General features: G+C 47.2%; 2 protein-coding genes and 2 pseudogenes across 11 annotated transcripts in view; 2 read left to right on the top strand and 2 right to left on the bottom strand.

The window, feature by feature from the left end:
• The window catches only part of PAN3 (poly(A) specific ribonuclease subunit PAN3), a 123,680-nt gene extending 25,120 nt beyond the window's left edge, over positions 1 to 98,560 (top strand). For 5 of the 9 annotated variants that reach the window (XM_039862755.1, XM_039862710.1, XM_039862721.1 and 2 more), the window contains 18 exons: positions 13,064 to 13,225; positions 35,978 to 36,125; positions 65,391 to 65,638; positions 66,717 to 66,773; positions 67,822 to 67,926; positions 68,713 to 68,770; positions 74,307 to 74,468; positions 74,700 to 74,816; positions 74,904 to 75,005; positions 77,273 to 77,383; positions 78,519 to 78,684; positions 79,743 to 79,833; positions 84,251 to 84,390; positions 86,787 to 86,916; positions 87,281 to 87,345; positions 93,171 to 93,309; positions 95,626 to 95,755; positions 96,680 to 98,560. In XM_039862755.1, coding sequence (XP_039718689.1) covers positions 13,064 to 13,225; positions 35,978 to 36,125; positions 65,391 to 65,638; positions 66,717 to 66,773; positions 67,822 to 67,926; positions 68,713 to 68,770; positions 74,307 to 74,468; positions 74,700 to 74,816; positions 74,904 to 75,005; positions 77,273 to 77,383; positions 78,519 to 78,684; positions 79,743 to 79,833; positions 84,251 to 84,390; positions 86,787 to 86,916; positions 87,281 to 87,345; positions 93,171 to 93,309; positions 95,626 to 95,755; positions 96,680 to 96,843 — 2,295 coding nt within the window. In that variant the 3' untranslated portion in view covers positions 96,844 to 98,560. The remainder of the gene's footprint in view (positions 1 to 13,063; positions 13,226 to 35,977; positions 36,126 to 65,390; positions 65,639 to 66,716; positions 66,774 to 67,821; positions 67,927 to 68,712; positions 68,771 to 74,306; positions 74,469 to 74,699; positions 74,817 to 74,903; positions 75,006 to 77,272; positions 77,384 to 78,518; positions 78,685 to 79,742; positions 79,834 to 84,250; positions 84,391 to 86,786; positions 86,917 to 87,280; positions 87,346 to 93,170; positions 93,310 to 95,625; positions 95,756 to 96,679) is intronic. The other 4 variants (XM_039862719.1, XM_039862738.1, XM_039862729.1 and 1 more) reach the window with 4 other exon arrangements.
• On the top strand, positions 27,772 to 29,573 carry LOC120600971 (zinc finger protein 277-like; annotated as a pseudogene).
• Positions 61,456 to 61,571, bottom strand: LOC120603199 (uncharacterized; annotated as a pseudogene).
• A 4,480-nt stretch (positions 98,561 to 103,040) lies between the features above and the next one.
• On the bottom strand, positions 103,041 to 254,244 carry FLT1 (fms related receptor tyrosine kinase 1). 2 transcript variants are annotated; one of them, XM_039862688.1, is made up of 30 exons: positions 253,880 to 254,244; positions 233,167 to 233,263; positions 232,555 to 232,781; positions 212,182 to 212,306; positions 208,548 to 208,710; positions 208,320 to 208,456; positions 205,755 to 205,929; positions 205,287 to 205,404; positions 203,015 to 203,184; positions 202,500 to 202,659; positions 184,169 to 184,283; positions 176,179 to 176,287; positions 170,045 to 170,353; positions 165,509 to 165,655; positions 148,521 to 148,652; positions 139,728 to 139,834; positions 135,622 to 135,754; positions 130,945 to 131,049; positions 127,517 to 127,630; positions 125,639 to 125,727; positions 122,062 to 122,299; positions 121,544 to 121,641; positions 120,778 to 120,900; positions 119,072 to 119,183; positions 117,604 to 117,703; positions 112,530 to 112,635; positions 112,130 to 112,272; positions 109,934 to 110,018; positions 108,530 to 108,624; positions 103,041 to 105,760 (listed from the first exon to the last, which is right to left on the bottom strand). In XM_039862688.1, the coding sequence occupies exons 1-30, from the start codon at positions 253,941 to 253,943 to the stop codon at positions 105,583 to 105,585; spliced, it is 4,074 nt and encodes a 1,357-aa protein (XP_039718622.1). In that variant the 5' UTR covers positions 253,944 to 254,244; the 3' UTR covers positions 103,041 to 105,582. The 2 variants fall into 2 exon arrangements, with proteins under 2 accessions (XP_039718622.1, XP_039718630.1); XM_039862696.1 differs by having other exon boundaries at positions 122,062 to 122,218; positions 253,880 to 254,242.
• Positions 254,245 to 287,446: the final 33,202 nt, after the last annotated feature.

Raw genomic sequence — 287,446 nt, 5'->3', positions numbered from 1 at the left:
GAAATTCCAGAAGACTGGATGTTTTCAAGGCAGAAACATTTGTGGGGTCAGTACTTAGTGCTCTATCCATTTTGACACAGATGAGAACAAGGAGGTAATTATGAATTACGTTTAGGCAACAAGAATGGATAGACTAAAATATATGGGTTCGATTTTATAGACTTCCTTATAGGCTCTCACCAAGAACATGTGTCCTCTTGCTTTATAAATCTCCTAAGTCGGAATATGTAGCTTCCAGATCCATATAGTATAATTGGAATAGAACACAAGCAGATCCATTGGCAGGAGTGAGAAATGACGATAGCCATGGAAGGAAACAGTAAAATACTGAAAAGCAGGTACAGCCTAGAAGTCAAGTTATCTGGAGCTGTTTAGTGTGGGGGAAAATAGAAAGCCCTTAAGAGGCCTTAGGGATCCCTCTAATGGCTTTTTCACGTCCTTAAATTAATAATCGTTTAACTGCGATAAGTAGTCGTTCTGATGTATGAACAGAAGGTAAAACTGGAGTTGCAAATAAATACTTAAAAGTATTCCTATATGAGGGTTTGGTGGCCTACATCTTAAAGTCGAAATAAATGATTGAGAGCTACTGACATTAATTATGAGAAAACAGTAAAAATCCCTGTAGACTGGCAGAGGGAAGATATAGGTCCCATTCTTTTAAAATTAATTTTAGTAAAGGAAAATAAAAGGAAATTTTACTACAAAGGTGATCTCAATATTTGGAGAAATACTAGAGTACCTCCTGATGGAATCAGATTAATATAGTGAATTTTTGAGGTACTGGGTCTCTAGCTTTGTGACCTTAGGCTGACTTTCTAGGCTATAGTTGTCATATCTGTGAAATGATGAGCGTGGCCTGGGTGATTGCTGTTGTGTCTTCTCTAAAACTCGTCTGTCTACCGAAAGGACCTATGTGTCAGTCTCAACTAGAAATTTGGGGTTCACATCGTGTATCTTTGTAGGACCGTATTTTCTTGCCATTTACATTTCAAGTAATATGTAGGGATGTAGAGTTCTTTTTCCAATAGTGGGCTATATTGTCAGGAATCTGTCAGGGTACAGGTTGCATATGCTTTAAAATCGTTAATGGTTGAGTGGAAAAAGTTTAAAATCTCTTTATACTAGAAATACTGTTGGCATAAGAATATTGCATGCTACGCATTGTGAACTGAAGGCATATGGACACTGTCTATTTTTATTTTGTTGTAATTCATAATATCTGTTTAATGATGTAATTTTAGTGGAAGTTAACTCATATTTATTTAAACATTTAATTATAATTCCATGTTGATCTAAGCAGGCTGTCGCAATTACTGGGTGACATTTTATTTCATAATGATATCGGAGAATAAGGTAGTTAGGCCATACTTCTATTTCAGAGCTAGTTAGGGAAGTCATTTTCTGCAAATCTCAGTTGGACCAATCCCTAGGCCAGCTATGGTGCTTTTTGCTTGTGGATGTGTGAATTATTGGGATCAGATCAGCCATGTATTTTTACTGTAGGTAGTCTTACTTGTGCTATGTGAAGAATTTAAGAAGAATGGACTTTTTTCCCCTGTTTTTCTCAAATTCTGTTGAAGAGGCAATATATGATGAACCTACTAGAGAACGTTTACGCAGCAGCATATTAATTAGTACCAATTTAAATATCTGATGATTGCTGAATAGCAGAGAATTTTCTAGGTCCAGAAGAGTTTACGGACAGAAGGTGTTTTGAGTGGGGTTTTTGAAGGTGAATATGGAGAAGCAAAGATACTTAAGCTTGATTACAAGTGGAGAGTTAGGATCTTCAGTAAATTTTTACATTTTCTTCTTTTCATCATAGATAAGCTAAGAAACTATGGCTGGGGCTGTGTATCTATAGAGACTCGTTGAAGTAAAATGTAGGATATAAAAAACTGTACAAAGAGGTTAATTGCCATTTTTCTGGGCTAATTTATTGTTAAAACTGTGAAAAACTTCCTGAAGAATTGCATACGGAGAATACATACCTCGGGGCACCGCTACACAGCGTGCGTCAGGACCCATGCTAGTCTGTGAGTTGTTTGTCACCTGTCTGTAGGGAGCTAGAAGTTAAAACACTGAAAGTAAATGGTTAGGAACTTCCGTAGCAGTTTGATAATACTGCAGCATCCAAATACGGGATCATTTTTTTAGCAGTTTTTATTTTGCAAGAGTATAGAACCATGATATGTAGGGAAGTTTTAAAAGAAGTCATCTTTCACAATTGATGTTTGAGAAGCACTGATTTTTCACATTAGGGATACCTATTTTATAGATAGAAGTGTAACCATTACTTGAAAATTATGTAATTATATTGGCCAAGTGTGGTGTTGGAAGAAATTGAATTATGGCTATATACTCTGGGGGGAGTTACCCGCCCCCCCCACCCCCCACACACACTGGAGGTGGAGTTTTGTTGAAAATCAGCGCATGTCTTAGAGGTCAGTACATGAGGAAATCTTAATAGCAAGATAGATACGGTGGACTGTGATGACAGTAAAAGGCTTGAGAGTCACTGTGATTCACAGATGTGACCCAGTCTGCAGTGAAGATTTTGATGATAAATCCTTTGGGAGTAAAGTAACTTTTTAATGAAGTTCGATGTCAAAATACAGATATTCATAAATGAAGTGATTCAGTACTGTGACATCTTGCTCTGAGTATTCTTGCTAAGTTGTGAGTTTTTGTGCAGGGCAGCCCCAGATGATGGAGACAAATTCTGGGCAGAGTTTCAAAATTTATGTCTGGCATTCTCGGCTTCTGCTTTTATGTCTGTCTTGGCTCTTTTTGCTCTTTTTTAGTCATGTAGTCATTATCCTATTCAGTTTTCCCTCCTACTCCATTAAAGCAAAAGCAAGGCTTTGGCGCCTGTTTTTACATTTCTTATTCTAGTTGTACTTTAGGATGCTATTTCCATCAATATACAGCTTTACCTGGACATTGGCATTTTATTTCTAATTGTTGGATAACAGATTTTCACTTTTGTAGAATTTTTAGGTTTTAATAACAAGTTAAATTCTTTGGACTTAGGAGACACAGATTTCTGAACTATCATGTCTATTTCTTTCGTTTATTTCAAAGCTCTTTGTTAGGACAAGGAAGTGGGTCAGAAGGGGTTGGCTTATCTGCCGATGGCTTGTTTGTGAGATTTTTCAGTGGTGGAGGCCCCGTTCTGGATGGTTCTGCGTGAGGCAGAAGTTCACTAGCAGTACTTCCTCTCAGCTTGGAACCTGCTTCCCATCGCTCTCTGTCTTAAGAGCACTCATCCCTCTCTCTTCCATCCGTATTACAAATTAACCGATGGTATGTAGTGTGTGTTTTCTGATTCATTTGGCTTTTAAAATTTTTCTTGTAGCATTTCCATTCTAATGTCTTCAAAAGATGACTTACGTTATTTCTACCCTAAGGAACAAAATATGGACTACATAACAAACTGGAGACTATGGTAGAGTTCTTTTAGGGAAAAAGCTGAAGTGAATTTGGAGAAATCGAAAGGATGATGAGTAGACAGTTTGGAATGTAAATCCTTAATCCTTCTGGATTAGGTCCGTTTCAGAACTTTGAACCAAGTACTGATCTCAGGAAAAATAAAAGATGAGGGGAAAATGGAGAAGATACTGAAAAATAACTGACCTCTAAATGGAAATTGCAGTCTAAAACTTTACCTGTAAACAACCATCGTTTTTAAATTTTTTACATGTGTTCTCAAATATTGTTTTGCTTAGTATTTAGATTTCCAGGTCAGCCACGAGTTGCTTTTACAACCATGTGTCGCGCAGCAGTGTCTCTATGCAAATTTTTGTTCAGACTTCCATGCTAACGCCCTCAGACCTGCTCTTCTAGGTTCTCTGCTAAACCGCCGCTCGCCTCCACGTGCCACGCGGTGGGAACGCGCACCCTCCCGACTTGAGCTACGTGTTGGGGCGGTTTGAGTTTTGGAGACATAAACAGATCCCTTCTGGAAGTTGCTAGAGTTGTTGGAGTTCAGCTTCGTATAGGTGTGGAGCTTGCTCAGAGCCTCTTGGCGAGTGTTTATTTCTCTCAAAGAACAGTCAGTGGGGACAGTAACGACCCAGTAGCGTTGCCCCAGTAGCGTTGCGTAATGGTTAAGGGGCTCGGGGTCTGGAGCTGAATGCCAGGCAGGCCCCGTTTCTTCACCGGTCATCTCGTGTCTTCAAGCTTAGGCGCACCTTTCAGTTTCTTCGTTTGCAGAATGAGAGATGATACTTAGTACCTACGGTGCGGAGTTGTCGCGAGGACTAAATGAAAAGCATCGCCTGTCACAGAAGTACCTAGTACATGGTGTGGTGTTAGCTAAACCTCTCTAGCCTGGTTGGGCAGTTGTTAGCTGTTATTAAATAAATAAGTCTCCGTTGCTCCTCATTCTGGCTGAGGCTGTGTTAGAATTGTCCCCTGGAGAAGCAGTTCTCCTGTAGCTGCTCTGCGGGTGTCTTTTTCCTTTGAGGTGCTCAGGTCACTTCTCTGCCAACATTGGTTTTTTTTTGCTTCCTCCCTGCGTAGCTGTCAGTTTCTCAAACACATTCTTCAGATTCGATGCAGAATCCATCCTGGCTTTTCTCACGATGTAGCGGCAGACAGAAACTTGGTTTTCTGTTTATGTTGATGATGATTTTCTGTATCTGTTCCAGGTAAATATAGTAAACTTAATTCTTTTATAAATTAAATGTTTTATATTTTATTATATCATTTAATCACCCCCAAGAATTCTTTGACAGATATTATCATTTTTTCTCCATTTTATAGATTGGGAAATGGAAGTTTTGAGAGATCAAGTAATTTACCTAGAATAATATATTTATTTTTTAGAGAAAAAAAAATCTCTCTGGGGCAATATGAGAGGGTGAGGTGACTGAAGCTTCCATAAGGCCGTGGGGAGAGGCCGCTGGTAGGTAATACGTGGAGGAGGAGATAAAATACCTATTGCCCTCATGCCTGCTGCTTTTTCCAACTATGCGATTATCTCAGTGTAAATTTCTACGTACACAATTCAACTTTTGATAATTGACAGGTAATTTCAGAAATCCCGCACAAATTTATATTCCTATTCATAGGTGCTGGGTTTTTTTATAGCCTTGAAAACACATGTAAAAATTTTCATCTCTGTCATTTTATGGGTAAAAACCCACTTATTGTTTAGATTTGATTACTGGTGCTGTTGAACTTCTCTCTTCTGCTTATCGGCCGTTGGTGTTTGTTTCCTGTCCTTGGCTCATTTCTGTGGGGCCATCCTTTGTTAATTCATTGTCAGCTCTTCGTATGTTAGAGGTTTAAGCCTCTTCTCAGATGTTTTAATCTCTTTCCTTATTTTGTTTTTGGTCTTGAATTTCACAAGTGATTTATGCTGTCAGTTTTGGGTTGTCATCTAACTCTGATTGTCTTTCATTAACTACACGAGAAAAGAACAAAATATTAAGCTCATTTTTGTTAAAACGACATTGTAATTCCCTTTCTGATGAGTTAACGATTTTAAATGGAAAGGACTTTCACTATTTTCATGTAATTTGACTCCACTGTCATTTTATTGCTCATGATCTGTAGTAACAACTTCTCTTAGCAAATGGATATGTTCTTTCCTTTGCATTTTAATGGTCAGTTAAATATGACATTCTTACTATTTGTTTATCTCCACTCTCAGCCCATTCTTTTCTTAAACTGCTCTGCAAGTAACATTAGATTGAAACTTGTTTAAAAATGACAGTTCCTGTAGAAAAGGACTTAACTTTGAGAGAGTTAATTTTATTTTCCTGCTAAATTAAGAGTACTCTGGGTTGAAGTTGTAGGATTATGTTGAGATAAAGATGTGCTTTGGAAAGAATAGATTAAATTTTGTTGTAACAAATTAGGAGTTCAACCATCTGCTTTCTGTGCTTCGTTTTAGTTGGTACTTTGTGTGCAGTGACCCCTTGCTTTTGTCGAGGCAAGAAAAGGTCTTCCAGATTGATCGAAAGGGAATTTAGTTCTATTGATAAAGAACTAATGAGCGATTTTTGTTTCGTAGCCTTTTTCTTGAGGTCTGTATGGTGGTTTGGTGTTTGACATTTTACCATATTTAAACACATGAACTGAAACAGCGTGCCTTATATATGTAAAATATAATGTCGGCTATAGTCATCTTCTAGTTTTAGCTTTGGGGATTTCGAGTTAGTTCTTGCCTAATAATGATAGTTTAGTGAAACCGTGGTGCATTTACCACCTGGATTTGGGAACTGGTGGATCATTCTGAGATGGTCTGGTTGACTTTGCACTCTGCTTTGGTTATTGGATTTACAAAGTGTGACAGCTGATATTAAGAGCTTGGTGTAATGGATGGTTCATCCCAATTTTCCTAGGAACTGTAGAGGTCAGGAATGACTTTGTAAGAATGACATGAGAATTTTCATCCAAAAACATGCTAGCCTGAGTTTTAAGCTAAATTTAACCGGGACTGTGTAATTTTCCCAACTTTATTTAATTCCCAAGATTTGTTCTCCTTGCATTTTGGAAACGAGGAGGAGAGGCTGCTTCATCTTATTTCCTTGGATGACGTCTCTGTAGCTGTTGTTTCTTGTCTATCCCGTCCACGCCGATTAGATGCAGAGAGGGATCGATTCATCTAGTAATTTGTATTTGGTCATTTTAGGATTAGGTAGAATAATGTTAAGATTGTAATAGGTTAGGGAATATTAGAGAATGCGGAATACCGTACTTCAGAGTGCGAGTTCTGAGCCTGCCCTTCCGTTGCTATGAGACCATAGGTGAGTTGTTTTAGCCTCTGCTAAGCCTCACTTTCTCACCTGTAACACAGGTATGATAACAGTGCCCGTCTCACAGATTTATGAGACTCAAATACATTAAAGGGGTATACAATGCCTTGTTCTCGTCAGATGGTAGTTGTAATTTCCTGTTGCTAATGATTCCGCAATTTTAAAACATTTCTCTGTTTCTGAATGTGTACGAGATGAATTTTGATGAACCATTACCTTAGTTTAAGTTCAGTTATAGTAAAGAGCATTTCTGAAGATTTCTGCTCCAGATCAAGATTAGATTTAAGCAAGGGTCCACGCAGGTGCATGCGTCAGAACGGAACCTTTTCCTAATCAGCAGATAGGCATTTTAGCATGATGGGTGGTTTTGATAAGAGAATGAAATTCATATAAAAACTTTTAAGATCATTACAATTGACAGTTTATTGTGGAAATAACTTTGGTACGGTATTTTCTTTCTCCACATCTTGTGTTCTGGTTTCATTCTAAAGCAGGGGAATAAAAGAAGTTGCAGTTTGGTGTTTCCATTCTTTAGGAATTGAACGTGGGTGGCCTTGCTTAGCAAGGGTGGTCCAACTGATCTGTTTTTTGGTGGCTTAAAAACTCCATTGTAACATTGAAGTTTTAAGAACAGAAGTAACTACTACTTTGTAGGCTTTCTTAAGTTTACATAGATAATATTGGGGGACTCCTCCCCCAGGATCTGACTCATAGTAGAGCTTAAAAATATATGTTCATTTGTGTATGTATATTCTGTTTTGCTACATTTGCTATAACTTGTATCAGTTTTTACTTAGCACCTCTCTTCACCCTCTCCTGTATGTGATTTGTGTATTGACTTCACAGATTAAAAGGTCTTTTTCGCTTACAAATGTGTTTGCCTGTCCATGAGTCCTTAACAGCCAGTCTGTTTTTCTATAGACCTGCTTTCTATAGACCTCCTCACCTATCCTATCCTACTATCTCATCTTTATTTAAACAATGAAAATGTAAGGAATTTAATATATTTTCATGAAAAGTCCACAGTAATGAATGGCAGGACAAAATGCAGCATAACCTTTGAAGCTGACTTGTTTTGTTTTGATTTTTAAGTCTTTTACGTGTGAAAGAAATTCTTGGAGCCCAAGCGGGAGCGATTTGTAGGTCTGGATTTGCCATTCAAAATTTATTAGGTGTAGGAGCCTTTACAATCCAGGTGTATCAACACGCCTAATTAACTAATAAATTAGATAGAGATAATTCCCAGTGTTGATGATTATGTGAAAATTAACTAATTTATACGATTTAAAAAATTCAAATGGTTTTAATCAGTTTGGGGGTCTGTTTGTTCTCAGTGGGTTTACATTAACTACTGATAGTTAATGAAATTATAATCTTATATTTAATACTTATCGTTACAAATATGCTAACATCTCTGGATATTTAATTAATCGAGAGAAGACCATTGTCAGCCAGGAGAGGTTGTAAAAGAAATGCAGGTTTATTTTCAAAAAAATATATCGTAAATTCTAGGCTAGAGGTTTTCTACTCGTGGACCCTCAGCAGTGGCAAGAGGTAGGCCGCTGAGCTGTCCCTGCGAAACGTAATGAATGAATGAATACGTTCGTTAAGCATCGTCTGAGGGGGATAATATTTCATACACGTGTCCTGCTATTCTCCCAGTATGTGAAGATGTTTTGATTAATAAATGCAAATTATATTAAAGTGGTATTCATGGTAACTTTAAATCGTCATTCATTGTTTCAGAGTACAAAGAGCGAAAGCACAGTTGTATGTTTTTGATGTTTAAATGGGGTGATGTTTAAATGGGGTCTTAAAATTCAGGGCTTCGGAAACTTTCTGTCATAGGATAACAATTTGACCTCTCCAGTTTACTCCTGATAATGAGACTGCGACACACAGTAATGTGCGGTCAGTGATGTGAAGCGTTGTGGAAATGGTGCTATTTTGCAGTTTTACCAAAAAAATTGTGTGTTGAAAATTGGTCTGTTGCTTGGTAGCTTTAACGACATTTTCTATACAAGCAGTGGTATTTATAGATTTTTCTAGACTGTGAACTTTTTAGGGAAAGGGAATAGAGCTTATTGTTTTTCTAGGCAGGGCAAAGAGCCTTATGCTGACATGTCGAGTCAATGAATGAAAAATAAATGTGTGTATAGAGCTGAAACAGCCCCCAAATTAGCTTTCTCTGGTCTTAGGCGTAGAGACTTACCCAGCTGTCAGGAGAGAGGGTGGACCCCTTAGCCGTGCGCGGCGGAAGGAGCTGTCGTGGGCTAGGGCGAGGACTTTGGCAGAGCCCGAGCTTTGGGGGCTGCGAGGAATGGTCTTCGGCTCTGAGTGTCTTGGTCGAGCTTTAAGGAGTTGTGCTGTTGAACTGTAGAACCCCTATTCCTTTCTATCTTGGGGGTGACCCCAGTTTCTATTTGTGCCTGGATTCTTATCCAGGTCTTCTCTCTGGCCTTCTCTAGAACTTCACCACTGAGAGTGTGGTCCTCAGCCCAGCAACACCCGCAGTCTGGGGAGCTTTTAGGAAACGCAGAATCCCAGGCCTACTGGGTTAGAGTCTTTATTTTGGCAAGACCCCCAGATGGCTCATGTGTTTGTTACAGTTGGAGTGGCGCTGATCTGGAATACGTTATTAAACCATTTCTTAGCCTTGAAAACTTTTGTTCAAGCTCTAAGGTTTTTTTTAAATGCCCAATAAAAAGTGTAGAGCTATTTTCAACTACTCTCTTATTGTGTTGTTTATTTAGATTTTGGGAAGAACGATAAAAATCAGTCACTTGTGGTGACTCTTGAGTCTCAGTAAAAATCGTGTCTATTAGAGAAAGGGGGGGAGAGAGGCAAAGGGGGACACACGCCGTTACAGGCTCTGCTGGATGCTGCCTCGTAGGAACAGAAGGAGACTGGCAGTTTCGATGTGCAGTATTGAGCAGGAGAGCTGGCTGTTCGCCAGTAGGAAGTGGCATCTTAAAGTGCTCTCATTCCGTTCTGTAGTCGTGATAAGCGGCAGGCGGGCCTGGCACCGCCGAGGAGTGCGGGATCAGCAAGGGAACTTGCCTTTGACCTTCACATTCCCAGGACTGGCCTAGGAAGGGGTTTCTGGAAGCTGAGGGACAGGAGTGAGGGTGGTTGCTTTTGTTGGCTCTGGAGGAGGGGTTTGGACCCTACAGAACTCAGAAGACTTTGAGGAACAACTTTAGGAGTAAACGTTTCCTGTAAAAAAGTGTGTTTGCCCACTTTTTCCTCCTTTCCTCCTCTCCATTTCCGTGAGGCGCCACCTGCAGTCAGTCACCGGGAGTTGCTTTTAGCTCCGCAGACCTTCCCGGCGGGGCCGTGGCTCTGTTCCCGTTGCGATTTCCCCAAGTTCGTGTCCTTCGCCTGGACCTGGGATTCCCAAATGGGGCAGCGTTGGTCCCTCCTCCACAGGACGTGGGAGATACTTCTGGAGATACTGGCACCTCATGGGTCGGGTGGAGGGGCTGCTGGACGCCGGACAGCACCCTGGGCCGCTCCCATCCCAGAGGGAGTCCGGACGCCCTGTCGCTGAGCTTGAGAAGCTCTAACCTGACTTACCGCCCGAGTCTGCTCCTTTGTCCACCTGTCTCCAGCCTCATTCTCATCCTTAAGTTTGCAAGCGTCCCCCGGTGCCCGCGGCATGACGCCAGCCTCCTTGCCACAGGAGACAGAGGGGTCCATGTTCCTCACTGCTCATGGCTCGTCCCTCGCGCTCGGCCCCCTGCTGACATGTGCCTGCGCTTTCCCTGCCACCACGGTGCTGTTTGCCGCTGTGCACATATTTTCCCTAGTGTCTGTCTGTCTGTCTAGGCACACTGACTCCTCCTCCAGAACTGCTCTGCCGTTCACCTGCTCTGTGAAGCCTTCCTTGTCTCTGTCCCATTGTACCTTGATTATATATGCATTCATTACATCACAGTGACTTCGTATGGCACAGTGACTTCGTATGGCTTCGTTACCGCCTAGATTGTATCCTCTTTTTGGGGGAAAGGTGTGTGTGTTTTTCATCATGGTATTCCAGGTACCTAGAACAGTTTCTGATACAAAGTAGGCTCTCAGATGTTTAGTTGAAAACACATTTTTTTTTCTTCAAGGAATAAATAATAGTTCAAATAACTTGGAAATTAGTTTACAGATGAGATTTTACTATAAATTACTTTATATGCAGTGAGACTTCTTTTTGCCTCACTATTATGCTTTATGTTGCTGCTTTCTTCAGATGTCATTTTGTCTTCTGTTGCTTATGACGGTATTTTAAGTGGTGTTGATAACTTACGTCTGATTATTCAGTGTCGCATAGGTTTTACGTTTGGATTAGACTTTAATCTCGTGACTACATGTTTAGGAAATTTAAGTCTATAATGGCGCATGCCTGGGGATCTCTTCTTACCCTAAAGGAAAAGCCTTAGGCTAATTAATTACAGGTTTTGGGGTGGGGGTGGAGGATGGGGTGGAGGAGGAGGTATGATGAATTTCTCTTTGGAAAAACAAAAAACATAATGGGGAGAGAGAATGATACATTGGATTTATGTAAAAACCTTTTTTCTATGTTTCTTAATCCACTACTATAAGAAAATGCACTAATTGCAGTAACAGGGTCAAAAGCAAGTCTAAATTTGTGAAGGATCTGCATAACCAGAACATTTAAAGCATTCATTTTCTTGCTTTCAAATAAATGACTAGAATATTGCTGTGCTTGTATATGTCTTATCTGATAGGCTGTGAGTTTGTTTAAATATTTTTTGATTTGTTGAACTTTTTGATAGGATAATTTTTAGCTCAGATATTTTCTAAAATATAAATTTTTAAATTAGTGAAAATTTAGATAAGGTTATATTAGTTTTGCTGTATAGTCCTTATAGTTGTGAGCTAGGCCACTAGCAAATGTTCCAAAGGGTATATTTTTATTCTCGTCTACAAAAGTTGCTCGTGATGTAGACATAGAGGGTAATTGAATCGGTCCACGATTGCATAGAGGTGGAACTATTTTAGCCCTATGAAACTTTGTCCACTGCATAATTATTGGGTGTGTGGGCAGTCTAGTAGCTTTTCTTATACAATTTTAATCTTTTTTTTTTCCTTCCTTAAAGACAACGTAGCAGAGGCCCATTTTGGAGTGGAGAATCTAAATCTCATAGAATAATTTCCATAGGAATTATTTACAAGGTTGTTTTGGAATTTAGAAATCAAATGTTTTTTTCAAGTTGGTTGTCTTTATACTGGAAAAAATTATTTTTTATATCTTTTTTGTATTTGTCTCGCTATGACACCTTTTTTAAAGAAAGTTATTTGCTTCACTAGTCTAATGACAGAGCAACAGGTAGACGCAGATTTTCTTATTTCAAGTCTTAAATTAGATACCTTCTCAAGAATGTATCAGTAGTCCTTAAAGAGAAAACAACATATACAGATTCCCTTTAAGATGCAATTTAGGGTAAATTTGCTACCATTAAGAGAAGTAAGATGGTGGAAACTATCATTAATTTTCCTGTATGATAAAGCCCTGCCAACCACTAAGACTGTTTATTAACTTTATTACAATAATAGCCAGTGAGATCGTACTTTTATTGCATAATTTACTTAGTATCAATCTGTTCAAATTACTGTGATTTATAAGACCAGTGAAGTTTTTGTACATATATGTATTTTTAATCTGAGATTGTTTCTTTTCATTGAACACCTTAAGTTTAGTGCTCACTTCAGATAGAACGATGTGTACTCTGGTCTAATGTGCTTAGAATTAAAAAATATTTTTTAAATCCACTCTTTAGGACTTAGCTTATTAATTTCAATGGGGGTAGTTCTCAGTAGGAAATAAGGTAGTGAGATGGGGAACAGAAAAATATATAGCTTTTTTTTTTATATAGAAAAATATGTAGAATTTTTTACCTGTGTTTTGTGCCCTTGAAGCCATTTCTTCATATTGCAGTGAGAATAGGTAAGTGCCAGTGTAATGCAAAGCATTTACTTTGCTGATAAGTTAATTTCTGTTCATTAAAGTCTTATCAAATCGGATCATAATGTATTTCTCTAACACATCTGTTGCTTTATATAATATTGTTCAGTCTGTTAGGACGTGGGTCATTTTGGAGGTGTGTGTTGGGGGCGGGGGTGGGCAATGGTGGGTGGCGATAAGGACATTAGAGGAAGTTCTTAGACATTTTACTTGTTTCCTATTCCACCATTCCTGATACCTTCTCTGTGTTAGCTGTGTTAGTTTAGATTAGTGTGGGGGATGTTAGGAGTGGCCTGGTTTCTTTCCTTCTTTTTCCTAGCCAAGGAAGTACCGCCTGGGGATGCTGGAGGAGAGGCTAGTTCCGATGGGATCAAAGGCACGAAAAGCAAAGAACCCTATTGGCTGCCTTGCTGACAGGTGTAAATCAGGAGTACCCATCAATATGGTTTGGTGGAACAGAGTCACAGAAAACAATTTACAGGTAAAAATAATTTTCTTAGACATTTTTTGAAAGTGAATATCTTGGCTGCTTCCTGTGTCTGCGGGTGGTGGGTGTGCGATTGGATGGCTTAGGTGATCTACTTAGGGGATGTCTGTATTTTTTCAATCAAAGTGAGGTTAGTGGCCCATTAACCAACTAAATGATTTTGTTGGGTGAATTTGAGCTTTCTCTGGTTGTCCTTTCCCTATTCTTTTATTAAATTTGGTTTTTCCCTTTTGGATCATGTTAACAGTTCAGTTATTTTTAATACTCAGTTACTCAGGCTACTGCATTCAAAAATCATATTATAAAACTTATTAATTTTACTTATTTGGGTTCTGAACAACGGGAAGCTCCATATGTTGTCTTTTTGTACACTTTTACTAGGAAATAAAAATTGTATGTGAACAAACTTCTTGAGTATTTGCTCTAAAACCATCTTCGATAGTATATTGTCATAGAGTTCTTACAGATACATTTTAGTCTCTGACTCTGCCTTATCATTGCTGAGTAATGAAAATGAATTTTTATAACTCAAAGGCTAGCTTTTGTACAAGGTTCTGAAGTGCCTATAAAAAAAATCGAATTACATGCAATTTCAATTTGTGTTATAATCTCATTTTAAAAAATTGGCAATTGTATGATATTGATCTGTTAATCAAAATTTCAGTTTAGCTAGAAGCAGAATATCTTTTCCTCCCTTACGTTCTGAGTAAGTTGGTATTTTTAATACATTGCTAGCCAAAAGTCTGTAATCCCACATATACCACACACAGAAAAGCTAAAACAAGGTTAACAACTTGGTTTTATTTTTGTCACCAGCCTTTTTTTATAAAGAGGTTCCACAATCTTTTGTGCTGTTCAGTATTAATACCATAGCAATACCCGTATTGCCTTGGGCACAGAAATGAAGAAGTTATTCTGAATATTGCAAAATGTGGTATTTGCCCCAACTGAAATTTTGCTAGTAAATATGAAGATAAGGAAAAACGGGTGTTTGTGGGAGGGGGGGACATAATCATATACTTAAAATTTCAGTGTAGAGTTTTGGATATGGCGATGCTGAATAGCAATATGGTTTACTGAATTTTTGTCTGAGATCAGGAGACAGATTTGGTGTGGATTGTTAGAATCATCTTTCAGTTTTGAAAAGAAGGTCTGAAGATAACTAAGGAGACCCCAGCTACGTGAGAGTAGATACAGGTGGAACTAGAACTGTGAGCGGGTTATGCAGTGAGACGCCGACACCTGCGGATGCACAGCCACTTGGCCTCCCCGCAGCTGCCCCCCTTATTTACGCAGTTTTCCAAAAATGCCTTTTTAGCGCAGCTTGAAAAATTATTATAAGAATTATTATTAGCATAAGAATGTCTGCCAGAATGAATCTTTAATGAATTAAAATAGCTAGTAATAGATTTGCATTCCATGTGAGAAAGATCGGTGTTATCTGAATCTCATATTTCAAATATTATTATTTTATGCTTCAGATAGTTCTTTCCTTTAAGGGCGCAGGGAATGCCTTACTAGCCTGGTCTCATATTGGAGGGGTGATAATACCTCACACTGTCAGTCTCGTGTTGAAGTGTTGAAATTCTCGTCTGTTCTCCATCACCATCCCTGTGGATTTCTAAATAGGGTACTTGGTGTTTATGCAGAGCAAAGAGTATACAGTGCATTTTTTTTTTCCTATTGGGGTTTTGTATGATGCTCGCTTCTTAATACTGTATAATTTTTGCATAAAAAATTTAAAGGATTGTGTAGCTGGATACGTTAATCTTTCCTATTTCATTTGTTTCCTTTCCTTTAAAACTTAAGTTTTCTCAATCCTGAGGGCAAAGAAACATTTCTATTTTATTTTAGTAATTATAGCTGTGTTTCTTAAACGGTTACTTTGTGCCAGGCACTGTGCTGAGCTCCTTACATGTGTTGTCTCTTTCAGTCTCCTCATAGCTTATGGGACAAATGTCATTGTAAATGGAGAAGCATCTTCAGAGACGCCGAGTAACGTTAAAGTTAAGCAGCAGTTAGAAGAGCAGAAATTTGAAGCCATTTCTGTCAGACTTCTGCGTGATACAGCTCTAGTTGTACTAGATCTTTAATCGGTTTAATTGTCTAACTGGTTAACCAGACTTCTGTCGGGCGACTTTTCTGAGAATGAGGATGCAGGCATAGTTTTCAGACGTGGACGGCGACTTAGGCATAACTCTGCAGTCTTTGTAAGGTCAGGCTTTTCTCCTCGTGGTTCATCTCTTTCTCAGTGACGTTTAACCACCTTTCTTTTGGAACTTTGAACATTTCTTGACATTGATTTCTTAATCTTTACCTAATGTCTTTCAGAGTTTTTCCACTTCTGAAAACAAAAGAAAACCAACCAAACAACAAATGAAAACCTTAAAACAACAACAACAACAAGAAAATCTTTCTCTGAAGGTTTCTGCTTGATTCAGTAATAACTGCATTTATTTTCTTAAGTGCTGGATTTCTTTCAAGAACCTATGCTTCTCAACCTGTTAGTGCTTAATAATCTTCGAATGTATTTTCTATGCTTCTCAACCTGTTAGTGCTTAATAATCTTCGAATGTATTTTCATAGTCAGTTCTCTGTACCTGTGTATCTCTCCCATTGTTACCTGACCAGGAATCTCATGATATGAAAGGGCCTGTATTCCGTACATGTGACATTTGTAAAACAGTGGCTCATGCTTTCATTCTAAAAAATATATAGTGTGCCGATTAGAGAATCAAAGAAACTTAAATTTTTCCCTTAGTTTTTTGTAGCTTGGCGAAGACTAAATTTGGTCTTTACATGGCTGTTTGAAATATCGACAGTGCCCGTCTGGTCTCCATTCCCGTGCCTGTGGCTTGCCCACGTGGGGACCCTGGAACAGATTCTGACTTTTCACTGATTTCTTTATCACCCATTTATTCCGTCAGCGCTCGCAGTTTGGTGTCTTCACGATGTTGCTAAAACTGCTTTTAAAGTTTGTCGGAGATCTCCTTAATCGCCAAGTCCAGCGCTTCAATTCACTGCTGAATACCGCTGGCTGCCTTTTAGTTTTGAAACTTTTTCCTCTTACCATCCTTGACTTGGTTCCATCCGTGGCTCCTTGTGACCTCCTGTTCTTGGCTCACTTGTTCTTTGCTTTCCTCTGTGTGCCAGAGATTCCTAAAATTGTGTTTCTATTAGAATTGTCTTCTGAATTTAAGACCTCAATTTTTTGTGCCTTCTGATTCCTTTGCATGCAGATATATATCCCACTGTCACAGATTTGGCGAGTAAACTATTTTTCTGTTCTCCAGGTCTACTTTTTAAATATTCTCTTACATTTCTTCTTTAGTGAATGGCTTTATCTTCCCCGTCACTGAGGCTACAGATCTTGACTTCTTCGCTGTCATCTTCCACACTCTACTCTTTACTATAAGAAAGAGATTGCATGACAATACACTGGACAAGTTACATTTGCTATCCTGCCAAAGCTTTACTGCAATGACATTTTGTCCCCATTTGACAAATATAGAAATGGCAGTTGAGAAAAGCCTCATTGTTAGTAACTGATAGAACTGAAATTCTAGTCCAAATCTATTTAATTCTAAATCTAGAGATTTTTCTACTCTATCGTCTGCCTCTAATCCCTGTTCTTTAAAGTTCTACAGTATTTTTCTCTTCTTCCTTTTTTTTTTTAAACACTACTGACTAGTTTATACCCCAGCTTGTCCCTTCTGAATGATTTTTGTCAGACCCTTTCGGGATCCGTTCTTTCTAGGGCTGTCTCTCTTTAACCATCCACACATATTAAATTCTGATCAGATAGACTCTTTTATACCTCATGTAATATGAAAGACATAGTTAGTTCTCTGTACCTGTGTATCTCTCCCATTGTTACCTGACCCTGAAAAAAATCTTCCCTTTTTCTTCAAGAGTTAGTTCACATGCTACCTCCTCTGTGAATACCAGCTCCAACACCTCAAAGAAACAAACGTTTTTACTGTTTCCGCAGTACTTGGTGGTGTTTAACAGTCATTCATTCCGTTTTATAGTAAGTTGTCTTTTCCCACTGGATTCTAAACATTTGAAACGAGGCACGTGTTTATTATTTCTGTGCCCTTAAGGGATTTTGCTTGTCTCTCAATGTTGCCATTCAGTGCCCTCTGTGGTGTTTCATTCTAAGACTTTCATATATTTTTTGAAATTGGTTATGTGTTTTCTGAGAATCATAGCCACCGTACATTACCGTTGCTTAGTTTATTATCACTACTGCTTTAGCACGTAGGTGACTTCTTTTGAAATGTTAGAGGATCTTCTATATTTCAAAAAAACTCAAAGTTTCACACTGTCTAAAGTGTTATTAATATTTTTCAGTATTCTGAGCCCGGTAGTAAAGTAGTTCTAATGATTTCTCGACAGCGTTGTTAAGTGGCAGAGCTTCTCCATTTTGCGTTTTTCCTGTGATTTTAGCCTGCGCACCAAGCAGATGGTAGAGGACGGTCATTGGAGACTCCACATCGGCAGTATTTCATTTCGCCTAAGTGCACGTTCACTTTTACGTCTTCTCAGTCTCTGCCTAGGATGTTTACCCCCCTCTCTGTCTGAGCAATCTGTATGTGAAGTCCATCATCTTCATTTATTTAAGATGACACTTTTCAAAAGCTGCCGTTGTTTAGGATTGAAATATTTTATCACCTACCTTTCAGAATTCAAATTTCCAGGCACGTAGTGGATATTAAATCAATCTCCCTTCCTCCGATTTTACCTTATCACTTTTAAATTAGAGATATGTGTGGCTTCATGGCATACATGTCGAATGAGGCGGTGACATTGTCTTTCAGGGGCTGACGTTTTAATGCCGAAGCACTTGGATATTTGTAAAAATTAGTTTAAAACTTTGAAGGAGTAACAACGTGTTCCCACCCTCCACGTAGGAATTAGGTGTCAGCTTGAAAGAAAGGATAACAAATGCATGACTTTGTAAACATGTCAGGGTATTTCAGGTTAAGATTTATCTGAAAGTAATGGCATGTTAAATATAAACTTATTTGTCTCAGAACTTTGGAAATAATGGGGTTCTGGATAGTAAGTGATTAGCATTACTGCTGTTACAGCTCACCCCCAGCGTGGTGGGAATGAATGAGAACCCTTGGACTGTTGGGTGTGTTAGGAGATTCATACTTGTCAGCATCTCTTTTGATGGTATTTTTTTTCCTCATGTGGTCTGATTAAGTGGCATTTCTTGTAAGAAGTGTTTAATTCTAAGAATGCTCACATTAAAATTTCTCGTCCCACAAATTCTCCTGAACTCTGGTTGCTTGAAACTGGTGTTTTTAAGACCCCAGGGAGGTTTTGTAAACTTTCTGGATGTACTTAACTCTTTAGTTACTCGTTGAGTTTTGGTGTTATTTCAGGTGGTTTCTAGTCTCTAGGGCCCAGGAAATGGGATTGTTTGGGCTTTAGTTGGAAGGATTGGAATTTATAAGGGGGAAGCTTCAACCTGTCCACTCAGAGTTCCCCAGGACGTTGAAGAGATACGGAGCTGTGGTGCAGCCAACAGGCTCCCCTGGGGGTGCTGCTTTCCCACCCCCGCCCCACCCCGACCCTCGTGCAGCCAGCAGGCACCCCTGCGGGTGCCGCTTCCCGTCCCCTGGTCCCGTGGTCCCCGCTTCTCTGAGGCTGCTCTTGTAAACCTTTGCATTCTCCCAAGACCTGCTCACGCCTCCCTGTCACTTTTGAGTAAATGACTCGTATCCTTCAGAGGGGGGAAAAGGTCTTTGAGTGAATCCCCTCATGTGTCACTCAGCTTTTTACTTACGTACATGAGTTTGTTTTGTACCCACTACTTTTACTCGTCTTAGACAAACAAGTGTTCGTGCACAGCATGCTTCAGAGCCTGTCTCTATTCTTTCTAGCAATTTATTCCACTGTTTATCCGTTCTCAGTTTTAGGCGGTGATTTCTTCCTCCGGCTTATAAACACGCCATGGTTCACTCGCCCTCGCCTCAGAACTTCTGTGCTCTTAGCTCCTCCACCGTTCTCTGGCAGGCCCCACTGGGGTCCTCTTGCCCTCTTTGCCCTGCTCGCAGGACCCTCCTGGCCTCTGCCCTTGACTCCCTTCCCTTTAGGCCACCCGGTGACCTCACAGGTCTTCAGCCCGTCGGCTCCTGCTGTCTCGCTTATTGCATCGCACCGTGCTGTTCAGTTCGTGAGCTCTTCTCGACGCTTCCGTCGTCTTAATCAGCCATGTTCTTCAGCCAGTAAGGTCTGTCGATCGTGCTGCTTTGAAATGATCTGCATGCCACCTTCATTTCTTACCTGGACTGTTATGATTTTTGTAGTCTCTTACCCGATTTCCAGCTACTGGTCTTTCAAACCACTACCTGGGTGATCATCTGATCCAGATCTCTCAGAAAGGTGTCCGGGTCCCTCTTGCTGTCCCCCTGGTTACGCTGCAGACCTGCTGAGCAGCTGGCGGCGCTGTGAACAGCACCGAGCGCCTCCCTCCTCCGCCTCTGCGCATGCGCTCCTTGTGCCCTGCGCTCTGTCTCGTCTCAGCCCACGTATCTTCAGGAGTCAGTTCAAGCGTCTGGTCTTATGACCTAATTAGATAGCATTAAGAATAGACAGCTTTTCCTTAGCATTTACATTGCTTTAATAAATGTGTATATAAATATCTTGTCTTATAGGCTAACCCTCTATGACACATGATAGATACTTAATATTTTTTGATATCTTGATGTTCTGAGCTCTTGGGGGTGTGGAATTAGGTCCAGGGTACTTTCTGTGCTTGTGAAATGCCGGTTTGTGAACTTCTAGAACACAGCGCCTGTGTTTTTCATGTCTCTGTCCTCCACAGGGCCAGCACAGTGCCTGGCACCGTGTCTTATGTATTATTACCTTTCAGATACTTGAATGAGTGAAGGTCACGGGGCAAGATGAGTCTTTGGTCTGATATTAGTTCTGAAGTTTAATGCTTTTTACATTTTCTTAATTTGTACTTTATTACAGTTTCATGACATAAAATAGCATTACGGAAAAAGGTTTGAAAAAACCTTAACATGTTAAATTTTGTGATTAAATATGGCAGGATTCTTGGTTAGATAGAATGCCTCTACGTAAATATCTCTTACTATGCAATGCGACAAATAGGTTTCACCGTCGCGTAGCTGTGGATAGAAGTGTGCATAGGTATGGAAGATAGTTATGGCCATAAAAAATAATTCTTGCCTCTCTGGAGTGCTGTGACAGTCACTCTCCTGGGCTACTCATTAAGTGACCTAAGTGGATATATATATATTTTTTTCCTCTTTTTAGGGAGAGTAATGTTTTTTTCCCTGCTTTATTGAGATAATTGACATATCAATAGGGAGAGTAATATTGAGAATGAACTAGGAGGTCTGCCGCCAGGACCATTAATGATTACTGTTATTGGAGGACTTTGACATGTAAATAACTTTTAAGCAACAGAGGAGGAAGTTGTTCATTTGTCTTTGTTTTTGAATGTCTTCTATCCTCCAGATACAGATTTTGCTTTTTTATATGCATGGGTTCTACTGGTCTCAATTTAAATACTGCATATTTTATGTGAATTTTTATGGTTAAAGCTTAAGTGGCTTCATGCTTTACAAATCTTTAACAAACCTTCCTAAAACATTTTTGTAAAAATTACGTACACTTAATGAAAAGTTTTCAGATGCTACAGAGAAGTACAAAGAAGGAAGCAGAAATGTTCCCAGTTCCCTCACCACCCAGAAATAACATCTCTTGCCGTCGCAGCGAGCGTCGTTAGTGAGCCTCATTTTGCACTTGTGCACACACACAAGCATTCTCTCCTCCCCGCTTAGACATAAGTACACTATTTTACAGAAATAGCAATTTAGTATACTTGCTGTACTGTAGCCCGATTTTTATTTGATTTTATTTCTACTCAGTAGTGGTATGGGCCTCTTTCCATGGCACATGAAAATATACCAATCTACATGATTTTTAACGGCTGTTACACACCGTCGTATGTACCAAAATCCACATAACCGTATCCTGAATGATAGATGTTTTAGCTCTTCTCTTTTTTAAAAAAAATTATAAATAAAAAAATGTGCTAAACTTACTCTTTTCTACTTGAGTAATTTTCCTCTTTAATTCCTTAGATGTGGCCGTGATAGTCAAGGGACATGTTTATTTTTCATTTTGATATATATTATTAAACTATTCTCAAGAATAGTGTTTCTGGTATTACCCATTTCTGACAAACTTGGTAAAGGGTGAACTAATGAGTATCTTTGGAAGTGCTATAACTTCAAGCTGTTACATAGAATTACTTTATGCCGAGTTTTCTGTTTAATTCTGCCATAACATAGAGTTTATTATTAATTGGTTTTCTTTTGGCAGGTTCTGACACATACATGCTACTTACCCCTTAAAATAATCAAATTATAAATAGAGGAACTTGTATTTAAAAGAACACCGATGTGACTTTCAGAAGTACTCATAATCAACTCTCTTTCACTGTTTCCATCAGTTTGATTCTGACTTATGTAGAATATCATATTTCCTCTATTGGGGTGTTTATCAGAGGACCTGGCTTGCTTCAGAAAATTTGTACTTGTGATACTAGACTGATTTCAAAATGGTAGTAGTATTTAGATGTTAATTTTTAACTTATAAGATGAAACTTGACTGGACTTGAGTAGATCAGTTTCTGAATAACTCAGAAGTTGAGTATATTTTGATAACAGATTTTAAATTGACCATATTTGGGTATGCTTGAAATATGGGGAAATAACCCATTAAATTAAAAAAAAACAACAAAAAACTAGTAGAAATGTGAACTTGGAGGTTCTGATTAGCCATGCAACTTCTCCTTTCCATCTGCCCTTGTTCCTCTTTATTCCATGTTATTTATGAACACTGAAGACTAGTGAAAATAGCTCGGAATGGGGCTGCTCTTTGTGTCCGAGGGTCTCATCTTTTTATGACTTTTTAGATCATTTTATCAGGGCAACGTACTCATCCCATTCTCCACGTCACTGTCCCTCTTCTACCCTCCCAAATAGTTCATTGCTCTTTGTCTTTGCCAAGAAACACGCACACGCACACGCACACTCACACACTCACTCTCTTTCCCTCCCTCACCTACCTACCCACCCACGTATTGGGATATGAATTTTTTGAATTAGTCTAAACTAAGCTCCTTTGTCATTCCAAAGAGGTAAGAATAGTAACGAAGGTGGGAAATTGGAGTTGTAGGTTTTGAAACAAAGTACATATAAGGTTAAGATTAATCTTAACATTTTATCTCCTTTTTTTTAATTGACTTAATTTAGTCAAAGACAGTGGAGACTTGACCGGCTCAATCTAATTGAGTTTCAGCAGTAAAGTCATTAAAACGTTCCTTCTTTCCACTTTCCCTTCCCCTTTCTTCTCCTCGTCTTCCTCTCTTTTTCTACTTTTCTCCTTTACTCTCTTTTATCATGGCTGGAAACTGAAAGATGGATTGGAGTTGAGCAAGACCAAGACCAAGTTGGTGTCTTGAGACGATGTTGGAGTAGACCTGAACAGAGATGATGCTGGCCTAGACTAGCACTGATAGTGAAATGGGGAGAAGTAGCTGAATCTGAGAAATATTTAGGATGTAGAATAGACTCCATGACTTGCTACTTCAAGATACCTGCATTAGCAAAAGGATAGTTGTGACATAATTGATCTATTCTGGAAAGAGATGATGTAAAAAGCAAAACAAGACTCGAAAAGAAAAGTGAGTTTTACAGGAAAATAATTGATTTGCTCTCAGATGTTTTGAAATGGTAATTGCAAAGTACCTCTTTTTCATGGTGTCTGATCTAACCAAAACAAGGCTAATTTTTATATATCGATAACTTAAGATCAAATGAGGAATATCTGATATTTTGAAAGCATCACCACTAGCTTTGTCTTCTGGCCAACACAGAAGAGCAGAGAGCGGACTTAACCTTCTCTCCAGATATAGCCAAAACCCGAACAAAATATACGAAACAACAGCTTTCAAGACTTTAGATGTCAGCATTAGAAGATAGTGGTCCCTGATAGATGACAAACAAATGAGGCGAGTTGAGTTCTGCGATTAGCCCAGCTTACTGCCTGCGGGGGTGGGGGGGTGAGGGTGATTCTAGCCCAGCATGTGGAGAGAAAATGCAGGTGAAACCCATCTAACTGGGGATACCAACCTGGAAGGTCACGGAGGCCAAGGTGGTTACAGTTCACAAGAAAAAGTACTGGAGAGAGAGCTTGTTCACAGAGACAGCATTGGACGCTTGCAGAGGTTCCTGTGAGTCTTTGGCTGAATACTGATCAGAAGGTATGAGTGAGGAGGCTGCCTGGGCTAGAAGAAATTTCTGAGAAGGTCACAGGAAATAATCTTCAGAACTTATGCAAGGCCAAGAATAGTTCCTATTCTCACCAGCCAAGATTGAAAACATCGTAATTCATGAATCATTAAGTAGGCTAATGGGAGGTCTCTTGCCTCAGTATTGGGGCCCAGTTAGCCTCAGAATAAACGTTGCCTTAGTCTTTCCTAATAAAGCTTAAAAGTAAGACCTGGAAGGATTGGACTAATTTTTAAGCAGTTTACGATGGAGAACAAAGCTGAAGAATATTTATAGGTTTAAAAAAATCTCAGCATCCAACAAGTTAAAAGTTAACAATAGTTGGCATCCAATCAAAAATTACCAGATATGTAATAAAAATAGGAAAACATAAAAAGAAGAAAATATAATCAGTTAAAATTGACCTGGAAATGTCGCATCGATAGTGTATAAGAACACCAAAACAGTTGCTACAGCTGTGTTGCATAAGTTCAGGAAGCGAGAGGAAAGATTAAACTTGTTAGTACAGGCATAGAAGGTACTTAAAGTCCAAATCGAACTTCTAAAATTTAAACTTGCACTGTCTGAAATAAAAAAACATATTCTATGGAATTAATGGCAGATTAGACATTGCATAAGAAAAGATTAGTGACCTTGAACATAGCAATAGAAACTGTCTAAAAAACAGAAAAAGTGAGCTGTGGGATGACTTGAAGCCGCCTAACACACTTGTATTTGTAGAGAAGGTGTACACAGAAAAAATTATTTTAAGAAATAATGGGCAGATGTTTTCCACATTGAATAAAAACTGTAAACCCACAGATCCAAGAAGCCCAGTGATCACAAGCACAAAAGAATCATGGGATGAGGAGTTACAAAGCTGCATCAAGCATACCAAATAAGCAGCCAGAGGGAAAAAGGTCCAGTTTTGAGATACAAAGATATAAATACAGCATATTTCTTATTGGAAACAGTGCAAGCCAAAAGACAGTGGAGCAAAAACTTTAAAATACAGAAGGTGAAAACATGTCAACCTAGTGTTTCCTCTTGGAGAAAATATCCTATAAGATTGTAATCAAATGAGTGCATGTAAAGACAGGTGAAACGTGAATAAGGTGTGTAGCTTAGTTAAACCCATTGCACCAATGTTAATATGGTTTTGAAAATACACTCTGCTTATGTGAGATGTTAGCTTTGGGGACAGATGGTGAATGGTACCACTTCTCGTGAGTCTTAAATTACTTCGAAATAAAACATTTAAATATTTAAAAAAATAAACACTTTTTCAGACATAAGAGTGTTGAAGGAATTCTCCATCAGCAGAAGTGTACTTTTCAGTAGATACTAAAGGAAGTACTTCAGGCAGAAGGAAAATAATACCCTATGAAAATCTGGATCTATACAAAGAAATGAAGAGAACCGGAAATAGTAACTACATGAATAAATAGTTATGTTCCGCTTAACGCTGGGGCTATGGTCTCAGAAATGTGTTGTTAGGTGATTTTGTCATTGTGTGAACATCACAGAGTATAGTTACATACACCTAGGTGGCATAGCACTACACACATAGGCTGTAGGTATAGCCTGTTGCTCCTAGGCTATAAGCAGAAGAGAAAATTGTGCAATTAAGAGATGCAGTAAACACTAGATATATGAAGATGCTGCTGGTTTAACGCGGCGTACTGGTTTAGAGCAAACTTTTTTATAAGTAGAGTACACTCTAATGATAAAAGTTACAGTAAATACACAGACCAGTAACAGTCATTTATCATCATCAAGTATCAGGTACTGTACATAATTGTACATGCTACGCTGTACTATGACTGGCAGTGCAGTAAGTTTGTTTATATCATCACCACGAACACGTGTAACGTGTTGTGCTATGACATTACGATGTCACTAGGCAACAGAAATTTTTTAGCTCAGTTATAATCTGTGGGACACTGTCATATAACTGATCTGTTGTTGACCAAAATGGCGTATGACTGTATGAAAAATTTTCCTTGTTATTATTTAGGTGTCTTTGAAAGAAAAAATTGATTGTCAAAGCAAAAATAGTAACTGTTGTAGGGTTTATAACATGTAGAAATAAAATGTATGATGAAATAGCACAAAGTGTGGGGGAGAGAAATGGAAGTGTAATATTGTGTATCTGAAGTAGTTTTAAGACTCTAGGATGGTGGGTGTTTTGAATTGAATCGTGTCTCCTTCAAATTCATATGTTTAAGCCCAACCTTTAGTATGACTGTATTTGGAAATGGGGCCTTTAAAGAGGAAATGAAGATTCAGTGTGGTCATGAAGGTGGCGCCCTAATCCATTATGACTGGTGTCCTTGGAAGAGGACACACACCAGAGAAGAGGCCTCGGGAGAAACCAACCCTACTGAAGCCTCGATCTTGGAGAAGATAAGTTTCTGTTGTTCAAGCCACTCCGTGTGTGGTATTTTGTCTGGTCCCAGTGGACTAAGACTGTCGGTGGAAAGTTAAATTTATTACTGTAAAACCTAAGGCAACTTCTACAGTAATAGAACAGACCGTTAGAGCTAATAAGAGAGGGGATAAAATGAAATAAAAATGTCCGTTAATCCCAAAGAAGGCAGAAAGAGGATAAGGGGAACAAAAAACAGATGACACAGGAAACAAATAGCATAATGGCGGGTAGACTTAAACCCAACCGCGTCAATAGCCATAGTAACTGCTGGGTAGTCAGAACATCCCAATAAAAAGGCAGAACTTTTCAGATTGGATTAAAAGAAAAAAGAAGAAAAGCAGATCCAACTACATGAAGCTGTTAAGAAACTTACTTTAAACATAAAGACAAAAATAAGTTGTTATACCATGCACTAGTCCAAAGAAAGCTGAGGTAGCTATGCTCATATGAGACAAAGTGGATTTCAGAGCAGGGAGCATTAGCGGGGACCAAGAGTGTCACTGATTGAGATAAAGGGGACCGTTCAATAAGAGCATGGCTATACCGTTCTTAAATGTTTATGCAGCCAATAATGGTAAAAATACATACGACAAAGACTACTACAATTGCCAGGAAAAATAGACAGATGATGATAGGGATGTCAGTACTCCTTTCTCAATAGTAGAAGAGACAGAAAATCAGTCAGGAAATGGGAGGCTGGAACAACTCTACCAGTTCGATGTTTATAGAATGCTCTGCCCAGCAACAACTCAATACATACTGTTTTCAAGAGCACATGGCACATTGATTAAGACAGACCAGTTCTGGGTCATGGAACAAGTCTGGATAAATTTAAAGAGATTCAAGTCAAAAAAACATGTTCTCTGACCACGATGATATTAAATTAGAAATCAATAACAGATTTTTGGAGAATCTTCAAGTATTTGGAAACTGAATAACATACTTCTAAATTACTCATGGGTCAAAGAAGAAATAGGGAAATCAGAAAGCATTTCGAACTAAATGAAGATGAAAACGTCAAAAGTTGTGGGACACACTAACACAGTAATCGGAAGAGAATGGGTAACACTAGATGCCTATGTCATAAACGAAGACATGTTGCTTGATAGTGTTCTCAGCTCTACGTTAAGAAACTGCAGAAGGAAAAACTCAACCCAAAGAAGCATTAGAAAAGAAAGAATTCAGATTAGAGTGGAAATCAGTAGAAAACAAAAATAAAGAAAAATTAATGAGACCAAACCCTGGTTCTTTGAAAAGTTCCATAAAATTGGCAAATAGCTAGCCAGACTGAAGATAAAAGATACAAATCACTATTATCAGGAATGAAATAGGTGACATCATTAGATTCTACAGATACTACATAGACACTAAGAAAATGTTATGGGTTTATTGGCAATAAATTTGGCGAGGGACGAAGCAGACAAATCTTGAAAGACACAGATTACCCAAGTTTATTCAAGAAGTGATAAATGATGTGGTTATGCCAAATCTTTTAAACAAATTGAATCTGTAATGAAAAACCTTCCTACAAAAAAGGCCCAGATGATTTCACTGGTGAATTCTAGGGAGAAATAGTACGAATTCTACACAAATTTTTCCAGGAAATTAAAAAAGAGAGACCACTTCCCAGCCCATTCCACGCGGTCAGCACTACTGCGATGGCGAAACCAGAGGGAGACTGCACGGGGAGCAGAAGAGGGCAACGCAGGATGCTCTTTCTCCTCTGCGGAGTGCCAGCTGCTCCCGTGACCCAGGGGCGGCCGCCCGAGGGGAGGGGACAGGAGGGGATGGCGAAGGCTACGGCGACGGCGACGGCGACGGCAGCGGAGCTGGGCGGTGAGCAACGCCGCGAGGCTTGTGTCCTGGAGCCGCTCTCCCCGCCAGGAGCTCCAGCTGGCACCACCGCTTCAGAATGTTCTCCATCACTGCCTTGCCCTTTCCGTGAAGAACGTCTTTCCGTGGCCCGACGAGACACACCTCTGAAGCACATGGTTCTTGCATGCGAGATGATCATGGCTGACGTCGGGGGCTCGCCGACTCCAAAGGTACCTTTTATATTGGAGGAGAAGGTTCACTGCACAGCCCACGACGGGTTTTTTAGTGTGATGAGAATCAGTTCCCCAGTGGCATCTCTTCCATGTGAACAGGACAGTTATTTCTCTTTATGTGATGTTTTCCCAGAAGTGAAGTACTTAGGAGATGGTAAGAAATTCTGGAACAGCAGCAGCCAGGACGAAACGGTAACAGTGTTCATGGCATTTGTACGTTTTGCAGTGAGGAATTCCTTGGAAAGAGGGACCACGTGGCCAGAGGACATGCTTTCCACGCTGGACTGCCAGGCAGCATCGTAGACTGCAGTGAGGTTCTGGGTGCATTACACAGAAAGCTTGACAGCTTGCCGGGCTTGCACTGGAAGAAGACCTTTAGGGACAGAAACACGCTTAGAGATCGTACGAGGGAAAAACAGCATCGTAGGATCAGTCTTAAGAACAGCGAATGTTACCAATTTTATGTCATCAGTTATTTGGAACTTGGAAAATCATGGTTAGAAGTTCAGTCAGAGGATGATCAGGATGACGGGTCTGATGGGGGAGAACACCCGTCTCTGCCGTCTGCCTGTTTTGCCAAAAGCAGTAATAATCGAAATTTCATGGCCACGTGGACAGTGCACCCAAATTTGATCTCAAAATTAAGTCAGAACTTGTATTAAATTTCTATTAGCAAGAGAAACTGGTCGGTTTCATCCAGAGGCAAATTCTCCAATATAGATGTTAGGTCTGCCACATGAAGTTCAAATCCAAAGCAGACTTGAGGACTCACATGGCAGAAGCTAAACACACGTCACTGCTTCCCTAAATAAAGACTTGGGATCAATCGGAGTATTATTTTCCAACCTGTGAAAATGACGCGCTCCTGTGTGCGCTCTCTGACAGTGACAGTGATTTGACAGCTCAGGAACAAAATGGACATGTTACCATCACGGTGATGATACATCTAAAAGGCGTGTTTTGAAACAAAGCGGTGTTTTGAAACAAAGCGGAATTTTGAGCCCGTTGCTACTACATGCGTGCTTGAAAAACCAGGAGAAACTGCCACAGAAGCTGTTTTTCTTTCATGTTTTTCTCCTGTGAGACAGACGTGAAAGAATAGTTTAAGTTTGGACATCAGCAAAGGATTGGTCTTTGGTGAAATAAACTTTTTTAAAAAATGAATTTTCCAAAAAAGTAAAATAGAAAAACTGAGGACTTTTTGTAAAAAAACCAAAAATCAATATATTTCACATATATAGAGATACACATTCTTAACAAAAAACAATTTTAGCGAATTGACTCCTGGTGGTATATAAAAGAATAATACCATGAAGAATTTAAACTTGTTCCAGTCATGTAAAGTTGGTTTAATATTAAAAAAAAATCTATCGATGTAATTAATCATGTTACCCAACTAAAACCGTATGATTAACTCCATAGATAGGAGAAAACATTTGACAAAATCCAACATCCATTCCTGGTAAAAACTCTCAGCAAACTAGAAATACAAGGGAACATCTCGAACCTGAAAAAGAGCATCTCTACAAAAAAACAAAAAACAAACCCTACAGCTAATGTCATACCTAATGGTGAAAAACTAGATAGATGCTTCTCTGTCTAGGTCAGAAGCGAGGCAAGAGTGTATGCTTTCACCACTTTCATTTAGCATTTTTACTGGATGTTTTGTATGCAATAAGAGAAGAAGAAATCAAAGATTGGAAAGAAATGAGGAAAAATGTCTTCATTCACAGAGACACAGTCATCTGTAGTTAAAGTATAAATCATCTGTAGCTAGTAAGATGGAATCTACAAGAAAAACTATTAGGACAAATAAGTGAGTTCTGTAAAGCTACATGATGCAAAGTCAGGATAACTCAGTTTTATTTCTCTGTCATACTGTACTGAATGGTGGCCTCCAACAGATAGGTTCATGTTTTAACCCTTGGAACTTGGGGATTTTACCCCTTTTAGAAAAAGAGCCTTTGCGGATGTAATTAAATTAAGGATCTTAAAGTGAGATCATCCCGAATTATTCAGGTGGGTTCTGAATCCAGTGACAAGTGTCCTTACGAGACGGAGGTAGGGAGATTACGCACAGAGAAGGTGATGTGAGGATAGGCAAGAAGTTGAAGTGATATGGGACAAGCCAAGAAATGCCAGAGAATGCTGGCATCACCAGAAGCTGGGAGAGAAGCAGGGAATGGATTCTGCCCCAGCCTCTGGAGGGGGTGCCAGGACCTTGATTTTGGACTATGGACTATAAGAGAATGAATTTCTGTTGTTTTAAGCCATCAAATTTGTTGTAATTTGTTATAGCAGCCACAGGAAACTGATACACATAAACTAGCAACAAACGAATTGAAATTCTAAATATGATGTAATTTATGATATCAGCAATATAAAATAGGTAACAGCCTGACGAAATTTCTGAACACCTGTACATTGAAAGCTTTAAAACGTTCCTGAAGATGTAAGGAATTCAAGAAGGCCTGAGTAAATGGAGGTGCAGATCGTGTTTGTGGCTGTGGGGACTCAGTATTTTTAAGATGCGAGTCCCGAAGTGATGTGTGCATTCATGCAGTCTCCATTACAAACTGACAGGCTTATTCTAACATTTGTATGAAAGTGCCAAGGACCTACAGACCAAATCATATTTTGAAAAGACAAAAACATGCAAGAGTTCCACTACCTGACTTCAAGACTTACTGTAAAGCAGTCAAGGTCACGTGCTGTTGGCATGAAGGTGGATTGGCGTCAGAACAGAGAGAGTTCAGAAATCAACTCACTGGTATGGTGTTGATTTCTGACAAAGGAGTAAGAGCTATTTGGTGGAGACAGGATGATGTTTTTAACAAGCAGTACTGGAATAACTGAGTATCTATATGCAAAAAAAATTAGTTTACACCCATACCTCACACTACAAAAATTAACTCAGCGTGGGTCATAGACCTAAAATGTAAAGTATGAAGCCACAAAACTTACCAGAGAAAACATCTGTCACCTTTGGTTAGGCAAATATTTCTTTGATACAAACCAAATATGTGACCCATGAAAGAAACATTTTCTAAACTGGACTTCATCAAAATTCAAGAACCTTTGTTATTTGAATGATACTGTTAAGAGAACGAAAAGACAAATTATTGACCTGGAGAAAATATTTGTCTATCACATATCTGAGAAAGGACTTCTATCCAGGATCGTCAAAATGCCTTGACAGAAAACAAACAACCCCACTAAAAATGGTCAAAAAAACCTGAACAGACATTTTTACCGGAGAAGATACAGAATAAGCCATTTGGGAAATGCAAATTAGGACCACAGTGAGATACCACTGCACACCTATTAAAATTTCTAAAACGTCAAAGTCTGCCAGAGCTTGCGTTCCTGAGCACACAGAGCAGCTGATACCTCCACCCAGAGCTGGTGGACGTACTGAAATAGTGCAGCTGCTTTGGGAGACAGCTGACCAACTTTTAAAAAGTTTATATATACACATACCACATGTCCAAGCCGTTTACTGCTAGAGATTTACTCAAGAGTAATGAAACATGTTCATACAGACACTGGTACACGAACGTTCACTGCAGCTTTGTTTGCACGAGCTGAAAACCGGAAACAATCTTTGTCCATTGGATGACAGGATAAACAGATTGTGGTATTTTGATATTATTGAGTATTAGCAGTACAAAACAAATGAAATATTGATAGATAAATCTGGATGCTAAGTGAAAGAAGCTAGTCAAAAAAAAAAAAGATTTATATTCTAGCAAATACAAACTAATCTGTTGTGACAGGAAGCTGGTCACTGGTTGCCTAGAGACCAAAGTGGTGGAGCAGAGAGGAATAGGAGGGTTTAGAAGAGGCTCCTGGAAACTTTTTTGGGCATGATGGATATGTTCATTATTTTGGCTTGGGTAATGGTTTCATGATTGTCTTCCTATGTCAAGAGTTCTCGTAGTTTACATTTTAAATATATGCAGTTTATTACACATCAATTATATCTAAGTAGAGCTGTTAAGAAAAAGTTATCAGGCCATGTTTCATTCAAGAGTGGAGAGATCACTGATAGCAACTTAAGAAGCCATTAAGACAGATAAAGCAAGTTAAAAGCTCATTGTATGGAGCTGTGTCTCAGGAGATATTTTATGGTTTTATAAGTTTACTATGTGATTAAAAAAAAAAGCCTGAGCAATATTCACCAGTATTACTGGCTTCTCAGTCATTCATCACATCATCTTAATGAAATACATAATATTTGTGTTCTAGTTTCATTTAGTATAAACCTCTTTCTGTCTTTTCCACCTAATAGAAGAAGAATACTTAATGGCTGTACTTTTTATGTTGTTGCACTAACTCAATTAGTTTCTTAATTTATGCGACTAATTTGTTGTGGTCTTAAATAAGTATTCCGTTTGTAGTGGAGTCCAGCAGAGTATTAAATACTGTTACTTCAAAAGCAACGGTTTTCATGGAATCATAGTAGAAAAGCATAAAGTTGTATTAAACTTGAGTTAGAAACCTCCTCAGAAAATAGCTTCATTTGTAAAAAACCTTTATGGGTCGTTTGCAGGTAGGAAATACTGTATCGTTTGGTTGGGTGGGATATGTGGAATAAAACAATTCACTTAAAATATAAAGATAATTACAGCAGTGCTTTTACAGATAAACATCAGGACTCTTGATTTAGTCCCCTTCTGCCCAGAGAGTACAGGCACGTGTCATATTCAAATGCTGGGGGACGATGTCAGTTTGGAGAACTTACTGTATAAAAAGCGCTAGGTCGTTTTAGCCTGAAAGATGCAGTGTTAATTTAAGTTTATGAGAACCTAAAACTCTGTTGATCAATTTTCACAAAGCGAATGTCTGTTATTTAACGTAAACATTAATTTTTTTCAGCTGTGCATTTAGAGCTGTTTAAGATATGAATAAAAATTAGGATTTAAAATATGAATAGAGATTAGAATAGAAACAAGTTATGAATAAAAATAATTATCTGTAATAATTATATATAGTAATTATAATAAATCACAAATTTAATATAGGAACATAGCTGGGTAGTTATGAAGGAATTATCTAAATCATAGGGCAGGAATAATAAAACTTTGATTTTTTTTTTTCACCATTCCTTTTCTGGTTTATTGCATTCTCTTTAGTATTGCAGAAATTAGACAGATAATTTGTATAACCCGAGTCCATGAGTCTTCTTTTTGGATACAGCCTTTGCCTCCCGAAAACTAAAGAAATTTTTAAATTTTCTGATGAATAGATAATTCATTTTAATGTGATTGGTTTTAGTTACCGGCTTTGCCTTTCAAAAAATTTTTATTCTTAACATGCTAAACGTTTGTGCCTGTGTTCTTTTTGTTACTTTGTAAAACTCTCATTTTTATTTTAAACCAGTAATATTAAAGCAGTTTTAGAATGCGTCTTTCCATTGTAGTTACTTTAATTAATTTTATTATCAAAAAGTATTTATTATTATAGTAATTTATAATTATTACTTTAAATATTTCTGATAGTTCTCTAAATCGTCGATAGGAATCTATATTATCTGTTAATAGTAGTAGCTCTGCTCTCTTATCTCTAGATTTTGTGGGTTTTTTTGCACTGTATCTAAATCCTATAAAATTCTTTTTTCTGCTTTTTAAATCCTTTTACTCAAATACTCAAAGTTGAATGAAACAGACTTCCAAACCGCTCGCTCAAGAGAAATAAATGCCTTGCCATCCTAAATCAGATCTTAAAGGAGGGAAAGATTTTAGGCCCTTTTCACGTTTTAATTAAAATTCACTGTTGGGTAGGTTTTTTTGCATTGTGGTTGTTGAATCTCTAGAAGACACAGTTTAGTGTGTAAATTTTCATAGTTACATTAATTTTAATAACTTCTGTTATAAAATTTGAGGTCCTTTATAAACTGTTAGAATGATATTTTATGTATGATTTGGGAAAGTAGAAACAGACTGTCATCTCTTTTCTTGTTTATAGGATCCCATAAAAGTAGTCTTTCGAATTAATCTAAATACATTTAATTTAGAGAAACTCAGCTTTGAAATCAGATAATCTGTCATTCTCAGTAAACGTAGGATGTGAGTGAAATGGAAACTGGGTAATATTTCTCAGGAATATGCTTAAAAGTTTTCGTATGTGTGTATAATTTTCTCTGTCTAAATTTGCTTTTTTTAGTAATCTTATAATCCTGAAATTCCCATCTCTCCAAGGCATTTTGGACTCTTTTACCAAGATGGCTGATTGCTTTTATCTTGACTCCCATCTTCTAGAATAGGTTTAGGATTAGCTGATATACATTGACTTACCTCAGAAGTGATCCTGCTAGTAGCCATTTGTTCGCTATAAGGAGGGATTAACCGTCAGTAAAATGCAGTGGCTTATTTTCTACTCCAGAAATTAAGGAATCGACCATACTTTCAAAGCACATGCCACTGTTTTTGAAAACTTTAGAATTTGGAAGGTTTTAAAGTGTGTGTGGCATAAAAAGGCAGGCGGTGTGTGCTTAAAAAGCGGTGTGTGTGTGTGCGTGTGTGAGGAAAGAGAGAGAGAGAGAACGACATATATAGGGGGTGGGGAAGGGAGGGGAGAGGGGAGATTTTTTTTTCCTCTTGGAAACCATATTTTGGCTGAGGCCTGATTCTTTTTTTTTTTTCTCCCCAGAATTTTTTGTCTTAGCTGTGGCCGTAAAAGAGCTTCATTCATTCTGTACATCTAGAATATTTTAATTAAGCTCAGATTAACATTTCTTCTATATTTTATCACTTTGTGTTTAATTTTCCCTGGCACATATGTGTAAAATATCATTTTAGAGTTTAAAATTAGGTTAGCCAGTTGACTTATCTTCCAGATCTAATAGTTTGAACTCTAATTTGACAGTTTAAAGTGGCATTCATATCTAATAGGGATGTTTTCTTCGGTTGTACAGTTATTACTCATCTTCTGATTTTCTGCATTCTTACATTCTGATAGTTCTAAAATACTTTTAAGTGATTACATTCTTTGCGATATGATTTAATGCTTTAAACTCAGTTTCTATGTGCATATAAAGTGTGGGCTGAAGTATGAACATACTAAATTATTTTCTTGGTTGACCCTGTTGGAAGTTGAATTCAAATGATATTCATGTTAACGGTCATTGAATCTTTATCACACTTAAGCATGTAGAATTTAAAATGGTCACCATTCAGAAGAATATTCAAGATACTCATTTGTTCCACAGGGACAAAATCTAGGCCATTTATGAATCTAAAATACAGTCTTAAAATGTTCTAATAGTTCTTAAAGCAAAAGTACCATGCCACTTGAATATATAAAATATTGCGATGTAGTAATTTTTAAAAATGTAATTTAATAGTAAAATGTTTTTATTATAACAAGTTACATTAATATTTTGCAGGCATTGGGGCCACCGTTACGTTTTTCTTCTATTTTGATTCCTCCCACGTTTGCCTTGTTTTTAAGTGTTTCTGTTGTCTTTAACTCTGTTAAGTACATGGCATCTTATTATTGGGGAAATGTCTTAAGTGCTTACAAAAAGAAGTGATTCAGTTTTGGAATGCAGGCAGTTTTGACCTTTATCCTGGTAGAAGTGGTTTAAAGATGTGAAACTTGAAACTTGTTGCTCAGTTTTGAGGTAGTCTCAGCCTCCCGGTTCTCTGAAATCCGTTAGTTTGGTAATGATGCATATTCGACAATAAAAGCAAAATTTACATGCTTCTGAGGTATTAATCATATTTTGCAAATGAAATGATTAAAATTCTCAAATTTGATTAAAACATTTTCCTCAAGCAACTTAATTATACTATCCCAAAATAATGGGAACTCAAAAACACTGTAAATCCTTTCAGTATATATTTTACTCAGTAAATAAAGTACTGTGGAATAATGCCTAGTAGATTCGATGTCTTTTTTGGGCTTAAAGTGTGTTAACTTCCTATATTTGATTTTTGAATAGACACCAAATCCTACCGCAAGCGAGTTTATTCCTAAAGGAGGATCAACCTCCAGGCTGAGTAATGTGTCCCAGTCAAACATGTCTGCCTTCTCTCAAGTGTTCTCTCACCCATCCCTGGGAGGTCCTGCCGCTGCCGGGCTAGCACCAGGTAAGTTGAGTCACTGTTTCCAGCGAGTTCCAGATACGGAATCTGGAAGCACCATTTGCTACTAGTTTATCAGAACTGAGACTGTATTACTTGGATGATTCTCATTTGAACACACGAGTTTATGTTCCAGGCTTTGGTACCAGACCAAACGTGTAGTTGAGAAATTGAGAGCAGAATTTAAATATGAACAAAGTTTATATATAAGGATGTTTAAAAGCACAGAAATAAATTTATAGGAGAAATGGTTATTTAGGAAAAATACCTATCTGGACCTTAGTATTTCCCTATTTTTTTAGTCAGTGAGAATGCTGTTTCACTCAAAATCTTTAAGAGATAAGAGTTAGAATATTGATGTGTGTATATGCTTCAGTTGTTTTGCACTAAATTGCTAAAAAATTATTTTGTATCATTCAAAATACAAGTTTAGGTGTATTTATTAACTTGCAGATGTTTGGTTATGAATCTGTTGTAGGTTTTAATTTGTAATTTTAAATTCGGTAAAGTATTATAAAAAATAGTAGGAAAGAAATGTATTAGGAGTCATCGAGGTCAGGAAAATAGTACTTCTTGATCGTTTTCTTCTAAGTTTACTCATAATGGCAGAATTTGAACAAATGTACTTATACCCCAGGAGTCCTGAGACATCGTTCAAAGTGACCCTTTGTGAACCCTATTTTTTTTGGAAGTCCTCTCTTTCTTAAAAATTCATGCAAACTTTGCATTCTACTCCATAACAATCATATTTTATTATATAAAAATTTGAAAAATGTCTTAGATAATTAACATCACCCATCTCAACTGTCATGTACCTTAGTCAGAAATACAAGATATGAAAATTATATCGAATTAAGTGCTGAGCAGGTTATCTCGTGTCTTTAAATGTTTGAGCCCCTCACACAGATGGTGTTTCTAGAACCTGTACTGGACAGTCATCATTTGGTCTTGAATGTTTCGAAAAATAGAAACAACATGAAATATATATATACACCAAATGAAGACAAAAAGATCTGTCTAGATCAGCCCGGGACCAGTGCTGCCTCCTGAGCTTATTAACCAGTTAATAGGGGGAGTGTCGCTTTTGATACCGATATCAAAATCCAGGACCTTTTGGGAAAGAAGAATGGGAGAAGGTCATGATAGCGTCGTGGAACAGCATCTGGTGTAGCATGTAAAGGATACAGGAGACTCGGAGGCTGAGCAGCCGGCGTTGCCAAGGCTTTATTGGTGCCTCCTTCCCATGCCTGTCTCGCTCCCTGCCTCTCTGCTGACTCCCCCTGACTCCCTCAGTGACTCCCTCCTTCAGTCCCCGCCCCGCTCTTGTCCTTTTTCTTTTTTTCTACTTTGGCTCTTTTCAGGTCCAGTTAAATATGTGAACGTTTTCCCTTCTTTCCTAGAGAGAAGTGTCAGAATTGAATTTCCCCGGTAGCATAAACGTTTACTTGTAAGTAATGTGCCACGGCGACTTGGCTCCCATCGTGGTGCGGTCACACTGTGTCCGTGAGCGTAATCTGTGTGTTACTTACACACCTAAAATTCTTAGCGCTCGGGCAGTGTTTACACAGCACCCACAATAATGGCATCCATTCGGCAGCTGGAAAACTTGGGCTTTCGTCATTAAGTGCCAGTTTATTTTGGCCTAATAACTTGTCTTTCCTTGTTTCAAAAAGATTTCATTCACACATTCGATCAGACTAGTTCAATCTTGCCATTGCAGAAAATAGGCTCTTTAAATATTGTAGGGGTTAAAAACGTCAAGGGGAATTTTAGATCTTGAAAACATTTAGTTAAAAAAAATCCATTATCGCCCTGGTATTTGTTTAAGCTTTCCAGTAGGTATTAATGTGTGTATAGGTGTTTCATTGGTCCCAACTGGGTATCACAACCTAATTTGGGATGCAGTTCATTAATTTAAAAATTAAATTAGCTGAGAAACTACTTACTCTTGTACAGAGCGCTAACATTAAAATGGTCATTCTGCTTTCTATTAATGAGAGAGATTACTGTCTGGAACCATTGGAAATAAATAGGTCAATATATCATATTCAGTGTATTCCTGGAATTGTGATACCTGTTCTTTAAAAATTGTTTTTCATTCAGACGACAGTCAACTAAGCTAAAATATCGTCCAAAAGCACTGGAACGATGAATGGTTTTGCATTTATTAATATTTCTCCCTATTTTTTCCTTTTAGTTAATAGTTTTAAAACATTCTCTGGAGATGAGCAAAGAAAAAAAATTAAGTCCGACGTTCAGAAAACCATTTTACCCCTTTGATGCGTTCCATCACTTCTTACCCACAAATGTTGTTTTTTTTGAGGCCTAGGAAAGGTTCTTGACATTTCTACTTTAAGGTTGTAAAATAAAGATTATAAAGTCTATTTGCCTGCCTTAGTGGTGATTTAATTTATTGTTAAGTCTTCTTGTCTACTATAGGTGTAACCTGTTGATAGTTTTCAGTTATAAAGTTTTATTTTTTTTTCAATTTCTATTCCAGATTATTGCCCTTGAAAATAATGTCAAACTACTGTTTTTCTAAAAAAAAAAACCCCCAAAAATGTAAAACTTTAAATATTGACACTTAAATGTAAACTAGAGTAATGCCTTTTTCATTATATATGAAAAAATACATACTTGAAATGTACATATTTTGAAATGTAAAAATATTCGAGCAAAGTTAAGTAAATATTAAGATTTTGAATTTCCTCAAATCGTAAGGAACGAAAGCATAATTCTGGGGACAGATTAGATCCTGAGTGAATCAACTCTTTTTAAAAACTTATTTGATCACTCTTAAAACATGATTTGTGTGGGGTTTTTTTAAGTTTTAATGCAACAAAATTTAATACACGTTATTTGAATTTATTCCTAGCTAATTAGGTTTAAAAGGAGTTTAAAGATGTTGAAAATACGCAGCACGTGTTATGTTGCCGTTAGCTTCTACACAGCCATTTTATTCTGCAGTTGAAGAAGTCAGGGGTCATAGGCTTACTTGCTTTATGCACATTTAACCTTGGAACGATAGCTGCCCCTCTTCGTTGGTCCTGTGAAGGATCTGGGGTATGCACTTCGCTTGCGCTTCGTTGTTTTTGTAAGCGCCTACAATTCCGTGCATATTTTTAAATTCATAAGTATGCGTTTTTCTCTGGTCACAGCTTGTATTACCCTGAGGTTCACATCCTTCCAAAAGTTAAGGACCGCTGATTTAACACCCCCTTAGCAAAATTTATTTCCACAGCATGTTACAGTAAGAATACTTTTAAAGTATTGTGTGGTCTAAAGCTATATTTTTCTGGTAGCTTTTGCTTTAGGCAAACAATTTTCGAATAGATCTTTAGAAGTGAAATTATGACTAAGTGTATATGACAGGATAGTTTATGCTTTGATTTTTAGTGCCATGAAAAATAATTTTCTCATGAGAACCAGTCGCTGAATGTTTTCTCCATCAAAATTTTTCCTTAGCGTGTTTTGGTTCGGTAGTAGACTTGGTATCCTTGAATTACCTTGGCATTGGCCACAGTCTTCTGGAAAGTGATTTTACGAGAGCTCGCACCTGGAGCATCCATTTATGGGGCTGTTCCGATAGGTCACCTGGTGGGTTGATGGGCGGTTCTGACTCAGGATTAGAGTATCCTTGTTCTGCTTGATTGTGTGTGGACACTTAGGAGGGGCACAGGATAGTCCTTGGACTTGAAAATGCCGTCATTGATTTGCAAAAGAGAGAGTCGTACGTGACTTTCAGAATTTTTAAATAAACGTTACTTCAAGATGAAGATGATGCAGATTTTTTGGACCATTGTTATATTTTATTGTACATTATTATGGCAAATCTCACATGACTGATTTGGGGGAAAGAATTTAATTATACTAAACTTACTGTTATTAAATAATTATATTCATTTATTATAGATTATATTGTAATAATTTAGAAAAATCTAAGGAAAAGATGTTTTTAGATTCAGTTTTTTGAAATATTCATCATTTCTTATATATTTCCGAGGGTGCCAAATCGATGGGTAAAAGTAGCTAATATTCTTTAATATATTTTTTGGCTTGGTCAGGTAGGAAAAGGGGAAGGGAAAGGAAAAGGAGAAATTAATATTGATCCATTAGTCTTGTTCAAAAATATTAAAAGATATAAACTATATATATAATACACTACTTAAAATAGAATTAGTTCTCATAATGATGAAAGGTTTGGATAAAGACATCCTTTTTACTTTTAAAGTTCTATGCTAAAAAATAGTCCCATGATTAATTAGCTCTGTATCGTTTCATATCATGGATGGAGAAAGGGAGACTTAATTCATTTCAGTTGATAGTAGTTAGCGTGTGCAATAATCTGATGTTGGTCATTAATCTAGGTGGAACCTTTGGGGTTTACATAGTTCAGCCTTGTGCCAGTTTAGAGGTGGCATTCCCGACAGATTATCATCTAGTTTCTGCTTTGTGACTTACAGTAGCAATAAGGAGTTCATTAGCTAACCAGAGCAGCCCAGTGTACATTTTAACAGTTTAAATAAACAGGAAAATTATATCTTATGCTGAACCAAACTCTGTCTTGTCTGCCTTTTACCCACCAATCCTAGTTCTTGAGTGGAATGAATCAAAATTTTTTCTACCAGAGAGTCTTTTCAGTTATTTTCTTTTTCAGGCTAGTCGTATGTATGTGTGTGTCCATATAATTCATCTGAAAAACACGAGGGCAGACTGGGGAAAAATATCATTAAAATTATCAAACTATGTAGGTTAGAAATCACGAACTGTTATCAGTCATGATGACTGGAACGCTAGTGGGGATAAAATTAAGTCCACGGACATGTCTGTCCAGCCGTATTACTACTCCGATACCCAGCTGAGGAGAGTAATTATCACTGGGGGAACAGGGAACTGCTGGCGATTTTGTGGATGGCGAATATCTAAGTTCATATCTAAAATTTCACTCTATATCTTAGGCTCTATGTCAAAATCACCAATGGCATAAAAATTCCATAAGCTATCATTTTAGATTATTTTGTTTTACAAAGCGATACAATTGCTGAAAATAAAAATTATAAAAAATATTTATGTGATTCTTAAACATCATTATGACTTTGTCATTTCTTATTTATTTTGCACAAATTTAGGCATGTAGATGGTGCCTTGTAAATGCGTGCTCATTTAAGCTTCATTTCCATCTTGGGAAAATTTTTGTTGGTAGGTCGTCTCTTAAGTACAGTGAGTTTTAATGATTCAGTAATCATCTTTGAAGAATTTATAGAAACTTCAGGTATTCAAGAGGATGTAGGTGAATAGTCAGATGAGGAACAGAAATATGCCTGTTTGAAAGTTGAACCGCATCAGAACTAGAGTTACTGGGTGTTTTGAGGTGCTAAAACTTTCTTAAAACCGGTTAAAATATTTGTAAGTATACGTTTTAAGTTGCATGTTTCCATTTTTGTATCTACTTTGTTTTTCAGGTATATTCAGCAGAATCACTCAGACCTTTCCTGGTTTTCTAACTGGGGATTGCTTTCTACCTAACAATACAGTAAAGACGTGAAGTTAAGACGAGGGGTCCCCGAGGCTGTGCGCAGAGGGCCCTTGCGCCGCCCTGCCCTGGCGAGCTCATCCTGGAGGGGGGCTGCTCTGGGCGTACGTGTGTGGGGACAGATGCTGATGTCCCTGGGGAGGTTTTAGAGCAGCAGAGTGTGAAACCGGATCTGGGCTGGGTGTGGCTGCTGGCCATGTTCCCTCTGGGTCGGGAGACCGAGATGGGCCGGGAGACCGAGATGGGCCGGGAAGGGCACGGAGCGGGCTGTGGCTGCGTAGCTGCCGCTGGATGCCGTTGCGCTGCTCAGGGACCCTGGTCGTGTGTCCTTCTGGGGACTGGCCAACTTGTCCCTTAGTTGAGGAGGAGGGGCTGGGTGGAGTGGGTGGCGGCCCCTTGGACTGTAGGTTGGTCACCTGTGACTGCAGCGACATCTGCGGCGGCCCTTGGGCTGCTCTCTTGGGATCATGACTCCACCGCCTTTCGAAGACGGTACCAGTTTTTCTACTAACGTAGCCGCGTGGCTTGTGGCACGCCTTGGGATCCCTGTGTTTTAGCATTTTCGTTTCTGTGGGAAGAAAATATCAGATGCTTTCAAAAGTCTTTCTAATGTAAAATGTCGTTTTGTGACATGTCGCTCTCTAGGAGATAGGTACACTGAAAGGAGACGCATGAGGACAGTGGCGAGAGGTGGCAGAGAGGACAGAAGACTTCGATTTTTGTCCTAGGCTTGAAAAGGCCTGTGGCCTTCCTGGCCAGTGTCTGTGCGGATGGACAGGAAACCCCACCCAGGCCCCTGTGCGTCCAGGTGGGGACGAGGGCAGGTGCGTTCCGTGGTGGAAACACCGTGAGGGTCTGCGTGACACGGAGTGCTGCGTGCCGGGGCTCTGGGTGACCTGGGCCGGGAGAACACGCGTTGGTCCACGCCCAAGGCCAGTCCTGAATCTTAGCCGGATGGGGAGAGTTAGTAGTCGGGCTTTTTACTTCCTTTCAGTCAGGTGGGTTGAGAGCTCCAGGAGTCATTTCTTCTTTACCCGTTTAGGCTCAGGGGTGCCTGGCGGTCGGACCTAGTGCGGGGAGAGAGCGTGTGAACAAAGTGACTGTGCCGTGGGTACCGCGTCTGGTGACTCCGTAGGAAGGCATTGAATGGTGGCAGCCTCCTCTGTTCCTTGAATTTCTCCTGGCTCTTCTCAGCTTGACCAGTAATATTCGTATACGAAAGCCGTCTTTTTTCCTGATTCTTCTTGCCTTTCTGCATTTACCTTGGAGTAGGCTGTGTGGGAAGAGTCTCAGTAAAGAGAGAAGAATGAGAGATGGATCCCTCAAAACCCCCAGTGCACACGGGCCTGTGAAGCCTCAGATGTGGGCCACTCGTTTGGACGGTGATAATGTCCAGTTCTGGATTTTTTAGTCGTGACTCTCTTCTATATTGATATGTCTGAAATGAGATGTTTTCTTATGATTTCATAAACATCTTCCCATATTTTAGATGTAGTTATCCAGATTTTAGACTGGTATTCCTGTAAATAGTAACTAGTAACTAAAATCCCTTGGGGCGGTGTACCTTTTAGAAAACAGTAAGATCAGTAGGATATTAATATAACTGGTCTCTAAACTGCTATCCAAGCTATAACTACTATGGACCATAATCTTATTGCCCACGGTGTGTGATGTTGAAACAAATAGGTCCATAATGTAATGGAACAGTCCTGGGCAGATACTCAGCTTGTCTGTGGTGCACTCGTCTGTGTAATCAGTTAGGAACCCCAGTCAAGTGGCTTCCAGATGTCTCTCCTGTCACTGGGGAGGGGAAAGCAGGGAGGAGCATGAGTGGGCAGTCTGTGGGTAAGCCTGGAAACCGGGTTCTTCCAGTGACGACTGTCTATCAGAATCCGGGCTTCCGTTTTTTTAAGCAGCTTGGCTATGTTTCCCAGGCTTCTTTGGATGCAAAATTTTAACAGTCCGTCCCTGTAAGCTCACGTATGTACATTTTGGGACATTATCTTATTTGCATCTTTTTGTATGTACTTTAAGGAACTCACCAAAGCAGCTGCAGTAAGTGATTTATCCTTTCCAATGGGAAATGAAGCTTTCCGGCATACTTGACCTTTTTGGATATCAGAAGCTATATGGCTTCGTTGAAATGTTACATTTTCAGCCCTTTTTCAAAGAAAGATTTCTGAAATTTGCATTGCTGTTGCTTGAAACAAAATACAACTTTTTTTTTGGATGACTTACGCTCAACTTTATGTGTCTCTGCGATTGGCCTGAAGCAGAGTTCAGTGGACACCCTCTGGTATCAGAGTCCCAGCAGTTTGTCATTACTTAGGTCTTCGCCCTTGCCGTGGTCCCTTGCCCCAGCATGTTAGGTCGTAACTCCTTGAAGGTAAGGCCTTTCCTTCGCTCCCCGAATCTGTTAAGTGGTGCCAATAAGATTATTTTCTTAGGATGGCATTTTGAGGCCCCTGCTCTGCTTAGTGCTCCTGCTGTCCCCTTGCCTCTTTTTGCTTGTAACCCCTTTCTTTTTCTACCCTGCCAAGGGCTGAGAACGCCAGTATATTTTTTAGGATCTATCTTTTTTTTAAATAAAAAGATTTGAGTCAAGGACTTGAATTGTTGCCTGTGAATAAGGTACATTGCCTTTAAATTACGGCTGAGGCTGGTTTTGCCTTTTTTGGTTCACATCTATGTTCTGGATAAATGAAGCTACCAGATAAGGAACCATTGAATTAACTGTGACAGGAGTTACCGAAGCTCAGTCAAGATCACAAATACAGTTTGAATAAAACTGGGCAACAGGGATTTCTTCTACCTTAGCAATGTTAATGGGACAAAAACAATGTAAATTAATTATTATAAGACATATAATTTTTAGAATACCTGGAAAACGATTAACATAAGTACCTGGGCTATTTAAAATTTTAAATCCCATGGATCTAGAATTAGTAATCAAATATCTTATTTGCACGTTATATTTTAATTAGGTATGTTTTTAAATTTTTTTATGCAGAAGTCTAAAGTTAACCATCTTGCATTTTTTGTGAATATAATTTTTTATAATCAGGCACACTTGTCTTGGAGTAAGTTTCTTGTCCCTAAACAACACAATTTATCACTATGAATGAAAGATACCATTTACTCATAAACATTATCACTTGAGAAGGAAACAATGGTTCTTTTGATCCAAAAGAGTTATGTTCGGTAGCTAACACCCACCCTCCTCCCATTTCGTTTTGGCCCTTTGTTTAAATAACCTAAAGTGCTGTGATTTCAAAGATTGCCACCGCTGCAGATCCTGTCATTTCAAATCATTTGGCCAAGTTTGGGGGCTAAGCAGGTTACACTGTTTTGTTTCTTCAGATATTATAATGATCAAAGTAAGCTGCCTGCTATACACACTGGACGGTATAGTTCTTAAAATGGTAATTCAGACCCTAACTGGTTTTTAAAAATGTGAACAAGTTATTCACATTTTTAGGGATTTATGCAGTGTAATTTACACATAGTCAATATTCCAATATTTGTGGAATTAATTAATGAAAACTCATAAGGAAACGAAGCAATCGATAGAGGTGAGGCTACAGTTAGGCCAAAGGATGATTGCTGTGTATAGACATGGGAAGCAGAACAGTCGTGCAGGCACGGTCTCCATCAGATGTCACACAGGAGGGCGTGGCTGGCAAAACGCAGGTTAGATTCATCCTATGAACTCAACAGTATTTGCCTAAATTTGGTCAACGAGATTAAATGAATTTTGTGAGAAAGCATTAGGGCACCTAAGAGTTTTATTAATGCCCAGGTACCTTTTATCTTACTTAGGTATTCAGCCAAAATGGAGTATGATTATGTAAATCAGTTGCTGAAATTCTCTAGATACTGAGTTGCATTTATCAGCGTGGACAGATCAACATGGCTTCTCTTAAAGGATATTTACATGTGAAAAATGAAGAACATAAATGAAGAAAGCTTTTTGGAGTGTGTTGAAAATTGACATTTTTACTGTGTAATGTAATGAGAGAAAATAATCGTACCTTTAATCAAATTTAATTTTTATAATTGAAATGTTACTGTAATTCAGTAAACATTTAATACTTTTTCTTTATATTTGTGATACCTCCATGGTCCTTATTCATATAATTTTATACAAGTTATCTATGAAATGCATACTTCATTGAGAATTTTCATAGGCTTAAAAACAAATAATATCCACAAATTTAGATATATATATATTAAGAATCAGAGTAAGTATTTAGATAAGGTATTTAATTTGTATTAATTTGAGTTCTGGCATAAATAACCTTTATCCAGAAAATTTTTTTAAATGCTCCCTTTTATCATGTTGGGTATAAGCTATAATCTGTTAACAGAAAAATAACTGTGGCGAAATCATGCCTCTATTAAATAATAGTCTGAGAGTGTGTACAAATTTCCTGTCATTTTTGCAGAATGAAATTTTAGGTTTGGCCCAGTCCAGAGCTTACCTGAATTTACGGATTCGAATACTATTTTCTTACCTTGTTTTTCTTTGAGTAGATTTAACAGGTGGCTAGCATGCATATTGTTAAACTAGGAAGTGAGAATTTTAAGTCAGTAATTTCAATTAAAGGCAAATAGAATGTGTTGGTGTAATTGGAAGATTCATAGTAGCTTTTGATGGTTGCTTTTAGTAATTCTTAAAAACAATGGGAGAAATCCTATTAATAACCCCATATACCTTTTCTTAAATTATTAATAATGAAAAAAATTTTAAAATCGTTTGAATGAAAAACACTAAATAGGGTGCAGTTTTGTTTTCTTATTTGATACACAGTTGTATAGTTTCTTGCACGTTAAATGCTTATGTTCCATTTTATTATTATTAGTTAATATTAACTAATTATTATTAGATACTTATGTTCCATTTTATTATTATTATTATTATTTAAAAATTAGTTACATATTTTTATCTCTTCTATAGAGAAGCAGGGATTTTTGTCTCTTGCTCAATTGTATTGTTTCTTGATATTTTGGAAATTATGACAGGCATATTCTTGGAGTTGTGACTTCTTTCTTTTGGGGATTCACTGACCGAGATTAGGGTTACAGTCTGATTTGTCTGTTCTCCCTGATGACAGAGCCCTGGCTTTTCATCTTTATTTGTATAAAAATATGTTTGTAATTAAAAATTTTTATCTAATGAAAAGTAATTTATTTTCAGAGAAATTTTTAGTTTTGTCGCATAAAATAAAATGATTTGGTAAAATAAATATTAAAACATCTCCCATTTTTTTAATTTTGAGAAATTTAAGTTTGTCGAGGGGTTTTGTTTCTCATACTTAACTCCTGGAGGCAATTTTGTATGTACCTGAATTCACAGGAAATAACAGTAGACCCTGGGGAAATTGTTTGGAGAAACTTTTAAGCACAAGTTTAGACTTGGTTTTATCATAAAGTAATACTATATTTAAACTGAAATCAGTGGAGAACATGACCGCTCCCTACTCTCCCCGCCCCCCAAAAAAATGAAGGTATATTTCAAACATAATAGTGTAAAGTACTGCTTTTATTTTGCCACTTTAATAATTTTGACTTTTAATTCTAATATGCAATAAGACAAGTACTGTTTCTTATGTTCATGAAATATTTCTGACTATAATAGATTTATCTCACGACTTCAACCGTTAATACTAGAAAAAGCTACTGGTATGAAAACTAGCATGGTTCACTGTTAATGTTTTAAAAGATTAACGAAAGACGTGCATCAAATAAACACGTACGTGTCCTAAACCTGCTGTTCCCGTCCCCACGCAGGCCCATCCGTCCTTGCCCCACAGGTCCCGCACAGTCTGGGTACAGAAGGCCGTCTGGGTCACAGGCCAAGGCTGTAGGACGGCCTGGGCACTAGCCGGGCACAGTGAGGTGGAGCGGGACTTCTCCTCACCTGAGATACCTTCAGTTCCGCGTGTTTATAGTTAAAATGTTAACACGTGTGAAATTTTTCATTTTTGGGGATTTTGCTATGATTATTGTGGAGCTATTTGCATGTGCATGTGTAATTTCCATGTCTTTAGAAACTTATAGGCAGCAAGGACCCTAAACTGCTTGCATTCATTTTCCCAGGTTTAGTGTTCTCCTAAGCTAGCTGAGCCATGTGAAAATCTCTCTCCCAATTACCTTAGCAGAGTATATGTCCTGACTTCCCTTGGTACCTCGGTTCGTTTCAGGATTTATTAATTCTTCTGCTGCTGCGTTCCTTTTGCTGAGTTAAGGCCTTTTCTTGTCTTGGCTTTCAGCTTTATGAAGTTGGGTAAAAGCTATCATCACTTTCTGAAAGATGTTTGAGCAAGAAACTTAAGACTCATTTTGCTCTTTTTCCTTCACTTTCCACAGCTCATCTGTCATAATCGTCTCAGTTCAGCCTTCATGTTGTAGCTCTGGGCTATGCTGCCCCCATCCTAGACCAGCCATCACGGCCTCCTCCGTGTTCTGTCTCAACAGCCTAGTTGGTCTCCCCCTGCAGTTCATTTTCCATATAAGAGCAGAAGGAATCTTAACTGTAAATCAGGTCATGGCTTTCTAATTGTCACGGAAATAAAACGCAAGCCCCTCACCGTGGCCTGTGCGTCTCGTATGCCTTTCTAGCTCACCGGCTCATCGTTCCCATCACGTGTTCAGTTCCAGCCACACTGGTCTCAGATGTCAGGCTTCCTTCTGGCTCGTTCTGTGCACAGACCGTCCCACCTGTTCTTTCCGTGGCTGCTTCCTTCCCATCTCTTAGGTGTCAGCTCACATGTCACAAAGGAAGGCCTTCGACTGATGAAAAGGAAATTTTCCACCATTGGTTTCTATCGTGTTATCCTGTTCACTTCCTTTCAGAATTTATTACAAGACGAAGTTTTGTTTTCGTTTAAATTAGGACGAGTGGTCCTCTTCCCTCCCATTGGAATATAACCTCCCTTGTGGCAGGAACCATGTGCAGATGCTCAGTAAATATTTTTAGAATGATAATAATTGAAGATTACTATTAAAAGGCAGCCAGCTTCTTTACTGTTTCAATAAGCCTCGTCCCTTTTCTTTACCTCATGGAGGACCTACCTGCCCTGTTGTAAAATACACATCCTGCCTGAGACTGTGTCTCTGAACACGGTCAGCTGTTTCCCCCCGTCTCTGTGCCTTTGCTTGGGCCTCGCTCCGCGGAAGACTCTTGGTTTCCTGAGATCTTGCCTGTGTTTCATGGATGAGGTCAAACGCCTCTTTGTCCGCAAAGCCACTTCTGCTTCTCGAGTCATTGCTGTCTCCCATCTCTGTGCTTCTGTGGTGTTTTGAGTGACTCAAATATTTTTTAAAGTTTTATCTGTATGTTCTATATATATTTCTTTCTTCCGCTACAGTTAAATGCTTCTGGAGATTGTTTTTTTAAAAATCATTTTATCTATTATTGTGATCACACGTGGAGACCTAGAGTAAGTGCTAAAATTGAAAAAATTGAAGCACGTTCGTGGGCTTTCTGGTGGCGTATGAGCTTGGTGAGATCGGGACTGGCCCCTCTTCCTTGGATTTCTGGAACCTTGCCCGGCACCCGAGCTCACACAGCACTTCCGGTCACCTGCCCTCCGTAGTTGCCGATGAGAGTCACCTGGTGCCTTGAAACTCGCGCTTCCTCCGCGAAGGTCTCATCTGAGACCGTCGGAGTCAGAAATTTCACATTTTAAACGTCGGCTTTTGTAATTTTAAAAATGTCACAGGCGGTTCTGACATTCCCCTCTTTAATTCTAGAGGGGAAAGTAAGTTCAGAATGTGAGATTTGAAGGAATGTGAGCTTTTATCGGATTCAAATGAGGGTATCCAGGAAAGAAAGGTTTACAGAAAAGGAAATATTCGAGATGAATTTTAAAGGATGGATAGAATTTCTTTAAACATTTTAAACACAGGCAGTCGGGAATCTATGAAGTTTATTTTTGTTTTCCGTTTCGTTTTAACCAGGGTAATAGCATAGTACAGAAATGTCTCAGTCAGTGAACTTTCAAAAAGTAATTCCATCTCAGTTAGGTGAAGACAGGATGAACAGATGTGAAGAAAACCCTCAAGGCAGGGCACCGAGCCGCAGGCACCGAGCCGGTTCCTGCTGAACCGGGCCGTCCCCTCCGGTGCTGATGCCGGTCATGGGCAAGTCCACGAGTCCCTCGGAGGGTTGGGGCGGGCCAGGGGTTTTGTTTTCTTAAAGCAGCATGCAGCGATTGGACGGGACAGTTTAAGTCACTGTCATTCCTTAACTCACGTGGACAGGGCTCAGGTTCTTAGTCACTGCTTTTGCGTTATGTGGGATTTCTCTTTCATTAATCTTTTCAAAGAAATATTTTTGAAGTCTGCCATTTGTGTGATGTGAAGAGCCATCACCTCTGATCTATTAGAAGAGTAGAATTTTCTTTAAAAATGAAAAGTGCTGGGCAAGTGCAAAAGGTTAGATTGGGCAGAAACTTGGGAAAAATCAATGGAAAAATGGCATTGAGATAGGTAAAATTTTCATATTGCTCTCTCGGACCTGGAGACTGGGAGCTGAGGCCGGAAAGAAGGTGCTGGGCTCTTGGCACCTGAGTGCCAGGAACTTACCCCGCAGCCTGGGCAACAGCTTAGCACTTGTCGTTCCTGCCCCTAGGAGGACCTGTGAACTTGGAGTACCAGAACTGAGAGTTTACAGCGGCGGTTTGCAAACATGCTAGAAGCTGCAGAACTCCTGTGCAGTCTGTATATAATCCTCAAATCTAAAATTATATAAAGTGGATAAAACTGGCAAAAGCAGGGTTAGGTTTATTACATTTACTCATCAAGCTTTTCAGGGAGAATAACAAGTCTGCGGTATTTTGTTGAGCACAGTGGCTTGAAATTGGTGAGTGGAGAATAATAATTAGTCTTAAATTGCTGTCTCCTTTTCTATATTTTCTGTCGTATAGAACTTGAAAATCATGATTCACATGAATGAGTTGTACACTCATGTGTTCGACTTTATCTGAGTACATAGGCATTTAGATATCGCAGAGTCACTGCCTTCCTAAAAAATAAATCCATATATGTACGCAGGGGTGACAAGACAGAGGCTTTGTTCTGAGGTCCGCCTGGAAATACCATCACCTAATGTAAATTAAATATGTTGCTGATAATCTCTAGTATGTTAAAAAAATGAATGCATGCTAATTTGGACTTGCATTTGTGATATTATTAGTGAAAAAATAGATGAAAGAAATTCAGATCAAGACTTCACAGACCCCTGAAGCATTTCTGGAAGCCTGGGGTTCTGCTTGACAGTTTGAAAGCCACCGGCCTGGGGCCCCGTTCTCGGGGGAGGGGACAGATTAAGGAAGCGGGAGGGTTTGCAGCTTTCTCAGCTGCCACTCAGCTGAACTCCAGAAGACGATTCGAGTGACTTTTGTGCATTGTCCCGGGGATGATATACAGCAGGTCCGAGTTATTACACACAGTGGGTCGTTTTATTAGCTCATGAGAGCTTATTAACTCTCCTTTCTCCGAGAAAGGCTGGGAAAGTGAGAATCCATAAGGCTTTCAAAGCAGAGCAAACCAAACCAGAACCCCCGCAAATTACAGAACCCCCCGCAAATTACCGAAGTGTCAGCCGCCTATGTTCAAACCACGACAGTTTTCAAGACACTGTATAGTTACCACTGGTTTCGTCCTTCATAAATCTGAGCCCCCAGGCACTGAGGTTCTTTGTTGAGAATCAAGAAGTTTTCCTATTACAACTCGAAAATGACAAAATAATTTTGATTAGAATTTTTCTCCCATCCTTGAATAAATAATGGAATTAATACATTTTTGCAAATGAAAAGTTGTATCGCTCCCCGTCATGACTCTTTCTGGAGATAATCTTGGGTAACATGTTTGTTTTATGAAACCCTTTAACCTAAGTTACGTAAAAGGACAAAATGACATTTCAGTGTTCTGAAATTAGCTTGAGCTCTCAGGTTGCCTTTCTGAGTTTTTTCCCCTTCTATTTCTATAATAGCTCCTAATTGTAGACAGAACCCCTAACTCATGACACGGAAGCCCCCTGGTTTTGTTGTGCTATATCTTGAACCTCAAAGGCTGTGCATGTTGATTGGGTGGGGGGTGTTTAGAATGTCACTCTATCTTTTGATTCAGAATATTTTCTGAATGAATGAGGACCTTGCTTTTAAGCAATTATGTGTGTAACGCTTCACTAACTAGTTTTTTACGTCTGCCCTTAAGCAAAGCTACCCTAGACATGGAGACTGCTTCTGGGTGGAGACATTTCCCTCCCCCACCCCCAACCCCCGACACACACACAGACACTGTACACACACATGCACACTAGGAAAGAAGCTTTTCAAAGATTAAAACCAAAATAACAGCTTGGCCCTTGGAATACTTCCCATTTATATTCCCTGCGAATTTCTTGAGTGAGAAACCCTATGGTTTGTGTGATAACTTCTCGTAAGCTTTTTTAGCTGTTTAACATTTCTTGCTATAATCGAGCGAAAGCTTTAACCAGGAACTGCCGACGGCATATAGATGCCTTCAGTTCTTTGGCTACTTTCAACGGATTGAAGAGTTGAACCATGCACTTTGGACCCAATACTTGTCCTTTCCACTTGGGTGTTGAAAGAGCTTATGAGCAGTAGCTGTTCTGATTTTTGTTGGTTGTTTTCTCTAGGGAACAAGCTACCCTCTGAGTCAGCACTGGACTTGAAGATAAATCCTACAATTCATGAAACTGACTGATTCGACTAAAGGATGGATAGTTTGGGCAGCGTTGGACAGCTCTAAGAGGGGTCTGTTTGTTTAACTGGAGGGATTGTTGAGTTCAGCAACTTTTAACTCCCCTAATCATAAGGGGTTGCTGTTGTAAACACAGGGTTTATGAAGGAATCAGTTCTGGCGATTAACATCAATATTTTATTGATTCTGATTTCGTTCCTCACCACACTTCATGGAACAATTCTGTAACGTGTAGAAACTTTACTGTGGTTTGTGGCCGGCGAGTCGTCTGCCCCAGGAAGAGAGAAGCGCAGAGTCCCTATGAATCCAGCTTGCTCCTTTTCCACATGGGGTTACAAACATTTCTCTCAAGTGAACCATTTGGCATTTGGGTTGCTACATCTTTGCAAAGGAAGTCTGTGGTTTTAAACGCTTAGGATTCAATCGAACTTAGTTTGATTAGTGTATATTTTACTAGATCAGTGAATAATTTATATTTTGGCTTATGATTAATATTGTAATATGCTTTTGAGAATGAGCAGTTTTTACCTTCAAAAGTCACAGTGTTTTTTTTACTTAGAGGAAATGCGAATAATGTTGAATGAAATGGATTTATTATCAGAAACATGAGGGATTTGAGCTACAGGAAGAAAAACTGTCTTATCCTAATAGTGTTGGCAGTAATAAATTATGTGGATTGTCTTTTTGGAGTCTTTTTAAAAGTGACATGGAATGACATAGGGAATACTTTGACTAAAGGTACATCGTGTGGGAACACATATACCTTTGTGGTTTAAGAGTTAAAGATTTATCGATATTTTATTTTATTTTCATCATCTGAAAGATAGTATGATTTAAAATACATAGGAATAATGGGGATTTTAGCTAGCCAATATTTAACTTGATTATTAAGTATCTTTTACTGTGTAGACTAGAAGTACAAATGATCTCACACCAGAGTTTGGAAAATTGGGCTTTGGACTGGTGAGCTTTTGTGTGGTTCAGCTTCTGGTTCATCCGCTGGGTGATCACCGTGACCTTAAGCATGGTGCTTTTGGTGAAAAACGTTTTTAGCAAGTTTTGATAATTATCTGCAAAGCCGAATTTGACTGAATGATCAAATTATTATGGGCAAAGAAGTAAAGGCTGGTATTTATTATCTTAGCTTCTACTTCTGAGTTCATTGCTTTTTGGATGATGATTTGTCTTATTTTGGACAGTCCGAGGGTTAGAACCACATTTAAAATACACACATTCCTATGTGATGGTTGTCACAGTTATATCTTTATTGGTATCTGCTTTTTCAAGTTTTTTTATCTCAGTGTGTGGCTTTGAAGGGATGGTAAAATGTCCCTAAATTAAAATTTAGTAAAATACCTTTTTTTTTTTTTTTAATTTAATGGCAGCTATTTTTACCATGTATACACCAAACCCATCGCCTTGATGATCCTTTTCAGGATTGATCAAAAAGGTTGGCTGTTCTCTAAGAATATCGGTTTGTTTCATATACTTTTAATATTTAAATAAGTAAACTTTTTGAGTGGCTTCTATAATTTTAGTATGCTAGAGGCTAAAATATGATTTAACTAATGCTGTTACAAAGTATTTTCTATTTAATGTTAGTAGCTGAAATTTTTTTTTAAGCCATAACAGTTATATTTAGTTAGTGTACATATTTAGATAGTTCAAATACTAGAGATAGGAGCTGATGAAACACATAGGTTCAGTTCCTTTGTAATGAACTGTATTTATATTTAACTTTTCTTTGCTATATTTTCTAGCCGTGGAGTGTACGTCACTAATATATGTTGTTTTTCTGAATGTGTATGGACAAAACATAGTGGAGTCAACATAAATCCCCTGCCCTAACTTAAGGCTTACTTTTTTCCTCCTCCCCCTTCTCTGAGGCACATATTTAGATGTGAAAAAGAAAACATTTGACCTCGTATTTCTTGATAACAACATTTACTGTAGTATAGAAACAGAATTATGAAAAAGTGGTGACTTACTGGAGACAATTCAAGGTATTTGTGCAGAAATGAGTTAACACAGCAGGCTGAAGACTGCTGTCCTTACAGAAGCCTGCTCGCAGGACTCCCCCACTCCCCATCCCCCCCTCACGTCTGGGATCTTGGGGCTGGGGTGTGTTTCCCTTGCCCCCTGGCTGATGAGAGTGGTTTACTGTGCCTAGACTCTGCGCAGACACTGGTCTGCTGCACAGCTGCTCTCTGGAGAGTTTGGGGTGCTGGGACGTGCTAGGCAGAGGGCACCTGTGTGACCTTCCCCGATGAGAAACCTCTGCTGAGCTTCTCTGAGCAGATACGTCACACACACATTACTGGGGGAAGCGTGAGCTGTGTGACCCCTCATGAGGGGAAGAGGGTGTATGGAAGCCTACCCGTGGATCCCTCCAGACTCCCCCTGTGTCCTTGTCCCTTGAGGTCTGGATGCGAATGCTCACGACATTGCTGTGATGACTGTTAGTCACAAGCGCCCCTCTGTGCCCGGTCCTTACGATTCCAGTGAGTTTCTGAACATGGGGCTGGCTTTGGGGATGCCCAGTCAGGAATCCCTGTTAGTAAGGTTACTGAGAAACTCTATGGGTTATGCTTTAAGAGAAGTTTTATTTACGCAGTTGTCATCAGCATCATATGGAGAGTTTAGTGCATTTCCAACATATTCTGTAACAACGTTTTATTTCAGAAAGTTCTCTCTAGTAGAAATCTGGCTTGCATACAGTGTGAGTTACCTAGAGCATCTTGGAGATTTGTTTGGCAGGTCGCATCCATTTGCAAATAACTCCATGATCTCCAAACTTGGAATTGTTAAAATGATCGCAATTGAATGTTGTCATTAAATTCACCCCTGCTGAGAACAGCTAGTGATAGAAATGGACTAAAAACTAAAGCTCGTCTCTGAAGCACCAAGAGCACAAGGGAGGAGTGAACAGTGTCCCGAACTGACTTCGGAGCGGACCTTTTATAGTCCCCATTAAAATCGCCATTGGCTGAGTCGAGGGAGAGACTTGATTAATTCCTAATATGTCTAAGACCCTGTTAGGATTTAGGAGTGCAGTTTAAACTTTGTGTCTGGGTTTTTTGGCAGTAAATGTACATTGTTTCATTTTGGGGGGAGTGTGGGTGTGATTGGAGAATTTGGTTAAAAAATGACTAAAAGCAAGAATGTATTTTTAGTAGTCACTTTGTGTTCTGTACTGCTGGACATGAGCATATCAGTTGCTTAGTACAGTTTTCTCTTGCATGAGCCCCAGGGATTGGCCTTCTTGTCGAGAAGGTTCTGCTTCCTCTGTTCGTCTTCAGTTCAGTGTGAGATGGATTTTGGTAATTTCTAATCTAACTCATTCTCTTTAAGGCAGCCGCACATGACAATTTATTATTGAGAGTTGAGTTTGGTTGTTGGAATTTGGTTAAAATCATTAGTGTCACCTAGATTTACCCAGGCTACTTTGACCCAGAAGGATTCATGCCAGAGTAATCGGACTCTGTCAGAAGAGTGTTTTTCACCCCAAATTCTTTTCAATTCCCCTCTTTCGCAGTGATTTTTGGCTTGTTTCACATTTGTTTTAAATAGCGTGAGGACGGGTTTCAGACAGTCGAGTGTGTTCAGGGAGGGGAGGAACCAGCTCTGCAGGGCTGGCACGCACGGGGCAGCGTGGCATCCTCAGGGAAGCCGCGCGGGGTCGTTAGGCCAGTGGAAGAGAGTCATTGTCACAGTATCGTCCCCCTGGCCGTGAGCGTGGGTGCGCTCTGTCTCTTTTTTCCACGTCTTCTTAAATGTCTTTTCACAGAGTTTTATAGTATTTGTTGTTATTAAATTGGTGTCTTTTAAAAACAAAATTTTTCTTATTGGTTATTCCTGTCGTGTAGTTATGTGGTCGACTTTTGTATGTTAGTTACTTTGATAAGTTCTGTTCTCATATTTTGTAGGTTCTTATATTTGAACAATTACCTGCAAATAGTGATAGTTTCATCTCTTCCTTTGTAACTTGTCTTCTGTTTTGTTGGTTGGCTAAGGCCTTTAGTATGGTGTTGTATAGAAGTGGTCACAGTTGACGTTTTTGTCTTGTTCCTGATTTAAAAAGGAATGTTACTAATGTTTTTCTGTTTAGGAGTGTGTTCACTCTGGCATCTCATATGCATTTGTATCTGAGAAGACAACTTTTTAAAACTTTCTCCGAGAAAAGAAAATATAACTTTTGTTTTTTTTCCTGGAAGGGATTTAAAAGTAACCTAAGCATTTGTTCACAAGGCATCTGTTCAGTGACTCCTGTGGGTCACAAAGATGAGCAAGACAAAAATATCCATTTTTATGGCATTTACAGCTTTTATTTATTTTATGACTTTTTTTATTTGAATTGCTTGCCATTATCATGTCAATTAAAAAGTTTCAGTTGATAGATATTGCCAAATTTTCTTCCCAGATAACAGTTGATAGTAAAAGTATATGGCAGTATATGCCACCCACCCTTTTAATAATTGTCTGAATAAACTTTTTAATATGCCAGTTCAAGAAGAGGCCAGTATCATACTGGTTTTAATTTGCATCTCTTTAATTATCGGTGAATATGAGCACCTTTTTATATATTTGAGCCCTTTTTCTTTTCTATGAACTGGCTAGTTGTGTAATTTGTTCATTTTTTATTGCTTAATTTCTATTTTAATGATTTTAAGAACTACATTGTAAGCAGATTAGGCCTTTATTAAGTGTTGCAAGCATCTTTTTGTTATCTAGAAATATCTTTTAGAAGAAGTTAAATTGATTAACATCTTTTTTGATCTTCACATGTGTCTTTATAACATTATAGTTTAAAAAATATTTCAGATATTTTTATTTTAAACTCAATATTCAATATGAATATTATATATATCAGGAATTTGTGAGTATAATGAATGAAAGGGTGAGTTACTTTTGTTTATTTTATGTAACCATCTGTTTCCTTATATCTTTATTCCATAATTTATTGATGGCTGTTATTCTAGCTTTTATTGCTCTTTAATACCTAGTGGTCTTATACTTCTTTTACATTTTAATTCTTTTTCTTCTTCCTCTGTCTTCGCTTTCCTTTAATTTTCTGGCTATTCTTAATTATTTTGCACATGGATATAATTTGCTTGGCTAATTAAATTCTATTATTTTGAACTAGCATTATGTTTTTAGATTAGTTAAGGGTAGAATTGACATCTTTATCACAATACGGGTATTTATTTTCTTTTGTTCCAGTTAAGTTTTATTTCTGTTAGAGTTTTAACCTTTTTTTTTTATATAAGCCCTACACATTTCTAGTTAAATTTATCCTAGATATTTTATGTTTTTATTGTTAATAATGTCATCGATTTTTTTTTTTTTTTGCAATTTATTCATTGCCCATACCCCCTTCTGTTGGATTAATGGAGTTTGCTTGATCCTTCTTCCCCAATCTCCAGCAATGATTTAGATAGTAACTGTTTTTTGTTGAGATACGTAATTCACAAAGTATAATTCACTCCTTTAAAGTATACAAATAAGTGTTTTTTTTAGTATATTCACCAGGTCATGCAACCATCAACACTAACTCCCCAACATACTTATCACCCCCAAAAGAAACTCCATACCTATAAGTAGTTACTGCCCGTTGTCCCCGCTGCCCAGCACCTGGGAACCCCTGATCTGCTTTATGTCTTTGTGGATTTGCCCGTTCTGGACATTTTGCATAGATAGAATCATACAGTATTTGCTTTTTTGTGTCTGGCTTCTTTGACCTACCACGATGTTTTCAGGGTTCATCCACCTTGTAGCATGTGTCAGTATTTCCTTTTTCACAGGTGAATAATATTCCACTGTGTGTATAGGTCACATTTTGTTTACCCATTTATCAATCGATAGGCACTTGAGTTTTCACTTTTTAGACAGTTACTGCTGTGAACATTCATGTACACGTTTTTGTGTGAATATATGTTTTCATTTCTCTTGGGTAACATACTCAGGAGTAAAATTTCTGGGTCATATATTAACTCTGTGTTTAACAATTTGAGAAACTGTTACTGTTTTCCAGAGTAACTGCCCCATTTTCCATTCCCACCAGCAGTGTATGAGGGTTCCGGTTTCTTTATTTGCATGCTATCCCTTGTTACTGTCCTTGTTTTTGATTAAGCCATCCTGGTGGGTATGAAGTGGTAACATTGTGTTTTGATTTTCATGTCTCTAATGACTAGTGATGTTGAACCTCTTTTTGTGTGTTTGTTGGCCATTTGTATCTCTTCTTTGCAAAAATGTTATTCAGATTTTTGCACATTTTAAAATTTGATTATTTCTTTATATTGTTGAGTTATAAGAGTTCTTTATATAATATTCTGTGTACTAGACCTTTATCAAGTCTATGATTAGTAAGTAATTTTCTTTCATTCTGTGGGTTGCCTTTTCACTTTCTTAATAGTTTCCTTCGAAGTACAAAAAGTTTTAGATTTTGATGAAATTCAGTTTATTTTTTCTTTGGTTTTGTGCGCTTTGGTCATATCTTAAGGAACTGTCACTTAGCTAAAGGTTGTGAAGGTTTATACTCAGAGTTCTTTTTTTTTCTTCTAGATCACTTTTTAAAAATTTTTTATAATGACATTGGTTAGCAAAATTCAGTGTTTCAAGTGTACAATTTAATAGTAGACATGTGTGTGTGTTTGGTATTGTGTGTGTGTGCATGTGTGTTTACCGCCATAGTTAGATTTCTTTCTGTCACATATTTGACTCCCTTTACCCCATCTACCTCCTTCCTCTGGTAACCACTAGTCCATTGTCCATGAGTCTCTGTTTGTCTTGTTCATTTGTTGCTTTTAGGTTTATGTCCCACATATAAGTGTTATCATGTGATTTTCAACTTTCTCTGTCTGGCTTATTTCGCTTAGCATGATTATCTCAAGGTCCATCCATGTTGTCGCAAACGGCAGTCTTTCATCTCTTCCTATGGCTGAGTAAAATATTCCATTGTCTGTATGCACCACAGCTTCTTTAGCCAATCATCTGTATTGTAGGACACTTTGGTTGCTTTCATGTCCTGGCCAACATGCTTAATGCTGCTGTGAACATCGGTGTGCAAATATCTTTTCGGATATGGGGTTTTCAAACCTTTGGAGTAAATACCCAGTAGAGGGATTGCTGGATCATATGGCAGATCAATTCTTAGTTTTTTTGAGGAGCCTCCATACTATTTTCCACAATGGCGGAAGGATGCTCAGCATCCCTAGCTATTAGGGAAATGCAAATCAAAACCACAATGAGATAGCACCTCACACCTGTGAGAATGGCTGTCATCAACAGGACAAGGAGTGACAAGTGTCGGAGAGGAAGCGGGGAAAAGAGGTCCTCGTGCATTGCTGGTGGGGCTGCAGATCGGTAGAGGTCTTACACATAGCGTCTGTTCCTAGAGCGCTGCAGTTTAGCTCCTGCACTAGGTTTTAGATTCACTCGGAGGTAATTTTTATAGAGGGCGCGATAGGACGTGAGGTCGAGGTGGAATGTTACGTACCGTGTTTCTGTTTTATGTAGTCGTCACGCCTAGAATTTCACCATTCGTGTTTTACTAAGTAAAATTGTTGAAGAGGAAGAGAGAGAGGAACGGGATTTTCAGTGCCAGTTTCTTTCCGCCTTTTTCAGTGTTACGGTCGTCTAGGATGTCAGTTGCACTTTGGCTTTAACCTGCTTCAGGCTAATTGTCCTTCGCCATTGGTGCTCATTCAGGTGACCCACGCAGCCTGTGCTCTGTGCCTGTTGGGCAAGAAGTTTTCTCTCTGTAGAAGTTGATCGTTTCATTTTTCTTTCACCAAGGAGATGTGAGTGGCAAACTTAGTCCTAAAATGGCTTATTTCCCCTTCATTTGCAATAAACTTTAAGATGACAGTTATCTTCTCTTCTTACTTTGAATAGATTATTTCATTCTCTAGTGTTGCTGATGCAGTCTCCTGGTAAAATAGTTGTTCCTCTCCCTCCCTCAGATAATCTGTCTCTTTTCTGGTAGCTTTTATTTTTGACATGCTACTATTTCACCGGATTGATTGAAAGGAATTTGTTTTTACTTATTCTGTTCCGAACTCTCGTTCAGGATTGAATGAGAATCCTTCTAGAATGATTAGTCGCTGAAAATCACAATTTTTTTCTTTGAATCTTGCTTTTCCAGTATTCTTTCTTTTTTTCTCCTGGACATTTGTCTTCTCATTCTACTTTTTCTGTCTGTTATTTACTCCTTATTTTCCAGATTTTATTTCTAGGTAATTTCCTCAGATCCTTTTCTGGTTTACTTTTTCTCTTTGAGTATGTCTGCCTTTTTCTCTTTAATTTTAACGCTTATATTTTTCACTCTTAAAGAATCTAGTTTGTTCTGTTTAAGAGGAACAGGTGTTTTCTTTCTTCGTGACCTTTGTCACTTTTTTCATGTCCTTAATCATTTTAGTTGTTATTTCATCTCGTTGACAGGGTTTTGTTATCTGGGATTTATTCCTGAGGTGCACGTTCTCACCTCAGGTATTGTGTATTGTGCGTGCAGTTTCTCATTTGGGGAGTTCATTTAAGTGGGTTTATTTTCTGGGGGCAGATCTTGTGTATTCTGTGTTGTGGGAAGTATTCATCAGAATAGCTGGTGTTTGCCCCTCTGCATCCAGTGTCAGAGCGAGGCAGGTGTTATGTTAATTTCTCCCTGAGATTCCTGTAAGATGGGGTCTCCTGGGAGTTTTCTGTCCCGTGTCTGTGCACGTCTGTCTCTCTCGACACCACTCCACCCTTTCCCTCTCCTCTGTGTACCTTCCACAGACAAGCTTACCTTTCGCCTCTGTGGGCCGACAGAACTTGTCTTGCCCACCTTCACTGGAGGTGCAGCTTTTCCAGACTCCTGGCCTTACACTGAGGGTTCGTTTCGTTCCCCACGTTATGGGCTGAAGGCCATGTTTCATATGTCTGCATGGTACTGAGGTCTCAGCTCGTAGAGGCTGTATCTAGCTTAGCTTGCAATTTTCCGGACTTCCTATGATATAACCCCTTCATTCCAAACTCGGCCTTTGTTTCTTGCCCTTAGAGTGTTTTTTTGTTTTTTTTTAATTTTATTTTTATTTACACCTACAGCACCTGGTCTTCCCAGCTGGTCTCCCATCCAAGTACTGACCAGGCCCGACCCTGCTTAGCTTCTGAGATCAGACATCGGGCTTGTTCAGGGTGGCATGGCCGTAGACCATGGACCGTGGCTTCACTGGGGTGCGAACCCAGGACCTTCTGCGTGTAAAGCAGACATGCTCACTGCTACAGTATGGAACCACCTCCGCTCTTAACAGCTTTTGTTGTTACTGTTCTTTTCATCTCAGCTATATTTTAAAATTTTGTTATTGTATTTTATCTTGTTCTGTGGATCTGTAACATTGGTGGGGGTGAGGGAGGGTACCCCTCTTAGCTCAGTCTCTCATTTCCCAGAAACAGTATTACTCTGACTAGTTGCTTGTATTTAGGAGGGCTGTTCACTTGGTATATATTAATGTTGTAACCGTTTGTTATAATGAATCTGTCATTATTTACACGTCTTTTTTGTTGTTTTTCTTGGGTTTTTCAGATATAGAAAGAATCATGTCATCCGAAAACACTGATACTTTTGCCTCTGTAAATTAGTCTTGAAAATTTTTATGTCTCATTTCTTTATTTTGTTCATTGCTCTGGTTAATTCCTCCAGTGATCATTTCTGTACTCTTCCTCACTTTTAATTGAATTGGCTACTTTTAAGATTTTTTTTCCAAATGTCCTAAAGCAATTAATTTATCATACATAACTTAAATATTTCAGTGCGCATCTTCATTTAGTAAGAAATAGTGCAATTATATGTGAAGTTTCCAAAATGTCATTCTCAATTACAAAAAGTAATACAAAAAATAAACACAAAAATGAAATATTTCTAAATCAGCTTGTTTAAAATACAGATTTTCATTCCTGCACTCTCTCCTTTGATATCCTCGTCCTGTATTTGCGTAAGTGCTCTGGTGATCGATTGCCAGTGAATAGCAGGGTGTTGGAATACCCACAGGGAGCACCCCTCTTTACTCATATGCGGAAAGGTAGACCTTAGAGAGGACTATTTACGTGCGATAGAGATGAAATAGAATCTGTCCATTGTAATTCACCTTTATTTTTAGCTACTCATTTGTGTAGTATGGCTCTACTTCATGCTATTTATAATTCATTGTTGCATTTAGGCAGTTAATATTAAATGTGTTGTGGTTGTTTTTTTCATAGTACAGAATACCTCTCTCTAAGCAGATGTGCGCATACTTTACTCAAGTCTTCAACATTTTTATAAAATATTCTGGTGGCACAGAGCTGTGCCTTTTGTGACTAGATCTGATGTTTCTCTAATTTAGGGGCTAATTTTATTTTTAGCTTCCTATTCAATTTAAGTTTCCTCTTACCCTTATGGGTGGTGATACTATTTTATATGTTTTATATTGAACGTATTTAAATAACTCTAGCCAGCCTCGGCTCAGATACAGAACTCAGAATTCAGTGCTGCAATGTTGTCTTAGAATAGCTATAAAATTAAAAATTCTTAAGAGAAATTTCGTTCACTTAAAACTTGTAAATTCTACTGTATGTGAATTTCCTTCTTAACTGACCTCCGCTTGTCTTTGGTAATCTCTTTCCTTGTGTTCAGACTTAGAGACTCTGCCTTTGTCTCGCACACCCACTGTGATGTCAGAGCCTCTTTCTTCACCTCGTGCTGCCTCTCCCCTCCCCACACAGCCCATGTGGTCACACTAAGTGTGATGGGTCCCCTTTCCAGTAATGAGTGTAAGACAGGAATTGGGCATCTGTAGAGTGTACTGGCTAAGAGCACAGACTTTGGAGTCCAATAGACCTAAATTTGAATCTTGATTCATTTGTTTAGTAATCTATATTTGTCTTTAAAATAAGTTTTAAAAAATGTTTTCAGTGACTTTCTCCTCTGTGAGGTAAATGTGATGTACCAACCTCACAGGGTTGTTGTGAGGATTAAATAGACCGATGTATGTGAAGCACGTTCATTGGTGCCTGACACATACAAAGTGCTTAAGAATTGGTAGATATATTGGTTGCTGTTATTTAATTTAAAGGTAGTGAATTTACTCATCTTTGGTGACTTGGCCGGTTTTATCTTGGAAAGGCTTCGAGACTAGCTTTAGGAAAACTACCTTAAATGCATTTCATATTAGGTAAGTAGGGAGTAGTTATCCTTTGAAAATAGTTTAATAACCTTCCCAATTTCTGCTGTAAAGATTAACCTGCCATTAAATGTATGATATAAAATTAGAAAAACATGGAGAACCCTGGACGAGTTTTTTTTTTTTTTTTAATTAGGCTTATATCTTAATATAGTATCTTGGCTTCCTTATAAATATTGTTTGTTTTTTTTTCTTTTAAAAGGGGGTTTTAGATTTTTAAAGTGTCTCTTAGACACATTTAATACCTACTTGAGAATTCCTGGCCGATGTTAATGTTAATGCAGTAGACATTGTATTACATTGGGAGTTTGGAGACGTGGGTTTGAGACCTGGCTTTGCTGCTGACTTTGTACATATGTCCTTGGTCAAATAAATCCGCCTCCCCACCCCGATTTCTGATCTGTGCTTTGGCACTTGTCACCTACCTACCTACTCAGAAATTTGTTCACAAAAAGACAAAATAATTATGTCAAGGCTTTTTAGACAATGCAAAGGGCCATCCAGAGTAAAGATAAGTGTTGTCTCAGTTCTCACCTTATTTTGTTCACCTACATCTTTTCAGAAAACGTTAGCGTCTTATGTATTCTTGGAAATTGAAATTCGTAGCCCTGCTAATCCTATGTCTGTGACCAGAGGCATTTTGGTAACCTTTATTTATTTATTTATTTTTTGAACTGTGAGATGGCACAGTCAAAGGTGAAGAATTTTGGTCATTTCCTAAGTAGCCAGAAAACAGTTCCTGCATAAGCTAATTGTTTTCAGGAAGTGTAACTATAGTTCTAGAAACACTTTTCAACCTCTGCTCAGAACTGATGACTTCCATTAAGCCTTTACTGAACTCGACTTGGTTTTAATTAATGTGCATCCATTTGCATTTATGCATGTAGTTGGCAGTATATTAATTTATATTCGAGTGTTTTGTAAGTCATTTTATGTCTTTTACATGTGATGATCTGGTTTTGTTTTCTCAGCTAGATTGGAATCTTGCGAAGGGTAAAGACAGTTCTTTCCCCTTCTTCACGACAGATCCCCTCCTAATACAGGATGCTCTGCTATAAAGCGTTGTCACTGGTTGTGTTTAGGTAGAACTTTCCCTAGAACAGAGTGGTATCAGTTGGCCTTGTTTTAAAAGTATGCATCTGCAGAAATTCTCAGGCGTTTTAATGTATACCCACTTGGAGTGAAAGACAAAGGGCATCAAAACAGTATACTGCTTGATTAAAAACTGTGGTTAGCTCAACTAAGATGAGACTTAATTTTTTTGCTTTTTCAAACCATTTTGTTAATCGTATCTGGCCCCCAAAATCTAGTAAATCTCATTAAACAGTTTAATTTTTAATATTGTGATATTTTAGGGGAGTGTAGTATTTCCGTTGTTAATAGCCATAGTTTTAAATGATTCTTAACGAAAAGGAATTATGCCTTTTATAAAAGCAAGGCTGTTATAAGAGGCATAATTTTGTAAAGTGTCTCAGTGTGTTATTTCTCATTTTTTTCATCATATTAATTTATTAAATTATCGATGATTCTTAATTCTCATGTAAACCTTGATATGGAGGAGGCGATTCTTGTAATAAGTTTCCTCATTTATTTGGAAATGGCTATATTTGAAAACAAATTCTTTATGTTTGCTTTAATTAGCTAGCGCTTTCTCTAATCAAAACCAGATAAAATTCCGTCTTTTACCTTTGCACTTAAAGAATTTGCTATAGATGATGTTTCTTCCAAACGAACGTTTGCGTTTTATTTTCCAGATGTTTTTCTCTAGAACCAGTTTTTGCTCCCTAAGAAATGGTTTTCTGTCTTCTTCAGGAATGTCATTGTCTGCGGGGTCGTCTCCTCTTCACTCCCCCAAGATCACGCCACACACTTCTCCTGCTCCCAGAAGAAGAAGTCACACTCCAAACCCAGCGAGCTACATGGTGCCTTCCAGTGCCTCCACGCCCGTCAGTACTCCTGTGTCTCAGACGCCGTCCGCCGGCCAGGTCATCCAGAAGGAGACCGTCGGCGGGACGACGTATTTCTACACGGACGCCACGCCAGCCCCCGTGACTGGAATGGTACGTCTGCGTTACGGGAGGTGGCAGCGCTCTCGTGACAGTTCCTCTGGTTAGTGACGAGCAGGTTGACCCCCTCCCGCATCCCTTTATTGTGATATCAAAGCGGGTAGTTAATTTTCTAACTTAGCTGATAATCCCGATCTCTTCTCTGCAAAGTAATCTGCTTTTGCATTAATAAGAACTCTAGTTTCGTTCAGATCTGATTTTAACATGCAAGCTCTAGTTCAGTACTCGACGGCGTGTTTCGCTTATGTGGTTACCCATTACTTGCACCAGCTGGAGTTGACATTGGCTGACCTTGTGTGCCCCTAGTAAGAAGCTAGAGAAAGGAGACAGTTTCTGATCAGTAGTTACTGAGAGCAAACCGATGATGAGCTCTTGCCTTAGGTGGGCGTGGATCTAATAGCCAGATCTCTGGGTAGTGGAGGACACAGAGTGTAAGACGCCTCCAGTATGGATCATTCATTGGCAAGGAGGGAGGTGGCTTAGGGACTTGGATTACAGTTGAAGAAATAGCCAGCTGCCAAAGCACCTTCAGGAGAGCAGGGAGAGGGGACCGTGGGGAGAGTTGTCACGTTCCATAAATTCTACCTTTTCAGATTCATTATTCAAAAATTATTACTTTTAACTATAGAAAAATAAGTAGTAGATAAAGAGCTCATGACTGAAAAAGCCAAGTTCCACTTAAAGAGGAAAGTTGGTCTAAGCTGTAGACATTTGACATGTTCATGTAGTCGGCTTCGACGAACAGCGCTTGTACATCTCAGTAATAAGCACATTTCACCCCACGAGTTAAATCCGTGATGGATTTTGGTTAATACTTTACTAAAAGGCAGTCTGAGTGGAGAGTGAACGTTACTTTTCTGTTGTTTATTTTTAAGAGTCCCAGTTCTGCCATTGTTCTGTGACTCTTGAGTCTTAGTACCTTTGAGACGACTTCCCCGACTGTACCTGGGGTAATACCTCGCCGCGTTGGAGAAAAACTGACGTTTATAGAAGTGCTTGTACTGTAAATCATGTTAATGCTTTTTAAAAAATAGTAACACGGTGTTTTGTTTTTGTTTTTGTTTTTGGTCAGAGATCTTTCAAAAATTATCACAGAACAGCTTGCCGAACAGAAGGTCAAATAATTGAGGTAGAGTAGAGACTTTCCTTGGTTCTCTCAAGTAAGAATTCCATCAACGTTTTGCCTTTTGGGGGGTTTATTATATCTTATAATTATTTATGTTTTCATTATATTTCAGTTTAATCTATAAAAGAGGTTCTTTTGTCACCAAACTGTCTCAGCTGTTTCTGTAGAGATTATATATGGCATATTTTTATGTTTTTACCCTTGAAATCACTCTTAAAAATGTGCTCATGGTAAACCTGAGGTCGTTAAGGCTGACTATGCTGTCTGCAGAAACCAAGGCAGACGCAAAGCGAAGGGACCTTGTGAGTGTCGCACGGCCACTTTCTGCTGAGATCAGAGCAGAGTGATTATCTGACGGCATCAGGAGTCGGCTGAATTAATTTTTAAAAGAGAACAAAATGTTTGTTTCAGCTTTTAAAATGAAAAAAAATAGAGCAAGAGAAAAGATACTGTCGAATGCACTTCGATTTTGCCTCGTGGACCAGTGAGGGGAGCAGAGGTGGAGCGGGCAGGAGGAAGCGGGGTGGCGGGATGGCAATGGCTGTGGCGGCTTCGTGTTCACTTGCGCCGCCGGCCAGAGTACATCGGCCCTGCTCACTGTCGCCGTTTGAAGCGCTGCTTTAACGAGTATTTGGGTGACGCTTGAGGTTGGCCGTTGTGTGGGCGGCCAGGGTGCAGTCACCCATCCTCTGGCTGTGGCCAGCACCTTCGTATCTGCTTTCTTCTCTCTCCCAAACGCTTTTCAAAATACTTGCAAGTCGTTTGTGTGACATTCATCCAGACAACTACTTTTGCCTCTCATTGGAGCTTAAATTTTACTGTATCAGAAGGAATGTTTCTTTTCTTGTTAGATTTTTTCAACTCGATCATTAAATATAAGATTAAAAATGAATTCATTCAGAAAGTCTACTGGTTAACAGCTGTTCTCTGTCATTGAAAGATTTAAAATATCAATTTAGCACTGTCGGTAAAAGATTACATTTTATCAAAACGATGAAAAAACTTATTAAGTGAAGAAAACCGGGGTTACGTTTTCTCCCTACCTTTTTAGGTATTTCCAAACTATCACATTTATCCTCCAACTGCACCTCACGTTGCTTATATGCAACCGAAAGCAAACGCACCCTCGTTCTTCATGGCCGATGAACTCCGACAGGTAGGCAGGCCGGAGTCCCGGGGGGTGGCCCTGCCCATGACACCCTGACAGACAACTGGACAAAGAGCAGCTTCTCACATCATACGTTTCACAGTGTTTAATCCAATGTTCCCTACTAAAGCAGATAGGATTTAGAATTTATGAGTTCTCGTTGACGTATTTATTTAAGGAAAGCTGTTTTTCAGAAAAATTACCAACTTGTGAGCTCACTGAGTAATGATGTGTTAGGGTATAAAACACAGAAATTTAAATGGGCCATCTGTCTGCACTTTGTATCCCGTGCATCAAAAATTTTCTTTGAAATATATAAATAATTTAAATGGTTTCTAACTTTCAGGCAACGTTTGCTAATATCTGTAGGTTGAGATTAGGTAGTTTGGCCCAGAAATAAACCTTATTTTAAGAGAGCTTCATATTTTCTATAAAACAGGTTTTATAAAATTTTTTGTTAGGTATTACTTGATATGTAGAATTTCATTTTACACATGATTCTCAGAAAAAATTTCGTTTCCCAGAAGAAAGTTGTAGCAGTGTGATGTTCGTCAGCAGGTTATTGACCAACTTAGGAGTGGACCTGAGTTTCCAGCCAGAGTCGGTTATATGCAGAGCGGTCACTTAAACAGCCTTAATTAGGGGCAGGCCTATCCAGGACTAGAATTTAAACATTTACTGTTCTTAGAAATGTTATTTCATGAAATATTAATACTTATGTTATTTAGTTATAATAGAAAATCCAGGTCTCAGAAGCTGGGTTTAGATGTAAATATACTTGTTTTCTTTCCTTAGGAGCTGATTAACAGACATTTAATAACAATGGCTCAGATCGATCAAGCAGATATGCCAGGTAAACACGAATCGATTCACACTTCCTTTCCAAAGATACAATGACCCTCTTTTGTGGTCCTATGTGTTTTTACATCGTAAACTAGCAGTTCCCGTTTTATGAATATATTTATTTGCGATCTAGTTGACAAGAGTTCTAAGATGCCACTGATCATCTAGTTGATTTAAAGTAATGCTACATGTGACAGTATTTTAGTTCCTCAAAAAAAAAAAATCAGGTAGTTTTAGAATTCATGGTGACTTAGGTCACTGTGCACTGGAATATTATTGTCTTCTGAAACTTGATGACAGTTTCCCAAACAGAAAGGAAAGTGATTATTATTATTTCTGAGACTACAGTGTGCCGATTAAATGCTTTATGTCTTATTTTCTTCCTTACAAAAATCCCGTGACGTAGGTACTAATATTATGGTCTCCATTTTACGTATGAGGAAAACTAAGTTGACAGGCAGGTTAAGTAACTTGCGTTGAAGACTCGCGGCTGGTAATTGGCTGGCTGAGTCAGAATTTAAATCAGGGTTATCTGACAACACCACGGTGTTTCTAAGAGAACATTAAAATCTCTTTCTCCAGCTTATTCTGTTTATAGCAAGATTAAATACGATGTAATTTAGCAGAACTCTATAAATAATGCAGCAGGAGTACATTTGCTGTAGAGATAATCTCAGACACCTCATCATAATCCAGGATTCACCATCGTCCACTGTGCCTCTTCCTGACTGCTAAAGAATTAAAAGGCGTGTGTCTGGCTATTAAGTCTCAAGACTGACCTTTCCAGTTTAGACAGGCCCGGAACGTATCTGCCGTAACCTTTGAATTGCCCAGGTTGCGATTTTCCCTTAATTATTTAGCGCTGTCTTTGAGGCCCTAGTAAGGGCGAAAGGAAAAAAGAAAAAGAAATAGTTTTATTTTTGCCTTTCTGGTCTTTATGACTAATTGTGTAGAAATCATAGGACTGTACGTTAGATGTAATTTGAAATTATAATAAAGTTTAGGAAATCGCTGGATATAAGATTAATACATGTCAATTGCATTTCTATAGACCAGTAGCCAGTGATTTTAAAATAAAAGAGAAGATGCTATTTACAGTGGTTTCAGAATATCCGTACTGAGGAATAAATACAATAAAAGATGTTTAAGATCTTAATAGGGGAGATTTATTACAATGTAGTAAATAAGAGCAATAGAGTGAAACACTATATTCATGAATAGGAGACTTAATGATTAAGGTGTCAAGTTTTCTAATCCGGTCTACAGATTCAGTATAATTCTAGTTAAAGCATGTGAGCTGTTTTTACTCAGGATGCTTCTGACCCCTAATTCGTGCCCTGACAGTTCAGTCGTTAAGGGCTCAGTCCCTCAAGATTACTGCCACTACAGATGCTAGCTGAAGAGGGGTACCTGGGTTGCCCATGCTTTTGTCCCGCTAGCTACAGATTTGGGCGTCTCCATAACCCACCCACTCAGGTTCGGTAACTTAGAATGACTCACAGAACCCAGGAAAGCCCTTGACGTACTATTACTGGTTTATCATAAAGGATACAGCTCAGGAGCAGCCAAGTGGAAGTGACGCATAGGGCGAGGTATTGGGGGAGGACTTCCTTGCCCTCTCTGGGTGTGTCACCCTCCCAAGCACCTCGGCGTGTTCACCAACTCGTAAGGTCTCAGAGTCTCGCCACTGAAGAGTTTTTATGGAAGTGTCATTGCGTGAGGATGTTGATTAACTCAGCTTCCAGCCTCTCTCCGCTCCCTGCATGATGTAGGCTTAGGGCTGAAAGTTCCAAGCTTCTAATCAAGGTTTGGTCCTTATTTATTTATTTTTTTAAATTGCAGTACAACATAACAGAGCTTTTCATAGTATGTGATAAAATTTATCAAAGAGAAAAGGGCCAAGACTACCCCAAGGCACTTTGAACATTATGACCTGGAATCTGGGCATATTGGGGGAGGAGAGGCGTGTGTCGCATCTAGTAACCACAGGGACGTGGTGTTGACACTGGGTTGGACAGATCAGTTAATGGTGCAGACTAAGGAGAGCCCAGACGTATCCTGTGATGGGCACGGGGAAGGGAAGCACTGGAAAATGGTTTTCATTATGGTGAAAGATAAAATTGGATCATGATCTCAAACCGCTTCCAAAAACCAACTCCAAATGGGTTAATAACTTATAAAGCAAAATTTAAAAATCTTATGAACTGTAAATGAATTGATTTAATGTTTTAGTAGGGAAAGATTTTCTCTACAGGATGCAGATTGTAGACTCTTAAAGAAAATACTGGGAAGTTCCACCAAATTAAAACTTAAAACAATCCAAAGATACCTGTAGTAAAGAAACTTGTAAGAAGATACTTACACAGCTGGCAAAGAATATAAAAAACACAAATCAGCAAGAGCCTAAACAATCCAATAAATGACCCAAAGGATAGGAGTCGGCGTTTCAAGAAAATGGAAATTTATATGATCCATAAATGTAAGAAGAGATGTTGAAGGTCACTGATGATTAGGGAAATACAAATAGAACCCTGTTTTGAAGCCTGACCATGTACACTGTTACGGTGGAGACCCACGGGCTCTCCACTACATTGCTGTCGGTGGTATAAGTCGGCGAACCTGTTAGCACTTGGGAAAACTAGAGTCGAATATCTGTACCTACCCCGTGATCCAGCAGTCCTGCTCCCGGGCGTAGGTACACGCCTGCACACCTTCAGCCGCAAGTGTGCCAAGTATCTGTTAATGTTGCTGTTCGCAGTAGCAGAAACCTCGGTCAGTCCCGGCGCCCATCTGAAGGACGAGATGATGTAGCCGTGATCGTGCCAGACAGTGGAACAGGATGCAGCGGGTTCAGTGGAGAAGGTGCCCTGACCTGCCGCGCTACAGAAGGGTCTTAGTAATGGAACACTAAGTAAAAAAGCCACGACGCACAGCACGATACCTTTTTGTAAAGTTCACTAAAATTTATATTTACTTACATTTCTGCAAATACATGTTCATATGCACATACATGCATAAGCATGCACGTACACAATAAACTTTTGAGGGGTACATACAGATGTAATAAAACTGTATGAAAAAGGAAGAGAAACAAGGAAGGCCAAAGGTCGTGGCCTGTCAGGAACCGGGCCGCACAGCAGGAGGGGAGCGGCGGGCCGGAGAGAGAAGCTCCATCTGCGTCTGCAGCTGCTCCCCAGAGCCAGCATCACCGCCTCAGCTCCGCCTCAGGTCCTCAGGCGTCAGATTCTCATGGGAGCACCGGTCCCTAGTGCCAGGAAGGTTGGGGACCGCTGCTTTGGATGATAGGTTTCCCCCGCAGCGTATGGAATTCAGCGTGATCTGCTTCAGAGTAAACCCAGGGACGATCAAGTTAAGAGTTAAGGTTTTTAGTTGCTCGTGTCCCTCACACGATCTCTTCGTCACACAGATGCCATGAGTCCACTGCTTGCCATAGTGAATTCCAGGTCCTTAGTGTGGCATTGAAGTTGCCCTCCGCTTTAACCCCACCTGCCTCTCAGCTCCACCTACCCCCTGCACGTCCTGTGCGGTCCACATGCATGCTCCCCGTGTCACCCCGTGAGGTGTCACTGTTCCTGGACGGCGCCTCGCATTCGTCAGAGCTCAGAGAAAGCAGCCTCAGGTCTTCCGGGAGACCTTTCCTGATGTCCTCGAGAGGCTCCTTCTCTGGGCCTCCACGGGTAGTGGCTCTCAGAAGCAGGTCCTGACCCCAGCGCACCTTTCCATCACCCCTGGGGCTTGGCGGAGTTGTGGTTCTTGGCCCCCACGTGAGACCTGCGGAACCAGATGCCGGCTGGGCCCGCAGACGGGCTTCGGGACCGCTAGGAGGTCCCCAGGGAGCGAAAGGTTGGGAACCAGTGTCGTGGCAGGTTGTGCTTTTTTAATAGCCATTTCGCCTCGTACTGTATTTTATATGAATCTCGAAGCCTCTAGATAAGAACCCACATTTCATCACTGTGGGCTCAGTAACATGTGGTAGATACTTGATACATTTTTACTAATTTGAAATTAATGACTTCCCTTATGGAATAGCTGGGAAACAAAATCTATCATTTGTGGATATTACGCTGATCATTCAAATCAATAATAAATGGGCAGAACTTAAGCTCTATTCGCTTGTGGGTCTAGTTCCCTTATACCGCCTTCATTTCAGTAGAATGTGGCACTTGACCTTGGTTAGAAGCTACTCTCAATCGCTGTTATGCTGTGACCAAAACGCCCCCCCAGGGGTCAGAAGCACAAGACTGTGGAACCAGAGCCTGGGTTTGCATCCCCTCCCTTGCCCCACAGGAGAGCCACTTATTTATGAACTAGCGACTCCTCTCTCCAGTCGCTTCGAGAACTAAGAGCAATGAGTGTGAGTATTCGAGGGGTCCTTTTGAACCTGTCTCCTGGAATCAAGAGTTTTCCCAGTTGGGTTCCACCTGGATTTCTCAACGGTTATAGGTCAAAAATTACCAATTATATTTGTGAGTTTTTTTTTTAAAGATTTATTGCCATGTTTTAAGATTAGTGTTAAACGCGTCTGTGGTAAAAGTTTGGCAAGCACAGGATAGTGTAGAGAAGAGGTGACAGAACCCTCCCAGCCAGCGGTCACCGTGAAAGTTCCGCCATGGTCCTTTCTAGAAGGATTTCCGTTCATAACCTGCATGTTCACTCATCTGCTTTTCACTCGAAATATCTTGGGTGTTCCTAAGTCAATCAAGATATTGAATGAATGGAAGCTGTCCGATTGGAAAATACAGTTGGTTGTATCTGAAGCATTAAAAAATTACTTGTCTTTTTGGGTTGTAAAACTCATACATGTTTTTTCTAGAAAATAGGGAGCAATAAAGAAGGGGAAATAAATTGCCTGTACTCTGTATAGAGAAGCCAACCACTGAATACATTTTCCCATATAACTTTCTAGTTTTTATAAAAAACAACAAATTGGGATTCAAGTTAAACAGTTTTTAATGCCTATCAGGGGATCATGAGCAAATCCTAATGCATTGCATTTCCTTAAACATAATTTTCCTTTCTTTGAGGAACATGGCAGGCATGGCGGTAAAGTTATTTTAGAATTTTTTTCTTTTATATTTTGCTAGAGATTAAAACTATACTTTTTCACTGAATGAATATCTTTATGCTTTCAAAACAAGAATTCATAGCTTAGCGCCATTGTCTAAATATGTTTTATACAAGATAAAATGTTGGAGAAACAAAATCTGTCTTGATTTTATTCAGCATCAGAATCAGGAATGTTTAATGTCTAAGTGATAAATTGTTTCTAATGTTTGTTTTATCGTGCTGTAAAAGACATACTTTAGAGTGTATGAAATCTAACTGTTCTTTGGTTGTTTTATAATGACTATTTTATTGATGGCGAAGCCAGTTTGTTTTATAGGATCGTTACGAATGTTGACACTGTTCTTTGATACAAGTGTGTTTTGATACCAGTGGTTTGTAGATTTGATTTCTTTTGTATTACTCTGAGAGATTTATGCATGCCTGCAAGTTAAAAGTCATCTCCCTGTGAATCACTCTAGCAGTCCCCACAGAAGTTGACAGCTACCATAGCCTGTTCCCTCTAGAACCACTGCCACCACCCAACCGGATACAGAAATCAAGTAATTTTGGATACATTACATCTTGCTACAAAGCCGTAAATAGCAAAGATGATCTGCCATACTGCCTTCGGAGGATTCATGGTAAGGAAGATAAATTATCCTCTTAGAAGCGTATTAGTGAGGCTGAGATTATTCAGACGTTCCTGAATAGATTTAATGTATGAATTGAAAGGATAATAAATAAATGTATGGGTTCGTTTGGAAATTAGTATCTCGTAAGTGATGTATATAACGTGGCTTTTTATTCACACTTCTTATGGAAGAAGGAAGAGATGGCATTTACAGTTTAGTGGAAACATATTTCTTTTTCAGGTTTTCGTCTTGTTAACACAAAGTGCATGGTATTGGTCGACATGTGGAAAAAAATTCAGCACTCAAATATTGTAACCTTGCGTGAGGTATTTACCACTAAAGCATTTGCAGAGCCTTGTGAGTAATTCGTAACTGTCCTTCTGCTTGTGGGCCTCGCTGTTGGAAGCCGGATCGCAGTAATGAGTGTTTGTGTTTTGTTTTAAGCTCTTGTGTTTGCATATGATTTCCATGCTGGAGGAGAAACTCTGATGAGCAGACACTTTAATGACCCTAACGCTGACGCCTATTTCACAAAGAGAAAGTGGGGTAAGAAAGAGATGCAAGCCAGCTGTATTTTGATCAGTGTTTTTGCTCTGTGGAAGAGCGGCTTTGTATTTGGAAATACATGCGAACTCATCCCTGTAGTCATTCAGCTTAAAGACCCTGTCGCATTTTCAAAAGACACGCCTTAAAGAAGTGGGGTGTGTGTAACCAGTTAGGAAATAATGGATCACGTGCATAGACCGAGGCGAAGATGGGTTGCGAAAGACTCCTGTAGGATCCGAAATTTAAAAAACAATATAATATGATAAAAGATTTACCCTCTTAAGAACTGTTTTCTTTAAAAATATAATTCTTTCTGAATAGAGATAATTTGGAAAATTCCGTAAATTGAAAAATAACCCCTGTAGCTTCACCACGCAAAACACAGCCATTGTGAATCCCTTGGTGTATTTCTTTCTAGTCTTGATGGTTTGGTTTGGTTTGGTTTGGTTTCCTTTTCCATTGTTCTCTTTATTTTATTTTATTCTAAATCCTATTGCATTTTTGAATTTATTATAAACAATTTCCCCTTATTTTTTATATTTTCTGAATGTAATTTAGTGACTTCCTCAGAGTCCAGTGTGACCATATATCATTTATGAAATTATTTCACTAAACAGATGCTTTTGATAAAGGAAAGTTTTCATGTCACTAAAGGAATTAGTCTTCAGGATAAATTTTCATGTAACTTTTATTTAAATGGAGAGTATTTTCTTTTTTTGCCCCTTCCTCATGTTTAAAGAATTGAGATATAGTTCAGTTATTGCAAAGAACCAAAATATTTTAATTACAGTCTAACACAAGTTTATTAGAGGGTAAATCATCTCAGAGTATAAGTAAATTCATTTGGAGATATCTGTTAATCTGTGTATTTGGGGAGGGGAAAGGCATGTATCATTTTCTTGTTTGGGGGCAGGACAGATGCATTGCGTTCTTTACGTGACTTTTAATGCTGTAAAGCTTTTCTTGAATACATACTGAGAGAAACCAGAGAGGGAGAAGGACTCGAGTCCACACGATGCTTTCTTCTGGATGCTGACTCCTTTAAGGACTGATCCTGGACAGAAATACCACTTCTGTTTACTCGTGACTTTGCCTTTTGACGGTTGAAAGAAGCGAACTGTGGTTACATGGCCGTTTCACGTTGAAAATCTGGTCATACAGTGTGGTCACTTTTTTCTTTCTGCCGTGTCATCTCTAGATGCATACATAATTTTGCTGAAAGAGATGGAGTATGACTTTTACAGATGAGTATAGCTGTAGTAGTTCAAAGTTATTTTAGTAATCCCACCTGTGAAATGACTGTTGGCTGTAATTTATAGCTGGGTTTCTCAACCTCAGCCTCGTTGACATTTGGGGCTGTGTAGTTATTTTCGTGGGGACCGTCCTGGGCCTTGCAGGGTATTTAGCAGCGTCCCGGCCTCTACCCACTAGATGCTAGTAGCACCTTCTTCCCCCAGTTGGGACACCAAAAATGTCTCCAGACATCCAGATGTCCCCTAGGGGGAAAAAATTGACCCCTTGTTGATTTATAGCATTCCTTTTCAGCTTTTAAAAATCTTAATTATTCTGTTTTTGGTGTTGACTGATTGTTTATGTATGATTACATTTTCACAGGAATCAGTCTTTTTTCTAATATTTGAAAGTATTGTTTGAATGGTAGTAACTTTTCCTAAACCATGCTATACATATTTTACAGCAACTTTTAATACAAGGCAATCCTATTTTCTGTGTGAATATTAAAGAAAAAAATAGCCAGTGTTTGTATAAACTCATACAGACATAGATGAAAGCCTGTTTCCTTATACTATTTAATTTATTAACTTTGCACAAAAAATTGCATAAGAAATACACTAATTTAGAAAATGGGAATAATAATAATAATACCATACCACATAGAGGCTGTGATAAGTTTAAAATGAGAAAATGTGGGTAACTTTAAGACCGAATACGGCACATTTATTAAATAGTTTCATTAAATTCTTCATAGTCATCTTTGACATTGTCTTGGCATTTATCACTAGAGCCACTTTTTGAGTCATCTGACACAGTTTTCCAGATTCCATGTTCAGTTTTGAGGGATAGCAGTTTTTGTATTTTGTATTTGCTTTTTCTTGGTAATTGTATCTCAAGCCATCGGCGCCTGTTTGCTGTGTATTATCTCCGCAATTAACCACTTAACTGTGTTGCTTTTAGACCCGATTCACAAAAGGTTTGTTTACAACCACATGAACACGTGGATCTATAAGGTTCTATTTTCTGAAATACAGCGGTCCCCCTTTATCCGCGGGGGATACGTTCCAGGACCCCCAGTGGATGCTCGAAAGTGGATAGTCACGAACCCTGTATATACTGTTTTTCCCTATACGTACATGGCTATGGTAAGTTTAATTTATAAATTAGGCACAGAAAGAGATTAACAACAACCATAAAAATAGAACAATTATATAACAACATACTGTAATAAAAATTATGTGAACGTAGTCTCTCAAAATATGATTATGCTGACCCTTCTTATGATACTGTGAGATGATTCAGTTCCTGCATGGTTAGGTGAGGTGACGTGGATGACGTAGGCATTGTGACGTAGCGTTAGGCTGCTGTCAACCTGAAGATGCATGAGAAGGAGAGTCATCTGCTTTGGGAGACCCTGGGTCATCGAGCCATGACGATGTCGATGGCTGGATGTCAGGAGCAGACGATGTCAATGGTTGAGGCAATTTAGTATTTTTCAACTGCGGTTGACCACAGGTACCAGAAAGTATGGAAAGCGAAACTACAAATAAGGGGGCTACTGTACAAAACCTGGGTTCGATTTATGTGACTGCTCAGATTTGAGGGTTAAAAATAACCCAGGAAATCGTATCAGGAAGCATTATGAGAGTTGATAGGATCAAGATGACTGCTTCCCGCGGCGGACCAGGGTATTTTTGTGTTTCATCATTGCACATGAGTGACATTCAGAGCTTTACACTTATGTGCTCTCGAGTCGGATGTTCTCTCTAACTGCCTGGCTGTGAGCGGAGGAGTGAGAAGGCGTGTTCTGTAGAAAGGGCGGTAGACACCTCCATTTCCCTCGGCCCGCAGGGCGAGCAGGCCTCACGTGCGTGGATGGCGACATAGGCTGGATCATCCCCCTTTTAAGTCAAAGAACAGTCTCTGCAGTTCCCGTTTTTAATCAGAATTTATATATTCTTGGTTCACAATTAAACAAAGTCTTCAAATTTTTATTGTTCAATAATGACAATGGTCACGGAAGAGGGGGGTTCATTGAGAGCTCCGCTGTTCAGGCTCGTAAAGGTGGGATCTCCTGAACAGGATGTTTTGGGCTCATCTTAAATTCTTACTAATAGATGAAACTTGAATTTTACATATATATACACACACGTGTAAATTGACAAATCGCGTCATGAAGATAAATAAATTTTGTCTGTTAATTTTGGTTTGGATGTTTTAATCTTTTGGTTGATTAGTTAAATGAGGATGCCTTTTTTTTCTTTCCCACCCCCTTCATAGGTCAGCACGACGGACCTCTGCCCAGACAGCATGCGGGCTTGTTGCCGGAGTCGCTCATCTGGGCGTATATCGTCCAGCTGAGTTCTGCGTTGCGCACCATTCACACGGCAGGTTTGGCCTGTCGCGTCATGGACCCAACGAAGATCCTGATATCTGGCAAGACGAGGTACTAGCATTTTGCGTTTTGGCTTCTTCACTGAGCATCTAATGATGATCTGTTTTAATTCTGCCTTTTCATATATTCCATTCAGAAGAACCGCTGTGACTATGAGTTCATTTGTAAGTTTAAAAAAAATGTTGAATCCTTAGTAAAACGCCTGGTTATTCACCAAGGATCTTTAAGGGTTTGGGAGGTGTGCGTGGTTAGGGAGACGTAGAAGTAGCGTCAGTATGACTTTCTGTGTACCACTGTGCTTCTCAGCGGTTAGCGTGACTCAGAATTACCTGGTGGCTCACTGAGCACAGATTGAGTTCTCAGCCAGTGAATCCGGAGTGGGGCCTGAGAATGTGCATTCGTAACCAGTCCCAGGAGAAGCCGCAGCTGCTGCTCGGCCCGGCTTTGAGAGCCGCTGGCAGAGAGCGAAGTGCGCAGACCTTGACTTAGTGGTTCCGCTTGAGTCGCTGTGATTCTGAGAACGGTCTGGGGCCGCGTAGCATAAGGTCCACAGGGTCTAGTGCGGGGGACTGGGTTCACGCCCTGGCCCTGCTGGTTACTGTCCCTGTGACCCTGCGTGTCAGACACTAATTATCTCCGTTGCCCACATTTGCGCGGTACCCGTCTCAGGAGACTGTTGAGGGGGTAGAATGAGTCGGCACATGTCAAGTGCTTTGAGCGATGTCTAGCACGTCCTCAGCAAATGCTAGGAAGCTACCTGGTTCTCTTTCAGGAGTGACTAACTTACCAAGAATAAAGCAGCTTTATTCTTTTCGTGAGTGACTAACAGGGCAGCAGCTTGGTGCCGTGAAAGGCCCTTGGCCTGGCAGTCAGAGGTCTGAGTCAGTCCTTGACTTGTAACCTCAGGTCTGCCACTTGAGATCTGCGAGCTTTAATTTCCTCATTTCTAAAATGGTGGTTTGTAGAGATGATATGGGGGTAGGAGAGGAGGTTAGAGTAGATAACATTCTGAGGTCCTTCCAGATATTTAGGAAATGTTAAATTTCCACTATTGTATAATTTTAAAATCTCATGTTAATTATTTTCTTTAAATTCTCTGGTCTTTAAAGGTTGCGAGTAAATTGTGTTGGAGTGTTTGATGTTTTAACATTTGATAACAGTCAGAATAATAATCCGTTGGCATTAATGGCTCAATACCAGGTGAGTAAGAATTAACATGACTACTTAATAACTTAGGGCTTTTTTTTTTTTTTGACCACCTTTGTTTTAAAAAATACTTCAGGGCTTGTAGTCCAGTACCTTGAACATCATTTTAGTCACCGTGAGTGTCTGGATTCTAAATGTTGAATGGTGATCGATTTATAAAATGATTCTAGCTGTTCAGATGCAAATGTGTTTATGCGATTAGGAAATTTGTTCTCAGCAGAGATTAAAACATTCATTGGTCAGCTGAATGAGTTAGATTAAATGCGATTTTACTTTTTTCACTTCTTTAATATATTATAAACACACTTGTCACGCCTGTTTAGTTTTATTAGAACAGTTGTCCCACTACCAATCTGAATATATTAAATATTTTCAAAGGAATAGTGTTGTATTGCCATTTTCGAAATAATTTTTTCTTTTACTTAATCAAAGCCTCACTCACTCCTTATACATTATCAGAATTTGGCTATCTGATTTCAAAATAATAGTGTGGCTTTAGGCCCCATCGTGTTCTCAGCTATTTATTATTTTTTGATTCATCGGGGATGTAGGAGAGTAAGAACCTGTTTCTGCAAAGAACGTTAAGTGTTACCTTTTTGGACACGTCACCTCGAAAAGGAAAACAAAAACAAAAATAAACACGTGGGACTACAACAAACTAAAAAGTTTCTGTACAGCAAAGGAAATCTTCAACAAAACAAAAAAGGCGACCCACTGAATGGGAGAATATAATCGCAAATGATATATTCAGTAAGGGGTTGATATCCAAAATATATTAAGAAAACTCATCCAACTCAATAACAGAAAATTAAATAATTTGATCAAAAAATAGGCAGAGGATATGAAAAGACATTTCTCAGAAGACATTCACATGGCCAGCAGACATGAAAAGATGTTCAGCATCACTAATCATCAGGGAAATGCATATCAAAACCACAGCGAGATGTCACCTCACACCAGTCAGAGTGGCTGTTGTCAAAAAGTCAACAAACAGCCTGCGCTGGCGAGGACGAGGAGAAAAGGGGGCTTCGTGCGCTGTTGGCGGCACTGCAAACTGGTGCCGCGCCTGTGGAAAACTGGAGATTCCTCAGGAAAAAAATGGATATATCCTATGACCCAGCAGTTTCGCTTCTGGGCATTTATCCAAATAAAAGGAAAAACACTTAACTTGAAAAGATAGATGCACCCCTGTGCTCCTTGTAGCATTATTTACAATGGCCAAGATGGGTCTGCAGGCTTCACGTCTCTCCCTCTGCTTGCGCCCACCTGTCCTTGCCTCAGCCAAGCTGTCCTGGTTGGTAGCGCCACCTGGTGGGCACTGCAGGCAGGGGTCTGACTGCTTTCCCAGCAGCACCTGCTCCTGCCGGAGGATTTATTTGCCCCTTTCTTACCTAGGGTGCTTGTTTCCCAGCTACTTCCCTTCTTATCTCTGTCGTAGAGTTATTGACTAATTGGCTCTGACAGTTTTTTTAATAATCTTTGTGCTGTTAAAAGGGACTGATTATTGATTGTTAAAATACTAGCGATCTTCTTCATATATCCAAGTAAATAATACTAAATTTTTGAAGAGAAACTCGACATTATTTAGAATCAGTGCCATCAGCCTCTGTTGCAAATATCTCGAAACCTCATGTCCACCTTGAAAAACAGCCTTACAGTATCTTTATTCTCTATGTGAAGAGTTCCTTTGTATTTTAATTACTAGTAAAAGAGAAAGATTAGTTTGATTTTTTTTTTCTCTGTCTCAGCAGTATTGTTTCCCATTTTTTCTCTGCAAATGTACATTACTTTGGTTATGGGTTGTGTAGTTACCTTGAAAAACATTCTTCATAAGAAAAAGTAATCCCAGGGTTCTAAACAAACAGCTTTTAAGCAGGCATTTGGCCGGGGGGGAGGTGGGGCTGGTTGGTAACCTAGCGGCCGCTTTCATTCATAAATGCAGGCTACTTCCAGCTCACTGTCACCTTCTCTTTATTTTTCAACAGTAAAAGATAGATCAGGTTTCTCTTTCTTTCTTTTCCGGGGGTGGGCACATGTGTGGGGGTAGATTTTCCATATAGCTAATAGCAGGATAAAGGAGAGAGTGGAGATAGTGCCATCCGGGGTGGGGGTGGGGGATTGTGAGTCACGAAGCGGGCACGGGAGAAGGAACATGTTGTGTCTTGTAGTCTATTTTTCATAGTCTGTTTCAGACACGTGAATAGAGACTGACTTTCAGTAAAATGGACATAAGTAGAGCCATAGATAGACTCAGAAAAATCAAGAACTCAAGAATGAGGAAGAAACTGAAAATGAGTTGGGGGGAAAACCTCCAGAATTCAGCAAATGGGGGGAAAAAACCAGTTGGAGGTAAGAAGCAAAATAACAAATGGAAAATTCCTCAGCAGGGAAGCGAGGAGAGCGCCTGAGTTTTTGCGATGTTAAACACTCTTAAGTGGGACTTGATTGACCTCTTTTTAAAGATCAGTTCTAATTTGATCTGGATTATGTGAAGTGTCTATTTTATTTTTAAAAGTTGGTATTCCCACCTGTAGTCAGCTTTGGGAAGGTGGTGGGTGGTACCCAAATTAGATGTTCTTATTTTTTAAACCCATTCAGTCCTTCAGCTGTCTTGGACTTTTGTTTTCCTGTCTCATGATGGGGAATAATAGGGGTGTTTCAGTTACAGCACCAGTGTAGGTTGGCGCTGAACTGAAAATCCCTCCGTTTTAAGGCCTGGGTGGCTGCGTGCTGGTGCACACCGCTCAGGTGTCTGACGGGTGCCGCCATCGGTGTGCTCTGCCGATGACGTCGGATCGCAGCGCCGGTAGGAATTTCCAGTTAGCGGTTACGTGCACTGATTTCTCTTGACCACCATTTTTACGATTTCATTAATGTAACTTGGAATGTTTTACCTGATCTCGAGAGTACGGAGGGCACCCTCCTTGCGTTCATTCGTGGCATTGCCTTCCAGAAAGCAAGCGGTGGCCGCAGTGTCTGCCCCTCGCACGCCACCTCCCGCCCTGCACCTGTCGTGCAGTTTGAAAGTTTCCCTGATGGTACCCCTAGGCATCTGTTGTCCTGATGGATGCAGAGTGATTTTCCCCTGACCGTATGGCTCTCATGTTCTAAGTGTCAGATCCACACATGCTAGTTTGGGATAAATGTCTGATTTGAACTTTGCCATGTTGTTTTAGTCCTGGAGTTGGACCTGCTCATACTTCATTATTTGGGTAGAATGTCGTGAAGGGTAGCCATATAGTGGTAAAGTTTCATTAGCGATTGCCTGGAAGTACTCACCTGATTTCACAGATACACCGTTTACAAACATTCCGCAAAGCACAGGTTTTCAACCCTGGCCGCATTTCAGAATCTCTTGTGGAAACTGGAAAATACCAACCCCGCGAATTAACCGCAGACTAACACCAGGCCTGGGATGAGGGGCTGGATGGCCAGCGGTGCTTTTTCTGGTGTTTCTTCAGCTCCTCGGACAATTTTAATGTGTAGCTAGGTTTGAAAACTCCTCATACCAAATCAGCGTTCAGTAAATGAACGCGTATGCAGCAATTCAGATAAGACATGGGCTTTTGAAGATTATGGACGTTTTCTGCAGAAGGTCCTTCAGACAGTTCCATTCGATTCTGAGCTGTTCCGTTCTCCCAGGTCGTGCTCATTAATAGTCACCTGCCAAGCAGGGCCTCGGGGCAACCGTTTTGTTTGCTGGATCCAGTTTGTCATAGGTAATGAGAGCCGACCTCAGTCCAACCCGCTGTCTTCTGGAAATCCTTCAGAAGGAAAACCTCAGAGTGGTAAATCTTGAAAAAAAAAAAAAAAAAAAAGGCAGGAGGCCAGGTGGGCACAGACTAGGAGGTCCCCTGCACAGCCCTGACGGACGGCGTGTCCTGGGGGTTTCAGTGTTCTCAGTGTTCTAGAACATTCTCCAGCGTCGGGGCCGCTGATGTCGTGTTTGAGATAATGGAGTAACTTTTTTCAAGTAATTCTCCAAACTGCACTGTATTTTAGGCATCATGGAAAATGAGAAAAGCGCATATCACAGGTGTAATGATCACAGTAAAGGAAGTCTGTAGTAACCAGTCCTCAGTTTCTCGTAATAATAATAAGATCAGTTCTATTTAAATAAAAATTAAAAGAGGTTTGTGAGGCCGCAGCTCTGTATTGGGCATTCGCATCGCTTGGAGTGGCTTCTCTCCACGCTGGTCTGGTGCGGCCTTCATCGAGTCGCCGGGTGCCGTAGAGGCCGCGGACCTACCACAGGGATGTGGGCGGGGGGCTCGGAGTCGGCCCGCTGGGGAGTCGGGGCCCGTGAGCTCGGGCCGAGGCCTGTGCCGGGCCCTGCGGGCAATAGTGTCAGTGTGTTACGTCTGTACCTATAAAATAAAAATTAAAAGTTATATTTATTCTTTCATGTCAGCAAGCAGATCTGATATCGTTAGGAAAAGTTGTGTTGGCTTTGGCTTGCAACTCTTTGGCAGGAATCCAGCGAGAGAATTTACAGAAAGCCATGGAACTGGTGACAATCAACTACTCCTCTGACCTGAAGAATCTGATTTTGTAAGTTTTACTATATGATTAAATGTATATAATGAGCGCGTGAAATAAGATAGCTTGTCATAGGGCCTTTTAATAGTGATTCTGTTTATTTTAGTCCTACTGTTCAAAATCAGGCAAAGCACAATTAAACAACTCATAATTTATTTTTACTGCTAAATGTATAGTTTTTGGAACAAATTCATAAGCCGGTGTGTTTCGTCATCGACGTCTTGAACATTTTCCAAAGGGCATCCTCTAAAGCTGCATCGGTGTCTCTTAGCCACATAGGACCGTTTGAGCTGAAACTAATTAAAATTACATAGAATTAATTACCTAGTCCGTCAGCCACACTGCCACATTGCAAGGGCTCAGAAGCCGCACGTGGCTTGCAGACAGCGTCCGAGAACACTTCCGTCACTTCAGAGAGCTCTGTCAGACGCTGCTGCGCTGGAGGGCGCCAGTACCTGTGCAGAAGCTGTCACACGTCACCCTGACGGCCCGCTGGCAGCCGTTCCAGAAGGCACCTGCGTGGGCCCCATGCTTCTGCTCCAGCCCCGCCAAGCCCCGAGGTCCTCAAGGACAGGTCTGAAAGGGACTTAGCTCAAGAGAAACCCACCGTGGCCTCCCGTCACCACAGGAGGACTTCTCCGGCCTCCATCCCTCTAAAACTTAACCCTGGGGAATTCCAGAGGGTGGACAGAGGGACCTTCACTGTAAGCGGTTGTAGAGGACAGAGATTAGGAAGGTTGAGAGTTTTCCTGTTACGTTCTGGAAGCAGTTAGAGCTCACTGATCCTGCTCAGTCTGTGTGAAGCTTCCAGCTGTCCCTTCTGGCCTTCCGTGTAGCCAGGACAGTCCGCTTTCTGTTCGGCCCAGCCCGGGGGGGGTGGGACAGAGGCAGGAAGGGCGGGGCCGCGCATCTGTGCTTTGTCACACGCCAGACACCAGCATGAGTGTCGTGATTGTGACACAGCCCTGGGAACCAGAGTTACCCGATTCCCATTAATAATCAAATGAAGTGATTTCTCGTAGAAATGAAAATATTTGTTTCACATATTATCACAGCAGTGATTCTTAGCTTTAGTTTACAACACCCAGGATATCGCTAATTTCAGCTTATACTCTTCAAAGTTTCTTCCGTCTAGAAGAGTAAAGGACATAAATGTGACAGCAGCCGTACACTTATAATCAATAAAACTGGGTGATGGGTGCCTGGGGATTCATTATACAGTTCCCTACTTGTATAAATGTTTGAAATAGTCCTTAATAAAAAGGGAGTAAATGAAAAGGTTACAGTTTAATACTTAATCTGTGACTGGTATTTATAGGACGACAAACCATGTGTCAGGCCCTTTCGAACTGATCGATGTGATGAATTAATTCACTTGATTTCTCCTAATAACCCTGGAAATCAGTTACCGTCATTAGCTCCATTAGACAGATGACAAAACCAAGATAGGTGAAGCACCTGCCAAAGTCAGGAAGCCTGTAGTAGCTTTAAGTTCGAGGAGCTAGAGGTAAACACGTCAGTAATTACAGATGAATGGCCGAGACGTAGATTATGCACATGAATGTAACCGTTCAGTTATTCAACAAGAGAACGCCTGCTATGTGCCAGGTGCTGAGGATGCTTTGAACACGATCCCCCATCTCCTGGAGCCTCCACCTTCATGGGGAGGAGATAATAAACCTGTGAGCAAGTAAGATGTTTGTGGATAACGACAAATCCTGTGAAGAAAATAAGACCAATTATAAGCAGAGAGAGAAGGTGGGAGACTGCTTTAATGATGCTTAGGAAATGGCTTACGTCACGGAATAAGCAGTAATAGATGATGAATAACTAGTGTGTTCTGGAAGGTGGCCCTTTGAAACATGTAATATTGTTCTGCCTTAGTTATAACGGTAGAGGAAGTTGAATTGGTCTCTTCCGATGTGTGTTCGTGCATGAAGATTTCTCAGGAACGAAGGTACCATGACAGCCTAAATGAAGCTTACCAGAGCAGAGGACAGCTTACCAAAGAGCCGAAGCTCATTTGATTTATCCAGAGCAGTGGAAAAATCTCTGCACCCACAACCGCCCCCCGTTTCTCCTCTTCACAGAAGTGTGTGACACTGTTCACCTCCCACGTCGTGGAGAGGGTTTGAGCAGGGAGCCGGCAGGCGACCCTGGTCAGCGTTCCTGTCGCAGTTTCATAATGACAAAAGTGTAGCGGAAGGGTCATGTCCAAGTTTTCTCCGTTGGCTCGTGAAAAGAGATGTAATTATTAGGCTTTGGAAGTGAACTTGACTCGCATGAAACATGCTTTCAGAACCGTGCGCACAGTACGACAGCGGCTGCGATCGCTGTGTGCCTGTGGGTCGTGTTCTTTTCTGAGTCGCGTGCTCAGCGTCCAGCTGACCCGTCTTTCTTTCGGCCAGGTATCTGTTGACCGACCAAAACCGGATGCGAAGTGTCAATGACATCATGCCCATGATCGGTGCTCGCTTTTATACTCAGTTGGATGCTGCCCAGATGAGGAACGACGTCATAGAGGAGGACCTGGCGAAGGTAGAGTGCGCGGCTAGCGAGGGGCGCCCAGCAGTCACCACCGTGTGAGCACAGTGTGCACGTGGCTGAGCTCGTTCACACTTCCTTTTGCCCAAGCGTAATGTTCAGTAGTTTAATTTCATGGTTTTTTTTTTTTAATGTAAACTTTAATAATTCTTAAAAATGGCCAGTCGCATAGTCTTGAGTGTTAACAGTTGGCCGACTCGGTCATGTTGCATTGAAAAGTGTAACTGAAAGGTGGGGATATTAGGATTTATTGTTTAAAGGTAATATTGGTGCAGGATACGAGTTTTTATAAACTTTTGCTTTTATATTCAGTTAGCTGGAACATTAATATTCTCTCTCTTTTTAAAATGTTTTATAGGAGGTTCAAAATGGAAGACTGTTTAGGCTTCTAGCAAAATTGGGAACAATCAATGAGAGGCCGGAGTAAGGATTTACAGTATTTTACAATGTTTTTAATCAAAGGCACTATTTTGCATAATAAGAATGCGTATACCTTATTCTTACTGGTTTTATTTGGAAAAAGAGAAAACTTCTCATGTGCAGTGACCTTCAGCCTGTGGGTAGGATGCTGTTTTATGATCACAGCCTTGGCGTGCTTGTCCTTGATCTCACACACGCACACACACGCACATGCATACACGCACATGCACGCATGTACAGAAAACATACTGTGTTAGGGATCTCCGTTGTGGTCTGCTCCCAAGGGAACATGTCATGAGCGTCAGAGCCGCCTTTGCCCTGTCTCCTTTTCAAAGTCCGGTCGATTTAGATCAGAGACTTCAGAGTATCTCGTCACCTGCCTCTTACGTCCTGTTAAAGCACATCCTTTGTAGCTGTCGCATTTGGTGGCATCGGAAAGGCGTCACCATTTTGTATTATTTGCCACTTAGTTCGGCCTGGCTTGTAAGTTCAAGTCGATCACACGTTAAAGAAGCGCAGCTGCTGTGTGTGAGACGGCATAACCGTCAGAGACGGGCAGGGCCGCGGCAGCTGCTCCCACATGCCGCGACCACAGTGTGGGGCCAGCAGTGTTACCTGTGCGAAGAGAGGCAGGCGATGGTACACAGCGTGGGAGTGTTTCGACCACAGAATTCAAGTCCACTTACTTTCTTCAGAGTTAAAAGACTCGGTGTTTTCTTTAATAATTTTTGTGAATGAAGAAAGCATGTTGAGCCAGATACTAGCTGTCTCTTCTGGCATTTCTCTTTATTCTAAAATGTATGCTTATAGTGCTTTTTCCTGATTATTTTCCAGTATTTAACTCAGCTCATGATTTTGTCCCATGGAAGATGTTTTATCTTTCAGACGCCTTCCCTTACCTGAAAACGCACATGTGCACACACACACGCACGCACACACACATGTACCAGTTAACCCATAGAATTTGAGTTGTCTTTATTCAGCATGGGCATTATTATAACAAGGTAAATATTGTTCATAGCTGCACCATGTAAGTCATAACTGTGTTTCTTTTGTATTGTTTTAAATCTTTGTTTTCAAGGAGTTAATTATCTTACAGAGAAAACTAAGCAAATGAAAAAAGTTTTACCGCCAGTTCATTCCAAACTCTGTCAGTTATAAAACACCTTTCCATGTGGTCAAAAATAGGTAACCTGTCAGTTCCTGTTTTTCCTCCCCCGTAGAGAAGTTGGCCCTGGAGCCTCTGTCCTTCTGTCCTGTCTGGGCTGCGTGTGCCTTAAGTCTGCTCACACTCACTTTAGAACTGGAGCCCCCTTCACTGTAACCCTGGGAGTTTCCATGGTCTCTCCCTTCCGTTGGATACCCTGTTTCTTTTTTCCTTGGTTTATTCTTTTTAATTTAATGGAGCACATCCTCCTGTAGCTTCCTGAGAAAGGTGAGTTTTTTTGAGTCTTTGCCAATCTGAAAATATCTTTATTCTGCTTTCACACTTCATTGATAGTATGATTGGGTATAAAATTCTAGATTGTCTTCAGAAAGTTCTTTTTGTTAATTAAACCTTTTCAGCAGATTACATATAAACACATTTTTTAAGAAGTAGGAAAGGGTTCTCAGTGAAAATAACAGAACCCCTCACACCTGACCTCTCCAATCTCCCGGTTTCTCCCGCCAGCCTTTTCAAGTTTCTTGTACGTATTTCCCAAGTTACAACTATATCTTCTTATTTCCACGCCCCCCACCCCCTCAGTTTTGATATATAGAAATCGTAAGCCATACAGTATTCTGTATGTTGCTTTTTTCTCATAATGATGTATTTTAGAAGTCATTTAGTATATGCCAGACACTAGTCACAGTAGTTTACAAATACGACCTAACTTAATGCTTCTAACAGCGCCGTGGGACAGGTCGTGCTCATATTCTCATTCGACAGAGAACTGAGGCATAGGAAGGTTACGTATCAAGTTCAGGATCCCATAGCTAGTAAGTGTATGAGCTGGGATTCAAATCCAGGCTCCGTGGTCCCAGAGTTGGTGCTCTTAACCCCGTGCTAAGCGTTCCGTAGTCTGCGGCCATGCAGTGTGGTGCACGCTGTGGATGCACTGTTTCTCCAGCTCCTTATGGATGGGCATTTGGGTATAAATAGGCTGCCTTGAGCACACCTGATGTCGTGTGTGCATGAACAACCCAGTCGTGATTGCCGGCTCAGTGGAAACGGCACTGTAATTCACTGGCCGTCGCGGGACGGTTTCCCACGGGCGGCGCACGCGTGCCTCTCGCCAACAGTCCTTTTCTCAGACTGGATTTTGGTCAGCCTGATAGGCGCAGCGAGTTCGTGTTCTTCATGAGGTGTTGCCTGTCTTTTTTTGTGTTTTGACTCATTTGTGTCTTCTTTTCCTGTCCGTCCGTTTCCTTTGCCCATTTTTATTTTCAGTTGGATTGTCTGTTTTTCTTTTTGATGTATAGGACGAGCTAGAGAGATTTACCCTTTGTGACTTTTTTTTTTTCATTTTATTTTTGACTCTGCTTAATGTTTTCCCGTGCAGACATTTATGTATGTAGTCTGATGGAACGTCTTTCATGCGTTTAGGTTTGAGTCCTAGTTAGAAAGTTAGGAAGGCCTTTTCCAGTGTAAGCTTGTGAAGGAATTACCTCATGGTTTCTTCTAGAATACATATAGTTTTATTTTTTTAAGTTAAAATATCTCTTACGTATTTGGAATTTATGTGGAATCTAAGATATGATTCCAGCGTTTTTCTACCGGAAGACTTTCCTGTGGTCCAGAAGCTATTTATGGAGTAGTCTGGTTTCCCTGTCTGGTTTAGGGCGGTGTCTGTTTTAGTGACTGACGTGGTAGAATCCAGTACTGACCGTTCCCATCTTGTTTGTCCTAAAATTTTTAAATTTTCTTTATAAATTCTAGAGTCAGCTTGTTTCAGTTAAAAATCGGTAAACCTGATGGCATTTTATAGAGAAGACAACATGTTAGATTTCTTAATAAACTTAAGGAGCATTTGTGTTTTTAGGTGTCAGGTTATCTTAACCAAGATAGGTGTGTCACCGTACTCGTCGACGTCTGCTTTTGTCTCCTCGGTGTTTAAGTTGTTCTTTGTAGGCAGAGCACACCAAGTTTATTCTTAGGTATGTTTTCTCGTTGCCATTATAAATGAGGGTGCCCCCCCGCACCCCAGTCTGTCTTCTTAGACTGCTTGCTATATGAAAATGGTTGATTTCTGTAAATTTTGTACCCTGCCTTTACCGTATTGTTTGGTTAGTTTTCCCAGTAGATTCTCTTGGGTTTCCAGGTATATGGTCCTATCTTCAGATATTGGAAGTTATATTTCCTCCTTAATTTCTATGCTTTTAATTTCTCTTTAAAGATTGTGTTAGCTAGTACTTCTAGTACACAGTGGAGTAATACTAATGATAGTTCCGTTCAAAATTTGAAGCGTTTCTTTGTTGCTTTTTAACTTCCAGGCAGTTTCAAAGCGATTTTCTTTCCAAATTCTTCCCCTCCCTCCCCATGCTTTTAGAGTCTTGTCTTTATCACCGATGTTCGGAAATTCATGCCGATGTGCCTCGGTGCGGCTTTTTGGTTCATTCCGATGAATTGACACGTGGGCCCTTTTAATCTTGGGAAAGTGTGTTCTTCGTTGTTGCTTCTTGGACAGCTTCTGTCTTTGGGGAAGTCCTGTTGTTCAGATGTTAGACTTTGCAGTTGATTTGATATTCTCATCGTTTTTTTGTGCCATATCTTTTTGTTCTACTTTCTAGGCTATTATCTCAACTGATTTTGTCTAAAATTAAAGGTTTTTTTTTAATCCTTTGAATTTTTAAACTTCTGCTACGTTTTTAATTTTCAAGAACGCTCTGCTTTCAGTGTTTTCTCTTACAGCATCTAATTTCGTTTCTCTGAGGCTGTCAGAGATTTTTGCTTTTTGGTTTTGTTCTGTTCCCTGCACCATCTCATAGGAAACAAGAATTTGCTTTGTTTTGTTTTGTTTTATTCTCCAAAGGATTTCTGATCCTTGGCTGTTGGTTTGTATTAAAAATGAGGTCCTAAAAAGCTAATGGGAAGCTCTCTTTGGGGGCTGGGCTGTGACAAAGCAGGATGCATGCCTGTTAAAGCAGTGATCCGGACACTGTCAGGTGTGATTGGTTTTTTTGCTTTTGGTAGACTCCCTGTCAGGATTTCTGTTGGGCAGCATCTCCAGAAGAAAGTCTGCTAGCCTTCTCCCTGGAGCGTAAACCTGCTGCCACGCTTTGGGGAGCCAGGCGGGGGAAGCGTTGGCCGAGCAGCCTGCCACCTCGCCTCCTCTCCTGCCTGGCCCGGCGTCCTGGCACCTGGAGAGCCTCTGTCCGCCCGCTCTGGAAAGGTTTCCGGTGCCCTTTCTGGCAGATTCTGCCAGGCGGACGTGGCGGTGGGGATGAGAGATGGCTGCTGCTGTCTCTAGAGCCCTTCGTCCCTTCTGCTGCTCCAGCCTCCGTCCCCCAGCTCCTTCATGGTGCCCGATGGCGCGGGGTGGCGGGCCTCGTGGCGTGACTGCGGCTTGTGGTCTCGCCCCTTCTCGCGCCCCGTGTGGCGCTGCAGTTCAGTCCCTCAGGTCGGCAGAGTCCCAGCGCCGCCCCTCTGCTTCCACCTTGCCGTGTGCCCTTGCTGGTCTGCTCCCCTTGTCCCTGTGTGCGTACCTTTCCAAAGGCACTGACTGTCCGTTCGGTGGGGACTTGCAAGGGGATAGAGGGAGATGGTGTGGTTAAGCAGCTTGAATCGGAAATGCCCGGCGTGGTCTTTGCGAAGCGCACACATGCTGCGTCTGCGCGGGGCGGCGTCCCCACCCGCTCCTAGGACGCAGACCTGGCGTTCTGACCACCCGAGGCTGCGCGGTCTGCCCTCTCCGCTCCTGCTTCGGAGCTGCGTTTATTTTCCGTTGGTTTTATCCTCCTCTCTCTTCGTCCTGGCTTCTCTGTCCCCCGCCCTCGGCATACTCTCGGCCCCCCCTTTGCTCGCCTCTTCTGCTCCCGTCTGTTGTCCCCCAGCCCTCCCCCAGCCACACTGCCCCTTTCTCACCTGCCCCAGGCTCTGCCCCTGCAAACCTGCTGCTCTGAGAGGCGCCCGCTCCCGGGACCGCCTTCCTTACCTCCGCAGACCAAGGCAGGTTTCTCCTCTGGGCCAGATTCCTTTTTCTTAACAGCATTATTTAAAGATACAATTCCGACTCGTTTTGGTTATTTGCTGTTTTTCCTATTAGACCGTAAATTGCAGAGGTCACCGAACACTGACGGGGAATCTGGTCCGTGCTCCAGATCCTCGCAGCCGCTCTCACGTCACATGGTGGCGGGAACCCAGACCGGCCCCGTCTTTGTTGCCTAAACGTTTTTCCGTTCTCACCAGTGAAGTCGATCTCACACCTGACCATCTTTCCACTCTGTAACCTAAGGGTGGGAGGAAGAAAACCCCTTCCCTGTAACCTGTCTCTAAAGCCATCTGAGCACATTTCTCCCTTCCCCGTTTTCTCTCATGGTAAGGGCCCACATAAGGAAGCGATTAGAGAGTCGGTCGGATAAGGGGTGTTTGCCCTTGAGAGTTAGAAACTGCTCTGCACATACGTTCACGTTAAGCGACATTAGTTTTTAAAAATAACTCTGGGCAATCTGGGATTAAAATGTGAAAAATAAAAATTTGCAGCCTCTGGGATTAAATAAAAACCCTTAGGGATAAAAACAAAAAAACCCCACAAAAACACAAAAACCTCTATTTTTTTTGGAGAAGAATAAGCACACGGCCATGCGGCATACGGACGAGTTACTGAGGTGAAATGTTACCTTCCCAGGTTTCAGAAGGATCCCACCTGGTCAGAGACTGGAGACCGTTACCTGTTGAAACTGTTTAGGGATCATCTTTTTCATCAGGTGACTGAAGCGGGCGCTCCCTGGATTGATCTCAGTCATATCATTTCTTGTCTTAACAAGGTAATTTGTATCGATTTTTAAATCATAATGCTATCTACGGTGTGTAGAGTCGCATCCTCTACAAATACTAAGAGACTTAAGAAGTTAAGATGTACTCTGCTGTTTCCTGCAAGACATTTTATTAATAGTTTCTAGGTGTATCTACTTAATTTTTAGAACTGGAAGGGTTGTTTTTTTTTAACACCTGCGTGAATAACTAGAATTTTTCATCGTGGATCTTTTTATTGTGATAAATGTCACAAAATGACTGCCTTTTCCTCCCTTCATACTGTATTTTATTTGCATGTCATTTTCTTATATCGAATAAAACATTGAGTAGGAAAATCAGAAAAATAGTCTGTGCTCAAGTGTTTTTAAAAAGCTGAATTCTAAGTCACTGTCAGCCATGTTGAATGTCCTGCATGTTACCAGCTCATTTACTGCTGGCCCCAGGTGTACACCCAGCAGGTGCCGTGCAAATGAAAAGCTCGAGCTGCTAACGCAGGCCCAGCGTTGTAAATTAGGCGGGCAGATGAATTAAGTAGATGAAAATACGTCATGAATTTGCTTGAGAGGCGAGCTCTGTGTTTTTAAAAGGGCAGATGCAGTGTACGGAGGAAGGAAGAAATGCGTTTTTCTTACGAATTTCGTGGAGTTACGGCGCTTAGAATGGGTGTCCAGAGGTAAACCCTCGCCTTTGGACAGGTTTGTGACTGAAGCGCTTCGGCACACTGTGGTCCACGGGCCAGATCCGATCGGTGGCCTGTTTTCGTATAGCCTGCCAGCTAAGAAGACTATGTGGCAGAAGGCTGTGTGTGGCCCTGAACTTTAAAGCATTTTCTCTGGCCATGCCCGGGTGCAAACTGTCCCTCTGTGCAAGCACGAGGGGAGACAGGCCCCCTCTGGCCGTGATTTAGAACTGCTAACTGTGCTAAGCAGCTGTCCAGGGGAGCTGTCCTGGCATTTTGTTTTAAGCAGCACTTTGCCTTGTTTGAATTTCCTTAAAACTCTCAGAGAGTACCGTCAGTAACCTACATTCAGACAGAACCAAACTGTGTGTACCGTTGAACTAATCCGGTATGGTTTATGTATTCATTTGCCTTTTTTCCCTTAAGGGAAAAACATTTTTCTTGAGAGCAGTGAGCAGAGAATAATTCTGTCAGATCTTAGGAAATCGTATGCACAGCATCAGAGACTCAGTGACCACAGCGCGCGTCACGGGTGATGCGCGGACGGGTGGGCCCAATGGTGTGCGCTGTGGCAGATGTCTTAGCAAGGATTTTCGTAATGATTCTGGGTAATTGAAAATCTAAAGAAAATTTATTTTGTCATATAACTAGTAGTAAATGAAATTGATTTCAAATCTGAAAGTGTAACTGTTTTCTGAATTTGAAAGGGTAATTAAAAAGGTTGGATGGCCTTACCGATGATATGTAAATTAAAGTTTTACATAGCTTACTTTGATAGAAATGACTGAAATTAACTGGTAAAATGATTTGAAAGTTTGAGTCTTCAGAATTAGTTTTAAACATTTTAATGAATGAATAAAAAAAGAAGGAAAAAGGCACATTGAAAATAACAAAAATAAAGTGAAAACCATTATTAAGTTATTTGACAGAGTAAGGATTAGTATTTATGCTTTGTAAAGACCTCGTTAAAATCTTACTGCCAAATCCAGCCGGTCCTGCTCCCCGGCCGGTCCCCACACCCCGGCCGGTCCCACACCCTGGCAGGTCCCGCTCCCCAGCTGGGGCCCACACCCCAGCTGGTCCCACTCTCCAGCTGCCCTCTGGCACCCTTCGGTCAGCAGCTGGCTGTATGGACTAACCTGTAAATAAGTCTTTGTCCTAAGGAGGTAATCCTATAGAAGAAAAACAATAAGTAGATGAATGTGTTCATTGCATTGTAATTCGTGATACAGAAATAATCGGGCAATGTTGGGGAAGCGATGAACCTGAGTGCGGACCGGGCGGAATGGAACGCAAACAAGTGTGGAGCGCGAAGGGGTCGGGGCAGCGTGTGGTTGGCAGCCCGGCTGCCTCGGGGCCCTCGGGGAAGCCGGGAGGGCTGTCCCCTGGGGCGGGGTCTGAGCGCGTTTGGAGTTTCGTTAGACGCGGCCAACATAGTCGCTTCTCTCTGTTGGCGCCCTTTAGTTGTATCCGCCTCTCTAGTAAACGTTATATTTGACTCAAGGGAAAAGGAAAAACAAGCACGTGAGCCGCCTCGCGTGCGCGCGCTAATTAGGAATGTAAAATGTTCACGCAGCCCCAGAAGGGAAGGTGGCGAACGCCTTGAATCGTTTCGGGGGGCTTCATTCTGTGCCTCTCTCCGTTTCAGCTGGACGCTGGCGTGCCGGAAAAAATCAGCCTCACCTCCAGAGACGAGAAGAGCGTGCTCGTGGTGACGTACAGTGACCTCAAGCGCTGCTTCGAAAACACTTTCCAGGAGCTGATCGCAGCTGCCAACGGTCAGTTGTAGTACTCGCTGGCGACACGCGGGACGACACGCGGGACGACACGCGGGACGCGGCCGGGGAGCCTGGCCAGCAGCGGGTCGCGCTCCAGCCGACCGCGTTCGTCACCTCATTTCACCCTGGGAAGCAGACGGCGGACGGGCAGAGCTGCGGGCGCGTCTGCCGGGCCCCCTGTCGCTCGAAGGCGGGAGTGTCGCACGCATCCTGGAGCCGCGGCTGCTGCTGGGGCCACGTCTGCGCAGAGTTTATTTTAGAGTAAGGCGCACCGTTAGGTGAATGACGTTCCAGCTTTTCTTTTTTCCACTTGTATATGCACTAATTTTAATTTTTTAAAGACTTTTTTCTGATCTTTGAACTTTCGCCACGTTGTATACTTACTAAAGGAATCTGTTGTGCAAGGACGTTTTGAGGAACGATTCCGGCGGCATGTCTGTCCCCGAGGGTGGCACGGGTTGCCCGAGCGCGGGGCCAGGGCAGGCAGACGGCGTCACGGGAGCGCGACGTCGTGTCTGCCGCTCCTGGGCGTGCTGTACGCGAGCTCCGGGTGCCGCCGTCGTGCAGGTTGAGACTTGGGGTTTTCGTTTCGTTTCGTTCGTGAGAACACACAGGAGAAAGATCAGTGAATTGTCGGATGTGAGTTCCCCTGTTACTTGATCGAAACCCTTTCTGACTAAAAATTGGATAAACGGTAATTGAAGGGGCACCTCGAGCTCTCTGCTCCAAATTCAGCCAGAGCCTTTTTTTGAAAGTGTTTTTCTGCTAGTCAGATACACTCACGTTTTATGTGATTTTTTTTTTTTTTTGGAAATAGAAAAAAAAATTAAGAAATTGTGTTACAGGCCCGCAGTTCAGGACTATGTGGCTTTCGCGTGTTTCCAGTTCGCTTTTCTGTATGAAGCTCTGTTCTTTGACCCACAGCCTTGTTATGGTTCTTTACACTGGATTCCGCAGAGACCCTGTTCAGAGGCCGAACCGAACCCGGCAGTGGGCTGGCACCGAGAGCTTTCCGGACCTGGACAGCCCGAACCCGGGGACAACCATCTGCTGTGCCTTCGCAGTCGCTGCTTAGCCCAAAGTCATAGAACTTTTGATAATAACCTAACCGTGCGGGACGTTCCTGAATAAGTCAATCTCAAAAGTTTGGAGTTTTCCTCCTCCGAACTTTCTTAGCATTCGGACGTGCAGTTGTCGCCAAACTTGGGTGTTCGTGGAATTTCTAGTTAACGAAATACCCTGTACTTTGATACTGAAGACTGCCAAACACATAGGAATTTTCTTTCTTACAAAGCAGTAACGAAGACTCTCTCCTTTCCCAGCACTGAATGTTTCACTAGCCCTGGGTGCTCACCACGCAGCTGTCACGACGGCGTGGACAGTCCAAGGTCAGGAAGGCGTCCAGACGCTCGTAGCCAATGTCACGGTCTCCAGTCTTAAAATTACACATATTTGTAGCTTTCAGAGAAGTTTTTACTATTTCTCTGTCCACTTTTTATAAGCTTTAAAGTGATCTTCTCTGCCTTGAGATTCGCGTCAAGAAAAAGCACCTCTCTTCGGCTGACAGCTCTGAAGACTAGGGGCGCGCCGTCCGTGTGTTAACAGGTGTGCTCGAATCCGTGCGGGAGCATCAGTGGTTGAGTTAAAAAGGAAATCAATTACCGCATTTGATCTGGATGGATTTTAAAAGAACATAATGTTCACTATTCAAGGGATAATTAACATTTGCCACCATATTGTTCTTTTTATGCAAAAGGAACAAGAACTTGGAGACTTTGACGTGCAAAAGTCTTTTATCATTAGCTCATGTATTTGAGGAAGAGCAGCTGTCTTTTTATATGTTTTTTGACAAATCATATTGTAATTCTTTTGTACAAAAAAGAACTACTTGTATTCTAGAAGAAATATGAAATGCTTAATTTATAAGCGGGCTGGAGATTTTTTCCAATATTGTTTTCTTTGAAAATGAAAGGGGATCATCTATTTTAGTTTTGGGGCCTGGGAACTTTTTGAAAATTTAATTTGGGGACCAATGTTTTGTGAAAGCTCGAAAAGGTCAGGGGTAAAACAGGGCTCGAATCTCTCCTCCTGTACAGACCAGCAAACCGCCCTGTGCAAGGCAGACCCAGTCACACACCCGGGACGTTTGCGTCAAAAATGCTAGTTCGCTTCAGCCCCTAGTAACCTCAGGACTTGGTTGGATATAAAAGGTAGACAGCTGATAGTTTTCATGGGTAAATATTGTCAGCCAGAAAACAATTGGTGTCAGGTAATACATATTTTTTTAAGCTTTGTTTTATATTTATTTTTCATTTAGTTTTTATTGGGAATGGTTTTCAGTAGAACTCTTGGTTCTGCCGGGGTGTTTTTTGGGGAGCCCTCTTTTCCATAGTGTAATTCCATGTCAGAGGTTGTCTGAAAGTTAGTCTTTTTAATTCATAGGAAGGTTTTGATATCTGAGAGTAGTCGAATTAAGGATGTAAACTTCCCGTACCTTCCTGTCATGACAGAAAAGCACAGAAGGGACAGCCCTTGAAATCATGTAGCGTTGGTCACTTCAATTTTTTGTACCTGTTCTGAGTTCAGTTGCTGTATTTACTTCATTGTAAATATTTTTGAGGGTACCTTTGTATTTTGCTTTTGACCTTGGTTCTGTGATTTGGATGTCACGAAAACTTCCCTAAAAAACACCAGTATGTTAAGTTCTGACGTCATGATCCCAATATGGGTTATTCATCTTTAATCCTGTTTTCAGTCTCTATGTGTACAGCAATATTTTTAATAAAGAATTACAGAGAGAAGCTGGCCTTGTTCGTTTGTTACCAGTTCATTTAACAAGACGCTGTTTGTCGACCGATGGGACTTTAAAAGGCTTAATGTTTCCTGTGCGTCTTGGAGGAATTTTTGGTCTTTGGGTAAAATGGTGGCGGATCTTGATCGTCAGGTATCTGATAACCCATTGCTCGTTCGCCCCGAGGTCATTCGCGGATCGCAGTCCTCACCTCACCCTCAAAGTTTGCCACGAAATATCTCGCCTTTGCTATTTCTGCATCGCTCTAGTACATCGATAGTCACTGGGGACAAATGACATCATTCTATTTATAGCATTCTGTTTTTAGTCGTGGTGTTTCCGTTTACAAAATAACGCAATTCCCGGTCTCTGAAAACGTCAAGCCCGAGGAAACGTAGCATCCCTGTGCGTGACGTTCTGGGGACGCGGGCAGCGAGCTGCACTTTTGTTTTTCTGAACGGGAAAAGGGTTTACACGCCTACCGCGGTCTATCCTAGGCAATAAAAGTGCAAATGTGAGTTCTTACTATTTATAAAACGTGTAGTCATACCCAGACACTTCTGTATAGCACATGGCTTCAGGAGGGAAGACCTCGTGTGACGGGATGCGGGGTGACATGTCACTTCAGTAATTTACTGTGTAGGTGAAGGGTGTCCCTTTCTCCCAAGTCTTTCGGAAACGTTCAGAAGATCAGGGCAGATAAAGAAAATATGGCAAACTGTTAACGTTTGTTGCATCTGGGTATACCAGGTGTTTATTATGTTTTTTTCCCCTGTACATTTGAAGTGAAAAATCGAACACACTACGATACGGAATAAAAAGGGACTGTCGGCTTAGGCGAAGGGTCACCAGAGGTTAGAGGGGCGACTTTCGGCTGAAGGAGCTGGCGAGCCGCTTCTGGGAGATCAGAGAAGGGGAGAGGGAGCGTAGAAGGTCTTCGGTGCAGAAGGACCTGGAAGGAAATCCGTGGAATCAGATGCACATCAAAATGACGATGGCGGGTTCGCGGGGGAGAAGGGAGGGAGGTCAGTCTGCTCAGAATGGAGATGTGTTTGGGGATCTTTCGGGTTCAAGTTTCTTAGGAGAAAACATTAAAAATACTCTGAAGCCGGGCCGGTGTGACATCCTATGCGTTCTGCCACACGGACGCACGGTGGCTTTATTATTTTTTTTCGTGCTCAGAATGGTGAAAAACAGGTTTTTTTACTCTTCCTCTTTGAGCAAGTGTACAGTTTGAGACACAGCTGTAAAATATCCTGCTATAAAAGGGGAGGGGGTAGGAGGCCAGGAAAGAAAATGATAAAAAATGCACATTCTTAAAATGTGTTTAAAACAGCGCGCCTGGTGGTTAAACCAGCTCACCAGGGGGAGACCACCTGCATCCAGGTACTGACCTGCCGCCTGAGCTCCGTGAGCGCGGGCCAACCACCTGTCTGGCCAGCCCCGCAGCCCGATGAACTGGGGTCCCCTCGTCCATCATTAAGCTTTCAGTGCCTTCGTTCTAGGAACCAGCGTACAACACTGACCTCGACAGACAAAAACGTCTCTACAGAGCTTTAACTCTGGCAAAAGGATGGGCCAGTTACACGGTACGTTAAGTTGATAATGATGATAGAAAGAAAAGTCGGGTACAGGGCGTGGGGAGGGTTGCCAGGTTTAACATCTGAAAATACAGAGCACAGTTGAATTTGAATTTCAGGTAAGCAACGGCTAACTTTTTTTTTGTTTTTAGTATAGATAGGTCTCCAATATTGCATGGGGCATGTTTATGTTAAAAATGATCTAAAATTCAAATTTAGCTGGCCGTGCTGTGATTCATCTTGCAGCTCCGGGCATGAGCAGTCCGGCGGGAGTGGCCGAATCACAGATGGCAGTGTGTGGCGGGGCTCACTGAGACTCGGGGTGTCGGAACAGGGACTTGAAGTGAAGGTGCCAGCCCTGTATGTACTTGTGGGCGAAGAGCTCCAGGCCCGGGGCGCGCCCGGAGCGTTTGAGGAACGGCAGGAAGGCCGCGTGGCTGGAGCAGAGTCAGGAGGAGGCGGGAAGGTGACGGGACGGGGTGGCGTCTTGGGGGTGGTTCCAAGACCACTTTGGCGTTCACTCCCAGAGGAGAAGCTGCGGGAGAGTTCGGAGCATGGGAAGGACTTGATACGACATCAGAAAGGAGCAGTTGGGCTGCCAGCTCGGAAGCTCTCGCAGGACCTCAGTGAAAGATGATGGCGATCTGGACGCTGGTGACAGTGGAAGAGGGTGTGACCGGATGGGACTCAGAATATGTGTTAAAGGGAGAGCCCCCTGGGTGTCCCGATTGACAGGGTGTGCAGTAATGAAGGAAGAGAGAAGTCAAAATGGCTGTCGAGATTTTGGCCCAGCGCTGACAGGATATTCCACGGGATCGAGAGAGGTTATTCTCAAAGGGGCTTTGGAGGGTGTGGGGACAGGGAAGACGGGGAACTGAGGAAAGACATTTGGGAGTTTGGTCTGGGGCCTGCTGGAGATGTTTAGTACACATTCGTTCTGGTTTTGTGACGAGCAGCTCCAAACTTAAGGGTATGAAACAACCATTTTACTATCCTCAGGGATTCTGGTCAGGAATTTGGACGGGGCACAGCCGGGGTGGCTTCTCTGTTCTACCACGTTGGGGCCTCAGCTGGGAAAATGGCCGAAGGCTGGAGTCATCTGGTGCCTGAACTGAATGACTCAAAGGCCGGTCCCAGCTGGGGACCGTCACTAGAGGCACCTACACGCGGCCTCTCCGTGTGGCTCGAGCTTCTCCACGTGTGGTGACGGGGTCTCTAGTGGGAGGTTTTGGAGAGAGACTCGGACACGCATGCAGTTTCCTGGCCCGGCCTGAGTCACGCATGCAGTGTTACCGCTGCCACGTGCCGTCGAGTACAAGCAAGTCCCAAAGCCACTCCTGGGGCCGCCGGGAAGCGGGGTGGGAGCTGGTGGGGAACCTGGGAAGCTTTTTTCATTTTGAAAAACGAGAGAAAATCCAGTGACCAAAGGGTTAAAAACGGTGTCAGGCGAGGGGGTGGCGAACTGCCTGGGTGTCCTCGAGCTGACGTGAGGCGGGGACCAAGCGCGCTGGTGCGGGCTTTGGGTTGGCCTTCTAGGGGGAAGGCGGGGTGCGTGAGCACAGAGGCTGCTGGGTGGGTGGACGTGATGGTGGGATTTTGAAGTTCTGATGACTTCGATTTTCCTATTGACATGAACAGTAATAGTACCTATCACTTGGTATTGCTTTGAAAATAGGAGTTTTTCTTTTTCTTCTAAAGCACTTAGAATAGTTGCTGGCGCATAAAGTTAATACAGTTTAGTGTGAGCTTAATAAGCCTTTACCTTCTTTTAAGATGGGATTTTTAAGATGATCCTTTATTGAAGAGTAGCGCACACACACAAATTCGCAAATAAGCGTGTAGCTCGATGAGCGATCGCAAAGCGGACACCCTTATGTACCACACCCGCATCGAGAAACAACGCTATAGTGGCGTGTGCTCGGTTTTCTGGTTTGCTTTGTCTTTTTTCCTCCCTTAAATGTCCTTAGTTCAAAAAATAGAAAGCTAGTCATCCCTGTGTCAGGACCCAGGATATTTTTGAAAATTTTCCTGGCTTGTGAACCCCACAAGGCTGATAATATGTTTCGGACCGAGGACTCCAGTGACCCTTACTGGGCCGTCCTGCTGCAGGACAAGGGAGCCAGTTCCCAGATGTGCTGTTAGTTTCCGGTCATGAGAAAACTTCGAAACCGTGACGTGATCCAGTTCCTTGGACATTCCCCAGATTAGCCCGAATGAGTGACTCTACTCTTAAGTTATGAAAACCACTATCTTGAAAGAATTTCAGATTCTTGAAGATAAAATGTTAAGCACGCATTTCCTGAGATTAGTCACGAACCCTTTTTTCCTTCGTCCCCTAAAAAGCAGGCCTTTTCCCTTACGCTGTCTCCCCGGTCCAGTTTCCCCATGATGCTGTAAGGTGACACGTCCTAGGACGTGTTGGTCACTTAGTCTGTGTCAGTCGGTAGTGGCCACCTGCATTGTCGCCCCCCCCGTTCCCCGGAGGTGAGCCACGACGCTGAGGGATGCTTAGCTAGTGGGCTTTCCTCAGGAGAGCTCGTGTCTTAGGCTTTTGCCAAATTGTTTGGTGTGCTTTCCCGCACACACCCTCATACACAAGCACGTGTGTGCACACGCACCCTGTAACTGTGGGCCTTGTTTATTACCTTCTACATTGAGGGCACTTTTGTCTGCTGCCAGCACTGCTTGTGACCTTGCTCGTTTTCGTGTTTAGTTTTCTGGGCGCCGTGCCTGGTGCGATGTCGGTTTTCACGTGCTGATTGCGGGAGCTGCCATGTCGTAGGGCTGGGAGCTGTCTGCCCTTGGTCACAGTGCTGTTTAATGACTGGTGTTTAAGGAACCCCAGTTCCCACCCCCAGGGAGACCCGTGACCTGTTTTCATTTATAAGCAAACTAGGAAGAAAACGCAGACACGTCTTTGGAAGTTAACTTTATTAGATGAAGATAGCATACAAAATACATTCATAGTGACTAGAGATGTAGGACCATGTCATGTCTTACTTATATCTGCAGCATATATATTCTTGGTTGTATAAAAGTAACTTTAAAATTCCAGTTTCCTTAAATAGTTCTGCACAAACACACACACACACACGTGTCTGTCTATGTACACGGTCACTCCCACCGTCAGTCAAAGACGTGCTCAGGTGAGGGGCCATCACGGAGCCGCATCATGTCCCGCTCGGCGTTCCTGGGCCGGGACCGAGGCTTCGCCGGATGGCCGAGCGGCGCGTCTCGGGGTTTGAGCGGCTCTGCTCCGTGGCCACCACGGAGGTCCGAGCGTCATTTCTTAGAGCGGATCTCCGCCTGCACGTGCTTCGTCCCGTCCCGCCCGCCCGCGCTCAAAATCCCGAAAGGCTGTGCCGCTGCTTTCACCGTCCGTGCCGACCGCTCCTGGCACAGGTGACAAAGGGCTCTAAGAACACCGGCAGTTAATTAGTGTCTTAATTTCTAGTGCTGCTTTCATGAAGCAGTCTGAGCAGGCGCTTTGCAGCTACGCATAGTACTCATCACCGCGGGCCTCCATCTTTCTGTGAAGACTGCAGCTGGGAGCAGGTGGTGACGATGGCCTCCTGCAGGCTCCAGCCCGGAGCCGTAAGCTGAATGAATGTCGTTCTAACAGATTTCTGTCCTTTAGTAGGATGGTGTCACTAAGGTCTCGTAATGATTAGGAATTAGATGATCGAAATCGAGGTGTTATACACAGAGCTAAGGTTTTCCTTGGTTTTCACTAATTGCTGGAACCTGACCTGATGTGAAAACACGCGGGAGCTGACGGAGGTCTCTCATTGCCCCGGGGCCTCACCTCCCGGCCACTGGCGTCACAGGAGCGCGTGCGCACGCGGAGGCGCGTGGACGAAGCTTCCCCCGTGGCCTGGCTGTGTCTGGACTGGCCCTCAGCGGAGGGGCCTGACCCAATGCTCTGCCGGCCAGAGGCCCCCGTAGCGGGGCCACCACCGGGCCCACCGACTCCCCCCTCTCTCCAAAGAACCTCAAAACTAGACTGTGACGCATGGAGAAGGCAGCACAGACTCTTCTCTTACTTCTATTTCTGGTTCTAGAGTTAAGCTACACGCATAATGGGAGACACACGCTTCTCTACCAGGAGCCACAGTTCCCTGCGGCCCCGTCCGGCCCTGGCTGGCTTCGGGAGGCGCAGAGCCCGCGGCGTGGGGCCCTGTTGCACCCCGGCCCCCGTCCCATCCTCCTCGGCCACAAGGCGGAGGGAGAGAGGCCTCTCTGACTGCTGTCTGGCTGAGCCCGAGTCCCCGCTCTAGAAATATCTTGCATAGATTACATACCGCCTTCCCTCAAAGAGCATAAAGTGCTTAGTAAACATAGATTAATGCTCTACCTCATCTTCCCAGGAGACAACCGTGACACGGTGGACTCTGCTAAGAAGGGACCACGGCCGACTGTCCCTTGGGTCTGAGCTCATGGCGGGTGGCCTGCTTGGCACAGAGGTGCGGCTTTCACCCGCCTTCCCGTGACCCCCTTGGCCCAGTTCCAGGGGGAGAGAACCCCGACAGCACTGTTCCCCCTCACCCGGCTCCCTGTACCACCAGCCACACAAAACGCTGAGCTGTGTCTCCAAGACACACCACACTCGATAGAATCTGACGTTCCATTTTGAGACAAATGGCACTCATTCCAGTTAGCTTCCTGTGAGCCTTCTGCCACTGTGCCATGGAGCCAGCTTAGATCGGGGCGACTTCTCAGTGTCCCCTGCTACAGCGGCCAGCAGCGTGGCCTCAGATTTGAGCACCACCCGCAGCGCTAGAAATAAAAAATGTGCCCTGTGTGGGCTGGGCAGAGACCCGGCCCTGTAGCTGGAGTCTAACATTTGCTTTGTAGTTCCAAAAAATGTTTGTCTTTTTCTTGCCTCTCGGAATCCAAAAACTGTCCCCTCATCCCTCGGTCCTGTGTGCCCCCAGCTGGGTTTCCCGATGGGGACCGGATCGGATCGGGTCCCTGTGGGCGCTGCAGCAGGCCTCTCCCACCCCTCCCCACGGTCCGGCCCCAACCCTCCCTCCTCGGGCCCTGTCCTGGTCCCTCCTCCCTCCTCACACGTCACGTCCACCAGAGGCCCCCCGGAGACCCACTCGGCCTTGGTGGCCCTGGTTCTCGGGCCGCGTGGCCTGGCCAGTGTGTCTCCCGCGTCGTCCGAGGCCGTGAGCCCGTGGCCTCGGCCTGAGGAGCGGGCCAGGCCGCGGGCCCAAAGGGCTGCACACCGAGTGAGGCGGGGGCCAGCGGGGTCTTCGCTTGGCACCGTCACTGTTTATCTGGGGTTACATTCTTGTTAGTCAAAAGAAAAAGGCACGACTGAAAATCACAAGCAGCTGGCTCCTGTGGAAAGGCAGAGGTGTCAATTCAAACGTGGATAATACTGGCAAAAGCTAGTTTTCTGGAGATATAAATACACATGTGGGTCTGGCAATCGGGCGTCGTGGCCAGCGTTAGACAGGAGGCGTGGCGTACAAGACCACCGAGTTGTAGTCCGGGGGCGGGGCGCAGCACGACATCGCCCTCTCCAGCTCGCAGTTGTCGTAGGTGAATCTGCGCCTGCCTGCGGCGCCGTGCCCACAGCCGGGGTGGCAGAGCCCCGACTCCTTGCTTCTACTGGTCACTCTCAAGCTAAAGGGAAAAAGGGAAAAATCGGTAGAATTGATTTCTTGAAATCAAACCCTAAAATCCCCCTTTCTTCACGTGTCATTTGTCCGTCACTCTGAGAGCTGACGGCTTTGAATCCCGTCTCAACCTTTGGTCACACTCCCTCTGTTCCAGAGTGGCCCTGCCCGCTACCGCCAGCACAAGGTGCCGGGCGGAAGGTGCTCCACTGGCTGGGGGTGGGCTGGGGGAGCAGACGATGCGAACCCTGAATTCCATGGGGGGAAATAACTCCGAGACCTGGGCAAAGCCCACCTCGTCCCGGGTGCAGGCTGGAAGATGCTCCCGCCCCCCAAACTCTGACGTCAAGGCCCGAGACCTCTGATCAGCGGACCAGAGGCGCCACCCAGCAGAAGGCCTTTGGAGGGGGCTGCGCCTGGGTCGTCCAGGTGGGCCCTGGAGGCCGCGCGTGCACCCCGCTGAGAGGCGGAGACAGGCGGCCATGAGCCAGGGCGCCCCGGAGCCCCCAGCAGCTGGCAGAGGCAGAGGACGCGTTCTCCCGCGGAGCCTCTGGAGGGAGCACGGTCAGCACCGTGGTTTCGCAATAAATTCCGCTTGTTTTAGCCGTCAGGTTCGTGGTCTGTGACAGCGGCCTCGAAAAGTGAACGCAGCTCCATACCGAAAGCTTGCTGCGCTGCCCGCCACGCCACGCTCGTGCTCTGGAAGATACACTTGAAGTCGGCCTGCACGTCACCGACAGGGCTCGGAAGTGAAGAGACGGCTTCTGGGTCCTGTATGTCGCGTGCAGCCTCAGATGGACATGCGGGCAGGGGAGGGGGACCTCCTCGTCCCTTCGTGTCTGCTGACTCTGGTGGTGGGGACGACGACGAGGGGCCTGTGCAGGGCCGCGTCCGGTTGGTCCCGGGCCAGCTCGTCGAGCCTTCGCTCCGTGTTGTGTTTTCGGCCTCCGAGCAGAGGAGACACATGTGGTGTCCTTATTCACGAAGACCCAGACGCACGGGGCCACCTGTCTTCGGTAATGTCCCAAACAGGAAACAGCACGCGGGGCCCTAGTCTTTCCCGACGCGCCCCCTCACCGGTGCCCCCGCCCCGCTGGGCCCAGTACTCCAAGGGTCGACTCTGGTGCCACCGCGGCACTCGGGGTAAAAGGGCACACGTGCGGCTTCCCCGGAGATGTCCCCGAGTTCGCTCGTGGTGGGTGTGGCGTGCTGTCACCAAGAGGCGTCGGTGGCCCCCTCGGTTTAGCGCGGGGTCAGCAAATACAGCCAGTGCTCTGGTCACCTGTCTGTTTAAACAGCAGCTTTATCGAGATACGATCGACATGCTACACGTCACCTATGTCCGGTGCACGGGTCAGCGCCACCATCACCACAGGCAATGTTCGGACACTTTCATCGTCTCCCAGAAGAACGCCAACCCCTTTCTACGCCCAGTCGCCGCTCCACCCCATGCCTCCCTCCGCCGTCTGCCCACTGTGCGCGTGGCGCTGTGTGACCGGCTTCCACTTAACACCGTCGAGGTCCATGCACGCTGTAGCGGGTCGGTGCGGCGTACTTTTTACTGACACATGGCATCCTGCTGTGTGGGCGTGCTGCGTCACCCGTCCATCAGCTGACGGACGTCCGGGTAGCTCCACTGTGGGTCGTTATGAACCACACTGCTAAGAACCTGTGTGTACACGTGTTTGTGGGGACGTACTTTCCACTTTTGTTCGCACGCACGGAGGGTGGAACCGTGGGTCGCAGAGTTAACTCTGCTTGGCACCCAGAGGAGCCGTGAGCCTTGTCCGAGGTGGCTGCGCCCCTGTGCGTCCATCCCGCCGGCACTCTGCATGGTTCTCCCTCCTCCGCACCCTCGCCTGCGCCGGCGTCCTGGTTCTGGCCGTCCAGGGCGTGGGCAGTGGTACCTCTGAGGCTTTGGGTTGCGTTTCCCTTACGACTGATGATGCCACGCGCGCAGTGGCCCATGGGTGTGGTCCATGGGGACACAGCCACACCTCCTTGCTTCCGTGCTGTCCAGGGCCACTCTCATCCGACAGTGCCACGGTGGGGTTGTTTACTCTCTGGCCCCTCAGGGAAAAGTCTGCTGACTTCTGGTCTAGATGCAAGAGGACTGGCTCCGCGTGTGGCCGATGCAGGTGGGCAGTGGAGCCAGGAAGGGCAGGAGCGCCCGGCAGGCCCAGCAGTAGCCCCAGGGAGAGACGAGACGGTGGGTGGGGCACACGGCCAGTGCAGGAGGCAGGTGGGGCGCACGGCCAGCACGGGGAGGGGCAAAGGCCTGAGTTATGCTGACCCCGGCCGCTGCACAGAGGGAGGGGTGCCAGGACTGCACAGGAATCGGGCCCTCATCTGAAGGGCTGGGGTCTCAGGACAGCACATCTTAGGACGGAGGCCGGCACTGCAACCCGTCCCGTGACACGCTGCGAGCGTGGAGCCTCAGGTGGCCAAGCACGCCTCCATCCACCGCCTGCCCTGCGCCCCGGTGGGCACCAGGCTCCTTTCCACTCTGCGGCATGTGCTGGGCCTGCCTGTTCTCGCTGGAATGTTCCGCACGTTCTCTCTCCTTAAACCCCAGTGTCCCTTCCTAGATCTTGGTGCTCATGTGTCTGATTTTATGTCCTCCTTGTTCTTTTTGGGAACACAAAAACGTATTTTCCTGCCGTGCCTGAACCCTGTGGTTGAGGAGGGCCCCTAGCTCTCGAGTGCCCCGTTAAACCCACTCCAGCACGGCCCTCACGCCCCACCCACCGGCCGCAGGAAGACGCCCCCTCCTCACCTGGTCTTCAGCGAGGCTGGGGCTTTGCTCTCAGTCCATGTGAAGCGCTTCAGCAATGGGGAGGCCAGCAGAGCGCTGTTGTCCGCCCGGTGGCCCTGGCAGGGACAAAGGGACAAGTTACATGTCTTGCTTGGCCCAGAGGGGCCCACACCGAGCCCGGGGTGATGACCTGGGGGGTGCGCATCTGAAGCCCCTCCAGGCCCCGTCCTCGCCTTCCACAGCCCCTGCCCCTTAGGACAAAGCATTCCGTCTATACCGACAACCCTAAACTTTGTCCGTTGCAAGAAATGCCTGTTACCAGTGACTCTGAGGCCCTTCTTCCTGAAGGCGAAGAATATAAACTTAAACAAAAAGGGCAACTGCAGGTAACAGAAGCATTTTTCACAGTAACTTTTATGCCGTCACTGCCAAAGCACGTGGAGACTGACTCCGGCTGATGGTGACTGGCAGTGAGCGTGCTGCTCGCTGCTCGGTGGCCACGACCCACAGAACTTCTGAGACGCTATAAACATGCGGCTTAATTTCTTCCCCTGAAGATGCAGGGGCTCTCCAGGCCCTTCTCCACCGTGGCTTCCAGCACTCCATTTCCTTGGTTCATCTTTCACGTTGAGTTTTTCGCAGAGTCCTCGCCACTGGGTTAATGCAGCATTCCAGGAAGGGGGGCCACACTGACCCTGCCACGCTCGAGTCTGTCGCTGGGCTGTGTTCACGCCCGTCAGTAAAGCAGCCTGAGCGAGCGAGGCCAGGCAGGGCCCTGGAAACAGAAGTCTTCCCTGTCTGCTGACTACTGGGAGCCAGCATCTCTGGCCCACTTAGTGGCAAAGGTGTGTACCTGATGTCACGCCGTGAGTGGCAGGGCCCGTGAGGCCCTCCCTCTCCCCACTTATCCTCTCGTCCCATGTCCCAGAGCTTTCAGAGGACAAACTGGTCGAGCCTCTTATTCTCCAGGCTGCGTGCACTGCTCCACCCTGGGTGGCCAGGGAGGAATATGGCTGTCCGGCCTCCAGACGCAGTGGGACGGAGCACAGGCCTAGGCGCTAGGCAGACCCCTTCCAGGCGCTCGGGCCACAGTGTGGCCGCCACTAGCGCAGGTTTGAGGCCCTTTGCTCCTCTGAAAGCGAGGTCCAGCATCGGCAGCCGAGGATGCTGGGAACCCCACGGAGTCGAGGGCTTGGGCCCTGGAGTGAATGCTGAGTCACCTTCCAACTCCAGAGTGACCTGCTTTCGAATGAGGGCCGTGTCACTAAGTCCTGTTGCCGGTCCCCCTGAAACTGCCATTCCAGCCACCACTCATCACCGGCCCCCGCTGACTGCGAGGCGCCAGACTGCTGGAGTGTGTGTGTGGGTGCAGTGTGGCAGACGCTCCTGCTGGGGTGCACTGAGCAGCTTCATGCCACTACTTACGTGGAGCATGGAAGTGGCGACCGGGGAAAGTTCTTCGAAGGTTTTGATTCTTTCCAGGCTCATGAAATGGAAAGCATTCACATATCTAATGAAGAAGCAGATAGAAAAATCAGGACAGGAAATGCGTCCAGCTCCCTTTAGTCAGGAGACAGCGGGCCCTGTATCCCAGCTAAGAGGAACCGAAATACCGGAAAAAAACCCCTCACCCCCGCGGCTGAAATGCTCCCGCTGTGCCCCCTACAGGTCCTGGCGGCGGCGACACCGCTTCCTCCTGTGGTTGATAATCCACACTGCAGAGTTTTGAGCAAAACCCTAGGGGGCCTGACACACTCGGTGGTGGCATGAACTCTAGGCCCTTATGGAATTGGAAAATGTCGGCCTAGAGGAGCACTGAGTCATCGCCCGGTCTGAACACCCTGCGTGACGAGGGAGAGGCGTGGCTTTGCCACGTGGCTGCCTACTTCTAAAGAGATGTGAGGGGACAAGAGACAAGGCGTCGCCAGGCCGCCAGCTGGTGTAACGGCCGAGGACTAGGGCTCCTGGCGCACTCAGCTCTGTGACTACAGACTGGAGAGGGCCGGGCGGTGTTTGCGTGACCTCCTTGTACACTATGTCCCGATGTACTGCTGATCAGGCCACCACATGGTTACTCTCGAGACAAGTTCACCTAGTGACTGAGGTTCTTGGTCTGACACCCTGTCACCGTCCACAAGACCCAATTTTTTAGAGCCTAAAAATAAGCAACACGCTGGAAGGTGTTCCCCGCCCCTCCTCCGACCCAGCCAGTGTATTTAATGCCAGCTAGTTTCCTCATCTTTACGAAATGGATGACTCGACCATTTCAGCTTCCTGGGCCAGGGGAAGTATGAGCAGTGCCGGTGACCTGCGACGCGCCACCACAAACCTGGGCTGGCCACTGGGCATCAGGCCTCTCATGAACAGCTGTCCGTGTTTTCAGACTGCTGCGGCTGCCCCCAGGCCCTCCCGGTGGCCTGCCAGGCTCAGCTGAGCTCCGCTCAGAGCCCTGGGCTGTATCTACTGCAGCTCAAGAGGCCAGAAGACGCACGGGGCGGCGCGCGTGCTGGGGTCCCGGCTGGCGGGAACGGGGGTCAGAAGCCGGGCCAGGAGCCACTCTGCCTCTCTCCACTGTGCGGTGCGTGCGAGCTTTCCTCCGCGGGGCCCTGACTCCCCGCGTCACAGGAACAGCAGCATCTCCTCCACAGGGTCGCCCTGAGCACTGAAGGGGCGGGTGCGTGCGAGAGCCTAGCACAGTGCCAGACCACACACAGCAGGTGTGTGTGACTGTCAGCAGCAAGTGTGCATGCAACATCCATCACTGTTAGTGCTGGTGTGACACGCGTGTGACCGTCAGTAATGACGTGTATGATACACACGTGACCATCAGTAATGACACATGTGACACACATGTAACCGTTAGTGCTGGTGTGATACACATGAAACCTTCAGTAATGACGTGATACACGTGTAACTGTCAGTAATGACACGTGCAATACACGTGTAACCACCTGATACGAGTTTGACCGTCAGTAACGATGCGTGTGTTATGTAGCTTAGTTCTGGGCACATGTGACACCCAGGTGATCGGCAGCACTGAAGCGCTGACCCCTGCGCCCAGGGTGGGCACTTGGTGAGGGTCTGTCCCCTTCCTCCTCTGTAGTGACGAGAGCTATGTTTATCAGAAAACAATAAAATCCACCTTGTTTAGTTTTATCTAATGTCTCGTGAAAAAAGTCAATGTTATTGAAAAAAAGATGAAGGAATTATTGCAGAATAAGATACACTAAAGAAAAGAAGATGTGTTATTCCTGACCAGATCCTGCTCTTTCTTTTTAAGGGATCAGAGGTGCCTGGGGAAGTCTGCCTATTTAACAATATTGAAGAATTACTGATTCTTTGTGATAACCTTGGTTTGGTCACATAGGAGAATGTCCTTACAAGACGTGCACCAAAGTATTTAGAAGTGAAGTGTCACAGTGCCTTAAGCTCCCTCTCAAACGGTTCAGCAAAAAGAAAAACACATCCGTAGGGAGCGTGTAGACACACACACAGGTGTGGGTAAGGCCCGGGCAAAATCCAGCCAGGTGTTAACTACGGCTGAATCTAGGAGGTGGGCTTTGTCTTTTTGTATGTTTGAAAATTTTATAATATAAATTCAGGGAAAGCAAAGACGCTTACCTGACGTTATCGGAACTTCCGGAATTAAACCTCGGAGCTGAGACCCCTTGCTTGAAGAAGTCCTCGGCGGAGGCGGGGGCCGAGCACGCGAACCCGCCGTTTGCTGTCAGCATGGCGCTCAGTGGGATGTAGTCCTTACCGTCCTAAACGCCAAAGACAGGGCTGTGATGTGCGAACTTGTACTTTAGTCTATTACCGTGAAACTCGTCAGCTAAAACCACGATTCCCACCTCCTCAGTTGTGTTTTGCAAAGATAATTCTGCGCACGCGCGCACACACACACACACTTTTCTACTGCTAACCTCGGGTATTAAAAGCTACTAAAACAAAAGTAAAACACCCTCTTGACTTATATTCAAAGGCACCTGGCTTCTGGTAGTCTCGATAAACTTAGTGTTACCTGCTGTACGTTGGCTTGAAGCAAGTCGCCCAGCTCTTCCACGAGGTCCACGAACCTCGGCCTCTCCTTGGGGTCTCTGTGCCAGCAGTCCAGCATGATCTGATAGCTGTCGGGCAGAAGCACAGCGGACAGCTGCAGACCGCCCTGCACGCCACAGCAGGGGCGGGCATCGCCCCACGTGGAGGGACGGCGTCTGCCTTCATGTGTGCCCTGCACGTGCAGTCCTCACACATCCACGTGGCCGGGGCCTGCCGGCCACGGACAGCGCGTCTGCAGAGGCAGACCGTGCAGAGCCCGCCACGGCCCAGGACCTTCGGAGCCCCTCGTCCCCGCAGCGGGAGGGTGATCTTGGGTGAGGGCAGCTGAGCTGTTGGGAAGGGGACCGGCAGCGGTCGCGGTCACACGAGGTGGAGTGTTCCCTGCCCGTCAGAGCAGGACAACACCATGACGGGGAAAAGCCAGTGTGGACTCAAACGTCCACAGGCAAACAGTCGGCCGTGCTTGGCACAGGCGCAGGCTGTGGTGGAGGCTGGCGAGGGCTTCTTAATAAGTGCCCCGTTCCACTACTGAGCTCACAGTGGACACCGGAGAAGCCCTGTGCTCGGGCCTTGGTCGCCTCTGGGAGGTGGGTGTCCCCGTCGAGAGTGAGTGCCATCATGGGCTGTGTGCTGTGTGCATGTCCCCACGCGGGGCTATCCCCACTTCCCGCCCCAGCACGTCAGAGCTTCTGGACACACCAGCGTCTTAGGGTCACGGAAGCTGACTCTCGTCCTGGGAATTAAACGTTGGCAGGGTTCCCATGGGACTCCTCTGCCGTCCCGCTATGCAGGGCCTGGGCCCCTCCTGGCTGTGTCCGCGGGGGCGAGGGTCCCCACGCGCAGGGCTGAGGGTCTGCGTGGGGCTGAGGGTCCCCACGCGCAGGGCTGAGGGTCCGCGTGGGGCCGAGGGTCCCCATGCGCAGGGGCGAGGGTTCGCGCGCCGGAGGCCTGCTCCACGCTGCCTCAGCATGGATTCTCTTTGGGCTCTTTGCTCTCCTCCGGAGTCGTCGCTGGGTCAGACCCCGGCTGCGGGCAGAGACCTGGTCTCCACGCCGCTCCCCGGCGCAGGGCCCAGCTATGAGCACTCGGTAGAGACGGCTGAGGGACCCAGACTGATCTCCGGAAGAACGGAGCTGCCTTTCACGAGCCCTAGGCTGTACTGCGACACCATGGGCCGTGCTGGACCTGCGTGTGGCTCGGACAAGCCCCAGAAACTCCGGCCCTGGCTGTGTCTGAGTCATGGGCTTTCCAGTCTCACCGGCAGCCCAGGCGTCCCTTAAGGATAGCCCTGTTTTGTGTCCACGAATACGAAGTGGCAGGTGAAGACAGAACATAGGAAGGCTGAACAGAGAGGAAGGGAGACTATCGGGGGAGGAAAGAGAGAAGTAAAGGGGAAACCGCAGGCCACGTGATCTGCAGACTTTACAAGCCGATTCTGAGCAGCACGGCAGAGGCAAAGCTCCAGTGAAGAGAAGGCACAGCAGGTGTGTGGTGCGCATGAGCCACACGTCACAAAGCGGTGACTTGGAACAAGCGCGGCCACCGCTGGGACTCGAATCTGAGCGGCGGCTCTCCCGGACGCCTGCCACAACGTCGTCAGCACCAGCAGGTGCGGCCCGCGGCTGCCCCGGACACTGCCGATGCTGGCAAAGCCCTAACAGCAAAATCGCCGTTCAGTAAACCGGTTCTGAGAGGCCGACGGTGTGGGCCGGGCGGCTAAGGCTCCAAGTTAACCCGGGGAGAGACTTCTAGGCGCCCGGGGCAGTGGTGGCACCACATGGCCTTCAGGCACCCTCCGTGGGCACTGGTCTTCCAATGCAAGCTTTCCTCGAAAGGGGCACTGAGGTTCTGCTTTCTGACGAGCACCCAGGAAGCAGCTGTCTCAAGTCTCTGAGTGAGGGACGGGGACTCCTAAAGACCACTTGTCCCAAGCGCAGACTCTCCTGCCTTTGTTCAAACTGGCTGCGGGGGCAAGACCCTTCTCAGAAGATGACGGTGGCTCCCTCCTGCCCTGTCCTTCACCGACTGTGCTGACTCTGCCTGCCTCCCAGGGGGCGTGGAGCGGGTCAGGTGCTTCCGAGGCCCGTGAGGGCCCTTTGGTGAGTGTGACGTGTGGGCCACCGTCAGGTGCCATCGCGCTGGGGCTCGATTCACAGTCATGGAGGAGACTGGGAGCGAGGTAACTCTACCTCTGGGAGACACAGGATGGGGGCTGCAGCGCCCAAGGTCCCTAACTGTCCCTGACCAGCAGCGCCTCAGAGGGAGGGCTCAAGGCTCTTGCTCCATTCAGGCCGCATGGGCCGGCCTGCTGATGGCCAGAGGTCTGAAGTGGCGTTACGACAGATCCTGCACCATCCTGTCGGGATCTCATTTTAAAGCGAGTTTACATATTTGCTGATTTGTTGAGATCAGTGCAAAATGTAGTCTGCAGACAAAACTCTGGGAACCCTCACCCCATGATGCATGGCTGTGGCAGAGGCCGGCCTGTTCCCCGCGTACCGCATTCAAGCCTAGTGCTCCCAGGCTCTTTGTCACTACATTCTTGGAGATCACCGGAAGAACATCAAACGCCTACAGAGACGATCTACAGAGGGAAGCCAGGGCAGGACAGACCTGACCCGGCCGTGAGAGGAGGGAGGAGGGTCTGCCCCCGCTGGCCTCAACCCGCATCGGGTCACCCCGGGCAGGCGGCCTGGCGGGGATCCCTGAGCCTCTCGGCAGAAACCAGCGAGGTGGACCCCCTACGACTACGTGCTGCTTTTATTTTGATTCTTGGTTTCTGATTGCCAGATTCCACTTCTCTTGCCTAAAATTCAATGCAAACCATCTCAGCAAACACCAAAGGAAAAGAAAAATAAAAACGTTCACTGCTCATTCCGTTATCAAAAGACTTCTGACTAAAAGGGCTCCGGGCGGAAAACCAGGGACTCACGTGGAAACGCTGGGCATCCTGAGCAAACGAGATTACGAGGTGAAGCTGCCCCAGGCGCGCCCAACCCCACAGCCCTCCTGGACCTGTGGGAAGAGCTTCCTGTCCAGCTGTCGCCCAGGCTCCCACGTGCACACCACTTTAGGCCAAGTTTGCGTCCCAGAATCCCAGTTCTGAGAGCTGCACTTCATCCTCGCCCGGGCAGCTTTCAAATGCCCAAGAATGGCTGAAGGTTTGAGCTCTGGCCTTCTGTACAAATGTTCCTGAAGCTGCTGCTTACTTTTCATCTCTAAAATAAACCCCCAGATCTGAGGAACGGCTCTTCTCCCTAGGGGCTGTGTGGGGTGTAAGCCCTACTTGGGAGACTGTTTATGTGCGGACTTGGGGGTTTGGTGAAGTCCAAGGAGCGTCTTCTCCGAAGCTGGTGGGACTTCCTGCCTCCAGGGTTATTCTGGACCAGCGGCTGGGTGCGAACTGGGAGCAGGCCCTGCAGGTTGTGTGCACTGCTCTGGGCTCTGGCGTCGGGCTGGGTGTGCTTAGCACACAAGCAATGTGGCAAATCGCTTAGGTGTTCTGTGCCCTGCTTTTCTCATCTGTGAAATGAGATGATACCAGTACCTACTTTATAGGGCTGTTATGGGCACCGGGAAAATTAATATAGGTTAAAAGTGCTAAACACAGTACCCGGCACTTAATAAGCACTAAAGAACTGTTTAGTCAAGAAACATCGTTAAATGCTGCTACTTAATGACCGCGGTTATGACTATTGCTGTTAGTGGTAGAGAACTTTTGTGATTTTCAGATTTTGTGAAAAGTGGATGGAAACATTTAATTTGAAGCACGAGTGGACACGTTAGAGAAACATTTCTTCTAAGGAATGTGGAGTGTAGTTCTCATTTAACGGTCCTGTCGTCTGGGAGACCAGTCCAAGGGACTGCCTTCCTAATCTGCTCTGCCGCTTAGCTGAAGAACAAGTCAGTTCACTTCTCAGAGGCTTAGATTCATCGCTCATCGAATTCAGACTGACAGACCTGCCTGCCTGCTCCTCAAGGCTGCTGGGAACTTCAAATGAGGCGGTGGGGGCGGGGGCCACTTAGACAACCCTCAAGTGCAAAGGGTCTCGCTTTAAACCCGATCGCTTGGGCTCTCTGCATGCAAAAGCAAGTGAGTAATTATGAACTCTCAGTGCGGCCCTGGGCTCGTGTATCTGTCCCCAGCTCTCAGAAGGGAGCCTTGCCTCAGGCTCCCGGCACACCACGTGTGACAGACAAGAGCAGGTCCCTCGTTCCCCGCTGCCCCAGGCTGCTTCCTAACTCTGCCTTCCCAGCCTCAGTCCCATCTGCCTCATTCTGGGTCTGACCTGGTCTTATCCTCAGACATGAAGGAAAGAGACGGCCACCTTGCACTCAGGCCAAGCCCACACTTCCTTCGTTCCCTGACCCCTCCCCAAAGGCCACCACAGGGCTGTGACAGGACCCCAGTGTGTGGGTGGGGCAGGGAGGGCCGCCTGCCAGCTCAGGAAAGGAGGTGCTGCCCAAGTCCTTGTCAGCAGCTCAACACAGCTGCAAGTGTCATCGCGTTCCTGCCCAACACTCAAAGGACGAGACATCCACAGAGCGTCAAGAAGAGAGCGTCTGAGAGGCGGGCCAGCGCTGAGCCATGAGGGAGCCTTCGCCCAGAGCCTGCCACCTGCCTGGAGCCACGGGCCACGTAGCAGGCAGCGCTGCACGCTGCAGGCAGCTGCTGAGCCGGGTCCTAGGGTGGGTCCGTCTCTTCCCTCCCCTGCTCTGGGAATCTGAGCTGGGCTGATTGGCTCCCATGTGGTTTGGTTCCTGGGTGGCCTGTTAGTTTCACCTGGATTCACACTCAGGAACTGAATTTCTCACTTCGGTTCCCAGCCAGAGGCCTTGAAAAGTCATGTCAGTGGTCGAGAGAGGAAACAGGTGAGGGTGGATCCGGGACAATGTGCCTCACTCTGGGAAGTCCTCCCTGCACACCTGTCCAATGGGGCTCCGCAGGACTGGAATTCTAAAACCCAACGAGCTCCCCCCCCAGGAGTTCTGTGGGGCGAGCGCTGTGGGTGGGGCCAGGGCGGCCAAGGACTCACATGTCAGGAGTCGCGTACTCGGGGGCCCGCATCCTCACGCCTTCCTTCAGGCGACTGCAGAAGTCCTCGTCCACCTGCACGCCCGGGTACGGGGACGCACCTGCGGGGACGACCGAAACGCAGGGCGATCAGCGCTGATGGCCTAGTGACAAGCGGCCAGTGACGGGGATGGGTCTCCACGCATGGCACCACCTGCAGTGAAGCTCGACAAATCCTCACTAGTGACACAAGGTCGGTCGGGGACCCGCGGTGCTGGTTGTGACGCCCCCGGGCCATTCCCAGGGCTGCTCCTTCCTCTGAGGGGGCCCTGTCCTGTACTCTAAAGCAACTCTAAAGAAGTCCCACCATTAGAAACTCTTTCCTTGCGTTAATGAGGCTCTTTTTAAAAAGCCAGTGGACCGAGCACTGTGGCTCACTCGCACCTCTACGACTGTCACTCACTACTTTCTTGTCATCGTCCACAGAGCCGGGGACTCGTTGCTATGCCCGGCCTGAGCCCCAGGAGGCTGTATGGGGTGGGGCGGAGGACCGGGCGTGGCCAGAGGGGCCTGGGCTGCCTGTCCAGGATGCCCACGAGCCCCTTCCAGGCTCCCGGTCCCCGTCCCGGCCCTCGGACCTCCGCCACCTCCGCATGTGTTTGTCTGCACTCTCGAGTGACTGCTGCTGGTAGGAAGCAGCTGGGAGGCGCACGGCGCTGGCACTGTGTCACTGCGGGGCCGCCGTGGCCGCCAAGCTGCTTTCAAAGAGTGGAAGCAACAGGTGCCTGTCATCGAAAGCAGAGGAATGGTTTTCACACATTACAGGAAACCAGGGATGTTACGGGGCGACTTCTATTGGTTCTGAAAGGCCAATTTTTGGCAAAGTGCAAACGCCTGTTGGCTGGACCCCACACGAGGGAGGCCTCGGAGCGGCGGCGTGTGTCTGCAAGCTGACGTGGGCTCCGTGCGCCTGGGGCTGGACCAGGTTCCCAGCCACTGGCCGTGGACGCTACTGGAAGCAGAGTAAACAGTGTCCCAGCGTTCACGCTGCATGAAGTGGGTCCGAGGCTCACAGCTGACAGCGGCCGCGCTGCTAGCAGCACCGAAGGCCTCATCACTGACACCAGCTGAGCTGGCTCGGTGCGGCCTTTCGTCAGAGATTCTGAGGGGACGCGGGCAGGGAAGAGGGCAGGGTGGTAGGAATCGGGGTGTCTGAGGAATCAGGAGGGGGCAAAGGGTGGAGGAAGGAGGAGCCAGACTGGCCAACGGGGAACCCGACTTCAGATTTCCTACTGGTCCACCCCGCTGGGGTCCGTGGGAAGCCTCCCGCCCCACAGGGGTGCACACCCCTCACGCGGGTTCTCCGTGGACCCATGCCTCCGGACGGCTTCCGGCTGCCTGGATGCTGACCTCAAGCTCGGGTCCACCCCAAGGACCCCTGACAGACGTTCGGTCCTGGGCTATGCGACCTCTTCCTCCCCCAAAGTTACCTAAGGAGAAGATCTCCCACAGCAGAACTCCGTAAGACCACACGTCGCTCTTGGTGCTGTAGATTTTGTCAAAGATAGATTCAGGAGCCATCCATTTCAGAGGAAGTCGAGTCTAGAAAAGGGCAAGGGGGCCTTGAGCAGAAGGACATGCAAACAAAGCACATTCAACCCGAGCGCCCGTGGGTCACCTCCCAGATAGCACTTGGCCCAGAAATCACTTCCTAGAGCAGTTACGGTTTCCTAACATAGAACACTCCTACGACACGCAGGGTCAGCCTGCGAGAGCTGCGGGCCACACTGATTCCCATGAAGATAACACGTGTTCGGGGAGCCCCTCCCACGTCTGGCATGCCTGTAAGAAATTTATGTCCCCCAAAACACTCGCACTCCACAGGGACCTGAGAAAGAGTGATCTGAATTAGAAGACAGCCTGAAAATTGAATTCCAGGGATTTTTCCTAAGAAAAAGGATTCTGAAAGGCATTCTTATGTAAAAAGACCGGGTTTTAAAAGTCATTGAGTGGGGGGAGTGGGCAAAGGCACAGGGAAGAAGGAAGGTGACAGACAGACAGCATTTAGGAGTGCATGTGGCTGGTTGTCAAGTGTGCACACATACTTCAGCTCTCTTCCAGGCAGCAAGAATCCCAATGAGACAGGCCTTGCCACTCTAGATGGATGGGAATCAACAGGAAGTATGGGACAACGGAGAGACAATGAGAAAAACACGAGGGGGAGGAGCAGGGAGAGGCTGAGACACAGACGGACAGAAGAGGAGGACAGACGGACACGTAGGTAAATGCCATCTTTGCAAATCTGGACTCCCCAGGAAAGTGGGGTTTTTTTCCTTTTATAAAGTGAAGACTGTGGAGCCATGGTTCTCAGAGTATTGTCTGGGGACCAGCTGTGCCAGCGGCGCCTAGAAACTTGTTTAGAAAAGCAAATTCCCAGGCCCCACCAAGACTTACTGAGCCAGAATTTCAGGGGTGGGGCCCCACAAACGGTAGTTAAATAAGCCCTCTGGGTGGTCTGTATGCTCACTGAAGTCTGAGAACCACTACTGCAGAGTAATCGGCTAGGCCCAGACACAAGCTCAAACCCTCAGGGTGTAGGCCAGAGAAGAGAGGGCACAGGAGGTCACCCACAAAAGTGAAACATAACACTCCGTCCAAAAACAAGCAGGGAAGAGAAGCCAGTGCGAGCCAGCCGGGTATGCCGGGCATGGAAGGCAGATGCTGGAGTCAAACGGTTTCCTCTCTAGCAAGATAATGCTACTCGCCGCCCCAGCCCCACCTTTCCTGAGCGCTATACACCTGCTGAAGCCATCAGTGGGTTTATTTGAGGGAAGAGTCCAGGCTGTTCTTTCCCGTGGTTCAGAAAACTCCCACGGGAGTCCGAGGGAGGTGCCGGTGTGGTCCCGCCGAGGCCCCACTAAACACTGCTCAGGCTGGCCATCTCGGGCAGCGCTGCCCAGAGGACAGGGACCAAGCCAGGAGGGAGGGAACAACGGAATGAGGAGACGGTGGCCTTTCGGAGCCCCACGCAAGGGCTCCCTGGAACACAGCCGCCTGGGCTGCTCGTCTTCACAGAAAGCACGTGACGGCTTTCGGGGCCCACTGCCGAGGAAGTGTGAATGTTTACCAAGGGCTCCGGTCTGCGGCTTAAAATGACAGGGTATAAATGAGCCAAATAAACAACGAACCGACTTACATCTCCTTTTCTCACATAATCGGGGTTCTTATAAATATCCCGGGCGAGGCCAAAATCACAAATCTTCACCACATTGTTCTCAGATAAAAGAATATTTCGTGCTGCCAGGTCCCGATGGATGCACTATAATAAAACAGTTGCATAATCAATGCGTTTCCTTAATCTGACTGACTAATTTCCTGCGGCTTCTGTGTGTCATTATTCTTCTCCACTTGAGCATCCGTCACCTGACAGAAGCAGCCCCCAGCGTCCACAGAACTGCCACGGACACGAAGCGCCTCTTTACAAACGTGGCCTTCGGACGCCCCGAAGGCGAGGCGTAGCCCGAGCCCACTCTGCCACGCCTTTGCGGGACAGCACCCTGACCAACGAAGCTGGCAGGGACTTCTCCCTGGAGCAAAACCACCCGCAGCCTTTGATCCCAAGCTGTGGCGCTCGGCGGCGACCTGGCTGCGGTTTGCGGGAGGGCAGCGCGGAGCACGGGGCCCAGGTTTCTCCAGTCTGAAACCCAGGATGGCTTCTCTTGGAGCTAAGTACCTAAGACGCGTTGCGGTCGAAAGCCCTCACTCGCATCGGCGTAAAGGAAGGCGTTCGCCACGTTCACTACGTTTAAGGACATGAGTGCAAGCAAATACTAGGAAATGCGATTTAGAGCGAACTCGTGTTTGTCCACACGAGCGTGGATTTAGAGCGAACTCGTGTTTGTCCACACGAGCGTCCACGTGTCCAGGCTTGGCAAAGAACAACAGTAAAGAGCAAGGCTGACCTTTCTGGAAGACAAAAACTCCATGCCTCTGGCCACTTGAAAACTGTAAGAGATCAGATCTTCCATAGTGATGGGCTGCTTGTAGAAATCGTCAGAATCTGGAAATCATTAAAACCGTAGCTGTTTGTAACGGTGCTTGTTACTCCGCCAAATCCCATATTGGAACAATGTGAGCAAAACATAAAACCAACCAACAAGTGGATCAGAGTTCATTTTCAAGAGCATCTGAGTTTCAGTAGGAATATCAGAGATTCTTCCAGGCCTCCAGCCCATTTTAGCAGAGTGGGGGAAGGGGAATGAGCCATTAAGACAAAAGGCCCGAGGGGAGACAATCTACAGCTCCCTGTCAAAATTAGCAACCCTGAAAATAATCTTAATTCAAATCTTATCTGCTTGGGACATTGCCCTCCAAGTCTCCCGGATGTTTATTAGGCTGATAAATAAAAAAACATTTCAGAGATGCACAGTATGTTGTAAAAATATCTCCAACTGTAGGACAGGAAGGAATTAATACCTACCCTCCTCTTCCTCGACATCACTCAGACTTTTATCTTCCTGAAACCCGGAGCTCGCAAAGCTCTCACTGCTGGTGACACTATCTAGTCTTTGTTTCTTGCCTTGCTCCAAGTCTGGCTCCATTTTTTCTTTCTTAGGCTCCACGTGTAACGCTGCATCCTTTGAACAGACCGAGAGGGACACGGATGAAAGGGAGTGCCACCGGGGAAGACAGTCAGTCCCTCGAGCTGGCAATCGCCCCTGTTGAGAGAATGTCATTTCACAAAAAGGACAGTGAATTAGCAGCAAGGGCTTTATGATGGACAAGCACCTGGCCACTCCTGGGGTCGTGGAGTCTATTCTGCTCTTAACCGGGCTTCTAGACCGCACGAGGTAGGACATGTGAATATTAACAGCAACTGGCAGTTACTGAGCGCTGACTCTGTGAGCCAGGATGTTAAGGATCTCAGGCGCATTTTCTCATTTAATCTTTCCAACAGTTTTATGCTGTAGTTCTTATATACGAAGAAACAACTTCAGAGAAGTCAAGGAATCAAAGTGACATGCAGCTAGTGAATGGCAACGCTTGAGCCCAGGTTTTGCCAGCTCTAGTCTGTGCCCGTAACCGCTTTTCCATACCATGGGCCGCCTTGTGAAAGATGATGTGACGGGCAGGAAAGGGTGCCTAGTGAACCTGGGCCTTCACTTCGTAATCCCTGTGGGGAGTAATGAGGGCCGTGGCTACCAATTCCTTTAGTCTCCTTGGGGAAGGGGGAGCAAGAACATTTCTTTTTCTTTCCTCCAGTGAAAATAAAAGATACGGCTTGATCCTAATGGGTAAAAACAGCCTCTCGGCCTGGATGGGGCATCCAAGCCCCAGTGTATAACCTGGCTCTTCCGGTACCCATGTGACCTGGGGCAAATCGCCTTACTTTTCTGAGTTTCATCTTCCTCACCTGAAAAGCTCTATCATCTGTTATGTTTTGACTCATAGAAAAGGAGTTCTTGGTTTTGGGTGTTCGTGTGGAACCCGAAAAGATTTTTATCACATTTAGTAATTCCTCTAACAACCACGACAAGAGAAACTTAGTTCTCCCAGTGGCTCCGTGACAGGACCGTGTATCTAGGCTCAGTTCTGCTAGATGCCAGTATTGAAACGGGCTGAGAGGAACTAGGCTTCAGTGGTTTCCCTTGATCCTCCAGCACGGTGTGGCGGTGGCAGAGTTAAGATTAACCAGGCTCGCAGGTCCTGCCTTGGCTTTTCCTAGAAATGTCACCAAGTAGGAGTGATCCCTCCACTAGAGGGCACAGTGGGAGCAAGCAGAGGACAGAGGTAGCTTCAGGAGGGCCAGCCTGACCAACTCTGAGAGTGTGGTGGTGGGTACTGGGTTCCTAGCCATCCCCGCCCTCCTGCCCCGCCCCAGAAGAGACCTTCCTGTGCTGCAGGAGGGGAGGCAGGCCTCCGAGTAAACATCCACCGCCACCCAGGTGACCTACCTGAGGACACGTAAAGAATATAACCCTTTGTTATTGCATCTTCCTGAGGCAGTTAGGTTTGATTCCGCTCAGTTGGGGCCTGGAGTTTTATTTTTCACAGGATCGTCCCCAGGAATGAAGGCAGCAGCGGGAGAGTGCGGGCAAGGGCGTAAGGGAGAAAAGTGCTCAACGGGCCCACTCACGCTCAGGTCTGTGACCACGCTTCCTGGGGCGTGTCACCAGTGACTGTAACTCACGCTCCCTCGCCCTCTTCGTGACTCCCAATCAACGGTACCTTCAGCTTTGCTTATTGGTAACCTCCTCTGTTAAATAAAGGTTGATGTACTGAACTTTTGGGACTCCGGCAGACTATAGTGGATCTATTAAAACGATATTTAAGGATCCTGGCGAATTTAGTTGGAAAATGAAATATCCCATTTCTATTTGGCCTTTGGTTTTCCTTTCACCTTCTCTTTACATTCTTTTAGGTTTCAAATATGAAATACAGCCATGTGTTTTCCACGAAAACACTAGGCTCCACCGACAGGGAGGCGAATCATTAAATATAGCCAGAGGAGGAAGCAAACTCTTCAAAACAAAGGACGCACAAACCCAAACGTTCCATCCTGCCCCGGTCCCTGGGGTGTTCTGCTGGCTTAGTTCTTCCTGAAGCTAGGCCAGGATTTCAGGACTGAAGGGCGTTTGCACTCTTAGCTCAGGGCACCACTTTCCACTTTTTCTTGTTTTTTTTTTCCTCCTTGTCCAATGTAGCACACAGAAAAAGCATTGGAAGGGGAGATAAGAGAGCCGGGTTCTTTTCCCCCGGCTTCATCTCTTGGTAAGTATGTGTCCTTAAGCCAATCACTTGAACTAGCTGATCACAAGTATCTCTCTCAGCTTTAAGATTCTAGTTATGAGAAAGCGTGGTTTAAAGTTGGGTAAAATACAGTCTAGAACACCTACCTGTGTGTCTTTGGCTGGATCAAAGCTAGAGAGATGAGAGGATGGGCCAGCTGTCCAGCGGCTCCTATTTGTGTGCCACCTGATGACTCTCGCCCACGTGACAGAGATGGGCACCATACATGGATGTTGGACACTTGATTCATTACACAGATCAAATAGGTCAGTGGCATTGAGTTGGACCCACCCAATCTTTCTATCTCCATGAGTCAATAATGATGACCATGATAGTTACTGTTACTTCCATTTGATAAATGAGAAAGTGAAATTTAGCAGGACTGAGTACCCTGAGTACCACGGTCTCAGATTTCATCACTGTTAGAGACAGGATTCAAACCCAGGAGGTCTGACTCTGGAGTCCGATGCTTAACCTCCACACTACATTGACTCACCACCAACATTGCTAATTATCAGTTAATAATGTCGAATTGTCTCCCAAGCTTCTCTGGCCCAGAGAAGGCAATGACATGGTTGCCGTGGGTCACACTGGCAAAGCTTTACTAAACTCTTGAACTTGGTTTGCCTTCAGTACTTGGACCCATGTGTTCCTTTTACTAAATACCTTTACTCTAGTGGATAAGACTGATTTGGTGTCTGTATACGGGTGACAAGGGTGGTGAGGGTCAGGGGAAGTGGGAGAAAGGGCTGTAGGAAGAGGAGAAAGTGATTTCTTGGGCCCTATCATCGGTCTATTGTTGACTGTGAAGTCAGTTGATTGAGTCATAAATTCCTGTAATCTAATAAATGGAGACGATTATATTTGCTATCATCTTTTAAGAAACAAATAACTAAGTGATTTGTGTGTGTTTCTATATATCTAGAGAGAGAAAGAGAAATAAGGTTATCAAGATGATCTGATAGATATTTAGATAGATGGCTAGTAAATTTTAACCCCTGATTATCGCTGCATACACTAAGATCAAATATTCTCTGTGCTGTCCAGTGTGTGATATATAACGAAAACATTTTAAAGAGATAAACAATTTTAAAAGAGTGTGATATATAAGCATGGAAGGAAAAAACAGAAAAGGAGGAAAAAGCAGAGATTGAGTTTTAAGCTTAGTCACTGATGGAAAAATATAGGTTTCTCTTGCTTTATGCTGCTATAGCCGAAATGGAAACTCATTGCTATCTTTCAAAATCTCCAACTGCAAAATTCCTTACCTTGTTGAGAAAGAATAAGTCTCGTTTGCTCTTGAGGTAGTTGGATAGGTTCCCATATTTGCAATATTCCACGATCACCATCAGGGGCCCTGTAGCCAAAACAGCATATGCTCAGCCACGCCAAGCCAGTCAGCTATTTGCCAGCCATCAGCGGGTCTCAGAAACCTCAAAACGACTAGTCTTTATATTAGTGGGACCTAGAGATGCAACTTAGGGTGAGAGATTTTTTTCAGTTTAATCCCAGGAGTTTAAAAAATACAAAAGGAATGGGAGATGACTGTGGGTGGGGGAGAAGCAGAAAGAGTAGAAGGAGAAACAACTGAAGAGGGGAGGAGCCAAAGCTGGGGCTCCACCTGTAAGTGCCAGCCACACGCTCTTCTGTGAGTAGAGTAGCCTCAGGACACTGTCACCCACCCCATTGTTAAGCAGCTTAAGAAAGGCTAAAGCAGGGACAGTAAACGTTTTAGGCCTCGCAGGCCATATGGCTACTCGCTCTGCCTTGGTAGTGTCGAAGCAGCCACAGCCGACAGTACAAATGAGTGACTGTGCTCAATAACCCCTTATAAACACGCCAATTTGAACTGCACCCACATTTCGCGTCACAAAATATTACTCTTTTAGTCCCCAACTATTTAATAGAGTCACACTAAGCTCAGAGGCTGACCCCATCGTCTCCTGGGTCTTGGTCAAAAGGAAGCAAGAGGATTGGGTAGGAAGAAACACCGAGCTGCACCGCGAGTCCCACGCGGTGCGCTGAAGGCCGGGCACGAGGCCCGCCGCGGGCCGCAACTTCCGGTTCCGGGTCAAAGCGGGATGACCCGGAACTGTTCGAGCAGGCGGCCGCCCGCGTTCTGTGAGCCAGCGGCCCTGGCGGCCTAGTTCCCCCGAGCTCCCAGAGGCCGAGGCCGGCCCAGTAGAGGGGTGTTCAGTCAGTCAGGACTTCGCTAGTTTAAAAATGCAAGTTAGAGACCCCGACGGCACCTGTTCCCTCCGGGTTACAGAATAAGAGGTGGCTTCCGGTGGTTCCATGACTCCCCGCCACCCGGGAGAATTCGGCGCGTCCCGGGGGCCAGCAACCCTCGCGTTTCGGGGGGAAGGGGTGCTTCCAGCCTAAAGCCGGCTCCGCGGGGCTCCGACGCGCACCCTGAGGTGGGTTCTCTGGTTACCCCCAGTCAGAATCACGGGCGCGAAGCCGAGGCAAACAGAACGAGGTTGCCAAGGCAGAGAACTCGAGGAAGAGCTTCTCACCTGGCATTACTCAGGGATGATAGAGAAGCAGGTAGCTGTGTCTAGGTCCTCGGGACTCTAGCTCTGGCCTCCCCAGCCCTTAGCATCTTCCCCCCACCGCCCCCCGTAGCCGGTAGGCCTTCCCGGCTGCCTTTCATCTCTGCTACCTTTGCCGGGCTTGGAAAACATTTACAAGCGTAGGTCCTTTACACCCTTCTTTCCGGCTCCAGCAGTGATCACGCACCTACAGCCAGGCACTAACCTTGCCATAGGGGCGGATGGAAGGGTCTTCAAGAACACTTACTGCTTTAGGTGAAGCTTCAAGGGATGCACAACCTATGCATTTACCTTAGCCCTGGTCACACTCCTTCAAAGTCATCATTCCAGAAAAACCCCCTCCACTTGGCCTAGAGCCCGCGGAAGGAGATCTGAAAGGGAGTCCTTTTCAGAACCTTTAACTATATAGGGAAAGCTTTTCTAGGGTGGGAGCCTCCTTTTATAAGTAGACAAACTATTTCCTCTGGAGCAGCTGAAAGGCCATTTTCCAGGAGGTGAGGGGGGGCAGGGCTAGGGAGAAGGAGCTGCAGGTCGGAGAACTCCACTGTGAGGGAGTGGATCGTGAGGCGGAGCCGCCGGCCCCTTCTCATTTACCTCCTTGCTTGGTACAGGCTCCCAGCAGGTTGACGACGTTCAGATGGTGGCCGATGTGGGTCAAGATCTTGAGCTCAGTCATCAGAGCTTTGTACTCGCTGGCCGTGGCCCCCTCTGTGTGAGAAGCAAGGAAGAGTCAAGGCGACCGGACAATGGGGCCCTTTCCGCCGGAGGCGGCATTCCTGCCCCCCAGGTTTGTCACTCTTCAGCTGGTTGCTTCACTAACTTCCCCATATTCTGCAGAAGGGCCAAGTCTGCAGACTGTTTTCATTACTCCCACCCTCCCGAGCCAACATCCTTTCGATTACAGTAAGGCGCAGCGTGGTGGTGGGGTTAGTCGCCGCACATTTCCTCTCTCTGGACCTAGTCCTGTTCAGTAATGGGCTGACTCAGAGCAGGGCACCTTGTGGAAGCGCCTTCCAGAGGCTTCCCTTCTGCCAGTACCAGGCACGGCCAGAACCATCCAGGCAGGGGATGTGCCCACAGTGCACCTCTTTCTCTCGCTTTTCCCCTCTTTGAGGAGTTACAAAGGAGCACAAGGGGCCTGCAAGCAGCAAGGGGGCCACTTCTGTAAACATCGTCATCGTCGTGTGTTACGTGCTCCCTTTAACCTTTTCCTCCCCAGAGTCCTCAGGGTTAGCGCAAGTTGCGAGGATCTGTAAGCCTCTTGACTTCAGTTTCATTCTCAGAGATAAACGACGTCAGTCCAAGAATTAGCAGAGTCTAAAGCTAAATTAAATTGGTTATCTCTCTTTGTTCCCATTGGTTGATTTCTAAGGCATTTAAACATTTTAAGTTATTGTTAGAAGCAAAAAAGTCATATAATTTGCCGTAAAATTTTCTAACGATATGATATATGTAGAGTAAAAAGTGAAAGCCACTCCAACCAACTTACCTTTTTAGAAGTGACCGCTGTTCGTCGTTAGGAGTTTCAGACCTTTTTCTATGCATTTATAAATATCCAAACAAAGGTTTTTGTTGTTGTTGTTCGTATAAATGGGATTACATGCATATTTTTAAAAATTTGCTTTTACCCCTTTTATATGTTGAAGATTTTCCATTCTTTTTGATTGATCAATGGCATTCCTAACGTTTAGACTATACAGGGTGGTTTTTTTTGTTTGTTTTGTTTTGTTTTTTTGCCATTACAAATGATGCAGCCTGTGTGTAATCTTTGTACACGTGTGTGAGTATTTCTGGAATGGGGCGATGGACGTGCATTTGACATAGTGGTAAATACCGACATATTTCATAAGCACAAATCATTTTTTAATAATAACCAGATAAACTCTAGCCTCCCTACGAGCTCGGGATTGGCTCACAGCACTCAACATTTATTTGTTAGATAAATAAACAGCATGATTATTATTCTCATTTCAGACATAGGCATAAGGCCCAAAGGTTAAAGGTTTTACCGAAGCGCTTCGAAAGAGCTTCTGGCTCATGGCATTTGACAGTCTGCCTTTGCAGTTTCTCCTCGAAACAGATGGCCGGCCAATTTAAAAACAAGAAAGCTGAATGGAAGTGGTATTTAGGAATTTTATATAGTGGGTTATTTGGCAGTCTTTTTCAGTCAAGGCTGATGGGAACAAAAAGATAAACACTTATGAAGATATTAGGCACACTATTTCTGTTTGCATAGAGCAGATTCTCTGGGTCTCTAAAAAAAGCTCGAGTCAGAATTTTCCCTCTCAGACTCCTCAGTCCCTGCATGCATTTATGACTCCTTAGCACCGAGGAAAACCAGGCTTTCTGGCTCAGGTGGTTCCATTTGTGGGCAGGGCCCATAATAGACAAACGTGGGCAGCAGACTGACGTCTCCTGGAGAGAGAGTGTGGTGGTGGTAGGCAGGGAAATGGTGCTGGCTGAGGAAGCAGCTGCTTCCAGATTCAGTTTCGACGTGTCTCAGGATTGGACACAACATTGCCTCCGGAACACAGGCCACGATCACTTTTGGAGTGATGGGGCATTCCAGGAGGCGGCCTCCGCAGCCCTCCTGAGTGGCACTGTGGGGGAAAGCACTGCCCTCAAAGCTGGGAGACTGGCATCAGACCCTTACTTCTGCACTGGGAGCTTGCGGAGGCTGTTAACCTTTCTGGGCCACGTGTCTTCATCGACATTCTAGGATAATGTCTACCTCTCAGGCTGCAGAGAGGACAGTAAGGAAAATGGCAGTTTTGGGTGGTTCCTCCACATATATTAAAGCACCCAGTCTGGGGCTTTCTCACATAGCAGCCACGTTGATGACTCTTCTCTTCGGAATCTGGGGTGGGGCTGTCCGGGCTGGGGAGTTGGAATGCAGGATTTTCACAGAAATACCTGCCACCATCCGAGTCGTCCATCTCCCACAAAAGTCCTGGCTCCTGGGTGCCAACTCCCTTCCTGGTTACTTTCAGACTACAACTCTCAGATTCTCCGTAGAGTGTTATCAAAGCCTTTCCTTGCAAAAGACAGCCGTTCGATGTGGAAAATGTCATTACTTGATACTTCTGCAGTGATGGTGTCAGTGCTGGAAGAGGAGCTTTGAAGTCCCCCGAGCAAATGGCCCCCTTCTCCGGGAACCTTCGCTGGGTACCTGCTTAGTCGGGGGCATGGCTCCCCGAGCCTCAGGCCCCTGCCAATACCTGGGAGACTTTGGAAGGCTGCAAACCAGCCGTTGGGCTTTCAGTCCTGTTTCTTTTGGTTTGGGGACTTTAAAACGCGTTAAAGTGACATAAAAATCTAGCACGAACGAGGAGACGAAGTATTTTCTACACAAAGACCTGAGTCTTTGAGATGTTTGGTTTATACACTTTTCACTGATTTTCACTCAGCCTGCCTTGTGGCGGTGCTCATAGGTCACTGTGTGACCTGGCTCTACCTGCCAGTGCATCGCGGACTGGTTGTATCATTCAGCGCTAGGAAGGAAGATAATTCGTTTGTGGTGTTGTTGTTTTTAATTTCTAAAGAGAAAATGTTTTATGGTTGGGACTTGACAGTGTAAAATAATTTATGGCTCTGATGCACTCGTTTGTTCAGTTTTCCAGGTTTCCTTTACGGTCAAGTCAAACCCCAGCTTAACCTTCGGGATTTATGATGTACAGCTAAATTTCCATTTTGACGTCATAGTGGATCATTCCAAAATGTTGAACCTGTGGTTACCATGGTCCCTGATAATCTAGGGTCTGAGATGTGGTGGGGGAAAGATCTCCAAGATCACAGAAATTGTTTTCCTGTGGACCAGGCTGCGTTGTTTCATTTACAAAGTTTGTGCTGAGCTCCTGCTGGCCTATTCTAAAACTCCTGACGTAAAGATGCTTCTGGCAGCAGAGGGAAGTTTTGTGGGCAGAGCAGAAACAGCTTGTGTGTGTTCCCAGGCTGTGTTCACCTAGTATAAATGTTTAGGGGATGTAATGGGTCGGTCGAAAGCCAAACTACAGTGTCCATACCTTTCAGCATCTTCACAGCCACAGTCCGGCATGTGGGTGATTTCTTAATGCCAAACGCAGATGCTTGAACCACTTTTCCAAAGGCCCCTCTTCCGAGCGATTTGCCTATAATGAAAAGAAGACATTGGTTTATTTGCTGAGCCAGCTGGGCGAGTTTAAGTCTTTTTCAGGAAGGAGGTGTCACCTTTCCCATGTGCGTATGTGTGGCGTGAGGCGTGTAGCTCTAAATGGGGTCTCCAGTGAACCGGCCCCAGAGAGTCAAAGTGAGGGACACATTTCTGGAGTGTCTTCCTTCCACCTCTTTCCTGTGCTTCTGAGGCACCCTCGTCCTTCTCAGCTAGGCTGGGCCCCTGGAAGGCACTGGCGCTGGTGGACGGCGGGTGTCCTCACAAAGTCCCCCCGGAAGGGAGAGGCCACCAAGTCCTGGGCAGTCTCCTCAGTTGTGTAATAATCTAATCAGCAAGCATGTGTCCCTGCGCTTAACCTAAGTCCCTTTTCTTGCCACTTCAGATCATCTGATGTGTTTTTAGCAGAAAGGAAGAAATCGAGAATGGTGTTTATTGCTGTTGGTTATAATAATGCTTCATAGCTAAGAAAGAACCACTACGTCCTATCTGACTTCTTTGGCAGGCAGAATATTCCCAGGATCCCTGATAAGACTTCAGATTACAAACCTTCGCGGTCAGCCACTGGCAGTAATTTGTTTCAACCGCAGGGAGGTTGCCGAGTGCAAGGACAAAGCAAGGTGTCTGCAGTGGCACCCGTTAGGTCCTGCCGGGGCGCCTGTGGACATGTTTCTTTCCTCGCCCTTGTGTGAGGCGGCCTGACAGAGGGGCAGTGACCATGTCTGAATCTGCCCAGAACCTCGCCCCGTGCCCGCTGCGCAGAAGGCCCCTGTCCATTCGTGCAGAGGGGACAGTGGTGCTGGGGAATTTGTGGGGTGTTCAAAGCCCGGCTCCTACAGTCCCGGGCAAGCGGAGGGGACGCGAGACCTTGAAAGTGATGCTCCGTGAGGAGGGCACCCCGAGAAACCTCAGCTCCCCTGCATCTCAGGGGATAAGTGGCTAAGCTAAGGAGAGCCCAGAGAAGCAGTGCACTTCAAGCCCGATGGGGCGAAAGGAAGAGGGGCCAAAGCAGTCACCCTTTTTGGTTCTTGGGGTGGGGCGGGGGGAGCCAAGAAAATGCCTCTGGTGGAAAGTTAAGTCCTCGTAACTAGAGTGTTAATTTAACACAGCAGCCTCCTCTCCCAGCCGAGTCTTCTTTCTCAGACTGTTCCGATAACATGCCTTGAGTTAGCCAGCCAGCCAGCCCATGCCAGCCAGCCACTCCTCCTCTCCTTGCCCCCTTTAAACTCTCCCCTCCCTCCCTCCCTCCTCCCCCTTCTTCTCCCTCCTCCCTCTTCCCTTCCTTCCTCCCTCCCCCCTCTCCTATTCCAATCCCTTTCCCTAAAGGACATAGTTTCTCATTTGTTAAGATTCTTGTACAGGTTGTCGTAAAGTTTTCCTGCTGCTTCATCCCGTTGGAACCTTCATGCTTTTATGCACAACCGCTCAGTAACGAAGATGTCTTCACACTACCTCCGCCTAGTATCTTCGCTGCCAGCCACCCTGGCGTCCACTTAGGAGGCAAGAGAATTGCATTTTCCAGCGTAATCATATGAGCCGCTCTGTAGCCGTCTCTGCGTCTCTCTCAGAGGGACGCACTCTGCATTAGGAGGGGCGCGCTGGCGACATGCTTTTCCTCTGTTCACATGTGCCTGTAGTGACTGACAAAGCCCGTTCCTCTCAGAGGAGGTACCCCGGGCAGGGACGTAGTCAGTGCGTCCTTCTTCAGGTAAAATCGTCCGAGACACAGACCAGCACGGGGACTTGGTTTAAGTGGCAGAGCCTCGGTGGCCTGAAGGTGCTGGATATGGGGACTGTGGGGACCATGTGCGGAGGAAGCACCAGCAGACACTGCCTCCAACTCGGCGGCACTGGCGCATCTGAGTGGAGGCTTACTCCCTGCGGTTTAGGATGAGACCGCTTTTCTTTTGAAGTACTTTCTACCATCTCGTGAAGAGCCCCGAGCCTGGAAATAGTACGACACTCTGGACCTTGGGACAACCGTCCACAGGCCGCCTGCTCGTTTGGGGCGGGCGGGATGCTTCGCACACTGCAGCCTCCGTGCACTCCCTTAGCCGTCGTGTCAGGGTTCGGGGGCTTCGCTCCTGTTGGTGAGAATCGGTTCGTTCTCCCTTGGCTTCCCCCAGTCTTTTCCTTTATTCTCTCAGAAGCTTCCTGCTGCCTCACAAAACAGCAGGAAGCTGTCGTGGGCCCTTTAATGTCCGACCCGTCGGACTCCGTTGGCAGACCCGCAGTTCCAGTTCCAGGGAGCCTGGTCACATTGGCCTCGACCTCGTCTGATCCTTTTTTCCTTAAAGACCTTCTTAGTGCTACCTAAATGCCACTAACTAGCTCAGCAAACTGCTAGGTCATTGTCATACAATGAAGGGATATTGGAATTTCCTCCAAGAATGACTGGCCAGGGTCCCTGGGACACTCCAGACAGACTGCATGGGAGCATGGGGCTGGACCCCTGTCTGTCATTCAGAGCCGGTCTTACAAGAGGCAGCAGTGGTCTAGGCACCATCCGCTTGCCAAGTTCCAGACTCCTTGCGTTGTTTCCCATATTAGCTAATTCTGCATTTATTTTCCAGAAGGAAGATGTAATGGCAGGCATTATCCCAACGTCTGTGATAATTTGTAGAAGCTGAGTCCTCTCTGACGCTTAGTGAGGAATCACTAACAAAACAGTTTCTTTACTTACCGGATTTCAGGAATTTCAGTGGCAGCGACACCTGTGACCTAAGCTCCCACTGTATCTGTCTACCGGGCGCTGTGAGTTCTGACTTCGCTGCTAAGAGTAACCCACAGAGCGCACACGGCTGGAATGAGACGCGCCCTGCTCGGTGCACTTCGTGCGTCTGAAGCCCCTCCGCAGCTGCCCGTCAAGCCGCCTTTCCTCTTTTTCTGTGCAGACGTAACCTTGGTTACTTTCCTTCCAGATGTTGCCTCAGATCGCTTTCTGTCGTTTACTTGGCTGAACAAAGAAACACAAATCTGAGGCCTGTTGCTCCCCAGTTAGTAGGAGAGCACCCCTCGGGCCCTTGGGGCCCCGCTCTGCATTGAAGGACAGGTAGCTGGTGTGCCACACTTTCTCTCTGTCGTCAAAGACACTCACGTATCCGTTAACCAAATCATAGCATCTGGCAACTCTGGGAAGTAAGAGAGCCGTGAGAAAGACCTTCATCAAGGAGACTCTCCTGAAGTGGGCTCCCTGAGACCCACAGAGCCTCGGGGGTTCCGGTGGGGGGCTCAGCAGTGTCCTTGCGTGTGATGGATCGCGATGACACGAGGCCAAGGGGTGAAGAAATGGGAAGCTCACGTGCCCTATTCTGGAAGAAGCATGTTTGATTGTGACCAATAACTCTGGCAAGCAACGTGGCCTGAGAATGGCTTTCATTTGTGGGAATTTATCCCATGTCCCCTGCCAAGGTCACTGCAGGGGCCCGGGCTAGCTGCCACGTAGCTTAGACTTGCAGAAGGAACTCATCTCCTGTGCCACCTGCCCTTAACTACTCTAAATTTAGTTGATATTTTTTTCCCCGTCAGCAGCCATTACTGGCTTTTGCCTCTCCAGCTTTTTACTGCTTTCCAAGTTTCTTCCTCAAGCCAAAGAGAACATGCTCTTGGGGCCAAGTATTCGTTCTTGTGTAGGAGGAAAAGTAAGTGGAATCATTTCAAGGCCCAAGAGAACAAAAAAGTCATTTCTCCCTCTCTGTCGCCTCACACCTCAACGCAGGCTGCAGTGGGGAGGGGAGGCCGTGCCGTGGAATTTGGAACAGCGGGCCCTCACACTGAGTGACAAGCTCCAGGAACGCGGGAGGCATGATCTGTTTTCCTGGTTCCAGCCACTAATGACTCTGGCGTGCATAGGCATGAGTGGAAAACTTTCAGAAGCTTTCGCAGCCCAGATACTTCGGGTGGGAGTGAGTGAGGCCCCCATGCTTTGTAGCCACGGCAGGAGATTAATTCACGCTGTGGTGTCTGAGCTGGAGCAACTAGTGGGGAGCACATTTGCCTGGTGTTGATGGCGTCCGTGTTACCTGGAAAACAACAGCCCTTGCCCTTCGAATGACCCCAAGGGCTTTCTCCACTGGACATTTCAAATACCCCGGGAAACTCGGAGCCGACGATGAGTGGATTCGTGCGCGGCCTTGCAGAGCACCAGCTTCCACCAGACGTTTGGTTGTGCCATCCTCGTCCTGAGCTATCTTCAGGGCACACAGTTCAGACTCCTCACAATTGTCACTAAGCGTGCCTGCGCTCGTAAGGCTCCCGGTGGGACTCTCCTCTCTCCCTCACTTCTCTGCCTTTATGGCGAGCGCCGTCATGCTGAGCGGGGAGGGATCAGACGCCGAGTGTCTGCTGCTCAGAGGAGGTGCTTGAGAACCGTGGAGAGCACGAACAGATGCTCCCTGTCCCCTGACCTCGCGTCTCAGCATCCTGTCAGGGTCCTTCACCCCTGTGCCCACCCCCTTGCCAGGCCGTTGCCGGCGGGACGGCAGAATCTCAAAGCAGTGCACACAGTAGGTGCTCGTCCCGGGTTCAGGAATCTGTTGGACAAATACATTACCCAGTTTAAGTCTCTCCCGGGCAAACTCCCACTTGCTGGCGTCGTAAGGGAGACGCTCGCACTGCTCGTCCAGGGGGACTTCATCTGGATCCATTATGATTGACAGGTAGTCCGTCTTTATTTCCGTAGAAGACTGAGAAACAAAGAGACCTCAAAGTCACCAACAAGGAAACGACTTAAAGACCCCTGGCTGTCCAATATAAAACAACATTTGGCACGTCTGCTGCTTTTTGGGTTTATCTGGTTGACACCTGTGGTGGGGACAGACAGGAGCCCACTGTGTACACATGCGCACGTCACACCTGCACGTGCAGTGTCACGGGACAGGCCTTACTTTTCCCACACCGCGTCTCTGTAGTGCGAGCTCTGCTGTCCTATCTCATATAAAACGCGCTTGGATTCTCCGGTGACCTTATTGGTTGCTCTTAATTAGCCTGTGACAGTCCTTCTCTAAAAAATGCAAAGGATTTTCATAAAACTGTTCCAAACAGTGACTGACAATAACTTTCCGTGGCCACTCTGTGTCAGCGGGAGTACATATCACCGATGGGTCGACAGGGCGCTCCATGGCTGTAGCTTTCCTACATTTGCAAGAAAGGCCAGAGGTGGCAAAGGAAGCCCACTGCCCGTGGGACATTCGAGAGGCACGTGTCATATGTAGTGAGGGCCTGTCCCCTTAGCTGCGGCAGCTGCCTGAAATGGCTACAGGGTCCGTTGGTGACATTAGGATAAGATTTACCTTCAGTGAGAAGTAGAAGTGGATTATTTCACCAGCCGAGGAGCTCGACTTACAGCCATGTCCCAGATTCGTTCGGCGTTGGTGGGATGTCAAATAAGGAAGGCGAGCGTCTGCCTGCGAGTGCTTGTTTTATCTCGGTAATGCCAGTCAACCCCAGGAAATACCCTTTATTCCAGATCATTCTTACTGTCTTAGACTCAAACCCACGGGTGTATTTCTTGTTAATCGTAGAACTGACTTCCCTTATGTGGGCTGAACAGAGAGGAAGTAAGCTCGCCCACCCTAAAAGTTATGCGAACTTTATTTCAATGCATTCTAGGGCCCGTCCTTCAGCGCCTGTCCTTTACAGGGTCAGAGTTCAGCAGAGAAGACAGCCTCCCCAGCACACCATCCCACACCCGCCCACATTCTTCAGCCCTCACCCCGCTCTGGGCTGTCACCGCTCACCTCATCCATCACTTGCAGTCAGACTCTTTCTCACAAAAATTATCACTAACTGCTCAAGGCAGAAAGATTTGCCTGGCCTCCACAAAGAATGGAAAACAGGAAGACCTGGAGCACGTTTGTCACGAACTGCCATTTGCCCCTGGTGTCGGCTGTAGGGGCCCAGCCTGGCAGACACTCGTGCGAGTCTGTGAGGCTGTGGAGGGGTGTAAATTCCTATGCGGGGTCCTGGGTGTTCATTAGAGAAGCTGCTGGCACAGGTTATGTGACTAAACTTTTCAGTGTCCAGTGTGCCAAGGCCACAAGTAGCAACTCCAGTCTTCAGAGAGCAGAAGAGTGCTGAAGCCTGGCAGGGACATCTTGGGTTCTGCAGGGGGCCGGGATGGGGGCGGCAGTGGTGTTGGTGGAGGTGCCGAGGGGGCAGGCGAGGGAAAACAATGTCCCCGTGTGGCACCTGTGGAATGTGATGGTTTATCTCAATAAGGCAGATGAGAGGAAACACCAAAAAACCTGCAGTAAGGGCTCTGAGGACAGCGTGATAGCAGACTCTTAGTTGACAAATGTTTATTCTCTCGGTTGACATTAACACTGAGCAGCGGGGGTGTTGCACCACCAAGCGCTTCAGAGCCCAGGCGTGGAGGCTGACTGCCCAGACCTGCATCACAGCTCGACCTCTGACCAGCCCAGAGTGTCCCCCGAGTTGCTGACCTTTCCTAAGCCGAGTTCCTTCTCTGTAAAATGGTGATGAGCGTCCTTATCTCAGAGGGTCCCGAATATCAATGAAATAATCCATGTAAAACTGTCAGAACTGGGCCCAGGTGCAATAATAAGCATCAGTGAAGCTAGCTATGATTATAACACCAGCCTAGGCAGGGTGGGGATGAAAAGGCAAAGTAGTCTTTATCACAAATGAGGGATTTACCTGTGGTTAGAGGAACCACGTGCAAATAGCTTTTGATGCCTTATTCCTCTCTGCCTCCTACAGCCAGTCACTTGTCCAGCTTTATGGGCATTCTGTCGTTTAGATGATAATCTCTCCCGCTCATCCTTTCTTATCAACATCAGAATGCCATAGAATTTTAGAAATACAACAGATCTATTCAATTTAGTCCCAATTTGCCTTTCCAGTTTTTTGTCCACTGTGCTCCTGTGTGCGAAGTAGCCAGACCCCTGCCCTGATCTGGGGAGTGGGAAGCCGCAGGGCTGTGTTTTTCTGCTGCTTTCCTTCCAGCCACAGCCTTCAAAGTCTGTCTCTGAACCGCGCTGTCTCTGAAGTCCCCCCCCGCCCCCCGCCTTTGAACTCCCGCAGCCTCTGCGCCTCCCTCGCAGCCTCGGCCCGCTTCCCTGTGTGCCTGTCTCCCTTTTCAGATGCTATTGTTTGACCCTCGTTTCCTTCTAATTGTCATGTCTCAGAACCATCGCCACACGGCGAAAGCCTGAGGTTACGCATCCACCGCAGAGGATGGCTGCGCGCCTCACTTCTCGCCCTAAAAAGTACACTTCATTGGTTTTGAACATCAAGTCTATGGCCAAACAACCTGGGTTCAAAACCCAGCTCCAGCTCTAATTAGCACTGCGACTTTGGACAAGTTACTTGAAGTCTCTGAGCCTCGGTCTCCCTCTCTGTAAGACGATGCTGTCTTCGCCGCTTTGAGTTGTTTAAGGGGTTGATGGAGATGCTACGCAGAGAGCTTCCCACAAGGCCTGGCACGTTGATAAGGGCCGATGCGTCTCTAGGCATCGCGGAGGCCTCTCTGACTTTTTTCAGGTTTTCTTGATTTTACCTCCTAAATCTCTCTTGACTCTAATCATTTAGACTGAGCGGCCATCGTTGCTTACACGGACGGCTGTGAAGCCTCCGAGGAGTCTCTGTTCACTGTCCCCGGCCCCCCTCCATTCTCCTCACAGCAGCCACAATGATCTTTGCAGACACAAATCTCCCGCACTGAAATCACTACCTGGGCTCAGCAGCCCTGCTCCCCGCTCCCAGGCTTCCCGTTCTAGAATACGGACCAGCTTCCTTACTGTGGCCTGCCAGCCCTGCCTGGTGGTGCGGTCTCCTGTCTCCCTGCCTTGTTCCCACCACTGCAGCCCCGCTGGCCTCTGTCAGCCTCTGTCTCACGATGTCCCTCTGCCCCGGCCCAGCTTCACGTGGCTCTTCTCCGCCTGCAACAACCTTCCCCTCCTCCTCTGCCTGACCACACCCTCACGCGTCCTCCCGTCGGCTGATTCCAGTTACACTTTCACGTCTGTCTAGTAGTTGATCACAGTGGGTTTCCGCCCTGGGCTGCACACACTGTCATCCGTTCTCCACTGTCACCAGAAAGCCTTACCCAGGGCCCGGCGCTCCGCCTTGAGCAGGCACAGTAAATATCTGAGGCATGAATGAGTGAATGAACGCATGAGCATCGGCTCTTTCCCCATTGAGCTTAGAGAAGCAGGTCAGGCTGCAGGCCTCACAGAGAAATCTGATGTCCCGACTTCCGACCCCAACCTCGCGTTCCCAAGAACTCGGTTTCCCAAGGGGTGCGGCAGGCGTGCAGTGCAGGGCACGTCTGTGTTTCCGTGTTGTGACAGGTGCGTCAGCGGTGCGCCCGTAGTTGGCTTTTTATTTCTTAGGTTCAGTAAAAGAAGGTTTCATGGGTCTCATACTGAATTTAATTGAAAGACTTCTTTACATACTTTTAGATCCTAAGTATCCTTTCTGTGCCTGGGAATATTCATCTGCCTGTGTTCTAGCCTTTTGTGAACACCCCACTTTATGGATTAGAGACATTTAACTGATTCACTTTTCAGCGTTCACCAGGAACGAGAGGGAAGGGAAAGACGTCTAACGTTTGTTCAGTGCCTGCACGAGACATCAGCCGGGCACCTTAGACTCTCACGTAGAAAGGAGCATAGAACCGACCTGAAATGTTCTTACCCTTTTCAGTTTTCGGATAAAGAGAGTTAGCAGGAGCCAGAAGAGAGTCGCAGCCACACACGTGCACGTCAGCGTGATGAGCTCCAGGTTGGATCTGTCCGAGGTGCCTGGAGAGACACAACACCAGGGTGGTGCTAAGCCGGTCCTCAGGCTTAGGGACCCCGCAGTTTCGTAGGCGAGGCCGGGGCCCTGGATGGCACAGAGGCATTTGGCACTGATGCCCTCGGGGCTTCTCATTCCTGCCCGTGGGATTGTCCTAATCTACCCCCACTAAACTAGGAGACTTTCCAGAAATCATGCCGTTGAGTGTGCAAACTTCATAGTCCCAGAAATGGCCAATTAAATATCAGGAGAAATTAAGAATGGGAAAAAATTAAGACAGGAACAAAAGCTATTGAACTGCTAAATCTGGAAGATATTAAATCTCCCTAATGGATTTTAGAGGGAATTCTAAAAAAAAAAAAATTACGTATCAGGGCTCCCTTGGGACTCACAAAATTCTTCAAAGTAGGTTTTAGAAATAAAAATAAAGCTCAAGGACTGTCACAATTGCTTGCTCCTTTTGGAACCCCCAGGCCAAGTCACCCACGTCCAGCTCCCCACGTCTAGGGGCTCTGTTGCTGACCTCTCAGCGTCAGCCTGTGGTGACTGAGGTGAGAAGAGGTGACCAAGAGGTGACCGCTGAGGTGGGGTTCCTCCCAGTCACCTCCCGCCACAGGATCACAGAGATCAAAGGCTGAGCGCTTGTGCCCCAGGACCAGAAAGAAAAGACTCTGAATATTCAAGAGAAGCCTCCACAGGGGAAGCGCTCTGGGATTTACAAAGGAATGCCCCCGTGGGCGGGAAAGTGTCCCAGGGGACAGTTCCTCAGAAATTCTAAAGTGACGTCCTGAGCCTTTAACTTCGTGAAAAGGAGACAGAGGCTTAGTATTAATTTAGGCCAAGAACAAATGAAACTTATTTTTTTTTTAGAAATGATGACCTGGGTGATACCATTTATCGGGCACTTAGTTGCCAAGCTCTCGCAATCACCCTACGAAGTAGGTGGCAGTGACATCCTGTTTCACAGATGAACACATCGTCTCGCTGGCTCTTTGTTCCAAGTCTACAGAAACGTATTGCGCCCTACCACAGGCCAGGAGGAGACGGGAAGATGAATAAGGGACAGTTGGCACTCAAGGAGCTCGCTCACAGCCTAATCAAGAGACAAATCAAAAGAAATGAGACAAAAAGGGTTTCAGAGGTTGAGAGAGTGTAACCGCTTGGAAGAAGAGACATTTGAAGGGGATTTCGACCTATAGAGGTGAAGGCAGGGGAGGGGAATATAGGCAGAGGGATCAGTATGAGTAAAGACCCAGCCTGGGAAACGGCAGGGAACTGGTGAGAGCTAGGACAGGGCCAGACCCTGAGCACCCCGGGCATCTGCGTGGAGGTTCTCCGCCCTGAATCACAGTATAATAGTGCACGAGCTGGGAACCTGCGCCTCTTGGCTCATGGGTTCAGCCGCCGAGTACATGCACTTCCTGCTGCACCCCGTAGCCCCTGCAGTGTGCCTGCCTTTCAGTGTAGAGGGCAAACTGACATTTTCTGTGCGTCCGTCCCATGCCAAAGTCCTGCCCGTTCTACTCCCATGGCTCATGAAATCGTCGCCTCCTGTGCTAGCCCGCCATCACTGCCTAAATCAAGGCGCCGTCAGTTCTCCCCTGGACAACTGCTTCAGCTTCTTAACCAGCCCAGAGTCCTCCAGTCTCTCCTCCATCCTGGAGCCCGAGTGGCCGTCCCAAATCACAGACCTAATCCCATTACTCTGCTGCCCAAGGGCGTGGTCTGGAGCCCAGGGTCTGGAATTCAGATCCTAATGGCGAGTATGTTCGAAGCTGGAGCGAAGCAGTGGGATGTAGGGTTTGGTTCTCTGGTTCCCTCCCTCCCTGGCGTTGAGAAGAGAGCCTGGTACGTAATCGGTGTCCCGGAGACACGGGCTGCGTGAGTGAGTGTGGCTGCATGTGCCGCTTGGTCAGCTTGTGGCTGAGTGTCCCTGGACCTCATGGGATTGACTGAGAAAACTTCCTTGAAGACGTTTCAAAGTATGACCACCTTTTTCTCACTGTGCATCCTTTCCATGAGAGTATCGTAAGCTCAAGTTAACATAAGCTTGGACTTTCTACCCCACAGTGAGAGGTCTCATGCTGCTTCGCTGCACACACGCACTTCTTTGCTTATGCTGTAAATAATTTTCCCGGACTCCTATTGGGACCTGCTGAGGGTACAGTGGCCTTTGGCAGTTGGAAATGCTGATAGCATCTCGAGACAGGGCACTGTCTACATAAAACTTCTCAGATGCCTCCTGCATGGAGTGCACTGGGAGAGACCCCCCCCACCCCCCACTGTGGGAACATTCCCACTGCATTCCACGGGGCAGGAAGTTGACCCCCAGAGTAATTCCACAGTCCTTACTCAGGCGAAATTCCTTTCAGTGGGACCGAATGTGTTTGTGTGCACTTAATACGTTTAAAGAATCAACTCATTAAAAACATTCCTCAAGATGAACATTTTTTAGAAGGGAAAGATCTACTTACTATTCTATTTCTGCTTACTGAATACTAAAATAAGGGTTTTACAAGCTATAATGTAGTATCTCTGTATCTCATTTGATAGCTCGATCTCTGTCTTTATCTGGAAAGTAACCGTCAGAACAGCCTTAGGTTAGGTGGACTGCTGTGGGCGTTTTCTCAGAGGTCAGATATCCACACGCCAGCCTGACCAGACCCAGATTCGACTTGCTGCTGACAGCTGGTGAGCTCAGTGCATGAAGCAGGCCAGCTGCACATGGCAGGGCAGAGGAGGCCAGCGGAAACGTGGGTGGGGTTTGACAGTGACAGGAGTTAGCACAAGGTCTCAGGGACATCACTTCCATATGGTATGGGGTTCCAAACTGGTGCTGTTTCTCTCAGGCTTGTAGGAATATTAAAGTTACCGTCATATTATTTATGCAGCTTTTTAGGAATATGTACACACCAGTTAGGAATGCCTCTCAAGGACGGTGACGTATGGAAATGTTGTATTAGGTTTAAATTTGAAGTATGTTTGCAAGAGAATTTTAGGTAAAGAAATTTAAAATTGTTCCTAGGTGCCATCAGTTCTGTAAACCTTTTTTTATTATAGCACATTAAATCCTTAGGGCAAATAGGATTTTTGAGGTTTGGAACAACATTTGGGTGACTCACTGGTAATTCTAGGAAGACTGTGTAATATAGAAAGTTTCGCTGAAATGGGATTCGGTTTATCGTATTAACAAATAATGGTGTTAATTCGTATTTTAAGTCTCCACGTCGTGCCGGAGGCTGTTTCAGACGTGCTGGTTTGGATTGCCATTATTGACGTCCATTGTGTAGAAGAGCCCACTGCAGCAGTTTGCCCAAGGTAACGCAGCTCGGGAGCAGTGACGCACCTGGCTTCAGACTGGGGAACAGTTCTCAGCTCGGCCACTCCCCAGCTTGGTGACCCTGGACAGAGTCCTAAGGTTCTCTGAGCCTCAGATTCTTACTCGTCAGTATGAAAAAAAACCTTCATTCAGATTATTGCAAAAGTTAAGTAGGCTAATGCACATTATGTGCATGTTCAATTTGCATAAAATATAACTGAATTAATTTCATCACCATTTTTGAATTCTCGACTGAGAACAGCTTTATGTCATTGTTTAGATCTGCAGTACAAAGGCAGGTCTATCCCGCCCCCCGCCTTCCTGTGTGGAATGAGAGAGCAGGCAGTTCATCTCTGTTCTGAGCGCTCTTCTCTCCTCCAGAAACCCCCCTGAACTGCCAGCACCCAATAAAGGAGTAACGTCAGTCACCCGCAGCACTTGTGAGTTAGCTTATCACATCCTTCCTAGTGCCAGGAGAGGCCTGGGAGTGAATGCAGGGGCAGGGTTCAGGAGGAGAGATGCCAGCGTGGAGGACACTCAGGGTTCGGAGGAGAAAGGAAAACTGAAAGCTGGCCAAGGATGCTCAAAGGAACGGCTGGAGACCCAGGACAGTGTTGCTTTGATCTTTTCCTAGTCTTCACTCTTGGAATCTTGTTCAAGGATGTAGTGTATACTTCCTGCCGTGTGCATCCTTTCTCGAAACGCATGAATGTTTAGTGACTGTGGCACAAAATGGACATATTACGCCTTGAATGCCATGTCAGGTGTCGAGACTGCAGGGCCCCGAGGCAGTCCTGTGCTGTCTGGATTTGTGTACCCATCAGCCATCCTCGGGAATATCAAAATGGTAGTTAGTCTTCGGGTTGTTTTCTCCTGTGTAATTATAAATGCTATCAAAATAGCATTTCAATAGCGAGGCCTAAATCTGTTCTAAGAATGTATTTATATATATCGTGATTACTTGCAGTGATAATTATAGCACATAGTTATCTTAAGTCGTTGGACGAAGATGCACCACGCTTTCGTTGCCACAGCCCCATTGAGTTCCAAGGGCTATTGCATGCTCTGTTAATTTCGGAAATTATTTTGGTTAGTAACAGTTTGTTGTTGCTTTTAATGTTGGAACTTCCCTTCTGAGAGCTTCCCTGTGCTCCTGTGCCGTCCAAACCAAACAAGACCCCTGATTATTTAAAGAAGCTACTTTGACTCCACAGTCCACTCATCCTTTTCAGCTACAAAAATAACACATTGTTTTATCTATGAGTATAAGAATCCTTTTTCAAAGGAAATAAAAAGAGCAGACAGTTTCCTTCCTGGCGAATTCACGGACCTCTTTAAATCTGTTAAACATAGCCACAGACACAACTTACTTGCCGGTTGCATTTCCTAAACTCAACCTGACAAGATAGGTCAGTGGGAAGGGTCTCTGTCGTATATGAGGAAATCAGTCCAAAGCCAGGAAACCTTTCACAGCCACCAGAGTGAGAAGAACAAGGCCTTAGAGTCTAGGGCGAGAATTTCATTTCAGAGGTAAAATGACTAAGCACGTATGTGTCCAACTGTCTGAACAGCATCCAAGGACAAAAGTTTTACTCAGTGAGCCCAAAGTGCTTTCATTAGACTGCATCTAACTCACAAGCCACATAATATCAACTTGCAAAAGATTTCCCTTCTCCAAATGACACCCTCGAGTGGAGCTGAAACCCGCCTCCTTGAAACGTCACAATCGTCTCCCTTTCTTGGTTCTGGTGCATCAAAGAATGAGTTAAATGTCTCCTCGGTCTGAAAGCTTCTTAAACATCCGAAGGAAACAATCATGTCAGCCCAAGTTGTCTCTTTTTTGGGCTAAACATTCTCATTTCCTTGGACCGTTTTGTCATGATCCTATCAGGGCTATGGCTCCATTTGATTATGCTTCTCTCGTAAGTGGGGACAATATTTCAGGTGTGTTTGGATGATTGCTGGTCAGGTAATCTGTTTTCTCAGCTAACCACAATTTTTAAGCAAAGAGGTTGGATACAGCTTCACTCTGAAAGCAGAAAAAAATATGAACGAGAGCAAGAGAGAAGGCAGAAAAATTATGAAAAGCAGGCACAAGAACTCAAAAAGCATGGCAGTCAGGGGCAATAAAGGCTAAAAAGGATGGATGTGTGTGCGTATGGGGGGAGGCCATGTTGCAAACTATACCATTTCTCTAAATGACACTGAAAATTAATGCTACACGAGGGCAACAAGGTCATGAATCAAAAGCACAAACTCCTCAGAACATTCTGTGGACTAGCCAATAGGAAATATTTAACATTATTTAGACTTTGTTATTGCCAAGGAAGATAGCGATGGAAAAGTCCAGAACTGCCTTGTAACTTGCTGTCTTCTTCTTGCCTCGTTCACCCTGCCAATCCCACGTCCTGCAAGGCCTCCTTTCGAGGGCAGGTACCCTCCACATCCCTTGTCTCTAAGAACTTCGTCGGCCCTCGGTAACAGCACTGCGTGGTCTTCTAGAGCAACTAGTGTTTCTGCTTTGCCCTTGGGAGGAGCTCACAGTGCTGCTTGACCTGGCACTAATTGTTTCACGTCCCCCTTAATGTCCCTTTAACTAAGTCTTCAGACCCGCTGCGGTTAGGGATTGTGGCTTCCGCTTCCATATTCTGCACAGTCCTGAGCAGATAAAGAGGTGGTTACGTTCACAACGAATTGAACTTGACGTATCTCTGTTGCCTGGAACGCTATATGTATTTCTTTTTCAGATGTTCAGTGGCGGTTTTCTAAATAGAGTAATCCAACAAACACTATCGAGTGCCTCTGGGATGGAAAAGTGAAGAACAGGCAGTGATAAGCTTTGTGTTAAAGGTGCATGTCGAGTGCCATGGGAGCACAGAGCGGGAAATGATGGTGAGCCAGGAGGTCCGGCGTGGAGAAAGTGAATTTTACAGGATGCGTAGGGTTGCCCGGGGGGAGGACGAGTTGGAGGGAGGCCTGGTCAGGCGAGAACGCGGCAGCCCAGGAGGAGCGTGCGGCGTGCAGCACAGCTGGGCGCTGGGCGTGCGGCAGGGTAGGGACGAGGGTGGAGAAGCAGTCCGCGGGGACCTGCGTGCCCAGGTGAGGGCGGAGGAGAGCGGGAACCACTGCGAGATTTGAGGTAGGCAAGTCACATGTCATAAAAGTCGTCATTTAAAAAGATAGCTCAGTTTGGGAGTGGATCAGAGGATGGGTACAAGAGGAGTAGGTGGGCTTTTTGGGGGGCTAAGAGGACGTGGAGTGGAATGTCTGCAGCCGATAGGGGTCATTCAGGGGAAAATGATCCCCCTTTCCTCGAGAGCAAATGATTCGGGCCGATTGAAACTGATAGAAGTTAGTGGCAGCAGCATACTGAATGTCCGACTTTTCAGAAAAGCGAGACATCGGTGGGCAAAGGAATCAGTGTAGGAAATGTAGAAGCAGGTACGGAGGAAACCGAAAAGAGGGTAACAGTCTGGAAGCTCAGTTTTACCCCAAGGCCTTGCAGACACGGTCCTAAGGCATGCCGCAAGGAAGGGCATGGAGGGGACGTGGAGACCCAGGGCTGCGAAGGCAAGACGCTGGACTCAGGCCCCGGCCTCTGCGCCTGTGCGTTGTGCGACCTTGGGCAGGCAAGTTAACCTTGTCGAGTCTCCGTCTTCCCATCCCCAGTCTGAAAATGCTACTCTTTACGTCTTTGGATTCTGATGACGTTAATGGGATAAGTACGTCAAGCGTCTAGCACAGTGCCTGCACATAAAGGTGCTGCATAAATATCAGTCTCCTGCTAAGTGCTGGGCACGGCTGTGGGGCACAGAGTCGCGTCAGACAGTTCCCGCCCCAAGGGTTTACAGGTCAGTAGGGGAGAGAGCATGTCGATGAGTAAGCAGTGATACGATGCAGGGCAAGGCGAGCCCCGAAAATGCGCCGGAACCGCGGCGTGGGAGAGCAGAGAGCGAAGGTGTGTCTGACTCAGCGGTCATGCTGGGGACGTTACGGGCTGCGGGGCATCTAAACTGGCCTTCGAGGATGAGGAGGATTTGGATAAAATAGAGAGGGAGCCTGGACCACTGACGTCCCAGGCCGTGGCCGGCCCACGACCCCTAGCAGAGGCGGAGGGCACAGGCACATGGCAGGGACGTGGCGGGTTGAGGTGCGTCGTTGTGGCTCTGGGTTTCGTAAGAACTACTCTGTGTATCTTGCAGGTTGTTGTGAGGACATGCGGGTACCTCCTGGACTGGGGGTTAGGGGTCCTCCTAGCTCTCTGTTGCTACCCCCTCTCAGGTGGAGGTCCCTCCCCGGCCTGAGGCCGCCACTCCCTGGGGGTCCCATCTGGAGTCCTCGTTAGGAGATAATCGAGTAGGACCATTACTAAAAGTATTTGGGAACGTTCCTCTTGACTTTTTCTGAACGTATGAATTTGCGGTCGAGGACTGCCAGACCTTTCAGGAGACTGACATCAACGTGTAAGAGAATGGGGACGGTGCTCTGTTTTGAAGGAGTCTGAATTCTCAGAGTGGCAGTCTGCACGCAGTGTAAGCTTCCGGGGCGGAAGAACCGACATCTGTCGCTCTCCCCCTAGTCCTCGCCCAGAATCCGTACGCAGCCTGCAATCTCCTGGGAGCGCTGAGACGCAGGCTTCCGATCAAACTCCATCGTTTTACGTGACACCTCAGTGTGCTGTAGACAGTCTCATCTAGGCGGGGCCACTCTGATATTTGATGATGCTGTGAGTGCTATGTTTGGGTGATTCTTGGAGAATTGAAATTGAGGTCCGAACTATTTCTGAATGGAGGCCACGTGGCCCCAGCCCAGGGTGGGGTTAGGCCTCTTTGGATTTCGCTGCTAAACAAACTCTGAGACCTCTAAAGAGGAAGCACTTGGAGTATTTTTCTTAAATGTGGTCTGTTTGTTATGTGTTGCTTTTCTCTAATAGTATTTTGCCGCTTACTTCATGTTAAAAGCAGCATAGCGTTTGGGAGCTATGTCCAGCTCATGGGAATCAGAAACGAGAAGGAATGGACCATGTCCAGTGTGTGGATTGCCCCCCATCTACACGCGCTATCTTCCTTCTTGGATCTCTCTCAGGTGTGGCCACCGGCCATTCTCTGGTCAGTGTCCTCACGCTGGCAGCTGGCTTTCCTCTCTTCTAGGAACTACTCCCCCCTCTCCCCAGGGACTGTTGGGATGGCAGCTCTCGAGGGCGGCCAGCCTGTCCCCACCTGTGCCTCCCGCGTGGAACCAGACAGGCCCTTCCCAGCAGGACAGGGGAGGGGGCAGGAGGGGCAGCAGGGGACCCGGAGGTGCAAAGCTAAGCAAACGGGACAGGGGGCCCAGCAGCTCCCGGCCACTCCGGCCGCTCCGGCCACAGTTACCTCGCACGGTGAGGCGCGCCCAGCTTTCCGCGGAGCCCTTCTGGTTGGTGGCCTTGCAGCGATAGACGCCTTCGTCCTCTTCTGTGACTCTTTCAATAAACAGCGTGCTGCTGCCTGGTCCTAAAATAATCCCTGCAGAGCGAGAGGGTTAGATTAGTGAGCCTGGGGGGCAGACAGAAACCGCTCCTCCGTGACACAGCCCTCCTCCTGCCGTGACGCACCCAGACAAGGAAGTCCCCGCGCTGGCCGGCCTGGGGCAGGCCTGCTTCCTTGCCGTCAATGGTCCAGGCTTTCTAACAGCACCTTCAGCACCCCGTGGGGCTCTGACCCCAGCTTTGGAGACGCAGCTGGCCAAGGCCATCCGCTGTGTGGAAGAAACGCGACGGGGCCACCATACCCGGCTCTAAGGGACAGCCATCCGATGCCCCTGTGACTCGGTGCCCGCTGTGTGCCAGGCACCACCTGACACTTCTTGTCTTGAGGCTAGGACCGTCTGGAGGGTGTTATGGTCTCCACGTTATGACCGTGGAGACGGATCGGCCAGTTAAGCAGCTTGACCAAGCGCATGCAGTGCCACCGACAGCTGGTCTGCAGCACATGGGTCAAAGCGAGTCACGTTTCTTTGGTCTTGGTGGTGGGGAGCCGGGGCCGTGGTTTAATCTGGGCCTCACTGCGAAGCTTTGTCACTTTAGGCAGGTCACTTAACCTTGCTAAGTTTCACTGACCTCAGTCTTAAAGTGCAAGCAGTTCCCACTTGGTAAATGGGAAAATGAATGGCACGTGTGTAGCACACAGTGAGTGTGTAGCGGACACAGCTCCGCAGCCACCGTGGAGCCTGGCGTCCCGGGAGGGGCCCCAGGAGTCTGCGGACCTGGCCCCCAGCCCCAGGAGCCTCAGCACCAAGCCTTCATCACGTGTGGACTCTGCCTTAATGAGTCTGTGTTAGACGCCCTGGGGCGGGTGGGGGTGTGGGGGCATGGTGTCTGCTGAGAAAGGAAAAGTAACACACATCTGTACATTCTCTCCCTCTCTCTCCCTCTTTCTCTCTCTCTCTTCCTCTCATTCACTCTCAGACACAGAGCTACACGAGCAAACAGAAAATATCGAGTGAATGGGAATGACTAAATGTAGCACATGCCCAGTGAAAAGCAGAGTCTGGGGCAGGCAGGGAGACGGGTAAGAAGAGGAGCCCTCAGGGAGGGCGGCATGGAGGAGGGCGGCATGGAGGAGGTGGGCCTGGACTGGAGGCTGGAAGAATTAGCGGAGGTGAAGGGACGAAGGAAGGCTGGAGAAAAGGCGTGACGCTGGAGTGAACAGTCATCGATCGCTTGTTCTGGAGCGCTGGCCAAGTGGGCCTGGCCAGACAGACTGTAGGCTATGTTCTGTTAGTTTTAATAGTTTGTATTCACCCAGATTATAAAAGATATATTCAATATAGAAAATTTGAGAATTGGTGGAAAGCATAAAGGAAATGTACAATCTTACTTTCCTGATATTTTGCCTTTAGTCTTTTGAAAGTAGACGTTTTTACAGTTTGTTCATTTATATAATCTTTTTGAGCTCTTACTATTACACTATTCTAGATGCTGGTGATACAATAATAAGCAAGGTAAACAAATCCTCGCCTACAAAGGGCTTAATTATAGCTTTGGAGAATTACAAATAAATAATGTAATTGCAAGTAGCAGCGAAGTCCGAGACGAAAATAAACCAGGTTAAGGGGATGATGGTGAGTTAAGGATGGTGAGAAGGCGATTTTAGGTCGGCTGCTTCAGGAAAGTTCTCTGAGGAGGTGACGTCCAGGCAGAGACCTGACACACGGAAGAGCGAGCCGTCTGAAGCTCTGGAAAGGAGTCACACAGGAGTCCTGGGGCAAAGGCGGGCTCAAGGCACAGTGAGAAGGCCAGTGTGGCGGGAATAAGCCCCCGGGAGCGATGAGAGCTAGGCAGGGCCTGGGATTCTATTCTAAGCATGCAAGAATGCCACTGGAGGTTCCAGGGCCGTATGGGGACGAGGTGGGCACAGGGAGAGCAGTTAGTTAGCTATTGAAGTCGTGGGGTGAAAGACGTGTGGCTTTCGAAGTGGAGCGACTGTGTCGGGAGTTGAATTGGTGGCTTCAGTGGTATTTCCAAAGGCAGAGCCCTCGGGCTCGCTCACGGATGGGCGTGTGCTCCGTGCGAAGGGGTGGTAAAGACTAAGGACCTGGACGGTGGGTGCCCTTCCTGCGGGGCAGCAGGGTTCAGGTGCCGACTGGGTGCTCAGGGAGGAGCTCGGGGTTAGGGACAGCTCTGTGGCACAACACACAGAAGGCCTGGAGAGCCACAGGGACGCAAACCAACCTCATGGATGGACATGAGTCCTGGGGTAGAAGAAAGGAGTCTGAGCACCGGGTCCGGGGGAAGAGGAAGAGGAGGCAGTGACAGAGACTGCGAAGAGGTAGTCCCCCAGGGGGCAGGAAGACAGGAGGGCGGGGCTCCCGGAACCCGAGGGGGCGTTCACAAAGGACAGAGGCCTCCCCCTCTGCCCAGTCTGCCCTGGGGTAGGGTGAAGGGCGGTCCCTGACCACTGCGCTTGACAGTGACCCCTCAGTGAAGTGGGGGACAGCCAGATTAGTGTCACTGAGAGCGGGGGGTGGGGAAGTGGCGATGGTGGGGGCAGAGCTGGAGGACACGAAGCCAAGCGATCAAATTGTTTTGTTGAATGTGAAATTTTATAGTGCGCTTATGTGGGGCGGTAGAAGGAGAGGGCGAGAGAGGGGTAGAGAGAGACGTTAATGATGCAGGGGACAGAAGGAATAATGCCAGAAATCCTGCAGAAGTGACAGGACGTGGACTTTGCTGACCAGAATTGGCCTTGGATAGGCGTAGAGACAGTTAATTCATTTTAACAGGAAGGACGGCAGAGTATAAAGGGACAGGTAAATTGGACAATTTGGTGATAGTTTCCCAGTAAATAAGAGGAACTCATCTGTTTACACTCAGGAAGAGGAGGGACTTTGGAGGTTTGAAGAGAGAAAAAGGTCGTACGATAGTGTGCTGGGAAATTCAGTAGTGAAATGTAAGATTCCTCCTAAGATTATACAACTTTAAATACCGATCGCAGCATAACTGTCCCCCATGCTCACATACTTTTAATATAATCATTCGTTATGCTCATGTATCCTATCAATTGGCGTTAGGTCATATTTATTTGCTTGCACTGTAAATAACCATGCAATTAACATCTTTAGGCATAAAGATTTTTCCGTTTGCTTCAGATGACACCCCCCTCAATGTGAATAAAGTCCCTCCCCCTCCCTTTCCAGGACCACTGTCCTGAAGTTGCTGTGTGTCATGCTCATGGATGTGCCTGTGCTTTTTCTCCATAGGCATGTATCTCTGTAGAATATATAATATTGTTTTGTGAATTTAAAAATTCTAAATAAATGGTATCATGCAGTATGTGTACTTTTTCGACTTTTTTTCCTATTCAGCAATGTTTTAATATTTATTCTTGTCGATACATGTAGATGGAGTTCGTTTTTAACCGAGGTATGATATTCCATTGTAGAAAGAAGCCACAGACTTAAAAAATCCACTACTCTACTAAAGGATAGTTAGGTAGTTGTCACTTTTTTTTTTTTTTTTTTGATGTTGCCATGTTTTTTGCTAATACAGAGGCGGCCGTGATGCACATCTGACGCAGCCGTGTCTACACCGTTATGTGCATCTCCTTGTGCTGTTATACGGTAATCCCATTTCAGCTCTCCCTCATATAATAAAATCACCTTTCAAAGTACATCAGTTGACACTCTAACCAGCAATGAGTAAGAGCTGTCCCTCCTCCGTCTACTTACCGATGCCTGGTACTGTCAGATGTTTGAATTGATGGCAATATGCTGGGTGCAGAATAGCATGTCACTGTGGGTTTAATCTATATTTCTCTGATTACTGGTGTGGCGGAACATCTTTGTTCATTTTTGTTGGCCATTCAGGCTTCTTTTCCTATGAATCGTCTGTGTAGGTCCTATGCCCATTTTTCTATTGGCTTACTTGTCTTTCTCTCAATGATTTTAGGGTTTGTTTTTTTTTTTTTTAAATGTGTTTTGGCTACAGATCCTTTGTTGGTGAAATGTGTTGCAAGTCTTCCTGCATTCCACGAACAGTCTTTTAAACTTTGTTTATGGCGGATTTTTTAGTGCAAAAGCTTTTAAAATTGTGTCAAATTTATCAGTTTTCCATTATCTTTTGCGCTTTTTGTTACTTGTTTAAAAAGAATCTTTTCTTACTCTGATGTAAAGAAAGTATATGCCTTTATATGCTTTCTTCTATAAATTAAAAAAAAAATCTGTTTAAAGGATTTATTTAGAGTTTTGTCTGTTCTTTTTTAGATCTTTAATCCACCTGGATTTTTTCGGAGAGAGGAGTACGTGTATGATGTGAGGTAAGAATGTGATTTTTATCATATAAATAGCCAATTATCTCAGCGGCTTTTACTCGATAATCTGCTCTTTTTCCATTGAATTGTGTCAGTTCTCTTGGATACTAAGTTTCCATATATTTGTCTGGTTCTGTTCTTAGGCGCGTTATTCGTTCACAGTGACCCGTTTATCTGTTTATCTATCCCACGCAAGTTATGATTACTTGGTAACGTTTTGATATTTGGCGTGGCGTGACCCCTTCTTCACAACTGTCTCGGCCCTTTACCCTTCAATACGAATTTCAGGGTTAGCTTGTCAAATTCTGTGGAAAGTGCTATTGAGATGTTGATGAGAATTCCACTGAAATTATATAACAGTTGAGGGGAAAGTCGTTTTTATTTTTGGGTTGAAACAAATGAAATTGCCAATATTTCGACCTATAAAAATGGGTCAAAAAAGGTTTAACTTAATAATTAATATTTTCATCCAAGAATATCAAATATCCTTGAGTTATTTAGCTCTTCTTTTATGTCATTTGGTGATTTTATGATTCGTCTCCTTAATTACCTTGTTTTTTTTTTTGTTGTGTTTAATCCTAGATATGTTGTAATGTTTGTGGTTATGCCAAAGGGTATTGGTTTCTTGGACCAATCACTGTGTGAACTTTGTTGCTGGCCTTCAGGCGTGGGTCATTAGGTCTAACTTAGGAACTGCTGCTCTACGTTGCGTTGCTGAGGGCATTTTCTCGTAGGCCGCTTGCTTCTGGAGGGACTGCCTAGGTGACGCCAGCCACTAGGACGTGACAATCCCGGGGGTACTTGTGCTTTATTCCTTCATTGCAGGGACCCTGTCAGGTTGGGTCACAGGCCCCAGGGCAGAATTTACAAATGTTGTTGTCTTCAGGGGCCAGGCGCATAACACAACGGGTGGGGGACAAGATCGTGGGGCCGGGGGTGAGGTGGGGTGGGGGGCATCTGTGGAGCGGAGAAGGCCCGAGTCCCATCCATGGGTGGTGCATTCGCTCTAGTCAGCTGAAGTTTGGGAATTCGAGTCTAGTATTGTCTTCTGAGTTTTAAAGGGAAGACAGAACTCTGAATTTTTAGATGTTGGGAACTAAATCGACGTATGTGAATTCGTTGTGAGGGCCAGTGACAACGCCTGTGCCAGGTAGGCGAGACGCGACTCTGGCGTCGAGGGTGCAGGTGCGGAGACGCTCCTGTGTTCTTTATTGAGCAGAGACCTCCCTGATCTGGCCGCCAGCTTCCCAGCCGCTGGCCCTGCTCTGTCCCCGTGGATCCATGGTGCGAGCCGCACTCATCTGGCAGCTCGCGATAGGCCTCGGTGTCTTCGCACACGTCACTTTCTTGACCCGGCCGCTTGATTGGCATTGCTCGTTATTTAGCCCGAGGATCAGCTGCTCCGGAAGCCGTCTTCCGATGCTCTTGAGCCCCCCCTTCGGTGCTGCCGTGTCCCCTCGTGCGTGCCCCTGCTCTGGCACTCACCCTTTGGTAGTAAACCTACGACTGTCTTGCTCGGCCACTCCACTCTGGGCTCTGGGGAGCGGTCACTCTGCCTCATTCGTTACTGAGTCCTTAGTATCTAGTGCTGTGCCAGCCGACAGCCGATGCTCGGTGACTGAGCAAATGTCCGAGTAAACCAAGACAATGGCAATGGGAATTGAGGGGGCGAGGAGAGGAGTGAGCTCTGCAGTGTTAGCGAAGGTCGTGGGGCTCCGGCGTGGTCAGTGCTGACCCCCCACACGGCAGTGTCGACTTGCAGCCCGCAGAAGGGCCAGTTCACCTCAGTCTGTAGAGCTGCATGTCGGTTACCTGCATCGTCCTTCCATCGAGGCGCTCCAGCTCCTAGAGCTTAGAGTTGCAAAGTCAGGTAGTTTCATGGTTCTGCTAAAACATCAGCCCTAAAGGGTCAAGGAACGCTTCACCCTGAGCACGTTTCGTGTACTCCCAGGAATCTGATGATGAGACTCACCTACCGTGCTGGTTGCTGATGGGGCTCGCGGCTCAGAGTTTGTGATGTTGGTCTACGCATTTATCCATGGGATACAATCTAAATTTTAAACGTATGTCCAACCTCTTCAGTTTTTAGCATTTTTAAGGGACTTTACAAAAAGTTGTATTTCTTCCCATTTTTCTGGAAGACGAAGGGCAGTCTTGCTGCTTACCGGTGAGCGCCACATCGCCCAGGGCAGCACATGGGCTAGAGTCTGGTCCATGCACCACCGAGTAGGGAGCTCTGCAGAGCTTCGGGCCGCCTGCGTGACATCATACGGGCACACTGTGCGTTTGCCTCCTGTTCCCGACACGAAACTCTGACCCGTCGCTTTCCTAAACTGGCCACTAGTCTGACCAGCGACTCCTGTTCCGTTGCTCTGCTTCTGATTTAGACAACATTACGTCCATCCAATGTGGCCAAATTAATTGTCATCATTAAAAGTCTCTTCTTCACCCATCAAAGTCCAATTCAAATGACATCCGTTCATGAAGCCGATCCCAGACACCCCCGTCCGAGGTGCTAATTCGTATCCAGTGGACGTCACCAGTTGACTCTGTACCTACTGTGTGGACGTTTTCAAAGGTAAGGCCCGTTTCACTTTCTCTAGAATATAACAAGATGACTCATGGTACGTAATTAATGTGTTTGTTGTTTTGATGAAGTAAAAAGTAAATTTTGTTTGTCATGGTTCTGACAGTCTTGGCTCTCTAACTAAATGATAATTTTTTTGAAGTTGGCACCTGGTGTATTTTCAATAAATGGTAGCTATGATGCTGCTGCTGTATACAGTCCTAGGTACTGTAGCTATAGATTCAAGATGGCTAGAGGTCACCTTGGAAAATTAGAGACAGGATGTCTGATTGACTTCCCACAAAGAGCACAAAGGAGGTTTCATATATCCCGTTAACTTTGGAGGTTTGGAAAACTATGTCTGGGGAACAGAAATCCAAGTTTAATGAACTACATAGGCCGACGACATTGGGAAATGAGGGATGATGAATTCATTAAGTGGAACTAAAAAGGTGGTTGATTCCAGTGTTTTCAGTGGCCACTGTGAGGCTTCTTCCTTCTCTGTGGAGGATTTTACCCTAAATCAAGCATCATGGCAAAGCCTTGGCAGATGTAAGGAAAAAAAGATGGCGAGGTCCGGAATAATCTGAGATATAGTGAACAGCAGCCTTTGTGATGACAAACAACGTGTTAGGTTGGAAGAGAATTGTAAGATGTTTACGACACATGGTCTAAAGGAAATCTTATGGGCAGTGTGATCCCCAATGCGACTGGTTTTTCTTTAGCCATAGAAAAGACAGAGAAAGAAGAGGAACTCTTAGAAAGGGATAAGATTGAGGACAATGGTGAAAATCGGTGTAATGTTCCTCTCCATGTAACAGGGGGAAAGCCATAACCAAAGGCCCTTTCGTTTGGGGTGATGTCGAGTGCTTCGCTGTTTAACTTACAAAACTCGGTTATGATAACAGCAGTTTCCAAACGCTTTCGGGACATTGGAAACTGGTTGGCCTGGAGGGCTTATGGTTGAAGCGAGCACCTGGAAACCGTGCCCAAAACACATGTCTTTTGTAAACGTTTAGAAATGAAGAGTGTTTTCGTGCCTCTTCACTGTGAACTTTGCCTTTGTTCTAATTGAGTATTTCAGGATGATTCAGGCCCTTCCAATGGTCTTGAAAGATGCGTCAAGTGGTGCTAACTCTATGGTTATTAGCTGTAAAACCACAGCTATTGACTGTGTATGTCTAGAAATTGTGAATACACACGCATGTGAATGCACACATGTGTATGCACACACGCACTTATCCCTACCCCAGTCGGGTCTTGTGGTATGTTCAGATTGCCACCCCCCACCCCCCATGAGGCTGGATGCATTTATACTGCAGGATACAGCCATTCACCTGCAGTGGCCTTTCTATGTGTGTATGTAGTTAGTGCTGTTTCTGTGACCTTTTTAAGACAGGGAAAAGGTTAATCTCTTACACAATGCAATACTATTAGTACAAGAATAGCTAAATAATGGAAATATATACCATATTATAGTGTATGGCTGCTAAAAAGAATGAAACAGAATAATATGTACTGATGTAGAAATATCTCCAAGATATATTGTGACAAAAGCCCGTCATAAAACAAACCGCATAGTGCCATCTCAGCGCTCCTGGCGTTCCCGTGTAACCCACGACAGGTCCCTCCCTGTGATCCGTTGTCTGTTCATCCAGCAGTCGCTACTGTCTGATCGCACGCTATCCGCTTGTAGTTTTATCCATTAAACTTACTACCTATAATTTTCCACGAGAACGGAAATTCAAAGTCCGTGTCTTCTTCCTGCACCTACTGTGTTCCTGGAGTGGAGCTGGCTCTTGCTGAATGCAAAGCTGTTGAATGAATGTATGACTGAATCCCATCTATCATTTGTCCCACACATATGTGTGTGTGTGTGTGTGTGTGTGTGTGTGTGTACCCTACACTTGTACATATGCACATATATAGGTAAAAAGTGGAAAATTGTTGACAAAATACACATCAGCAGTTATCATGTGTTAATTCTCCATAAGGGAGATTTTTATCACTCATTCAGTTTCTGTGCTGTGTAATCTTTTACAATGACAATGTATTCACGTAGTTCATATTAATTAAATAATGGTATTTACCAAAACGAAATTGTAGGCTTCTTTACCATCAGCAAAGAGCCATTGAATTTGAATTTAAAAGCTATATTAGATCCAAATGCTTAAACATTTGCTATTGACTACATATAGAATGTTGAAATATTGCTAAAGCAAGGAAAGGTCTATACCTTACAAGATTATACAACTTTGGATTAAAGTGAAAAAAAGACTAGTCAAAACCCATTCCATCAGAATATTGGCCCCTTATAAAGTGTGTGTGAGTGTGTGTGAATGTGTGTGTGTGTGTGTGTGTGTGTGTGTGTGTGTGTGTGTGTGTGTGTTGGATGGCGTTGACATAGTAGGTGCCTTTCTGTGTTTTATTTTTCAGTTTAATTATGATGGAGTTGAACGCGATGGCTACGTAAGCTAATCTACGGTCATACTGTTTAAGGCTCCTGGGTAGCAGGAGATTATGCAGACATCAAGCTTATCGCTTGGATGTGGCGTGGAGGGGAAATACACTTTCTTAATTTGACTTTCTCAGCAGCGATTTGAGTCAGGCAAGCAATGGGCAGAGGTCGCTGAGCAGGTTATCTGAGGTCATATGTGTGCATACTCTCCTTAATCGAATCGGGCATAGTGGTGGCCCCAGCTGCACTGCTAGGTGTCACTTCAGGTACTGGTTAAACTGTTTCAAGTTTGTGCTTGGAGAGAGGCGGGGTTCCTTGCAAATTCTAGACGTGTAAAATAAAAAACCTCATCTAATCATTTTGCTAAGTGACCGAGAAGACTTGTCTAATATGACGCGTGCGTTTTCCCTCTTCAGTCACCCAGCCATCAGAGTAAACTGGGGACTGAGACCCCCTCCCACTAAGAGCCCAAGCAGGGGCTCTGATTTTGGGCTGAGTGACTTTGGACGGTGCAGTCCCTGAGACCTCTGGACGGCTGCTGGGACCCTACCCTCCGTCGTCCCCCATCACGGCCCATATTTCTTTACGTCTCTCCTCTTAGCTTTTCTTCGTTCCCCATTTCCTTTCCCCTGCTTCCGGTCCCTCAAGTATCGACTGCTCTTCAGACAAAACAAGCTGCTGACCTTGGCCATGTCAAACTATAGTGTCATGTGTTGCAAGAGGTCGCGGAAGGAATCAGAAGAGGTCACTTGACAGTCAGAAGGGAGAAGCCTGAGTGGGCACGAGGTCTCTGTGAGATGCTGGGCAAGTTCCGAGGCTCCGTCGTGGAGGTGGCCCGCGCTGCGAGTGCACGCAGCGGCACTGGGCTGTGCGCCTTCGTGGTTGCGATGGTAACATCTGTGTCGTGTGTATTTTGCCACAATAACAAAAAAGGGAGAGGCTCTTTCTGAAGTGATGTCTACATTTACAATTTCTCGCCTATTTCTTACATTGTAAATTTTTCATGGAAAATTCAAGGACTTTATAAAAGCGTACAACCCACACTTAATCAGCTCGTAGGGGCCCCTGCCATAGATGTGAATGGGTTTGTGTTGCCTGATGTGTGCCCCGTCTTTGGGTCTGGCTGTGGCTAACAGCTTCCCAGGATTTTCTGGTCAGAATGGGGATGAGGTTGCTGTGCCGGAAAAGACAATGGAGACATTTTCTTTGGGCAAAGCATTAGGCATGGACACGGTGCCGCGTATGCCTGCGCAGGACCTAAATTAGCTGGACCTCGACGGCAGAGAGATTTATTTGGGGCCAAGACTGATTCTTCATAAACAACTTTTACTGATTTCCAGTACTAAATGGGACTTTACTCCTGGGTCACTTTGCTTTCCTGGACGTGAACCATGGGACTCTCCAGCTGTACCCGTCAGTCTCCTTGAACTAGCCAGATGTTAGCCGGTCACTGCAGAGCTGCACAGGGCATGCGGTAACGTTTTCTGTTTTCACTGTGCTAGGGCCATGCTTGAAGCCACAACTCTTTCATCAGGGGTCGGGAGGGTGGGTTTGCAGCTCCAAGCCCTGGCTGTGCCTGCAGGTCGTACATCTTCCCCGCCGTTACTCCGCTTGCCCCGCCTTAACTCCACCCCTTTTTCTCACCTTCTGAAGGGAAGTTGACCCTTAGGAGGGGACCGAGTCTTGGAGCTGCGGCACTGCCCGTGGATGTCCCTCAAGGTACAGCTAAACCTTGAGAGCGTGTCTGAAGATTCCGGCAGGAGCGGGGAGCTACTGGTGTATCCGCTGGAGAAGCCAGGCCTCCCTTGGTCTGGGCACATAGCCAGGCTGACTGGCTGAGTGAGGGCGACAACCAGTGGCCGGCCCACCTTCCCACGCACTGCCGCACGCGTGCTGGGCATGTGGGGTCCGTTTCTTTTCCGCAGTATTTCTTAAGGCACCGTAAGGGTGGGTTTAGTGAGAAAAGAAAGGCAGTTACTACTTGAGTTTTGCAGAAGATGCTTGACGTTTCTGAATTGTATTCTCAGTAAGAATCAAGCAAAGCCACTAATTCTAACAGCCTGAGGGTGACAGAGTATTATCCCTGGGCACGAACATTCTCGTTCATCTCTCCCTGTCCTTTTCCTTACGATCTTTCCTAGATCTATGGAAACCACTTTCCACGTCACATACAATTCTGTCCCTGCACTTACCAGCACAGCAGGTCACCTCGACCTGAATGTGCACTCCGGGTGCAGATATTTGGCGTCAGTGATACAGTGATGACAGGAAAGATGTCCCTCTAGGTCACTAGGCAGTCCTAGTGACTGAGATGCCATTTAAGAAGGAAATCGGTGCGTCAGAGTGAGTCTCTCCTGTTCCGACCTCAGTCTATTTAAGACAGAATTTATTCTTTCTAAATGCCTTGTTGTTCCAATCCTACTGCTTTAATCTTAGAAATGTAGGTAATGGTTTGACGATGGGATTGTGGGTTCAGGCAGGCTTTACTGAAAACATCTCAGGTCAGTATTGCCTTCTGTTCTCCAAAATAGTCTAACGACCTTTTCAGAAACCCCAGTGGTCTCTGCACGGTTATCTGTGCGAAGATTCGTGCCCCGGTGTAAACGAGGCTATACAGGCCTTCGCCATACCCGCTTCGCAAGTGTCTCCTGACTCCTTGACAGCGCCACCGTCGAGGAAGCTGCGGGCAGCATCGCTTGCTCATCCAGTATGTCCTTTAAACACATTCAGGACCTCGCAGGAGAGTCTGGGAAGTGCGAGGTAGAAAGGTGACTTTCAATCATGTGGAGGAGCTGCCGGTCCTTTGGGCTGCGGGCCGGAGAAGTAATGAAGACTCTTGGGAGGCCCATGCTCTCCAAGGTGACCTCAGACCACGGCCCCAAGTCTGCCTGCAGAGCTTTTACATTTCAGCCCAGCAGAAATGAATGCTTCTTACAAGGGCTGCACTGTCTGTGTGCCCCCCAGGAATCAGACTGTGGTCAGCAGGACTGTCCAGCGGAACGTGTCGCCAACGAAGGCTCTCGGGTGGTGTTTTCAGCGTCGGCCCTTCACGTTAGTTTTCCTTGACGCCCAGGCCTTTATGTTACACTCACTGGAGCTGGTCCAGTCTCTTTGCACCCGTCTCTTTCGAGTAAACGTGTCTCAAGCTTCCGCCCTCTTTGAGCTCTTCGCACCCGATCCGTCCCGCCTAACGTTCCCAGTTGCTTCTCTATTCGGTTCTGATTCTTTATGCGGTTCTGATTTGGAGGTTTTCCTGCCTTTATTTCTTCGCACATATTTTCTATTTCCTCTTTAACTCTCTTCCATTGTCTGTATTCAGCTAACGACGACCCAGAACCTACCGTGTGTGCAGCATTAAGGTGGGAGGATTGAATGAAGCACAAAGGATGTGTTTTTTCAATTATCTAATGATTTAAAGATATTTTAATCCTGTGATTGAGCCATGATAATTTCTACTTGTCCCACTTATTAATTTACCTTACTCCATTTTTGGCTTCATTAAGTCTCGTGCCCAGTTGAGCTGATGACAGTGAATAAGTTGGGACACGCATGATTTCTGCTTGAAGCAGCTGTACTCATTTAAACACGTATGCGAACTACTTGCTTCAGATGTTGAGTTACTTGGATTTGTTTTCTTTTTCACTGCTGTATTCACCACATCAGACCTAAATCATTCATAAAGCGATGCCTTATAAACGTTTGTTGAATTTATGGATATGGAAGGAATTCTGGACCTTTTAAAACTGAAAAGTAACTGGATTTGGGTTTGAAGTAATTTTTAACTTTATATATAGCATCTCCACTTCTTAAAAAATACTTTAAATATTTTTATTATGCTTTACATTTTTAAAAATAAATAATTAAATTATAGTCTTTAGGAAGCTTAGCTTTAAGGGTTGGGAATGAAGAGATAGTTGTTGTTTTAAATACATGCTTGTTGAGGCCCACGAGGTCATTTAAAGTGAGTGCCTGTCTGTCCTCTTGTGAGTGATGCCTCGCATGCAGCGTGCGGAGCCCAGGCCCCACCCAGTCACTCCTGGTGGGGACCTCGGTCAGCGGCCCACTGACTCTGTGACTTGGAGCAAGTTATAGTCCTGTCTGTCTCTGCTTCCTCGTCCTGAGTCTGTAAACCAGGGATACCGATTTAGCAGACCTCACGGAATTGTTTTGAGGGGTAAACAAATTAATATTAACAAAGTGCTCGAAACAGGCCCGGGTGCCTAACAGGTGCCGATTAAGTTAAACGCCCGGCGCCTGCCTCCGATGACGGCTGTGAAAGCTAACTGAGATATTTGTACATCTCCTAACAGTGCTTGGGACCTGGTGAAGCCTCGATCAGTCTTTATGTTTTTTCATAACGGAGACATTAAGATATCATGCATATCTTCAGAGGTTTTTAAAATAAGCACACGTAGAACGAGAACAAGTGAGTAATGTGGTCTGTGACAGGCATCATGACACCCAGACAGCAGAGAAAGGGGTGTCAAAGAAGGGTCCCTCGGGGTGGGGGGCTGGCCGCTGGCCCAGAGGCTGCGGGAGGGGAGGGGAGAGGGAGCAGGCTGTCCAGGGGAGGGGGTGGGTCCCAATCAGCAGGGGGGTGCCCAGCCGGTGGCCCGGGGAGCCTGCTGTCCTGGGCGACAGGTGCCCTCTCCGCGGGGTGTCGGGCAGTGTGCTCTCCAGGGTGCCTGCTTGCTTCTCGTTTGGGGGCCCCGGTGGCATTGCCTCATGTCCCCGTGCACATGCTTTCCTGCGCCTGCTGGCTGGGGGTCCCTTTCGTCCCTGCTGGGTGCCCTTTGGCCTAGGACTTTACTGCTCAGCTTTCAGAACGCTCTCTTGAAATTGCATTTCTCCTACGGGACGGCCGTGCCCCACTGAAAGCTTTTCCTGGAAGGAAATGTGGAGGGACGAAAACGTCCCCCCGAAGTCCTGTCAGCGGGCATTTCGTGGCCACCCGTCTAGCGCGTGAGCCCTTGTGTGTGCCCTGCTTCCTTTCTTGTATTTTCTTTGGACTAAAGTAAGTTGTCACTTAACAAACAACAATGACAATGGGCCGGACCCTGCCAGTGGTCCAAGGTCACTGAAATCCCGTCAGTGCGTAGACTCGCTCCGAGCTGCCAGACTCTCGGGCCTCTGAGGGGCGCAGCTTGTGCTCGGGGCTCTCGGGCTCAGTCTGGCTTTCCAGAGGCTCAGCGTGTGACGACCGCCTCTCCGGCCGCGGGCCTGCTGCTTTCCCGTTTCAGCTTTGGAACGACCAGTGAATCAAGGGTTATCAATTTGGACACCTGGAACCTTTACTCAGAGGTTTGTAAAAAGAAGTAATCACAAGGAATTGGTGTTTTTGAACATATCTACATGTGTGAACGAAAGGGCCCTGGTCACAGAGCATGCCGCGCTGGCTGATGAATTTGCTGCCTCCAGTGGGACTCTTTCGTGTGAAACTTTATAAATATTATATACATGTCAGAGATTATCTCCAGAAAATTAAGAAACGAAAGGCTCTAGTAGTTTTAAAGAGTGAATAAAGGGAAGACATGAAATCGGCAACTTAGTTCAGTTGAACTCAGTAAGTGCTAGTATTAGCTTATTAGAATGATATTTATTAAAGATTTTTATAAGAATTTCTATAAGACTCTTCGATACTCTTCTTTTAGCCCTCAGACGATTAAAAAAAATAAAAAGCGAGAGGAAGGTGTCTTTATTGGATTTCGACTTGCTTGACGTTTGAGCGGTCTTGTTAAACCTTCGGACACCTTCCAACAAATTCTGACAACTCACTGGCCAATTTCTATATACACGAAGTGGCTCCAGAAAGTGGCATTTACTAAGTCACGACGACGTGCTAGCTTAGTTATGCTAACTCATTTACACCTCGCCACGTGTCCGCGCAGCGGTCAGTATTATCCCGATGCGATAACTGAGCGTAAAGACGAGCGAGATGCCCAGATGCTCTGACCTGGGAGGCAGAGCCGCGCGAAGCCTCCCCGAGTGCGCAGGTTGTTCCGTTTGTGGCGGCTGGCGTGGGACAGTCTCTTCCCGCTTATCCTGTAGTCCTGGATGGTCACGAGCTTTCAGATTTGTTCCACTGTAACTCTTTAACCTACATCCCAGTTATGAAAACGGAACTTAGGTCCGATGTGCTTCTTTCAAAGAGTCACCCAGCGTCTGAAACCGCGGTTTACCCGACTGCTTCGGCACAGGGCTTCTTTGGGCGTTGGATGTGAGCCCTGACTCTGAGGGGAGGGTGGCACCGCTGTGGTTTCAGCAGCTGTTTATTCACGGATTCATTCATCCTTGCGTTTTGGTAGAATAACTCAGAGGATTTGTCATCTAGGAAACTGCCCGCCTTAGTGTGTCATCTTGGGCCAACCACTTTACCTCTTTGGGCCTAAACTTTCTATTTTACAAATGAGACTAGAGATATTTCAAAGGTCCCTTTAGCTTTAAAAATTCTATGATACAGTTCTCCTCACCCCCCATCCCCAAACCAAGTCTAGGCATTTGTGCTACCAGGTGAACTAGCTGAAGATAGGATAAGATTTTCCGAAAACCATTCATTCATTCATTCATTCGCTCATTCACATATGAAACATTTATCGATTGCCACGCACTATGCCAGGTTCTGAGGATAAAAAGACAAGATGCAAATAAGACCCAGATACACCGTCAGCCCTCAGAGTGAGGGCCTGATATGATGACACACTGCAGTGAGATTATATACTTGAACGATGATAACGTGTAGAGAGAGAGCAGCAGAAACGTGCAGAGACAATACAGACACGTACGAATGGATGACTATAAAACAGCTTAATAAGAGAGCATGGAAACGTTTGTAAATAATAAAGACTCATGGAGGACCTGCCTCCACTGTGCAGGAGGTAGGTAAGACACTCCTGTCTGTGTCTTCAGGGGTGTGGGAAGGGCAGGTGCTCCAGGGGCCACAGGAACAGAAGCAGCATGGGGGGTGCAGCGTAATGTTACGTGTGCAATGCGCAGCGACCTCCGAGTGTGGCAGTTGCTAGAATGTCAAGTTTAAGGCAGGGGAGGGTGAGCATAGAGCTGTTTTTTGTTGAGGGGAAAATGCACACAGGACCATCAGTTTAGATTTTTTTTTTTTTTACCAGTAGTATAAAATGTCATTAAAATATTCTTTTTACCAAATCGTTAAAACTGGAATAGGCGAATTTAGAAGATCATAAACCCACTGCGAACTTCATCTGTGCCAGTTGTTCAGAGTCCTGCTAAACCTCAAGCCCAGGAACTAGTCTTCACATTCCCGTTGCCCAGGCGAACCGAAGCCTCTCCTGAGTGGCTCTGACCATTTCTTTTTGAATGCCCCATAAAGCGGGTTGCAGGAGGACCTTTCTGCCGGGTTAGGAATGGTCTGCAGAAGACCTGCCTCGCACAGTTCTCATTTCGCAGAAGCATGAGCTGGAGCCCCACGCTCTGCACCTCTACCCACAGGTGCTCCAGCTGCTGGATGGAGGTGGCAGGAACCTTACGGGGAGAGGGGGCGATGAGAAAGCGTGAGCACAGGGAAGCATCACTTACCGGGCTCTTGCTGTATTTTGTGGTCGTTTTTGAACCAGGTGAGCTGAGGCTCGGGGACGCCGTGAGCGTGGCAGTCTAGGGTGGTGGAGCTGCTGGCGGCCACGGTGTGGTCGCTGAGGTTCCGCAGGAGGCGCGGTGCTTCCTGACCTAGCGAACAAAGAGAGTTGTCATGACTCGTCAGCTTCCTTCTCTTCTCGTCCACGCACATCGACATTTGAAATTTATATAGAAACAGCAAAGCTCAGCCGTAAGGTTTCATTCGTAATTTTTTCCCCTCAATTTCTCTTCTATGGTTAACCTCCCGCTTCCTCTTTATTAAGTTGGTATAATAAATTGAAAGTCGTTCGAACACAAAGTAAAATCGAGAACTAAGTTCCGTATTTTCAGATTTCACTACCAAGGTTTTTGCTTGGCCAATCAGTGTTCTTTCTTTTTTTTGAGAGAAGCTTTTCTAAAACCTAAGGATTTTGCATCATACTTTAGGAACTGGACAGGAAAGACATGTGGGGTGTAGCTTTGCAATGACTTTTTCTATAAATAGATAGCATGGTGACGATGAGCTAACATGATTTCGTAAGTGTCTGTATTGTCGTGTTTGTGAAGGCAGTTTGTGTTCCTCAGCTGTCGGTAACCTAAATCGTAAGGTCACAGACCAAACAGGAGAATTTTTTGAACTTTGAAAGCTTTATTGATTCTTTCTTTCTTCCCTTCCCGTACCAAATGCAAGCCACCGAAGGGTTCATTCAAGAGGCAGAGGCACAGATTTGCGGGTTTTGCACTATATGATAGTACAAATATTGTATTTTATATTATTTTCTCTTAAAACATACAAATATGATACAATACAATTTATTTTAATAAAATCCCAACCCATGTAGTACAACAAAATGAATTTAATACATTAGGATGCGGTACGTTACAACATTAAAATCCCACGTCCAAACAGCAGTACCCCAGGGCCCGAGTGAGGGGTGTCTACAGGTCAGTCCTGCTGATGTGTGTACATTCTAGTTAGGCGGGGGCGGATGGGTAGGTAGCTCGAGCTTCCAAGGGGAAAGAATAAAGGAATGATGTCTGTCCCACCCTCCCAAATCGTCCGTCTGCCCCTCGTAGCAAACCCTGGAAGAGAAATTGAAACGGTTTGGGCGTGACTTACACACTCTGCGTCACTGGTTTCAGTCACACAGTACGAGCTTTCTCTGACCATTTCTGACTCCCGTCTTATTGTCCTAAAGCTGTGAAAGCAGCTCGGGGTGATTACAGCACTACGACAGGTGACACGTGGCTCTGCTTCCGTGCCCCTGCCGCCGTCCTGCCGGGTGCCCACACCTGTCTCTCTCTTTACTCCTGCAGGAAACTCTCAGGATTAGCATTCATCGAAGCGATTTAGAGCCCTCCGGTTAAAGTGTATTGTCATGTAACTTATAACGTGTGGATGTAGCGTAACAGGGCAGGGTTACTACCTGTTAGGAGAAACAGATTCTCATTACATTTTGATTTCCGTAGCTGATCATTCGTCTTTCCTCATTCCGTACAAAATGAACTCTGAAGGCAAAGGAGCATGTTGCCGGAAGCGCTGTGGTTCCGGAACTCTCCAGACAGCGTGTGGAGTGGACGACAGCGCCGATCGTCTTGCCTGCTTCGCTCTCTTTCCTACTCTGTCTCACCCCCGGGCAGAAGTGCTGTAATATTTCTGTGTTTGCATCCTGCGCAGTCTGTCAAATAGCTTTTCCTAGTGGAAACTGCAGCCATCTGTCAAGTCCTTCAGTTTGATAGCTCTTACAGTGGCCGTGGCAAGCCAACTCCGACATGTCTCATTTAAAACTCTGTTCACTGAGCTACACTGTAACAGCTTCTCTGAGCACGGTCACTGTTTCCCACGCACTGAGAGTGACCAGATAATCTGTCACTGCCCACAGGCCTTGTGGTACAAGGGAACTCTGAATGTAGGGCCCGCAACACCCAGCTCATTTTCATGGCTGCAAACTAGGGTCACCAGCACAGGAACACTTTAACGTAAATGTCACGAAGAACTCCCACAGGCCCCGTCTGTCCTACACAGACTTCAGACCAGAGAAGCAGCAGAAAGCCCACAGAGTTGACCCAGGAATCTCAAACACACAGTTCATATAAACAAGTCTGAAACATATGGTATTATGATTTTTTTTTCCTTTGTGTCCATTTCTGAAAAAATGTTCTCCTATGCGAAAAGTCTCATTTTTGGCTAGTTTCTAAATGACCAATTAACCAAGGAATCATTTTATCAGTTTCCAGTCTATACTTTTTAGTCATCTATTTTGGTTTTTAGATAAGGCAGGAACATTGAGCCCCTGTTTTTGAACCTGTTATTTAATGGAAACAGGTAGCTGCTTTCCAAACATAAACAAGGCGGGGCCGATCCCTTCACACAGAGAAAATCAGGAGCGACAGAACATTCCTGCCGTCGTCAGTGGCCACAGACAGCCCCCCGCCCGGTCGCCGCTTCGCTTTTCCGTGTCAGGCCCAGTGTCCCGTCCATGGGTTCCCGTTCTCCACCCAGAACGGGGGCCGAGGAACCAGCCTCATGCCCACTGCTCCATCTCCCTCGTCCACACTGGGCTCTCTTCCTTTCTCTTTTTCCCAGTATCCTCCCCTTACTCCACCCCCAAAAGAGTAACTACTAAAAAAAAGTTTTTCATTTTGGAACTGTCCAGAAGGATTAATTACACAGCAAACAATCAGTTACAGAATTCTTAGAATCTTCTCCTGTAAATATGAGCACCCTGCCTTCCCCTTCCCCACGAAAACTGCAGTTTTAAGGGGAAGGAAATGATAGATTCCGCATGTCCAGTCCACTCCCCAAACCAGCGGCTGGTTCGGCTCTCATAAAAATGGAGGCTTCCCCGTTCTGCGGTCCCGAGGCCTTGTTTCCTGAAGGAACACGCTGGCTTATAATGAACAAAGACGCCAGGCACAAGAGCCATAGGTAAAATTTTGAGATACAATTGATAATGCTTTCCTTTGGGCTGACAACTTCCAGGTTGCTAATTGTTTTCGGAGCTTTCAGGGGCTCTGGAAATGGTATTGTTTACTCTTTCACACTTGACAAAAGCAATTCCCACGTGAAAGACAAGTTTAGCCGTGGGACAGAGTCTGCTACCTAAAGTAGGAAACGGCCTAGAGAGTTCCCAAGCCTGGAAGGTTGTCATTGTCACCTCCTGTTGAACGGCTCAGCCACTGTGTTCTCAGCCGTACTATTTTGGTCATTATAGTTCGTTTTCCAATAGTTCATGCAAATCCCATATAATGATCAATCATAAATGAAAACAACAGAACAATGCATATTAAATTGGTGAAAAAGGTCACTTTGCCCCCAAATGCAAGTTTAAAATAAGAGATTATGGTCTCTCTCGATTTAAAAATGGCGTATCCATTTTTCAATGACTCTGAATTCTGCTTCTGTAGTTTTGCCATTTCTTAATCCCCACAAAAATCCTATTAACACAGGCTTATGGAGAAAGTGGACTTTTTTTAGTGGACAGATTATAGATTTACATTTAGAAGAATGCATTAAATCTCTGATCATAATAGCCTTTATTTCCTTGATAATCGATTGTGGTACACCTTTGAATGCCATCAATAAACAGGATAAAGTTCTTTAAAAGAATAACCAGGGGACACAAATATTTAAAATGAAGGCGTGACCCACTTTCTTTCAGGGGCCGTCACTCATCTGTTCCGTCCACTCAGGCGGCGAGGAGGACACCGCCCCCTGGACTAGCTACCTGGAATTGCACGAGGGGAGGGAAGCGGGCTCGATTTGGGTGGATCCTCATGATTCATACTGCGATAAACCCTTCATACCTCTGAATTACACCAACATCTTGCACCCGGGGCCCATTTTAGAAGCTCCAGCTTATTAATGTGCTTAATGTGGGGGGGAAAAAGCATTTTCAAATAAATAAGCGTTATAACTTGCTATCCAGGTGCTATTTACAAATCAAGAGCAGATGAAACAGTACAAAATAAACCCAGGCAGAGGTCCAACAGAGTCTCAAATTCAACTGTACTCATTCTGAGCTGGAAAGTTAACTTATTCATGTCCGTCTTTGGCAGAAACCAGCATCTGTTTAAATTATTCGGTTTGTGCAGCTTTGAAACTTAACAGTAAAAAGAGGTTGGCATCAAAGCGGAAGGAAAGGACCGGTTCCCAGTTGTTGTTTATCAGGCAGGAGAAGACAGCAAAGAGCAGAAGCACAGAGTGTGCCTGCGAGGTCCTCCAAATCCAGCCGCGCCCCCGGGTGCCCTTCGGCCTGGGGGGCCGGCGCGGGCCTGGGGCTCATTATTACTCTGTCATCTCCAAACTCATTTTGGGAGGAGCATCTCCTCTGGGCCGGAAAATTAGCAACAGTGACAATAAATCAAGATGATATGAGACAACTGTTACTTCTGAGTGAGTCCTTTAATGTTTGACATTACTTTGTGTGGTACAATCACTCCTGGTGCTCTTAAATTTGGACATCCGAGAGAAAACAGCCTTTTTGTTGCAGTGCTCACCTCTGACTGTAACTTCTTTCTTCTGAAGGATTTCTTCCCCTGTGAATATGTTCCTGGCTCTGCAGGCATAGGTGCCTGAAGCTTCCAGGGACACGTTCCTGATGACGAGGTCGAGGGTGATGGAGAAGGCCGTCATGACGGCCTGATTCTGCTTGCTGATGCTGTGCCACACGGTTCGGTTGCCGACCGTCCGCAGCAGGATCCACGTGACGTTTCCGTACAAGAACCTGTTCACCGTGCACGACAGTCTCAGGTCCTCTCCCTCCGTGGGCATCTTCTGCAGCGTAACGTGGAATCCGTTCGGCACGTCTGTAAAAGAAGAAGAAAGAACATGAGTCCCTAGAAACACCGCGTGTCACCCGGAGGCAGTCGGATCTAAAGAACCGTTCCTACTTGGGTTCTCGCGGCACCGGCCTCGGAAGGGTGATGACTGATCTTACTGTTTGAGGGGACCTGATGGAAGGCAGCAGGCGGGACCCCGCTCAGCCCCTCCCGCGGGGCAGGAAGCGCCGAACGGGGCAGTTAGTCCGGTGGACGTTTTCCTTACTCGCCCAGAATGGCTCTTTAGAGTGGAATTTGTTTTACGACTTGGGACGATAACCACGTTCCCCACTCCTTTATCACGTACAGAGCTACCCCCGCTAAAAACGGGCAAAACAGCGAAATAGTAACAGCGATTTGTACTGAAAACCCGAGGTGAACACGTGAGAGCAGGTGGTCCCAGGGGCACGCCGGGGGCCGTGGGTCGTGCCAGCAGACGCCACCTTAACCCTCGGCTTTCCTCGAAAAAAGCAACCAGTCCCTCCCAGTCTCCTGCAGCCGGGTTGACAGCATCCGCCTCCCGGTCTCTCTCTCCACTGTCCCTGCCTTCTGCCGAGCCAGAGGGCGGAGCGGGCAGAGAAGGGCCAGCGTCCTTGCTCAGGCCCCCTTTCACGGTGACCAATCCACTCAGACAGAAAAGAGCGAAGTTCCTTCTGGAAATGCAGACAACTAGCCCAGAAGAGCTGCGGATCCCAACGTGGGGGCAATGGCGGGCGGCGGGGATCATTTCCAAAATCAGATTTACTCCCCAAAGTTTATTAAACATTTTCTGAATGCGACCGTCATCAAAAGCCACCTCCTCTGACGTCCCTCCCTGGCTAACCTTCATCCCCATCTCCTCAGAGCCTCTGGCGACCCCTCCCGAGCCCCGCTCCGCCGCCTTCTCCCCCTGGGCCACCGTTTGGCTTCCGCATGGGACTTGCCTTGTCATTCTGGACCATTTCACCAGGGGATTTAAAAAAACCGTTGGCCGCTGGCCCTGAACTGACCTGCTCTCAAACCCCTCGCGTCGCTTGTTACTCGTGGTGTATCTGTATTTGAGCAAAGAATTTGGGCCAACATTTTACAAAGTACTTTGAAGATGAAAAGCGCTGTGTTATGCTATTATTATTATCCTTTGCGCACAAAGCTATAAAGAAACCTTTAAACCTTCAGGGGACAATAGTCCAAAATTAGATATCACATCAACTCTTTCCTAAATCTCACTTTGCTTGTTTTTCTGATTTTTCTGGGCTTTGGCTTTATTATAAAGTGTCACGTCTGAAGAAATGCCAAAGTATTCATTTGAAACCTGGGAGCGGGGGTGACAGTGGCTTCTGGGGCTGTCAGTGGCTGGAGAGAGAGGAGGCCAGTGGAGGCTTTCCTGCTTTTAAAATGAAAATTTAAGAATGTGCCAGAAGATGCAGAAGCCGCTGACAGTCGTTTTTAACATAACAATAAGGTGTCAGAAATAGCCCCTCTAATTCAGCATCTTTTTATATTTGGGACATTTTCCAAGCACAGGATTAAAACGCCAGCCATCACCTTTCACACAGATACTGGAACAGAAGTATTGTGCACTGGTAGCAATCAGGGCATTTCTTGAAAGACCACAGACTCCATTTACGAGGTCTCATCCTGGTACTAGAGCCCAGGGGAGCCCAAGCAACACCACCAAGATCATGTAGAGAGTTTCTATTTACTTTAGTGATTTGAAACTTCCTGTGGAAATAGCTCACAGGTTTCCTGATGGAAGATTTTGTTTATCTTTGCCAAGCACCACCAGGAATCTCAAAATAAAATGCATTTAGTGGCACTGGGAAACCAGGGAGATAAGGCAGCGCTGTTCCTGTCTCACCCTCAGTAATTGCTAACACACCCATCGTCATGCTGAGTGCCAGCAAAGCGCAGCGCACACACAGGGGAAGGACAAGAACCGAACAGGTTTCGAGGTCTGTTTCTCACACGGGGGACACTGTTGCCGAGGCAAATTCTGCGTCTGTCATCATGCGACAGCCTCTTACAAACGACGATGTCTTCTCAGGGTCGCTCCATGGAAGACGATAAATAAAATGTCCTAAACGAGTTAATGAATCCGGAGGGACTTTTCCCTTTAATTCACGTTGATTTTTTGTTTTTTTTAGCCTGAGTACAAAAACAGACCCAAGAAAGAATTGCCTTCTGACTCTCCGAGTGAACACAAGAGAGCTTCCCACACTTCAGCGTCTCGCAGAGTCAGTGCGGCACCGCCAGCACCCACGCACCCTCATCCATCTGACACGGTCCACACGCGTGGCAGCTCACGCGGCGTCAGGAGAGTGCTTCCCCCTACGCCTAGACGGTTTCACTTGACTGGTCACACGTGCACGCAGTTCATAAAAGAGGCAGGCATAGAAATGACAAGGACGAAAGGCGTCCCACTTGTCAGGTGGAAATAGAGAAGGCTTCTCTCCTCCTGAAGAACGGAAGTAACGTTCTCTAAAAGGAAAGTGAGCGGTTACGAGGAAGTTTTGCTTTTCCAAGTGTAGGTGATGGCAGAGTTCAGAGGCGCAGCCATGGTGGGGTTCCAGGGGCCACGGCTAACCAGCTTCCATGCGTCTGGAAAGCAGCTCCAAGTACTGTATGTCAAGGCGGGGCAGCACGATTGAAATGAGGATCCGTAAAGATCCAAATCTAGATCTGGGCTTAAAGCGGTGACATTTTAGGTGGATCTTTTAAAGCACTGCCCGCACTAGGCCAAGTATAACTGAGCACATACACGCTCGTTTTTCAGAAAACAGACACGTAGGGTGCAACGTTCGGAAGAGTGTTCGGTCTCATCTCTAGTGAGAGTAAATCTCGTGACAAATATTTGAGTAAGAAAAAGATAATAATCGGTTTAGAAATAATGTAAGCGAAAGATTTATCACGAAGCAAAACTAGAACTTTTCAGGCCGGGTAGAGAAGAATTCAGAGGCATCTGTGGCGGGCAGTGGGGGCTTGGCTGGCTGAATTCGTGCGCCGTTTTAAGATTCAGGCTCTTGAATTTCTAGAGGAAAAAAGGCGTGAGCTTCGAGTCTGCATGTTTGCGTTGAATTCTCATTGCTCCTTTCTGGGGACAAGACCTGGGGTCTAGAAAGGCTTCGGCCATTCATTCCAGGTCCTTAACTGTATAAAGCGGCGGGAGGTGGGGGGGACATTGAGTCCAGCTGGCCATCGGCTCTGCCAGCTGGGGCCGGGCGGCAGCAGCAAGGCCAGGTGCAGGTGTACGACACGGCAAGGATGGACCCGGTGGGCTGGACGGGCTGGACACTGGTGCTGCGGTTAGTGCTGGGCACCAGTGCACCTTTCCTGGGACCATGAACTTCAGGATATGAGCGCGCCCTTCCCCTCCCCCCCCGCCCCCGTGCTCGTCCTCTTCCGGTACTGCCTTCGACTCAGGCACGAGGGGTCCCTGGCCTGGCCTGTGAGTGGCTCTGTGTGGCTGTGCCCCTCCCCACAATGGAGACAGTCTGCGGCGCCAGGCAGCCATGCCCTCTCGGAGCCTGTGCTACCCCCACTTCTAGATCTTTCCTGGGTTCTCTGGGGTCCCAAAATTCCCTGGGAAGATGACCCCAAGTCCATCTGCAGACTGTCTCAGGTCTCCTGTCTCTCCACGAGTCTGTCCTCCGAGGTCTGACCCCTTGTCGCTGAGCACAACACTTCTGCGTCCCTGGGAGGACTGTTCGTGAGCGCTGTGGGTTGGACGTGAGGGCTGGGGAGACCATACACATGGGTGCATGGCGCCCCTCGGGGTGGGATGGAGCCGGGAACGGGAAGGGAAGACAGGTGAGTCCAGTGCTGGGAGACGCGTGGGCTGTCAGGTTGCAGGGGGACTTCGGGCAAGCAGGCCGGCCCCCGAGGCGCCAGGGTGCGCTCCATCCACATCTCCAGGCACTGCCACCCTCTGCCGTGGAACGCTGAGGGGCCCCGGGATTCCACATCTGGGCATCACCTTTCGGGTCACCGTGAAGGTGTATTTGTCCCCAGAGACCAAACACATCTAACAGCTCGTTCGCTGGGTTTGGAACTTGCAGGTGATGCGGTGCGTGGTTTGGGGGCCTCCACTGGTGCTCTGGCCTTGGCTCCGCTGACATCCGAACCGCTCACAGGGTGTGGCCCCTCCTCACACCCAGGGTCCCCGCCGGCCCTGCTTCCTTCTCAAAGGCCCAGAGCCACACTGGACGATGCACGTGGCTGTCGAGCACGTCAGGTGCAGCTAGTGCGACCGGAGTACTGGATTTCAGTCCATTTTATTTTAATTAATTTAAAATTTAAAAAACGAAGCAGTCTGATATTTTAAAAAATATCGATGACGTGTTGAAATGATAATATTTTGGCTATAGTGGGTGAAATAAAATTAATTTCACGTTTTTCTTTTTACTTTTTAAAACTCTGGATACTAGAAAACTTTAAATGATGGACGTGGCTCACGTTATATTTTTGTCGGACAGCGCTGGCTTACGTCGGTGATTCGGCTGTCACGTTACTTCTGCACATGCCTTTCAATACTAGCATCTGTGTCATTTAACCTTCTTCTTCGTTTCCTTGGTGTTAAAACCACGTCCCCAGGAAGACAGGGCCTCGCTGCTGTCCCCACGGGCCCGGCACAGAGCCGAGCTCACCGTGTCAGCCGGTGACTGTTCAGAACGGAGCGGGATCACTCAGTGTTCTGGGCCCTAAACCACACAGACGGGCGCGGGTTCGGATGGCACCCCGTTCTCGGCCACATACACAGGACAGCACACACGTCTGTGCCTCGTCCGTCTGCGTCACCTGAGAAGCAGCCCCTGTGAAATGGCTCTCTACAGCCTTCTCGAAGTGAAGGGCTTTGCTGCTCAGAGTGAATGCAGACTTGGTTTCCTGCCCATGTCTCAGACGTGGGAGGACGGACTGATGTCCAGGGTGGCTCTGCTGTGTGCCTCTCACATCCCTTCCAGCTCTGACACTCTGAGAATCCACTCAGGGTGTCACCGATAGCACAGCTCCTCGGAGGCGTGGCCTGCTTGCCAGAAGCCTCCCTGTGACCTGAAAGCCCACGCGTCTCCCAGCACTGGACCTGCCCGCTTCTTTCTGGAGAGCTCCAGGCAGCTGCCACAGCCTGCCCCACACAGAGCGAAGTTTCCAGAGTGTTGGCAAACCGCCCAGGTTTCCTCAGAAACTGGGGGAGTGTGGAGCCAGGCAATTGTTTTTATACTTTGAGCTACTTACTTCCTTCCTGTACCCACGGAGGGACACAGAGAGTGCCATTTGTGTACCTTGAAAGTTTTAAGACTTGCAGAGACTGTCATATTTAAAGCTAACAATTCTTAAATGTTACCAAAAATTAGCCTGTTAATTATTGTCAGTGAAGTTCAGGTCCAGGTCGTTGTGGGAGAGCCTCATTTCCCAAAATGGTGAAATGAAGTTGTGAAACCATTAGCTTCTTGGTTAAAAACGGAAAGTCATCACATGTATTATAATTCGTTTCCTTGATTATTATTGAACAACTGTTGTGTGCCAGACCCTGTGCTAAGTAAGTGCTGACGGGAGTCAAAACATGAGCATGACCAGCTCCCACATTCACAGCCCAGCCTGGCAGCGGGACATGCACGAATGGCTCTGAGAGAGAATTCAGAGAAGTCGCTCTCTGGGAGACTCAGTGATGTAGGAGACCATTCCCGCGAGCAAAGGACGAAGGGACTCGAAGTGTAACAGTTCCATGGAACAGTGTTTGTTTTTTTAAATAAAAGTCACTCAATCTATAAAGTGATCAAGATTTGAAGAGGGGCCGAAGTCCCCAGGCTGTCTTGGTGGCCGTAGGGCGTGTGACTTACCTGTGACATAAAAGTTTATGTTCCTCTTCACCGTTCCCACTTTATTGGAAGCCATGCAAGTGTAGATTCCAGGAATTCTGGACTCAGCCACGACCAAGGTGCTAGCCGTCTGCAAAAGTAAGGGACGTTTTAGCTAGCGATAGGACCAAGAGCTATTTGAACATCCCAGAGTTCCTCCTGAGGGTCAGAGCCATTCAGACATCCCATTCATTCAGCAAAGCTCGTACCGCATGGGTGGTGGTTACCAGAAGCTCTCCCCGTGCCGAGCCCCAGCAAGAATGGAAAAATAACAGGAAAGCAGGTCCTCAGGGGACCGGGGGCTGTGACATCCGACTCGCATGAGGGTTTCAGGCTTATTTATCTCGTGCTCCTGGCGTGACAATTACAGACCTGAAGCTGGGATGTGGGACTGCACGTCCTACTCTGCGAGGTGGGCAGTTCTGCATCAGTGAGGACAGGTGAGGCCGAGGCCGTCTTTTGCTTGGCTGACCTGAGGTCGTGGATGCACTTTGGGGACAGGAGCCTTTCCTGGTTAGTTCTACAGTGGGCGTGTTAGGTGAGCAAAGACAGAGAGGAAGGTTGGGCAAAACATTTCTTTTATGTGCTCAAAGAACGTGGCATTGCAGCCCCGATGATGCTGACAGAGGCCAGAAACTCCTGACTAGGACTGTTGCGTGTGTTTGTGAGTTACTGAATTTCTCAGTCTGTCCATTCCTGATCTAGGAAATGAGGGTGTAAGTTATGAATTAACACAATATCGTTTCACTAGATTTTAGTGCTGCTATTTGAGAAATTAGCCCCTAAAGAAACACTAGGAGTCAAATTTGTGTGACCTTGAAAGCACTTTTTCAAACTGTGATGTCTTAAGAAGTAACGAAACAGATATAGCTTAAAGGCTCGCATTTTACTGTCTTTTTTTTAAGACAAAAGTTAGCAATACAGAAAAATTATTGAGTTTTAAAATTCAATTCAAACTTGCAAAAAAGTAGTACATACCGTATGTAAAAAGAAAAAAGGAAAAAGAAAAAAAAGAAAAAGCTAGTAAGGTTTTCATATTTAAAATTACAAAAAAAAAAATGTCGATCTAGTTATTTATAAATCGTTGCAGCCTATCTCCTAGGACACGAGTAACTGGTCGCAGGCTTTGAAATCGCAGAGGCTGTGCCAGTGAAGTATAATGATTGAGTGATGTGCAGACTAAAGTAACACACAGGCTGAAATGTGACTGGACTTTCTAAGATGGTGAACGCAAATCTGCAGAGGGTCCGAACATTCTTCTGAGCTGCTCAGTCATATGCCAGACACTTACGTTCTCACATCCCATTCAATAAATGAAAGTACGGCTGTGTTTATTCTACAGATCAGGAAGACTAAAAATATGCTCCTACTTATTTTAGCCAGCCAGTCCATTGCTCCAAATTCTGTCATTTTTGCTGTGGTTGGTGAATATTACAAGATGCTTCCTCTTCTGTTTGTTGGATCTGTTTAATTATACTGCCCATTGATCCTCTGTGTACTATTGAAATTATTGGAAATGAAAGTGTCTGCAATATGTGGCATTTTAAATTTAATTTAGCAGACATTTACTGAGTGTTTATCGAGGCATTGCCCAGATGTTTGAAGGCACAGAGATGAATATGACACAATCTGTGTTCTTAACCTCGAGGGACTACTTTAAGTTGATAGAGAAGATGTCTCTACTCAAAGATCAAGTATTATCCTTCTTTTGAGGAGCAACGCACACACAAAGGCAAATCAACAGTGAAGAGTCTGGAGGAGAGCTCAGAGGTCTCTCTGCTTTGATTATTAATCTTTATAAGAGGTGAGAAATAAAAACAAATTCTGGATAGCCACTTCCTTTGAAGTCCTGCACCTACCACTCAAGTCATGGGAGAAAACGAAAGCAAGAGAGAAGCTCGTAGGTGGCAGCGTGAAAGGCAGTGTTAGCTGGTGGCAGCTGGAGGGTCACACTAAGGCTCTGCCTGTTCCGTCTCTGGAAGCCTGGGCCGAGACACCTCACCCAGCGTGCGACAGGTTCGCACCCCGGGAGCACACGGCCAGGCTGCCGGCCCCTGTTGCCGCTCGCCTCTCTGCTGAGCACTGCCGTTCTGACGGCGTTAGCTCGCCAGTGTTTTCCTAAGGAGCTTCCGCAGAACCTTATTTAGATCCTCAGATTTAGTGTTGCTCGAGAAACAGGTGAGAAACTTCCTTCTGCTTGGCTTCAGACTGTCTGACGTTCCGGACGGCGGGGCCCTGAATCTGGACGTCGTTTGGGTTCCTATTAAAAATTATCTTGGTTTCACTGAACTCGGAGCACCTGAGAACGAGAACTGGGTCCCACGCAAAAGAAAGTCATCAGATGTATACATCTGCCATACTGGGGACCTGCGCGGGCCGTCTGGGGGTGGCTACAGCCACTTTACGAGACTCCAGCACAGTCGGATAGCTCCGAAGCTGTCTGTGCTCAGAATGGAGTCGGGGTGCCTGGGAGAGAAATGAATCAGGCCTCCCGGTGATCCGTGGAGACAGGAAGGCATTTGAGTCTCATTCTGCCCGAGCGATCCCTTCCAAAACAAACACCTCCCTCACAGTCAGCCTGCCAGAACTCACCTCTCCAAAGTTTCTGTTACCATTGAACTAGAACATGACACAGATGGGGGTTTATACTGTTTCTTTGGTTCTGGGTCCCTTTATGTGCCCCTTGCTGTGCACCAGATAGTGTGCAGGCATTATCTCGTTTAATCCTCCCTGGGCCCTCGGGCATGGGTGTGTGACTCTGTTCTGCAGAAGCAGCAGCTGAGGTCACGGAGGTTAAGTGACTCACGCACAGATACACGCAGTAGCACAGACAGACCTGGGTCATCGGACTCCAGTGCCTCTGCTCCTAACTCTCTCCATAACCTGCATCTTGCCTTAAAACTCCTTACAGGTAATAGCTCAGCTCTCTTGGTAGAGTTCTGTCTAGTCCTTGAATTGGGTTTTTCCTCGAGAATACCTCCTTGAGTCAGCCTGGATAGGGCACATAAGCTAAACGCTACCGTGTACAGAAATTCGAGTTTCTTTCTTAGTATCGTATACAAGCTGCAAGCTGGTTTTCAATGGATATGGTGTGTATGGTTTGAAAATACGATTGGTGAATGAAAAGTTATAATTAAAGAAGAAAATTTAGAAAGAAGATGAAACTTATATCCTATGATCAACTTTATTAAAACTTATCTGATTTCTAGAGTACTTCTCTTTTTCCGGAGAATATATTTTTAAATTATAAATGAAAACATTTTCATGAAAAACAATCTGACCATTGAAGTATAAACTTTACAGAGTCAGAAGAAGGAGCTCAAGTGTGAGCCGTAGGTGAGTATAGGACGGTAAGACTCAGTATAGGAGTCTTCTGAATTAAAGGGACAAATCCAAATCATAACCAAATACTATTGTTTCAAGGGAGGGAAAAAAAATAAAAATAGCTTAACAGTTGGATACCAAATACCAACTTAATACTTAGTAAGAGGAAGTGCCAAGAATTCGAGTTGCAACAAGTGCTTGAAATTATAATCATTTATTTCATAAGGTTCACTAAAAGAAATTCTCAAAGATTTATGCTTGTGTCGTTTCTATGATCAGTTTTCATTTGCCACAATTTTACCTTAGCTCTGAACCCACAAGTGCCTCTACTTGTCCTGCCAGGACCGCAACGATTTAGATATAAGAAACAGACTGTCAAAGTCCATTCCCTGGTTTATTTGTATGACTCAGGAACACTGATGCAAACCGTCGTCAGGTACTGTAAGTTTGGAAGTTATTCATATGCCTTCCTTCCTCCCTTTCTGCTCAGTATTAGTAATTCACCACTACAATATGATTTGAACCTCATGGAATAGAATAGATGGCATGATGTGTAATTCAGCTTAATTTCCAGCATCAGCTTGTAGAAAAAGCCTATATATAGAACAGTGATTGTAATCTCGGGATGTTTCTAATATAGTTTCCTTTTAAGTGTCTCAGGAAGAAATAAAATTAACCTAGGGTGGCACATTTGAACCAGGTGATGGAAAAATAGAACGTGAGAAATAGAAAAAAATTAGGGAGTATGCGGGAAACGAAACACAAGCCGTAATTCTGTGGTCGGGCATTGACGCTTCTGTCTTCGACTGCCTCGTACAGTATACTTCCCAAAGTACCTCAAAATGATTTCAATGGAAACGTTGCTAAAATGTCAAAATTGTCAGGATTCTCCAGCCTCACAGAATTAATGCTGTAAGACATATTTCCTGTGTGTTTTTCCTCACACAGGGCCTTTTCTACTTCCCGTTCCATACCTCCAGACCCAGTAGTCTGGCCGCCCCATTTAAACAGAGTGAAACACCACGTTTGCTATTAACGACTCCATTGATGACTCACTTTTCACAATCTAGGCCAAAACTTGCCAGTAAGGAAACTGAATTATATTGTCCTCTGCACTCTTCCTTGAATTACATGAAACAAAATAAAACAATGAAGCAAAGAAACAAACAAACAAACAAACAAAAACACAAAAAAACCCGCAAGCCCCTGAAATCCAGCAGGTGCCCCAGTGGGCTCTCCGTCCCCTGGTCTGTGGGTGGTGCTGCTGGGTATGCCAGCCATGTGCCTGGAGGGAAACTGGGCGTTATAGTCTTAAATTGGGACTAAAAATGTACAGAACATAAAGCGATTTTAATTGTAAAGAAAAGACCTGTGCAAATCATTCTGAAATAGCAAAACTTCCATCTGTCATCATCATATGAAAGGTAAATTTTTTTAGACACACAGAAAGGTAGGTACATTAATAGATGCTGAAAGTAAAAGAAGTAAATTCTTCTAAGTTTAGGACGTGAAATTAATAATTTAAAGTCTAATGTGTTACAGTTACAGCTGCTAATAGGACGTTATATATCTGTATACAGACATACACGTAGAGCAACTGTTTACAAAGAGTATTAAGTGTTTTTCATCGCTTATACTTGTTTAACAAATGGTCTTCATTGTATGTGATTGCAGTCAATTCGGAGAATTGCATTAGGGTCTATATGACAATCATCTTTATAACCATAGGCAAATTAGATAGGAAAAATGTTATTAGCTGCATATTTTTGGAGGAGAGAACTCAGGCTCAGAGAGGTGAACTGATTCGTATGTGGTTATGCAGCATAGGAAGTGGCAGAGCTTGATCCCACTGCTCTAGACTGCTGTGGGGCGGTACAAGTGCCAGCTGTGTTCAAGAGATGGAGAGTTAAACCTCTGTGTAACTACAGAATTGCAAGTCAGTAAATATGTTTCACGCCTGCCCGGGAGAGATCTGGAAGTTCCTTCATGTTCCTTCATGTTCCTCCGCCCACTGGTTCTTAAACAGGTATTCAGCACAGAAATCAGGTTGCTCCTTCATGGTTCAGGCTCATCAGAAACCTCAATTAACTTTTTCATTTTCCATTTTCTTTTCTATTGTGTATTTCTGTGGCTAGGATACCAAAATAGGACTAGACGCTACCACAGAAATTGAGCTCATAAATTCTTGTTTTAATATCCAGCAGTTATGGCCAGGAAGAGGCAAAATGAATTGACACAATCAGTGGCATCTTGAGATTTTCTAGTACTTTGTGACAACTAACTCGATTTCTATTCTGAGGCAAATTCCTGTTTTAAAAAAAATGTGTCATCACTCAAATTAAACTTTAAAGTTTATAGAATTTCCTCTTTGCTAAATATTTCATTAAGCTGCTCTCCCATCAATAGCTACGCATCACGGAATGTCTTAAACTATTGTTTGTTTGTATTAGAGAAAAAAACCATAAACTACTTACAGCTACTGCTAGTTGTAAAAACGTTTCCTAAATCCTTGACAAGTGATTGCTGATACGATCATGCCAGCCATCACCGTTTCAGTTAATTTCTCTATGGGCTTAGCTGGCACAGCACTGGGTTTTGGAATAGGAAAACTTTCTCGTTTGCTACTTTGAGCTAACTGTCTAATCACCCCAGTTTTTATCTTTAAAATGGAGGTAACCACACCACTCTGACCGGCCAAAGAATGATGTCGATATTAGCATATGCCGAAAAGTTTAACATGATGAAGAATTTAGATGTTATTTGTTGTTATTGTTAAATCCTGCACGGAGAATGATGCCATCTACTCTGTCGCCTTCAAATGCAAAGAATACAGCCGAATAAATAGATAACATAAGCATAACCACACTCAGGCAGAAAACAGACTACTCCAAATCGAGACATGCACATGTAAACAGATGTTTCAGAAAGGGCTTATCTGATATGTTTTTCCTTTTTAAAGCATCACTACCCTGTGTCTGATAATAGCATATTTTTCAGTATGTTTTCCACTAATTCAACAGAAAAAAATGCCTCCAGGTCTTAGATCCACCAAGATTTGCCTGATCCACAAGACGGCAGCTTTGCTGAGGCTCAGTAGGGGTTAGGGGAGTGGAGGAGGAGGAGCACAGTGGAGGCAGAAAAGACACCTGTTAGACCCTGATTCTGTTGGGATTAGCGGGGGCAAGTTAGAAGTCTCTGTGTTTTTTTTTTTTGAGGTGTAATTGGCATATAACATTATGAGTTTCAGGTGTGCAACATAACGATTTGATATCTGTATATGTTACGAAATGATCACCATTATAAGTCTAGTTAACACTGGTCACCATATTTAGTTACACACTTTTTTTCTCGTGATCATAACTTTTAAGATCTGTTCTCTAAGCAGCTTAAAGTGTGCCATGAGGCATTGCTCCTGACCGTATTCCCCATGCTGTGCAGTGCATCCCAGGACTTACTGACTTTGTAACTGGAGGTCATACCATTTGACGCCCCTTCCCCGCTTCGCCCGCCCCCGCACGCTCTGCTTCTGGCAGCCACCACTCTGTTCTCTGCATCCACTAAAGCGGCTTTTTTTTTTTTTTGGATTCTGCGTACTGGCTGAGATCAGATGGTATCTGTCTTTCTCTGTCTGGTTTATTTCACTTAGTAGAATGCCCTCAGGGTCCATCCGTGTTGTCAAAAACGGCAAGATTTCATTCTTTTTTAAGACTGAATAATATTCTTTTGTGTATACGCACCATTTCTTTATCCACGGATGGACACTTGGGTTGTTACCATGTCTTGGCTACTGTAAAATAATGCTGCATTGGACAGAGGGATGCCTATGTCTTTTTGAGTCTGTGTTTTCATTTTCTTCAAATAAATACCCAGAGGTGGGATTGCTGGGTCATACAGTCGTTCTGTCTTTAATTTTTCGAGACCCTCCATCCTGTTTTCCACAGTGGCCGCCCCATTTTACATTCCTACCAGCAGTGCATGAGGGCTCCCTTTTCTCCACGTCCTCGCCAACACTTATGTCCTGTCTTTTTGATAATAGCCCTTCTGACAGGCGTGAGGTGGTATCTCCTTGTGGTTTTGATTTGCATATCATACGTCAGGGAATCTGGAGATACTGTGTGTGTCTGTGCACCTCAGTGTAGTCAGGCTTTGCCTTTGCAAAGACAGGGAAAACAAGACAGCGTGTGCCACGGACACTCTTCACTTTAGCCTTAAGTCTTGGACTAGCTTTTGCTTGTCACCATCCCACTTTCGTGTGGCAGTGACTGTCAATCCTGGTTACGTGCTAGAAGCTCCCAGGCAGCTGTTAGCTCAAAGAAGAGGTTCAGATGTAGCAGTGATTGGGAGAGCACGCTAACACGCAGCCGGGGCTGACAGCCACAGGCGTGTTCCAGTGCCACGTTCAAGAGGCAGTTCCACCTTTTCCGTTAGGACTGAGTCCTCATTACTTCGGAACTGGCGGTCAGCGGGGGACACCACTGTCTGAGTGGTCTTGGTGCGTCTCTCCATGAAGACGCAGCTCAGAAACTGTCTCCTCTCTGAATTTTTGAATGAGCATTTGAATTACATCTAGTTCTAATAACCCCAGACTTGGGAGCTTCGCGCATGTTTTGAGAACAAATATCCCGATGCTTATTTTTACAAAGAATACCTTATTCTTTCCTTCTATGATTGCCGTGCGCTGAGTGATGCTCTCGATTCTGTTTCCTGTGTTGCTCTCAGGATCCAGCAAAAAGGACTCTTCATTATTGGAGCAAATGTCATACCTATTTTTAAAAAGAAAGTCAGTCGTCATTATGTTGCTTTGCAGCGTGGGCCAGCCTATGTGACAGGAGAGATGAAAATCATTGCGTAGGCTTTCGGATGACAAAGTCACGCATTTTCTTCTTTTCCTTCGATCTTTTTCCCCAATATCCATCCTCCAAACTTAAAAATAACAAATATATTTTGCCTGATCTGAAAATAAAAAGCCTACCAGCGTATCCTATATATCCTTCCTGTTCTAAATGTTAAATATGAAATAAAAATGCATCAATTAGAAAATTTGACATATAGATTTTAATTAGTTCCTAGTGGAGGAAACATGCAAACAGAAAAAACGGTCTGTTAATGAATGGAAACCTCGAGGAAATAATAGCATTTCACATCTATGAAAGGCCGGCTTTTAATCAGAATATTCCATTATTCCATTAGGAAGCTGATTTTTTCCAGGGCTAATTAAATGTATATGGAAACACATCAGTGAGCAGTTCTTAAATTCAGTCTGTTTCTTTTTGAGTTTTGGGCTATCACGGCAAGCTCTTTAACCTCTCGGGCCTCAAGTGTTTAATTATAAAATAAGGGTGTCGAAGTCATTTATCTTTTAAGATCTTTTTTGTTTCTAAAAGTCCTCAAAATCTCTCTTGTTATGTTAGACTGGCTACCCAAGTACCATTTTAAAGAGATATTTTGACCTATATCTGGAAGACAGCGTATTCTCTCAGATACATGTTATCAAGGTTCTGTTTTCACATGGTTTACTACTCAAGTCATGGGTGTAAATATTTGCTGATCATTTATTATATCTTAAGTATCCTGTGTCCTACATGAATAAAAAATCCTGACATCAAAAAAGACACTTAAGTCCACTCCGGCCTGGGCAATGCGGTGCTGTCCAGCACCCACCAGGCAGCGGCTAAACCAGTCCCTTTTGCTCCCACACCTTCGGCTACTGGATTGAGGGAAGCCCGGGCTTTCTTGTCTGATAGTCCAGGCCATCCACGGGCCATTTCCCTGCCTGCTCTTCCAACCTGAACCCCACAGAAACCATAGTCCAGTCAGGCTACAGTTCGATGGTTAGTTCAAAGAGTACCGGACCAGGAGTCAGAGGGGACACAGGTCCCGCCCTGACTTTTCCTAGTCATATGACAAGTTTTCTCTTGTAAAAAATAAGCATAAAAACATGTCTGCCTTGTTAATCTCACAGGATTATATAAGCATTACACGATTTAATTCACTTAGGGTTTGTGAATTACAGATGCCATAGAAAAGTAAGGAATTGTTTTCCCTGTATATTCCCGCATGCAGTATGCGCCCCAAGCCCGCCACCATCGTGCATTCAGTCACCACCCACTGGTCACCGCCCCCCACACCGCAGCCTGGCCTTCTCTAAGAAGCTTATGGTCACTGCAGACCCTCACTGCTCTCGCGATCGGAACCACTCCGTGAGCCTTGACAAACTCTCCCTTAAAACACTCCTTGAGATTTAAATATGGATTTCTTTGAGACGCAGTGCACATATTCAGAGAAAAGTTTTAGGTGCCTCAAACACGTGTCTGTGGGCTGCCAGCCTGAGCAGGCGAGGAAGGACGGGTGCCCACGGGAGCCCGGCTTCGGCCCCTGCAGCCACCCTCAGCCATCTCTCCCCAACCTGATTACCTTACGTGCTGATTTTTATGCTGACATGCATGAGACCATTTCCTTGAAGCATTTTGTATCAGAACCTTCTGGACTAGAATTCGTGGTGAGCAGAAAGCTTGCTGGGTTCTAATTTATGCGTGTCTTGGGCAGATTCTGGAGATTTTGAAACCGAGAGAAACTTTAAAGCCCAGTACGCAGAAAGAACGAGGGGTCGAGCTTAAGCAGCCGAGGGGAGGGCGGAAAGATGGGGGGCGCGAGGCAAAGGGGAGTCGGAAAGTGCCGAGTGGGTCGCAGGCAGCTCCGCGCTCGTCCCTCTCCTCCCAGGCCTGGAAACCACGTGGCCTTCGCCGAGTCTCCCCTCCCGGGCGCACGCCCCATTAGGCCCTCCCCCGTAGCATCCCCACTCTCTAAGTTTGCATTTAATGCTCCCAAGGCCCCGCTGGGCTGGCAGCCACAGGGGGACAGGGGCCACATCTGTGGAGTAGCTGTCCTCACAGCTCAGCAAGGGCCGAGTGGGTAACTGGCACTCCATCAACGTGTGGAAGCACACACACAGGCATGGGGTACTGATGTGGTGTTTCTAGTAAGAAACGAGTTTTCACCTGTTCTAATAATTTATTGTGTTCACACATACCGATAGACATAGTGTCATAAACCCCCATATGCCCACCACCCAGATCTAACAGTTATCCAGATCTTGCCATATTTGTTTCATCTATACCGTATACCTTTTTGTTTTTTTCTTTTGTGAAGTATTTTAAAGCAAATCCCAGGCATCGTGTCAATTTTGCCCTGTATATCCAGTGCATATCTCTAAAAAATATGCATATTTTCTAACATAACAAAAATGCCATTATTGTACCTAATGGAATTAGCAATAATTCCTTGGTGTTGTTTGTACATAGCCCATATATCAGTTTCCCCTAAACGTTTTTAAAATACCTGTTTTTACAATTAGATTGTAAGATTTAAAATTAAAAAAAAAAAAAAAAAAAAAAAAAAAAAAAGACTGAAGCTATAGTGACCACTCCTTAAGGAATTTCTGTGATTTCTACTAACTATTCTTATTTTATAATCATACAGAGTAAAAAAAAAAAAAAACCACATTTGAACTCTATGGATTAGTAGAGAAAATTCAACCCAAGGGAAATTATACTCTTTCTTCCTTGAGACACTTGAATGATGAAGTTTTAAAATCACGATAAAAGCCATTTTGCCCTATTTCTCATTATTAGTTATTCTCCATTGTCTAGGCCATAATACCCATACCTTAAACCAATATTTGCCCTCATGGCTTCCACACACACTCAGTACATGTGTATCAGTATATCTCATGCACACATACATTAGAGGTGGGTGGGGGTTTATGGCTCGTATACATCAGACATTCGCATGTGTACTTGGTATTGTGACATCAAACAGCTGAAATTCTGGAAGAGAAGCCTTTAATTTCATTCTTTTTCTCCTCAAAGAAATGGAAAAGATCAGAGGAGCCTTGGACAAAGATCTTAGTTTTATACTCCTGATCTTTAGGAAATGCAAAGAAATATGTCAGAGGGAAGCAAGTCGAGGCGTTTCCCGCGGGAAATGCAGTCTGCTCTCCGAGGTCACTCGGGACTGTCGACCTCTGACCCCAGCCCACCTGTAGGCCAAAGGGCCGTGGCTGCCGGGCACCAGCCCGGGTATGGAAACTATAGGCTAGATGACCCACGGTCCTCCCAGTGAAGAGGACAGAGTCTGTGGCTGTTTTCTAATTTGGGGACTGTTAGTTTTTCCCTCTTTGTAATTCGAACCATAAAAATAGAATCATTCAGGAGCCTGACCATGTAACAGCACTTGAAAAGAGATTTCGGGGGAGGGGAGCGCGCCTCGCCTTAAGAACACATCAAGCTCTTAAGGAAGTAGATTGCGCCATGTTTGAAGATGCAGAGATAATCACTGTGCTGGGAACCGTCTTGAGGGGGGAGGAAGCCGAACAACAAGAGGAAAGCAGCGTTCGCCCCTGATTTCGCACAGGAAGCCCGCAGCACCTCCTGCCACAGGGAGATAAGAAAGCTCCCAGGGACTGTTCTGGACAAGGCCGCTGTTATCAGCTCCAGCTCCACGCTGTCCTCGCTCTGCTCCAAGCCTCTGTCCCTGTCCTAACGAGATTTAGGTCTCCGACCTCCATTTGCATGTGGCATGCCAAGTATAATAGCACAGAGGTATTTATAACCGTCGAGAGGGAAAAACAATTTCCGGGGTAAGAGTGTACCCGTCAATTGCCCTGGAATCGAAACGAATTAGTTTCGGGCTAGAGATTGATATAAATCAATGAAAAGAAAGCAGCCAATTATGCAGCCAGCACACGGAGTGGGGACCTTACGTGTGATTCGTCAGTCTCTTTAACTCCAAGTAGGAGCCGCCCGGAGGGCCCTCCCACCCGGTCCGCATTACCAGGCTCCTTCTCTCGACCTGGCATGGGGGAACGTCCCCTCCCTCCGCAGACGCAGACGACATTACTGACCTACACGCCACGGCTCGACTGTCCTGTGGCGATGAACTTGCCCTGTTCCCGTCACACTCATAGGTAGTTGGCTCGTCTGTGACCAAAGCCACAGGAAAAGGCGCAGCCAATACTGGGGTCAAACCTGCAGTCTTGACAATGCTGACCGCTGGTCCCGGCAGGCCGGCAAACCAGCACAGGCCACGGTAATTATAATACACACTTTGCGGTCTTCTTCTCAAACGAGGATTGTATTTCCTATGTGGTCGGCGATTCATGTACACCATCTCACTGATCTGTACAGCACCCTAAAAAGTAGGTACTCTCATCCCCCGTTTAACGGAGAAGGGAACTGAAGAGTAGCGAGGTTCCCTGCATCGCCCAAGGCCGAACAGCTAGCAAACGGCAGAGGCAGAGTCCAGTCCGTTCTGGCTCATTTCAGAATTGGCGCACTTGACGCTCGCACGGCACGTACCCCAGCACCCATGCACGACGGTTAGGGCCTCCTTGTACGCAGGAAGAGGAGGCTTCTCAGCACACCCCACAGACACCATCAGCACAGTGCCGATTTAAGTCACTTTCAGCCCTTTTTCTATAACATGGTTCCAGCTTCTTTCCAAAACTGGCAAAAAAAACCTCATCACACGCAACCAGAATGTGTTGCATGTCCCGTGTATGCCCAGTCTGCAGTTCGTTTACATTAGCTCTCACTATGATCCCACGGTGTATGAACTTGACTCCCGGTCACCTTTACAAATCCAGCGCAGGAAATACAAGGCACAGGGTGCCCCAGAGGGACCCTTTGTGTTCCCCTGTGCTTGTCCTACGCGTCGGCTTCGGACAGTTCTGATTTTCGGACTTTCTTCATTCCTCTCGCTTCCCTTGCCCCTCCCCCTACCTGAAACGCGGAGCTGGCACTTTCCTTTCTCCCGAGGACAGACGGCCGCTTCTGGTGAATCCGAAGGGAGCGTGCAGCTGGCCGAGCGCTGGCCGCTGGGGGCTGGCGTCTGTGTCTTCTCTAAAGCGGCTCCCACGTGAGAAGACCCTGGAGGGCTGGGCAGGCGCCCCAGCCCTTCATCTCGCCTGTCTGGACCGCCATCTCTCAGCACCTGTCATGGCGCCCAGGACCCCTTAGTCATCCAGCAGGATTCCCGCAAGTGCGACAACCGCCCCAATCCCAGAGGGTCTGCTCTGCAGACTCGATTTTAAGATGGAGAGATTCTTTTTTAAGATCCCCTTGCACCCGATGATAAATGACAGCAAGCTGACCGTTCTTTCAAAATCTCTGTTCTCCTAAATCCCGACTCTTGGCCGGCTGAGGGGAAGGCAGTTGTCACGGAGCAGGTGACGCGCCCGGCCCGGCTCTGCACACATTTAAGTTCGCAGGTCCTCACTGCCGCCCAGTGAAGCAGGTATCACGGTCGCCAGTTCACGAATCCTGTCACCCGTAAGGAAACAAACTCCAGACAGCGAGGTGCTTTGCTCAGCTTCACGGAGTACGCAGCCCTGAGGTCGGAGCCCGATCTTCCTAACGCTCCGCAGCACGCCGGAGCTCAGCCATCACCCAGGATGGGTTCTGTTCCTAGCGAACCCCTAAACCTTTACTGCCACGCTTAACGGGATGGGTCTGGTTCAGAGTGGCCCGTTAGAGAGAACGCTCTGGGGTTCGAGGTCAGACACCGAGAGAAACGAAATGCTGATTTCGGGAGTGAGACGCGCCTAGGCCTTTGGTGGAGGGGGGCAGGGGCAGAGGAATACTTGACGTTTTTGACATAAATTCTGGCTAGTTTTGGTCATAAAAATGTTTTGATGCTAAAATTATAGGAACTCTTGGTTTTCTACTGGCTGATGACTTTTATCATTTTAAAAAATAACAGGAAAAAATCCAACTTTTGTCACAATCTTTTTTCCTCTGGGACGAAGGTGGGGTGCTTTATTATGAACGGTAAAACGTTTGTGGCGGGCAGCTGCCTTTACACAGGGCCTCTGGGTGCGGGTGGGGGTGGGCAGTGGTGAGCGGAGCACCCCAGCACCCGATGGCTGCCTGTCTGAGCCTGAGCCACTGCCTGAGAGTGAAGGCATGTATCGATTTATAATTAAAGGACATTTATTGGGAGAGGAAAAAAAAAAGGCTCTTGGAAGCTCTAAAAAGTCCCAAGACAGAGTAATATCCCTCGCTCCGTTTTTCTTTCCTGGATGATGAAATGTGAGGGCTTCTCGTGTGGACTCCGCTTATCTGTTTAATGAGATTGGACCGCACGCGCGAACCGCGATTAGAATCTGTTTGTAAAGAATACTGAATCATTCATTTCACGTTAGGAAACAAAGGGCAGAGCAGTTACAGAGCAGATGGAGGCGGCAAAATGTCCTTAAGAAAAAAGAAAGGGAAGGAGAGACCACCTGGAAGCCTGCCAGAGGGCAGGCCCGGCCGCCCCCGCTACGGCGGCCGGCCGTCCTGCAGGAGTGCCTGATGGGGCCCTTCCTCTGCGGCCACGTGGGGGCAGGGGGGCAGAGTCCAGATGTAGCGACAGCGAGTCCAAGCCATCAGACCGATGGCCTCTGCCAACACTCTTTCCCTCCTCTCACATGCTCTTAAAGCCAATGAAACGGGAGAGGGTGCCGGCAGGACGCGGCCCAGAGTTGGGAGCACTGTTTAGACTCGAGGGAACCTGCTCCTTTCGCTCCAGGAAGAGGGCCTGCGCCCTCGGGGTGGCCCCGGGGTCAGGCCGAGGGGGTTCTGGAGGGGCGGCTCTCTGCGCAGCGAGAGACCTTGTGACGCCTCGGAGCCCATACTGAAAATCACTTCTCGTCTGAATGGAGCGGGGGGAGTGGGGAAGGCTGTCCGGGGACTGAAGGCTCTGGGTCAGCTCCTCGGACAATGGTGGAGGTGATCCAGCGGCCTGGCCACCTCTGTTTAGATAAGAGCTTTTCCGTGAGCGTCTTGGCCGGCGCTGCTTCCTGCTCTCGAGGGCCCCTTGGTCCATTCACACTCGCAAGGCCCGTCTTCCAGCCTCCGCGTTCCTCCTCCTCGCTCCTGCTGCTTCCACCACGAGCTCCGATGAGCCCCCTGCCCGGCTCTGACGCTCCCTCACGGAATCGGAGCCAAGGCAGCCCGACAGCCTGACACCGGGGCGAGTGGGCGGCCAGGAGGGTGGACTCTCACTCGGTTACACCCAGATATGGGCCTCGAAGAGAACACCTATTCTTCTGTTCATTCATTTTCCTTCTTAGTGAAAGACGGGTCAGCTGAGGGCGGGCGACTCGATACAGAGAAATCTTTAGGGAAATGTCAGGCGTGGCTGCAGACGCCCTCTGCTTTGACGCATTTGAGGGGTCTTAAGTGTTGACTCCAGCCACCCAGTGACGACTGTGTCAGGGTGTGGCCACGCTTTGCTCTCAGGAAGAAGAAGCGAGCAGACCACTTTTGTTATAGCAGTCAATACCGAAATGTCCAGAAAGCCCTCAGAGGTAGCGGGGAAACCACAGTTTAGCCTAGGGACCACCGATTCCGGAGCGACTAGACCCGAGTTCAGATCATGGTTTTATAACTTCCCAGCTACGTAAAAGCCCAATCGTGAGAACCAGGGTCATGGAAAACTGCTCAGAGGTCTCAGTCCCTTGAACGGTTTTGAAATCCATCTCTGGATCACATCAAGCCACAGAATCTCTTTCGGCAAGCTCTGCTTTGGTGTCGGGCCAGCGGGCACCCCTGAGGGGCGTTACAGTCGCCAGCCCTGCGGCTGGCGTGGGAGAGGAGAAGTCGCTCTCCTCGACCCTCGGCGCCCAGAGTGCTGGGGCTCCGCCTGGTCTGTCCCCGTCGATGGCTCCCTCTGCCTTGCACATGTCTGTTTCGTTTCTCTTTCTCCCTCTCGACAACTAGACGGTGGAGCACGTGGGCGTAGCTCTGTACCAGTGTCACCCCACTTTCTCCTTTCGTCTAGATTCGCCCCATGACTTATCGTACTTTTTGTGAACCATCTCCAGTTCTTTGGGAATGAATGTGTCCTTAACAGCGCCACCTCGAGAGCAGCGGCCCCCCGTTGCCACATCTTCCTAGTCTTGTTATAGGGCTTGGAAAACAATCGGGAGGGCAATATGTTTGTATCGGCAAACATGAGGGGGGACCCTAACTGAGCTAGCTATGTGACGGGCTCAGCACAGGGCCTGGCACACAGATCACTGATGCTGGCTGTCACCTTACTGTCTGCCGGATTAAGAGCAGGCGCTGCGTCTGACTCACCTGTACGACCTCAGTGCTCAGGCGCCACCTGGGGAGCAGGAGCAGAGGACAGGCCTCGGTCAACCCTGCCGGCCATCGCCTACCTCCAACGTGCCGGACAAAGGGGCACTGGCCCTCATGGGACCTCCTCATACCCCCTCAGCTAAGCACTGCGTCACCGCCGTCCGTTCACAGTGAGGGGTCCTGACGAAGACCTGACCGGGGGTCTGACCAGGACCTGGACGTCACAGTAGGTGTCAGCACCTGGTAAACTGACAGCTGTGGACAGTCTCCGCTCAGCAGTGATGCCCACCCATGGGAAGCGCCTGCCCGTCTAGTGGGAAATAGATCGCTCACCAGCAGCGTCTCCTCTCTTTCAAGGGCAGGTGAAAATGGTGCCTCGTGGTTACTGGCACTACGTTAGCCAAATGACGGCTCGTTCCCACATACCCTGTGTAAGAGGTAAAGCCATGTCCTCTGAAAGTGTGCGACGCGCTTCCTTCTGCTGTGTGGGAACACACACGCTGGCCGGAGGGCGAGTCGGCTCCGTGGAGACCTGGGTCAGGGAGCGTCTGGACGGCCGAGCTCGAACTCACAAAGGCGAACAGATCCAGGTGAGTGGCGCTCCTTTAATTTCCCAAAGAATCTGAAACTTCTACCACTTCTGGTCCCATGTGAATTTCTTCGGAGTAAACCAGCGGAGTCAAAAGGCCGTCCAGAGATATGAGCCCGCTTCCCGGGGGAGCGCCAGCCTGACAGCATGGCCTGTGCCGTCAGCTCTCACGGGATGCTGGTGCGCGTGTGGCCACCTCAGCGGGCAGCCCCGGGCACCCTGAGAACGCCGGCCGGCCCTCCGCAAACAGACTGAGCCCTCGGCAGTGCGAAGCACCTCACAGACGCTGCCCCGTTAATTCCCCCGCACCCTGCGGCGCCCGTGTGGCTATCGCCGTGACACAGAGCGGGAGGCTCAGACCCGGAGGGGTGCGCACTTCGCCCAGAACGACAGCTGCTCGATGGGAGTAGGCACCCGAGCCAGCTCCCAGGCTCCAGCGCCCGGGTCCTTAAACCTTTCTGCATCCTGACACTTAACTCGGCCCTTGACGTCATGACAGGCTTCCCCACTTGCCTTCTGGATCATGAGCTTTTGACCCAGAAGTACTCATTTTAATGGCTAAGTCGTCGTCACAGAGTCAGCCCTTGCAGTAACACATAAAGTGCCAGATGATGTGCCAGAGGCCACACCCATGTCCAGGCTCTGACCTGTCAGCCAGGACGGGCTTCTGAACGAGGTACTTGAACCCTGTGCCCCATCCGGAAAATGGCAATAATCATAGTATCTGCCTCACGGAAGTGCTGCAAGGATTAAATGAGATAATGCATATCAAACACACATCAAGTACTTGAAATCCTGAAGATAAGTGCTGAATAACTTTCAGTTACGAAGAAAGTGAGAATAGAAATCCGAGGCCATAACAACCTTCCACCAGCCGCAATTTCCCGTTTGGCTCTCAGGAGTCCCTAAATACCCATTTTTATTCCCTCACCTGACTTATCCAGAGACTCCCTTATACGAGAGAGGATTTCTCAGTAAGGGAGCAATTGGTGATCACCTTACATCTCTCTCGATGACAGAGACGAGGCAGACGGAACATTAAGGCGCAAGAAGGTGGGATAATAATATGCACCCATTTAACTTTTTAAAAAGACCAAGCGAAAATCCAAGTTCTTGGCTTCCAAGGTCTTGCTCTTCCGACGTGGAAGGCAGAGTTTCAGGGTACAAGGCACACGATACAGCACATGCGAGGACGTGCACAGTGGTAAGACCACCACCGAGTCTGGCAGAACGACAGGGCGGGCTCACGGTGGACAGTCACCCAGTACCTCGGTGTCGGCCGGGCCGAACCGGAGCAACCGCCCGGCTCGGCTACTCAGCACCCTCAGGGGAGCCCACGTCGGGTCCGCACAAGCCCGGGGCCAGACCCGGCCTCTGATCGCCTGGGTTTACTCCCGCTCATCCTCATTCCCACGGAACGTCGTACTGAGCCTCCACGGGAGGGGCCAGTAGCCTGGCTGGGTGAATGAGCCACATGGTTTCCATGGACGGGGGACGTGAGCATGGCCGACTGGAGGGAGCACCTGGGAGGAAGGACGTGCCGCGTCCTAAGATGACAGGCAGGCACGGGAACGGTGAACGGCACCGGCGGAGAGTCAGCTTCCGAAACACCGCCCTGCTCAGAGAAACAACCCTCTGAGCTTCAGTTTCCTCATGGGAAAATGGAGGAAATTATGCCCATTAGGTAAAATTGCTGTACAGATCAGGGACAGTGTATGTAAAGGGACAGACACAGCTTTGGTACGAGGAGGGTGTCATTGATTAAATCCGCCACAGCTATCATTAAGGAGACACTTGCACTCAAGGTGATAAAACCTCCCATGAGGCTCCTGGAGATGTAGGCACGACCTAGGTCACGGTCTCAATCCATCTCAGCCTTCCCGTCTTCTCGATCGGCCAGATCCTGCTTTTTCGCCTAAAACCACGGACTAGTCCATACTTCAGGAGGCAGTTTCCCAGGTCAGTGGAGAGCCACCTCTCCACTGCAGATCTCCAAGAACAGTCCCATTTTTCTGCTGCCCAAGGATCTCGTGTCAGGACGTTAGTTTCTCCATTCAGTGGTGACCGCGCTGGTTCTGCTTTTAGAATCCGTGAATATGACCAAAGAAGATCTGAGACGTGCTGTCAGTCTTCTTAAGGGATCTTCCCAAATTGTGTGTCGCTGTCTTCTGGGGTCTCATCCCGGAAAGCGACACTGAAGTTTCCTCAAAACATCCCTGTAAAAACCGGCCCGTGTAGCCTTCCCACGACTCAGCCTTTCGCTTTAATTTAAACCCGTAATGAAATGTTCGATAGCGACTACAGGACACAGTTAATTCTCAAGCAACGGTAACTCATCAGACTCACCATGTAGTTATGAAGAGTGGGAACAAGGAAGATCTCACAAAGCAGAGAACAGTGGCGGAGGGGCGTTTGGCAGATGAACACATGCGCTGTTGCCAGGACTTCGTGTGCAGTGTTAATGAGGGCCACTGCCCGGAGACTCACCCTGGGCAAGGGGCCCCTCTCAGGAAGTAGACACGCACTCCTGGCCGCACTGAAAGCCTCCTGTGTAAGGCGGCCAGCTCTGATTGGTTGGTCCTTCACGCTCAGGGCCTTGCCGAGTATCTGGTGAAGTGGCTTTTAGGGTCCCTGTTCCGATTCGGGGTTCTGTGTGTGCCAAGTTATGTTTCCTTAGCACACCTGGTTGGCGTCTGCCCACCCGTACCCCCACTGCACAGAGTGTCAGGACACACATGCACTCAAATCGCAGGTGTGCCGAGGATGGGGTGACACAGATGGAAACATGGCCTATGTGACCGTGTGTCCCAAAGCAGAGGTCTTTTTAAAATCAGCTTTCCTCAGATACGTGACTTGCATTTGGCCCCCAGGAAATGTTGGCTATTTCAGTGTCTGAACAGTTAAAACTTTCATTTTGTAGTTAGAAAACAGAATACGGGACAGAAAACTGTCTCGGCATAAAAAGAATAGCCATTCATGCTGGCGGTCAATTAAATCTGGGTCCTTGAGTCCATGTCTAATTAACTACCATTAACAATTGTCTTCGCCCTGTTAATTTCACATACCCCACTGATGCGCAGAACCATGTTGCTCCCAAACGACCCATCCCGAACGCGTCCTTAATGGCTCAGGACTTCCTTCCTCTGCCAATTTGCTGACGTAAACAATAGAGCGAAGCAATTAAGCGAGCCCATCTCAGAGTTTCTAGAAGCCCCCGCCTTCCCTTATTTTGCAGGCCACCCCCCACTTCCACCCCCCCCCCAAAACCCAGCAAACCACACTTAGTCCTAGAAGGTGACCTTTCTCTAGACGCCCCACAGCAACCTACTGCCGGGACGATGAAGAGCGTTTCGGAAATGGGACGTCAAATTACGTGGCAGGGAACATCATTTTCTGTTACACTTCGAAAGCGTGTCATTATTTGCAACTCCTGGCCTGACTTATTTTAGAGCTGTGGAAGCAGTTCCTTAGTTTTTCGTAGAAAGTCCACCATTTTGGCTAAGAAAGTAAAGAATACTCTGTCCCCTCTCCACCTTCCAGAAGTTGAGACTCCAGCAACAATTTTTTGCATCCTCGGCAAAAGACCAAACAGAGCAGGCAGGGTTCGGGGGCGCACTGGGCGAGGACCAAGAACATCTGCTATTGCAGGGGCTGGACCGAGCCAGGCAGAGGTTGTTGGCCAGGCCGGCGCTGAAGACGCGTGGGGGAGGAGCCGCCACGCTCTTGTCCTCAACGGGCGGCTGTCAACACGACCACCGAGTCAGCTCTGTGCCCTGGACACGAACTTGCCCAGGAGGCTTGTCTTACAGCCGTTTCTTCTCCCACAAGTTGATGTTTTCCATTAATTTGGCATTGACCCTCAGGTCACGCTGCTTTATAATTCATAAGCAGAGGGGAAGTACCGGTGTGCGACAACCAAGAAATTATTTCAGGCTTTTCTAAAAGAAGAAAGTGTAGATTTAAGTGGTTTTTCTCATTTCACTCGCTGACAGCCATGTATTATAGGAAAGGGGAAGCACAGCAGTGGCCATTTAGAGAAAGGGGAACTGGAGCACAGATTAAACGACCAGCCAAGGTCACCTAGAAGTCAGGGCCTGTGCCAAGAACGGAACCCATTTCCTTGATTCCCGGGTCTCTGTCGCTCAGACCTTGGCGCAGAAATCGTGCAGGTACGCATAGCGTTGGAACAAGCAATCACCAATGCGTCCGATCGTATGTAACAGAAACATATATGCTGCAGACAAATGGCATCTTTACGTTCTAGACGTGGTGGGTGCTCAATAGATATTTGCACGATAGCAGATAGTGTATTTGGCTCGAACACCAATAATGGGCAAGATGCACGTGTAAGATGTGAGTACCGTTAAGACAACAGAAGTAGCAGAAGTTTCTCGCTGCGTGTTTTACTGGTCGAGACAGATGAAGAAAAGGAGATTTTCACAAGAACCCAATATACCTAACCTTTTATTCGCAACCCTGTTCTAATCTACCAGAGTCATTTTTGACCTTGAAATGATCATTTGTGATCATTTGATGAGAGAGACAGTTAAAACAGCCTGTGATCTAAAGAACATGTGCTCTGAAAACCGATTAAAGGCCGCGGGCCTTAGACCTCTCTAGGAGAAGGCCCAACCACGGGCGACATTTTAAAAGCAGGCCTTAGTTTTAAAAAGAAGGCGGTCTGAGTTGGCGGAGAGGCCAGCGGAAGCCCACCTGCCACCCTCGTGTTTGTGGGGAGCAGGCAACTTGTCCAGGCACACAGATGTCCAGTCAGGTCCCCACGGGGCTCCTCGGCTCTTACGCATGCGCGAGTGGAAGTGTAGAGCTCTCCTGAGAAAATGTGACTGGCGATGCGGAGTACCGATCTGCAGCATTATGCCCAACTGTCCTCTCCCCGTTCCCTTCCATCCCACAGAGAAAGGCCCTTCTGTCCAGTCCATGCTAGCTCCTTATTCCGTTAGAGGTCAGCCTCCTCTCTTGGGCTACCTTACCCAAGCGACATCTCCTGCGGGACGGGCCCAGCACCGTGGCAAAGCACACAAAAAGCGATGAGCTCAAGACCAGCTCAAGACCAGCTCATTGCACGGCCAGCCGTAGTCCTGCTTAGTTCTTCAAAAGCCAGGGGGAGATGAAGTTCAAGAACTGCCACGTGGACTTGGCCCGCAGGAGGGGAGTCAGCCCCGCCACGTGCCACTCCGCCCCCGCCTTGGGCGACCCACAGGCCAGCACCACTTCCTCCTGTGACGGGAAGCGAGCGGGCGGGACGGGCCACACTGGGAGAGGGACTTCAGCGCCCTCATTCCACACGCGTTTGGTCTTTCCTTTTGCCTCGTCCGTATTTCCTTTTTTTCTTCTTCTGAAGAATCACGTCACATTTTCCTCACGTCTACAGCCCAGACCCACTAGGTTTCTATTTCTAAGCACAGCAAAATTACATTTTACTTTCCACAGTTTGTGTTCACTTCTCAGAAGTGTTAGGTCAAAATGCTCGCTGTTGCGAAACTAGCCCTATAGTAGGCAGAAAATTCTTTCCAAGTTCCACAGAAGCTTTGAGGCCTTATACACAGGTTTACCCCAGTGCTAGCAGTAATTGCACCCTACCATTTCTCTGGCACTGTGCCTTTCCTAAATACTCTATAAAGTGTGTGTCGTCATCTTTATTTTACATGAAGAGCGGTAAATGACACGTGAAAGGAACTATAAGCTAACGCTCTCATGCGTGCCGCCTGGGTTCATGCTGGAGCCAACACGGGCAAATTTAGGGATTTGTACTTAGAAGTCTCTGCCACTTCCTGAGGATGAGAAAAACTCCAAATTCTACCTCATTCAGTGGTAGTGACTTTGCATGCTCTTAAAAATGCAAAAGAAATATTCTAGTTCTACTTTACCGCCCAAATATGCAAAAAAAGTAAAAGGGAGAAAGATTTGCTCCATTTCCTCTCAGCTCATTAGTTGAAAAGAAACCACCCATTCCCTCTCTTTTTCCCTAATAAGAACAAATTCTAGGTGAATCGAACCAGTGTTATTCAGTTAAAACACAGCTCAGCAGTTTACCACATTGCTTTTTAAAAAGAAGGAAACTTCTGTTAAATGTATTTATGTTTCTTAATATCTGTAAGGATGAACTACTTGAGCAGTAGTTCTGATAAGTTTTAAAATATATTTATATATTTATTAGACTTCAGAAAACTATACGATTTGAGTTAGTCTGAACCTCTTTAACCTAGATGCATTAACCAATTATTAGTGTGGTTCTACTTAAACACATTCCAGCCTCAAAACTAATGCTTTGGTTGTGTCCGTATATAGATATGTCCTTTAATAGAGCCTAAAATGTAAATACCAAAAACTGTTTTACAAATTCAAGAGTAACATGTGTACAGTAAGTCCTCGATGTCGTTGATAGGTTCTTGGACACTGTGACTTTAAGAAATGACATATAAGGAAAACAGCGTCTCCCAAGGCTAATTGATAGAAACGAGTTAAGTTCCCACGGCATATTTCTGGTCACAAAAATGTCACCAAACTTCTAAATAAAGACCCCGAACCCTTCTGCTGTTAAACACGGAAGGAAACGTGAGCTCGACATCCATCGAGGACAGACGAATAAGAAAAGTGAGATAACGAGTTTCCAGCACGCTCTCCCAGGTCAGGGTCGCGGTGGCGGGAGCCCATCCGGGCAGCTCAGGGTGCCAGGAGGGACCCACCCCAGACAGGACGCCCTTCCATCCCAGGGCCTCCCATACCTGTCCACGCCCGCTCAGATGGGGACAGTGGGGACAGGCCAGGTCCCCTCACGGGCACGTCTCTGAGATATGGGGGGAACCGGAGTCCCCGGAGGAAACTCATGCTGACACGGGGAGAATGTGCACACTCCACACGGACAGAGGACATACGGAAGAGGCCCCATGGACAGAGGACACATGGACAGAGGCCCCGGCCCGGAATGGACTTGTTTCATCTTCCTCAATGTTATAATGTTATCAATGTTATAAACAACTTTGACCAAAACGACTATTTGAGGACCTGCCGTATATTAATCACCTAATCTCTCTTGATGATCACGCACAGATACCACTATGCAAATAGGTTACTATGTAATTCAAAATAAGACCTTTTAAAATTTGTGCAATAGAACATCCCTTATTCAAATGTCACTTACTAAAAAATCCTGTCTACAACTGAATCTAAGCGTTAATCTGAGTACACAGAATATATTTATATAAAGATATATTTGAAAATTTTTAGTAATTACTGAGGGTTTCATTTACCTGTCGATTTTAGCTCAGCTCTCTCTGTCAGGTTGAAAGAGTCATTCTGTTTGTTTGCTAGCGCACAAAGGCCCCATAATTTTTCTGAAACACTTCTAAGTTTAATGTGCTGACTTAACCACCAAGCACCACATTTTCAGCAGATAATTTCAAGCAACAACGTATTTTTTAAAATGAAGCATCACTGAAAACAGTTTTAAAGCTTCCATTTCTGATCTATCTTGCGATTGGTAAAAAATACAAAAAAAACGCAAAGCCTTTAACAAAGAATGAGTCAAATGGTCAGCGGACATTTATTGAAGATTTAAGGCACTGCTCTGAGTCTTGAGAGAATTCCACGAGGAATAGGGCAACTTTGGGGGTCCTGGGCAATATAACCCCCCGACATGGGAGAGGGCGCCCAGACCACACAGAAATCGGACAAAAAGAGCCGATGTTTCCAAAGTTCCACTTCCGCTGACCTCACTCCCCAAATCATATTTTATTAGCATTATTCACACCTAGCTTTATAATGATTTGCTCTATCACTCATAATTGTTATTTTATAACATAGTTACTAGCTGTCATCCTAAATAGAACTGAGGTTTTAGATTTGCCTTTGTCAAAACAAAAATTAAAAATATCTGGAAAAGCCTGTTACTCCATAAAAATTTAACCCAACACTTACATCCAAATCTAATAGCTTAAATTATTTAGTTATTTTTCAATTTACTTACGTGTTTGGTTAGCCCAGATATTTTAGGCCTTAAAGAGGTGGGTCCATTAATATGGATGCCCACCCCCCAATTAGCAAAACAAACACATAAACAAAAGGAAGTATATCTCACTTTCTTTTGTGTCAAATATCCACAATGGTAAACGAGGAATTTAAGATTTTTAAGTTCTCCATATTTCAGATGAGAAATCAGACACGTATGAAAACAGCTCCTTCTCAGGCTGTTCCCATAACTCAGCAGTAACCTTCAACATCAGAATAATATGCCTCAAAGAAACGATTAGTACAGAAAGTGAAGAAGAGTTGAAATTGCGAGGAGAATCTAGAAAATTAAAATAATTAAAAGTAGCCACTTCTGTCTGTTTAGGTTAGAACTATGTCTTGTTTGCTTTCGGCAAGCTAAATTTTTTAAATAACAGTTCTCCCAAACACTCTGCAAGTAGAGTTCAAAGCAATAAAGAAAATTTCTGGCATAATGACAATTCCTGGGCAATCTCAATAATATCTTATGGTCGTACCTGTCAATTCCAGTCCTGTCCATCAAATGAGCTCCCACGAACTATCAGTACCATCCCTCTAAACAGAAATGCAAAAAAAGCCAACAGGGCCCAGTCAGGTTGCAAGGAGACGGTGCACAGTTAACAGAGGGTAGGGGCGTCTGCATCCAGCGCACACCGCGAGCGCCCACAATGTGTCAGACACTGGGCCAGCACTCGGAGGTTGGAGAACAGACAAGGTAGGCACACCTGGTGACGCAGTCACGGCGTAAAGTGCCGTCCACGCCGAACGAGGCGGTCGGGGGGCTTCACAGAGAGGCAAAGTGCGAGCCGAGTTTTGGGGTGAAAGACGGACCTCGTGGGAAACAGAAGATGGGCACCCGTCAGCCAGATGGGAGAGCGTGAGCAAAGCCTGCGAGCGGCCGCGACCATTGCTGCTGGGAAGGTCTGTTGTACCTGCTGTTTAGGAGACGGGTGCGAAGCCAAAGTCTGGGGGTCGGCAACAGGAAAACGAGACCAGAGTCCCGACCCGAGTGCCCAGTGACGGCTCACAGGGACCTCGCTTTGGTCCCTGTGCTGCTAAAGCTATAAGCCAGAGGGAGCAGCTACGAAATGGTTGGCAAAGGGGAAGGAAGACTGGACAGCACAGGGTCCTGGCCCCCGACGCACTGCACGCCCATCGGCAGATGCCCGTCTGCAGACGCCCGTCCACGCCCAGCGGAGAACCTTGATCCAGGTGTCAACAAGGAGTCGAAAGTTTTTCAAGAAACGAATCGTCCCTACCTTGCTTTCGAGTGACTGTGGTTACAGGGCTGCCAGAACCACTGGATCACGGGCTGAGGGATGCCGTAGATGGTGCAAGTCAGGCTTTGTCGGCTGCCCAGGGGGTGCAGAATCAGGTCCGGAAATGACGACACGGCTTTTTCGTAAATCTGGGGTTTCACTGCCAAGGGGCGGAGGACAGAGCAGAAGTGAAGTCACGGCCGCCTGGGCCACGGCACGCAGGCCACACTGTCACCGGTTTTGATGTCGGGGGAACAGACACACCCTCCCGTCTGTCACGATAGTGCCAGTTTTTTAACAAGTAGAAGTGTTTCGAGAGCATTAAAAACCTGACTCCATAGTAGTAGATACGGCATGGTGATAATTACAAAAAGCCATGTCACATATGGAAGTGGTTTTTAAAGTAATTATTTGAATTTGTGTTTTCTTCGATGCTGTCATACTGACTTCTGGTTTACAGATTTTCATTGATTTTCCCCCAGCAGAACCAGGAGAGAGTATGACAGTGAACTCACCGTTCACGATGAGCGTGGCCGTCAGGCTTTTGTTCACGTCTGACTGCTTCGTGCCCAGCAGGATTGTGTAATTCCCCGCGTCTTCGGCAGCCACGTCCTTAATGATTAGCGAATAGCCGTGAACCAAGTAGCGAGCAGATTTCTCCGTGGCAGGTAACCCGTCCTTGAGCCTGCGGTGAAGCACATGGCCAGAAAGTCAATTCACCCTGCCGTTCACTTTTGTGAGCTCAAGGTTATGCGTTTCAAGCCTCTGACCCTCAGTGTTCATTAAAAAATGTGGACGCTAACTTTTCAGTAAAGCCAGGTGTGATCTGGAGACCGGGAAATGCTTCCTCTTTATTGGCAAAGAGGAAAAAGTAAGCTGAGGGGAGACAGCAAAGTGATGGTTTAATGTACCCACAAGGGGCCTGGTCACCGCTGTGACTTAAGTATTAACCCAGAGGCACCAGCTGATTCCACTCGAGATGTTTTCCAGAGTTTTCCATGAGGCTCCATCAGCAATACAAGGGCCATTGTACGTCAGATCAACTAGATCACTTCTCCAGATAAAAATAAAAATAGATTTTCCTATTGTGGTCTCAATGTGGAGTTCTTATTAGTTATATAAATGGTCATACCAATTGTCCCTTTCAGAAACTATCACGAAATCAAGATTATCAAGATTTTTTTCTCCCTGAGGAAGAAGAGTTAAGGCACGAAACTCACAAACAGAAGGTATAAACTTACAGAAAGTATTTTTAAACCTTGAATATAGAGTCGATGCTTAGAGATCTTGCAGCTGTGCACAGAACTGGGGAGCAGGAAAGCAGGGGCCTGAGCGCTGGACGCTCTGCCACGGCGCCCTGCACCCCTGACGTGTCTGTGCGGGCCCCAGTTTCGCCACGTGTTCTGGAATTTCTCAAAGATCTCTTCTAACTCTAAAATTCTATAATTTCATTAAATGGCATGGTCTTTGAAAGGGGCAGGTTTTGGTCTGTCAGTTCACTGCGCTCCATATAAAGGTCCGTAACGCCAGGAGTGGGCCTGGCTCGTGTTCACGCATCTGTCACACGGCCCGGCAGCCGAGCCCCCTTGCTCGCGGTGTCAGTCCCACAGCGGTCACAAACACCACCTTAGTGTGACTGCCAGTGATTTCCCATGAACGAGTCAGTGCTTTTCGAAAATGGATGGATTTTTTGGCTTTGTTTAAGGTCCTTGCTACTTAGTGACCAGAGGGGACACTGTCAGGCAAGGGAAGATGAAACACCTGGTAAGGGATGATGCACACCCGTGGGAAGCTTACTGTGAAACGCTTCAGATGTGAAACCTCCAACATCTCTCCTAGTTCACGGCGCGAAGGGGCATAGCGCAGATTCAATTACCTATTAAGCGTTTCAGGAAACCGAAAACAAACACAATGCTCATCTGACATTGGGAGTAAAATAAGCCCCGGGTAGGGAGATCCTGACGTGGCACCACCTCTGTATTGTATGGCTGTTTTCCCAGTCACTTTCGTGGTGCACTCTTTGTTTAAAATGTAATGGCCGGAGCCAAGGATATTGGCGTTTAAAAGTGATTTTTAAAATGACTGCAGATTATAAACAGATTACATTGTTTTACATCAGGTGTGTACGAACATTAAAAAATATCTGCTTAAGGAGTTTCTGAATATGCAGACTTGGAGCCAAAACAAACTTAATTAGTTCAAGTAGGTCCATTTGTCCACTCTGCGACGGAACAAGTCTTGTCTCTGTTAATATTTGAGCCATTTTAAACAAATTTTCAAACCTGTATGTGAATTATTTCTTGTGATATGAATACATATCCACAAGTAATATTCTTCAGGGTTAATATATATTATTCAGGATGCTTTGCCACAGTTCCACAGCATAAAGACCATATCCACAGATGCTGACATCAGAAGCTGAGGGCAGAAATTTGGCCTGTGCAGTGAAGTTAACGAAAATGAAAGCACCAAAGCTCCTAGTCATTGCCCTCCAACCGTTCCCCAGTCAGAGGATGTTGGCATAAGGTTCTGAGAAGTGGTCTCACAATGGAACGAAAGATTAGCGAGCCTCTGACCTCACCAGCCCCCCAGCCTCACTTGCCCTGCCCGGCCTCCCAGCCCTCCAGGCACAAGCCCTCCCAGCCTAAGCCTCCCATGCATGACTCAGAGTCCCAGACTCAGCGCTCCACTGCGGTCTGCGGACCTCATCTTGGTTTTTCCTCAGCGTCCCAGCCCCTGAGTCCCTGAGTCCCCCCGCTCACACGCGGACAGAGTGACTGCTCCTACCATGCCACTTCCGGCCGGGGAAACGCCTTCACCTTCATGGAGACGCGGCACGACTTCTTGCCAGCCACGGTTTCAAGCGTCTGCTGCTTTCGGTACTTCACGCTGATGAACGCTTTACCTTTGAAAGAGGCGATCGATACATTAGAAGGGAGTCTGCGCACACAAAACAGAAACAGAGCCATGGCTGCCTCCTTCAAGGAGGATGCAACCAGTGGATAAATGGACAGAGCTGGGTTACGGTCAGGCCTCGCGGCGAGCCCAGATAGTGACCCACGAGTACCGCGAAAGCAGGCAGGGCGACAGGAAGGGGGCCACTTCACACGTCTCCATCGCAATAACACAAGCTCAGAAAGCCACTCCTGAAAGTCTTCATTGGTGACAGCGTGCCCCGCGGCCGAAAGGGAACGTCCTTGTTTACAGAACCTCCCACATCCCAGCGATGACGGGGGCAGGGCGTGAGCCGCTTACCATATATGTGCACCGAGGTGTTGACAGACTTGGAGGACGGGCCGCTCGTCACGTGGCAGGTGTAAAGGCCCCTGTCCTGGCTCTGCACGCGGTCGATGACAAGGACGCTGTGGAACATGTTGGCGTGGGGATCGCTCTGGTCGATCCGTTGCCTTATGGAGGCTCTGTTCTTGTCCTGGAAAGGAAACGTGTAAGCAGTGTAGGAGCAGTGACCGCTCACGCCGACATCGATAGCACTGCGCAGCTGCGACCCACACGAACATTTCGCGCCGAGGAGCACAGCCCCGTGGGGCGACACGTCGGGAGGCCACGTCTGTCCACGTGTGTTTCCAACAAGGTGCCTGGTGGCATCCGCTGACCGCTTCCTCTTCAGATGGACTCTGCGGGCTTCTCGGCCCAGCGCGGGCAGATGGGCAGGATTGCTGTCCTTTGGCAGGTGGACACCTAGGTGGCAGGGACGCTGGCCAGAGCAGGCCAGGAGCTGGGTCTCGGGTAGAAACCTGGAGCCGTCCCCAGGGCACACACGCCCCCCTGAACAGCAGCGCGCTTCTAGGTGCAGCCGTCACGCGTGTGGTCACACAGACGCGGACAGCCGTCTTCCAGGTGTGGCTTATGACGCTGTTCCTCTGAGTGGACCACCACGTGAGAGCGCATCACCTCCCGCCAGGGCGTGACACCCAGTCTCACCGTTTCACTCTCCACGCTGTGCCTGCCACACTAGCTGGACCTCGGGGCACGCATAGCCTCAGACCCGTCCAGCCGCCCCCCCACCCCCGGGTTGCTGTCCACGCCCAGGAGCGCCGAGGTGACCCAGCCCGGATCTGAGAAAGTGAGATCACACCGCCTTCTCCTTTCATCGTTCCTTCCTCTTTTCTTCTTTTTTTTTTTTTTTTAGCATTACATTTCATACCACATGATATGTCACTTTCCCCCGAAGCGGGCATGGGAACGAGACTTTGGAAGCGGACCTTTGAGTCTCTAACTCGGCTCTCCTCCGTGCCAGCTTTACCCACTTCCGCCCACCTCTCCTCTTATTCCCTGGGGGACAGATGCCCGTTTTAGGCCATCTTCTCCCTTCTCAGCAGGAGCCAGAGACATGTCAGTCACCACTGCTGAAAACCAGAAACTCGTCCGCCGGATCACAGGCCGAGGGACTTCCAGCAGCTCCGTGCGTCGGTGTCGCCTCTCCCTTCTCCCTGCGAGATTGTGTTCGTTCCCCAGTTTCAGGAACGTTAATTTTGTTTCTGCCTTGGAGAATCACCGATCCCGTGGTTGAGAACTGCTTTGTTCTGTACCGCAGCCACCAGCCACATGTGGCTATTTAAATTAAAAGTAAACAAGATTAAAAATTCAGCTCCTCAGTCACACCGGCCACATTCCGAGCGCTCGTTAGCCGTGCGGCTACTGAGTTGCGTGGCAGGGATACCAAATATTTCCATCACGGACGTTCCCCTGGACGGCGCCATTCCAGAAGGTCCGCGGCCTTCAGTGGCTGTATCGTCACACGCTTCTTTAGAGCAGCGACCCTAACAGGGTGAAAGTTCCGTCCCTCTTAGCCTGGTTGAGACTGCTTGATTTATTGAGCATATTTGATTTTTATCAAAACCCAGAAAATATTGTCACAAGTTGTAGCATTCCTATTTAAATGAAACGCTACCACTTTCCAGAAAACGCTTTATGACTAACGAGTCTTTAATGTGTCCCTGCCGGGCCGTGGTCACACCTTTTTGTCACTAAGTTATTCTACTTCCATAGCAAGAAATGTTGATGGCAAACGGTCGCTTGAGGCTGATGCATCAATCTCTCACACGTGATTTCATCGCAGTGGCCTTGGTGACTGGGCAATCTGAATGATGTAGCAAGTGACCACACTTGGGAGATGCCACATAAATCACAGTGACATACAAGAAACGAAGGCTGAGGTTGCCGTCCAAGTTTCTGAACTGTGAATCGTAGATTTCCCCATCTACGCATTTTTCAAATGATGATTGTTTGCGAGGATGTTCAATTTGAGTAAGTCCTCACTCTTCTCGTCTTTCTGAAGGGCAGGATTGCTCCTTTGTCGCTTCACAAGTGGAACACTGGACGGCCGGGTGGTGTTATCTTTTCCAGACATGTTCCAATCAGGTGCCTGACTGTCTGCCAGGATCTTAAATTAATGCGCTGACAACAACTTTCTGTCGTTGTTGTTACAAAGGAGAGTCCCTGCCTGGCGTTTAGTGATAAATTTCTCTCTCATCTCTAAATCCTAGAGAATAGTTGCCAAGGATGAAATGATCCCCTCTTCCACCCAGAATCATGCAATAGAAACACCAGCCTATACACTTCAAAACAAAACCTCCGGACATCAAAAGGCCATATCTGTGCATATCAGTCTCATGAAATGCCAGGCAAGGAAAGCACCCGAACCAAACCTAAATGCTTCTTTATTGACCCAAACTGCCCCAGGAGTCAGAATATTCTGATTTTTCCCACCACAAAAACAAACAAAAAAAAAACCTCATCATTTTACTGACTAATAATAAATACTCTCCTACAGAAGAAATAGAAAAATGGGTCACTCACTTCAGCGGGGTAACTCCAGGTCATTCGCACTCTCGTGTTCAAGGGAGTGGTTGCGGTACAGTTGAGGGTGAGAGTCTGACCCCGGAGTAACTTGACCGGGCCGGGAGGGCTCATCTGGACGTCTAGGATTATATTGGCTGCGAGCAGAAGAAATAACATGTGGTTGTTTTGAATCCGAGTTCGTGAAGCAGATTAAACCCTTGAGCATTTCGGCTTCTGTTCACTTACTCTGTCGGTATGTGAGATAGTTGGTCTTGTACACGTGTCCGTTGACGGTGGTTTCACAGATCAGGAGCCCTATTTCTCTGTATGTCGCGTTGGAGATTGTGAAGCCCTTCCTGCTGTCCCAGGTTATCCTCTTTCCATCAGGGATCAGAGTCTCGAGAGGAAACTGAAAAGAGAGAAGCGCGCTTTAAGAAACCGTGCGGACGCGGTGGCAGTGGCGTTTCACCCATAGTTTGTGCGAGCATCATTTTCATCTACAATAAAAACAGCGCAGGGGAAACACATCCAGTTTGTTATAAGCGGTTCTTCAGTTTTCTTTGCGTGTGCTATTTTTCTAATTCATTATGATAAATTAGAGTAATGATGGTCACTTATCATCAGCCTTAGCAACAACCTGTACCCGCCCTGGAGGGACCACGTCGCCGTGTCCGATTTCTAGTGGGAGCCCACGTCTCTTTGGCTTCTGGGAACCTTTGTAATAAACTGGCCTGAGGCTCAGCAGAGAAACCAATTTGTACGTCTCCCACTGGGGCTGCCCCGTTATCCTCAGGAGTCTACTTGTCCTCCCGTTCTGCACGACTTACCTAAGAGGTGACAGTCTTAAAAGGACGAGCAATCATTCCAGGCCCTCCCAGAGGCAGAGCATTCACTCCGCACTCACAGGGTCATCGCGAGAAGGCCAAGGGCACCCACCGCCTCTGGGCGGGAAGTCCCCCCGGAGCCCAGGTCGCCAGCGGAGGCGGAGGCCAGAGGCCCTGTGATGAGTGAGTGCGGTGCGCTCAGACCCTCTCAGGGCCTCTCCCACACAGGACGTCCACACAGAAGGAAAGAATCCAGATTCGATTCTCCCCTTATACCTTCTTCTAGACGCCAAGTGTAAGCAGTCTCCCTCGGGATCGGACGTCATCAAGGGTCACCGCTCCACAGAGGGGCCGGGCCAGATTCTCCTGATGCCCGGGTGCCCGCCCTCAGGAGCAGGGCCCGCTGACCGTTACTATTATAGATCCTTAATAGGGATATATAGGCGGGGAAATCAGATGACCTCCCCGCCAGAGATTATAAGGAAAGGCCAGTTGTCGTGAGGTTTTACATCCTTTCTACCTTCTTTAAAAAAGTGCACCTTACACGACTCTGTTTATCATTTATTTGTATTGCTTGTTGAAGCAACTATCCTGGCTGAGATTTGTGGTTCTGTGGCTGAACACCAGAGCCACCAGTGCCTCTCTCCCAGTGACTATGTCTGGATTTGTGAATATGGTACCTGAGTGTTACTGGGTTTAAAACGAATTATGTCCTGTTTGTGAAGAATTGAAAGCAATCGAAGACGCACGGCATGTTTCAGTAAGTCGGGATTCTAGCTGTAAACTTAGGAATGCTTTGCGTTCACTGGGGAGAAAGAACTCGCTCTTCTAATTCGGTGTAAACTACTAAGGGAAAATTCAGCAAAATTTAACTCCAAGACTGAAATCCATGATGCTTTTAAAATATGTGAAAACAAGCTTGTGCTGAATCTGAAAGAAAAGTTTGCTGACGGGCTCCCTCAGCACGACTTAAAAATATAGTAGAATTAAAGTGTGTGTCTTTTTCTGATCTATCCGTTACTGCCACTAGTAGTATTTCATAGCCGACAGGAGCTAAAATAGCAGAAGACCGTGTAGCTCGCCAGCTGTGGCAGTGACTACATGTGACATAAAGAGGCGGACACATGGGCAGCCTTGAAAGGGAGCACTGTACAGGGGGCCCTGTCTCCAGCTGATGATGGCTCTGCCACAGCGGGCATGGGAAGAAGGGAGGGAGGGGAAGGCAAATAGAAAGAAAAGGGACGATAAGAGAAAAGACAGGGAAAGACTTTATATTATGTTATGTCAGCATACACATGCAACAAGTCAGAGAATTTTCAATATTTATGTGTCAACCCCAAATCCCCGTTAGAACTCTATGCCTCAGTCTCTCTGTCTCTGTCTGCCTCGGCCGCCTCTCTCTCTGTATTATAGATCTCAGGTAGGAGAACAGAGTAAATCACCTGCTCCCATCACCAGATTTTACACGTGGAAATTTTGGAATGACCCTTGCAGCAGATCTGCATTCGGGTAGAAAGGGGCTTGCAGGGAGCAGAGAAGGTTCGTTTCCCCGCGGTGTGTTCCCCATCAGCCATACACGAGTTACCACCTCGGACTAAGAGTGTGACGCCATGATGCCACGCCACCGAACACATGACTTGGGAACACAGCAAGTACTGGGTATCAAAGTGCTAGGTTAAGTAACAGCAGCAGCTAACCCTCGGATCGGGGCCCTGGCACAGGGCACTGTGCTAAGTGCCTTCGAAGGTGACCCCGTCCGCCTTGCTAACAGCCGTGTGAGCTGGGCGCTGCTGCAGGCATCTCTCACCTGCGCTAGAGGGGTTGCTAACGTGCCAGTTTAGCCAGCAGGTAAGCGCAGGGTGGTAGGAAGCCAGGCAGGGAGGCCCCAGCTTCTGCTCTTACCACCCCGGCCTGCCTCCGGCCCAGACTCAATGCTTGGAGGAGGCTGGCGAGGGCACGGGAGGAGGAGTCAGGGTGTGCGCGGGGCCCGCTGTGGCCTGGGAAGCCCCCGCCTCCCCGGGGGGCCTGGGGTTCTTCCACCACCCGAGTTGGACTCCCCGGGCGTTTCCAGCTGTGACGTCCACCGATTTTACATTTCCTGGCGATGACGCACAGACGCAGTGGAAGCCCAAGCCTGTCGGTGCGCTGTCCCGAGGCCCTGTGCTTAAGTCAGACTGACGGCACGGGAGAGTGAATGCGAAGGAAGAAGGCCGGAGACACCTCCTCGCGTCAGGCTCCAGGGTCCGCAGGCGATCCTGAGAACCGCGACCCTTTCCAGCCCCTCCACGCACACCCCGAGCAGCACCTCCAGGGCACACGGCGAGATGCCACCTCGGACACCCTGAGCTCGTCCTCTTAAAGCTCTTACGCTCTCGGGATTCACCACAGTTCTTCTCTTCAGGAGTTTTTACTCAACTCCAGTGAAATCCTAAGCCCTTATTGCTGACGCATTGGCCGGAACGTCACATTTCCGGTTTTGTCTTTATTAGATTCTGCCCAAATCCTCTTCCTTCTCCACGTGCGCAATTTACAACATAACATGAAGAAAAATCTCCTTTACAGCATTTCCCCCTTTTGGTCCCCCCAAGAGGCTAAGTTTGATGCCCAGCAGGAGATAAGCCTTCCTTAGGCAAGTTCCCAGCTCACACCAAAGGTGGTGGCTCCAGGTGACACAGGTGGGGGCCCTGGAGGATCAGGCGCCCGCCTGACAGCCTGACAGTTCTGGGTTAACCGCTCTGCCAGCGTATTAATTTGCGTAAGCAATAAATTGGTTTTTCACACATTTGCAGAAACTTGGATTTGTGGCAAATACCAAAATTTTCACGATTTTAATTCATTATTCACGTAGGTTTATGCTTAAGAAATTATCATTTTATTCCATTGAAACACGCACATGGGTGTAACTTCTAGCACTTTACGCGTTATAGTAAAAGGATGCTATAAAAAGTCAGGAGCCCACATGTCTGTAAGAAAACCGTTTCACAGATATGAAATATCTCGGAGTTCATCGTGCTCAGTGGCAGTAACAGTATTCCAGGAGCATTGCTCAGTTTTACCTTTTTTAAAGTGACGGAGATGGTGGGCGAAGTGACTCGGCAGGGAATGACGACCTCCTTTCCTTCATTCATGTATATGACTTCGGGGATTTCACTGTGCATCTCTAAGAAAGGTCTCCCTGTATCTGAATGGGAAGAGAACGGAAAAATACACATCCACGTGAATGGTTAGATTGCGGACCTCCGGGCCCCGTAGCTGGAGAGGCAGCACAGACACCGAACCGCATCACTGGGCCTCGTGTGCAATTGCGATTTGGGGGAGGGGGCTGTTTAGGCCACTGTGGGGAAAAGTCATAAAGACGCAAGTGAGGGACAAGGGGAGTGTTCTGCGTGCGCATCTGCACAGCCCTGCTGAGTCCTCCGGAAGCACCCTGGGCCCTTCCTGGGTGTCAGAGGGATGCAGGGCCAGCTGACTTTGGAGCCCAGATGACACAGATAGAAGCCACACAGGTGTCAGGTTGGGGAGGGGATTAGCATTTGAATGTCCAAAGCCGGTTTTCCAGGCCACCCCTGAGGAGGACTCTGACTGAACGTGAAGGTCGGAGCCTGGGGGGAGGGGGGGCGGAGGCCAGAGGAGCAGCGGGGAATCTGCGTGGTTTCGCACGGTTTTGGGTCTGTTTCCTGCGTAAGCACCACTTATCTGCTAATGGGAGAGCGTGAGCAGGAGCACGGGGAGGGGTCTGGAGGGGCTTCGTCATCGCCAGGGTGCCAGCCTTAGGAAGTGTGGCGTTCTGCGTCTCAGGGGCCAGGAGGGTTCAGACCACCTGCTCAGCTTCCCCATAATTCCCCTGGGGACCAGACCAAGGCTCCTTTACAAACGTCTCGCAGTGCGCCAAGGCCTTGCCCTCGGCAGTCCACTGACAGCAGGATCTTCTCCCCTGCCACCTTCTCCCCTTGGCTCCAGTGACACCCCCAGACGGAAGGAGGTCCTGTGCTAACTCCGCCTCGATCTGAAACTGCACATGGCCCCACCTGCTTGCTGGCCCCCAGGAAGCTCATTCTGGATGCTGAGATGGGAACGGACCGAGAAACAAGAGCAGAAAGCAGGCGGCGGTCACCTCAACTTGGTGGCGGCCTCAGAGGTGGTTATGGGCTGCACCATGCCCCGTCCCCGCCATGTGTGTTCGTCCCGCCCCTCTGGATGGCAGACACGGCTTTGTTTGGGTGGGACAGGGTCAGCTGTCTGCCAAGTGGGTTATTTCCCAGTTGGCAGTGGTGGGGCCCTGGTCCTGAGTAAGTCATCAGAAGGCCACCAAGACAGGCATCGGGAGGAGGCCAGGCGGGGCGACAGGGTCAGCAGGTGAAGTAACATGTATGGGACGGCTCGGCACATGGTGGAGGAAGCATGGCCCCACACCTGCATTTTGGACCTCTAGTTTCTAGAACGTACACAACAAATTTCTTTTGTAGTTTTAAGCTCCTCTCTCCCCTCCCCACCCCCCCCACCCCCGGAGGCTAAAAGAAAAGTGACATTGCTGTAGTCCGCTGATGATTGGACAGTTTGACACACACTAGAGAGGGCCCCACAGAGAGCCTGTCACCACAGCCCCCTGTCGCGCCCCTGGGTGCCTGTCATTCATACTCATCTTGTGGGGAGCCTTGCCAGCCAGCCCCTTGTCGCACACACCCTGCACCCCTGCCCGTCCTGGGGCCTCGCCCCGCACCCCAGCCCCCTCCTGTCACATGGAGCGCACTGACCCTGACCCGGCTGCGCACTTCTCTGGCTACGCACGGAATGGCGGATTCCCAGAGAGAGCGGATAGAGGAAGAATGCCTCGTGTGTGATAAATGAACATGTGAACGAGCCAGTAAACGAGCGAAGGGCTGTCCAACCCCATTTTCTAGAGGAGACACCAGGGGTGTGAACAGACGAGCTGTCCAGCCCGGACAGAGCCAGGCCCGGAGGCCAGTCTCAGCCAGCCGCCCCTCTGAAAGACGAGCCCCTCACGGGAAGGGCTGTAGGCTGCAGGCAGTATGGATTTCCAGAGCCCGGGCTGGTTTTTACACGTTCTGGGGAAAGTATGTCCCATGTCATACCGTCTGGTGTTAGAATTCCTCGAACAGGATGACCAGCAGGAGGCAGGGCTGGGGGGGTCCCGACAGGACAGGGACAGGGCCGTTCCCAGGCGCAGAGTCAGACCAGGCTGAGGGCACACACTGTATAACCCGGGTCTCAGTCTCGCTCTGCCTCTTACTAGTCGTGAGGCAAACCACCTCACCCTCTGTGCCTCCTTCGTAAAATCTGCTTTAAAGGGTTATAACGAGGCTTGCATGGATTAATGTATGAAAAGCACTTAGAATGGTGTCCTGCAGATGGTACTGTATGTGTCAGCTCTTACTTTTCTTATTATTTTGAAAGATTTGAACATACGGAGAGAGGGCATTAGGATACATGGAAATCACAAATTATACTCATAGTCTTAACTGTAAGCTATAAGTATGTATTCATATAATGGTACCAAAAAAAGGCAAAATGTATATGCTAAAATGTTCATGGTTATCTTATGGGTTGTTGTTATTTTCTCATTTACTTTCTTCCTTATTTGTCAGACTTTCTAGAACGATCGTGCATCATAACAACACTTTTAATTATCGAATTTAAGTCTCGTGTTATAAAGTACCTTCCATTTTTACTTGAGAGAAACTATAAAGTTCACCTTTAATTTACTTTAGTTTTGTCCAATATAATAAGATGAGACACCAACTGTCATAGTTAATAGTTACATGTCTATTAGTGAAGCTCAATGCACGTAGTAGCATATGCAGAGAGGAAAAGTTAATTATACAGAGACAAAGATTCACTTATCAGCACGAAATTCCTCCCCTAAATAAAGCTGCTGAGCTAGACATTCAGGCAGGGACTACTGAGATTTGATCATTCCTTTCCTTCCTCCTGTGAGTCTATATTTTTGTCTCCTTTGTGAGTCCCAAGGTAAACACAAACACCAGGAAATGGTTTAATTCATGTAACTAAACTGTAAATCCTTCACATTTCACGTACTGTCTCCTTAAGCAACCATTTTCAACCAAGGACACCGGCACTGAAGTTCCCGTAGGAAATAGTAAACATCGGTCCTTTCTAGGCTAGTGAATGCCAGTCCCAAAGGGAAACAGAAGGGGTTCGTTCAGCGTGGCTCTGGAGTTACTCCCCCCGTCACTCTGGATCCCCCAACACTTGAATTTTTACTATAGCTACTGGCCCTTAAATACCAATGTGAATTTCAGCGCTGGGCCCACCCACGACGATTCTGTTCAGAGATGTCAGGACTTCAATGAGTTGTGTCCATCCCAACACAATTCAAAATGCACAGGGGCACTGTGAAGCCACTGCGTTCACAAACGAGCTCAGGGCCGTGGGTACACACACGCTCACAAGCAGTGTGCTCTGGGCTTATTAATAGTATATTTCCTCCATAGTTTGCTTCAAGGAAGGGCTGAGAATGAACTTGCCTGACATATTAGAATATAAACATTTTTGTTCTGTAGAACCCCAGATACAGAAGAGGTCACGGTTCCATTAATATCACCAGTAAAACCACTCACTACTCCCATAGGACACATTTGTCTTTGTCACAAAATTAAAAATGACTTCCAAACCCAGCCACCACTGTGGAGTGGCTTCCTGAGACCAAATTGGCTGGTCACTGAAGGAGCAGGGAGGAGCTAGCTACTCCAAAGATACACTGTCACCAGGGACTTGTGCCAGCACACAGCTGGGCAGAGGTCACACTCCCCTCCCCTCTCTGAAGCCTTAGAGCTCAAAGCAGCGACAGGAAACTGGCACAGAGTATGAAGTTTTCTCACGCAGAGGGGGTATCTGGGCCGTCCCCCTTGAGGACAAGTGGATTCCGACACGGGAAGGTCGCACAGGGACCCTCGCTCACGGTACCCGCTTTTTAATGTTTTTTGAATTCCTTTTGGATCTGTAGTCACTCTGGCACAGTAGGGCGCACGGACACGTGCCATCCTCCCTCCGCTTCACTTCGCACTGCATCACCTGGGAGTTCTGAGTCTGGAGCAAGTGAGTGACCCCGAGAATTCAGACTTGAGAATTCAGGGAGCTTTTCTGACTTGAGGGGTTCAAGAGTAAACATCTTGCTTCCTAGCACTTGTTTATTCCCGTGATTTTCATAAACTTTTCCTGATTTCTCTTCCCTTTAGTTTCGTTTTCCTTACCTCTAAGTCCTGGTCAGGAACACTCCTAGTTATTTTAAAAGATACAATTTTAATTTGTTGAGAACGAAGCGAGGAGGACAGGGAATGAATGAGGCAATCCCATGATGAGGGTCCTATCTAAACCCAAGAGTTGTCACATCGGGCAGGTCTTCGCGTCAGGAATCATACTTGCTCAGGGAGGGCGTGTTCATTGGTGAAATATTTCATGTGAAATATGAGCCAAAAAGGGGGAAAAAGAAGCAATTTCTTCACTGACTGACCCTGCCCATCAACGCCTTTGAGAAATCAAAACAGCTTTGGAGTAACCACAAGAAAAGCTGAATAGCTATACTAATGTTAGATAAGGTAGACTTTAAAACTGGAAATGTCACTAGATTTAAAGAGGGACGTTTTGTCATAATAATAGGGTCGATCAGTCAGGAAGCTGTAATAAGTACAAACACATGTGCAGCTAACAACGGAGCCCCAAAATGCGCGAAGCAAAACTGACAGACGACGAGAGAAACAGACAATGGAACAATAATAACAGATTTCAGTATCACGCTTTCAATAATGGGTAGACCTAGACAGCAGTCCAAAAGGGAAATAGAACACTCGAACAACATCGATCACCAGCTGGACCTAGCAGGCATCTACAGGACGCTCTGCCCATCACAGCACGATGTACATTCTTTTCAAGTGCACACGGAATTTTCCCCAGAATGAACTACGTGCGAGGCCATAAAACAAACCTCAGTAAATTTGAAAGGATAGAAATAATACAAAATATGTTATCTGACTAGTCGGGAAACTCATAAATATGTAGAATTTAAACAACACACTCCTAAATAACTAATGAATCAAAGAAGAAATCGAAAGGGAAATTAGAAAATACTTTGAAATGAATGAAAATGAAACGTATAGGATGGAGCTAAAACATGTTTAGAGGGAAATTTACAGCTGTGACCCTAGATTGAAAGAGAGGAAGATCTCAAATCAAGCCTCTAAGCCTTCCACCTTGGAACTCTAGGTAAAAAACGGCAAACAAAACCTAAACGAAGCAGAGGAGAAGAAATAATAAAGATAAAAGTGGAAATTAACGAAACAGAGAACAGAAAAATATTCAATACAGAAAAATCCATGACATTAAAAGCTACTTCTTAGAAAAGATAAACACAACCGACAATCCTCTAGCCAGACAAGCCGAGGAAAAAGAGAGAAGACAGGTGAATAAAATCAGAAATGAAACAGTAGACATTACTACTGCTGTTCCTAAAATAAAAAGCATTAAAAAGGAACTTAGATATGTCAATAAATTAGATAACATGAAATGGATGAGTTCCTAGAGAGACATAAACTACTGAAACTAACCCAACAAGAGACGGACAACCCATACAGACCTATAACTAAAGAGGCTGAATTAGCAATCAGACTGCCCACAAAGTAATCAGCTGCCCATGAAGAAAAGCCCAGGCCCAATGGGCAAGTGTATCCTATCAAACATTTAAAGAATGAATACCAATTCTCCACAAACTTTTCTAAAACATAGAACAGAAGGGAAAACTTCCCAATTCTTTCTGAAGCCATTATTACCCTTATACTGAAATCAAAGATGTCACAAGGAAACTACAGATCAATACCTCTAATGAATGTGGATGCCAAAAAAATCAACAAAATACTAGCAGACTGAATACATATTAAAATAATCACGCACCACGACCGAAGGGAACTTGCTTGGTTTACCTTCCCCAAAGTAATCAGTGTCATTGATATACCATGTAAGTAGAATAAAAAATAAAAACCTTATGGTCATAAGTTTTAATAGATGCAGAAGAAGCATTTGACAAAATCCAAACCCCTTTTATGATTACAAAACAAAACAAAACAAAACAAAACAAAACAGCAAACTAGGAATGAAGGGAGCTTCCCCAGCCTGATAAAGGGCACCCTCAAGAAAAATTCACAGCTAACATCACACTTCATGGCAAAAGGCAGGATGCTTTTTTCCTAAGGCTACAAACAAGTCAGGGTTGTCCACTCGCCACTTCTAGTCAACGTCGTGCTAGAGGTTTAGTGGTTATTATGAATAACGCTACGATAATGTTCTAGCCAGTGCAGTCAGGTAAGAAAAAAGGAAGGAAGGAGGGAGGGAGGGATGAAGGAAGAAAAGAAAGAAAGAAGGAAGGAAGGAAGGAGGGAGGGAGGGAGGGAGGGAGGGAGGGAGGGAGGAAGGAAGGAAGGAATGGTGAAGTGAAGGAAGGAAGGAAGAAGGAAGGAAGGAAGAAAGGAGGAAAATGTTCTTCCAGATTCGAATGGAAGAAGTAAAATTTTCTCTATTTTCAGATGACATGATCTGGTATATCGAAAATCCTAAGGAATCCACTAGAAACTATTAGAACTAGTAAATGAATTCAGCAAAATTGCAGGATGCAAGATCATTATACAAAAATGAATTATATCTCAATATACTCGTAACGAACAATCTGAAAATAAGAAAAAATTCCATTTGCAATAGCATCAAAAAGAATAAAGAATTTGAGAGTCTATTTAACAAAAGAAGTTTAAAACTTCTAAAACTAAAAAAAAAACCCAAAACACTGCGGAAGGAAACTTTGCTCATGGATTGGAAGACTTAATATTATTAAGATGATCTACAAATTCCATGTAATCCCTATCAAAATCCCAGGCGACTTCTTTGCAGAAATTGACAAGCTGATTCTAAAACTCAGAATCGCAAGGACTCAGATAGCCAGAAGAACCTTGAAAATGAAAAACAAAGTTGGAGGACATACTCCTCAATTCGAAAAGTTACTACTAAAACGAGAAACAATAGTGATTAATCCAGTGCCGTACTGGTGTAAGGACCGACATATAGACCAATGGAGCGGAAATGAGTCCAGAAATAAGCCACGAGCATATGGTCAGTTGGTTCTCGGTCAGGCTGCCAAGACCGTTTAATGGGGAAAGAATAGTCTTTGCAACAAACAGAGCTGGAGCAGCGCCACGTGCAGAAGAATGGGGCTGGCCCTTCACGCCGCTCACAGACACCAGCCCCGACGGGCCACGGGCCTGAGCGTGAGAGCTAACCTGGTACGGCGCTTAGCAGAAGCCACAGAGGTCAAGCTTTGGATCTCGGATTTGGCACTGGATTCTTAGATATGATACGAGCAACAAAAGAAAAACGTAGATCAGCCGGACTCCATCAAAATTTAAACCTTTGTGCTTTGAACAGTATTATCAAGAAAATGAAAAGAGAACCCATAGAATGGGGGAAAATATTTGCAAATCACGCATCTTGTATCTATCTATATAAAAAAAAATATAGACTATACCAAACTTTAGGTATTATAGGTAATATGTGTCTATATTATAACATGTAAAATGTTTATTATATGATTATAAAATCTATTAATGTATAATAATAACTTGAAGGACTCTTACAACTCAGCAATAAAGATATCCCAATTAACAAATGGAAAAGCGATCTGAATAGACATCTCTCCAAAGAAGATTATACGAGCGGCCAACGAGCATATGAAAAGGTGCTCGACATCATGAGCATCCGGGAGCTACCCATCTCCGCCACACTGAGGTACTGCTTCGCTCCCCACAAGGATGGCTAGGGTAACAAAGACACAGTAACAAGCCCTGGCGACCGTTCAGTGACGTCGGGCCCCTCACACGCTGCTGGCGGGAGTGGAATGGTGCGGCCTGTGTGGGAAACAGTCCGGTTGGTCTTGGGATGATCACACCTGTGACCCGGCAGTCCCTCACCTGGGTGTCTGCCTAAGGAGTGAAAACCGTGTCCGCACAGAAACTGTGCGCTGCCGTTCCCACAGCTCTGCTCATGCAGCCGGAAGGTGCCCGTCTGCGGAGAGCTGGGACGTAGCACCTCGTTACACGGCAGTTTATCCAGCTGTTCCTCAGAAAAGGAAACGAGGGCTGAGAACGGCACGATGTGGATGGACCTCAAAACATGCCGCGTGGAAGAAGCCGGCACGTGTTTATATTTTTAATTTAATAATAAGATGCCACATATTTTACTATTTTACTGATATGAAATATCCAGAATAGACAAATCTGTAGGGGCAGAAATTACATCCGCGGTCGCTTAAGGCTGGGAGCTACGAGGGGACACGGGGTGATCGCCAAAGTGTAGGGGGACTCTCTGAGATAACGAAATGTTCTAAAACTCACCGTGGAGACGGCTGCCTCTATCTGTAATCTGCTAAAGAGCATGAAATCGTACACTTTAAATGAATCGTATGATATGTGAGTTACATTTCAAAAACTTATCTTGCAAGAAAACAGAACTTTGGGTTTTTTCTTGGAAGTAGTGACCCACTCACTGTCCCCTGAGCCGACTCGTTTCCACAGATCCCCGCCTCACGGGTCCTTACGACCTTCCTCGCCCACTCCCCTTCACACCTGGTGGGCCGCCTGCACGACAAAGGGGGCTGTCCCCTGTGACGAGGCCGTTCCGACTGCAGCCATGCCCCTCCGTCCCCCGCGGCGGCGCAGGCCACATGTCATCACATGTGAAGCACCTGCGCCTCCGTTCAGCTGGGAAGTCACCTGGCTGACGTGTCTGAGTATCAGAGTCCGCACGGAGTAGACAGCTGAGTGTTTCCTAGTGACGTATCCTCATCAACCTGACGAATGTCACAAAAACTCATCACCGCCAACCCGAAAACTACAGCCGCTGTCACCGCCAGGGGCGGATCGGTCCCCAAACCCTAGCGTGAGCACAACCCCGCCACAGCGGGCTGGGGGCGCAGCGCCGGTGTCCGCCACGTGGGCAGACGGCTGGCACAGCGTTTCCCTTACAGCATGGTACACGGGGAACGGTGTGCTCTTTCAGACGCGAGATGCCATCCTAAAAGAAGAAAGTTTTCCGTGTGGTGTTTGCGTGGTACAAAATTCCTCAGCAAGTTTTTTCCTAACTACCTGTCTTTCTTCAGAAGAGAGACACGTAGTTTCGCCTTGTCTCAAATACTCACTCTGAAGGCCCGTTGGCCCACGTTTAGCAGAAGGAAAAAGGACAGGGGACAGGGTGGCGAGAACCGAGGCAGCGGGCCCCCCGTTCCTTCCTCTTGCATCCTCTGTGAACCTGCTCCTGCGGGTGGCTAGCTCAATCCAGCGTCCGCTGACGTTTATGGAGAAGGTACCAGATGAAGCAAGGAAAACGGTGAAGTGTGGTCGGCCCCTGTCCCCAGCACTGTGCCCAGAGCACGGCCCACGAACTCGAGGCCACTGCACGGGCCACCCACCTCCCCGTCACAGAAGCTGCCACGGCGGTCAGAGGAGGGGCAGCATTTCTAAGAGTTCGCGGCTAAGACATGAAGAAGTTCGTCGAAGGCGTAGAAGCGCGTGGAGCGCCGCGGAGACGGTAAGCCGGGCTGGACCGTGGATGGAGGACGGCCAAGGCCTCGGCTCCCCGTGCTCCGGGGAGCTTCGCCCGCCAGCGCGCACGCGGAGCCGTCCTGCCGATGTCGGCGTTCACAGGGTGGACGACCTCGGCCACGTCTGCCCCTCGGCCGAGTGAAGCATCGCAAAAGAAGAGAAAGAGGAAGGAAGGAGGGTAGGAAAGGGAGAGGGGTAGGGAGGGAAAGGAAGGAAGGAGGAAGGATGGAGAGATGCAGGGAGGGATGGAGGGAAGGAAGGAGGAAGGAAAGGAAAAAGCACGGAGCTCTCGCGGCCTAGTCTCTTTCCTTCCACCGCTAAGATTTTTGGCCATGTCTCAAGTGCTCTGATGATCGACACTGCCTCTGACTCATAAAATTGTAAAACAGTTAAGGGACTTTTAAGCTACCCGAAAACTGCCTCGTGTTACGGAAGAGGAAGCTGAGGCCCAGAGAGCAGGAGACCTTCCCACAAGCACAGCAATAAATCAATGGCGGAGCGAAAAACTGAGTTCCGGTTTCCTGACCTGAGATCACGCTCTGTCCAGCACACCGAAACCTCGTCCTGTTCCCCCGAGTGACTCGGGAGTGACCGTCACACCTTCAGATGTCCCCGCCAGTGGGGGGGCCAGCGTCGCAGGGTCAGCGTGGGGTCTTCTGACAGACCTTAGGAACAAGAAACTCATGCCCACTGTTAACATCAAGCCGAAGCTGTTGGGCCCTCTTAGCATCCTCCGCTACACGGGGCTGGGGACTCTTCGGGGTCTCTGATAAGTAAGCACCCCAGAACCAAGAGCGGCCAAAGCGGAGAGAGTCCTGTCTTACGGAGACGAGAGATGAAGTGCTCCCAGGGGTGCAGCCGTCCTCGGCTTGGTCACCCCGCTCTCTAGCCAGGACGCGGCTTGCCTGGGCGGCCTCGACACGTCCCTCCACCGTGTGTGGGGTGCCACGTCCTGTGCAGACGCCTGTGCCACCATGCGGCTCTCCAGGGCTCGACTTCCCTTCGGGGGAATGCGACAGGCACCTCCCACCCCTGACGTGGTGACTCGTTATGCATTCACTCGGAATGGGAGCAGCGACCCCCCTCTGGGGGCCGTGCTGGAAAGAGCAGGGACTTCGGAGTCAGCCAGGCCGGGGGACAGCGCTTGGCGAGTAGTTTGCCACGTTCGCCACCCTGAACATGGCACTGAATTTCTGTAAAAGGAGACCGATAACAGCCTCCATCCCTTTGGGTTCTTGGAATGAAACGAGATGATACATGGAATGGACCCGAGCCAGGCAACGACAGTGATACACACCGGGCCGAAGCAGGTCTCAGCGGTGGGGGAGGGCCCGAGGCGGCGTCTCACCCAGTCCCACCAAACGGGCACCTGTCCTGCGCAGGACACCTGGACCCCTGAGCAGCTCGCCACTTCCCCAGACACTTCACTCCACTTTGGGACGCTTTGCGCGCGAGAGAGGGCTGGCTTACGTCCAGCCGGAACCCGCCCGCCTCGCCTTCCTTCGCCTCAGTGATCCCGCCATCCGGATGATCGAGATGAAGCTTAACCTCTTTCTCACCTAAGGAGACCGTGCAGCAGACCATCGCACCATGTCTCCTGTTTTCCCATTTAATTCTTTCCTTTTTCAGACGAAACATTCCAGTTCCTGCCATTGTTCCTCGCCAATGAAAATAATAAAGCGTCAAATTACTTAATGCTCCCAACCCCGAGGCAGGTACCGGGTTCTCGGTAAAGTTCAGAGGGTCCGGTGGTTTCCTGAGAAGTCCTGTTTTCACCGCCCCTGCTGAAGCGGAGACTAAACGCGTTGCCTGAACACTGCACGTGTAGTAACGCAGTCCAAAGCGGGATCGCGTTCTCCGTGAATGTGGGGTCGCCTAGAAGCTTGGCGGCGCCCTCAGGAGGCCTTGTCTCAGCCACGCCCGCCCGTGCTGGGATCGTGGGTCCCCCAAGCCACACATAGCCCTTGCGTTTCCTCCCGTCACAGCTCACTGTCTTAATCCCAATTCGCCGTTCCAGTCTGTTGGAAATTTTGTGGCTCATGCTTCTGTCATATGATAAGTGAGATTCTGCTCCCCGATTTGGCTCATTTGCTCAGTGTGCCCTCAATTTCCTCATCAAAGCCCAGGAGGCCAGGTAAGACTAACACAAGTTAAAAATCCCGCGTTCCTTTCTTGCACCTAGCAAACGTCTGGTGGGCACCTCCGGTCCCAGGCCCCATGCTGGGCACTGGGGCTGTCATGGTGAGCAGGACAGTCGGTCCCAGCCCTCACAGAGCTTGTGAGAGGTGAGTCCTCTGCAAAAGCAGCTCAGGAGACATGCCAGACCTAGTCTGGGGGAGCCTAGGGAGGTCCCCAGAGAAAGGACTGAGGGTAAGAGCTGGGGGGCGGAGGCCCCGGACACAGCGACCCTGGGCCGTGCTCCTGTGACTGCTCTCTTCCCATGGTGCCTTGCAGTGTGCTCGGTTGGAACCTATTTCATTTGCCCTTCCGAACTGTAGGCGCCTCGAAAGTTGAGAGTGTCACCTTCGTAATCCCTGCTCCTCCCGGCACAGCGCCCTCCACAACGCGACGGCCCCTGACCGAGCCTCCTAGGTGCAGGCCGTGTTCGTGTATCATCTCATTGAATCTCCTGCACAACCCATGTGCAGATGAGGCGCCCGAGGCTCAGAAGTGGTGGAACTGACCACAGCAGCAGCAGCAGCAGCAGCAGCAGACGCCGCCACAGCGCGGGTCCCTGCGAGGCGACCTGCCGAGCAGGGGAGTCGCAGCGAGAGCCTGGCTCGCCGTCTGGGCCGCGCGCGAGCTACGTGACCGGTCACATGGCCGGTCACTTAGCCTTTCCGCGGGAAGGCAGGGAATGACGGCGCTGCCTCTGGGCCCGTTAACATACGCCGCGCACTTTAAGAGCGACCCGCACAGGGCGAGACCCGCGTGTGAACCGTGGTCCTTGCGGAGGACGGCGTGCACAGGCCCAGCAGGTACCGAAACGGGGATCTGGACCCAGGCCGAACCCCAGGTCACACCGCCTCCGGGTAGCTTATTAATTGACATTCGATGAAGGGAGGGAGGGAGGGGCGTCTTGGCTTCAGTCATCACTGACTGTGAAGAGCGCAGTGCGTGAGCCAAGAAGGCTGCCAAGGGGACCCCGCGAAAACGCATCAGGCGACAGAACAGAAGCCCTAAGCGGTGAAGGACAACGCGTCAGAACCGCGCGGACCGTGAAGACCCAGACGGGTCACCTCCCGGCCGCGGGCAGGCGGGCGTCTCCTCGTCTCTGTTAAAGGAAGTTATAAAATGTCAGAAACTCAAAGCCTTTGCAGCGGAAGGGGATTTCTCCTGAAAAAGTCCCTTGCTCAATTTTCTCAAAAGCTTACTTGAAAGAGATTTTTTAAAAAATTCTTAAAACCATAAAGTTTTGATGTTCTCGTTTCCACACTTCTCGCTTCCGCAGGGGGAAAACGGGAGGACACGGTCAATTTTATTGCCTTTGGACTTCGCTGCCGTCTTGAGATTTCGTAATTCTACGTCAGTCGCTAACCTTTCAAAGTCTCAGGTTATGTCCAAAGGACTCAGTCAGGACTGTTCGTTCTGGTTATTTTTGAGCATTTATGGAGTTGTACTCGGTGCCTGGTGATACACAACTGTTTTCGCTAGCAAAACTTAGCAGCGTGGCTGCAGACAGCTGGCGCGCCCACATTTTCCGGTATGGAGCTTAATGGGGTGCCAGGAAGTGCTCTCTCCCGAAGGACTGGCAGGGCGTTTGGCAGGTGCCAGCAAGTGCTAAGGGAGAAACTCCTAGGACCGTGCTAGGCCAACACAAGGTCGGGGGGCTGGGGGGCTGGGGGGCTGAGGAAAGAAGACGCGACGCTGCCAGCCAAGTCACCAGCATGACTGGCTCTGTCTCAGTCACGTGTTTCCTGTGGTCACGGTCCCCTGTGGTCACATGACAGACGTTTCTAGATGGGAACTGCAAAATGGCAGGGCTTAAACATATCGACAGCGTGATCCATCGAACCTTCAGGTAGAGCTCGAGAGGCGAGAGGATAGAGTTAAGTACTCTTCTCCAACCTCTAGCCATGCGGCCTCATCAGCTGTCCCCATGACGGACAGAACGGATAATCTCATTCATGCGTTAGCCCCGAGGGAACACGGAAGCAGGCTGTAGAGGCGTCTGTTTCCCTAGAAATCAGCGTATATCTTAAATCCTAGAAATATTCATTTCCCCTTTTATATAACTTTAGGAGAATGACAAAGAAATGCTGGCGAAACCGGACCGCGTCCTAAATTTTTGATAAAGCCGTATGCAGAGACAGGCCAGAAAATTCCTAGGGATTCTTTACAGACCATTGGAAGAAGAGCTCTGGAAATGCAAGCGAGCCTCAGCCGGCTGCCTTTTTGGCAAACGCAGCCGGGTTTCCAGGCGTGTCGACCCCGCGTGTCCATCTGTCACACACGTCAGGCAGTGACGCGGGCGTGACCAACGGCCTGTCTGCACCCGCCGCGTCCGGGCGATGGGAGGTGACCGCACGTTTCCTTTTCAACAACCGCGGGCCGAGGCGGCGGTGAGGGTCGGACTCTCAGACGGTCCCTGACCACCACTTTGGAAACCAATTCCTACTGACCGACCGGTCCGCGCGAGTTTCGGAAAGTCGGTGGGAGGAGCCACGTCTCGGCGGCGTGAGTCGGGGCGTGGGGGGCCCTGTGGCTGAGCGGGGAGGGCGAGGAGTACATGCTGAAACCTGACCTTGCAAACTAGTGAGGACTCTAGAAATTAACCGAGCAAGAATCAACACACAGCGTCATACACTTGCTGAGAAGTCCACACCTCAAGAATTCCGCCAACTCATGTGGCTAAGAGGGTTTTTTTTTGTTTTTTTTTAAAGCCGGTTTCTTAATTGTTTTCTTCCTACAAAATGTAAACCGTTTAAGCCTGTTTTCCTTTGGAGGGGAATGTTGATGACTAGAAACAGTATTTCCTTTTTAGAGCTTCTCTCACAGAAATATGACCATGATTCCACTGAAATGTTTTCAGGGGCTTTGGAAGTCTGTGCGGCCTTGCGATGCAGTCTCTGTGCCTGTGACAGTTCTGACCTGCACAGTGCTGTCTGGGGGAGTGGGCAGGAGCAAGCCCTCCTTCTCGTCTAGGTTGGAATGCTGACTTCCTTTGTGCGTTCCCAGCTGACAAAGGTGACTGTCACCACGGAGGGAAAAGTGGCAGCCACGAGGCTGTGAGTAAATCCTCAGATGGCTACTCTTTTTTTAATTTTTATTATTTAAAAATTTTTATGTTAGTTTCAGATACATGGTACAATAGTAATTTATCAGGTGACCCCCACCTTAGTCGAGCACCCACCTGGCACCGCACACGACCATCACAGCACTGTTGACTCTGCTCCCCATGCCATACTCCACATCCCCGTGGCTGTTTTGTAGCTACTAACTTGTACCTCATCCCTTCCCCTTTTTGCTACTTTTTCCAGCCATGTCCCTACTTGCTGTGACAGCCGTGCTGATGAGGCCTGCCACCCCGCTGTGGCAAGTGGGGCAACTAATGCCAGCTGCTCAGCCAGCACCGAGCTGGGCGGCATGGACCAAGCGCCTCCCGTGTGCTCCATAGCGCGTCCGAGCTGGGTCCGAACCAGCAGTGTGAGCGTGGGGCGTGCGGGCTGCACGGGATCCGGATGGGGGCCTCCCTCCCTAGAAAGACGCAGTTTTTTAAAGCCCTGCCCAACCTAGGAAATAGACGTGGGTCGCTTTCCCGTGCCGCATGGGCTGGAATGCAGCGGTGACACCATGTGCGTGCAGATGGTGCCAAAACAAGCTCTGTCCCCTTGGGGACACCGCCAAGCTCTGTGGGGTCAAGGCTTGTTTCTCTAAGGTCTGCCGCTCAGGGGCGAGCTGAACCTATCATTCCTCAGAGAAAAAGAAAAAAGTTAAATCGGAAATTTATAAAAAGGTTAACGACTGTAGAACCTATAATCTTAAAGATTAAAACAACAACTGTTCATAGGTTGAAGTTGATGGCTGAAACTCTCGTGCAGTGGGGACGTGACCCGGATCTCCTCCTGGCCTGTCACTTTATTAGCTCTGTGTACCCCGTGCCGACCACCGAGGCCGTTTACTCATACATAAAATGGCAGGAACAACACCAACTTGGTTTATCTCAGAGATACGTAAAAGCCCTCTGGGACCGTGGGAAGTGCTCTCTGAATGGGAACACTGAATCCTTCTCAGAATATCTGAGCCGTTATGTTTTCACTTGCTCGGGGTCCCATGTCTAGGTAAGACGATTTTCCACTAAGTATACTCATGCGAAGGCATGTTGATTATTCTCTCCCAGAATATCTGGGTTGTTAGAACTTCTACTGCTTTTCAATAATGTATCCAGTGTGTCTGACCATTTTCTACCTGAAATTAAGCGGCTATGCTGAGCTCATCAGTTGAATACATACGGGAGAACCAATGGAAGACAATCTCTTATGAAAATGCTCCAACTCATTTGCTCAGATAGACTCAGAGAAAAGCAATCAAGTGAAGAGAAGCAGAAGACAAGAAATGAGCTTCATTAACGGGGAAGAACTAGGGTATGTCCGCCCAACCCTAACACACCCCTCCGATTATAATTTTTCATGAGAAGACATTGTGCTTAAATAGCCCTATAAGGCTTGAGCCTCCAGAGGGCAGGGTACAGACCAACTTCACAGTGTGGGGAGCTCAACACACTGAGTTCAAGGTCTTCTAACTACACTGGAGACATTGAAAAGTATCAGTACTTTGGAGATGCCATTAAAAACTTCGCTGGCTTTGCAGTCACAACTCATGTATCACAATAATAATTTCAATGACATACTCTAACTTTTAGAAAAGCTGAGCTGGAGCCAATTTCTCATCTGTACCAAAGAGTCAGAAAGTACAAAAGCGTGTTGTTTTTCTCTCAGTAGAAGGGATGAATGCTCCTTAAGTAGCCCTAACGCTACGATTTTTCCAGAAATCGTTTTATTTTGCAATTAGCAAAGCATTAAGGAGTGCTTTACAACTGGTTTTTCTTTCTGACCCAGAATTTTGTAGCTAGAATTATCAGAAGATTCCATTCATTTTCACAAAAGGAATTTTTCAAAACCTGTGTAGGATTTCTCAGCTCCTCTCGTTCAACAGTCCTTTGTCGAGACCGAGCTGAGGTGTGTCAAGAAACACGATTGTCCCGCATCAAAGACTGAGCAGGACAAAGCTTGACAGCTGCCCCGTTGCCCCTCCAGAATTCCAGGTGTCACTGTGACTCCTCTCTCTCCCCCTCACGCACCCCGACCCACGCATTCACAAAGGCCAGTGGAACCCCTCCGGTCCGTCAACTTCTCTGCTTCCCCACAGCTGCTGTGGTGACCTTGGGCCACGAGCTGTCCTGCCACTGCACGCGGCAGCCCCGCCTGGTCTTCCTGCCTCGGCCTCACCCCCTCCGCCCACCACGGAGACTCTGGAGGACAGCCTGACCCCCTCACCCTGCTGCTGACACCTCCCCGTGACTGCCCAGTAGCCCAGATGTGGGATGTGGGGTGAGTCTCAGTCCCTCACCGAAGATGACTCCTGACAGCCGTGAGAATTAAATGGCGTAACGCAAATCCAACCATTCGTGTAAATGAAAAACTATGAGTAACTTCTTTGTCATTATATTAAGAGAAATTTTAATTTAGCAGTCAATTCAGTAATTAAGTGGTCAAACATAATTGCTTGAGTAACTAAATTAACTGAATGACTTATGCCAGGATTCCCTGGATTCTACAAACTGTAATGATAAGGTGGTAATATTGATTTTTCTCTGCACTGTGTATCAGAGCTGGTGTCTGAATTAGTGCTCGCGTGGGAGCTGCACCTGCCACACAGTAGGCAATCAACGTCTAAGGAGTCGTCTGTTTATCATCCACCGGCTGGATTTGGTGTTTTGTAGACAGATCTGTATGGCCCTGATTCTTTTTCTTGGAACCCTATCAAATTCCAAATCTATGCCTGAAATTAAGCAGCTTAATAACGGTGTTTCTCATCTTTGTAGAAAAGCAAAATGAAATGCCCACACATCTGCAGGTGTTTATCAGGGGTAGAAATCCTCCAAACAGAATAACGTGCTTTAAGAGTCAACAATCACAAAGTAGCGATAACCCCTTAATATCTAGTGAGCAGTCACAGCTGCATGTTAGGGACCGCTGGAGTTTTAAGAATCCCAGAGACATTCCTGAGTCATCACAGACGAGTCCTGTGCCCCCGAATGAAATGAAACCTCTAATGCAGCGAAGACCAATAAAAAGAAGCGTAAGACCAATTTTCTCAGAAAAAGAATTAGTAAAATAATGAAAACAGGAAATGGCATCAAATGTTCAGATATTTGGGAAAGTTACCACTGCCTAGTGCCTTATATCACAGCTGCACTGGAGTCCAGTAAAATGTGGTGACGAAGCCAACACTGCCCTACCAGGAAGAGGCGCTGTCAGAGTTACTGTCCGCATAGTGCGGTGACAGGCACATAGCAAGTGTCCCCTGAATGTTTGCCGATTAAATTAATTAACGAAGGAGATTCAGGTGCTCTTCTGTGGCTACTATTGTGAATTCGGAATCTTTTAGTATTAGTGCTATTTAAAATAATCAGTCTCATAATGATTTTTCCAGTGAACTCAGAGTATTCACAGTACTCACATATACTCCGTAGTAATGTCCTACGAAACACAAGCAATGCATTCCACAATCTTTCCGTCTCCAAGAACAGTCTTTGAAATAGAGCGTTTGCTGAGGTCCAGCCAGACTGTGCAGGAGTTCTGGGATACTGGGATTTGGGACTTTACGCGAATGCCTGTGGATGTGGCGAACACGTGACACGGTGGCTCGACTGCCCCTCCCAGCCTCATGACAGACGTCGGTCATCAGTCACGGCCCTGTTTCCATCAGCCTGAGACTCATCCCCATGTCAGTTCCCACGCAGTGTCCTACGCGGCCTCTGTCAGCCACTTCAGATACTCACTTAACAAACATCACTGAGTTCTCCCCATGTGCCGGGCGCTGTGCCAGGGAGGCACGCCGCAGGTAAAAGTCACCGAAACAGACATGGACCGTGCCCTCATGGGGCTTAGACTGACAACTGATTTGACACCCGCGGTAACGGTCATTTGCCAGATCTACTTTGTCGTGTGGTTGAAATGGAAATAATTCTGAGTCGCTCAGTTTCTCTTTCATTATCGAAGGGGACTGAAGAAGGTGGGCTCCGCGTTCCCTACCTCTGGTTTCGTCAACCCGTGAGGTCTGTGAACACTACAGGAGTTAAAGGTGAGAGCAGCTGGCCTCACCTTATTTTTTAGAGAGAGGAAAAAAAGATGGTCTTCTTTTACTCACTTATTTGACTCACAAGTCAGACTCTGATAAACCCATAGGAGGAAGTTTTATGAGAATTTTAGTAGGAATGAATTTTACTCTGCTCCCCTAGAAAGACAGGAAAACAGTGGGCTTTTCCTCCACGAGCGCCAGAAACATAACCTGCTACGTGGAAAAAGCAACAGATGGCTGCATGTCACTGTCGGGCTCTGAGTCCGCTTCCTCCCCGAGCCGCACACACGCCTCTGAAAGCCCCACGTTAGCTCTGCACCTCCCCAGCCAGCTATCAACCCCTCCTGGAAGAGCGCAAAACGTGCAAACAGGAGTTTGGAGAGGCGGGCACGGAAAAGTGGCTCGGTCTAAATCAGGCTGGTGAGAGCTGAAAGGACATTGCCACCGACACCACACAGCTGTCCCGCTGTCTCCCCAGACCAGTCCTGACTCTGACGGTTACATAGCACGCCTGGGGAAAACGCTGGCTAGCTGCCCTATTTCAAAAATTAAAAAAGGATTCCCACCAAAATGTAACTCTGTGGGATCGCCAGTTCTTTAAGTCACTCGGATGTGGCCCCGCCAGGTGAATTTAGGCTCTCGATCCTGATGGTGGATTTTTTAAATTTTGTTTTCTAACTTGATTTTGTGTCTGAGGCACCTAAAAATGTCGCCTTGTTTTCTAGAGCCTCTTTATTGTTGTTGTTGTTGTTTTTTAAATCCCTCGAAAAGTTTTGGAAATTGGCTGAAACTAAACAAGAAGGAACCAATCGGCAGGGCCTCATTCCTCCCCAAGGATCCATTTCTGTTGTCAATTTAAATTTCTTTAAGGCTTCTGCTTTTCTCCCCCCTGAATGACAGTTTAGTTATTTTTGTTTATTCTCTAAGGAGGAGAAACCATACCCTAAAAATTATCGTGGAAAAATGATTTCTATTTCTCTTTTGTCCTTTTCACTATATAAGGGCGCATGCAACTCTTATATCATTATAATACTTGCTTAAGGAACAGGAAATAATACAACATCATCAAATGGAACCAATTTGTAACATTCAAGAGACATCAGCAACGTAATATTCATGAATTTAGTAGAAAGAACAATACAATTGTGTTAAGGGACAATAAAGTCTCGTATTCTGTTTTGGGCTTCTCAATAATTAAGAGGTAGAACTAACGTCTCGTCATTCGTTTATTCATCCAGCGACGTGCCAGACACTAAGTGCTACGGATACAGTGGCGGACAAAATAGACAAGAATCTCTCCCTTCGGGGAGCATACAGTCGACCGACTGGTCCTTGGAAATTGAGGTTCAAACTGACACTCAAGAAATGCATTCAAAATGCATTCCGCGAGTTTCTACAGCGAGGCTCGAACCTCTTACGTGGCCTCTTTCTGTCACAGGCCAGGGAAGGCCCCCTTTCCAGTGGACCACTGCGAAGCTACAGGAAACAGGACGTAGGAAATGGAAGTCTTACCATTAATAAATATATAGGTTGTAGATTCTGTTTCCTCCTCCTTCGAAGCAGGTGTAGAGAGATATTTGCAGCTATAGAAGCCAGTGTGGTTTGCCTGGGCCTCGGTCAAGTTCAGAGTACTGCAGAACTGCTTGCCATTGCTCCCACAGGCATACTGAGTTATGCTCAGCCTTCTGCTCTCCTTACTCACGGTTTCAGGCAAAGACCAGGAGTGGGCTGCTTTCCCCCTGCAACCGCAGATAAGGAAGCGAAGCGCGGTTAGGGAGGGGCCAGTTCCCAGGCCTCGGGGCATTAGGGACCGCTGTTCTGAGGTCCTTTCTTAAGTGTAGATCCCCGGTTCTTTAGAGAAACGCCACATATCTAGAAAAGCTTTCCAACAACTCAGAGTGAAGATGCAAAGTCGTTCCGGGCGACCCTTCCCCGTCTCCTCTTGAGTGAGTGGGTCTCTCCCGCAGGCGAGTCACCCTCCAGATGAGGCAGGACGCGCGTGCTTTGCACTTTTCGAATCACCACGGACCACCAAAGTCCCTACCTTTCCACTCTGGGAGGCAGCCTTTCCCTTCCACCCGCCTTGGGAAGATGCAGCTAGCTTCCCCCGAAACGGGCACTTACCTGCACGTGAGATGCAGCGTCTGGCCTGCTTGCAAGACATGCTGGGCGCCTTTTAAACTCAGTTCAGGACTTTTCAATTTTGAACCCGAACTAGATCCTGGAAAACAAAAGTTTTGACATGAATTATTTGCACATTGTCCTCTCATCTTTTTTTTTTTAAGTTGTATCTTTCCATAAAGGTGACTTTTCGTCTTTAACTCACTTGCCTATGCAGAAAGGTACATCTAATACAAGTTCCTCTTGATTTCCTGATTTTTCCCTTCCAAGTCTTGACCATGAATATTATCTATCCTATGATTCCAAATGAGCCAAATAAGATCCAAAAGCCCATTTGGAACATTAACAACATCAGACGTGGTTCAAAACGCAACTATATTAAGAATATACAGCAGCTTGTTAAAAACCCTCAGGATAAAACGTCGATGGCGGGTGAAAGCTAGTTCCAAGCACCAGTGCGGGTCGCCTGTGTACACGGCCTGAACGCTCAGTGCAGAAAGCGTCCTGGGTTCGCTCCAGACGCAGCTGAGTCATTAAGTGGAGCCACGATATTTCGGGCGAGTCATTTCTCCCTCCGAATCAGTTTCCTCATTTGGAAAAGTCATTCTAGAACCAAAATCAGTTTCAGAAGCCATTTGGTCAGCCTTACATAATCTCTGAGTTTCTTCTGTCATGGAACAGAAAAAAGGGAACCGCTCGCTCCTACGTGACATTTGACAAGTGTATTTCGTGGGGGTGTTCGCAGGACAGTGAAGTGAGCTCTGTGAGAGGACCTCAGATCGATACCTGTCCACATTCCATCCTGCCCGCCGGCTGTGTGACCCCGGACAGGTCACCCCTCTCCCCACAGCTCAGGTGATTGATATAAATTAATATTTTTACAGTGACTTCTATACGATAGACTCTGGTATCGAATTATTACTGGGGAAAAGTGCTTTAACGTGAGCATTTAGTTTAATTTAAATTAAAATCGCCGTTTCATACAGTTACAGTCGGCCTGCCACATAACCCCTAGGCACCTAGGAGAGCACTCTGGACTCTGGTCACACTTATGTGTCTCCCGGGGCAGCATCCAGCTCAAGGTCAGGGACCCTGGGAACACCAGGTTTTCCCAAAGCCACGGCCAGCAGTTGATAACGCCCACCCTGAGACTCATCCAGGCCAGAGTCACTCCTGCGCCTCTGTATGGTTTGGGATTCTGGGGATTTAGCTGAGCAACTGTGCGTGTGCTGGAAAAGACCCAGCACAGCTTCCTGTGGAAGATTCTGGCATTACTTGCAGGTGCTCTGTGAGGCGGTGATGAGCCCGCTCATCCAGGCGAGGCCTTGGGGAGAAACCCTTTACACTACTGTTTGCCGCATTGATTTCCAAACCGTATGGGTCTTACTTTTTTTTCCCCGTACGATAATCATTATTATTCTGGCATTTTCCAAACATGGTTGACATAATCTAAAACAGCCTTCACCCACCCTCACAAAACCAGAGAGTAGGATTTGGCATTTGCAGTATGAATCTTTCTTTATCAGCATCCGAAAACACCAGGAATCCTGACCTGCATCGGAGTTAACCTTTGACCTCAAAGGACCACCCAGATGCCAGCTGAGAGACGATCCCTTAAGGAATATGCCATCTGCCCGGTCCTCCATCCCATCCTCCAACCAAAACAAGACAACACAGCCGAGTGGTTAAATAAGACACGGAGACAAAAATAGGATTATTGGAAAGTATGGGCGGAGAGGGGAGGCTAAAAAAATGTTTTGCTGCATGATTCCTCTCCGCTTACAGCGATGAATTTCGCACGTGGAATGGGGAAGCTAGATAAAAGTCGATTAACATCAAGAAGGGGGGAAGTCTAAGGAAGTGATTTCTAAGTGACGGCTGCAGAGTGCATCACCGTTCCTCAGCTAATAAGAAACTAGAGTCTCACAGAGATCGATGGCGGTGCCAAGACGTGGTTTAACAGGAAAACTAACATACCAAGGAAATAGGAAAGCGAAACGTCTATTCTTCAAATGGCATTCGGCCTTCAGACATTTCTCTGTTTCAGACATTTCTCTGCGGCCGCCGAATGCCGTGTGAGTAATACGGGTGTAACGAGCGTGTTTTGAGTTTCTACTGCATGTCAGGTAACTGGCTCCATCTCAGTGGAGATACATCTGGAACTAGAAATACGTTCATGTCCACAGAGCAGCCATCGTCCACGCCACCTGCAGTCAGTAGCTCGGAGTCACACTGCCCGTTCAGAAACAAATCCGCAGGAGACCTCATTTCCAAGGGCGGGGTGCCACAATTTAACAATGACTCCCCCATTGTGAAGCTCGGGTGGGACCCAAACATTCCCCTGTTTGCCACGGTAGTCTACGGGTCTGGGTTAAAAGACTCATTGTCCCCTCATTGAACTAGGTGGTCTGTGAACTATTGTTTTCATCAAAGTCAACTACAATCTAATCAGAAGGGACAAAGAGGTCTCCTTATATCAGGAAAAGTATTATTTAAATAAAACAACAACAACAACAACAACAAAACCCTCAGCGTGGACCAAGGAAATGGGCTTTATCACGTGCTCCTTTATTAGGAAAAAAACCCGAATAGGCAGCACAGAATAGCATGGAAGACCCAGGATGGACTCACATGAACGCTGACAGTGAGCATGGTCTGTCAGGTCAGCATCACCTGGTACATACGAAACGGACAGAACTTCACGACTGACAAGGCTTGTCTCCCGACCCAGCCTCCGGCGGAAAACCCACACGACTGTCCTATAGTGTCACTGCCCTTATTTACAGCCAGACCCAACGCCCAAATGATTGAGGCTCTTTCTTCAAAGCTGCTGTGCTGGATCCTGAGAGCCTGAGCGAACCACACGCAGCGGCTCATTTTACGGTCCTGTTTCTTCCAGATGCCATCACCCCTTTGCTTCTGCTGTGCGGAAACCCAGGGGTTACTCTCTGTGAGAAAGGGGCCTATTCAAATACAAATCATGAAACGCCCGCGTTTCCGCTTTTTATTTAGTCACTAATCTCCCCAGCTCTGCGGCTGACTAGCTGTTGTGACTGTGGGCGCGTCACATTAAGCCTCAGATTCTTGACCTGCCGACAGAGGGGGCTGGACTTAGATATTTACAATCCCTTCCAGCCTAAGAATTCTGGGATTCTGAGAACACAGTAACTGCTATGAAAACCACAAGTTAGAAGTCACATTTAAAAGATACTTACGACTAATAAAAAAGACAAATACCTCGATTTGACAAATGGACAAAGGATCTGAATAGACATTTTCCCAAGGAAGACGTATAAATGGCCAATAAGCACCTGGAAAGATGCTCGACATGACCAGCCATCACAGAAGCGCAAATCAAATGAGACACCGCTTCACACACACTGGAGCAGCTGTACTCAAAAAGGCAGACATGAACAAGCGCGGGCGAAGATGCGGAGAGACTGGGGGCCTCGGACATTGCTGGCGGGACTGCAAAATGGTGCAATCGCTTTGGAAAACAGTATAACAGTTCCGCAGATGATCAAACGAAGCTTCAACACACGGCCCAGGAATTCCACTCGTGGGGATCTACCCAAGAGAACTAAAAACACACATCCATACGAAAACTTGCCCATGGCAACACACGTGGGAGCAACCCAACTGCCCACCAATGATAAATGGACAGACAAAATCAAAAATCACTGCGCTGAGTAAAAGCAGCCAGGCACAAGGCTGTCTATCGTACAGCCCCGTTTTTATGAAATGTCCAGAATGGGCAAATCCGCACAGACAGGGGCTGCTAGGTCAGTGCCAGGGGAGGGGGGCAATGGAGAGTGAGCCATGATGGACGCGAGCTCCTTTTTGGGGTGACGAAACTGTTCCGAGGTAGCGGTGAGGTTTGCACAAGTCTGCGACTATTAATTATACAGTTTATACAATCTAAAGCAGTGAGTTTTATGGCATGTGAATTTTATCTCAATAAAGCTGTTACGAAAACAACCTCATGACTAAAGTAATCACAGAGTTAAGCTGAAGGCCTAGAGTATCAAGCTGTTTTGAAATTTGTTGTCACATACGACCCCATTGGTGTTAGATTTTTACTCATTTTTCCAGCTAAAAGCTTTAGAAGGATGATTTTAAAGAAATTATTTTTCCTTCAAGTTCAAGAACATCACTATGTATTCAAAGTTTTACAGACATACTGCAGAAACTCGCTGTGTCCCTAAATTACGATCTTTGAAAGTTACATTTAAATCACATTTTATTGCACGTTTTGAATTTTCACTGAATTTGTATACAACAGATTTTTATTGACAAATAAAAATCATATTAACAAACCGAGTCCTGTTGAAAATTTGGTCGTGAGACCTCTGAAGGACTCTACTGGGTTCCTTCTATATCAAAATTGCACTTGTTTTTAACACAAAACCTTGTATATCAGGTTTATTTCAAATGAGATGCATCTTGTTTTTAACACAAAACCTTGTATATCAGGTTTATTTCAAATGAGATGCATCTGTCTTTGATTTCGCCTACCATGTTTTCAATAATACATAATCCTACATGATAAATGATCTCTTTATCTAAATAGAAAGCCCCAAGTATCATGTTTCTAAAATTTGACTTTAAGATCATGAGTCTCTCCCAAGGTTGTGTGAGGTTAATTGAGCATAATTCATAATAAAAGAAGATATTCTTTCCTCGAGATGTAGCTTATTAAAAGCTTATGTCCCATAGACTACATCTCATAGGATTTTCCACTGGTAGCAGGAGCGGGAGGAAGGTGAGGGGTACACTCGCAGGGGAGCTAGATCTCCAGAAAGGACCCAAATTTTTGTTTGAGCTGCTAGTTCCCACGAGGCTCCAGCATTTCACAAAGGTTACACCTTGGTCTGGCCCCTGAGTCATGCCTCTTTTAAAGCGTTGCCCAGATGCTGCCAAGTGCCCATTAGGGCCGGATGCGTGAGAATGAGTGCCTCGGGTGAAGCCCACCACTAGCTGGGCCGACAGGCACTACACCTCAAAGTCGAATGTCATCACATGCGTCTTCTCTCCCTTCTGGGTGATGGAGAAAAGACCAGAGGGCCAGCGTTCACCTACCAGCAGACTCAGTGGGAGGCGGGACAGCCGGGGGACTCTGCACAGCAGCCGTGTAACTCGGGTCCCCATCAGCCAATGGTGTTAGTTTTAAAAATGTTATTTCTCCCCGTCCAAGACCACTGGCCTTAAATCAAGGAGGCACCTAAAGAAATGAATGACATCCCGCGTTGCAGACCCACCCACACCCGCCCACACTTCCCGCTCTGTGAAGACGGAATCTGTTCTGGGTGTGGTGGGGAGGCTGGTGTGTGTGTCTTAACCACAGTCTTCATCCACCCAGGCACAGAAAAGGCACTCCCGGCTGGGTTTTAGAAACTGACCTGTGTTTGACAAGGGCGCAAAGCTCTGACTCACGGCTGACCAATCCCTGATGTAGATAATGCACCAATCTAGAATATTTTGGGTTGGGGGGATGCCGTTATTGATCTCTGGGGTCCCCAAAGGACTGACTATATAGGTGGCTGCTGTCCAGCAACAACACATTTAACCTGGAGAGAGTCGATGATCCTAGGGACTGGATGATCCTAGGGACTTGCCACGTTTCCTCACATTTTTCCATTACATTAAACTCGCTATTTTACCACAGGGTCCCACACCAAGAATTCACTGGCTTCTGGCTTTGGGGTCTTTGCTCTTCTGGGTAATCCCCGAGTCACTAGATTTGAAGGGTGCCGTGTCTGATCTCAGTGCCTTGAGAGAAAATTGTAAATAGTGTCGTTTCCATGCCATTTATGTCTTAGATTCAGGTGTTTAAAAAAAAAAAACAAGTGAAAAAAACCGTTTCACTTGAGCGGTTTGCTCTGCCACTGCCCTGTGGCTGTGTTCATTTGAATACTTCCAGTGCAGTTCATTTTAAAGCTGTTTTACAATTCAGATTGTAGCCATCGGTTGACAAAATCCAAGAGCAGCTTTTCCGGAGGGCACGGCGCAAAGGACACCCCAGCACGGGACACGGAGGGGGTGACATCCAGAGCTTGGGTAGGAGTCTTCATCCCATCCGCGCACAGGTTATTAACTGTGGTCACTTCTCCTCAAACTTTTGTACGTCCTTCGAAAGGAAAAATTCTGTGCGGTTTTGGATGTTCACCAAGAGGAAAGCCCTCTAACGACACCGATATTCCTATGTCAACGTTCCCGAGGGCGCTGGCTTCTCCGAGGGTCATGGCTGAACAGGGCACGTTCATTTATCATGAGGCCTGTCACAGGCCGCCGTCAAGAGCCTACCCTCCCAGTGACCCGCGCCCAGGCACAGCTCCTTTTCACGTGACATCAGAGTTAATTAAGGTCGGCCACTGAAACCTTTACCGTCTCCCCCCATTGCCCTTTTGACACTGTTCTTTATTGAACAGGTTCAAAAAGCACCTCCACAGAGCTGTCTGACAACATGTCATTTCGATTTTCCATACGCTGTCACGGATGCTCTCTGAGCTCCCGGAGCAAGGGTCAAGATCTGGTTGACAGGGCACGAGACACAGCTCGGAAAATATTCGGCAGAGGGGCTTGGTGGCCCTTCACGCGGTTACGCAAAGCGGGGTGAACAGAACAGCCGGTCTCTGTGCCCGGAGCTGGGGGGCCGGCTTCGTCGTCAGGGCTTGGACCTGACCCGTCTCTCTGTCAGCAGGAGGAAGTGCGTTACGTCTGAAGCGAACTCCCCACCGGCCTGTGCTCCTATCCAGTGTCAACTGCTCAGAGGACTGTGGGGCGCTGGCCTGATGTCACCTCGCGTGGAGTGGGTCCTAGTCACCAGCAGCGTTCGCTGTTGTTCACGTTGATTTCAGGCCAGAATATATTAACTTTCAGGTTAGGAACACCCGAAAAGGAGGTAGAAGTTCACTTTCCATAAAGACGTGTAGTATATGCGCACGTAAGTCTGGAGCGCCTGGCTTAATGGAAGTAACTGGTTTTCTTGCTGTCCGTCCTCTTTCTAACCATCGAGCTGTGACACGGTCCAGTGTCGGGTCGGTGGCAGAATGCTTCCAGCCGAAAGAGCATCTGCACAGAGGCGCATTAGGGACAGCACCGGCATTACTAAGATGCTTGAACTTAAATAAACAGTGATTCATCTGGAGGCATCATGCGGTATGTGTGCGGCCCACGATTTTAAAATCCGAAGTTCTCCCTGGTCTGCGTGGCACTAGGGTGACAGTTTGGCCTACCCCTCCCCAAGTGTTTCACCAAATACTCTGCGTCCGTCACTGTTCAGTGCCAAAATTCCAGGCGTCTCTGGAGACAATGACAGCGGGTCTCAGAATGTCGTGGGCATTTTATTTGCATGAATCCTCGTGGGTTCCCTTAGGGAAGAAAGCATCACAGAGAAGATCTGGGGGATAGTTTATCGCCTCGATATGTGACCTCTCCATGTAATGGCGAGGGCAGAACTGGAATTAGAACTTTTCAGTTTTAGTTTGGCCACCGCCTGTGACCTGTCATGTGACAGATCATCCTCAGATTCACAGACGGTTCTTTCTGGGGCAAAAAAAAAAAAAAAAGAATATATCATGGAGCCGAACGTTGCGACGCTATTAAATAACCATAAAAATACATCATGCTGAAGTTTGAACTCAGAATCCAAAATAATGCCTTACATTTTTTTGTATAAAAAGCGGTGAGGTGAGGTGAGCACGCGGGTAGGGAGCGAAGCCTGCACCTCAACACTCCACGCTGTTCATCCCAGAAAAAGCCGAAGACGTTCTCACTAACCCAGTGTTTGGTCGAGTCGCTTTTTATCTTCTTCAGCCTTATCATCTAGTACAAAAGCTGAGAGGATGCCATTTGCTTCGCGTGTAAAAATTGGGGAGAAATCAAAGGAGAGTGGAAGGCTGAGTGCGATGAAGTTCTGACACTAATTTGAAGCTCACTCTGATCATTTACGAAGCTCACTCTGATCATTTATGAAAACACATGGTCTATCAGAAGGTGCTTTATACATTCACGCGCTAAGAGGAAAGTTGAGAGAGCCCGATCTTTGCAAACAATAATACCCACAAAGCCCTCTGACGCTTGAGATTTAAATGGCCAAGAGTGTGCAATAAGGCGACTCCTCGTAGGGGTGCTGAAGTTTTGAAAGCTATGTTAGCATCCTTTCTAAGGCCCATTAAGCGCCATTTTTGACTGTCGCGTTTCTGTTGTCCAATCGGTCTCCTTCTAGATTCAACGATTTGAGATTTAATTGCTTTTCATTGCACATAATTTGGAGACCAACGGGACGTTGACTTAATTAGTCTTTTTAATTTGGGGTTCCTTTCATTTTCAAGTTTTCTTATGACTCACTTGATATACATAGTAAATACTTGCAATAGTTGTGCCTTCCTAAGATTTTAGAAACTTTAAAAAAAAAAAAATCTCATCTGAGCTGGAATTAATGTTATACAAGTTTTGCTGAGAGCCAAGGTTCTGGAAGGTTCTATTAAAAGCAGTATACTTCTACCAGCAACATCTCAAAAATCATTTGCACCCCATACCTGGAGAAGACCGTTTTTAAGTCTCAGGGTACTTGTCCTGATACACTTTTCGTTAATCTATCTAGAACTCTGTTTCTAGAATTAGCCTTTATGACATCATCCAAGAAATCACATTTCTGATGAAAGAGAAAGCAAAACAAAGCATGGTTTCTCTTACCAGTTGGTCATTGACCTAACAGGCCTTAAAATCCTGGAGGACAAGACCAGAATCAATCAGTAGAAGTCACATAAAGCCAGACAAAGACCTCCGTGGAGAGGCGGCGAGAGCCCCGGTACCAGAGCCGTCCCCACGAAGTTAAACCACCGGCACCTCTGGGAAGAGGCCGACGGGCTGGGGCTGGGGCAGGGGCTGGACTCCCACCCACGGCCGCGAGCCTGCGAACGCCTCCCTCGTCCTCTCCTCTTCCTCTCTCTCTCCGCTCTTTTCCTCTCCGTCCTCGCTGGGATCCCTCCCTCTCGCCCCTCACCTGTCCACTCCTCCCATCTTCATCCTCAGCTCTTATTCCTCCGTCTAGTGTTTTAAACACATACCGAGGGAAGGCTAATAAGACAAACGAGCCCTTTCCCCGAAGCGTTTACGACTGAGGCTGGGCAACGGATAAACGGTATATATAGATAAAACAGTTTCATAGTTACGAGTTCCTGCTTACGCAGATATAAACGTGCATTAGATTTGCACGTAACCACGGGGACGTGAGTAGCTAGCCCAGCCCCAGGACCGAGGGACTTCTCTCTGAAGAATGGTATTGAACGGGGGACCCGAAGAATGACCGTGTGTTTGCTGAAGCACCAGGGTGTCTTTCTCTCTCCTTCAAAGACTTCCAAACCTTCAGACTCTCTAAAGCTCGTCTTTACTTTTTAAATAATTGCTTTACCAACTGCCCTTGAAGTCACTTGCTTCTCAGACTCTGCTTCCCTTGACCTCTTTGCTGAGAGGAGAAAGTCTGTTGTCTCCTTCCCGTGCCGTGTGTGGGTGTGTGTGTGTGTGGGGGCAGGTCTGGGGTCAACCTGACTTCACTCGCCCCTAGGAAAAAAGCCACAAGTGAACATTCGCGACAGGATATACCCAGGTCGCACTGTGCTTCTTGAAATCGTGGGAGAGGAGGCCGCAGACGGAGAAGCAGCTGTGGGGGGGTGGAAGGGAACAGTGTGACGTGAGGTTGGCCAGGGCTCAGCCTGTCCCTCCCTTCTCCTCCTCTTCCCAGCCGACGGCACGGCTGGGCCAGGCTCAGAGGAAACAGCGTTCAATCCACACGTTCTTATCTGAGACGGCGGGTGAGCAGCTCTACCAGCCACGTTGCCCGGTGTCTCTGGGCTGAGCCGGTGGGCCTGGGAACGGGGAGTCCCAACCAGGCGTCCCTCTTCTGAGCTGCCTGGGAGCCTCGAGCAGCTAAGACTGTCCTGGCCTGAGGGGTTCAGCTAAAACATCTCTTGGGAACCACTTCCTCTCGTGGCCGGGCAGCTCGGATCCTCATTCTGAATCCTGAGTCTAGATTCAACACAGGAGAACGTGGCCAGCTCAGTCATGGGTACGAAAGGGGTCACTGGAACCAGAGGGTGGCCCACGTGGAAGGAACAGAGCATTTCAAGCGTGTGGGGAGAATCATCGCCCACTCTCGGACACACTCCTGCCAACCTCCTCCAGCCAGGTGCACTCACACGAGGTTCCTGGGAGAACCAGTCAGGGACCACGACCCCACCAAAGGCCCCCGAGGCCCAGAAGGATGGCGAAGACCGTTTCAGTCAGTTCCGCCAGCGTTTGCTGAGTGGCCGCTGTGTGCCGGACACTGCTAGACACACAGCTGTGAAGATGGGTCAGAAACAAACCCTTCGTCTCCAAGGGCTTTCTGCCCTGCCTGGTGGCCTCTTAGGACACGAGTCGTCTAGAAGTGGACTAGGTGGACACCAAGAAATGTAGAAGATCATCAACATCAACACTGTGTCATGTTTGCCGTCTTTTTAAAGGACCTATTTTTGAGCCTAGACTCACACCTTCTTTGCTAACATAAGTGATTCCTTTCAGTAAAATTCACAGTTAACATCACAAAATAAGACACTCGAAGGTAAACAGCACAATAAATACGACCGTGTTTACATCTTGAAATAAAACATGATGTGTTAATTGATGATAATTGCTTAAGCACCTTTCAAGTGAGGGTGTTAAGATGTTCTGTGCCTTCCTGCACTCATACCGGGAGCTGGCATGAGCCTGGAATGATGACTATTATAAAAGTGGCGGCAGGAGAATTATGTTTGATGTGGTCCATAGTTTTCCTCGCGGAATCATAGCAGAAAATGTAGCATTCCGAAATATATTTCATGAAAGAAATTTCTCCCCAAGTCTGCACTTAACCTTCTTCTAAAATGGCGCGTGAATTATTCCCAAGGAGGCGGCCCCATGCCCATCTGCCTGGGCAGAAAAGCACGTTTCAACTAAAAACAACTCTCTTTCTATGTTTTAGAATTTCACTACCCCTAAAAAGAGATCTATCCGGCTAGAGAATTACCAAGTTTCATATCCAGTTCAAAAAAACTAAAGTGGAATCGAAATTCTTGAAAATCAGCACTCATGGTAGTTGTCTGAATTTCTCAATGACTGCGCATGGCGAGCACGTGCACAGGGCGTTTGTCACGGACCGGATTTGAGGACAGGGATGGGGGACCGAGCGGCAGAGCCACGTTTAATCCGCGCATCCACAGCGCGTGTCAGGTGTTACTTAACCCTCATAAGGTTATAGGTACGCCAAGCCCACTCGAGGGCAATGGCAGGGGACAGTGAGAATTCAGTGATAAATAGGGGAATTACTCGATTCCCACGTTCGTTTTATTCTCTAGTTCTAGCATATTTCCTTGTGGCGAAGATTTAAAATGTCCACATAACAGAGAACAGGAATCCAATCCAACAGGAGGCGTCGAGTGGCCGGGAGTTAAACTGCGTTTTCGGACGAGAAGGCCAGACCACTGACCACGGGCGGAAATCCGCGACGGAGCTCACGCCGCCTCTGAAACCCGCGGTTTGCAGCCTCCTCTGATCCAGCCCCGCTTTCCCCGCCGTTAGGCATTCCTGCTTTCTCTAGTGCCACGTCGGGAGGAGAAAACAAGCATACACGTCACACGGCCCCTCCCTACGGTTTCCGCCGAGGCATACGTGTGTCCGTTTGGCATCCCAAGTGTCCTTCTGCAAGTGACAGTTCAAGAAAGAAGTAAAAGGCTTTTCTCCCTCTTTCTCGACTTCGTGCAGGTTTGAACATCTGCGAGGAGCGAGCTAAGGAGGAGCGGGAGGCCCGAGGCCCGCTTAAGGGGCGCAAAGAGATGCGCGCATTTCCGATAAGGGCACGAGGACTGCCAGTCACACGGGGCCGTGGCGGCGGGAAGGTAACTCCTGCCACGCAGGCTCTGGAACCGCCGACCCCTCTTCCCAGACACCACGGCTTGCCGTTCTAGACCCTGAAAACCAATGCGGTTTTCCTGAATTTCTACACTTTCCCATTTAAGGTATGTCGGGTAGACGTTGATGGAAAGAGCATCGATTTTAAAATCGACCCGGTCTGCTCGCTCCTCAGGGTCTGACCCTCAGCAGACCCCCGGTTTTCTGGGACTTGAGGGTTTCAGCGCGGAAAACAGAGAGAGGTACCAGTGCGCGTGCCCGGAGAGGCTGCGCGGCCGGGGTCAGCGCGCCCCGCGCCCCACTCCCCATCCAGATTGCCCGGCCTCGGCGTCCTTCCCGCGCCCCGGCTGCGTTAGGATGAAGGCCCCAGCCTTGGAGGTTTGCGGGGTCCAAAGGGCGCGGGAGGCAGGCGGGGCGGTGTGGACGCCCCAACAAGGTCACGGCCTGTCCCCGTGGCGTCCCCATGGAGGGCCTCGGCTGCCTTGGATTTTCGGGAAGGTCCTTGAATGCTCGTGGATGAGCGAATGCGCCCAGCGAAAACCCTGTCTTCACGGCGACTGGACCGGCGTCGGCCACGCGCAGCAGTGGACGCGCCCCGAGGCCACGTCCAGCTGCAGTGGCAGTGGCACCTCTCATCCATGGGTAGGGGGGAGGCCTCCAAGGACGGAGGGCTCTGAAGGAGGGGAGCACCAGGCAGCCTACCCCTCTGCGTGTGCCCTCTGCGTGTGTGGCCGCGCTGCGGGGAGCCCGGGGGGTCTGGCTGGAGGGACCGAAATGACCGCGGCTTCGCCCGTGACCGCAGGAGAAGCACTTAACTGACCGGGGCCTTGTACCGGAGAGCGCCTGCTACCTCCTCGCATGGAGCGAAGTGACGAATGTGAAGCAAAGGGCCCGACAGCCCACAGGGGTCAGTCTCCTCCTGCCCCCCAAGCATGCAGCCTCGCCGGCCGCAGGAGATGGCACTCCAGCGGGACAAGCCCCGGGAAGCTGCAGAGCTGCGGACACGCAGAGTCTGGGGGCCGGCCAGCGAGGGGAGCCTGCGTCCCCCACCCGACTCTGTGCCAGGACCCCTGGATGTGGCAGAGGGCGTCGGAGTCCCAAGGCCCAGGCCACGAAGGCCCTGACGCTCCCTCGGTGGCCCTGACGCTCCCTCGGTGGCCCTCCTGGACAGCCCCTGCCCCCCGCAAGGAGGCGGGGCCCAGATTACAGAATGGCGACAGGCTGCATGCGGAGGAGAGGGAGGCCCAGTGACAGCCAGCACTAAGGTCTCAGTTCAAATGCCAGGTGCACGAGTGACCCAGGTGAGACCCGAAGAAAAGCCGCCCAGCAGAGCCCACCCCAGACTTCTGGCCCACAGACTCTTGAGACATAATGAGTTCCTAGGCCACCGAGTTTGGGGGCAGCCTGCTCTGTGGCAGTAGATGACATGCAAGCGCTGTCCCGACTCAGCGTGACAGATGTGCGCCTTCTGTACTTGAGAGTCAACGCGTCCCTGTGCAGCTCGCACAGCCATAGGCCGGGAACGCCCTGTAGGTACCCAGATGCCCCTCGGGGAAGGGGACGCCGCTTGGGCTCTCGGTGTCCACCGTGCTGCACAGTGGGAGGCCAGCTCCGCCTCCAACCAGCCGGAGACTTTCCCCGCCAATGGGGACAGACCATCGGCACACCACAAAAGCCGGCAGAGCCACACTGCTCCAACAGGTAGAAGTTAGCACACAAGCGGGGGCCACTGAGCCCAGCAAAGGAATGCGACACCGAGGCTCAGCTGGATACGCGAAGCATGGTGAGGATTGGACAGCTCGGTGCGGGCGCGATGCAGGACAGTGGGACCGGACCACGGCGCGTGTGGCCGGGTCAGGTCAACACACGGCACCTTTCAAAAGGTCTCAGGAGATGTTTGCCAGTGTTTACACAGAGGACAGGCTGACTGCCCGTGGCGTGGGGCAGAGCAGGAGGACCATGGTGCAGACAACAGTTCGGAGCCGGCTCCTGACGCAGCACAGGCCCACCTTCCTCTGAAGGCCCTTCCGCCACCGCTGCCGATGGCGCCCAGACCCTTTGTCCTGGTGTTCCTTCTGCACGCGGCTAGCACACATTCATCCTGCAGGAGCTCTTGGAAATACTGTTTCCTCCACCTCATCACACGTCCAGTGACGATCCAGTGACTTTTACAGGCTGGCACCTGGGGTGCATCGGCATCACTGGGGGAGTTGTCAGACGCGCAGATTCTTGGCCCTACCCCAGACGCACTGAATCAGAAACTCGCAGGGGTCAGCACTCTGCAGTGTGGCCAGCTCTCCGGCTAATCCCGATGTCTAGTAAAATAGGAGGGTCGTAACCTCGGCCACCCACTGGGATCACCCCAGAGCTTTAAAATGACTGGTGCCTGCGTCCCACTTGGCGGCTGTGGTGAAACGGGTCGAAACTGCAGCCAGGGCCAGAGGGTTTGGGAAAGCACCCCAGACAAGTCTAACGCGGAGCCCAGGCCCCCGAGAACCGCGAAGGGCTTCCCAGAACGCAGACCAGTGACTAGCCAGGCGTCTGCTAAAGGAGACCTCAAGTTCAAGTGATTTCATATTTGTACATCACGAAAGCCAAGGCTTTTCATTTATACGAGGTCCACTTTGAGCCTCTTTTAACAAGAGAATCTGATCATCGTTACAGCTTGGCGGGTGTAGACCACACGATGGGTCTGTGGCTTGAAGGGAAACCTGTTCACACTGCACTCGTTAGATGGAAGGATGGAAGACTAGGCTGAGAAAAAAAAACACCTGTAAGCACTGTGACAATCTGTGAAAAGACAAAAGCATTTGCCAAGATTCACGCTAACGAGACAAGGAAGGATGTGAATGCAAAACACATTAAATTTCGAGCCAGTAAGAAGCTCAAAGAAATGTGTTGTTAGCTGCAACACACGGCGTGAGCCAGTGATGCCCCCTGGATGTCCCCTGACACCTCCAGTTTTTACCACCGAAGAATTTTGTTTTAGAAATAAATCCCTTGTAAAACTTTTGTTATGGTTAAAACCTATCTACTTAACGCCATTTTTGCTATTTTCCACCAAGTCCCTATTTTCTGAGACCTGGATCTTGCATCCGGGATGCGGTGTTTTCGAGACCACACCTCTGTTTACGTTGATTACAGGTCCAAGCAAGTCTAAGATTTTGTAAAAGAGCCTTGGAGTCTCGAAGTAGGACACAGGTGTCCCAGCTGAAGACAGGGCACCAGGACAACGTGAAGCCAGAAGAGGCTCCTGGCTGGCCCAGGTCGAGTCCCTCAGTCACACAGGTCAAAGGTCATCATTAGCATGTCGGCGAAGAAAATTTGGATCCTGACACCAGAGCTAAGAATCCTATACTGACATCAGTGTTTCTCAGGTTTTCATACGCAAACAGAACATCTGGGGACTTTTTAAAAAGACACGCTGTGATTCATGAAGGTCCGGGCAGATGCTGGGCCCTGGACCACACCTGGAGAAGCGTGTTTTGGAGTGTGTCATGGGCACGTGCAGAGTGTGGGGCCGGGGGTGCCAACTCGAGCCCAAACCATAATTTCAGATTTTTCCGATCGTGTCTCGCACCCACCTAGCGGGGCGGGCCTGCTATGAATGGCCGCGGAGAGCCCATCCTCAGGACAGACGGAGGTGGCCGATTAGCCTGGTCCACTCTGGAAATCAAAGGCTCCTGCTGCGGCAGCGCCCATGCTGCTGTGGGCGGTCCAGCCTCCATCCCCGCGGTTCGCGTCAGGGCCTGCGCCCAAGGACTCAGGTTCGAGTCCAGGAGAGGACGAGTGCGTCAGACCGGGCCGTCTGCGAGCTCCGCTGTGTCACCACCGGATGACCCACTGCAGGGAGGAGCTGAGGTGCTTGGCACCTCACTGGGGGTGGGGCTACGACCGACTTCGCACAGACGCGAGCCCAGCTCCAGGGGCTCAGAGGCCCCGGGGGAGTTTCACGACAGAGCAGGAAGGGGTCACGAGAGGTGCGTGCCTCAGGCACCCGGTTTCTCAGCTGGACTTTGAAGGCAGGAGAGGAGATGCGGAGGGAGGCAGCAGGCCTGGCACACACGCAGCGCCCACACGGAGCAGGGGGCGTGCGAGGCCCGTAGGGAGTAGAGAAGGGTGACTCATTTCTCTAGGGTCGCGTCTGTGTAGCTGGGACAGGGCGGTGGAGGGAAGCAGTGCGAGATGAAGCTGGTGTCGTAAGCCACGAGTGTTTAAGGCACCGCGGTTCACAAGGACGACCTAACCGCTCACAAGGAAAACGCATCGCACCGAATCGCTCACAGTCTGAATTCAAACCCTTACAGGCTTTAAGGAAATAGATGAAAATTTCACATGAAAAAAAGATGTCATGTTACCCCAATAAACGTAATAAAAAAGAAAAGATGTCAGGGCTCCGAAAGAAATTTTAGCCCCTAACAACGTCACTCAGCAAATATCCGATCAGACACCCCATCCCGTTCCCGGCGGAGGAAATGCAAACATGCAGAACCGTATCTGTGGTACCAACGCTGGGTTCTGCCCCTGGGTCTGCCACTAGCCTGTCATTGACCTTGGGGAAGAGAGATCCCCAGACCGCTCTGGGCGAACTTTCTCATCTCTGAGGTGAGTAGACTCCATCTGTGGGGCTCCGTCTAGCTCTCCCGGTATGTGTGTCTGTGAGACGGATCAAGTCCCTCGAGGACAGAGGAGAGAACCGACCACCAGAAATGGCTTCCCCAAGATGCCGGGATATCCCCAGGAGTTCTTGACATCCCCCACATCCGCCCAGCAGCAATGCAGGAAATCGAGTCCCCTGCCTCCAGCAGACTCAACGGAGCCATTTCCTTAATGAAACCCCCTGTGGTCCCAGATGCTAAGCCGGAGGCTTCCCTCTCCAGCCCCCCTCAACTACCCCATTCCTCCCATTTCCTTCCCCTCCCTCGAGCTGGTATAGAATCCAGTAATTTAATCAGCAGCACCCGATTTCCAAGGCACCCAAGAGTGTGAGGAGTTCGCTCTCCGCACACTACGGCCACCGCACACTACGGCCACCGCACACTACGGCCACCGCACACTATGGCCACCGCACACTACGGCCAGTGGGACGGTTCTGTTCTGTTCTGTTCGATCAGTTAACCCCAGTGCAACAGCCGCTTCTAAGGCTTTCGACCATTCCGAATGTATTTTTACTTAAAAATAACAAGGCCGGGTGTTATTTCAAATGTCCTTCCTCCCCTATCCACAGTGACAAATACTCTGCAAATTTCTGATGTGTACTTGATATATGGCAAACTCCTGGCTGCAGCCAAAGCAAGAGCCAACACCAGCAAGCTTGGCGTCCGACAGCCGAGTGCCAAGCTTCGCTCACTCTCCCTCCTTTCTTAGCCCACCCACGCACGCGTCTCAGCCTCAAGCGCCGCAGAAGCCACTGCACTGTTACTTGTTTTTGCTTGGCAAGAATAGACGTCCGCCACCACCGTGCCATAGAGAGGCTTCCTCGAGGACGCGGCACCTTTTGGGGTCCATATAAAACCATTTCTTTGCAACATACTTTTTTCAACTTCTAAATCACACACATTCCAAGTAGATTTAGAATGTCTCACCAGTTTTTGGTTAAGGAGACCAAAGTGATTATTTGGTTGGTTCTAAAACATCATACAGAATAGGTTCTGTTTTAAAGAAGAGGCTTCGTATCCTCACTGAAATGACAACTCTCTTAAAGTTATTTTGGATCAAATAAGGGAGCATCAATAATAACCAAAAAAAAAAAAAAAAAGATGCATATGGGTTTTAAATGACCGGTCTCCTGAGAAGAGGTCACAAAACTCGAGTTACGCAGCAGAGTCTGCTTCCCAGAGTTACACTTCGCGAGAGAAGCCCGAGGTGACGGCCGCTGCTGGCTTGGGCACCCTCTAGCAGCCCCCTGAAGACCACCTTAATTGCTTGGTCAGGTGCAGTCTGCCAGTGAGAAACAAAATACAGACAGCAGGGGAAACCCAGTTCATCCCTCCAGCCTCGGCTCTGGCTTCTGTATGCAAATGTAGATGCGGGAGGGAGAGAGGGAGGGACGCAGACACTGTTGTCAGCCTGTTTCTAAGAATCACTCGTGGAATTTTAGAGCTGGGAAAGGGCCTTAGAAATAAACATCTATCCTGAATTTTATATATGAAAACCAAAAGGTCACTTGGCTTCCACTTGGACGGCCCGTTGTAGAATTTTCAACAGGGAAAGAACAAACTTCAAATGAAAACTAAATAAAGTAAAAATATTGAGGAACTAGAGGAAATGACTACCTACAGTTCAGCTGCGACTCGGTCCATTATTTGGAAGACTAAGAGGATTGGCCAAGGTGCTAAGTAATTAGCATTTAAAACAAGCAATTCAGAAAAGACACAGCCAAAAAAAAGTGTGGCTGCATAAACCTTGGGGAAAACAACAAAAATTAGAAAAATGTAAAATTAGCTTTATTGTGAGAACGACTGCATTCCATTTGGAAATGGGCGTTACGTCCACGTACATGGCGATTTAACTTCATAACGTAGACTCCCCTCCCAAAATTTACAAGTGAAGCATTTCCAGTTAGTTACGGCAAATTGTAAATGTTAGCTGCTCAAACACTCGAAACAAATGGGAACTGAAAAAAAGGGATCTGTGGCTTTAATCAAGGGCGTGATGCCTTAACAGTAAGAAAATAAGGCTTCGAGGGCAAAAAAGAGGACTGGTATCCCTTTTAGAGGAATATTGCCATTTAGAGGACTCGCGAGCATCTGAGTTATTGGCGTTTATTTCCCAGGATATTCGGAAGAAGGTGAATAAACGCTTTGGGGGGAAAGGCATTATCTTTTTGTGTTACCGGATCCCCGTTATTTTACTCTTCCATGCACACGTGCACAGTGCTCACACACAGTAGCAGTGACTGATAAACAGACAAAGGCTATTTGGCACCTGATGGTGAGCAGAACCTGGCCCAGGGACTCCTGATAAATCCACAGGACAGAAATTTGGCCCCTTTTGGGATCCCCATCCCCAGAGCTGCAGCCCCTGGGTTCAGTTCCAAAGCGGATTTGCTTTAGAAAGTAGGGAGCTGACTTTCACGGAAAGATGTCTGCTCGCTCGCTCACTCCTCCCTACCAACCCCAGTGCTGACAGAACAGTCCCTAAACCCACAGGCAAAGAAAGGGATTCTCACCTTGCTACTGTTTTGTCTTGCTTTCTTCCTATAACGTGTAATTTTTTTTAGATTACCAAAAATTTCCAAGATTTCCGCCTCATTTAAGTAAAACAAAATCAAAGAGAAATCACATGAGGGTCTCACGTTTCTGTAAAGCTCCCACCCACCTAAGCCCCCTGATAAGGAAGAGAACTGTATACTTCACTAGTCAACCGCAGTTTTGAAACAGAAATAAAGGTATATCTGTATGAGGCAGAAAAATCTAATAAAAGATAGAGTCTTCCCTCCGTTTTTTGGATTCACAGCGATTTACTGAGATTAACTTTAGGTAATAGATGGTCTTCAGCAAGTTATTTAAATTCTCTAAGCAGTTGTTTCAAAATAAGTGACTTTTCAAAACAGACAAATGTATTTTTGAATTATAAAAGCGATATTTCATTTAACATAGTAGCAACTTTCCCTTAACATAGTAGCAACTTTTCCGACTTAAGCGAATTGTCAGACATTACTTCCCCTCACCTCTCGGATTAATGGTTTCACGCAATGAAACTATTTCTCCTTATTTACAAACTGCCGGTCTAATTAGTTTCCCCACTGGGAAAGAATATTTACCTGTTACAGCCTTTGGGGTTTAACAAGCATCTTAAAAATTAAATGCTTAACCCTAGTGACTTTGCACCCGGGGATCATTGCAAATAGGTTATTTTACGTTGCTGCCTTTTATTTCATATTTTACCTTTTCTCCATGATGCTTAAAAGAAGGGCGCTCCGAAATCTGGCTTCCTGTGCCCGGGGCACAAGCAGGGGCCTGGCCGCTCCGCCCCGCCGGGCAGAGACACGAGTCCGAGCCCCCCGTACCCTGCCGGCCGTGCGACCTCCCGGTCCCGGCGGCTCTGCCGCGCGTTTCCCCAGCGCCCGGCAAAGGGACCGCACCTTTTGGTCCAAATCGTCCGCCCTGGCTTCTCTCGGAATTTGAAGGCCAGGCGTGCGGCGCCGTGGGGATGTAACGGTATTTCGGTTCTCGACCGCACTGGTCGGTCAGGTTCGCTGAGGTCCGCGACCTGGGCTGGACCGGCCGCAGAGGGTCCCCCGGGGGGCTGCGCGCCGCGCGCTCCGGCCCGGCGGTGGGCGCGTGGCGGCCGCTCGCAGAACCGTCCGGGGACAGCCGGGCTCGGGGACCCGAAGCGGGTCTTAGGGTACCAGCTCTTGCCGTTTCCGGGGTTCTGTCTGCTCCGGGCAAGCACACGCCCCTCCAAGTGGGCTCCCTTCCTCCCTTCTCCGGGCGCGACGTCGCGGCCGGTGCCCGACATCGCCACCGCCCCCGTCCGGCCTCGGCTCGGCCCCCCGCGGCCCCGCACCCGGTCGCCCTGGAGCCGGTGTGCGGTCTGGCAGGTCGGGTGTGCGGCCCAGGCCGGCGATGCCCGCGGGCCCTGCCCGCTGCTCCCCGAGGCGCGCGCCCTGGCCGCCCAGCGGTGGCCAAAGGGCGCCGCGGCCGCAGGCTGCCCACCGCGCCCCGCGTCCCGGGATCCCGCCGAGGCTCGCCGTCCCGGGAGCCCGGCCCCGGCACCAGCCCCGGCCCCGGCCCCGGCCCCGAGCCGAGCCTCGCCGCCCCTTCCCGGCCGCGCCGCGCCTCACCTGTGAAAAGCAGACCGCCCAGCAGCGCGCACAGCAGGACCCCGGCGTCCCGGCGGCCGACCATGGTGGGCGCGGCGCGGCCTGCTCGCCCGGCGCCTGCACTCCTGGCGAGCGACCCACGCGGTCGCCCGAGCCTGTGTCCTCGCTCTCCGGCCCCGCGCCCCGCGCGCTCCTCTCCGCGGCTGCAGCCGGGGAGACAGCCACCTGCCCGGTGCTCCTCGCAGCCCAGAGCCCTCGGCCGCCGCGTTCTAGTCCCGGAGCCCGCTCCGAGCCGCCGCCGCTGGGGACGAGCCGCGAGGACAGTCCGGCCGGCGAGCTGCGCGCTTCCAGAGGACCGCGATGCGGAGCCGCGCAGGGCGGGGGCCATTTATAACCTTTCGGCAGCCACTTCCTACCCCGGCGCCTCCTTCCAGTGACGTCAAGGGGTCCCCCACCCCTCATCCGCCTCCCCACCTACCCTCTTCCTCCGGGACCACATTCCCTGCGGCTGCGGAGAGGGGCGGGGGCCGCCGGGGGGCGGGGAGCGCGCTCGGGGAGGCTCGGGCGGCGGGGCGGGGAGCGCGGCCCGGGCAGGTTCAGGGTCCTCGCCTCCGGCCCTGCGGCCCCGTCCCTCCTCCGGCCCCCGTCCCTCCTCCTGCCCGCAGCGCTCAGGAAATCCTTGCAGGCTCCCTCCGCCCGCCTTGCTCAGCCCCGGGGGCCGCCCGAGGCTGAGAAGGGGACCGGGCTGCAGCTCCACGCCCGCCCCCCGGGCGGAAAGTCCGCTCCTCGGGAAGCTGGCCGCGCCCCCGGAATGGTGTCCTAAGACCTGGGAGTGAGGCGCAGCCCGGCTCCCTCCTCTCCCATGCTCTTCCCGCCCCATCCAGCTTGCCCCCCCCGAGCCCCCCCGGACTGCCCCAGACGTTCATGCGAAGGCGCCCGAAACCTCCAGCACCCGGGACTGGACCCGGAGCGCCGCAGGGCACCGCCCGCCCGCCTGGCACCTGCGGAAGCCGGCGAGTCCGCCCCGGTGCCCGGGCCGCGCCCGCACCCGCCCCGGTCATCTCCCAAACCCCCTCGCTTCCTAGAAGCAAAACGAGGCACAGCGTCCCGATACCGTCTTAAAGGCCGAGGCGGGAAACTGGTCCTGCAACTTGGAAGGGCCGAGCACATGAACTTGATTTCCTAACTGCTCGAAAACAAATCTTTCTGATGGCAGCTCGCTACGCAAGCCGCAAGCCGGGTGGCGGCCCTCCTGCCCTTCGAGCAAAACGCGCCGGAATGAACTTGAGACACGAGGTCCCTCGCGCGGGCGCTCGCCGCTCGCCGGTCCTCAATTCTGTCGTTACCCCAAAGGCTGGAATCCGCCGAGGCTCCCCAAGCAGCCCGGCCTGGTCTCCGCAAATACCGCCGCTTTGGAAAGGGGTTCTGCGGGAACCGGCCGGACGGTCAGGTTAAAAGGAGCGGCGGTGGCTCCCAAACGGGGCCCGCGACTCTTCCTGAAGGGCTGGACCACCTGCCCGCCTGGGGAGCCTGGGCCACCGCAGCCCGAACGAGCCACACCCGCGGGCGGTAGAGCAAGGACAGGTCCCCGCCACCCGGCGCCGCGCGCAGGAAACGTGGGTCTGCGCACCTGGCCCCGGGACGCGGGAGCCGCAGCCCCCCACCCACCGCGGGAGCCGCGCGCCCCGCCGCGCTCCCCGCCTCCCCGAGCCTGATGCCTCCGAAACCGCGGGCTCGGCCCGGGACCGGTTAGGCACGGACCGCAGGGCGGGAAGCCTACAGCCGATCCTTCTCCAAACTGGTCCCCCAGCTCAGGTCACCATCCGGGACAGACCCAGAGGGCCTCACTGCGGAGCTCCTTGTCACTCCCCCGGCTCTCTCCCGAGGGAGGAGGCGTCGGCATCGCCCTGCTGCCACCTCACGGGGACCGGGCATTGTGTTAGGGCCGGACACACTGTGATGAGATCTCATCTCTGTCTTTTGAGGGGCTTAGAATCTGGAAGGGAGTTTGTCACGGGAAGAGGCCAGGACAATGCCGCGCCAGGATCACCAGCCCGGCGTGGGCGTGGGGCTTGGGTTTACGATGGGCTCAGGGAAGAGGTGGTCTGTCCCCAGGACTCAGGGGTGCTTCTCAGGAGAGACACTGAGCTGCCTCTGGGGGAAAGCGGTCCGTAGTGCGCCCCAGCAAAATTTCATACGACATTTCAAATGCCATTTGATTTTTTTAAAGCACGCAGAGAGACGCCGCTCCAGAGACCTGCTGTCGGAAATGAGTAGACACTGAGTTCATTTGTGAAGCCAGGAAAGCTGAAACAGTTCATAACCTAAGGAACAGTGGACAATATGAATATTTTGCTCAATTTAAGGCTGAAAGAGTCGTGGTCGAATCTAACTTAATTTACAGCCAAATCGTTGTATTGAGTGGTCCTCCACGGATTCCCCAGATATTCCTTTTTCTCCCTGCATCGGGAGATAATTTTTAAATTAAATTTATTGGAGCGACCCCAACTATTCTTTTGAACGGTTACAGGCTTGTAATGATAGCGATTTCTTTACTACCTCCTCTGTCAGTGCCTTAGCTTCCCCCCAAAGAGCTCAAGATGCTGCAAGTTGTTACAAGGCTTTGCTCACAATTTCATTTTCGCTTAGATGAATTTTGGCACTGAGACAGACGAATAAGCTAAAGTAATGAGGAATAAAAGGATGGCCCTCAACCCTCCCCTCAAAAAGAGGCAATACATTTGAATGAGAATGGGCCATGGTACGCTCCCACTAAATCACTAAGAAGAGGTTTTACAGATCATAGTGATGGAAAGATCTATTTCAACATGCCTGGTGGGTATAAAAAGCTATTGAAGTGGACTATCTGCTTCCTTCCTGCCCACATACAAAAGGACATTTCATCTCCTGCAAAACCAGACACTCTCTTGTGTTATCAGCTATAAACATTCTCTTGAGGATTCTTTCTAGGCCCTATTCAGGGACACACTCTCAGTAAAACCAATAGCTTTAATGTTCGAGACTGAAAGAGAGCGTGGGAGCATCAGTGGGGGAGGCGAGAGGGGACCCAGGGCCTCGTGTCTGTGCCGCCGCCCGAGGGCGGGGCTCCATCAGGAACCTCCCCCCCACGAGGGCTAGGTAGCATCAGACCCAGGAAAAAATATACTGCATGACTGCACGCTGCGTAGCGTAAATATGTGTGGTTGACCACGAAGAGCCAAACAGTCTCGCAAACCCCTCCTGTGTTATATGAAAAACACACCTCACGGTGCATCCATCCACCTGACAGCTCAGGGTCCTCCGCCTAAGTGGCACATGCTCGCCGCTCCTGTAGCAAGCTCAGCTGATGGCATCCCCTAGGCCCAGCTCCTGTCTGTCCCACACGCCGTGCCCCGCTCCTGACAACCTGCTCCTCACCTAGGCTCGTGCTGCTACTCACCTCATTTTGATTTTTTCGGGGCTTCAGCTTCTTTCTGAGGCCGTGTGTCCCAGCACTGGACTCCTAGTTAGCCCCCGTATCTCCTTCCACTCCCCAGGGGCTGGGGAGCCTCTGCTTCTGTGGCTGCAACCTAAGATCAAAGGGGCCTTTTCTGTCCACCACTTCATACGCTGCCTCCTAGGGGACTTACGCGGAGCTGATGCCCCGGAGGACTTTTCACTGAGCTGTGATCTGGCCAGACTCGTGCAGCCCCAGCTTTGACAGCTCGAATCACAGACCCTTATACACACTCCAGTTAAACTTCTCGTTGGACTTAGTCCGCCTTCGTGGCCTGTCGAAATCTTTCTGGTCTCCAGTTCTGCCATTCGGTGCCTCGTCTATTATCTCTTGCTTCAGATGATCCACAAATAGGATAAGTACGCCTTCTGGATCATCATCGAAATTATTAAGGAGGACAGAGCTTAGCGAATGAATGAATGAAGCAGTTTGAAAGGTCGAGTAAACCAAAGTAGCCCTCTGTGCCATGATTTCTAGGTGGATGTTCATCAAAGGAGATTGCGTGTTAACTCATTAACGTCTGGCTTGTCATTATTAATAATTGACGGTCTGAGCAAGAGGTAGTAAGACAGATAAGTTTTATTCAAGTTATTCAGGAGAATTAAAAAAAGACCCACTAGAGACGGTCCCGCAGGAGAAAGGCAAAGCAGAAGAGAACAATACCTACAGAAAAAAGTAGATGGTTAAGGAAACCTGTAGAAGGGTCGTTTATTCATTATAATTAACAATTTTGCCAAAGGTTAATTTTATCTCAGCATATAACTGTCAGCTATTGATTTTTGCTTTTATTTAAAAATATATTATTTTTAATACACTCTTTTAGTTAGAAAACATTTTAGAGACTTGAAAAAGATGGGGAGAGGGCTGGGGAATGAATCAGAACGGAATCATCTCAACATAAACTCCGTGATCACTTGGGCAGATTTCGTGCTAGTCTTTTTCATATAGACCGCTCTTACTTTTCCATGTTTCTACGTAGCCTTTGTGATTATTATATTTAATAGCTGCAAAATAGTATCCTGTGGCTGGACATTTTAATTTCATTATTATAAATAATTCCAAAATAAAGTTAATTTGATGCTGGCATGTTTTTTAGTCTGTTAGGCATGCACATGCGCACGTGCACACGCACACACACACCCCCCCCTAATATTCTGGCTTCATTTGAAACTTGCACCAGCTTGATCCAACAGTGACCCGGCTGAGCAATCAGAAGGAAAAGGTTTATGTCATAGTGCAGGAGCCAGAAAAGGTATTCTTTCTTTCAGCTGATACGTTTTATGCGCACACCCCTTACACAGTCATGCGCCGGTCTTGTTGGAAATAATACAGAAGATGTAATTAATTATTGTGCTATAAGGCCTTACAGTTCACGTGAGCTGGCCAAGCTTCCATAAAACATTGACCAACAATTCCACTGTAATTAAAAGTGGGAACAAGATACAGTTGTGAGTACTAAAAAGAATTATTAATTACTGAAGTGGGAAATGGTTTTGAAGGCAGTAACAGATTTGTATCAGCAGACAGGAGAGGACGTTCTGGAAGGAAGGCGAACGGAGCACAGCCAGTCAGCTGCTGGGAGGAGTGTGTGGAGGGGAGGCCGGCAGCGGAGAGAGGTGCCAGGGGCCAGGGGGGTTAAGGTCAAGAGGGACCTCGATGACTTGGCAGATCCGGTTAACTGTGTCTAATCCTGCCAGTGCGAGGAAGGGATGGTTTAGGATGGTTAGACCAGCACGCAGGGGATGAAAGGGGGAACGAGACCGAACGGAAAGGCATAAACGATGAAATAAAAGTATGAAGAACAAACTATTAAGAGGCAAGAGGCTAGGGCTGGAGCAGTGATGGACAGGAGTTCCAGTCAGTAGTTCAGAGATGGGATGAGGGAGAAATTCATCTGGGGGTCAAGGTGAGGGAGAGGGAGGGGTCCGAGAGAAGGACGAGGTCTCTCGGAGTGGCCTGGGTCATGGAGGTTACCAGGGTGGGATGTGGGAGGGCTGAGGAGGGGAATGGGGAGGAGACCAGGTCCGGGAGCCAGGTGGAGGTGAGTAGCCAGTTGAAAGCCACCTACTTGATTTTGCTGCTTGAGCCAAGGCAGGGTTGAAAGTGATAATCTGGCTCGGGTCCGAACATTTAAGGAAGCAGAAATTCATCCTCATCAGATGGCTATATCTTAACGCCGGACAAAAATCGTTTATATGTACATAATGTCTCTGAGTTCTGTGTGATAGCTGGGCTGTGACTAGGAAGTTTACTAAAAGCCAGGAATTAAGTTTCCACCTCTGAGTAAGTAGGGGTGGCCAGCAGCCTTCTGTACCTCCGGCCTTCAGTCTGCAGAGTTCCTCCAGCTCCAGACAGAGCTTCAGGGCAGGACTCCTGGCGGCTTCGGTGGAAGACCATCCCTTTCCTTCCTGCACCTCTTCCAGACTCCTCCCAGATGCATTTCTCGTGCGTCTCAGCCCAGGGAATGGAGAAGCCCAGCCGCCCTGTCCCGGACCACAGGCCCGCCTGAGTCAGTGCTGCGATGTGGGCCTGAGCCACCATCGGATGCAAAATCTGGCACATCTGGCATCCGTAACAGAGTTGGGTCCCCCACGCTCGCCTGACCCTACCGTAGAGGGAATTGTTGAGTATGAGCAGCCTTCGTTTTTACTGTTGAAAAAATAAGATGCCATAACATCAAGTTCTAGCTAAACTGCTCAACTGCTTCCAATGATGGCCTGAAACACACAACGTTGTCAGTTGCTTTCTCCTCATTTTTAGATTGCTGAATGATTTTGCTTCTGTGATTCGATAAGAAAATTTCTGCAGAATACCCGTATAAGATAGCAGAATCGCCGTGTCTGTATTTTGGAAGACACCTGTTTAGCCTCGCAGAAGGGAGCAAATTCATGTCAAGACAGGACAAACGAATCTTATTTTTGGACATAAAACATATCGATGTCTGAAGCACCAAGGCAAATATTAGTGTGGTTGTTCTGGCTGAAATGTAAAACCCAGCTAAATAATAGTTTATTATTTAAATAAAATTCCCTTTCTTCACATACCAAAGTAATCTTACATGAGGTGATAAAATGTCTGAGATTCGCTCCATAATCATGGAAACAGAGTAAAGATGAAACAAGATAGGTCACATGTTGATATGTTGAAGCTAGGTGGATAAGGGTGTGTGTATATATATATACATATATATATTTTATATATATGTATATATATGTACATATATGTATATATGTGTGTATATATGTGTATATATTAATATATATATAATTTTTATATATATAAATTTATTTATTGCTTCCTGTGTATATGTATATGTTTAAAACGTTCTCTGAATAAAACACGTTTTTCTTTTTTAGTCTGAAACCGAAAATGTAAACTGTCAGCCCAGAGTAAATTTGAGGACCTGAGCCTAGGAAAGAAATGAGTCTAGGGAGAAGCGAGGGACAGTGTGTGTTGCCTGGTGACCGACCAGAGCTTTGCTTTCACTGGTAGTCGTGAGGCCACATGTCCTTCCCACGAGTTTTGGGCAAATCCAGTGTGTGGATGAAGAGGTCCGAGTAGGTATAAAGCACTCACGTAGGGGAACGACTCACGGTTTGAAAAATCCACTCGATTTGAAAAGTACTGCTGTGTTAAGAAGTAACAGATACGTAGAAACGAGATCAAGAAGGAAAAAGAAGAAAGAGAATAGGAATGTTCTTTCAAAGAAGAATCAAGAAAAAATAGTATCTGCGTGGAGAGGGAGGAAATACACAAGCTTTGAAGGCCTTTTTTCCTTCTCCGTCCTATTTATTTAAAAGTTGTGGATAGCAGTCATTAAAGAAAATGAAATTTAGGGTAAAAGAATAGAAGACCATGCTTAATCATCTAACAATGTCATTAAAAAGGACTTTAAAAACTATGTTTAAAAAACCAGGATTTGTTGGCAAGCATCCTAGGCAACTTAGAAGCAGGAAGACGATATTGCAAGACAATTGGCTATTTTTTCCTAAAACCTATGAAGAAGTTCCAATGGTTGGAAAAATAAATGTTCTAGAAGACTGAAAATAAAACATCAAATCATCAAATATGAGTCACAGATGAACCTCATAGAAAATCTAGTCCGACCCACTGATCTTCCTGTAAGGAAGCCCACAATGTGCTTTGCCCACAGTGAATCTGGATCTGAAAACGACCTTGGGCTCACAGCTTACACTCTCCCCGGAAGTTCCCCCAGCCCTCTGGTCTCTCGACACCAGGCCCGTGGGACAGGAAGGAGACCCGTCGCTTCATCCGCGGGATCCGTGTGAGGTGACCTGGGCAATCCGCAGAAGGAAGGAGTTGCCTGCTCAGGTCAGCTCAGATGTCATTCAGGTCAAGATCACCGTCTTTGGGGAGAATATCACCCACACCCAGAAAGCTACACAAAACCAAGAGGAGAGTAAAGAGCTCCCGCTAGCGAGCTGGGTAGACAGACTCGTAGCCTCTGGAGCCTCTGCCAGGGGTTCTCGGCCTCTTCTGGGTACATGACCTTGAGCAAACCACTTGCTTAACTTCTCAAGGCCCCAGTGTCTTACTCTTCCAGAGAAAGGATGATGACGTTATAGTAGGTCTGTTCTAAGGTTAAAGATTAGATTTGAGATTAAAGGAGGAATCCAGAAAAGCATTTAGAATAGCTCCTGGACCGCGACGAGCACTGAGTAAGCATCAGCTGTTATTGCGTGGTGACATTAGTTCATAGGCCCCTCCGTTCACCCTCCAGCGCCCATTCCCACGGGGCTGACTGTGCTTCTGCCCTCAGATGGCAGGTCTCTAATGGCATCTGGCCTTGGCGGCTGGCACACTGTCTACACTGACTAGCTCCTCCCTAAATCCTAGACCCTCTACCCTTCCTCAAAGCATCTTTTAAGATCCCCCTTCCTGTCTGAATTCAAATGTCCCCTGATGCTTAGTGTCTCCAATTGCCAGCCCTGCCTCTGGACTGGGGGCCCTCAGACGCCCGCCCGTCTACTGGAATGTGAACGTGGGTCACTTGGCCACCCCTGCAGGGGACTGTCACGTTCCCCTGCTCCCTTCCCTCTCCACCTCGCCCCGGTCTAGCTGCCATCCTCTCTCTCCACGGGTCTCTGCTTTTGAAGCTACAAGACAAAGCCTCAGCTTTATGTAAGAAAATCCACCAGTTCCTTCGATGAGCGAAAACCTTGACCCGCCAAGGTTGGCAGACACGGGGCCTGTCATCTCTGCGAAGGCCTCGCCGTGCCCCTCTCATCCCGAGACATTCTTTCCTTGAGCTCCCCCAACCCCACTGCCACCAGGAACCGCCCGCTAGCGCCCTACACGCGTGGACGAGTGCCCCCCCATCCCCCATCGGCACGGCTGAGAATGGCTGCGGCCTTCATCAGGACCCTCGGAAAGGCTCGGACAGGAGGACAGCGGGTGCGGCCTGTCCCCGCCGGAGCCCTTCTGCCCCTGTTCCATCATGCCACATGATCCGGCAGAGCTCTGGGACATGGAAGAACCCTTAGGTCAAGGGCTTCATGAAAAGGTCAGGAAAGGCAGGAGCTGACAGGCCGCTGGCCCGCCTGGACGTTTTGTGGCCACCAAGTCTTCCTGTGTAGCTGGGCAGGCTGCGACTGGCTTCTGCGTTGGCTTATTTGTTCTTTATATTTAAAATGCTGTCCTACTTTAAAAAACGGTCGCGGAGGTCAAATTATAATCTGACACACCTGAAAATGATACGATGTTATTAACCAATGTCACACCCACAGATTCAATAAAAACAATTTTCTTAATGGTGGTGGTGAAGGAAAAAGCAGAAATCCTATGATTTCAGTATCAAGAAAGAGCAGCAACTATAATTAACAACCACCTAAAATTCGATTTCTATTTAGAAAAGCCCCACCGACTCATCCCGTATGAATGAAGAAAATGTGGGTCCAGCGAGGGCCACGTAACTAAGTCCCGTGCACATCCGATGACCTCTCCAAGCAGGACCTGCCTCTGTTCGGTGCAAATCACCCGACCTTTCGGAGCTTCGCTTTGTTCCCCTGTGACATGGGGATAGTCGCAGTATGACAGAGTCGCCTCGCCGGGAGACTTCTGTGCGATGATCCGCAGCGAGGAGCACAGTGCGTCACGCATGGGGACACCCTCAGTAAACGCCAGCTGTCGTTCCGATCCCCGTCCTCGTCGCTGGACGTGCTGATATTCGTGACGCTCCCCGCAGAACTCCACGGCCGTCTTGATCCACCGTCCGCCCGTGAGACCCTCTGTTTAAAGGGTCCGGCTTGTTGGAGACAGAGGCTCTGGAGCCCCAGGCAGCTTTACCGCTGAATCACAAAGTCTTACGATAACCCGGGGTAATGGCCATTAGTTATCGTGGTGGCGAACCCCTTTGAATCTTTGAGGCCAAGATCTAAGAAAATGAAAATCTCGTGGCAGTTTTCCTTTGGGTGGAATAGATAGCAGTAATAAAATAGTTCCGACTACATCGATCTAGAGAGCGTAGGCAGTGGGTTTCAACACAGGCTGTATTTGCACGTTACATGGAAGTCACTATTTTTGCAGGATATCTGTCATTCTTAAATGGCAAGAGCGTGTTTGGATTGTGAACGCGCCGTTTATTTAGTTATTCTATAACTAAATAAATAAAGGTGTGCCATTTCCATGCTCTTGAGGTCATGTTCTAGGGGCACCGAGAGCCGTCAGAGGGCAGAAGCAAGCAGGGAGACCGAGCTCTAGAGGCCAAGGACAAAGACGAGAGCTTGACATAAAACCACTCCTTTGCTGGGTTAAAAAAAAAAGTCGACCTTTACCAAGTGAGAGAAGCCAGTCTGAAAAGGCCGCACACTGCGCGGTTCCACCTCCGTGGCATCCTGGAAAAGGCAAAACCATAGAGACAGTAAAAGGATCAGTGGTGGCCAGGGCTCAGGGGCCAGGGAGGGGCGAAGAGCAGAGCACCGAGGGTTCGTAGGGCAGCCGACTGCTCCGCGCGACACTATAATGCCAGATCCACGTCGCTGCCATTTGCCCAAACCCACAGCAGGCACGACACGAGGGTGGAGCGTGATGTAAGCCGTGGGCTTTGGGTGATTAAGATGTGTCAGCGTAGGGTCATCAGTTGTGACAAATGTGCAGGATGTAACAGTAGGAGAGGCCGTGCATGTGTACGCATGCGTGCATGTGCGTGTGTGTGCACGTGCGTGTCTGTCTGTCTGTCTGTCTGTTGAGGAAAGGCGTCAGGGGTATATGGGAACTCTCTATAATCGCTGCTCAATTTTGCTCTGAACCTACGACGACTCTAAAATATAAAGTCTCTTAAAAAAACAATGAAACCTATCCAGAAAGAGCGAATCTTCAGATTCATGATTGACTAATCCGTGGGTATTTCGGGCTTGCCTCTTCACTCTTTTTAGCATTCACAGAAATCTGGGGCCTCATTTTTAAAAATGTTTCCCAGTGTTCACCAACGAGATATTACAGTCGTAAAAGGAACTGCAAAATGCCTCCCCGCACGTTAAAATAAAAAACGAGAGGGCCGATGCGGAAGGTCGCAGCAATGGGGAGAGGAAACCATTAAGCCGAAAGCGGTGAGTAATTTAGCAATTTGAGGAAAACAAGCCATCGGCGGGCATTTTCGCCATCTCTGGACTATGAGTGCTGGAGGGACGCTGACTCATAAGCGCTTTCATACCAAGTCCATTGTGTTAGTGGCAGACTCGTACCTCATGCATCTCGAGAATTTTCCTTATTTCCTAAGCTCCTTTCCTGAATGTGCCCTAATTCCGTCTATGAAGTGAGGAGAATTCAAAGGCGTTCAGCGTCTCAGACACGGAGTAGGCCCGAGACCCCAGGAGAGCTCCGAAGGGTTCTCAGAACCGGCAGGGCACCCAGACAGCTGCGTGCGCTTAGACAAGTGGCAGAGGACGGGGGTGGCGGGGGTCAGGTCCCGGGGCATCCAGGCGAAGCTGAGCCCTTGGCTTCGGCACAGGTGGCCTGGCTCTCCCCTCTGTCGCCCGCCAGGAAGTGAGGGCGCTTGGGATCCCACCCCTGACCGAGCAGCTGGGTGAGCGTGGCGAGTGGCCTAGCTGCTCAGTCTCGGCTTCCTCACCTGTAAACCAGGCATACCTCAGAAGGCTGCGTGAAGGGACAGGTGTGTAGGTGTTTCACGCTGCACACTCAGACTCCCGTAAGTGCCCAGTGGGCTTCCCCGTTAACACGGCCCCTTTGTCAACCTACTCGGCCCGCTTCTCTTCACTGTTTACATTTTCAAGAGCTTGAGTCTTGTTGGCTCAGCCAAGCCTGTGGATGGGTCTGCCTTGGGTGGAGGGGGCAGGGTGACAGGTGTGTGTCCATATGTGTGAGCGTGAGTGTGAGTGTGTGTAGAGACGTGTGCCAGCACATCTGATGCCTGGACAGGAACTCTAGCTTCCAGTGGCAAAGAGCCTGGTTAAGAAAGGCCACCAAAATGTAAAGTTCTCTGGCGATCGCGTCGCTGGCCCGTGCGTGCTGTCTGTCACCTTCACTCAGGGACCTTGGCAGGGAAACGGCAAGAGAGAGGCAGAGGGGGCGTCTTTATTAGAAAGCTCCACCTCCACAGGCAAAGGACAGCCTTCCTGTTATCGTGAATCCCGGGGTCACACAGGAAAGGGGTTCGTGTGGGTAGGGGGCCAGAAGGTTTGAGGTGAGTCGGATAGGTGTTTTCAACTCAAATATGTACATAGGACCAGGGACTGAATACAGTCCCCTGTATTCAGATCAGGGATGAAGTCATTGAATGTTACTACTATCTTTTGTCTGTATGCTTTATTTAATTAAATCACACCTTAAGTCATAAGTTTGAATTTACTTACAGATCCTCAACTACGTAGGACAGGGTAGGGCCATTTAGTAATTAAAGCTTAAAATATTATAAGCGATCGCCAGTAAAATATTATAAGCCGTTGTTCGTTAATACTCATGTTTAAGATTTTTTAAGACTGTGTCTACACAGAGAGTCTCTATAGTAAAGGCTTCTTTAACATACGTGACTCATGAAAGCCATGCTATGCTCTCGGACTCAGCGAATCTCACTCGTGGGAGAATCCAGCCATTTGCAAGTCGAAGGCACCGCTGCTCCCCAGGTAGCAGCTCGCTCAATGTGTGGGTGGAAACACCTGAGAGGAAACACACGGACCTGGAATCCAGCCTTGCAGACAAAAGCCTCCGAGGCGACCGCCAGCTTCACCGGGTGCTTCACGTCCTGCCGTGAGTCACACGTTCCTTTTTTAAAAGATGTCACGACTCTGACTCTTTATTGATCAAAAAAAAAAAAAAAAATTAAACCAGCCTCCCCTCAGAAAGGTTTTGAACAGTGGCGGGGTCCGGGGAGGGAAATGGTCAGATTCCTGCAGGAAGCTGAAGCGAAAGCAGAGGAAGGGCCTGGGCAGGAGGGGCGCAGAGGCCGGGAGAGCTGACCCTGCTGAGGGGGTCCGTGGCCACGGGGTATCATCATCTTTGCTCCAGATCCAGGAAAAGGAGCCTAAGAGGAAACGAGAGACTCCCAAAACAGTGAGGAGCACACAGAAATTGGGGCACATATCGCCCAGGAGGGCATAAGCACGGGGTGTCCGACAGGGCTCCCGGCCGTGGGCCCAGAGTTCTAGAAAAGGGGCCCGGTAACAGTCCTAGAAGGAGAAGATTAGAGACAGGAAACCAGGGTAGGAACTCGGGGTGGGGGGCAGGACCCCATCAGAAGACCCCAGAATCCAGCGAGGAGTGATGGCAGAGGGCGGGGTGCCTCAGGTGGCAGAAGACGGCCGCTCGCTAAGTCTCCGACCTCATCCCTCTCAGGTAGACTTCCATTTAATAATGCAGACAAGGAATAACTCTACGGATAGGTTTCGGCAGAAAATAAAAGATTCAGCTATAGTAAGCTACACGGTTTAAGCCAACATGAATAGTCCGCGGGAAGGCAAAGTGAAATGCGACCGTTTTACATTTGCCAGCGCTAAAATCCATCTCGCTGAAGGATTTTACACAACTCATTCAGCTGAAACTCGGCCGACGAGGGGGGACAACTGGCCTGTCTGCAGCAGCAATAAAGCCAGGTGGAGATCCCAACAGGTGTGTGGACAGATGGTGCCTCAGGAATCTGAAGCTGTGGCTACAGAAAACTATTTCTATCGGAGAGAACGGAGGATTGAAACCTTCCATCATCCCCTCCTGCCCCGTCCCCACCCCCAGCTCAGAGCATTTCTTCTCAGAAATGTTTTCTTTTCTTTCTAGTTCATAGAGTATAGAGCATATGCAGAAATTTCTTTCTCAGGGTCCATGTCGGAAAAAAAGTTCAATCTTGAATATTTTCTACATTAATAGGCTTGGGATAGCAACCCGCCCTTGCCTGTGGCTGTCATCCTTCTGACACGGAGGTCTGTAAAGTCGTCCTGAGCAGCAGGACCTCAAATGAACCTCGGATGGAATCATTCTAGTAGAAGATCCTTCTCTGCTGGTCCCTCGGAGCATATCCGTAATGCCATTGGAGAACTGCCACTGGAGGGCATTAGCATCATTTAATGTGCTACCCGATGACTTTTGTCCCCTGCATTCATTTCCCAGATGTTACCCGTTAATCATCATCAGACATTCATCTATTTCTAGGTACAGGAACCAGTGAGAGGTGTTGCAGATTCAAAACGATCTTCCAAGAGGCTCACACACGTATAAAAAATACCTCCAGGTAAATAACAACTACTACAATAGGTTTACATCAGTTGCACGCTCTAGAAAAAGCCACGGGCAGCGAGGCTCTGGGGCCTGTAAGTGTTTCGCAAAATCAAGGAGCACCTCTGAAGAGGTAACTCACAGCACAGCGGGCTTTCGCACACTCCGCTGCCACCGGTCTCAGCTCGTCGTGGGAGAGCCATGGCAGCGAGCCAACTTTTTCATGATTAAAAACTATCTGTCGAGCAACTAGGACGCGCCCAATTTATACCTCTCCGGGCTGGTGCCACCTCCTTCTTCCCAAATCTATTCCCGCAGCCCACAGGCTTCGTCTCTTTTCTAAGATTATAAATAAGAGAACACGCAAACAAAAAATAGAATTTGATCATTCATTCATTCATTCCTTCAAGAACGTTAAGCAGCCTCGGCTTTTCCCCAGGGCTCAGCTCAACTCCCGCTGGGCAGAGGATGGTACGGACTGGAGCGACTGGGAGCCAAGCAATTAGAGGGTGATTTTCACATTACAAAGGGCCCCAGAGGGCTCCAGGGCGCTTCCCTGGAGGATTTAAATATTCGTATTGTTGTACAGACAGTTAACTGTTGCGGCTGGAGGAGAAGGAAGGGCTCAACGTGGGTAGTCAGGAAAAAAAAAAAAGCAGATTTAAACCTGAAGTGTCAGAAGCCAGTGCCAACGATAGGTCAATCATTCCAATAACTTATTTACATCCTGCTCACAGGGTGGGGAGTCCTCAGAGCGCTTTCCCAGCGTCCTCTGTTTCGGTCCTAACATCGGGTAGGCGCGATGACAAACTCAGAATCCGAGGGCTTCGGGAAGAGAGATGGAACGCGGGGTTCTTAGGGCAGTGAAACTATTCTGCATGTGCGATACTATCACGGCGGCTACATGTCGTGTACGTTGATCCAACCCACAGAACGTACAACCAGTGACCAGTGTGGACAGCTGGACGTTTGGTGAGCAAGACGTGTCGATGGAGGTTCATCGATTATAACAACTGGACGGCTCGGATGAGAGATGCTGATAAATGGGGGAGATTATGCGTGTGGGGAGGGGCGGGGGTGGATGAGAACTCGCTCTACCTTCCTCTCAGTTTTGCTGGGAACTTAAAACTGCTCTAAGAAACAGTCTGTTTTTTTTTTTTTTTAAATCGAGAGTTTAAAATTTGACAGGAAATAATATTTTTCCCCGAACGAAATTTACATAAAATAGTTGAAGAGTTGGTTGCAAAAGCCGGTGGTAATGAGGAGAGGGTCACCTGCGATCGTCCTGTGATGGCGTTTGCACTTCCTTCCTTCTCTCCAGCTGTCACCCAGGGCAGGGGGAGAGAGGGGTGGCCGGCGTTCTAGAAATGTTCCGTAGGAGCGTGTGCGCGCACGTGGAAATAGCGTGCAGATTACCTGCGCATATAAATTCTATGCGCGAGGTCAGCAGCCAGCTGTTGGTCTTCCCCGCCTACAGATGTGGGCGGTGGGAGACGGTGGCGGGGGTACCCAGGACAGGCGCGGGGGTACCCAGGACAGGCGCGGGGGTACCCAGGACAGGCGCAGCCGGCTCCTTATTTAAGGACCATTCGGGGTGATGAAGGCAAAGAAGACCCTGCCTGCCGGATCTGCAATCTAGGGCTGTTCTTCCAAGGACATAATCAGGGCAAAGCGAGATGAGCGCCCGGCTGGTTTTACTAAATGGAACCGATAAGATGAACTGGCAATTTGTGAGCCTAAGGATCGTTTCAAATATGCAAATTTCGGGACCGCCCAGGGAATGCGCCCCGTTGCCCGAGCTCGGGCGCCGTGGAGCAGACCGCCGGTGCCTCCGGGGGTGGGCGGGGGTCTCCGGGCAGCGGGGGCCCCTTCTGCCCGCTTCGCCTTTGCCTAGGACGGGCGGCCGGGCCGCGGCCCGGGGGCCGAGGGTCACCGCGGAGCCACCGCCGGGCCCATCTCATTGTTCGGCGCGGCGTTTCCTCCTCCGGCGGGACGCGAGCGGGAAGGGGCCGGCCGGGCGGGACTCGGGGGTGTCTGCTGCGGCCGCCCCTTCCCCTCTCCCGGAGCTCGGGTTTCCCGGGGTGTGTGCGGATTCTCAATAAAAAGGGAAAAGCACGACCCAAGTTAATTTTCCAGCGCCGAGAGGAAACGCTGTTTCCTGCACCGTACAAAACTGGTGCCAAGCAGACTGACACGGGAGCCATTGTCCCGCTGACAATGTGGCGGGGGTACAGTCTGGGGGCTGGGGGGGGGTTCTGAGATGAGGAGGAGTAAGGGTCAGGTGGGGGCGCCTATTGATGTCCCCTCATGAAAGTGCCAGGTGGGGTCATGTTTGGTCCAGGCACTCAAGTGCGCGCCTGGGAGGAAGGACGGGGAGCGGGAGAGGAGAGGAGGGAGGGAGGGAGGAGGGGAGAGGAGGAGGGAGAGGAGGGGAGAGGAGGAGGAGAGAGGGAGGGAGGAGGAGGAGGGAGGGAGAGGAGGGAGGAGGGGGGAGGAGGGGAGAGGAGGGGAGAGAGGGGAGGTGAGGGAGGGGAGAGAGAGGAGAGGAGGGGAGAGGTCCCCCTCGGGCTGCTGTCAGCGGCCGGGGGCACGCGCGGGATGGAAAGCCGCCCCTCCGGGGGCCGGCGACAGGGGCCGGGCTGGACCCACGCAACGCCGAGGGGCCGGGGCGGGGGACATCGTTTCCCCCACCCCCCCCACCCCCGGGTGCCCGTCCGAGCTGGTGGCACTCGGAGGTGACTTCGCAGAGCAGGCGGAGCCGCGCGGCCGTCCCTGGTGTCGCCTGGGCGCGCGCGCTCAGAGCCACACGCAGCCCAGGCTCGGGGGCCGCGGGTTCACCCCAGCGCCCCGCGTGACCTCCCCGCCCTTCGGGGTCGGGACGCGAAGTGCTGGCCAGGAGGCCGCTCCGGCCACGGCGGGGCCTGGTGATAAACAATCGCTCCGGATGCACAGCACCCTGGACTGTCACAAGCCCCTCCAGGAAAAGATAAATGACAGGAGAGGAGCTGCGAGCAGCTTCCCCACTGAAAGGGAAAAAAGCTCGGACGAGAAAGTAAACAATAGAACCGAGAAGGGCCCTGGCCTGGCCCGCGGGGAGATCGGATGAGCGTCACCCACCCCCACCCATGGGGGGGCTGTCCCAGTGGAAATGAGGGAGAAACAAAACCAACCACACGCGCGGTTCACGCTTCGGCCATTGCACCGATTGACAGCTGTCACTTGTGGGTCATGCGCCCGCTTCCAGCCCCGGGGAACCCTGTCAGGAGCGGGGTTGAGACCAGGGCTGTTCTGGAAGACCATGCCAAAGACGAATTTCCTGAGGAAAAGACTTTTCCACAGGTTCGCTCCTTGGGGTCCCCGCCGTCAGCACCCCGCCCCTCTGTGATTGTGCTGTGGTGTCTTCACCCAGGCAGTGAGGGATTTGCCGTCACCCATCACTGACGGCGACTCTGCCCCAGGACAGGCAGGACGAAACCAACGCCAGAGAACTCCAGGTGCTGTGGGCACAGTAACGCACCTGTTAAGGATGCACACCCGAGGGGTTTACTTCTCCTCACCTGGACTTTGGGGACCAAAGCAGTCTTCAGCCACTGGTGAGGGGGCCAGGCTCAGGCCTCTGGGGGTCATGCTGAAGCCCCTTCTCTCCTCTCGGCTTCCCGCGCCTATCCTACCCCCCACCCCACCCCGAGGCCCAGGGCAAGCACTTAAGAGGTCCAGCAGCCTCCTAGACACTGCCCAAGCGTGCCGTGTGCGATGTATTACTTAAAGTTCTACTTCCCTGAATGGGGTGTTCATTCATCCCTTACACGCTTATCACGCACCTGTCAGTGTAAGCTGGGCCAGTCCAGGAGCACACTGCCTAGTTCACGCTATTTTCTCTTTTCCGTCATCTTTTCGTCCATGCGAATAGTTAAGTTCACGTGATGTTTTGAGACTGGGAAAGCGGAATGCGGAGAAGGTGGGCCGGCCACGTACTAAACTGACGCTCTCTCTCGTCCCTGTCAGTCCTCTGACCCCGAGCTCAGCTGCGGTGCACAGACAGTCCACCCAGCTTTCTAGATGTTCTTCAAGAGTTCGCATGCCGGACACGGGGCCGAAGGCAGACGCCCTGGTCGGATGCTGGTGTGAGTAGATGGGTTGGTGGCTGCTTAGACGTCAGAGCCCGTGGTGTTCTGACGACCACACGGACGGGCCCAGTGGGCCGCTCTCATGGCCGGAGGCCACCCAGCCACGCACCCTGGATAGTGGCACCGTGTGATTCGTCTTCGTGTTCCCAGAGCCTGGCCAAGTGCACACAAGGTGAGAGGTGCTCGACACATACAAAGCTGTCATCGACCTGCTTATCCGCTTCGGAGGTGACACAAAATTGAGATAGCAAACATAATCGATTATAGAATCAGGGTCACCCCAAACCCTAGCAAATGGGTGCGCTAAGTCAGCCCATAATGAGAATGTTTGAGGTCCCTGTCTTGAGTCTCCCAGGATTTGATTCTGCAAATTCAGACTGGGGGAGATATAACTAAGTGGCCAGCAGCACAGATTACAGCTGACGGTAGCAGAGACTTCCGTCGAAAAATGAACGTGACCTTAGAGTGCATTAAACGTAGAGGCTCTGGATGGGAACGAGCTCCCTGGTGCGCAGTCCGGCCTAGGTCTGGTCTCGGCCCCGTGCTCCCTGTCGTGGGACGAGATTTGATACAGCTACATTCACTGAGAGGAAGGGGTGGGATGCAGAAGGACCACAAAACCATGGTGTAGAAAGGACGGTCAGAAGAACTAGAGATGCTCAGTGTGGACGAGAGCAGACACTTGAGAACTCATGAGAGCTGCTCTCACACATTCGAAGAGACGTCGGATAAAATAGGGATAGCAATGACGTCAGCCACCCTAACCCACACGAAGACCAGTGAGCCGAAGAAGCCCGGAAAGACAGTGACCGTCCACAGCTGACACCATTCCTGGGGACCATGTCTTTGGGTAAAGAGCCCCAGGAGGAAGCGACATCCCCCAAGTTTGCTACTTGAAAAGTTACTAGATAGGCCGAGCGGGTTAGAGACGAGACAGAAAGTCATTCAAATCTGGCCAGAGACTGAACTCCTTGAATCACAACCCTGCCTTTGACCTTGGTATGCTAGAAGCATTTCTCTTTCAGAATGGATTATAGAACAAATAACTGATAAAACTATGTCCCCAATTTAAATAATATTCTCCCACTAATTTCTACAAGAGTATAGTTGCTTTAGGACAACATGACCATTTGTCTTTATAGATCAGTTGCTTTACTTTTGTTTCGTCAAACTACTTTTTTTTTTTCTCCGTGAGTATCATCGGATTCTTTTTTACGTCATTTAAACCGTTGTAAGTGTACAGCTCGGTAGTGTGAAGTATATTCACATTGCGTGCTGTGAACTCTGTTCATCTTGCAAAACTGAAACTCTGTCCCCATGAAGTGACTTCCCATTCTCCTGTCCCCCAGGCCCTGGCGACCACCACTCTACTGCCTGTCCCTATGAATCTGGCTACTCCGGGTCCCACACATACGTGGCATTAATAACATCCGTCTTTTTGTGACTGACTTGTTTCTCTGAGCATAATGTCTCGAGATTCACGTTACGGCATGTGTCAAAATTTCTTTTCCTCTTAAGGCTCAGTAGACTCGATTGTACGTATGTATCATGTTTTTCTCATCTGTTCATCCATTGATGAACACTGTGTTCCTTCCTCCTTTTGGCTACTGTGAATAACGCTGTGATGAACACGGGTGTGCAGATATCAATTTGAAACCCTGTTTCCAATTCTGTTGGAGATTATCTATCTATCTATCTATCTCATCCGTCCATCCATCCACCCATCCATCCATCCATCCGTCCATCCATCCATCCATCCATCGTTCCATCCATCCAAGTGGAATTACTGGATCATGTGGTCACACTATTTCTAGTGTTTTGAGACAACTCCATCCTGTTTTCCATAATGGCTGTGCCGTTTTGCATTGCCACCAACAGTGCATAAGAGTTCCAATTTCCCCACGTCCTTGCCAACAGCTGTTATTTTTTTTTAATAGAAGTTATCGTAATCGGTATGAGGTGGTATCTTATTGTGGTTTTGATTTGCGTTTCCCTAACGATGAGTGATGTTGAGCATATTTTCATGTACTTATTGGCCATTCGTATATCTTCTTTAGAGAAATGTCTAGTAAGTCCTTTGTTTATTTTAAAATCAGGTTCTTTTTTTTTTTTTTTTTTTTCCTGGTCATTGAGTTGTAGAAGTTCTTTATGTAGTCTGGAACTGAACTCCTTATCAGAATATGATTTGTAAATATTTCCTCCCGTTCTGTGGGTGTCTTCTAAGCGACAGCGTCCTCTGTGTGGGGGCAGCCACAGCACGTCGAATTCAGCACGTCCAAATTTTACCTGGTCCTTCCTCCTCCAGACTTGCTCTCCGTGCCCTGTCTTTGCATTTGCCGGAGCCAGCAGCTGGGCAGTCAGCCTCAGCTTTAAAGACCATCTTCTCTCAGTCATTCAATTCTGTCAACGTTGTTTGCTAAGTAGCTATCATTCATCGATCCTTCTTTTCCTTCTGGCTTGACTCGGTCTTAGTTAAGCAAGTCCTAGTCAGAGGAGCTTAGGGTCCTAACTGCACACCTGTGCGCACGTGCGCACACACACACACACGCGCACTTAAACACGATGGAATGTGTGTGCAGGATGCCGCGCCCCTTGTGAACGGCAGTGGGATGGCTGGGAGCTCTCTCCATGGACTGTCTGAGGACACCACAGAATACTGGCATGGTTTGGGAGGGAAGGGCAGTTTTGCCTCCCATGGGACATTTGGCAATGTCTAGAATGCGGGGTGGGGATGGGGGCGTGCTCCTGGCATCCAGTGGGCGGGGCCAGGGATGCCTGTAAGCATGCTACAGTGGGCAGGACAGCCCCCACAACAGAGAACTATCCAGCCCCAAATGTGGGTGGCGCCAAGATGGAGAGGTCCCACCCTGAGATGATGCTGAGCTTTTGGTCCCCCACCCACAGCCCTTCACCTGGAGGGTGTCTAGGACTGCTGAGCTTGGCCGCTAATGGCTCACAGCTGAACTGAGGAATAGATGACAAATACAAGGAAGTGCCCCTTTATCAACCAGATGGTCAATCTGAGATGGTTATCTGCTTACAGCGAAGACAAGTGGTTTGTTGTTTGCTTAATCTGCTCGCGCGTTGCTCCAGCAGAGTGTGTGCCGGCCTTTTCCGGGAAGGCGGTATTTGAGATAAGCCGTGAAAGATGAGATGAAGTCGGTGGCAAGTGGGAGGCGAAGTACCCCTAGTAGGACGAAGCCTGCGGCAAAAGGTGCCCTGAGGTAGGCTGCCAAGATACAAGGCCAAGACACACACACACACACACACACACCCCACCACCTATACCACCACCGCTAACCAGAAAAGTAGAGAATGTCCCGGGGACCTAGAAGAATCCAGGGCACCTGGGCTCGTGGAGTTATAGGAACAGGAGGGTGGGATAAAGTTGAGAGGAAAGGCAAGGCCACTCGCAGGGCCTTGTGGGAGAGGCACGTGGATCTTGTCTGGGGTGGGATGGGAAGGTTTTAGGCAGCATGACAAAACACTCTGTTTTCTGTTTTAAAAAGGTTATCTGACTCCGAAGTCTTTCCTGTTAATAGGGAAACTTCTGTAAGTTCAAAAGAAAGATTATTGACAGTTTCAAGGGTGAGAAAATGAACTTTTCAGTGTATCCTTGAAATTGTGAAAAGCCATTTTAATTTCCAGGGTCATACAGGAAGAGTTAAAGAATAAGGATTTGTTTTAAAAAGTAAATTGATGAAAGTCCATAGGTATATGAAACCTTTGTCAAATTTTGTTTTTCTTCTTATGCCATAGCAAAGGATGCACATTAATTGAGTAATTTTTATTTGATTAGGCAATTTCAGGCAGATCTCACACTCAGGAGTTTTATTTTGATTGTGTATATGCAAAAGGCTTTGGTGATTATTTGCAAGGATGTTGTTAAGCCTTTAATTTTAAAATCCTGCTTGCATGTATGGCTGCTTTGAAAATGACAGCTACTGCTTCGCTGGTAATGGAAATCATTTCTTTAAAAGAAAGGGGAAAAAATGGTGCCTATCTATGCAAATTCCATCAATTTAAAAGATGAATAATTTCCATTGAACTGATCAAAAGCTGAATAATTTTCGTTAAACTAATTCCCATCAAATTTTCCTGTTATACTTGTTCACTTGAAATCTTATATAAACTTGTTCGTTTCTATGCAATTACAAATTGTTTTACGGGTAGTTTATTTTATATGCATTCTTGCAATGGGCCATTTCGATAATGAAATCATTCTTTTTCTGTGTACTGTTAAAGCAGTTAAAAACCATTTTAATCTCTAGGATTTTTTTTTTCTTAAAAGTTGGCTCTTGCTGTTTTGGGGGGGATATATTAAGCAGGGACGGCAGTGGACAGGGGGTGACCCGGGAGCAGGTCACAGGGATGACACAGCAGGACGTGTGGTGGCTCAGAAAGGTTGTGTGGTGTTGGCCCCAGAGAGGCGGGAGATAGAGATGTATGCGTACACAGGACACAGAAACGACAGGCCTTGGGGACGCCCGGAAGTGGGGGGTGAAGATGAGGGGGAACCCTGGGTGGCGGCCATGCTTTTGGCCTGAGCAAAGGGCTAAACCAGTCACCTACTGAGATGGGGAAGCTGGGAAGAGGAACTGGCTCGCTGGGCGGTGAAGGGACACGTTGCTTTGAAAGCAGAGTGTGTCACCAAAAGGTGTCGTCAGCTGGGCAGTTAGATGGAGGAGTCGGGAGATGGGAAGCGTCCTTTAGAAATTCTTAGCAGGCAAAACCCTGGTAAGGGATGAGGGCAGGTGGGGAGAGCCTAGGACTGCACCCAGGCAGCCAGCGCTCACAAGTTTTGTGCGTGCGTATGTGTGCACTTGCACACGCGCGTGTGTGTGTGCGTGTGTGTGAGGCAAAGAGAAGCCTGAGACAGATTCTGAAAAAACTACAGCAGGAGAAAAAGTAGGAAAAGTGTAGCATCTGAGTAGCTGGGGGAGGATGTGTTTTAAGAAGGAGGCAAATCGAATGTGAAGGTCAAGCGAGGCAGAAACAGAAGCTCATGGTTTGGGTTTGCACCGCGGAGTGGGCAGGTGGCTCCGACAAGGAATGAAGCTGGGCCAGAGCGGGCTGAGCAGCGAATGGGCGCGAGGAAGTCCGCCCGTCCTGCGGGCAGCTCCGGGGACGTCTTGCTTAGACGGGGCTAAGGTGGGAGGAGACGCAGCAAACGCATCTCAGCAGCAGGAGGGTGCAGGTGCGCAGCCGTGCTGGCCCGTGTGACACCCCGCCTTGGCAAACGGAAGCGTCGTCTGCACACGGCCCATTTCTAGTTACCGACACAGTGTCACGCGCCGCCTGCAGCATCCCCGAGCCTTCGCCGTCCGCCCGCGGGAGCCAGCGTGACCGGCACCGGCCGCCACCGCATCGCCCCGAGTTCTTTCTCGGAAGGGCAAATGCCAAACCTGTCGGAAGCCAATTGGAAACGGTGCCGAGGACCAAGAGAGCGTGATGTCAGGGCAGCAAAGGCATGAACCGGGGAGGAGGGACCTCAGGGAGGGCGGAGGAGGGGGCCCCCTCTGCTCACTCAGTGAAGTAGGGGACAAGGCCACCGGCGGAGGGTGAGAGTCGGGGACGATGGTGCTGTGGGGGCGGAAAGGTCGTGTGGCGGAGGCGTCACACAAAAGCAGAAGGGCGGGCCGCGTACGGATGCTGGGGCTCGAGAGGAGGGAACGTGATGACCTCGCCCAGGGTGTGACCTGCCTGTGGGCGGCCGGGCGGGAGAGCGGTGAGTAGTCAGGGCCTGAGAGGCCGGCGTGGGGGATGCGTTGTCTGCAGCGTACATTCAGATGGCCCGAAATGTGGCAGGAGTTTGTGTGGGAAGGAAGACAGGCAGCGGTCGGGCCCCGGGCACATTGAGTGCGTGAGTGTGCGCAAAGAGCGCGCGTGTGTGCGTGAGGTCAGGTCTCGCGGTCCCGGTGTTAATCCGCGCAACGCGGTGTGCCACATCAGATATAGGCGGCTAACGACGGCGTGAGTCCAGCCAGGAAGCTTTTGTGCCTGGCAGGAGACGTGGGTCGCCAGCAGCTAAAGCAGCCGGTGACCAGGGGACACAGCCATCTCCTCCCGAGAGAGATGGGCAGGGCCGCGGTGCTCCAGCGCGCCAAAGGGGGCGGGGGGGGATCCCGAGGGGAGTTAGGTTTCGCGTAGGAGCCGGCGGCAGTTGTGGGGCTATGCTGATTGGCGACACACGCCGGAGGTGGAGAGGCCGGGCTGGGGATCGGACGTGACTAGGGACGAACAGTGCAGTATGGGGGTGTCACTCGGGGCGAGCAGAGAGGGTCGGGCTTCTGGCAGCGACCGTGGTGACAACGGGCGTGAGCACGTAACCTCGTTCGTGCACCTCCAACGTGATCGACAAGACAACAAGACATCAGACTTGGGGCCCTAGGAGACGTCACCTGACTCAACCTCTAAGTCAGCTGAAATCCTGCCAAGCACCGCCTGCCACGCCCCCTTCACTGCGCCCTTCAGCCCTCCGATGAGGGGCCCCCAGCTCCCGCTGAGATTTCTGGGCCCGTGACGTGCCTGCCTCAGAGAGCGTCTCCCAAGTCGAATGGCGACTCCCTCTCTTTCGTACGTCCTCGTTTGCTTTCTTCTCCCGAAGCTGTCCACCCGTGATCTGCGAAACAGTTTCTTTTACAGGATTCGATTTCTCCGAGTTGTCCGGTTAACTGAAAACACGCTACTTCCAAGGGCATTTTCTCGCACTATTCAAACTTCTCTCCTGAACAAAAGGGAGGTTCAAAAACGTCGACCGTAGACCAGCCTCATCCGGATTCGTGCAGTAACGGTCGTCGTGTTAGTCGTAGTGCTACATCTAGTAATAGTCTCGCTTCCTTCTTCGTCTTTTGAAAGAGCCCTAGGGAACGTGCATCGGCCGCCAGTGATTTTTCTGCAGACCTCAAAAAAATCCTTCTTCGGCAGCCAGATATGACAGTGAAGTCTGTTTGTCGCGTTCACATCATCGGTACTGTAACAGCTGCCAACTCCTGCTTCAGGGGAAAAATACCACATTATGCTGAAGACACAGGATTTTCAAATGCTCAATTTTATAGCTGGGAATTTTCCATCTCAGAAGCTCAGGTATGACAGGAAGGAATTTAACTAGATCGGGGTTTGTGGGAAAGGGGAGCCCAGAGTTCAGGGACGCCTGAAGCTGCTTTTGTTGCAAAGACAGTTCCGATCCAGGAGGGCTCGAATTTGGGATCTGGCAACCAGGAGGGGTGGGAGGGGAAAATCCTAGCTCCCTGTCCTCCAACTGGGGGACACGATTTCATCGCACCAGGTCGGAATATGTTAATGTCGGTGTCTCAACCCCCACGATTGAGATCTCCTTCGTGCCGAACCCTGGAGAACTTCGACCCTTTTCAGATACGCGATTAACTTTTTCTAGAAAGTTCTTTTGAACCGTGAAGACCTCTGCGACTATCTGAAGCGAACGACCACAGTTTCCGTGATGCAGATCTCCGTATCTATTTGGAGCGCTTTGTGCATAGGCGAGAAGAAAAATTCATTGGCGATTTTTGGTTTCTGGTCCAGTGTGTAGGCTTAGAAGTCGATACTCCATCCTAACAAGTAAAAACACCGAACAAACTGGAAAATCAACGGCTCTTCTTAAATCTGTGAGAGACACAGGGCAGACCGCTGTCCCCGAATCGCAGACACACGCAGGCAGGTGTGCAGAGTCACGGTTCACGGAGCCGGCCCCGCACCCCATCCCCGACGGGTACTCGCTGGCAGCCAGTGCCGGGCAGGCACACGTGGCCCGTGGTTGCCAAGGGCGCAGCGGGGGCAAGTCCGAGAGATGGAAGCTCCAGGGCACCCCGTCCTGAGTGGTGCACTCCACACTTTCGGGGAGTTCGAGCTCCTGGTGGCAGGCAGTCCCCTGTGCCTCCGGCAGGGGGAGGGGAAGCGGGAAGCGCAGTGAAGTTCTCAGTCCAGAGCCCAGGCTCACTAGGAGTCGACTGAAAAATACATTTGCCTTGGCGTGAAGAGGACAGCAAAGGACCGTGCACCGGCATCAAAGCTCGCGGCCGCCCTGGGAAGAGGACTTGGGAGACGAAAGCTCGGTACTCGGTACTCGGTACTCGGTACGCATGTGATTAGATGGCCCCAGCCAGGAAGCAACACCTCGGGCCACGCCTCGCTGCAGCCAACGGGCGTCTTTGTCTCTGCCGTTAAATAATACAGTTCTCTAAAACCAAGGGCACAGTCCTGGCCTGCAGGTGACTTCTTCCTTCCGGGACGCGTGCCAACCAGCTGGTCGGCCAGCCTAGAGTTGGGGCACTAAACATAACTGGTCCTCCCGCCTTCCAAGTTCCTCCAGCCGGGCTAATCATCAAATGCCCATGAGACAGATTTATAACAGAAAATGTCCAAAGTCTATTACGAATGAACATCTGGGGGCGCCCGGGCAGTGGAGGTTTACGTCCCATTTTAGACAGAGGAGATGGAGGGCAGGGGTCTGGGATTTTGAAGAGAAAGTGGGCGATTTACAGGTAAGCGAGTTAGAGCAGACGTGTGAGAAGACATTCTGTCTGGGCCACGGGAGACAACACAACGGGAGGCAGAGGGCGGCCCAGCAAACGGGCTTCGCTAAGTTCCTCCCTGCCTGCCACACTCGGTTTACACTGTGACGCCGAGGCGACACACCTTCCCTTTAAGCAGGTGTTTCTACCTGCATTCTTTTAGGCAGGTAAGGAGGAGGGTCAAAGGTTCTTTCTGAGTCTTATGTTTCTTAACAACCAGCTTACAGACCAATGTCCCAAAAGGCACATTGGGGGACGGCAAAGCTTTGATCCCCCTCAGCAGCATCCTGATAGGTGGCCAGCCTTGAGAAGGGGCCTTCGCCCTGGTCCCCGAGGTCCCTGGGGACAGATGCCTGCACACACCCATCCACGGCCGGACGTCATCACACCGTGGGCACAGCCGCTGAGAGTCAAGCCCCACACGCACGGATCCGCCGCGGGCCTGTTCGTCACTTAATAAAGCAGAGGAGGAAAGAAGTTTGTACGTCTGTTTCCTGAGGAGCTGTTTCGTGCATTAGCTTACTGGCGGCCGACAGAACCACACACTGCAAACATTTGCCCTATTTTTCTTGTATAAGCTTTTCCAATTTGCGAATAGATAAAAGGATTAAAAAAAAAAAACAAAAAAACCTCTGGCTAGAGCACCTGCTCACATAGACTGGACATATAGTGAATGAGAAATAAACTGTTGTTTCTGCAAAAATATATATATAAATAATAAATAAAATAAAATAAACCGTGGCTCTTAAATAATGGTACGAAGGCTTGGCACTTGGTAGATAGTTTACATTTATGAAGTTTTCGGAAAAAAAAAAAAACCGTGAAAGGTGAATTTCAGGACGCCCACCGTCTAAAAGAAACTGAGGCTCAGTGAGAAGGTGGGCTCCCTGCAGCCCTTGAGGGGCACCCCGCCCCCCACAAAAGCACATTCGTCATTGCGGTCACTGGTTTAAGGTCCATAGTCCCCCAGGCTGGGAGCTCGATGAGTTCAGGAACCGTATTAGACTCGTTCACACCTGCAAACACGGGGCCAAGCGAGGTATTTATCAGGTGTTCAGTAGGTATTGGTCTAAGGAAAGAAAAAAACGGAAAAAAAAAAAAAAGAAAACGTGGCGGCACAATGCCTGCTGTTCCTGGATTAGCATCTTTAGGAAGTCACAAACGGCTGATAACGGAGGCAGACCTGAGCCCTGCTAAGCGCAGCTGGCTACACTAACGCTCGAGTTCATAGAGCAAAATTTGCTTCGGGACTGAGGGCGCCTTCATTGCCGTCCACTCCTGGGCACCTCGGGGTCCAGGGCTTCGGTGCAGACACGATCAAGACTAAGAACCTCGCCACCCACTAACCAGCCCCGAAGATGGCACCGAGAAACCCGATGGCAAGGACAGGAACCTGTGACGGGGACCCCAGGCTCCCGAAGAGCGCGCACGTGCCGAGAAGCACAGCAGGAAGGGCCTGGGGACGACGCCGGCGGCAGCGCCAAGGCCGCGAGTGTGCGTGCGAGGCTGTCCAGGCCTCGGGGAGCCCACGGTCAAGCCCGAGGGTCCACGCGCCTGCATCACCCCCAAGCTCAAGACCGCGCTCGAGCCCGCGCCCCCATCGGTCTCAGGTGGGCAAAGCCTGAAAGCCAGGCCGAGGCCGCGGGTCCCAGGGGTGCTCGGGCCCCCCAGGAAGGCGCCAGAGCTGAGGCCTCTCCCACCCATGGGAGGAGGGAAGGGCCGCCGGGTCCTCCTGCGTATCTGGACGAAGAAACCTGAGGTGGGATCTGTGATAAAAAGAAAAAGAATCCAGCACCTTCCGCCAGGCGGCAGCGAGGATGGTTCTGATCGTTCAGTCGGCGTCACACCCTCCCACGTCCGGGACGTGCCACGCAGGGCAGCGCTCCGGGTTCAGACGAACCCGGTTCATGGATTTATTTTAGAAATTAAAACAAAGATTTTTTTTATTTTTCAGTTGCAGTCGACAACGAACACTGTATTCGTTTACGGTGTGCAGACAGCGGTTAGACATTTATTTACCTATCTCACGAAGTGACCCCTCCCCGCCCCGTGGACGGTGTCGGGTGGGTGCAAGGCCGCTGTCCTGTGCCGTATGGCTACTGTCCTCCACTCGAGAGAAAGAGGCCGCTGACGTTTTCTGGTCCAGGCCCCGAATCCCACCTTCCACCGTCCACCACGCCAGCGAATCTGCAAAGGGACAGCAGCTTTCATTCAGGGGCTGTTTCTGGGGAGATGGAGGTCCCATGAGAGCACGCGAGGCCAAACCCACACGGGAAGAGGTCTGCAGTTGTCCACACGTGATGACGGTCACGGTTTTGCCTCCGACGTTGGAAGGGATCATCGTGTCTTCAGCGGACACCAGAAGAAGCAGTTGCCTTGTGTTTGGGGTTCAGGATGGAGAATCACGCTCAAGGAAGACACTCTCATCTTTGGAGGGTCAGGGCGGACGAGAAGCAGCAGGTCGCATGTCTCGTCGCTCACCCCGTCCCCCGGGCTGGTCACTCGGGGCGGCCGAAGCACCAGGATGCCGTGCGCTGCTCTCTCCCTCCTCTCCTTCCCTCCCTGAGCGAATCTATGTTCCCTGTCCTAGGAGCCCTAGGGGACACAAAGGGGAGGCACTGTCCTCGCCCTCAAAGAGTCCACAGCCTAGTGAGGTCCTCAGCCAGGAACCCCAAATTACGTCACAGCAAGATGAAACGTAAATTGAGACGCTGGGGTAGGGCGGGTACACGGAGGGGGCACTGACCAGCTGGGGGTGGGGGAGGCTGGGAAAGGCCACAAGGAGGAGGTGACGTTTGGCCGGGGTCTCAAGGTTCGAACGTCCTTCACTGGAGGAGGACGCAAGCCTTCAGAGGCGGGCCTGACGGGCGCGCATGTCACAGGCGTGGCGGGGGGTGGGGAGGCGGAGCAAGGCAGACGATGAAGTGGGAAGTAAGTTGGGGCCAAAGTTTCCTTCGTTCTGGCATTTTCTGTGCGAAAAATAACACGAGGCTGGAAACAGCTCGCCGCACGCTTACGCACCAGCCGGAGAAGCAGAGTCCGCGTCTCCCACGGCCTTTCCATGTGGGAGGCTCCCATGAGGAGGGCAAAAAAAAAGACCACACTAAAGGTGTCTTTCCCAGACCCGTGCGCGGTGAAGCCACCTCTAGGCGGTGACTGGCCAGCTGAAGTCAGGCCCATGGTGTTCCCATCTCTTTGCTTAGTCGCTTTTTCATTTTCGGCACCTTTGGTCGGGAGTAAGAAACATTGCCGTGGTCTTGATCTTGAAAACACAGAAAGCCTCTATTTCTGTCCTTCCTACCTTAGCTGGACGCCTTTCCCGCCCAGACCCAGCAATGGCCTCAGAAAGAGTGAGACTCTCATGCTCGATACGGGTCAAGTTGTGGGAACATCGTCCAGGCGACCCTGCGAGCTCCGACCCGCAGTGATTTGGCCCGATCCCAGGGGGGAGAGAAATTCGTGTTCTCCGTTCAGGCGAATTGTTCCGTGTTATTTGGCTCTTCCCTGTCACACGAGCAGTCGGCCTGCTGGAGGCGAGATCCAGCATGAGCGAAAGCGAGGGTTAGAACAAAGCCGGCTGGTGCCACTTACGAGAAGGTGAAAGTCAGCTCATGACAAAGAGAAGCGAGCCGTCTGCCAGCAAGCTGCTTTCTCCTTCTGAGACCGTGTGACGGAAAAGCAGAGGGTAGCGCCGCCTGCAGAATGAACCCTTCCCTCCTCTTAGTGTTCGCAGCGGAGCCTCGTGAAAGTTCAAGTCGACGTGGACACTTTTCTGTTAGAGGCAAACCGACACATTCCCAGGACGAGTCTTTGAGCCGCTTAATTCTTTGGGGAACACACAGAGAGCTTATATTTGTTTGTTCACTGCCGCCCTCCCCTCAAGCAGATTTCATTTTTTTCGACAAGATCCGGGATGAGATTATGGCAAAGTGTCCAAAACAGCTGGTTCTGATTTGAAATATAATTAGAAATGTATCTGAGAATACGAGGAATCTTAAAAGCCGAGAGGAAGCGCATTTCCGCGGGACCACGTGTGCCGGGTGGCGCCATGCTCGTGGCACGGAGAGGAACGGGAAGCCGTCTCCAGCCACGTTTGAGAGCTTCTCTCCTTACGTTGTTTTTACCGTTTTTATGATAAGCTATTTACAAAGGAATGGAGAGGGAAGGGAAGGGGACTTTATCCAACCCAAGTAGGGATCGAGGTGTCTCGAAGCCTAAACGGTCTACAGAGAAGTGGAGGTTGATCAAAGATGCTTTCAAAACGCTCATCGGGCATAAAACGAAGGTTTCGCCACCGCTGCCTTCCGTCCTGCCCGGCACGGCGGTCTTTTCCGAGAACGCGGCCTTCTCCTGGCGTGCCCGAAGCAGAGTGGTTTCAGTTTTGTTATCTTTTTTGCCTCCAGCCACGTTTCGGGTTTGCCTTGCTCTAGGACCCACGGGTTGGTCTTCCTGGCAGAGCCGTCAGCACCGTGTTCCAAATGCATCGATTAGGGAACCAAAGAAGGGGCTCAGCGACGGCTGGCGGCCTCCTCCCTGTCCTGGCTCGCTCAGCTGTCTGTCTCTCCTGGGCCACCTTTTCAAGGCTGGCGTCCATGAGGCTCCCCGGGAGTCACACGGCAGGCATCATTTTTTTTTTTTTTTTTTTTTTTAAACTCCCCAGGTGATGCTGAGATGTAGCCAGATCTGAGAAGCTCGCCCTGCACTGTACAGCTTCATGAGCGAGGGACACCCTGAGACCTCCGGACCAACAGCCGAGTGCTCCCCAGGCTCTGCTAGTCCCAGATCAGGAACGTTTGGGGGAGCAACATATATATATATATATATATACGCATATATATATATATATATATATATATATATATATATATATGTTGGTTTGGTTAAAGCAGCGTTATCCTTTACTATCATGATCATTTCAAGAAATAAAGACCATTTTAATACCAAAATAGCAGAAAGGACGTAATCTCAGAATATTAAAGATCCGATCGCAGGTGTATATACACATCCCTATGTATGCGTATACATCGATACGTTTGTGTATCTATACACGTAGAGTTCATCGTATTTCCTTTCCCTTCTTACTAAGAAAAGCTCTCGGACTGCCTGGCTTTGGGAATGACCTGGACCCTCTCTGCAGTGATCCCTCCAAGAAACTGTCACGAATTGAGCTTTCACTACATGGCACGCTCTCGTCTAATTAGTTTACATATATTAAATCATTTAATTCTCATGACTCTGAAAAAGTGGATACTGCTGTCACATTCACTTTTCGGATAAAGAAACGGATCGCGGGGAGGTGAGGCCATCTGCCCCGGGATGCGCAGCAACGGACGGAGGCGGCTTGGAAGCTGGGCCGTCTGACTTCAGAATCTCACGTGCCGAACCACGTCGCCGCACTCGGGGCTGTGTGTTCGGACGTCGCACTGTTCAGCAGACGGTTGTGAAGTAGCTCCGTGTGCTGGTCCTTGCGATGTACCCCAGGGGTGCAGAGATGAAGGGAGATACACCCAGGCCCTTGGCGCACGCCTATCCCCCCGACTCCTCGCATTTCCACAGAAGGGAAGGACTGGAGGAAGGAGACGGAGGAGGAGCCGTCCGGCTTCCCTCTGTCCCCCTTCCCACGGCTGGGCGCCGGGCCTCATGCGGGACGCGGCCTTTCGTGTTTCACCCCGAAGGCGAGGAGGCGCTCCTGAGGGTTTAAGCGGGGAGTGACGTTTAGGTGACTCTGGAGGAGAGCAGGGGACAGGAGGGCCTGCCAGGAGGCTGGGGCAGTGGCCGGTGAAAGAGGATGAGGCCTCGACATGCGGACGTGGCTGGGGGGACGTCGAGGAGGGAGATGAGAGACGTCGACGGGTCACAGTGACCGGTGGGCTTTGGGAGCCAGGGAAGAGGAGAGACTGGGGAGACGGTGACCGTGCCCTGTGATAGGAGCCCCGTCTTGCTCCGCGGGGGGCCCCTCCTGTGCGTCGCTGAGCTGGACACCAGTCCCGCCAGCATGCCAAGAGACTGTCCTGATGGCCAGCGACACCCAAGAGAGTGGAGCGGCCACCTGGACTTGTCGTGTGGGATGTGTCTCGATTCCTTCGCTCGCTCTGGGCGCCGGGCGCCAGCCGAGTGCTGGCCGAGGAGTGTTGGCTCTGGCCCCCTTCCCCGGGGAGTCACCAGGCCCCTCATTTTCCCCGAGTTGCTTCTCAATGACTGGTTCCACCAGTTTTTCTGAGCACGTTTCTGCCTCCGGGCAAACATGTTCTTCCCTTTCCTCATCCCAGCCCCAAAGCCACCATCCCGCTATCTTAAATCATGCTCCCAGCTGTGTTTTCTGTCTCCTGTGGACCCGTTTGGCAACAGTTCTGCCCGGGGCCAGCGAGTTTAGATGAAACTTCCCAGGCCCATCCTGTGCTTTATCCTGACAGCGGAACGCTCCGGCAATGCCTTCTAAATCCCTCTTGAATTCCTTTGAGCAGGAATTTCAGGCTGCTGAGCAGCCGGACTGGGGGGGCTGTGTGAGCACCAGCACGGAGCACGCGCGACTGTGAGCTTCAGCCCACTGGCCCTGGCTCAGACCAAGGTCGACCAGGAAAGACTTCTGCGTTGTCCATCAGTCCTCTCTGTCCTCAAGACCGGGCCCAGCTTGTGAGGTGGTGGCCAGATTCTGGGCCAATCCGAGGATCGCGGAAGCAGCTAATTTTAGTAAACCATCAGAGAAGCTCAGTGTAGGACTGACTTAGATCTCGAATTGTCTTCTGGACCCCAC

This window comes from Pteropus medius, unplaced genomic scaffold (assembly GCF_902729225.1).
Source record: "Pteropus medius unplaced genomic scaffold, Ma_sr-lr_union100, whole genome shotgun sequence".
NCBI classification, from domain to species: domain Eukaryota; kingdom Metazoa; phylum Chordata; class Mammalia; order Chiroptera; family Pteropodidae; genus Pteropus; species Pteropus medius.
The sequence above is the reverse complement of the archived record's forward strand: the minus strand, read 5'-3'. Positions and strand labels throughout refer to the sequence as shown.

Coding starts and splice junctions, on each gene's coding strand:
- FLT1 (XM_039862688.1), bottom strand. CDS start 253,943: ATGGTCGGCCGCCGGGACGCCGGGGTCCTGCTGTGCGCGCTGCTGGGC. Junction 233,264..253,879: donor GGGCGGTCTGCTTTTCACAG/GTGAGGCGCGGC, acceptor TTTGTTTTCCAG/GATCTAGTTCGGGTTCAAAA. Junction 205,405..205,754: donor CACCTCGGTGCACATATATG/GTAAGCGGCTCA, acceptor CCTCTTTCAAAG/GTAAAGCGTTCATCAGCGTG.